This window comes from Athene noctua, chromosome 12 (genome assembly GCF_965140245.1).
Source record: "Athene noctua chromosome 12, bAthNoc1.hap1.1, whole genome shotgun sequence".
In the NCBI taxonomy this organism is placed as follows: Eukaryota; Metazoa; Chordata; class Aves; order Strigiformes; family Strigidae; genus Athene; species Athene noctua.
In genome coordinates this window covers 5,905,847-6,149,639 of record NC_134048.1, presented here as the reverse complement: position 1 = coordinate 6,149,639, position 243,793 = coordinate 5,905,847, and the positions used below count along the sequence as shown (strand labels likewise).

At 40.2% G+C, this 243,793-nt stretch overlaps 4 protein-coding genes across 6 annotated transcripts; all 4 read left to right on the top strand.

Annotated features, from left to right (window-relative positions):
- Window positions 1–2,421: 2,421 nt before the first annotated feature.
- Window positions 2,422–29,458, top strand: GABRP (gamma-aminobutyric acid type A receptor subunit pi). Of its 2 annotated transcripts, XM_074915892.1 has the most exons (10): window positions 2,422–2,598; window positions 14,850–14,939; window positions 16,260–16,372; window positions 18,525–18,592; window positions 20,594–20,811; window positions 21,669–21,751; window positions 24,156–24,293; window positions 25,582–25,734; window positions 26,262–26,455; window positions 27,411–29,458. In XM_074915892.1, the coding sequence occupies exons 2-10, from the start codon at window positions 14,884–14,886 to the stop codon at window positions 27,723–27,725; spliced, it is 1,338 nt and encodes a 445-aa protein (XP_074771993.1). In that variant the 5' UTR covers window positions 2,422–2,598; window positions 14,850–14,883; the 3' UTR covers window positions 27,726–29,458. The 2 variants fall into 2 exon arrangements, with proteins under 2 accessions (XP_074771993.1, XP_074771994.1); XM_074915893.1 differs by lacking the exons at window positions 2,422–2,598; window positions 14,850–14,939; window positions 16,260–16,372 and adding an exon at window positions 18,167–18,268.
- An 11,651-nt stretch (window positions 29,459–41,109) lies between these two features.
- LOC141965065 (kazal-type serine protease inhibitor domain-containing protein 1-like) lies at window positions 41,110–51,145 on the top strand. The gene is made up of 5 exons (XM_074916162.1): window positions 41,110–41,166; window positions 41,768–42,256; window positions 47,968–48,128; window positions 49,727–49,871; window positions 50,791–51,145. The coding sequence occupies exons 2-5, from the start codon at window positions 41,800–41,802 to the stop codon at window positions 50,919–50,921; spliced, it is 894 nt and encodes a 297-aa protein (XP_074772263.1). The 5' UTR covers window positions 41,110–41,166; window positions 41,768–41,799; the 3' UTR covers window positions 50,922–51,145.
- A 6,033-nt stretch (window positions 51,146–57,178) lies between these two features.
- On the top strand, window positions 57,179–220,686 carry RANBP17 (RAN binding protein 17). The gene is made up of 28 exons (XM_074916209.1): window positions 57,179–57,274; window positions 61,240–61,386; window positions 62,364–62,454; window positions 63,660–63,826; window positions 67,255–67,320; window positions 67,873–67,977; window positions 70,680–70,845; window positions 73,488–73,561; window positions 74,014–74,133; window positions 74,395–74,541; window positions 75,674–75,846; window positions 78,451–78,644; window positions 82,362–82,467; window positions 84,011–84,146; window positions 140,955–141,028; window positions 150,047–150,127; window positions 155,453–155,516; window positions 155,597–155,705; window positions 161,990–162,093; window positions 168,277–168,365; window positions 174,575–174,682; window positions 177,207–177,289; window positions 187,570–187,784; window positions 188,977–189,115; window positions 195,706–195,872; window positions 213,080–213,178; window positions 217,080–217,207; window positions 220,238–220,686. Exons 1-28 carry the CDS (start codon window positions 57,257–57,259, stop codon window positions 220,332–220,334), a joined length of 3,267 nt encoding a protein of 1,088 aa, XP_074772310.1. The 5' UTR covers window positions 57,179–57,256; the 3' UTR covers window positions 220,335–220,686.
- Window positions 220,687–231,121: 10,435 nt separating this feature from the next.
- On the top strand, window positions 231,122–233,861 carry TLX3 (T cell leukemia homeobox 3). Of its 2 annotated transcripts, none has more exons than XM_074916091.1 (3): window positions 231,122–231,569; window positions 232,054–232,241; window positions 232,769–233,861. In XM_074916091.1, exons 1-3 carry the CDS (start codon window positions 231,155–231,157, stop codon window positions 233,336–233,338), a joined length of 1,173 nt encoding a protein of 390 aa, XP_074772192.1. In that variant the 5' UTR covers window positions 231,122–231,154; the 3' UTR covers window positions 233,339–233,861. The 2 variants fall into 2 exon arrangements, with proteins under 2 accessions (XP_074772192.1, XP_074772193.1); XM_074916092.1 differs by having other exon boundaries at window positions 231,998–232,241; window positions 232,769–233,094.
- Window positions 233,862–243,793: the final 9,932 nt, after the last annotated feature.

Sequence of the window (243,793 nt, the reverse complement as noted above, 5' to 3'; positions counted from 1 at the left end):
ATTGTCTGTTCCTAAACTCATTCCTGTATCTGACAAGAGGTTACACTGACCTTTCTTTTTACTTTTAAAGTTTATTCCTTATCTTCAAAGCAAAGTCAAAAACCTGTACAAGAGTGTAGGCATGAATGTTGGGTGCTGATGTGCACACAGATAAAATAATGTTTTTAATGTTGTAAATGGGCAACGTCATAATGGAAATAATTAAATGGGATTTTGGATTGGAAAACAGTGGATCTGGTACTAGTCTGTAACTTTTGTTCCTACTTGAAATGTTTTTTTGGTTCAAGTATCAACAATATTGGCATGTTAGCCCTGTTAAGAACAAGATGGTATTGGTGACAGGGAATATTTTTGTTAGCATTGCTTGTTTTTCAAAGAGCAGCTGGAACCTGAAATGTGTTTTACAGTAAATAGCTGCCTAGCCATGAATAACTTAGTGTTGGGTAGGGTTTTGCAGAGTGCTGGACACCAGGCTGCTGCGAGGTTGGCTCAGGGCTGCCCACGTGTGTTCCATGGCTCTTGCGGACACGTCGGCTGAGGAAGCCATGCTGGTGGCAGCCGTCCTGCAGCCTGGATCCCCTGTGCCACGTGTCCCCATTCACTGGCAGTTCATAAAGTGTTCACACCTTAGAAGGGTTTTTAAATACTGGATGAAAGGTAAGATGTCACCTATTGCTTCTGTGATGCATAAATTGGGTTTTGGAGTAGGATGCCATGCTGCCACAGCGGCGTCTGTGGGCAGCCTGGACTCAGGCCAGGGCTGGATGGGACACTTGGCTTACCTGGCCCTTCAGTTTTTCAGAGAAAAGAACAACCAGTCCTGGTGATTGAGAGTCAAAATAAGAGAAGATCAACAGAAAGGTGTCTTTCTAGGAATCTTTGTCTTTAGAGGTCCCTAGGAGACAGAGTGCACAGCTATAATCTCCATTTTTGGTGTGGGTCGCTAAGGCATGGAGCAATGACGGAATTTCTCAGAGTAGCAGAGGCTGGCTCTGACCTCTGACGCTGCTCATGTCCCTCAGCCCGTTCTTCCCTGGAGGATGTCTCTGCCCTGCGATGTGTCGGGGCGCAGCGTGCGCGGGCGCCCCTCGGCAGGGGCTGGGCTGGAGGCAGGGAGGACGACGGGTGCCCCGGGAGGGCAGTGCCCATCAGGCCAGCCTGGCCCGCCGCTCCTCCTGCCATCCCATTGACCGTGAGGATTGTGTTTGAGGCACAGGGAGAAAAGGGCTGTTTTGTTTCCCTGTTTTCCAGTTAATCGATTCAGAAGGCTTCAAAAGGTGGGGATTAAAAATTGCTCTGTTGGATCTGCTGTGTAATTAATAGGACAAAATACATCCAGGCTAATGACATCTCCCAGACCTTTGGTTTTCTGAGCTGTGGTAGGTACCTTCAGCATTAAAGGCTCATTTCTAGTGCAGGAAGAAACTCCAGAGCAGGGGTGATGTGGGGACAGGAGCTGGGCACTGAGCGTGTTGGTATGTCCTGCTCTGCTCACACCAGACACAGGGTGAAGTGAAGGGAGGAGAAGGGGTCCCTACTGGGATTGACACGTTCCCTGGCACAAGGCCTCAGCCGCTGGCCATGCCTGACCTGCACGGCAGGCAGGGCTGGGGAGCACAGCTGCGGAGCGGGGCCCCGGTGGGAAAGCACAGACCAAAAAGTGGGTCCTGTGCAGCCTGAGGAGTCTGGTTTGAGATTTGTGTTTGATTTATTGTTTCACCCAAGAAGAGCATACTGGTAACAATTGTTTTATTTTCTTTGTTGCTGTAGACACCGTCGTCAAGTCACAGAGTTTGCTGTAAATAAGTCTACAGTATAAAATGACACTTCTCACAACATCAATTTTCTGCCTCCTCTTTCTATCCTGTCTTTCAGGCATTTATTTTAGAAAAGCTAGAAAGATAAGTTATGCAATGGGTCTAGATTGACAGTTGCCTTAAATGCTGAAATGGGGCAGAAATATTTCTGGTGTGATGTTGTCTGGCCCCAGGTCACTGCTGTAGCTGTGCTACCACCTTGCCCTGCCTCCACACTGGGCAACTATTCATTTCTGCAGGTAGTCTTTGGCAAGAGCCCAACCATTACCTCTCTTTGTAGCAAGAGTGAGTGTCACTGCCGTTTTAAGCTGCCAGGATCCCAGCTCATGGCTACAGAAAATAAACGTGGTATGAGCGGATTGATTTATCTGCATTTTCTAGCCCAGCAATTCTGCTTTTGGGAGGCAGAACCAAAGCAGCAAGCACACTGTAATGCCAGATCAAAGCTGATAACGTATTCCTCCCTTCCTCAGTCCTTTGCTAGCACGGAGATCAGCCTATTAAGGAATAATCTCCCACAGCATCAGCCTGCCCCAGCAAGGATCACCGCCGGCTGCGCTGTGGCAGGGCAGAGCCTGGCCAGCGGCTGGAGACAGAGCGGGGAGCCACAGTGTCGGGGACAGCACCTGGTGGGTGGCAGCAGGCGCTCGGAGGGGGCAGCCACCCACCTGCCACGCTCCCAGGAAGCCACGAGGCTGCAGCAGACTGCACAGAGCTGGGGAGTCACTGCTCGAACCTTACATTCTGCCAAATTGCTTTGAAGTTTCTTATTGCTGCACAGGTACACTTTCCCGTTACCTTAAGAGCTAATTGGCCCTAACAGAGCCCTGTGCTGGTCGGTGGTGGTGGCTGTGCGGGTTGTCCATGGATGAGGGTTGGCCGCTGGGCAGTGGGGCCATCCCATGGAGCACCTTGTGTTGGGGGCGGCTGCGGCTGGTGGCTGCATACAACTGCTAAAGGTGAGGTCTGGGGGGAAACTGAGGCAGGTGGGATGTTTCTGACCAGGGAGCAGCGGTTGGGAAGTGGTGCCCAAAGGCCCCATGGTAGATCAGGCACAGCAGTGGGCTCCCAGTCCTGGGGCTGTGGGGGGCTCGGTGAGGATGGAAGTAAGGGAGAGGGGGAGCTGCTCTTTCCACTGCTTGCCTTCCCTCCCACTCCTAAGCAGGCTGCAGCCCCTCTCCCTGCCTGCATGCTTTCTTTCTCTTAATTTCTCACTTGTGTAAACTGGGGTTATATTTATCCCAGCCCTCAAGTGCACTAAGATGTGAATTCAGATGCTGTAGTTAAACACTACAGCACATAAACAAGCATGCGTGCTGGGGAGAGTTTCCTGTCACCAAGCCCAGCAGCCCACTGATGCATCAGCTGGGAATGCAACAGGTACCAGTGAAAAGTCGGTGCAGTGAAGGGGAGAGACTGAGGAGACGGCTGCTGCCAAGGCAATCTCCCTGAGGCCCTTGTAAAATTCCTGTGTTCAAGTGTCTCTGTGGGTGGCTTTTGATGGAAATTCTCTATCTGAGGCACAAGAAGTAGGTTGAATCTATAGTCTCTTTTACAAACCTTTCTGATTCAGTCAAGTGGAATCAGTGTGGCGTTTTTTTAATCCTGACTTGCATATTTTAGGTGTGTCTTGCAGTTCAGGACTGAACTGTTCATATATGTACAAACTGAAAAGTATGAACTGGAAACATTGCATCCATTTTTTGAAGCCTGCTCTGATCTTCTTAGGCCAGTACCAAGAAAGTCATGTGAGCTCTTAACCAGCAAACGACAGTGCTGTAGTTATCAAAAATCAAAATCTCATCAAATCAATACCTGAGCATAAAGAAAAGACAGAGACTTTACTTTCCCCGTGGTATTCCTGATGATTGTTATCTGCAGAGACCATCTGATTACCTGCCCTGTCTTAGGAACGTGTATGTCTTTACGCTGTATTTTGAGCTAAGGCATATCCTTTGGGGAAATGTTGTGCTTGTCTTTTGCTGCAGCACAGACCTGGGTATGCCTCTTCTTGCTGCATGGATGTGGCTCTGGACGTCCCATAAGCAGGCAGAGATATCTGGCAGCTGCTGCCAGGCAGGTAACCAAGCCATGGGGTGCTACCTACACACCTCCTGATGTTGCAGACTACCTGTCCAGGGCTGTCCTGTCCTTAAGGACAGTGCAGATGGAGCAAAGCAGGCTGTGCTCACCTCAGAAGATCAGTTCTGAAGTGATTCACTGGTAACAGTACAACAGTGCACAGAAAATGCCTGTGTGTCTGTGTGTGTGTCTAACTTCTCCAAAAATCTCTGGCTAAAAATGCAGATGGTGAGAGTACACACAACAGCCTATTCTGCTGTTGCTCTGAGTTCATCGTGCTAGCTCAGAGGTTCCTAAAAGGATGCAGAGCTGTAACACTCTTCATCAAACATGAGGGGCCTTTGGTGTGAAATACAGCCCTAATTAAATGTAATGGTGTGACTTTCATGTTGCTACAGTCGATCCATCGGTATGAAGAGGGCAAACGCTTTGACAGGAGGCTTGGGATGATTAATGGGCTGGCGCATGCTTTATGTTTTGTTGAAATTACAAACACCTGCTAAGGCCGAAGCTGTATTAACGGACACCCTATGAACTGTGGTCTTTTAGCCACATGTAAGTGTAAGATAGGGGGTTGGAGGCTGAAAGACTCCTGCTGACTGCACCAGTGCTGTGTTGGGCCTCGTGGGGTTTTGTGGTGTGGCCTTGGCTGAAGCTTCGGTGACCTGAGGCCAGGTGAGAGAACAGTAGCGCAGCAGTCGGGCCTGGCAGCTCTTCTCAGCATTAAGCGCATATTACAGAAAAAGTTACGCTTTATGCATTGCTCTTGTTATCTAACCCTGAATAAGTAATGGCCAGCTGGGCTAGTTACAGCATAAAAGCAGTTTTTCAGGTTTGAAAGGCTGCTGCTGCACTCCGTGCCCTGGGAGCAGCTCACAGCCTCTCCCCGCTGCGCTGTGCTGCTTTGCAAAGGTCAGGTTTGTGCTCCAGGTGCTGCGCTGCTGGGGGGCAGTTCTGGCCCCGCTTCCACTGCTCGGGAGTCCCGCTGCCCTCCCAGTGCCGCCAGCACACGGTCACGGCTGCGGGAAGAGCCCCCTTTTGCCAAAATTCAACCTCGGGGCAATGGCAGAACGCCCCGTCCAGTCTCCGTGGCCCAGCTGAGTTTCTCGGAGCGGGTGGCCGGCGTCGAGGCAGGCCGCACGTTCTGCCTCCTGCCAGCAGCGGGGCGAGCAGGCGGCAGGGCAGCGCTCCCGGCGGGGACACCAGCCCGCTCCCGGGGTGGCCCTGGCCGTGCCCCCACGGCACTGGGGTGCTGCTGGCCCTGCTCGGCCCCAGGGCTGCCTCTGCAGTTGAGCAGAGGTATTTGCAGAACTGAAACTTTAGCCCAGTGTAAGAAGGTGTAACAACTTAATTTTCTGAAGATTTCCCCCTCCTTTCCAAGGGAGGATGCTTTCAGTTTAAAAAGTCCATTTAAAACAAAAGACTAATGAATATGGTAGCCCTTCCTCTTTTGCAAGTTTAAATACCTCATCTTTCCTCAGAGAACAGCTCTAAATCATTTTATTTGCAAGCCCTAAGCAGGAATTTGTATTCATGGGAAGACATTTATTGAGTTAATTTATTTAAGGCTGGGGCATAATTTCTAATAATGGAAGAGTCCCTAGGCTCAGTGAAATTGTCTCCTTGATAGGGCATTAATATTTTAAGGGGTTATAATACTCAATGAATACAATTGATCTGTGTCTTTTAGGGAGTAGGTTAGCAGTTACTGATGATCGCTTGTGTGAAGGATTGTCTTAAATAAAGCTGGTGCTCCGCAGACCAATGCCTGCCACAGGGCCACATCACTGCACAGCTGGGAGGGGTTTCAAGGTTGGATAAATGGGTACAAATGAAAACGAGGAGGAAAAATAACAGTGCAAAGCTGCAGGGTGGCTGCTGCTCCCCCAACCCCGGACTCGGAGGGCAGCATGGGGAGAGCCCACGATGCCTTCGTGTGTACGGCGGCTGTCGATCAGATTTCCTGGAGAGATGAAACTGGGTACTGCTCTGAGCGAGGAGCAGTTGGCACGTGTTCTGCAGGACACTTGTTCATCTTGGCAGGTAGTTTATTACTGATAAGAGACAAATAACTTGACCTCTGAGCACTTTAATTTCTCTGTTCTTAGAAACGAGAAATGCTTGTGCTATTTGAGTGATTTAAAAAGAAGAGGAAAAGTCCAAATAAAAAAACATTCTTGCTTGTTTTACTGCTATTTTAAGTGGCATGTTGTACTAAGAAACACGGTGCTGAATGGCCTTTAAAAACAAGGTAACATAAAAACAAATCCAGATTAAATACCTTTAGGTAAAGCGTGTCTCTGGGAAGGGGTGAGAGGACCACTGAGGCCCGGCAAATTTCTGGGGCATGTTGAAAACCTCCCAGCCCAGGCTGAGGGTACTGAACGGTGACAATGCAGCAGCCTGGGAAGGGGCACAACCTGAGCAAGTGGTAGAAAGCTGCTGCCAAACTGCAGGCGAGAGCTGACAGACATGAAAGGACACTAGGGTGCCTTTTAAGTCTGTCATCTTGTGTCTGGTATTGTGAACTAGCTTTTAAGTTCTCTCCTAACCCACAGAGGCACCTAGTTGGTGGGAAGCATTAAATGCAGGCACTTGAGTAAGATTAGAGCATCTGAAGGCAGGTCTGTGTCAGGCCACAGTTCTGCCCCCGGGACCCCGGCACACATCTCCTTTGCTGCATGGAGCAAGCCAAAGGCAAACAGCATGTGGGGCACTTGGTTTCAAATCCAGTTTTCTCAGTGGCAGCTACTGTGGCAGGTGAGTGACACTTTCAGTGCTGTGTCTGCTTCTAATTATTGTCCAGAGGTGACTCCTTTCATGCAATAAGCTCTTTGGGGCTGCAGGGTCACACAATTAATGGGCACTTGGGGACTGTCCTGCCAGTCATTGCAGCCAGGTAATCCTGCCACGCCAGAGCCTTGTGACAGGTTTAAATGTGTTAGGAAGAAAGCAGAATTGTTCATACTAAGCTGCAGCGGCCCATTGCAGGTGTGTTCACTGGCTTTGAATATAAGGCTTTATTTATTCATATATAAAATATTTCTTTTAATGCAATAGGTAGATGCATTTATGTACTAAAAGCTAAATTCTGCTCCAAGTCAAATGCTGGCACTTTGTGTTTCTATGTCTATGGCTTTATTGTGGACATTGCGTATTAATTGTGGGAAAAACACATGTTGGCGTGGAAGGACATGCAGCTGCGGTGCAGCTTGGACTGTGCTGTTTGCAAGAGCAAAATAAAATGTGTTGGGAGAAGTGGGCTGTGAAGACATTCAAGACATGGCATGGCTGGTTTTCCCCTAAAACTCACTGTGGTGAGGAGTGTTTGACTGCCCTACAGAAATTCAGACTAATATATGTTGTAAGATGAATGATTACGTCTGAACTGTGCTCCTTGGGGCCCCATCTGATATTATTTTCTTACGTGCTCATTTGTCAGGGTGGTGTCAAGCTGTCAATTAGTGATTTACTGGCAGCTCTGTTCATCTTTACTCCCTCCCTTCAGCCACGCTGGGTCCTTCCCCTCCTCGGGAAGGCGCTGCTGAGGTTGGCACGCCACGGCACCCATCTGCTCCGAGGAGGCAGGTGCTCAGTGACAAGGAAGACAGAGTGGTTCTGTCCATCACTCCTTTCCTCCTCTGAGAGGTCAGCAAGTCCCTCCTGCTTTTCCTCTTGGAGGGGTGGGCCAGGGCACGTAGCCACTGCTGGACTCAATCACATTCATTTCTGAACAGCCCTGCAGCGCACGCTCCGGGAGGTGGGACGGAGGCCTGCGATGGAGACTGGCCAGCACAGGGCTGAGGGGAAACTGTTCCCTTTGTCGTGGCCATCACAGATGACCAAGGAGAACAATCCAGTTACCCAGGGCATCTGCTGGCTTCTTATTTTACAGTTGCCTGTTACCTGGGAAGCTTGGAACAGAAATTTCCATGTGTTCACTGTGGACTTTGCAGCCATGTGTATGCTGTAGCCTTTTGACGTATCGACCATGCCCTTGGCCCAGTGTGAGAATAATCAGAAACAAAATGTCTGATGGACTTTCTCTATGTATTCCTTTATCTCTGTGCCTCTCTAATTCTGTTTGGTCTAAATGACAGACTCTCATTCATTCTTTCCAAATTCTGCTCACGTGAGAATCTCTCCATAATAATTACCTTTTATTTTCCATTTCTTCCTCCAGCACTCCCAGAACTGAGCAGAGCACTCAGCAAAGATCCCCAGTAAACCACCTTTGTTTTATTTACCATTAACGTAACAAGTACCTAAAGGCCTTATTATCCTCCTCTTCACATGTACAGTTCGGAAGGTACTCAGGGTACACCATTGTGTGTCCCATGAGGGAGTTAATCTTGTGCATGCTTGTCTCGGCTGATAGGAACAAGAATAATTATGTCTCACATAAAATACCTGCACACAGACAATGGAGGAGACTCAGCGAGCAGAACTGCTGAGGTGGGAGGGACCATATATATAGGGTTACAATTACAGGGTTGGCAAGTAGAGAGCAAAATCATAGAAAGCAGTGTGGCTGGGCTTGTGATCTGCCTGCGTGTTGGAGGAGGGAAGATGAACCTTTTGCTCCCAGGCCTGGATCCCTGCCTGCACTGAGGGGCAGGTTTGCTGAGTGAATGTAGCCTGAAGTAATTGCCCAACATGACTGAGCGCAGACAGCAGTGAGCTCACGGATCTGCAGCCACAGAAGATTGACAATTGCAGGCAAGTTTAGATTAGAGCTAGAGTCAAGGTATCTAGTGCAGGAGAAAAAGAGCTTCCTGGAGCATGCCAGATTTCTGCATAAAATTGTCATTATTTATAAATTTAATGTACATTGTACTTGCTCAGACAGAGTAAATGAATTGACCAATCAGAAGCCAAACTTGATATTTTGGAGGAAGAATTTCTTTCACGTAAGTAAACCTCAGAAACCTTAATTTTGATACAATTTAAGAATTTCTCTCTGTATTTAAAGAAGTCAAGACTGCAAGCTGCAGGCAGACCTGTGTGCCATGTTGGGTGGGCAGATGTGAGCATAAGCTGCCACTTCCCACAAGAAGCTTCCAGGATGAGAGTTTACATCTTGGAAAACATAAAGGCATTACTCAGGCATGGTTTTAACATTCTTACATAAGGACTGAACCTGTTTTTATGTAAACCCTTCTTGTATCTTGGAGTTGCTTCTGCCTTTCATTGGAATAAATAAGACAGGAATCAGGCCAGTAGTTTATGGGGTGTCATATAACTAACAGGCCTGATCCCCCCTCGTAGCAGGAGCATTACTGTGGATAAGTCTGTGTATATAAATGAAATGGGGAGCGGGCTGTGTATTTTTAAGACCCCCGGTGCTGGTGTGTCCATGCAGCCCGGGGCGTACTCTGCCGTGTCCCTGCCCAGCGCCGCGGGTCAGCCCTGCACCGAAACACAGCGAGGGCTCCAGGCTCAGCCAGTCACCTCAGCCATGCCTGCGCCTTCTGGAACTGAGAGGTGATCTTTCATGGGATGTAATGACAGTGATGTGGATGGAAAGAATCTATTTTTTACCAAGAGCAGAAGTTCACTGAAGTTCTTGAAGGATTTCTGCAAGTACCATGAAGTCACCTGTTTAACTGTCCGTGATTCCAGATAATCACTCAAGGCAACTTAGAAAACCAAAAAGCAGAATAAAGCATTTGGTGTCTTGTCAGCAAGCAGCCTGCTCTCAGCACTGGGGTCACACCTACCACAGCCAGCATATGCCTTGCTGGGGCCTGGGCCCTCCCACAGCATCTGCTTTGAAACACACCTCCTGCTCTTCCAGGCTAAAACTGCACCTTCTAGACTGTCAAGTTATTAAACAACCTGGCTGAATTTAGATTCAAACAGGGAAACCAGCAGGACAGAAGAAGTTTCAGTTCCAACCGAAACAGAAACTTTCTGAGGTTTTGACTGAATACAAAACCATGAAAGACTTAAGTCAATATGAGACATTCCTTTCAGCCCAAAATTATGTACTTTTTTTACCTTCTTTTATTTAACACAGTTGAAGTCTTTTCTCAGTTTCTTTACTCAGAAAATATTACAAGCAAGAAAACATATTTTTGAAGCTAAACAATCAGAAACATATTCAGTATTCTCAGCCCACTGGTACAGGTGCTGTTTCCAGGTTCTCCCACTTCCTTTTCCTCCATCAGCCTCTAATGTCTCTTTTTGTCCTGACCAGCCCAGGAGTGAGCTCATATACCTGTTGACACATGACAGGATCTCACTAGCTCTTTAGTTCTGTAATAATGGCATTTGTTCTGTATAAATTCATGGTAGTGTCATATAACTAAGGTTTCCAGTAAGAGTGGCTTGTGTAAAAATGTTACGCAAAAATGTGTCCCTGTTGTTAACTGCACTCTCTTCCTTGTAGTTGCTTTAGATTTTCTGCTGGCCTGCCAAAATAGATTTTCGACATTCAAAAATTAAAAAGATAGCAATTATTTTTTTCTTCTGGGAAGAAGAGGCATTAAAGTTTTAAAGTTGAGGAAATTGAGAAGCCATTCATTTTATATCAGCCTTTAATGATTTGTTTGATCAGTGAGTTAAAATTTGAACAGCTCCCATAATAAATCATCAGAATACCTGACTCTTTGACTGCAGCTGTCATGCCATGAACCTTTCCACAAAATCCCCTGCCCACGCACATCCCCAAAGGAGTTGTCTTTCAAGATCAGACAACTGCTCACAGTTCAGGCTAGGCAGAGGGAAAAAAAGAAACGTTAAAAAAGGGAAGACAGATTACATCTGTCTTAAATCACTCAAAACCTCTTCTGGATAAACAAATACATTGACCTTGAAGTGACATTTTGGCAAAGCCAGTGAAGTCTGATCCCAGGCTGTATGATGCTTTTTGCCTCCTTCATCATTTTGTAATAATATTTGGCAACTTTCACCTTGATGTCAGTGGCCAAAGAAAGCTCAGCACAGAATGGTGCAGCCACGAGGCAGTCATGAAGCTGGAAACTCCTGGTGACTGTGTTGTGATGCTTCCTCCTGGGAAGCTGTTCCGCAAGAGTGAATACAGGGAGCCAAAGGAGGCTCTGACCCTGTCCACTTGCTCTCTGTAGCACCATTCCTGTGTGCAGTCATTGCATGAGCAACACAGTGGCCTGGGCTGAGGAAAGGTGGTGAAACTGCTGCCAGGGCTGTGCTGGTCCTCCAGCAGAGCCAAACAATCCCTATCCCCTGTCTGAGATGAAAATTAGCCTCCTCACATGACGTCCATCAAACCTTGTCCTGGGAATCAAAGCACTTGTGAAAACACCCCGAGGATAATGGTTGCCTAAAATTTTCAGAGATGGGCTTACTTGTGCCTGGGTCAGGCAGGCTGAGGTTCCAGGTGCGAGGGTGTGCCGGGGGTCTAGTGAGGACCAGGCAGGTGGGGTGCGGGCTGGTGCGGGGCCGTGTGTGCCTGGCGGTGCTCGTGCCCTGCCCGCAGCACGGGCAGTCTGCGCGGGGTCCCGCAGAGCTCACAGGGCAGGGGAATAGAGCAGACAAATGACGCCCGAGTTCATCATGAAAATCATAACTTTGTGTAATAAATACAGACAACATCTGAATGAGCAAATTAAGTGCAATCTGGTTTTATTGCACTGTTTGTTTTGTTTTCTCTGCCTTCCCTAGCCAGGTTTTACTCCGAGATGCACATATGCCTTTTTTGCAGGTTCTGCAGTCATAGCGGTTTGGCTCTAGTAAAATCTGACCTTGTGAATTATCACCTTAAGCTTTAGTAAGCTCGTCATATGGGTTTGGTTTTCTGGGTGACTTTTTTGACTCTTGTAAAAGCTCCTATTGCCTGGCACGGGGATGTCATCAGCTGGTAGAAAATTGGGGACTACACTGATCCATGCTGTGCAGTGAGACACGGGGGTGCTTCCAGACAGTCAGGGGGAGGTGATGCAGGACTGCGGTGCTTCCCCTCACGGTTCGTCCTGCCGGGAGGGAGGAGCCCAGCTGTCACTGTGGTTACACTGGCAGTGGTGCAGAGGAGCCTGGGGACCATTTCAGGCCCCGTCAGGTGACAGTGTACATCTGAATTACCTCATACCCTGTTCCCTGTAAACAGAAGCTGCCAGTGATTCTTCCTCCTTTTGTGTTTTCACTTCTATCTTCAAAGATAGAGGAATAAAGCAAATTAAGGAAGCACAGACTGAGGTGTAGTGGGAGATGCATAGTGCTGTTGGTTGGTGTAGAGAAGCATTATTTCATTAAATTCTCTGGAAGCAGACACAGGCTTCCACAGAGGACTCTAGCTGGATCTATTTCACTATAATACTTGCATCTTTGTGTAATTTTCACAGCCAGTAGAGAGAACACAGAGCTGAGTAAGCAAGCTATTACCTTCTCAAGGTTTTCATTACCTCTGAGTCTACAGAATGAATGATTTTTATATAACTTTGGCATTGGAAGCCATCTCTCCACCAGTTGTACTAGTACTGCCTTTGTGACTACTGCTGTTCTGTGCCGTGCTTCTAGTGACCACAGAAAAATGTTCAGGTGAAACGGTGGTTAAGTTTTGGGGTTGTTCTATTAGAGTAAACTGAAATCCTTTACTGACAGAGAAACATAAATATACAATCTTACAATACTTTCTTCTCAGTATACTGTACTAACGAAGCTGGTAACCTCTGATCAAAGCTCCTGCACAGTAAAAGCAGAACTGCCATTGTATTAGCTGATACCCTGACTAGCAAAATGCTTTGGTTATATTCAGTTCTGGGCACTGCTATCACTTTTCTCTTGCCCCTGAGTACTTTGCTATGCCTAGTTGCTAGCTCTATTAGGTACAGATCTCCCTTTCACAGCCTTGCAGTCTTTGATGTATTTATTATCTTCACAGCCATCCTCTGAAGGAGAACAAGATTTTCCTTGTTTTGCAAAGAATTAGCAGAGCCACAGAGAAATGGAGTCAGTAGTTCACTCAGAGCTGTGACAGGAGCAGCCATAAATTTATCCAAGTTGGTTTGTTTCAGCTGTCTTTGCTAGGCAGCAGCAGCACACATTGCCGTGCACATTTCGCTTCCCTTAACTGAAGACACAGCAGGGTCCCAAGAAGGCTTTTTACTGTGTAAAAGGTCTCCATCCATTAGTCAGCCATCAAAAGAAAGAATTTGCTTTGCTTTTTCCAAAAGGTCTTAGTAACTAGGATCAGACAGAATAAAACTGTTTAGAAACTTACTCTGATGCACCAAAATGCTTGCAACCACAGCCCCTGTGCAAAACGGGTTGTATGAAGGATGCTTTTGAGAGGTTCCTCAGCTGAAGTTCATGAATTCTCATACTTTAAGTAAATGCTAATTTGTAAAATTACCCTTTCTTCCTAGAAGTTCTTATTTAAACTACCTGGACTAATACTTCTTTGCCATCAGAATCGTGCTCTAACATTGCTGTGGGTTGGTAAATGATTCTCTAGCCCTGCATGATCACTTCAGAGTGAGGAGCACTCAATAACATCTGGACACATCTGAACACCATCTTCAGAGAAAGGGAAGTGCAAAGCCTCATTAAGAATTCAGATGTTGGACAGATATTGGAGCATATTTTGTTTTGAAAAGCATCCTTTCTCCAGTGGGATGCCCGGCAATTGTGGGGCTTGAATGTTTGGGGGTGTTTTTACTGGCTCTGTGTGGGCAATGATGTTCTCCTTGCCTGGAGCCCTGCTGTTGCATGGCACAGCACCAGAGCTGTACAACTGGCTGAGAAGGCAGCGTGTCCTCTGGGCTATGGTGAGCTACCACAGGAAGAATCTAACACAAGCAGAAAATTCCTGATATTTAGGTTACTACGGAACAGCCAGGTTTGAAGCTGAGGCCCTAAGGGCCGTGAGTGATGGGAAAGGCACGGAGTCTGAAGCTGGGGTCTTGCTCTCACTGATGCCAAGACACGGGGACTAAAGATTTGCACAGTCATTCCCAATTTGTGACTGTAATAACGAGGAAGACTCATATCTACCCAAGAAAGATGTTGTGCCAGTATCTGGAGGAAGGCTCTGACAGACGGGGTACACTTCAGGTAGTGCAGCAGCGCGGGTCAGGCAGTGCTGTGTTCCCAGCTCAAACTGCTGATGGCTGAGTACCAGCCTCCCCTTGGCAGCTGAGGCAGTGCCGTTCCCCACCCCAGCCTGCAGCAGCTCGCTGTGGCAACACGTGTGAGGTGTGTGGCAGCGCCCTCCGGACGCTCCAGAAAAGCTGGGCAACCGATGCCCCGTCTCAGGCAGGGAGCAAAAATGGGGAGCGGAGCAGCGCACAGTTAAGTCGCCCATCGTGGCGTCTGCTCCAAGGCTAGCACGAGCCCATGGGAGTCCCATGCCAGAAGCCAAGATTTGGTTCCACTCCCAGAAAAGTCAACGAAACCCATTTACAGTGGAATGATTTCATCCTGTACTGCACGCTGAGTGACTTTCCAACATGACTATTAATAGCAGGGGTTTATCCCAGGTACAAGCCAGCAGAGCACAGAGCTACAGCGTTTCAGCGTAGCTGATCAGTGGAGCCCTGGACTAAAAGATGCTGAATCTGTCATATGTGGGCAGGATCTCACTTGGCTTCGGAGTCTGAGTGCCTCTAGGAGCTACCTAAACATTTTTCTATTTAATACATCCCTTCCCATGGTGCCATTCTCAACATCAGCTAATCACCATCCCATGGGGAAAGAAGGAAAGCCCTATCTAAAAAAAGTTGCAGCTGAAATTTGGTGGCCTTGTCAATGAGTTCAGGAGCTGAATTGTTGCTAGTGTCTTCTATGTGGAAAGTGTTAAGGTAGTACAGTGCTAAAAAATGGTACAAGCTAGAAAAAAGGGCAGGAGACATTAATGTGTAGGGAATGTTGAACATCACACACCGTGTGGTTTTGACTGTGCAGGATTTCTTTTCCATGTGGCCTTCCCTTAATATATTTCTTCACAAAACTTTTGCCTTTTATGCTCCACAGACAAGCAGAGCAAATACAGAAATAATCTCCAGAGATGTTCTGCAGATGTTTTTGTTTCTTCAGTCTGTGTCTTTTCCTTCCAACCCAAAGGTAAGCAGAGTGTTTGTTTTGTCTTACAGGGAACATCTGAATTTTGTTTCATATAAATAATGTGGGTCAAAAGGAAACTATGCTTCCAATTATCCAGCCCTTCCAAAGCAAGCTGAGTGCAGTAACGGATGTGGCATAAAGAGAGTAACCTGCACAGATCCCCAAAACACAATATGTACCTTAGTGCAACCTATTATTTCCCATTCAGGACCAGAAGAGTCTGCAGTTTTTGCTGGCAATGCCCTGCACAGGGCTCCCAGCTGTATTGCCATCCCTGAAACTATAAGTTTATGCTTATGCTGTGCAAACTGGTTCAGTTCTGCCGTAAAGTCCTATTTGGTCTAAAACCTGCAGCGAAGCTCCAAGGACTATTAATCCAGCTTTAAAGGGAACAGAAGAAGAAAAATTATCAGAGCTTTGAGTAACTACGTTGCTAAGTTTTTACTGCACAGATCAGTGGTCCTGAGACTCTGGGGAGAGGTAGAGGCACTGCCTTCCACCTCCTTCAGCCCTTCACAAAGCGATGATGAACTCTTTAACAATTCACTTGTTTACATTTTCGAGTGACCACATGACCACACAGGGACACTGCACCATAAAACTTTCCAGTCCAAAAGCCCTGTCCCTCCATCTGCCTATATGATGGTACAGGTCTGTTAGCCTCATCAGACCAGGTGCTGGCTTTATTGTCCATCCACAAAATGCTTATTTTGACATTGCAAATTTGAGTTGAACCCTCTGTATGCACAGCAGCTCAGGGTGGTTCAGCCCACAATGCCTGGTTGGTGTCCGAAGTGCTCAGTGCTCTGCCTTTACCCTTCTGGTGTACTCAGAGGTTTCACTCCCGACAGCAGCTGTAGGGACACTGCCTGGCACTAATGTGGGAGGATGAAAGCTGCTTTAAGGGAGTGGTGACTTGGGGGAGCAGCTGTTGGTCAGTAAGGTTTGTCTCAGGTTGTCATAAGCGAGAGGAAAAAAAAACCAAAAACCCAAACATATTCTTTATATGGACTGTATGAGGAGGAGTGGGAAGGGGGAGACTCTAAGTTATTACTAAGACTGATGATACATAGATCTTGCTTGATTCGTCTGGGACATTTTAAGAATGTCCTTAAGCTACCATCCCACCTCTTCAAGGTGACAGTTATTCAGCCAAGATAAGCAATATCAGCAAGTGCTCGTGATTTCAATGATACTTAATAAGCATTTTATGCAGTTTGTTTGCTTGTTTGAGCACAATCTGGAAACACAGCTGCAGCAGCACACCAGATGTGCCCAGCACGCCTGGCCACACGTAACAGGACATATTTGTGTCCCCAGGAGGTGCTCCCTGGGTCATGTGTCTGACTTGCATGGCAGAGACACAACATCCCTCCCTGGATTTGAGAACCTCACCATGGGATACAACAAATACCTCAGGCCCTACTTTGGTGGTAAGTTGGCTCCATGCATTTGACCATTTGAAGAACAGTCTGTAAGGCTTGTGTGGGGGGAGAACATGCTTTAAGATTTCTTTAGCATGTCCCAGTTTATAACAGGTTGTGTTTCTTTTACATTAGCTAGTAGCCAAAACTGTCCTCCTTTCTGTGCATCCACTGTTGTCTTGAATAGATGGTGCATGCAGGTGTGGGGCATGACATCATGTCCATCTGTGACGTTAACACCAGGGAGTTTATAAACTTCAGTACCTCTGTGAAAGACCCGACAGACTAACTAAATTCTGCTCTAACTGTACATGCTTTCGTTTAGAGTCTGACTCGTGATTTTCTGCTTTATTTTTGTTCAGGCATTTCATTTAGTAGATTATGGCTATAGAGGAATAAAGCCATTCTCCCTGCCAGAAACACTGATTTTTGACAGATGCTTTAATTTCATACTGAGACACAAAATAAACATGCTTTAAACCCTCATGAAATTGTAGGGAGTAGGGAGCACCTGAAGGACAGTCAGGTATTTAGGAACTTACCTGAGGCTTTTGTCCAGTTTGGGTGTCAGGTCTCCCACCTTCCAGGTGAGTGCTGTAACCACTCAGAGGAGAGGGTTTCTCAGAATGACATTTAGCACCTGAAAAATACTGATTAAAATTTTAAAAACGGCTATAAAATTTTAATTTTTATTAATTTTGCTTTTCTGCCAGAACCCATTAATGAAACTATGCTCAACAGAAAAATTCCCCATCAGCTTTCACCAGGACTTGGATGTTTTCTATTGCAGCTCCTGCAGACTGACCTTCTGCTACAGGCAGCTTCGAGCTTCTTCCTTTTTCTGACCACAGTGATAAATTTCTGGGACAATACAGAGTTTACCAGATTTTGTTTTGCCTAGCATGTCAGATCTCATGCAGGAATAGAAAAGCTCCTCTAGATCCTGTCACATCAGTGAACAGATGCTTCTGAATTACCTCATGTGAAACAGAGGTGGTCAGGACTCTGTGACCCTCTCCAGAGGCTCTCAGTCCTCACAGATCTATCCTCTGGTCATTAATTTGCGTGGGCTTCAAGTGTCTCAAAACAAGATGGAGGACATGAATGACAGCTACTTTTAAAAATACACATCGTTTGCAAATGAAGTATGTTGGACTTTGGAACAGTTTAAAACAAATAAAAAGCCAAAACTACCTGGTAGGAAATTTAGAAATTGTGACCCTTGGACTTTCCTAAATGTGATTTAGATGATAAAAAGGAGTTCCACACGTCCCATGAGGAAAGACATTTCTGTGTTATCACCTGGCCAGAGAGGGCTGTCCAGGAAAGAACCAAGCCCTGCTCGGAGCCCCAGATTCATACTGGGGATTAGATAAACCAGCACAATCTAAGGGAAAGTTTATGTCTTTCTGCTCCTAAACAGTTGCCCTCTTCAGAACCAGATGTTCTCCGTGGCAGGACCCTGTGAGCCCTCTCCAGCCCCCAGCTCTGACATTTCCTGGGGAGGAGCTGCCCTCTCGTGGTGGTTTAAGAGTTACTGTTAGAAAATGGGGGACTATAAGGATTCAGGACTTGAGTGCTGAAAATTCGCTTGTAAATAGAGCAGTACTATAATAACTAAAAAGATGCAAAGGCTATTGCACTTCTGTGTTTTAACCCAGAGCATGGTCTCAGGAATTACTGAATTTCTCTGCCTCTTAGTGCTTCCTCTTCCTCGCTACCTGCTTGTGGAGAGTCCTCCGAGAGCTGTGTGAGAAATACTCTGTACAAAGTTTACTGTTCTTGCCACTGGGCGGGTGTTGCGGACTGGGTAACAAGGGACAAACTGGCCCTGGCTGCCTGCCCGTCGGCAAATGCCACTGAAATGCTGCTTATCTAAACTGCTGATCTTCAGAGCTAGTGCTGGTGGGTATTTGCTCTCTGCTGCCATCACCAAATACAGAATTCCAGTTCCCTAACAGTGACAACTGTATTTTGGATCATGATGTCATTTGTGTGTCTAATGTCATGTCTGAAACAGTGTCTAACCCTTTGAGCTTTTGTGGTCTTAGAGATAGCTTGGGACGCTGTCAGCAGTGCCCACGCTGCACAGATCCTGAGCAGTTCTGTTGTGCTTTTCACTCTTCCTTCTCTCTGCTTAAGATTTTCTTTCCCACCGCAGGAGAACCTGTTCAGATTGCAATGAGTCTGGACATTGCAAGTATTTCTAGTATATCTGAGAGCGACATGGTAAGTGAAAGAAATTTTATTTTATAAGTGATAAGAGTAGGATTTGCCTGAGAGACTTGTCATATATTCCTGTGTGTTCAGCACAGAAACTGTCATATTCAGGCTGCTTTGCTTTCCTGTGTCTGTTGGCCACTTTCAGAGACGTGATGAGAACAGGGCTTATTTGTGACTGCGGACTATGTAGATACCATAGTAATGTGGGCTTATAAGTGAATAGAGACGGCTCCAAAGTTCTACATGTCAAAAACTCAACATCTCCTGGAAATCAGGCCCCCTGGAAATGGAAAGAATCAATCCTGTGTGGCATTTCCTCTCCCTTACCTTTCCTCTGTGTAGGACCCCTCTGTGTAGGGTAGGGGTGGTGCTGACTGAAGACACGGGAAGGGTTTATTCTCATGGACGAGAAACGGTTTTGCGCTGCGACAGTCTGAGTTTCAAAGGACTGATCATTCCAAGAAAAAAAACACGCAATTTACAAATACACAGAGAACGTCTTCCCATCAATGCTGAGTCTGGTTCTCTCCATTCCTGTTAACGGCTGGATTTCAGACACTGATCTCTGAAAACACCTGTTTCAGGTTGACCAAAACTATGGGCAACTTGGGTAAATTCAGCAAAGTGTTTTGGTCCAAACAGTCAAAAGTTCAGTCAGGAACAATTTCCACACTTTATCTCAGAATTTTCAAGAACATCATTGACCTTTTTTTTTTTTTTTCCTCTCCCCCCAACAAATTAAACAAATTCACTAAATAAAATATTGTAACTTTGATAAGCTATTTCTTTGGGGAAGGAGCAGAACCATCAATTATTCACATACCTCTAACTTAATTAAGGGCCTTGTAAAATAGCTCCTTTTCTGGAGTTTCTCTTCTTGATGGTCCATCTGAATTGCTGCGACCATGTGGAAAACATTGCAGAGGCTTACTTACTCTGTGCCTTGATAAAAGCTAGAAAACCAGCCAGGATTCTTCACTTTTGTCACTTATAATTCACTGTATTGAAAGGCATAATTGTGTATTATTTGATATGTTTTTTCCTCTGTCACAGGCTGAAAGTAAAATTTAGAAGTTGCAAAAGCTAACATTGATACCTGATATTTACTTATACCTTTTGTCTTAAAGCATTTTTTAAATTATAGATCAAATGAAACAGAATTGCTTCATCCTCCACACTCAGGCAGCATATCTGTGGTAAAACATAGCAACTTCACACTGTTAACACAATCGCCAGTATCAGTCTGTCTGTGACAGAGAAGTTTTGATACCAAAAGGTATTACTGGTTGCATTTATTTCGTCTATAAGGAAGGAAGTGAAACAGTACAACAGTCTGCTGTGTCTGTTCAGAAGGCTCAGTGAAGAATTCTCTTTAGAGCTGAGCACTGCTTTTTCTTCTGTGATGGGGCACTGTGAAAATGCTCCAGTCGCTGCAGGTAGATTTTGGCAGGCTAAACTCATTAATCTTAGTGCCCTTAGATTCAAAATGTCTGTTTAAAAAGATTCTACAAGTTTTGTTTTTTCATTTGTTTTGTTTTAAGACCTCAGTGAAATAAGGGGTTGGATTTGCTTACCTTTTTTCTCCAAAGTGTTGATGTCTTTTTCATGATCATGTTTATAATATGTGTGTAATTTTCCAACTCTAGACAATGACTGATTTTTAATGTCAATGACTTGTTGAGCGGCCTCGAGTGCGCATCTCATCTGTTGTCTTACCTGCAAAATGGACACAGAAGTATCAAAATTGCTTGTTAAAAAAAAAAAAGTACTATGAGTATAATCTGTAGTCCTCAAACACTACACCTGACAGTGTAAGTATATGAGAAATGTAATACAGTCAATAAAATGGTGATGAACATCTATTGGATTTAGTGCAGGTGTTTGAAGCTGAGCTGTGATAGCTTGAACAAACGTGTGTTCTGCCTCCTGTCACACGTGGCAGAGCCACAGCAATGCTGTGCAGGTGTTCTGCACGTTCAGCCTCACAGGTTTTCCTCTCTTTCCCAGGATTACACAGCCACTATATATTTGCGGCAGCGCTGGACAGACCCCCGGTTGGTCTTTCATGGCAACAAGAGCTTCACACTAGATGCTCGTCTAGTGGAATTGCTCTGGGTACCAGACACGTACATTGTGGAGTCAAAACGGTCCTTCCTACACGACGTCACTGTGGGGAACCGCCTCATAAGATTATTCTCTAATGGCACTATCTTGTATGCCTTAAGGTAAATCAGCCTTTGACTTTGATGATGGTGGTTCAGAATAAATTTCCAGAACTATGCTGGCCAGGAGCAGATACCAACTGTCCTGGGTAATGAGTTTGGGGTCAACAAGCCAGCTGTGACCACACTCCTGATCCATTACCCCCTGTTCTGGTCCCCTGGAAATGCCGCCAAGGATCCAGATTCCCTGTCATGGTACGTGCTGTGTCCTGAGCATGGTGCCCGCTCACAAGTTTGGGTGTCACCCAACACAAGCGGAGGCAGATGGAGGCACGGGAGGAATGCAGGGGGGACATCACAACAGTAGAAGTTTAACAGGCAGTGGGAAACTACTTATCCAGTGCCACATAGCCATGATTTCTGCTTTTTACTAAAGAGCATATTTGTACATGTACTGCAGAAATGTGCACTGTAACTGTGTTAGCAATTCATACAGTGTTACCACTTCCCAGCTCACAGTAAGCATGTCCAGTTATCTCACCTGCAAAATAAAACTCATTTGCCCTCCGTGTCAGAGCAAGCCAGAGTACGTGTGCAGCTAGTTACTGTGCCTCAGGTGGCAAGTGGTGACTTCTTAAGATGTGCAGCCCTGGTAGCCCTGGTAAATGTGTGAATCTACATTGAATTCCCCACCACAGCAAAGCAAAATTCCTCCTTCGGTTACATTTTCATCAGTGTGGCTGCAGAGGGTGTATCTTCTTAAGGAGGGTTCTCTTTGATTATATCAGTCCATTAATTTCATAGGTTGAAATTATCTAAATGACAGAGCAGAGTCTTTGCAGTCTAGTTTGCTATGAAAACTAGAGATATTTCATTACATGCTTTTATTGCAACTTTTGGAGTGCTTTCTCTTCCTACAGAATCACTACTACTGTTGCTTGTAACATGGACCTTTCAAAATATCCCATGGACACACAAACATGCAGACTGCAGCTAGAAAGCTGTAAGTATAAAATTCTAAAAACCCCTGAGTTCAAATTTGTTTATTCATATGTAACTACGCATCTTGAATATTTGGATTCATCACAGCGGCTTCCTGCAGTAGACTTTTATTTCTGGAAACACTAATGTCCAAAAGAAAACAATTTTGCTTCATCATTCTTCAATCACTTGTGTTGTAATCCACAGTTTAGAGGATTCCTGTCACTGTGCAATTTATATAAAAAGAGTAGTCATAAATATTATTTTTATTAAAGTGTAGATAGTTCAATTTTACACAGAATTGATGAAGTGATAATGGCTAGTTTTACAAATTTCATCCCTTTTGCACACACAGCTTCTTCAAAACTAACTTGTGGGGTAAGTGCATGGGATAGAGTACAGCAAGGAACGCATTTTCATAGTTTTGTGCACCTGTTGCACCTCCCAAACCTCCACTATAACAAGACAGTGTGAAGGGTGGTTCTTACTAGAATAAGAGTTGAATGTGCCTCAGACTCATGAACTGAAACTAAGGCCAAACCCAGCTGTGTAGTGTATGCCTCTCCGTGAGGGCTGTCTGTTACAGTGATGCAGATGATGGGACCCTCATCAACATGAGGAGTCTCAGCCTTGGAAGTCTCCAGAAAAGGAATAATCAGTGAGTTCTGCTCTCAATTAAATTAAAAGCTCACCCATGGCAAAGCTGGCTGCAAAAGACTCCAGGAAAATTTAGGGCACTACAGGGCTTTTCCCCAGGAGCTCAGCAAGACCAGTGCTGCTTTTCTGTATGTGTGAAGCTCTACAAGCAAGCAACCGTCTCCCACTTCATGTCACAAAAAGAAACATCTAAGATCTCAATACTAAAAAGACCAGATCTTAACTTCTGGGGTTGCAGCATAAATTACCTAGAGAAGCACATATTATTTTCACATTAAAATCCTATTAGTTCACCATGGTTAACTTTATTACAAAGAATAGCTCCTGAAATAATAATGATTGGCCTCTTCTGCTAAAGCATAGCTTGTTTGGGCCTGTTTTAAAAGTGATTGGGTCCTACATCATGTTCAGTTGCTGTATAATTCCAATGAAATTACAGGCACATTGCCCACTGGAGATTTCATTAGGATAAGTGCCCAGAAATAATGCTATTTAAATATACGCCAGATGAATTAACAACAATCTATCATTTATTATACAATTTTCCTGAGTAACCACAATTTATAAAACTGCTTAGAAACTTTGAAAAGTCACATGCTTAGGGTTCTGTGCAGGGATTCATACCCTGGACACCTAATTTAGGAGTTCATCACACTCAAGCTCTGGTAATTTGTGTCTAATAAGAAAACACAATTAGATAAAAATAGAGCTGCAACTGCATCCTATTTCTTCTACCAGGAAGAACAGGTTATTATCAGAATCAAAGTGTCCCTACTAATTTTCTCAAAGCAGGGCACTTAATAAAAGAATCAAATTAGTGAGATTGATGGGCTTGTTTCCTAAATTAAGTGAAATTTTCAAAGTGAATGGCAGGCTGGTGATTCAGTACAAGCTTTATCCCTCAGACTGAGGTATTCCTCAGTCCAGCCTGTGGTCATGTTGTGCCATCACTTACATTCCTGGAGGCAATTACTCAGCTGGCATACGTGGAGTTTACTGATATTATAACTGCTTGAATTGTTGATCGCATCTGTCCCACCATTTTGAGGCAGGAATTCAGTGTTACCTAGATGTCAGATGCATTTATTTGTTCTCAGTAATCCTGTGAGGATATAAGGAATAATTTGTAGAAACAGCTGCTTTTAAAAGAGCAAGTTTTCTGGACAGTGCATACCCAGTCAGAAGAGCTGGGTTCATAACCACATAGCAGTCTTGGCTCTGAGCTCTTGACGAACTGAAAATGCCTTTTCTGGTATTTTTAAGCACTTGAATAGACAGTGAAATGTGCTTCTGCTACCAGGTAGGGGACTCAATGGGCTCTGTTTCTCTTCAGCCACTGTGTTTCTCCTGCTCTCCTCTCATGACTGAAGAGACTATGTTCAAGGGTTGATCACTGCAGCAGTTTTATCCTGCTGCATGTAATCAAACTGCGGATGACAGGAATATACTATGTTTTAAAATGTTAAAATATTTTAAAATGGAAGTACCTTGTGTAAATGATTGAAATAGGTTCTCAGCAGCCTTGAAAGTTACGCATCATTCACAGTGGTACACGTTCCTGTTGAAATCTGAACCGGCAGACTGAAAGCACAGCAGAAAAGAACAGCCAGTGTCCACCCATGGTGGGACACAGTTAAGAGGGCCTTTGTTCAGCCTACAACACCTGGATCGTTTTTCTGTTCCCACCCAGGAGAATATTGCCCAGCAGGACAATAGCTGGGCTTTTACTAGCTAAACCACAGTAATATGGGTATTTATGTTGTCTTTAGGGGGATATGATGAAAATGATGTCATCTTCACGTGGTTGAGAGGAAACGACTCTGTCCATGGCATAGAAAAGTTGCGGCTCTCTCAGTACACAGTGGAACGTTACTATACCCTGGTCTCGATGTCACAGCAGGAAACGGGTAAATCAGAGAAAGAGAAAGGCTCTCAAGTATTTCCCCTCCCACCTCCCTTCCCTTCTGTAGGCCAGTATCTTGTGACTCATGCCTTAATCAGTGAAGTCTTTAGCAAATCTTAATCTCCCAACAGGAGATGGACAGAAAGATGATGAAATCCAATGAGGATTTTCTGTGAAATGGAAACCCATGGAAAGATGGGGGTTTTAAAAAATTATATTCATTAGATGAATTTTCAATTATCTTTTTTTTTTTCTTCACATTCTCCACTTCTTTCCTTCTCTACCCATACCTTGAAGAAACTCTCGCCCTCCCTCCCAGGTGTGCACACTATAAATACTGCAGAGTCACGTTTATTGTAACTGGGAGTAAAATTATCTTTTAAAATATAATTTTGTTTGTAAATACAATTCTATCATGATGGAATAAGATCCCTTTGTACATCAGAATTCAATGTCTTTTTCATTATCATTGTAAATACTCTTCTTTCCAATCACAGACACTATGAAAGAGGCAAAACTTCCTTAGAATGATCATGTTTTAAACATAACAATGTTTTGTTGTTTACTATATTGTACACAGCCCATGAACAACATGGGGTTTGTTTCTACATTTCAAAGGGTACTATTGTTTAAACAGAAGAAATATCTCCTGAAAATACGAGCAATCCAGCCCCAGAACACTTATGTCAGTATTACAACTAATTGATTTTTAAAATTGACTGAATTTTTCTGAGAACAAAAAGACACAGTTATCAAAGATTACAGATTACTAATGAGTACATGGGGCCTAATTCCATGTGGTAAGATATTGGGATGCTTTGGGATGTGAGACAGAGCCTGCTAAAATTGAGAGAAAAACCTTTTGTTTATTTCTCGGCCATCAGATAAGACTGAATTTGGCAATACCCCTTCAGAGTGGTTATTAGGAAACATGTGCTGTGTTGAGTATGAGAGAATAGATTAAAGCATCAGCTCTTCTGTACTCTGAGTTAAGACACTGGTATAAAATGTTTCCACTGTGGATTAAGCTCAGGAGCCCCTTTGCAAGCCACACATTGTCTTAGATGTCTCTTGTCCAGCAATGCTGTATGTGTGTGTCCCCTCTTGTCTAGTTATGTCAGGTAAGATCTCTGAGGCAAGAAGTCAAGCTTGTGTAAGCTATGCATCTCCCATGATTTCAGTGCAGCTTTGCTGATGTACATCACCTGAAGGGCTGGTGCTGGGCCATCTCATTTCAGTTCAAGTATCCTTGGGACTCTCATGTTCACTGTGTTTCTTCCATTCATGAACAGGCAGTTATCCACGACTGATACTGCAGTTTGAGCTGAGAAGAAATGTCCTTTATTTCATTTTGGAGACCTATGTGCCCTCCACTCTGCTTGTCATGTTGTCCTGGGTTTCTTTTTGGATCACATTGGATTCAGTGCCTGCAAGAACCTGCATTGGTAAGTTATTGCCTGAGGAAGGGCGAGGATTTAAGCAGGCAGGGGAGCTCTGAGGGCTGGGTAGACAGTAGTTTTCTTGAGGTCTCTGTCAGCGATAAATAGTCTGCTCATGTTCTGCTTTGACTTGTGGCAGAGCTGGGTTAGCAGTACAACATGGGTGATACACTGTGGCTGACACACTTGCCCACCTGCAGAGATGTGCATGGCCAGGACTCCCAGTAGATTCACAGCAAAGAGGACAGGGCACACGTTCTTTGTAATGTGCTTTGGAGGGGGTGGGGTTTTTTATGGAAAGAAAGAAGAAGAAGAGAACCAAGTGCCTACTGAAGCCAAGTTGTCAAAGACAGGGGTAGCCTGTGTGAAGCTAGTAGCTAGGGCTGCTAAAGCATTTCAGTTGATGGATGACCTAGAGCACATCAGTCCTTACCAAATCCATCTGGCAGCAATAGAAGGTGACAACAGAAGGACAGGCCAAGACTTTCCCAAAGTGTACGCAAGAGAAGGTCTTTCCTTTTCTGCTTCCCAAGGAGTAACGACGGTGCTTTCCATGACAACTCTGATGATCGGCTCACGAAGTTCACTTTCGAAAACCAACTGTTTCATTAAGGCCATTGATGTTTACCTTGGCATTTGCTTCAGCTTCATCTTTGGTGCCCTTGTGGAATACGCAGTGGCTCACTACAGCTCATCACAAAAGTGTGCAGCAAAAGCACCTCAAGAGGTAAAGCCTGATCTACCTTAATAAGCCTAGTTATCTTGGATGAACAATAATTAGTTCTCCATTAACTGAATAAGACAAATGGTCTTCCTGTTACGGATACACTAACAATTGCTTCTCCTAATTGTCTCTAAATCGTGTGCAATAAAATGCATGAATAACCAAGGCTGCTGTGTCTCTGACACCAGCTAAAAGAGCAGCAGCCTTAGCTGATAGTCATGTTAGATTTGTAGGACCACATTCAGAAAGGCACTTTGACCTACCAATAGAACCAGGTCTGTAGCCCTGAACTGAGCTCATATGAAAGCATGAAGCACCTCTGTTCCTTTCAAAGTGCAGCCAAAGAGCCAGTATAACACACCTCTTTGCTCTTCTGTGGAATAACACCAATTAGGACACTAATCTGGAAGGTAATTTCCTCTACCAGAGGAAAGCTGAACCCTTCTTCCTCCCTTCCCAGAAGACAGTACCAAACATCAGTCCCACAATGTCCTGTGGGGGTTGTGAGAGAGAGTGAAGAGTTCAAAGTGCTCTGCTTTAGTGCGAGAAATTAAATAGTCAAGTATGATGATCATCCAGTGATCACTGAAGGTCTAAATCCTGTCAGAGGGAAAAGAGGTTTCCCATCTCGATGCTGAGTTCCCCAGCCATTAAATTACTGTGTAAACATGAGGAGATGGATGTCTTGTAAGAGATGTTGGGTTGCTCAGTGACATGGATTGAGACTTGCTCAAAGATCTCAAAATGCCTCTAGGAATACAGTTGTGGAAACACAGGTATCTCTGGGACTTCAGGCACTCCTACAAACAGGCAGCAGCTGAAAGGCATGTTGGAATATTGGGATGAACACATATGAAGCTGTGTTCTTTTATCCTTATGGTCTCCTTATTGATGAAATCACTTTTCCTCTGCAGGAGAAGACAAACCCTAAAGCTAACTGTATGTTCTTGTTTCCTAGGGGTGTGCAAGTGAACTCACTAAAGAAAAGGACGAAGTCAACATCACTAACATCCTCAACAGCTCCATCACCAGCTATAAACGGAAAATCAGCTTTACAAGCATTGAGATTTCCAGTGATAATGTTAACTGCAGTGACTTGACTATGAAAACTCATGAGAAAATCAAATGCGTCTTGAGAAACAAAATGCACAGGATTATTAGTTACTTCACAATTCAGAACCCTAGCAATGTAGACCACTACTCCAAATTGCTTTTCCCTTTGTTTTTCATGCTGGTCAATGTGTTTTATTGGGCTTATTACCTATATTTTTAGTAGAAATTAGTTGCTTCAGTTTCCTGCTTCAGGAGGAGAGGAATCTTGCTAGTGGGCATCTAGATATCTAACCTCAGTGAATCCAACGTGGACAAAACGCTTTGTTGTTTTTCCCGGGGTACAGAGCAGAAGAACATGTGAGGGATGCAAGATGCAAAGCCTTGGTGCCTCAGCATTAGCAACATTGATTCTGGACAACTGCTTGTTCAGCTGAGTGGCTGTGCTGGGCTCTTGTGCTTGTACTTGCTTTTCATTCCAGTATCCAGCCTCTCACCCGGCCGGAGAAGGGCCTGTAGGAGTGCACGTGACAGGCCACAGAGCACGACAGGTGGAAGAATGACCTTGGTAGTCTGAAGCGGGTCGGAGCCTTCTAGATATCTGAGAAGATGTAGGACTATCACTGTTATTGTTTGTTTGCCAGAGATAACAGTAAGAGGGACTGTGATGGCTGCCTCAATAGCCGCTCTGTTGATGTAAGAGACCCTGGCGGCAGCAGCATGTGCCTCGCGCGGAGGAACGGCTCCTCGCGGTGCCTCCTTGTCCCGGGGGCGATGGCGATGCTGGGCACAGGCGCAGTGGTATGCCTTGTTGCTTTTAATACCTGTCAGACTCATTGAGGTCACCCTCACTTGCTGAAGTTATCCATCCCTGAGACAGACGGAGGGCTTTTTATTTGTGGAGCCGCATTTTTTCAAAGATTTGGGAACGTGAAATACAGGCAGCAGAACTGTTTTGTAACCCATCTCTTATACTCTTGTCCTGCTGCACTTGAACAGATTCTACCATCTTCCATGTCTGCCTCACAAATTATTTTTCATCCTGAGGAGTGCCTCCTTCAGCTTTCACCACTATAAGCAGCTCTGGTTTCTTGCCAGCCATATGCAAGTGTGGCCAATTTGTCACCCCCTCTTTTATGAGGTTGTGCAGCTGCGGCAAGTCAGCAGTGCTGCTGGGTGAAAAATCCATGTGTGGGCTGAGGTACAATGATCAAAATCAGCCCTTCACACTCTCTTTTAGGCTGAAAAAGTGTTAGGTTTCTGCAGAAGTTCAGATTCTAAGTGGGCTTCTGGAAACTGCCCGTCAGCTTTGTTTATCCTAAATCAGCAGGACTGAAAACTTTGTTTTAAAAATAAATGTGGCACAGACACACTGGTGTTTGAGAGCCAAATGCCATTTGTTACTACGTAGCTTAAGGCTACTGAAGTCTTTATTTCCTGATTTTAAAATGAACATTTATGGCAGATTTCCCCCCCCCCCCCCTTTTTTTTTTTTTGGTCTATGCAACTTTCATAACTTTGAGGGCATAATCCCGCAGTTATGTAGGCGAAACGGTAATTGCCTGCAGTGGCTACCCTTCAGCAGGAGTTCTGGCTGAGTGAGGTCTCAGCATGCAGCTTATATTACAGTCTCATGCACGCAGCGTTTGCTTAGTACAAGAGTCTCTTACTGGGGGTTCCTGTAGAAGGTGGGCAAAGCACATAAAACTATAGATTTTTTACTTTAATAACTTTTTATCGAACCACTTCACCATGCTATATTGTGAAGGATCTAAACCACATATTCATAAATCATAGCTTTTACAGAGAGCAGCACAAGAAGTCAAAGGGGAACAGACTGACAATGGCAAGTGAATAAACACAAACTCCAATAATGAAATGTTGGCTTGTATATACTGGCATTTAAAGTCCATTCCATAAAATGTAATAAAGTGAATGTTTGTGATATGAACATAATCCCCCAGAGAGATCCTCTATTAAAAAAATCATTACCTTCTTTCTGTGTCAATTTCTTTCTTTAAAACCCAAAATGCCCTAATGTGTTCTACACTGGCCGCCAAATATTAATGTTAACAAAAGGAATTTCTTTGTACGTTACAGTAGACTGCCACTCTGAAGCCTTGCTTTCATTAGATGCAGCTTTTGTTACAACTTTTCTGCTTTGAAGTTGCTCAGGACTTGTTCTAAGTTATACCTCTGTGCAGCAAAGTGTTTTTTATTGACCCGGCCTAGCGAACAGCGTGTTGTCTTGAAAAGTGTCAGCTCTGTTTATTCTCATTTATTGTTGATTCTGGTAACTTCAAGAAGGAAGGAAGGAAGGGACAGAAGGTAGTAGGGTAAGGAGGGTTTTTTTTTCAGATACCTTATGAGAATATGCTTAAAGAGCTGTTGGCTTGGTCATGGAAAACATCTTACAGAAACTCTTAGAAGCTAGAAAGCACAGACTCCAGCTTTATTTATTGCTACATATAATTTTCTCCCTCATTGATGAACTTCACCACTTTGATACACCTCACACATGATCGTGTCCCTCTGTAGCCCTGCTGTAACACAAGATACTCTGGAGTCAGTGGGGTGCACACAGAGTGGTCCTAAGGCCATTTCAGTGGTCCAACTGAAGCTCAGCAAGGACTAGATATGAAAGTAAGAGACAAAGCAGGCAAGCCACCTAGCCTCTATCCTACTGCAGGTGCATCAGGCATGTCAGGGGGACCAAAATTCATTTTTGCTAATACATCCTACAGTGAAGCGAGTCAGCTTAGCTGCACTGACGTCCTGGAGCAGCCTGGTGTTATTATTGGTGTTGCTGTCATCCCACACCTGGGCAGAGGGCAGTGACAGATGAGCACTGGGAGCCCAGATAAGTTCTGCAGAGCAGTCAGGGTGATGCAGTGCACAATCCCAAAGTCTTCCCTGTCTCTTTTAAGTGTTGTTTAACACAGTCTAGAAGCACTGCTGAATTCAAGCTGAGACTTTCACATCTGGAGTGCAGAGCAGCTTCTGTGTTACTGGTGTGCGAAGATAAGCCCCAGTTTGACAGACACCAACTGAAAATCAGCCTTCCCAAAAAAGAACTGGTATGTAACATGTAAGCTGCAGGTGAGAACAAAGCCACAGGTGAGCACTACACACAGCTCTGTCTTGCTTAAGGATTCAGCCTTGCACAGGCTCTAGAGAACACAGGAGGGGTTTGAGTAGCAGCCTACCCTCTGAAAGAGCCTCTAGGCTGATGGCTCCTGACCTGGGACCTGTTTCACTTCCCACCCACCGCATCTGCCCTGTAGCTATGAGGGAACTTGGCACCACAAATCTGGATGAGCCAAGGAACAGAGTTATCCCTAACATTTACTATTTCACCACAGTGCCAATTTTTTTGTGCGCTTGGCAGAATGTGAATGTATGGAGGAAAACACTGCCTTGCTTTTTCAGATAACTCTGCTTTGCAGTGATGTTCTGATCTGCTGTAACCTTGCCTTACGTGTACTTCCTAAAGCTTCAGCTTCTGAAGTCTTTGTCTCTTTTTAAGACATCTGCACTTTAAGCCTTTGTGAACAAATGGTTGTGAATGTGTGTTAGCACAGGAAAGCACAATGGATAGTAGCAGCACGCAGGCAATGCAGGTAATTGAGGAGGTTTCAAGAGATGCAAATGCTTGTATCTGGTGCAGCCCAGAGGAATATAAAACCTTGTAATATGCTATGGAGAGTCACTCCAGCACAGGGATCAAAAGCAGTCTATCCACAGCAGCATAAAGCATTTGGGGAATTAATTTATCCAGTTTTAAAAATAAAGGAGCTGCACTATAGAGGAGAGCTAAAACAGGCTAACAAGTAGTACACATATGTCTAAGCGTGTAGCAGTGAATGATAAAGAAATACCACCTTTTAGTGCATCCTGACATGCCCCTGCTTCCTTCTGTGTCCCCCACGCCTGTGTCTCCCCTAACTCTTCTTGTGCCCACTTCACCCCAGTGTAAAGAGGAGCTGGTCTTGCTGCAGCAGCCACTACTCTAAGCTTGGAGAGTGCTATTTTTAATTTTCAGGAGGATGAAGGGTTCAGCTCAGGAATCCTATTGTTTCAGAGCATGTGGTTTATATTATGATTTCCAAAAGGTATTTGTATATGCAGCCACTACCATCTGCTGTAAGAAATACTTTGCATTTTTAAAAGGTTAATTCCATTTCAAATCTAGTGATTGAATTGGTAGCAGAAACCACTCTCATTTGCTTACTCTGTTTAGTGTCACAACACACAGCCAGCCAGCAAGCCATGTCTTTACAAGGAAAGACTGTTTAGTGCTGGTAATTGGCACAGGTTTTCTCCAAATTCTCACTGAAATAATTTTCCTATTCATTAATGAATAAAAGCTGTTTTAAATTACAACCTGTTGTTACACTTGGGATCAGACAATGGGCTGCTTGTTAATCTGAGGTGAATGTTAAGTCTGTAATGAATAATTTGATGCATTTCTTTCTTCCTCTTTCCCCTTTTGAGCTCTGTGTCTCAAACAGACTGCAGTTTTCCTCAAAGTTTCTGTGGTTTGAAACTCATTTTAATTGTGTCTTGCTCACTTAGCAATTCACCAGGAGAATTCAATATTGAACTGCAAGCTGCTTTGGCTGGGCACAAAAATCTGTGTTAACGTCTTATTTTCCTCATCAGATTAGTGCAGGTACTTATGACTGCAAACAAGAAATCCATATTTTGGGAGCTACTGCTTGGGTGATCATCTCTGCTAGTAAGCTAAATGAACAGAAGAGTTATGAATTGTGAACTGAGAAGAGGAAGTAAATTTAGTTCTAGATACGGAGTTTTTTTCTCCTTCAAAAAGAAAGGCTTTTGTATAATGTCATTGTACTCTATGAGGAGATCCCCATATCCTAATCAGAGATGTGTGTTTTGAAACAGAAGAGATATGCAGATTCAGGGTGTACCAGCACAGTGAGGTCCTGACTCCTGCCTTTACAGGGACAGGGCTTTAGCTGGGTCTGCTGGGCAGCTGTGTCTGCTTAGCACTGAACTGTCTGGAGGCATGACCTGAGAACTTGCCCCTCTGGAAGCCTGTGAATCCAGAATTCATCTGATTTGGGTTTTTTCCAGTATGTTGTAGGGGTTTTATTTTCAGTCACATCACACTGCAGCATCCCTCCATTTACCCAAGCCTCCACCAGAAGAGGTATTTGGATGGAAGTCGCCTGTATTTGTTTCAATGGTTTTTTAGTTCCACTAAATTACAAAACATATAGAGTTTTATAAATTTGGTAGTCTATTGGATTTTTATTGGACTAAGACCCCCAGAAAACAAATCCTCAAACTTCAGGGAACATGGAATTAAACCTCCACAGGTAGGGTCAGACCACAGAGATGGCTCTTATCTTATATGGAAGGACCAAGGCCTCCCACCAGTCCAGAATTTTAAGTTCATCCAGTTTGTGACTTCTGCCCACCTGCAGTGCCTTGTTTTAAATATAGAGATTATTTCCACCCCAAGAAGACAGTAGTTTTGGCTTCATACTATCAGTTCAGATTTTTCCGAGAGATGTCCTACCTTTTTCTTTCCCTGCAGCCCACAACCCCCGGCTCTAAAGCACAAACATGAGTGGGTCTACCTTAGCAATGTGCTGTGGTACAGGAGAGCAGCAAAAGCAGTATCCTTTCCATGCTACTGGTATAATAAGAGTAATCCACTCCAGCATCAACAGATACAATTTAACTGGTATTTTCTACAAGCTGAGGTAGTCAGTTAATAGAAAGCGTCTTTAGCTCATATTTAGATTTCTCAGTTGTCCTGAAATATAATGACAAGTATAAAACCAGACTAGCTTTTCAAGACAGCTTGTGCTTTCAGACACCTATTTTAGGACAAGTAGGTCAGCATTTAATGCAAAAACGTTACAGCTTTCAGTGCGTACAAGATGTTTGTGTCTTATATCTTTAGCCATGCTGCAGCTGGAATAGACTGAGACTTCAAGAGCATTCCATCAGCCTGGACAGAAAAACAATCCAAAGTACGCCCCGCTGGACAGGGACAAAGACATCTGCCCTGCCAACTCAAACAGGAAGCCAGCTAAACTAAAAGTGCTGGGTGAAATCCTGAGCCCATTTAAGTTAATGAGTCTGGCTACTGATTTAAATGGGCTCAGGCCTTTACTTCTTAACTCATGCTCACACACAGTTTTCATTCCTATTCCCAGCTTCCATGCCTTTTATTAGGAACAAACATGCAAAGCTAAGAGCTATCACAGATGAACTACCCACATTCCTGTACCCCCAAACAGTCAGATAACAAAGGGGTCAGGACTAGTGCTAGGCTTCTAGAAATCGGCAAATCCACTCAGAGCCCTGCCCCACCCTGAACCCAAAAGCATAAGCATCAGTGAAAGGAAGGAGTAGCAAATATCCTTAGACAAGCCTCATCTTCCCAGGGGCAACATTTGTGATAGAGATCCCCCCCTGATTTTTTTTTTGTTGTTTTTTAACCTCCAAGTATTTAAGTGAATGATCTTTTCTGGAGATTATTCCTTCTAGCCAGGCATATGAGTCCCAAAGCCCAGGTGTGCTAATCTGCAGGATTCTTTGATGCAGTCCTCTTTGTTCACAGACAACACACAAAGTCCTGAGAACAGCAGGAACTCTGAGGCAATACCTGTGCTCTCAGCCCTTCTTTCAGTGGTATGCGCTGCCCCTTCGAGCTTGTCTCAGGCACTGCTTTCTGTCCCCATTCACTCTGAAGCTTCCTCTTGTCCTCTCTCACAGCTTCCACCTCTTACTGCTGCATAACTCGTGGGTGCCCAAACTGTCCCAGATTAAAGTCAGCAAAGCCTCCCCTCCCAGACACAGCCTGCATGTCCCCTCCGCTGGACAACACAGTGCACCTCTTTTCAAGCGCTCTGGTCACAGATTAACATAAATGTCAGAAGTGTTAAATTCTGGCACAGTTCCAACCAAAGGTGCGAGGCAGATCTCCAACTTCTTCACTAGGTCATTTTGATCTGACCACCATTGTCCAAACAATAGGTTTTTCGCAAGGCTTATTTGGAAGCTGTATATTACCAGAGCTCACAGCCTGAATGTGTCTGTTACAGACTTATTTCCCTTTATAACAATGGTCAGAGCAAATTGTATCTGTGAAGGTGATATGGGAAGAAGGTGTTGGAGTCTGATTTATGGTTTAGCCTGAGGAAAGGGAGGTTTCAGCCCAGCTGGCAGCTCCAGGAGGTACCACTCTGCCTTCCCAGGCTGTTGCGGGACTACAGGGGCCCTGCCAGCATCATGTGGGCTGTGGCCCTCGCTGACTGCAGCCTGTAGCTCTGCACGCTCCAAAGGGGTGAGTGAATCATTTGAGAATAGCCAATCTATGCCACTACTCTGGCACAAAACAGGAACGACTCACACTTTAAAAACAGCCTGGGGAGTTTCAGTGGGAGTACTAGTACCGCCTCCTTAGCCCTTCTCCCGCACAGATCTCAGAGCAATGCTGGCTCAGGGGGAGGGTCTGGCACCGGGGGTGAATCCTATTTCCCTCAAGAGATAAGAATATGTATGCAAGGTTCATGTGCAGCGAAGACAAGCTGAGAAACTTTTGCTTTATATCAGAATTCAGTTTCTAGTTGCTTATAGAGAAGGATCATTACAGTCTATCTGTACATTCACTGTAATAGAAAACACTACTTTCTTCAGTATTGCCATGTGAGAGAAAGCAGGTGAAGCTGAAGGAAAATCCTCCAAGTTTCCTCTCTGTGCCTGATTTCCTGGCTGCTTTTAGGGACAGATAGTTTTTGCTAATGAGACTTTCCATTATAAAGTTTCCATTGCTTTGGAAAATATTAACTTTGCTGGGTAGATCAAACAGGCCCTGCAGTTATAGTTAGAATATCCTAAAGATTTAGTTCCCAGTAATAACAGGGCTAAACCACAGCACTGCCAGAGGCAAGAAGTATATTATTTGAAATGAAACTTCTCATAAATATCCAGCTATGAAGTCATTTTATATCAGCTGCTCTTATATAAACTGGACAAGGCAAACTGTCCTATCCATCAGCATTAAGGCTGCCAAGAAAAATGACTCTATATTCATTGTCTTCAAGTTTCAGAGATCTCCCTCTCTCTATTAGGCTTTCCCAGGAAACACTGTGGTTTGCTCTCCTTAGTAACTTTGGTGGTACATGTAACTACTAGCACCACCAGTGTCATCTTTGGGCTTAAAAAACCTACTCTTGCCTGCCTTCTGTCACTGTCCCTCTGCTGGGAAATGGATGGACAGATACACACAAACACACCTGGTTCTCAGCGGCCACTGGCCAGAGCCAACATTGCTTTTCAGTCTTTGTTAGGCGGAAGCACCTCAAAACACTGGCAGAGACAGAACCATGCTGGGGTTGGGTTTTGGGAGGTTTTTTTGCTTTTTTTGCTTTTTTTCTTCCAGCCCCTCTCCAAACACTTAAGAGCATGTTTGTTGTGAGTCTGCAATAAGGACCAGGCCAGTCTTCAAACATACTGCAGAAAGTTGCACCCAGGAGGGGTTGAGAATAGCAAGGGGCACTCATGGCCATTGCTAGCCACTCATACCATCCATCCCTCGGTGACATGAGTAAGTGGGTGCCACCCACAACCCTGGGACAGGCTGGGGACCCCAGAGCCTTACCTAGATCTCCCACCTCCTCTTGCTCACTGCCTCCAGGCCCCCCAGCCCACTGCCCCATTTCTGTCCTGCTGCTCATAGCTGGCAGCATGTGCAAGAGACACTTTCTTGTGCTCTTCATTTTTTGTCTGGCTTTCTGTGGTGAGGTTTGATACATTTTCCCCAAGCTTCAGTATCTGTGAAGGCCCACTGCACCTGACAGCACTACTGAGTCACTGTTGATGTAGACAGCCTTTGACACATAGATTGTTTCACTCTGCATCAAACTGCAGCATCTGCTGCAATAAAACACGACACCTGAAAATACTGTGTTCTGTGAAAAACATGGGGATGCTTTTCCATTAGCTCTCTCTAAAATCAAGGTAGAAAGTGGACAAAACTTCATGCCCCACTCGCTTAATAGGAAGGAGAATGGTGATGGCTATAGCTTCAATATTGTACTTGTGATTAAAGTGTATAGAGAAAGGTCCAGATGAGCAACTAAGATTTGCCAGGCTGGAAATGTGGGCACAACACATGGAGGAAATGACCTCCTGATACTTTCTGTGCAAGTCTTCTCACTATAATTCTCACCTCTCAAAAGAATGGCTTCAGCTAAATGCTTGATTACCTACTGCTTGATTACCTACTGCTGACTCCCTAAATATTTCCTGTATAACTGTCCCATTATGGGACAGGATGCTCAGGTGTTTCTGGGTAAAACTATAAAGCTTTCAGAAATCTGGTCACTTAAACAATAGCAGAGATGTGAAGCAGGCTTGAAAAGAACCATTGAAACATATGACCCCTTGGAAGGAAACACTAGCTTGTGAAGAGGGAGTTCCAGACTTACTTGTGAAAAAAGGAATCAATAAGCCTATATTAAATCAAACCCAAGCATTTGGTACTAGAACAGTGCTAGCAGGCCCCTCCTTTGTCTTTGCAAGTTAAAATTTGAATGCCTCCAGTCACCACCAACAAAGATGCTGAAATGGGAAACAGGAGAAATCTAGTCAGCCACTGCTGGGGTTAGGTCCAAGCTGAGCCACGAAAAACCTAGCCAAAGCCTTACAGGAAGAAAGGCAACTTACAAGCAGGAGACAGACAATATTTTCTTCTTAATGTTTGGTAAATTACATGTAAAATCTAAAAAAATAAAAAGGCAAAATAATGATCCGCCTTTTTAACATACAGATAAAATAATTAAAATATGTTATTAAAATATGCAAAATTTATAATTTAATTATACAATTACACAGCCTTATGGTCTAATAGCCCCACTGTATTTTGCATATTAGTGAACAATTGCTTTCTTAAAGCTCACAGCAGAATCATTTACTTGATGCTGGAGAATAAGTTAATTACGGATCTCCTGCCTTTGATTAATGGATTTAATAATCATGTTACAGTAGAATTAACTTATACTTCATGTGCTTACAGCACTAATGATGAGATTCATGAAAGCAATGTGTCAGCAAATAGGACTGGCACCAAAAAAGGCAATGTCTGGAGATCCCAGGACTGCCTGTGCCCGTACCGCTGCTGGTCAGCGGTTCATTACGAACCCGCAAATGGCGTCCAACCATTTTTGCCTCATCTGTCATTAATCAGCACCATTTGCCACTTATTTCTACAAAACCAAATAGCATTTTCAGGTGAGCTGAGCACCTCAACTGAAGCTCAATTCTGGATACTGTGGGGGGAAAAAATTACTCTAGGAGATTGGTACAGTATCAAGTAATGCATACCCAACAGGCACAGCCACCTGTAGTCTGCTGTTTATTACCCAGTATAATAGATTAAACATTAATTTTATTTAATGCTTCTTCTGTGCACGTAATACAAGCATAAAGTTTCTCAGATGGAAACATGTTGAGTCAGCAAAAATTTACTCTCTCTAAAGGAACCTCCAGAATAGGTAATTAATACAACCGAAGAGGCAGGGCACTATATTTTCCAAGGAGAGAAACTATTTCAGGACAGAGAAGGTAGAATGGATACGTCAAAGATTTTGGTGTTTTGCCATCATTTCTCACAGGACTCCTGTGCATGTCTGTGTAAAAGCTAGATCTGCAAGTCTGACAGGAGCCAGATTCAGCAACCTTTATTTAAGTAAAACTCACATTGACACAAATAAAAACAGAATGAGGAGCCAAACCATATTTTGTCTGGAAGAGCCGTACCTCAGGAATCACTAGCAATAGGATTTCAAATTGCATCAGTCATGTACCTTATCTATTATCATTCAAAGTAGAATAATGCAATACAAGTCAGCAGCTTAGCATAACACGGGGCCCCAAGAAGGCAGGAAATGAATAAGAATACAATTTCCTTAACAATTCACTTACAGGAATTATTCTGCAAGACACTGCCCATGTCCCAGTGGAAGATACAGTCTGAATGCACAGGAAGCACTGGGCCATTGTGCCATGTCCCCTTAGTACCCATCATTCAACTCGGGTACTGCCCCTTCCATAAAATGGTGGCAGAAATTCCTTGTGCTGATCCTGCCATACAGAATGCCCAGAAAAAGCCAGGGAAATTGCTGCCTGGCCAGCACTACCCTGCCTGCTGAGACTGAGGGTACACTAATTCTCTTCAACCTGCCTGTTAAAGAAATTATTCACCAAAACATTATTTCACAGCTGATGGTAGAAAGCTCCCCTCATGCATTGCACCTGCGTACCTCCTCCCCTCGTTGGAGAGATCCTGGAGGCCTCCTCTGCACTGCTTGTCAGCTCTCCAGGCAGCATGTGGGGAATAGTATCTGAAAAGCAGACAGTGTACTTTGGTGCCTGTCTTGTAGCTCCACCACCAACACTAATCCACTGCTGTTTGTGTTTTGTTCTGGGAGATATTCGGGGTTAAGGTAATTCAAGGTTTGTAATGAAAATCAACCTTTTCCATCAAACCCACCAAAGCAAGTTTCAGGGATTAGAGACATACTGAAATAATGCATGTTGTGTAACTGAAACAGATGGGACTATGCCTTTAGATGTGCTGCTTGCGCTCTCTCCTTGCTCCCCCTTGCTCTGACCCTACCACACACCCATCCAGAGTAGAGAGTTACAGCAATGCTCTTCTCATCACAGCTAGCTTACTAGCAAAAGATGTTTTAGGCAGCTATCAGGCTGTTTGTCCATTCATCCCACAGTGCTTTAACCTCTCCCTGCCCCAATTTGTTCCAGGTGAGCTCAGGAATCAGTAGCCAAATAACCTTCAGCTGTAGATCACTTGCCAAGGGGCAGCTGTTCAAAGGAGACCACAGACATACCCAGCCCTTAATTTAGAGGCTGAACACACCATGAGCTTGGATTACATTAGTCAGCTAAATGCCAAAAACATTTTCTAGGATATTTACGATGGGTTTCCTCTGTGCTAGGACACAGGAGGTACTTCCTTCTATATGTCTGTTTTACAGCCCTCAGATCACATGTTTCCTGGAAGATGACAGGCAAAGCTCAGCCTTAACCAGGGCAGTGCTAGCCTGCAGTCCCTCCTTGCTTTGGCTCCACTTTGGTTTCACTATATAAATTTTTTTTTATTTTATATGAGCTTAGCAAATCCTTGAATTTAGATACTCATACCCTACAGCTGTAGGCACAAATAATAAAATAGACAGTGATGAGTAGACCCTATAATGCAAAACTAAATGTCCAATTAGAATTTGATGAGAAAGTGTGAAATAAAACACATTAAACAGAATAAGAAGGTGGGACAAGAAATCAATTTCCCATTAAATTCAGTGGTTACTTTTTTTCTGATTCTCAATGTTAAAAGCATCAGTTACACACATAATTTACTCCTTTACAGTCTGATTCTGTGTTCAAAGCAAAAACATGCATTACAGAATATGAATTAGCCTAGCCATCACATGGAAATAAGCAGTGCCCTGTAGGTCTCTCCAGGCTGCCTTTAAGAAGAGCTCCACCGATGTCAGCCGGAGAGAAACTGCATTACATGCAATTTGCAAGAAGGAAGTGGTTTTGAAGCAGCCTGCTACTTCTCTCAAAGCAAGAGGCAATCTCAATTGGTGCAGAAGGTATGAAGCTGAACTTGGGAAAAGCCATGGAGATGTAAACATGCCCCAAAGATTTGCCTTTGTGGATGTGACCAAAGGATGTAAGGCTGGTAAAAAATGCATCCGTCACTGAGCTTATGTAAGCAGCTGAGCACCATGAATATAAGAAGAGTGGGAAAAACTGCTTGTGAATGATTTCAGAACAAGTAGGCACAAGCATGATTTCTCTTTTACTTCATCTTGTTATCAGTGTCTTACACATATGTCTTGAAAATGTGATGCACATGGAGTTATTTTAAGCAACAAACACAGATGTTTCATTTGTAGGGAGCAGTGGTCCCACACTATTGAGTCATGCTTGCAGGGTCTGTAAGTCAATTATGCTTCACTTCTACCTTCAGCAGACAGTAAGATGCATGTCCACTAAGCTGCATGTGGTTTGAATAGTGGTAACAGCAGCCTATGGGCTAAAGACAAGAAATCCTGTCAGCACTGGAAAGGAGTTTTCTGGTATGGGGTAGGATGACAGGGACTATGCCTAAATCCTGAGATGTACAAAGAAAAGTGCAACATCTGGTGACAAATGACCTTGCAAACCCACCTCCTTTAAGTGGCAGAAATTTATGCACAGAAAAAGCAGGAAAAGAAATCAGAGTTACCTCTTTCATCCTTCATAACTCACAGAGTAAGTGCATCTTAAGAAACGAAGGCAGAAAAGTGCTATGAAAAGACAAGCAATGCATCTAATACTTCAGCAAAACCTCCTTCTGAGGTGTCTGGAGACACCGTGGTGGCTTCCTCATGTTTGTCTATGTTCTAAACCTTTTGCACTTTGTTCTTAGAGCCATACGTGGACCACATTATTTTGGGTTGCAAACCACAGACACCCATAAACACTGAAAAGCAGCTGAATGTAAGAGAGAACAATGCGTTCTTTAATGGGTTCAGGCACCTTTCTCTTCAATCCAAGAGTTTAAAGTCAATTCCAGCTGTCCTGGATTGTCCCTTGCTGGTAAAGAGCCTGTAAGTAAATTGTTAATTCAGAACCCCCTAGCTATGATCATTAATGGATTAAATTCAGTGTTAAACCTTGCTCCAGTCTCTAGAGCACTGGCTCAGCTCTAGGGTACTGGTATCTTGCATGCTACTTTGTACCCGCGTTTATCTTTTTGTGACTGTCTTTTTCATAACAGGGGGAAAAAACCTCATGGCAGTTATTTCTTCATTTTACACTAATTTACCCTCTTCCCCTTTCTACAATAGCTGCAATATAATGTTGTTTCAGTAAAGCAACGCTTTGAAAATTTGGCTCAAGGAGACACTGAGCAAACAGCTTTTCAGAGAGCTTCAACTCAGCTGTCAGAAGGGGCAGTTTGGTTTCTGTGCAAGCAATACTCGCATTCCAAACTGCATTAGAGAAAAGCCGGTGGGTTTGTACGCATTTTTATTATCAGTTCCAGATTAGGAATCTGATGCTAATTTCTTCTTAAAGCCTGTCTTTGCAGTAGAATTTATATTCTAAAACAAAAAAAAAACCCCGATTGTGATGTTTTTCTCTCACTAGCTCACTCTTTTCTTTTTTTTTTTCTTTTTTTTTTTTTTTCCCCCCTGGCTTTATTCCAAGGACCTTTTCCGCTTTTTTGTTACATTCTCAAGATGAAGCACCCGATGGTTACAGCAGTGCTGGTAGTACTGGTGCAGGTTTCTCAGAGTTTCCCTGCCTTGTACCACCGAGGTTGGTGGAGGCTGTTAAAGGAAGGAGATAGTTGTGGAAAATGCGATTTGGCACTTTGCTCTGTGCCTAAAGACTGTCCAGCTGGGACTGTATTGGACCGTTGTGGCTGCTGTCCTGAATGTGGAAATGTGGAAGGTCAGATCTGCGACTTGGACCAGAGCAATCATTTCTACGGGCAATGTGGGGACAACCTTGAGTGCAGGTTGGATGCTGATGAAGCAAGGTTTGGGGAAGTCCCTGAACCCCAATGTGTGTGCAAGACTCAAGAGAGCATCTGTGGACCTGAAGGGAAAACCTATGAGAACATTTGTCAATTCAACAAGGCTTATGCTACGAAAAGAAATATCAGCATGAAACATAAAGGACCATGTGAATCAGGTAATATGTACAGAGGCACTTCCAAACTGGAAAAAGATCTGATTCTGATTTTCATCTGTGTTACTAGATGCTCTAGTCTAATTTTATTAAACTAATACTGCATTTTTGTTATAATTATCATTATTTTGTTATAATATTTATAATTTATTTTGTTATAATACTACTTTGTGTTAAACATGTAGTTCAGCAGCTGGTACTTAATCTTGTATGTTATAAGCCTCTGTATTAGACTGGTGGATTAAATCACATGGAGCCATCGATCTACAGACTAGCTCTGCTCTGAATAAGCAGAGTATGAGATATTTTCTACAGAACTTCTATCTGTAGTTGGGAATAGGTAAACAGATAGGATAGTCTGGAGGACTGGACAAATTATTATTATTATTATTATTATTATTGTTGTTGTTGTTATTATTATTATTATTATATGAGGACTGACCTGATATTAAAGTGGTGATAGCAAGGCAGATCTCATTCATATATATATATATATATACACACACACGCACACACACACGTATGTATATATATGTGTATGCATGTTGCATCTACCTGTGTGTATATATGGTGGGCAGTGAAGTAGAAGCAATAGAAGAAAACAGAACTTAATTAACAGGTCTGTTCTTTTCACAAATAAGTCCAAAATAATCCAATTTTGGAATCATCATAAAAACTAGCTAACCCATGAAATAGAAATCCAAATATTAGAACAAAATCAAACATATTCCCGAAAGACACTGACACTGCCTGAACAGTTGTCTGTGATGATTGTTAGTGGAAAGTTTTAGCTGGGTTGTATGGGGGGAATCCTGTCTCCTGCTCATATGCTGTTCTCATTCTTCACATTATTACAAGTCTTTACTTCTGGGCACCTTTCACCTAAGTCACATGAATGTAAAATGAAAAAGTGAACAGGCTTTTGTTTTCTGAATGGGAAGCTTTTTTTTTTTTTTAAATTAATGAAATATTTTCTCGAATGAAGTAAGTAGAAGAGGTCTCTGGGTCACAAATAAGTCACAGTTCTGGGAATCTGAAATTGCATCTCTGGCAAAGGTCCGTATATGAGAGTAACTCGGGTACGTTTTACCCACACTTTGCTAGCAGTCTGTTGCCTCCAGTTTAGACTGTGTGCCGTGCTTTTATATCGAATGAACACTGGATATTGAATACTTAAAAAGAAAAGTGATGAACAGCTAATACCAGACTTCTTTCTCTAGTTGCAAGAGAAAGATCCATTAAAGAATCCCTTATTTGGCATTAGGGTATTAAACTGGGAAATTAGGCTTGTCAGTAAAGAAACATTCAGAAAACTGAATGCATACCAGCCCCCCCAGTATGACTGAAAGCTTGTTAGCCCTCCAGTAGGTGTTCTTATTTGGGATTAAAATAGCACTAGTTCTTGCAGCATAACCCCTTCAGGAAGATTTCAGTTAGAAGTGCCACTCCAGTAGCGAGTGGTTGTTACCTTTGCAGCAGAGGTAGCCGTTCAGGCATGCAGTGCCTTACAGCAGTGGTCCACTCTGATTAATTAAACAGAACTGGCCATGTACAAAAAGCTTTAATTTGAAAGTACTACCGCTTTCAATTGCTGGTGTCGTCATCCACCAGGCCCTGCAGTCACCCCAGAGGTGTGTAACACCATTCATCAAGCAGAGGAGTGAGCTCAGCTGCTCTGCATGCAGGCATCACCCCCACCACTTTCCCACTGCTTCCCTGGGTCCCCAGAAAGGCTGGACCCCCTCTCCAGGAACGCAGAGAAATTTTCTAGGTTTGCTCAACTTACTGAATTGCACAGAAGCCTGGGGGAAAGTTCAAAGCTGTGTCAGTGCTGTGCAGATTTTAATTAAAGAAAAATGGGGGCCAGCCTCCTTGGCTCTTGCAGAGGGAAGTGCCCAGTGTACATGCCCAGCTGGAGCAGAGCGCTTGAGCGTGAGGTGGGTGCTGGGCTCGCCGGGAAGGGGGAGCACAAATGCACCTCTTCTCAACCTCCCTGAGCAGCAGCTGACCATGCCAGCTTTGCAGATTCCTCCCTGGAAGGAGCCTGGGCCTCTCAGGAAGCAGCGGGGCACAGAGGTGCACCATGCCTCAGTCGCCCCTAAGAGTCTACCAGTGAGCTCCCCCATTGCCACGGCAGCTCTCTGAAGCAGCACACTGGGCATGTGGAGGTGCACGGTGATTTAGACTGGTTTTTCACGGCTGCAGCTGATGACAAAAGGCAACAGGGAGTCTGGCTCTAAGAGTAGCAAACTCGCTGCGGCACTCACTTTCCGCTGACTCCAATTTGCATAAGAGACAAACACTGAATACTGTGGGGTTTTGGTACCAGGCTATAAATATAACCTTCACTCAACTCAAAGTACTTTGTTTTGTTATTTTTCCTTCAAAGCATCTGCTGTTTCCTATTGATGCCAAACGGATTAATTGTATACAGCAACCAATGAATAAATAAATAACAATAAACTCCTTTCATTGGAAGAGTATAGCCTTTTATCTTTCATCTAGCACCAGAAAAAGGAGAAGAAAAAGGCCTAGCTCCCTAAAAAAACATTGAAAAAGCCTTTCTTCTCCTGAAACCTAGTTTTGATCAGTTTATCTAATAATTTACCAAGGTTACTAAGTTATATACAGATTCTCCACACTTAATCCATCCCCATTCACATTCAGACCTCTCTTGCTGATGATTTAATAAAGTAACAGAACAATCTAGCAGTGATTCTCTTCGTATTTAGCTGTGTCACATACTTTATTTTAAATGTAAATTTAGGAGTGAAAAAAAATTAAACAATCCATGGAATTTTCTGCCATTTTCATCAAATCAGACATAGATTAGCAAAAATCAGTAATTTAACGGGACGAAAATTTATCATATTATCTAATTAATTAGTCTGGAGTGATACTGGGTTAATATTGATTGTGAAAGGTGAAGCGGTATTTTGACTTTTCTTGGCTTCTGGTTTATGTCTTCTGTAACACATAAGGATAATGCATGACTGGAACCGTAAAAGGAGAGGAGCAACAACTGCACATTCGCTCCGGACACTGAGACATCAGAATGTTTTCTATAGCTATCAAGAAAAATTTATCTACTACAGGAATCAAAATGACATGTTATTGTAACAGTAAATATCTGTTAAATATAAATAGATATTTCAGTTATGCAAAAAAAGTACACACAGATATGCATGGGAGAATTCGACAGAACACAAAATCTGAAACACTCAAAAATGAAGTTTGTAAATTTCTGTTAAAATGATACATCATTATTTCAATTTTCTTACGTAAAATACAGCAGAACAGTGTTGTGAAACACATTATTTCTGGAGGGACTTCAAGTCTGAGTAGGTAACACAAGTATTTCTTGTGTGTTCAGATTCAGAAAAGGCTTTTTTACATTAAAACTGTGGTTCTTCCTACTTGCTATGAGTTTGATCTCATAATGCCAGTCATGGTCAGTCCCGGTCCAGCAAAGCCTTAACTACCTCTGTAAAAGTACTCAGCTGGGGGGACTCCCACCATATCTAGACATTTCCAAGCAATCATCTGTATTCGCCCTACAGCCAGTGGAGGAAGGGGTATTTCTAGTGTGGAATTGGTCTTGGTGTACAGTAGATAGTGCCAGACAAATTTCTTGTAGGTGAGCAGCTATAATGTAGGTTTGTAATTCAGACCCTTATGCCCTCCAGGCTACGGATGTGTTTAGACGACGTAGTGAAGCCAGAGCCCGGCGTAGTGAAGCCAGAGCCCTCAGCCTCGTGCGGCTGAGCCACATCTGTGGACAGTCACATAAGCAGGCCTCAGTTCTTGGCAATACTTCAGTGTTGTCAGTGTATCCATAGGACATCTGTGTTAGCACCATAACAAAAATACTAACCAGTCAACAGCTGCCTACTTAAAAATTTGTTCATGCTGTCTTTATATAGCAATAATTTAAAGAACTCATATGAGTCAGTGTAGACATCTGGTTTCTTTTTAAGTTTAAGCTTAACTACAGTGGATGTATCATTAAAAGGAGTGTGGTTGTACTGAGTTTCAATATTTCAAAGTATGTTTTAATATCAGACTTTATGTGTTAAGTTCACAGGCAAAAAATTTCTCACCCAAACTATTCAGTTAATGCTGATTTGAATACAAGATTTTTGAAATAATATACATTCTGAATGTACAGTTCTCATGAAAGAACAAGTATTAAAAGGTCTAAGTATCCTAATCTGAAAATTTTACTTTTGAAGATCCTTTTGAGGATTGTTTAATGAGGCATTCATAAATGGGGAAATCAATACTTTGATGTATAATTTGTTTGCAATTAATTTTAATCAGTATGCATTTGATATTCTCTGCACAGAAAGCAATCCTGAAAAACTGAAAAATGTATTAGAAACTTTGCTTGAAAACCTAGAACAGGCTGTTACAATTTCAAATACTGAAGCACAGATGCTGTACCTAAATATTGATTCGAATATTGCAAGTAAAAATGTATTAATTATTTACTGTAAGTTTCTATTTCCAAGCATCTGAAATCTGTACAAAAATACAAGCAATCTGTACAGAAATAAAAGCAGTAATTAAATACAAGTCTAGTGGCCCAGAAAATACATTCATTTTTAAACACTGATACAGAAACAGAAAGAAAACAGGGAAAACATTTCTTGCTGAGGACAAACAGATCAGGAAAAAAAAACAGAGATCTCTGGAACAGAAAAGCTGTGATAACAGCAAATATGTTATTTTGCTCTCTGCTGCTAAATATCATCATCTCCTGTTAACATTTAGTATGTTCATACACGCTTATTAGGGGGATATGTATTTAAATCATGTATGAATGCATCAGGTGATAATTTATTTTTTCAGTCTTCAAATCCCTGGACTGGCTCCCTCTTGTGGTAAACGTCAGCTTTTCTTTGGGAAAAAGTGGGAGAGCATAATTCAGAGGCAATAAATAAAGAGTGGAGGGGGATGAGGGTAAGGGAACAAGAGGAAACAAGTGGAAATCTAAAAATTGTAATAGAAATAACACACCTTATAAAAATAATTGGATTTCAATCATTTGTCTCATAACAAGAATATCGGATGAAATTGATAGCAATTGAGGACAAATGTGAAATGTATTAAAGCTGTTATTCTGTAACTTGTTGCAATGAATTCTATGGCTAACAGAGGGGGACAGGATTTTAGCCAGTTCAAGGCAATGATGTACTCAGAAAACAAATTCTGACAAGCTAGCAATCTCAGTGTTTTGACTTTTAAGTTAACCAAAATGTAACAGAAATTAAGAACTATCATGTGCAATCAAGTTACTCCGTGATTTTCTGCTGCAGAATTGTACTTGTATTACAAGTAAGTAATTTCTTGTACTTTCCTCTGAAGAGTAGTGCTGGCTGCTTAACTGGTGGGCCTTGAGTCTAGTCCACGATGACAGCTCATGGGACACAAATGAAACTTTTGATTTCAGCTTAATTTTCACGATCATGTGCAAGAAGAACGGGCGAGTTCTTTGAAGTAAGTGTTTTTAAAAAACCTGTTTACCCTTCAATGGGACCCAAGGTTTCCTGAGCTTTAAAAGCTGCTTAGAATGATGTGGCTCTTCATAATGTGAGAGATGGCAAAAGGCAAACCAGTTTTATCGTGTAAGTAGGAATGAATGTTACAGGCTTTTGTGTTTGTGCTGCCTTTTGTTCACTGTCTTCTAAAGCACCGTTGTCTGTTCTTTGCAGCTCCTATTATTTCTGTGCCACCTCAGGATGTCCAGAACTTCACAGGCAATGATGTCATTTTTGGCTGTGAGGTGTCTGCCTATCCTATGCCACACCTTGAATGGAAAAAAAAGGGGAATAAAATGTTTCTGCCAGGAGATGATGCTCACATCTCGGTGCAGGTAAAACTTGAGTTTTCCATGTCATACAGTTTGGGATGTGGAGAAGGGGGATTAATCAGTGAATTTCTCCTACAGAATACAACACTGTTGCAATAAATAGTTTCCCAAGGGGGCCCTCTGACTACATAAAGATTATGATTTCAGCCAGTGCAAGGATCATTGCTTTGGCAGTCCAAGCAGAAGAACTAACAGCCAGGGTACCATCTGGCTCGCTTCAGGGAAAGAAAATATAGAAGATTCTCCTTATGTAGGTATGATTCTGGAAAAACTGAATGAACATATAAATGGAACTGGTTAGGCTGCTACCTGAAAGAAGTTGCATTCTGGGAAGGATGGATGTTGGCAACAATTTTTCTACTCTTGACGCAGAAGCACAATTCTGGCAGGTCCCTAAACTTCTGCTTTGCAAGATGCTGTTTCTGGACACCTGCCATTTGGGTCCAGTCCCTGAGGCGTTCAAAAGGAAAGCAAACTTGCTCATTTTATGGAGGACACTATGTTTTAATCAGAGGGGAAAGAGTAGAGTGGCATTAGTGTAGGCTTCAAGCAAATATAGAAATGGCCTGAAGGTTTGAGCTAAAATTAAATAAATGAAAATGCTAATTCTTCTAAATGGAAATAATATTCTGAGGACACAAGCTAACAAAGCCAAATGTACAGGCAGACTGCAGGAAGGCTGAAGTCTGCATCTTGCATGCCTTCTCCAATGGACAGAGACTATGCAGAGAAATGCATGGCAAATCTATCTGGATACACAACCCAAAAGTGGTAAGATCCAGTGAACAGGGGGCGCAGACTGATAGGTAGATAGAAAAAGCATGTAAAAAGCTAATTAACGTACCAAAAGTACTGAAGTACTAAGGCTCTTAAGTTATTTTGAAAAGTTTCCAGAAGCAGCATGAACACAAGTGGGATTAGTAGACATAAATTGCTCAGAAACAATGGTGCAAGGAGCCACATCAAAATGCTGGTCTCCTCAGAGGCTAATCTGAACCCTGTTAACCTCTCTCATTAATAGATACAGCATGAGAGCATCTCTGTTAACATCTGTTAATGGGTTTGTGTTATTTGTTTGGAAAAGAAAGCTCACTCCTTTAAGAGCCTTTAGCCCAAGTCAGTTGAAACTGATTGTCACGAAGTGTCAAAGTTCATGCCAATCCATTAAAACCTGGATGCTGAGTGTCAGCTTGGGGAGGCCACCTGGCCATGAACAACTCACCCAGACCCACCTGCCACTCTCATCCTGAAGAAATTTATGACCTTGAGATGAGGTGACAATGCTCTGAAGCAGCAGCAAGAAGTGCTGGTGAGACATGAGACAGGATGAGCACTGGGAATCAGTAGTATGAGCAGGAACAGCAATGAGAGCACTGTGAAGGGCAATGAAGTTTAAAGGGCAGAGATGGGAAAGCATGAACTCAGCAGCACAGAGCAGTAAGAAGTTAAATCATAGGGCAGCAGAAACAAACAGAATCAAAGCATGATGGCAGTAAACAAAAAGCAAAAGTTGGTACGATTTATCCATCCACAATTATTTTGAGAAATATCACGGTGTTTCCTAGCTGCTGAATTTCAACTGTTTCTTTCTCTTCTCAAAGGCAAGAGGTGGGCCTCAGAAGTACGGTGTGACAGGCTGGCTGCAGATTCAAGGCCTCAAAAAATCAGATGAAGGCGTTTACATCTGCCACACCAAAAATAAGTATGGTGCAACATATGCCTCTGCAAGATTGAAAGTCATTGATGGTATTTTTTTTTTTTTTTTTGGATGTAAAGAATATATAAAAGCATACAAGCAGGCTGCAAAGGATGGGTTTGTCAGAAAGCAAATGAGGGATATGAGAAATTACCTAAAGATGTCCATATTTTAACTTTTATGTGTGCTCTTCATCTATTTTATCCTCTAACAGGTTAATATTCTAATGCCAACATCCAGAAAACAGAAAGCTGTGGATTATAGCCATACAGCTAAGACATATTATTCCACTATCCTTATCCTACAGAAGCCCTTTGATGTTAGTAGGAACTCTGCACCCAGAACAACAGCTGCTGTAGCTGAGGGAGTCTTTGAACTGTGGCAGTTCTGCTTAGCTGTTTATTTAAAAAAAAAAAAAAAAAAAGAATGAAACAGTTATTGCTCCTTAATGAAAATGTTTGGAAAGATTTAAGAAGTAGCTTTACTATTGTTTTACATTAGGCCAAGTCTTGCAGAATAACATCCTTCTTCCTGCAGGGAGAACTGGGTTTCCTTGGCAAATGCAGGATAGAGATGTATTGTCTTACATTTGCCTCCTGGTATAGAGGAGTTTGTCACTGGTCTAGTTTGCCGCTGACCTTGTTTCTGCAAGTGATTTTTAAAGCTTTACTGGCTCTAGTCATATTTTCAGGTGCATAGGATCTGCAGAGGACTGAACTCATAGTTTACTAGTATTGGGAATGAAATGTATTTTCAACATCTTAAAATGTGAATGATATAGAAATTTGCTTATATATCATGAGCTTCAGTGGTATGAGGTCAAGTCATTGTATAAAAAAACCTCTCCTTTTAGTAGGTAACTTAACAAAGATTCAGAAACACTGACCTTGCCATACAGATCCAAAGCCGTACTTTCCTCTCTGTCCCTATCTACAACTAACTTAATCTGGATTCAATTATGTCTTGTAGGCTCATCTCCTGCATTTGCATTTACTGCTGGCAGCAGAAGTGCAAGCTACAGCATTGAATATGAGGACTATTATGACCATTCTGATGATGAAGATGAGGAAGAATATGAATCCGGGGACTATGAAAATTGAAACAATTCTGACTAATAATTTTTATGTATCTGTTGTCCAATACCTTCCACACTCTGTTATATTTACTAGTAGTCTGTGCTGTAAACGGCTCCTTTGATAACACACATATTCACTTGTGTATCCATCTTCCTGAAACTCAACTTTGGCTGAAGTGTATCATGCTACTTACCAGAAATAAGAACAGTTGTAAATCCATACATTTAGTCTGTTAAATAAAATTCTTAAACATCCACCTGTCTACTAAGTATATTGAAGGGATCAAATTTTATATTAATCTTTAAAATGTAAATTAAGCTATAATTTTTCAAACATTCTGATTTGTCTAGCAGAAATGTCTATATTTAAACAAAATTTTTACCTTGTATCAATTCCTTTTTTTTAATGTACTAAGAGATATCAAGAGACTGTTCACATGGCAACAAGCCTAAGTATGAAGGTTGCAAAATAGTCTTTAATCTCCTTAGTTCATGTTTTCTCATAAGTTTCAGCAAGATTTTCCTTCTCATTTGAAATTTTCCATGGTTAGTCTTATCAATGATGAAATAGCTGTCTTTTGGGGGGTTATTTTGTTTACTTTTAATAGATACATGAAGCAATCACAGTCTAAAGCAAGTGCATGGTTTTACCAGCAGAATATCCAGACAAGATTTCTTGTACATGCAAACAGATAAGCACATCTTTTGACTTCTTTTTGTAACAGTTCTTGCACTAACAGTGTCGGCCTCTTTCCACCAGTCTAGGCAAGATTTGGGATCATTATTTTTACATCATGTTTGGTGAGAATTACTGCAGTTTAAAGAAGGTGGCTGTTCTGTAGCTCAGTGCATGCCCATCAAACACAGAGAGATCTGCACAACAGAGCCACTATTTGTCCTTTGTCTTGGACTGTCCTCTATGTGACCCATCTATATGATGTCCAACTGAAGTGTTCAGCATTACCACGCTTCTGGAAATGGCAGACAGAAAAGCAGGCATCATTTTCTTTTTGAAAGCCACCAGAACACATGCACATTTTTGAAACTGTCTCAACCACTTCTTGATCAGCATGAACCAGTGCAAATGAAATGTAACTCAAAAACACAAGACTTCAAATTGTAAAGCGATCACCCTGAAAAATTTCTCCACTTACTCTTGCCAACTAATTACATGAAAGCTGTCTCTGAATTAATGGGTGCTGGAAGATACTAAACTATGAAAAGTACTCTTGGGAGGTGGTAACACCTTATGGTTGCCATTGGCTGAGGACAGATGAATAGCAGTAAATTACTGAACACCCTCCTGCACCCTCCCCAGAAGGGTTCAAGGCCAGGTTGGATGGGGCTTTGAGCCCCATGACAGGGGGGGTGGAGCTGGATGATCTTTAAGGTCCCTTCCAGCCCAAACCATCCTACGATTCTGTGATAGCATTAATGACTAAAGAAGCAAAAGTTGGGGCATCTGCCTGTAAAGTCTTGGTATCTGCAGTCTTCTTTATCCAACGCACAATACCATGTAGTGATTACTGCACACATTGAGGTAACTCAAAGTTAAATTACCAAGTTAAGGAAGCTTTAAGGGCAATCTTACTGTATGCATTCACATATTGCATAGATTTTTTAAATGTATATAAAGTGCATCACTAATTCCTCCTTTAATGTGCTGGTTTGTGCCTTTTTTGCCATTAGGCAGATTTTTCCTTTCAATTTGTATTACGTTACAGAATTGGCTATGGACTGTCTGCCCTGAGGTATTATTGATCTTTGTCCAGGTAGCAAGCGAGCAAGGAATAATTTATTTTGTTTCAGACTTCCTGCAGTATTGTCAACTTATGGGTAGAAAGCATGCTGCTGTGTCATTGAAAAGATTAATTAGTTTTAATTAAGAGTATGAAATGGCTTCGTATTTAACTACTGATTTTGTTGTTATGGGCTCTTCCTAGTCTTCTTAGTGATATGGCTAATAACTTTTTTTGCTTATCCACTATATATTAACTTGAACATAAAATTGTCTGGTAGAAATCACTGATTTTTTTTTAAAGTAGGTATTTTTTATGGAACTATTTAATCTGCAGACATATATTCAAGATCAATTGTGATCTGCATTGCAAATGAATTAGATTACTAAACCAATCACTAAATTGTGGCAATATATACTGGCATAGACTAGTGCATGGCATAGAAGATAATCCTGAAATCATTAACCATAGAAATAAATCAGAATTCTTCAGGGATTTTTGCTGTTTTTAATATAAAATGAAAAACAGAAAGAAAAGAATTTGAATAAGAAAATGCATAGCAGAACAATATCAAATACCAGTCTGCAAGTGTTGGGCCTGATGAACTTTGTCTATTTAAAAAAAACTAACCTTCCCAGAACAAAGGGTTCTAAATTAAATATATTTCATTTGTCTCTGTATGTATTTATATATATATTTAATTATTTGTTGTAAATTATGAGTCATTCCTTTCAGTAAGAAAACTGCATTTTAGGAAAAATCCCAAAGGGATGCAAAAAAAAGCAGGAACACCGATACCATGAACATTTGCTACTTCTTTTTTTGAGGGGACAAAAATGGCTGGTTTTGTTTACATGCTTTAATCAAGTCACTTAAAATTAAATAAGAAAAGCATGGAGAAGATTCAGTCCTCTCTAAGAAGCATGGCAAATGAATGGATCTAATTTTGAATGCATTGCCTGTAGCAACAGATCTATTCACATAATCTAAAGTAACAGCAAATTCAAGTTAGTTTTATTCCACCTAGCAGAAAATGAGACAGACTTGAGCTGGAAACTGTATATTAATACTGCAGGGAGGTCTCAGTACTGTATCTGTGAGGCAGACCTAAACCTCTTCTTTAATACAGCTTCCACTGAACACAGCAAGAATTTTGTTATCTTTCATAGAAGCAAATCTGAATTTCATGGCACAACTTCCTCCTGTCAACACCTGTCACACAAGCATCTTCACCATGTCATTTTCCCCTCCCAGGAAAATACAAAGGAATTCTATAAAAGTTCCTAAACAAATTACACTCCTTAATAAAGCTTTGTCCTTTGGGCTACGACTCTGACATAATCTGGGGTGGTTTCACAATCAAACATTCTTAGTTGCTGTGTTAAATCTCAGGAGTTTTGTCAGGTATTAGTCTAGGAATCTATTAATTCTTTAGCTAGACCAATTTTTCCCCCCTTAAAATAATCAGGCTACAGTTGACAGAAATCGGATATAGAAATGCAATTGCCCGTGTCTCAGAGATTAAAATGATTCAATGGATGATTAAATAATGTACAGTCACATGGCTGCACTGTGCAGCTGAGCACACAGCTGAGCGAGTGCTCCCTGCCCACCCCGTGGTACAAGCTTTGTGCTCTCAACTTCTGTTTGTGCTCACACATCAATATGACCCAGGCTGGAGGGGAATGGGTGTTTCTGGCTAAGAAACACACTCGCCTGGAAACTGGCTCATTGCTGCAGAAGCCACAAGCTCTCACTCACGCTTAGCTACATATGCTCTCCATAGATTACCCTCAGCTCTCAAACTATTTACATATTAACCTTATTTCTGCGTGTCTTTGCATAGCTCAGTGGCACAGCCTAGGCAATGGCCTGTCACCTGGAGGAGGATGCACTGTCACTGCTAGAGCTGATGCTCTGCTCACAGGGTCAAGGTCTTTGAAGGATATGCAAGAGCTTCCCCTTACCTTTTCAACCCGTACTGGCAAACTGCTTCTGGCTTTTCAGACAGTTTCTAATTGTATTGCATGGGAAAGTCTCCCAAATTTACCTCATTATAATTTATGTCTGACTCTTCTCACCCCTGAGTCACCATTTCATTCCCTGTTCCTCAGTCTTGGGAATTCTGTTTTGATCTGTCCCTCTGCTCTTTTAAATCCTTTCTGTTCCCTTTCCTCTGTATGTATCACTAGCCCTTTTATTCCGCTCCTGATATGTTTTGTGACTCTTCCTTGCTTTTAGACTATGGCTATAGATCAATGATTCTATTTCTTCACAGGGTAAAGGATGAAAAGATGGGTTAAGGCATACGCCAGGACTGAGGCAATCATTAAGGGACTGGGTAATCTGAAGCAGCTTTTCAAGAATGATCCATTTGACTTTCAGAAGTGCCAGCCACCAGTCAGTTGTTGACGGCAAGAGAACATGAAACGCATTTAAAAACATTTTCCATTTTGACTGTGCTTCATTCTCCAATAATTAATGGAGGTATTTTTACAAAAGCATGTGGTTAAAAGATGGTATCATCATTCAGCTGTGACAGTTCAGGTACAAAGAAATTACACTTCCTGCCCCAATTAGATTGTTACAACTGTTTCTCAACCCTGCTGCTACATGAACCCAGCTAGGAATACAGCTAATTCATTTTTTCATTCCAGGTCTAAAGCAGCTTCCACTTCCAGAGGAATTCTACCAGTTTGGTACACAGTCAGTGACAGGCTCTATAACCCACTCCATACAACCTCACTAATTTCTGCCCATTACGGCAGCTCATATACCTACAGTGTCACCTTGCAGAAGAATGACAACTCTTGATCTAGTGGCAGGGAATGCACCACCTTTTGGTGCAAGTTATTCCAGTGGACGACTGCCAGCATTGCTTATTTCTGTTCTGAATTTTTTCAGCTTCAGTTTATGGTGATTAGACTCAATTACACCTTTTCCTCTGAAGAAGCTGACTGCATTAAAACAAGTTTTTCCCATGCAGGTACTTCTAGACATTTTTCCGGTCACATTATGTCCCTAACTTGGATAATGTTCATATTGACCTTCTTCTCTCTAATTTACATGGCATGTTTTCCTCACTAACCCTGAATTATTCCTTTAAGTCTAGAAAGAGAATATTTTGGATCACTGTCTTTGCAGTACTTGAACCTAAATAAAATATGTCTCTGTGTTACTTCTAAGTGGTTGCAGTTGCAGACTCTGCCTGTTATCTGTACCAGTGGTTAGCAAAAATGGGAATTATCCAACTGGAAACCGAGACAACTCTATTCTCTAATTTCTTTGATTCTTTATAGGCCCCTGTAGAGAGTGATTCCTCCCTTTCTGGGATAACTGAGCAATCTGTCCCTTTGGATGCAGCTGTAACCACCTGACCACCATCTCTTTGGCCTTCTGTATTGAAGCAACGTTTTGGGGTTTTTCCACTCTCAGCAACCTTCCAGCAGTTTCCAGAACAGAAACTCCTGGCAGCTGCCCTGAGCCAAAAATCACTTCATCACCACATGCTTTGGATCTTTTAAGAAGCACCAATAGATCAGCATCATGATGGCTTCACCCATGTTTACTGACTATTGATTTATAAATATAGGAAATTACAGAATCACAGAATCAGCTAGGTTGGAAAGGACCTTGAAGATCATCTAGTCCAACTGTTAACCTGACAGTTCCCAACTACACCATATCTCTCAGCGCTATGTTGACCCTACTCTTAAACACCTCCAGGGACGGGGACTCCACCACCTCCCTGGGCAGCCCATTCCAACGCCCAACAGCCCCTTCTGGAAAGAAATGCTTCCTGACATCTAGTTTAAACCTTCCCTGGTGCAATTTGAGGCTGTTACCTCTTGTCCTATCACTTATTACTTGGTTAAAGCGGCTCATCCCCCTGTCTCTGCAACCTTCTTCCAGGTAGCTGTAGAGGGCGATGAGGTCTCCCCTCAGCCTCCTCTTCTCCAGACTAAACAACCCTAGTTCCCTCAAATTAATCCTACATTGAGTTACATCCATGCAACTTGTGAATTGCTGGCTGTAAAATGATAATCTTACAATCTCTCACCGACTGTGTGACCTGAAGCTGCCACGTTCACTGAGGAAAGCTCAGAGGGAAGTTCACGGGTGCTGTCACAAACTGGGAGTAAATTCTTTGGAAACTGACTCTTAATCTGCATTGTGCAAAGCCGAATATAGACTTACAGCAGCGCTTAGACGCGGCAGCCACCGAAAATCATGGCTTTTCAGTCAGGAGAGATTCCTCTCCTTCGCTACGGGCACCGCGCGAGGGAGAACACCCACCCGACAGCGGCACCGGGCTGGGGGGTGCCCGGACAAAATGGCGCCTCCCGCGCGAGGCGGCCCTTGGCCCCGGCACACGCGGGGCCGCGCCCCGCCCCGCCCCGCCCCGCCCCGCCCCGCTCGCCCCGCCCCTCCCGCCAGCCCCAAAGGCCGTCCCCGCTGCGGGCTCGCCCCCCCCCACCGGCCGCTCCCGGCGCCGTCCCGCTCCGCCCCTCGCACCCGGCCGGCCCCGGCGCGGCGCTGCCCCCTCCCCGAGCCCGGCCGGGCCCGCGGCCCCTCCCCGCCGCCCGCTCCCGGCCGCCCGCTCCCGGCGCCGCTCGGGAAGATGGCGCTGCGCGTCCAGGTCAGTGCGCCCAGCGCGGCGTGGCCGGCGGAGCGGCGGGGGCCGTTGGGACCCGGCCTGGCCCGTCGGGACGCGACGGGCCGTGCGGGGCCGGGGCCGCGATGGGGCTGTCGCGGGGCGGGGCGGCGGGCCGGGAGCTCGGGAGAGCACGGCGGGGGGGGAGGTCCCGAGGTGGGCGAGTGCGGGGCGCGGGGGAGCCCTCGGGGTGCTGCGGGCCGGGGGACGGCGCGGAGCTTCGCCCTGGCAGAGGGGCGGGAGGCGCCCAGGGGCTGCTGCCGGCGTTGAGGCGAGCGGGAGCCGACGGAGGACTGAACCGAGGTCGCGGTCTCGGGTGGGCTGCTGTCAGGCGGGGACGTGCACGGCTGGTGCCGGACTGCAGGGCTGCTCCACGGGGGACGCCGGCCTCGCCGGGGAAGTTGGAGCGGCAGTGTCCCGCTGCCCGTGGGGTGTGGTGCCGGTACCGGCGGGGCTGCGTGGCGGTGCCGGGCGGCTGCCCTGCCGTGCGGGGTTTCTCGTGCTTCCCATCGCGTTTGCGCGTGTTCGCGTGGGACCTTCTCGGCTGACGGCTGCTCCGCGCCGCTGTGCGCCAGCCGCACCTGCCCTCCCGGTGCCACTTCTTCCTGAAGGCATGGGCGGGCTTCCAGCTCCGCTGCCCTGGGAAGCAGAGACAGCCCTCTCCAGGACTTGTCTGAGATGAACATCACCCGCCGAAACTGTCTCAAACAACGGAGGAAGAAGGGGGCGGGAAAAGGCCCCCAGAAGACACTTGCTGGGGTGTTAAGCATCCCTCCGGAATCCTTTGCGGTTTCACTGGATTGATGGCAGTGGGCTTTGACAGTGTTAGAGAGGCCATTTTAGGCATTTATTTAAATAATTGAGTACCAGGCATACTACATGAAAGGAGTACTAAGATATCTTTTGTTATCACCTCATACCAAATGGCTTTTTCTCTTTTTTTTTCTTTTTTTTTTTTTTTTTTTTTTTTTAATGTGGCATTTCAGCAGTTATGTTCATCTTCTTGCTCTTGCATATTGCTGGTGGAACTTTCTTAATAGAATATTTTAAGTCAGAAAATGCTGATTAAAAGCAAAATGTCTGTGGGAATTTGTCAATGTCAGCAAAACTTTAATCAGGAACCTACCTGGTTTCCTGCCAGTTAGCTTGGCTTCTTGGCTGCCTGCCTGGTGGGTTGCTGCAGAGCCAGGGCCCCAGCATTTCTGGCCCTTGGATCTTTTACAGGCTAGCAGGAGAGCTGCCAGGGACTTCTGAGAGATGGAGAGGTGGCACCAAAAGTGTTTGGAGAACTATATTTCACTTAGTCTTGAATATAATCTTTGTGACAAGCAGGAAAAAAAAATCCCAGTATCTAACCTTTTTCATTAGGATGGGAATCTGTTTCTTGGAAAAAGTTACACTTTGTGATCAAAAATGCCACTTATACAGGTCTGTTTTTAAGCCTGACTCACTTAAAGCAGCCAGCATCTAACTGCTAGATCCCTTTCACTGACACTCTTGTTGTATTCTTAGGAATCACCTTTCAGCTATTGACAAGGGTTGAGTAAAGGAGGTATTTGAAGGCATCAGTTTCACGTTTTGTCTCACAATAAAAAAGGGATTGTGACAGTCTTCTGTTTTCTTAATAAAATAGATATCTAATAGAACACCAATATTTGACTTTTCATTGATTTCGCCGAGTATTTTTTTCTTAATAAAGTTAATATCTCTGTTGCTCAGCTGAGTTGCCATTGTACACAAGATGGTTGTATTTGCTGATTTCAAGTTTTATTTTTTGATTTCACTATTCAAGGAAAATCAGCATGTTTCCTCAGTACTACACATAAAATAGAACACAGAGAACATCTAACAAGTTCCTTGGCAGTCTGAGAATTCTGAGTGATTTCTGGCCATACCTCCAGCCTACGGATAAGGAACTGTGTCATAACATAGTTGGGATCAAACATGTCCAGATAAAGCATTTCAGAGTGCAGCAGGTCATCAGTCTCAATATCCAATAAACCATCTTTTCTTTGAAGATTGTTACCTAGTTTTTGTTCAGGCTTGCTTTAAAAATTCCCTCATTATCCTTCAGATAAAATGCTCCACAGTTTTAACTTGTCAGCAAGAAGTTAATTCTGATCCGTAGCCTAAATGTCAGTGTAAGCTTAAAATGCATATGTTCTTGAAATCCACTACCAATTCTTTGTATATAAATTACTGCTTAGCTGGGTTATAAATGGTTTGTTATTTTAATGCCAATTAGTATACAGATGATTTAGACCTTGGTGATTGGGCTAATATCCCAGTTCTATTCTGGACTTTCTCAAACTTGTTGCCAGGTTTGTCCCGACTTGAAATTCACATTTCAGAGAACTATAGAAAAGTTTTTAACTTTTGCTGCTTATGACATGGTAATTTGGTTCATGTTTCTCAGATTGTATTGGAATTGTTCCATTATGGAAAGATGCATTGTAGTTTATGTCTGAAGACTATCTTTGCCAGATGGCCTTATTCCTCTGTTTTATCCCAGGGTTTTTTGTGTTGTATTATATTTTCCTTAACATGTATGCTTGCATTTTATGATTCTTAATTTTCACTTTAATTAGTATGGATCTTGCTTCATTAAAAATTGCGTTATTGGGATTACCTGTACCTTGTTTTTTTCCTCTTTTTCTGAACATGGTGGGGGAAGAACAAATCAAAGGATGTCTCTTGAGCTTATCCTTTGAGGTATTGGATCTGTTCATTGAAGAAGCAAATGTGCTATTTCTTAAAATTTCTCCATGAAATTTCTCCATTTCCTAAAATGTTCTCAAAGGAACAAGTATATGTCTACTTTTTGGCTGAAAATCAGGGACTCTTAAAATGTCATTATTACTGAAGTTCAGAAAAAGCTGATCAAAGCCTGGGACTCCATATTCACAACAACAAAAATGGGAAAAAGACTATGATTATTTTTTTATGGTAAGAAGTGTGTCTAGGAAATGACATGCTTTGGTTGACAAAACCAAATGCATTTTGATTACCGAAGGCAGTATTATAGTTTTGGATTTTTAAAAGGCATTTGAGCTGTGGTATAAATGATGCTGGATTATGCTGAACCAAATATTTTATTTCAAGCTCAAAACATCTTTCTGGAAGGGCTGGCAAACAGGATTTTGACTCAGATTTCTAAGTGAGACTGGTCAGATACGGTGTGTTCCCTTTTTCTCTCTCTAGGTCACACTCAAGTCATGAAGTGTTTATCAGGTACATTCTAATGATGTGGCTGGCTCTTGGTGGGAGTTACATGGACTTTGGGAACTGATGGGTGCTAAAGCTTCTGTATGTGTAATGATTCCGAATTGTGCTCAAAGGGTTCATCTCTCTTGTGAGATGGTGACTAGTAGATATAAATCATCTCGCACATCAGAGAGAGAGATTCCACACACCCCCCCTTCTTTAGCAAATAGAACTTTTTCAGCTTCTAAGTGGAGATGAATTAAAGGTCTTCTGTTGCTACTATACCTTCTGAATTGTCCCATCTCTCACTGATACCAGCAGATACAGACAACGCTTTTTCCAGGCATAGTAGTTTGATGAGTAATTATAGCTTTTAAAATGAAATTTGCCAGAAATTTTGCAGGTAGCATAGCTCAAACTGTTCACTGTTCTCTATCTTTTAATCTCTCTTTGGAAAAGCTGTGGATTTCCCATCTGAAGACTCAGAAAAAGAAATAGATTGAACCATATTTAAAAATAAAAAATAATTAGCTGAGAGAATAAGAAACAACAACTTAATTTTCAGAGTTATTTTTGGCTTCATGTGACAAAAAGCCTATTTTTTGTAATTTAAATATGAAACAGCTGGAGAGCTTAGCATAGATAACAGTTTTTGTTACTGGTATAATGTCTAGTTTTATAAACACTTAAAGAAATCTTATGTGGTTGAAAAGTCTTCATGGAAGTTTCAATTGTGTTCTTTCCAGAGTCTGGCAGAACTAGAAGTATTATGTAACCACCTATATGAAGGAACCGATCTAGCACAGCGAATGCAAGCTGAGAAAGTGCTCTTGGAGCTTATTGATAGCCCAGAATGTCTTAGCCAGTGCCAACTTTTATTAGAACAAGGAACAGTAAGTATCTGAAAGATGCATTATCCATAAATGTGATCAAGCTCATGGAAGCTCACATAGGTTTCTGTCATGGGCCATTGCCATGTCAGTAGAATAAAGGCAAAATGCTTTTCTCTTTTTTGTACATCATGTGCTTCATAAATGTTTCTAGAAGTTTTTTCATTTGGAGGTGGTCTTTGTAGAAGTGACAGTACCTTGTATTACAGATGTAAGGGACAAAAAGGAGAAGTATCTTACCTTTCAGTACTTTCAGAAGGATTGTAATCAGGGGTTGTATCACCTGTAGAGCAGTGTCAGGACACAGTGTGGTATAACCTGGTGTTGGAACATCGTGTTGTTTTTTGTTTCTAGCTATTAGCTACAATGAAAAAAAAAGGATATTAAAAAAAAAAATCCCTGAACTGCTTACCTGTTGTCTCTTGGTTTAAACCTTTCTCTTATCATTACTCAGTTTCATTTTTGGTGTTTAATTTCGTGGTTAACTCTAGGTGAAGTAACAGGGGAGATGATTCTTATTTGGTAGGCCAAGCTAGGTCTAATATAATTCCTGCTGTGTTTTTCAAGTAATTTAAAAAGAGAGAGAGAGAAAAAGAGGAAACATGTTTTAAAATATATTTAATCCGGGGCTGAACCCATGGTAATCATATCATGGTTCTAAATTATCAAGTGATTTAAAAACAGGTTTCAAAAGTAAAGAACTCCACTGAATAGTGAAATTACTTTTAGGTGAATGACTTCCATCAAAGGGATGATAGTTTTAGGTCTCCACTTTTTTTATTAGTGTTTTGTAATTTATGTTTCTAATGAAACAAAGATATTACTAAAATACATCTTTGATAAATTGTTTGGTACACTTAACAAACATAAGGAAAACCTGATAACCAGTCTGGTTTATTGGTTATTTATCAAGTTTGGATAAATGTCCCTGCCTTTAATGACCCTATTTTTGAATAATATCTTTTGATGTGTTTTTGTAGATGTCCTATGCTCAGCTTCTAGCAGCAACGTGTCTGTCTAAGCTTGTAAGCAGGGCATCTCCATTACCTATTGAACAAAGGATTGACATTCGTAAGTAATGTTTGTGGTTAAAATTTCATTAGATCGGAGCTAAAATTTAGCACAGTAACAATTCAGTGGATAGTCTAAGTTTTCTCTAGTTCTCTCCATTTACCAATCCTGTTATTCATAAATAAAAGTAGTCATTGTAAGAGAGTGAACATAAAACTGGTTGTGAGATCTTTTATAGTTTCTCTGAAATTAGCTCGCAAACAACATTTCCTATTTTCAGGGTTTAAATAAATAAATGTGAGCTCAGATTACTTAATATTTCATAAAAATACTATTTTTTTCAATATAGATTTTGTATTTGTCCCACAAGATGCTAAAGAGATTTCGTTCCATGTCTGTAAAGGATGAAGGTTGAAGATTTGGTTAGTACACCTGCCAATCACTTAGATGTAACATTGCTCATGATTAGATCTTAACATTTGTAAAAGTCATTGCAGGGCAGGTTCTTACTTGCAGAATTAAGGTCCTACAAAACTTTCCTTACTTTGTTCCTTTAGGATCTGTGTTAAAGTCACTGCTGTATCCTAAAAGAGTAGGCAAGTATTTGTTAGGACTTCAGTAGTGAAAGGCTTTGCACGAGGAGCGTATGATTCAACTTTGTTTTTTAGAAAATCTGCACTGTTTTATCAGTTCTGTGAACAGTAGTACTGTGAAATGCATGGCTGAGGATCTGCTGTTTCTGAGAAAAGATTTCAGTGTTCTTTTAGGTAAAAATTTAATCAGCTTTAATTTTACGAATTTCAACAGCTTTTGAAACAGGTCAACTTCATTCTAGAGAGGAATTTCTGCAGCTGCAATGTGCATTGCTCAAAGGGATGTTCTAGATTGAATTGAAAACATTCAGTAGGGACTGTTATCTGAAAAAACTTTTCTGTATCTTGAATTGGCTGTGAAAGCTGCTGTTACATAGTAAATAATCAATGCCTAGCATATGGGACTGTAATGATAAATTACCCTGTTTTACCTGCCAGTGTTCCCTGAATTCACAAACTGTTATCGTATGTGTCCTAGAATAATGATCATGTATGTAATGTGCTTTGTGTTACTAAATATTTAGCTGTATTTGATGATTTAATGTAACTTATAGTAACCATAAGAATATTTATTTTTTTAAAAAACCCATGCCTTAAGTTTCCATTAGAGATGTTTAATTAATTTTCTTTACAGAAAATTTGTGTTGTTGATTTTAAAATGCTTCTTTACAGGAAATTACATTCTGAACTATGTAGCATCTCAACCCAAACTGGCTCCTTTTGTCATCCAAGCTCTTGTTCAAGTCATTGCTAAAATTACAAAATTAGGATGGTTTGAGGTACTAAAAGATCAGCTCATCTTCAGAGACATTATTGCTGATGTAAAAAAATTTTTGCAGGTAGGAAACAATTATTTGCTTCTGCCATTTTTTTCTGTTTGGGCCTCTTAATTTTTAGTGATGGGCTTGTTGTAGCACTTAGTTTTTATACACTTGTGTGGAAAAAGTGTGAAGAGCATTGCTTAAAACAGAACATCACCCTACAATGAAAAACGAGGGTGGGTTTGATACGAGGACAGGTTTGGTACTTTTATGAGGTTGTGGGTTTTGATGCCTCACAGTATTCATAGTGCTGTCATCTTTTTTTGTTGGTTTTCTATTTCCAGAGCACTTTTTCATAGCGTGGTTGTAAAACATCAGCCCCTGCTGTCAAGCCATTCTATTTAATGCCTTAATTTTTTTCAACTGATGTGGACATACATTTTTGATAGCGTTAGCTCCAGTTACCTGGTTAGAAACACTGGTACTGTACCATCTGAAGAGTAAGACTGTCAAATGTTTCAAAGCCTGAGTCTGTGATGCTTATTATAACGAACGCTGAAGTGGTGCTGAACTGTTCAGTTCTAGCACTAGCTCAAATGTATTTTTTCAAGTGCCTGTCATAGCGGGTTGATCAGAAAGATACCTTTATAAACTATTTGTTGGAGTGTTCACTGTTACAGTCTTACATTGTTGCTTTTCTGTATAAGCAGTGGGACTTCACCCATGCTAATTTTTATCAGAAATCACTAAATACCTCTGTGTCTGAAGTTACTGAGGAAAGCTTGTGTAAAGATAGAACTGTGGTACACAAAATTGCAAGACACTGTATATATTTGTTATGTAGTTGTGGTCCTTGTTTGCCCCATTCCTTTTTACTTTATGAGAAATTGCTGATTCATATATGTGTGCGTGGGTAATTAGATACCTGCATATATGTATGTTCTGTCTCCATACGTATTAAGAGGAAGAAAAAGACATTCTGTCTCTCCTAGGATTATGGTGTACAATATAGGGAGATAGATAACAAATTCAGAGTGTTTTTATAACTTTACCTTTTTTTAGCATATGTATTTAAATCTAATGTATTACAAAAATTAAGAATTCTAGGTAGGGATATGGGGAAGTTTGGGAGGAAAGATCAATCATCATCCCTCTCCAGTAATTGGATGAGACAGGAATGTTCTTGTTTTATATTTCCTTCCATGTTAATTCCTGTTCCCCTGCTGCATTGGTCACAAAGAAGATGCATTACAGGGTAGGGAAGTGATCTTGGTACATAGTATTTGAAAATTGAAAATAATTTCTCCTAATGTCAGAGCGCAGTCATCACCATGGACTGTTCACTATGCAAATTTACGTGTCAACTCTAGAGTAAGTACTGTCAGATAACAGTGGCTAAAGATGTAATAATATAATAATATACAGCATCTTCTGTGAAGTATAATAAGTCTGGAGAAAGTGATTGGATGTTGCGGGTTATTAGCCAGACTTGGTTATTTCTTACTTGTAACATGTACAAAAAGGTTCTTAAAAAGTTTTCTGGGAGTTGGCTAATCTGCTTGAAAAGTTAATACAGCTTAGTCTTTCTGACTGTCTGTATGAATATAAAGCCTCATACTTATTTTGAGAAGAAGAACCAGAAAATTTAAGCTGTTTGGAGATTTAATTCCAAAATGATCCATTATGTGTGTATGTATTGGCTAACCTGGCAAACCAGCAAGAAAATACGAAGTTAACTGTTTATGCTTCTTGCCAATGAGTTTCTCATTTGTTTTTCAGTCTGTCTTTGTTTATAATACCGTTCAAGTTAATGTACTTTTTGAGTTACATTGGGAATGTCTAATAAAAGATAAGTTGCAATATTCTCTTTATTAAAAACACTCAAGTATACTTCTCTACCATTTTGCAGTTATTTTTATGAATGTACTGTAATTGGATTTTGCATTTATTATTAAAATGATTGCAGTGTGACTCTTCAGTGTGTAGCTCATTAAAAATAGAGATTTAAATACAAAATTTAGCTTCTTAAGAGATTTCTTTAGTTAAATTAAGAATTCCTGTAGAAAAGAAAATTAAGCCATAGATCTACTAGGGAATTAAATTTTAGATAAAAATTGAAAAAATAATCCCTAAACAATACAAATACATGCTAATAATTACCATATGGTAGTTTCAAATACATATGCATTAGCATTCCAGATTGAAGTTCATCCAGTGTGAATTTGAGTGTGATTTAATATAGAAAAATGGATTAGCAGCTATGTCTGCAGTTCTGTTCCCAGCTCCTTCATAATTCACAACACAGCTTTTCACACCTGTGAAAAAGGGAAGGTTGCATTTTCCATTTTTGCAGGCTTGTGTGATCTAAGAAAAACTCATATAGACTATTTTAACAATTTGAAATGTAAAAGAAAATTGTGTTCAAATTACAGTATAGAATGTTTAGAATGCAGATGGGGCAGCAGTATAAATTTTGCTGAGATTTCTCTGAAATGTTTTCTGATTTGCTTTGGTACATGTGATAATACAAAATAGATGACAGTGAATAGTTCTGACCCTTGGTAAGTAGCCAGGTTTTTCATTAGTTGAACATTGAGTGCTCTTCCGAGCTGCAAAAATGAATGTCGTTGTGACAAATATCAGGAAAATTTTGACAAGGATTTTGTCACTGCTTTTTGGGCACTAGGGAAGCTGAGGCTGCAAACCAGCTGTGAAAGTAGACATAGAAGTCTTTCCCCTGACTCGATGGCAAGGCCTAATTGCAGTTGACTTTAATTATTTTTAACAAAGCAAAATTAATTTTTCTATAACTGCTCAGTGAATTAGCCCAGGTAAATTGTATTAATTAAATGCAAAATTCTGCATTGTGTCTGAATCTCAAAACATGCCAAGGAACTTAAATCCTGATAATCAGATTGCACCCTCACATGCAAATATTTGACACCTTCTGCCTCACTTTTTAGACACAGGTTCTTGGAGTATATCATTCGGTTCAAACCAGTGCATTGTATACTACTGTGGAGGGAAGTGAATTTGATTTTTTTGAAAGGTAGCATTTAAAAACTTTTTTTTTTCTGACACTGGGATCTTTCTCATCCATGCATGGCTTAATTTTTTTTGATGGTTTGAATTTCATGCAGCTTGCCTTAACAGTTCTAGAATACTGAACATTGAGAAATGTGTAGTAATGAATTTCTAGATTGTGGTTACTTAGACTCTATTTTCAGATGGGTTTTTGTTATCACACAGTTCTTAAAATTTATGATGAGTTTTTGTTCAGAGCTAATAAGGGAGCCTGAAGGTCTAGTTCTATTAATGTTGATAGAATTTAGCATGAAAGGCTTCTAATCCTAAACAGTTTAGGATATCTCAGAATAAAAGTTCTTCTTGATTCTAGAAACATTGGAGAATATTAAATACAATACGATTCTAGAATGTTGGAAAATACTAACTACAAGCTGTGATGTTTGAGCAATCCTTTTTTTTAATTTTTTTTTTTTTTGTAGGGCACTGTGGACCATTATATAATAGGAGTAATGATTCTCTCAGAACTGACTCAGGAAATGAATATAGTAAGCATGTGGGGTTTTTTTTCCTTCTGCAAGGGATGTATGTTTTGCTGATAAAGCAGTGCATTGAATGTTCCTGCCCTTTACAGAAATGGTTGGAGAAACATTTCTTAGACATGAAGGGATTAACACACCTTCCTTCCTTCTGCCCCTGCCCCCCCCCCCGCCCCCTATATATAGAGAGGCAAGAAATTCTTAGTGCAGGGACTGTACCTGTACCAAATACATACCCTATCTGATATGGGGTGAAGTTTCTCTCATCACAGTCACTAGAACTAGTAAAGCAAAGTGAATGATCAGCTTTTCCAATTGTATTTCTACTAGTGATTTTCTTTTGCCTACATCTTAACCTGAGGAAGTGCCTCAGATCTTTCCAACTAGAGAGACAACCTTGAAGGGAAAAAAGGAGGCACTTCAGGAAGCTGTCAAGATCTATATTTAGTGCTGGATCATCATTTTCATTTCTAGTGTCAAATAATTAATCTGCCAGATATACCTGTCATCTGGTTTTAGCAAGTAAGGGAGCATTGTTTATTCTGTCTTAACTTTTCTTAGGTTGATTATTCAAGACCTTCAGCAAAACATCGTAAAATAGCTACCTCATTCCGTGACACCTCTCTAAAGGACATCCTGATGCTTGCGTGCTCTCTTTTGAAGGAGGTGAGGCTCTTTATTTTTTAACCTAAATTGTTAACATCATAATTGTCCCACTTTGAGTCCTTAATATTTTTTGAGTTGATAAATTATGTATTTAAATTAATTACATGACACCCAATTAATCTCAAGTGACGAAAAAATGTTTCAAGACACAGATTCAATCTTTGTCCCTCCATGTGTCTATTGCTGTCTCTCTTTCTCTCTCTGCCAACTCTCTCTTTAGATCTTGTTGTAAAGGATGAACTATCTAAGTTCTGAACTTAACTTCTTTTTTGATGTTTTTCTTAATTTAATTGTATCTCAGTTTTGCTGGGCCTCCCACCTCAGTATTTGCTAAAAGAATTATTTGTTAAATTAGGAGCGATCAAGAAGAAAGGCAAATTCTCTTTCTTGTGTTATGGCAGCGCAGTCAAATCTGGCCAAGGTGTTCTGCTCCTTCACTATTTGCCTTATCCTCTCTGTAACATTTTGGGGTAATTCAGGCTGCAGCCTCTCAAGAACCTTGACAGGAGGTGGTGAAGAACAGCATGCTGTAAGCTAGGTTGCTCAGGACCAGGTAGGTTGAACTGAGATCAAAGCTGGAACTTGCACTTTCCATTTGTGCTGGTCAAGGCCTTCCGTAGCAGTGGATTTGGCACCATGGAGTACCATTCTGATTCTCTTAAGTTCAGTCAACTCTTTGCTTTTGAGAGCAGCTTGTTTTTTAAATACTGCCTGATTTCTATTCTTTGACTTACTTGGAAGTGCTGGTTTATTCAGTTTTTCTGAAAACCAAATGAATTAGGTGTTAAAATTTGGACAGAGGTGTTTAAGCTAAGAATTTAAATGCAGATGCCATCGCAGTGGCATCTAGTAGATAATGGTAGCAATTACTTTTTGGCTAGAGGTATAATTCTCAAGGCTGATATATGTGATCGAGGTACTGCTGTAAAAAAATGAGATAAACTGTGATAAACTTAAATTTCTTTCACAGTATATTTTTAGTCTAGAATGTTTTACCTCACATTTGCAATAAGTTGAAAGAGCACACGTGATCAGCTACCAATGCTTGGATGACAGGCAGTATATTCTTCTAATGTATAGAGAAATTAAATAATGTGTAAGCCCTTACCTCTGAAGAAGGAATGTTCTGCTGATGTACACAGGATGTTTTAAATCAGTGTTGGAATTGCATATTAATGGCAAAATCATATATAAAAGAAGAATTGGATATTTTTGGAAGAATCTTCTTATATGTAGTAAACCCCATTACACATCAAAACAATAAATGTATGAGTGAGAACCTGTATCCTGTGGCAGCCACTTCCTAGCTTTTGTTAAGTTCCGCTGATCTACAGGTAATTTTTTAGTCCATATGATGAAAGGTTTGCTGAGTGACATCACACAGATTTCCAGGCAAATATAAGAAAATGATAATTAGTATCTTTATAATACCAGCTTTAATATAGGAAGCTGGTTTTAGAAGTATTTCAGTGTCCATAATACAATGAAAAATACGCTCAACTAACATGTGAAATCACTAAAATAATTTCAAGAGGAGTTTAAAAGTTATAGAGAAGATTGGTAGAAAAGCAGGCTATGTTTATGCAAGACACAGAAATTCAGTGTTGATTTCAAAGCTGAACTCGTAATTGAGTTTCAATTCTAATGTGGTGCAACACTTATCACATTAATGAGGCATCTAATGACGCACAGTTGATTTTAATTCCTATCATCTGAATTTTAGAACTTTTGGTTAATAAACTTGAGAGATGTGACTTTGAATCTAAATAAGGAGCAGATGAACTAGGTAAAGTTGTTGCATTTGCATTTGTTTTATTCTTTCTAGACAAAATTATGTCAGTTTTCTTTTTAATGTTCACAAACTGCATCAGTGACTAATGAATTTGAGGATGGTTTTCAGTGCCTTAATATTATGTGTGTAATCTTGAGATAGTAATTTCTTTAAGATAAAATGTTATTTAAATTATTATCATTACAGAAGGGGATTGATAAAAATGTGTTCTTACAGTATGTTGAATAGACTTCTAAATCCCAACAGTTTGGTTTGCTTAACAAGTGCTTTTTTTTACTCTGACATCACAGGGATTATAAAGCAGTAGAGACACTGACTGCTTGTTTATGCAGGTGATGTGAATAGGTACATTCAGATTACAGACTGTTCATTTCATTGTTTTTTAATGCCAGGTTTTTCTAGACTTACCAAAGGAACAATCTTTGGATATGAATACTGTGAAAAACAATCAATTGAAAAATAATAATAATTCAAGTAATAATTGAAAAAATAATCAATTGTTAAGATATTTTTTACCCATATGATGTATATTCCATGCTGGTCTGGAGTAACAGAAAAACATCAAACCTCACAGTTTAATTTTTGCAGTGAATGTTGGCACTGTTTTAACAAACAGTGTCAGTGACATGCTGAGCTCTACCTGTATTTTATGCAAAAGGATTATTTCAGCAGGCTTTCAGAAATTATTTAGAAGTCTGGGAGCTTTAACTTGACATGGAAGATGTCTCTGATTTTCCCCTTGTCTTTAAGGAAAGACTGTAACTTTTACTGTTGAAGGATTTATTTTTCTCTTAGTGTGTGTCCTCTTGTTCTGAACTTTGCAGTTTTATATCCATACATTTTCCTTTTCAAAATTATTTTTAAAGCATGTTCTGTGCAGATAACCTAACAAGATTTCTTTTCTCCTTAGCTCTTGGCAAAACCTTTAACCCTTCAGGACCAACGGCAACAAAGTCTAGCAATGCAACTTTTGAAGCTTGTACTAAACTGTCTTAATTTTGATTTTATTGGGAATTCAGCTGATGAATCTGCAGATGACCTATGCACTGTGCAGATTCCAACAAACTGGAGAACAAGTAAGAAAGGATCAAAACTGTTAGTACTCTGAAGTGGGTTGTGTAACTTCATCACAGTACTTGCAAATATAAAATAAATTTTAAGGTGGAGTAAAGTTTTTTGCTGGTGAGATATTGGTAAACCTCTTCTGCTATTTCTCTCACACTTTTTCTATTGTTATTTTTACAGACAGAAATAATGAATGTAGTCTATAACAGATATACACAGTAAATAAAATTATTCTAATTAGGCACTGAATACTCCTCATTTCTGGCATATGAACACCTTGAAGAGGTACAGCATTTGTAGCATGTCTCTTTTCTCTTGTCTTCTTCCTGATGAGAAAACTCTGAAAATTTTTTGTGCATGCTTGTTTGCTCTAGTATGTGACCTCGTTAATGAAGGCAGCAGAAGGGTTGCATCTTGGTTCTTCAACTCCAGAGGTTTGACTTCCAGGGCTTATACAGTGCAGATGGTGGTCTAGCATAAATGTGTCTGTCGTGGGCTGACCCTGGCTGGATGCCAGAGGCCCACCAAAGCTGCTTTATCACTCTCCTCCTCAAGCTGCACAGGGGAGAGAAAATGTAATGAAAGGCTCGTGGGTTGAGATAAGGACAGGGAGAGATCACTCAGCAATTACTGTCACGGGAAAAACAAACACAACTCAGGAAAACTAATTTAATTTATTACCAGCCAAAATCAGAGTAGGGTAATGAGGAATAAACACAAATATTAAAACAACTTCCCTCCACCCTTCCCTTCTTCCAGTGGTGCAGGGGATGGGGGGTTTTGGTCAGTTCATCACCTGTTGTTTCTGCCTCTCCCTCCTCCTCAGGGGGACAGTCCTCCATGAACTTCTCCAGTGTGGGTCCTTCCCACAGGTTGCAGCTCTTCACGAACTGCTCCTGCGTGGGTCCCTTCTATGGGGTCACCAGTCCTGCCAGCAAACCTGTCCAGCGTGGGCTCCTCTCCCCACGGGCCCACAGGCCCTGCCAGGAGCCTGCTTCAGCGTGGGCTTCCCACGGGGTCACAGCCTCCCTCGGGCATCCCCCTGCTCCGGCGTGGGCTCCTCCCGGGGCTGCAGGTGGCACCTGCTCCTCCGGTGACCCCCCTGGGCGCAGGCACAGCTGCCTCACCAGGGGCTGCACCACGGGCTGCAGGGGAATCTGCTCCGGTGCCGGGAGCACCTCCTGCCCTCCTCCACTGACACTGGTGTCTGCAGAGTTGTTTCTGTCACGTGTTCTCACTCCTCCCTTCTGACTGCTGCCACACAGGTTTTTTTTCCTGTTCTTAAATGTGTTATCACAGAGACACTACCGCCGTCACTGATGGCCTTGGCCTTGGCCAGCAGCGGGTCCGTCTTGGAGCCGGCTGGCCTTGGCTTTATCAGACTAGGGGAAGCTTCTAGCAGCTTCTCACAGAAACCACCCCTGTAGCTCCCGCTACCGAAACCTGGCCACACAAACCCAATACAATGTCCAAGCTATCTTTAATGAAATTACCTTGGGTAATGGACACAGTTTAGCACTAGCAGCATGGAGCTCCTTGTAGGTGAATTTACCCTGCTTCTTGGCAAAATAAATGAGCCTGATTGGAAGTCTGATACATCTAGCTAAAGCAACTTCACAATTTTCCATACACAAGATGGGAGATTTAAACCTGGCTTACCTGTATAGCATGACACTCTGTAGTGTTTGATATTCCTCCTTATTTCAGCAGTACTACTCTTCATCAGTTTCTATGCATAACTCCATTCCTTCTCTGTTAACATACAGATGATTCTCTAGTTTCAGTGTGGGGGATGAAGAGCAATAATACATGGCAAGCAGGGGAATACTGACAAAAGGATGAATTTGTGCAAGTGACAGTAATTTTCCAAGACGCCCAAGGAAGGAGAAGGGGATAGATTTTCCCAAGATTTTAGATTAGATATTTTAAATTGTCCCTGGAGGGATCTTCCTTTAGTCATTAAGCACAGAGAGTACCTAAGGAAATTAACCTTTGTAATGTGATGCTCTAGTTTGCATGTCTTCATATAAAATCATGCTTCTAAATGGAACAATTTTGCAGTGTTACTTAATTTTGGCGTTATTTAATTATGACTTATTGGAGAACTTTTTCTACCCTGTTGTTACCCCTTCATAAAACAGGGTAATGTTATAGTTCATTTGATGTGATTCCACAGTGAACTGGTAACTCAGTGATTTAAGTATTTTTTTTCTGTTTATCAGTCTTTAGACTTCAGGATAGTCTGTGGAATGTTTGTTAAAAACTTGCATTTGTTTAAATACAGACTAAAATAATCCTCAGTATCTGGAACCTCTCTTGTACTAGTGTATTACTGTAGTAACCTGAAGAAATCAGTTTACCTGCATCAGTAGATATACAGAACAGCGTTCTGTAAGCAACTGACACAATATTGCGTCATGTGCACTGAAGGGAAATATTTTTTATGAACTATAGGATAGATTAAATGTGGTAAAAAGAGCATAGTGCTTTGTTTAATATTGTGTAGTGAAATAATGTATCTATTAATAGTTTATTCTCAAGTACAGTGATACCTCTTACTCTTTCTGTTAAAAATAAGATTATTCTATTAAAATACAGATACTGAATTGCTGCTTGTGGAGAGTGATAAAACCAACTTAATCTTTTTCCATAGTCTTCCTGGAGCCGGAGACCTTGGACCTGTTTTTTGATTTGTATCATTCCCTTCCACCAATGCTGTCTCAGTTAGTAAGTGACACCTACTGATTTACACTGAGTAACTAAGGAAAATAGTCTTTTTACATCTGTACTTTGTCCAGAAGACCCTGTTTTATTCTGTGTATTAGCATGCTCTGAGACCCCTGGCTCAATACCTAGTCAAAATGTCTCTTCAGCCCCAGTTTTAATTTCTGAGTTTGAAAGAATTCAAATGCTTCCTCCCCCAGTTCAACACTGCTCTGCCACATAGAAAACATCCACCTAATTATTCTGGTGAAGTCAGAAGCTGTTGTAAAAGGGAAGTTTAAAACTGAGCCATAGCTGTCTTCAATGATTGTATAGGCATTGCTACAAAAATAATCTTTAGCCACAGAATGTACTACAGATAGCAGTTAGGTTGTATTGCTTCAGATGCTAAGAGATTATTATTCTTAAAGTTTGAATTTTTTTAATCTTACGGTATTTTTTTTTTTATTCTTCAGGCACTTTCTTGTTTAGTTCAGTTTGCTTCTACAAGGAGGTCTTTATTCAGCAATCCAGAACGTGCCAAATATCTTGGTAATCTAATCAAAGGAGTGAAACAAATACTTGAAAATCCACAGGTATCTCTTTATTTTTAATTTTACTTATTTGAAATGCTAACACAACTGCCAATGTTTTTTGAGTTACAGTCTTCATTCATATACAGTCTACTGAATCTATCAAAACCACTTTCAGCTGGGTATCTGTTTGCTTTGATTTTCTATTCAAAACAAAGCAAAACTCCTATGCAAATAGAACTGTCACCCAATTAGCAATAGTGCTAATAAAACTTCTATTAGATGAAACTGCTAACTTTTAAAAATTTGCTTCTTCAAATATAGGGTTTATCTGATCCAGGTAATTACCATGAATTCTGTCGGTTTTTGGCTCGACTAAAGACAAACTATCAACTAGGAGAGCTAGTAATGGTGAAAGATTACCCAGAAGTCATCCAACTTATAGCAAATTTTACTATTACTAGTCTACAGGTAAGAATATTTACAGAAGTATTCTCTTTTCTTGAACTCTTGAATGACAAAGAGGACTGATCCTGGTTCTCTGTGTTGGTGTTTTTTGAGGAGGTGGTGAGGCTTGTTTTTACATAAAAATATATTTTGACAGTGATGTAACTTAGATTTCAAATTCTCTAGAACTGGTTCCCACTCTTTGTATGAAGTTTTGTAATGGGAGCAGATTTAAAGAAGAAAATGACAACTGAATTAGGAGATAGATGGTTGTTAATCCTCCAGCCTTCAAAAAAGTAGTCCTCACCTTCAAAAAAAAAAAAATCCAACAAACTAAACCCTTATCCAACCCTAAAATGCTTACACATATGCTCCCATGTAAACTTTGAAGTGCCTACACTGACTAGGTTCTTGAGGTCTACTTTTCTGCGTATATATGTACACCCCCCACCCCCGTTGCCTGTATGCTGAGCTGCTGAGTACAAAGTTCCTGTCCAAGCTGGATTCAAAAGCTATGTGGAATAATGTCTAAATTTTTGAGGGACTCCTATTTGTATGAGAAGGACACATATCACATGATCAAGATTCTCAGTATTAAAACTTCTACAGATTTATTTTTGATACACACCAAGATAAAGGTGTGCACACTGTTTGAGTAATGCTACAATTGTTATTTTAGTGTTTCCTCCAGAGTTTTTCTCTGGTCTTCAGAATAGCAGCTGAAGATAGTGACCTTTAGGAGAAGATTTTGACTTTGGAATTCCCAAGTTGCCAACAGAAGCTCCATAAGCTTGGAAAAGAAAGTTGAGATGCATATCTGTTCTTTACATTTACTGTTAGATGGCTCTAGACAGTTTTACACTCAACATTTAGGATTTCTGAGTGGCCCTTTTATAGGACTTAATCCCACCAGGCACTGTGTAAGAATCTAGGTCTAGCTCTGAGTTTCTAATCATGGGTTTCCCTTGAAGGAGGAGAGTGCCTACAAGTAATTCTGGATCTACTCTATAATGTGTGCCATAGTATGTCTCAGTTCTGACTGGGTCCTTCCATAGTTATGTGAATGAGTAAGACTACTTAGATGAAAGCATCATGTTTCGCAACTAAAATTTCACATTGGGATGCTTTAACAGAAGTATGTTTTGTTTTCTTATAGCACTGGGAGTTCGCTCCAAATAGTGTTCATTATTTGCTAATTCTGTGGCAGAGAATGGTAGCATCCGTACCTTTTGTGAAAACGGCAGAACCCCACCTCTTAGATACATATGCACCTGAGATAACAAAAGCTTATATTACTTCTAGACTGGAATGTGTTCCTGTAGTTATAAGGTAAACTTGTAATTGCAACTTTAAAACTGTAATATGGAATGCTTAATTTTCTGACTTGTTGGCATATAATATTTTGGTTATGTTTAAAATCAAAGTACACTGGTTCTGATTATCATAGCAATTTCTTTAGATTGTCTTAATTGGCTGATATAATTTTACTCTTTTTGCTTATTAAATCCAGGCCAAAATAAAATGTAAATTCTAATTGTTTTTCCTCTCATGGGCCTTTGTGTTTTGAAAAAAGCCTATCCCCCCCTCCCGTTTAGGACTATCTAAATCAACTGTATTGTTCAGCTGTGATAAGTTTTCTCAATGAGTCACTTTCTAGGGGGAAAGCAGAATGAACCCCATGCACAAGAATGGGCAAGACCAAATAGAACAAGCTAGAGTCTGGCAAGATTGAAATTGGCCAATTTAAAATTTCTTAGTTCAAATCTTCTTTTTAATAGTTTAAGTAAATGATCTTATAGTCAATCTATAATATAGCAAATGAGAAAAAAGAGTTTAGATTGCTGAAAGGATTTAACTTTCTCCAAGGTCTTCTGTGAATTCCTGTCAGACTGCAGTACTGCAGAACAAGCTTTTTCTTTTCAATTTTGCATTACTGAGATGATGTCATTTGTTCGGGTTGTGTGAGGAAGTGCATTCAACTTCACCATTGTTGTCCTTTTGTCTCAGTTTACCCAAAAATCTCATGTCTGCAAATTATGTAATCTGTCATCTTACTCTTTAGTGACTAAGATATAGCTGGTCTTATTTGCCTTATGTTATTATCACCATAGGTATGTTAAAGGCTGACTTCCTAATGGTTGAAAATTGCGACCTTCTCAATTGTTGTCTCGGGAACAAGAATTAATAGTACCTAGGGGAGAATCCAGTGTTGGGACAGGGAAGGACGAGCAGCTGATTTCAGGTGCACTCAGTTTTCCTGGGCCTTCTCTCAACCAGCCTACACTTCTTTTGGCATTTTAAAGTTGTCTTTTCTGTTGTGGAATCACAGGGTTGAACCTTCATGTCTCAGCTTTTTTCTCTACTGAGTGGTACATTCCATATCAGCTTCCAGACTTGAAGCACTCAGTAGAGCTGAACTTCAGGGTCAATCCATCTGGCATGACCAGCTCCATTGAAATGTGCTGTTATCTTCATCAGCATCACCATCAGCACTGAAAATTCAGATTCTTTCTTTGGCACTGATCAGAGATTCTTCTGGATGTCCTTGTTATGTTGTGGAGGGGTAAGCTTTCTAATCTGTGAAAAAAACCAACAAGGAAAACATGAGGAATGTACCAACCTTTTCTTCCACCAGTCTGTATCATTCTTAAGACAGCCTTGGTAATGCTGTTGGCATGTACCTGTTCCTACCTCTAAGTAATTTGTATACTGCTGTTGTATTATCTTATTGTCTTCTGTGATGAAGATCCTCATTTGTGGCATTTCTGTAGACAGCAATATCAAATGTAGACTTTAAAATCAAAAGCCCAGACCATTCTTGAGAAACATGGGGTGTCTGGGAGCTCATTTCACAAGACTTCTTCCTTTGCTCCAAGGGGATTGACATCTTTGCAAACAAATCCTGTTTTCTGAAATGACCATTTTTCTCACAAACCAGTATAGTCAATAATATCACCCTCCATTCAGGAGCCATCCAGCTGGTCCCTCGGACAGAAAAGAGGTAGCTTGGAACAATGAAAGGAAAGTCACTTTTGTCCCTTTTGGGGGAGGGGGTGGTGGTGCTGAATAGCTATTCTCCCTTTTCAGTAAGGGTCAGTGAGGAACTAATGATTCTCCTACAAGCAGATGCTTTTCTACAAATTAAAAGGAGAGCTTTTATTTCAAATATTTGTGAATACCTGAGGTCTGTTTCAGACCATCTTGAACATCAGGATTTTCAGCTGCTGTGTTATCTTTCAAACTTTGGATGTTAGCAGTGTTAGGTTTTTGGATGTTATCTTCATCTGTAGATTTTTTGTTGCCTATGCAACAAAAGGGTAACCTTCTGATGAATAAACCTTTCCTATTGTGAGTTGCATAATGAGTATAGTTAACACTTGATGGCAGGAGTTATTGGTCTCTTTGTTAATAGGCATTCCATAGGGTCACAGCTTGTTTACAGCAGATTAAAATAAAGATTTATAAAGCAGCTGCATGGAATTTTACTGAAGCTTGCTTGTTGGCTTTGCTATCATGGTCTTGAGCTTAATTTAATAAATATGCAAAATCCATTTCTACTAAGTACTCCATTCTTTCCTCCCATCATCCTCTTGAGAAAGATGCTGCTTGTTAATACATTCTGTTCAGGCACAGTGGACGTCAGTTCTTCAGGATTTACCTTTCTGTGTTGATACTGCCAGCCTCATCTACTCTCTTCTTTGCGTTTTTAAAATATGTTACCAGGAAGGCACAAATATAATACTGTTCTGTGTTTGTGTGGATGTGTATGGGTATGTATGTAAGTAAAAGGAGATCTTAAGTCTGTCTGTTGTAGTTACCAGCTGCTAAGGCTTTTATAGTTCATCGGTTTAGTGACAATGGTACAAGATCTGGATGGGAAAACAGCTTTGTAAGCAGTAGTGGCTAAGTGGTTACTTTTTATCTCTATTCCAGAGATGGTTTAGAAGATCCACTGGATGATACAGCTACAGTTTTCCAACAGCTGGAGCAACTGTGCACAGTTAGCAGGTGTGAATACGAAAAGACCTGTACACTTCTTGTACAGTTGTTTGACCAAAATGCACAAAACTACCAAAAACTATTGCACTCTTCTAGTAGGAATCCATTAGAAATCACAGTTCAGGAAGGTTAGTATTTAATTTAATTTTTAGACTGTTTTATGTGCCAATAACCATATACTTGCATATGAAAAAAAGTGGTGATCTTATGGCAGATATAATTAGACCTTTTCTCAAAATAGGAATTAATGATCCAAGTCACCTTGCACCACATTTTGACTCATTGTCTTTGTATTAAATAGGATACATTGCCAGAAGATGTGTTTGTTTTAACATCTTATTACATCTTTAAATATATACATGAGAGCAGTAAAAACTTTTAATTTCTGAAAATCAACATTTTAGTGCCTCAGGTGCCCTCATGGGAACCAGCTGCAACTTGATGAACATATTTTGAAAATGAAGATATTAACTTTCGTTCTTTTTGTATTTATCTGTCTGTAAAAATCAATGTAATATTAAAAACCTTAATTTATTTTATACAGCTCTATTAAGATGAATTACCTAACTTTCAAGAAACTCAAGTTATTTATTGTAGTGTAAGTTGTAAAAATAATAAGTACTTCCCCCTCCCTATTTCAGTCCTCTCTGTGTCTTACTTAAATTGTCTTTATAACTACTGGCTCTTTCCTAATATAGTTATCTTATGGCTGTTGCATCTGTACATGGATAAATGGTGTTATTTTGAAAAGGTGAGACAGGTTACTGCATAAAATACAGCTGTTTCTTTGCATGCTGTTAGATGTTTGTGATTTATTTTGCTGTTCTTTTGTTGAGTTTGAATATGCTGATTTTCTTCTATGTAGGAGCCATTTTTTCACTAATTATATAAGACCTCCTACTTACCTTTTTTATTAATTCTACTTTCTTCCATGCACCCATCAAGTTTTATTTGGGAGAACTTTCATTAATGACCTGATTTCATTGACCAGCCGCAGTCTGAATTTATATTCCATTCCCCAGTCATGGGGGGCCAAAGGGAAACAATCAGCTGGAGTCTTTCAGCGTCAGTGCTCTGGGGATGGCTGTTACGCGTTAGAAAACATTTGATGCAGTTTAAATACTGTGTTTTGTTTTCTGCAAAGTAAACATTTGTGCTCATATTGAACAATAACTGTTATATCCCCTAGATATACATATTTAAATTTGGATGTTTAATAGCTTTTAATGTTACAAAATAAGTTAATGTAATATTAAGATCTCATTTTATTATCTTGTCTTGCTCTCTGTATCAATAGTGATACGGTCATGGTTTACTAAAACAATAATCCCCAAGAAATGGGTCATTAACAGTAGTTAATGATTACTTGTGATCTATGGTAATGACTGATTTCTTTGGGATTATTGCTGTTATAAACCATAATTACAGATTATTACAGCAATAATTATTTTCTAAAAGAAAAGATGTTGTCTGCCTCAGTAATTGCAAAAGCACTGAAAATTTTAAGTACTGAAGGTATAAAAGAGGGAAAGAAGTCATACCTATTCACTGGTATTGTGCTAAGAGAAGAGGGCTATCATCAGAAAAATAACTATGTACTTAAAAATTAGCTACTGGAATTTGTAGAAAGGAAGACAGGTTTTTATTTTAAAAAACCCTATTGACCAAAGTGGTGGCTCTGCTCTTTGAACCAGCTAGCATCACTCCACAGTTGCTTTTTGATACCATCTTTGGTCATTCTTTAGTAACTGTTAATGCTGAATTCATTTAAGGAATGTCTGTTCTCTTAGACACTTTAGCTCCTTGGTGTTTTGCTAATGATGGTGCAGTCTCTTAGTGTCCTATATTAACATCTGTGTGTCCAACATGTAGTGTGTCTGATGGTATTTTCCTTGGATGTGCCCTGTTTGTGAAGAAGCACAGATCTTGAAACAGGGAAATATGTTGGTTGTTGGACAGCTGATACTATCCTTCCAGATTATTAGGAATGGAACAGGAACAATATGAGAAGATATTTAGAAGTTGTCTTCATATATCTTGTCTTGTCTCAAAAGTCAACACTTATTCCCTGTCACAGAGTGCTTTCTGTTACAGATTTCAGACCGTACTACATATTTGTATGTTATTTTTTAAAAAATAAGACTTGAGTTTTAAGATAAACCTGAATGCTTTCCTGTACTTGTGTTGAAATCATCTGCATGTTGTTCCATACTCTGTGTTATCTTTTTGTGATTTGATCTCAGCATCTTATTTATGTATAGAACACACTGTACTATATACCTCTGACTGAAAGATAATTACTTACAATGTATAGTCACCAGATTCAGGCCATAAGGATGCTGGAACACCTCAGAACTGTTAATTGTTAGGGTTGGAGGACTTAGAAAGTAGAGCATTCTGTGCTCTCTCAGTTCTGGATTTTTCAAAATTCAACAGTGCAAAACAGGAGGGAAATTAAGTGAAGTTTTATGTTATGTAAATGAAAACTAGTTTATCAGAGATTTGAACCAAACATGAAATAAGACGTTTGGTAGATACTGTGCATGTCCTGATATGTACATAGAAATTATCCAAAATAAAATATTTTTTACAGTTGTAACGTGACCTTATTTGTTTATCTGTAGTTTTCCTTTATGTTAAACTTCAGAGTGAGTTCAGCAAACACATAATTCATCGAGGTATTGGCTTCACTCTTGTAAGTTATGCGGTCAACACTTGGTAAAATTCTAGTAATGAGGGCAAGACATCTTCTAGTTTATGTAAATATCTCACTGCGAAGCCTTTTCTGTAACTTGATTTAACTTAAATGGAAACTCCTCCAGGTTGTCTTTGCTGTGTTGTTATTTTCAGTCAATTCATGTTGATTTATAAAGTATATTTTGCCAAATGAAATGGAGTCTAAAAGTATCTTTACTGCCCTATCGTCTCTGCATTTCAGTTGAGGAAGAAACTTTTAGCGGTACCCTGAGGTTTTAACCGGTCTATTTACTTAAGGGTTCCATATTTATAAAGCAGGATTTCAGTATTTGAAAGTCTGTACAAAATACCGTACATACATGAACTCAAGGAGTCATAGATGGAACCTTAGCTTTACAGAAAGCATGCTCCTTACATAGTACTTCGGTTGGTAAGGACTTTGCCAGTGGATCTTTTAAGTGCTTCAGTGGAAGCGGACAGCTAAATAATCGGGAAGATCAGAAGGCATGACAGTATGGCTTGAAATGGATGAGCTCTGTCTTTCACACCCTTTTAGAGAACAGTCCGCAGAGACTTTCAAAACCATGTGGTAGTTCACGAACTTTTTTCTTGAAGAACAAGTCTGACTTAGGACATAAGTATTTTCTTATGCACAAATACTTTCAGATAGTAGTTTAATATTACAAATAATTCTTTATTTGAAATAGAACTGAGAAGAAGATTGTAGTGAGTCTCAATTACTTCCTAATGCTATGATAAGTAGATGTAACAGCCCCACTGTAGGCAAAATTGTTCCATGCCTTGAAGTAACTCACTTGCAGGCAAGTGAGGATACTTGATCAATTGTGTATCTAATCTCACCAGGCTGAGTTTGCTTAATTTGTATTTTAGGTTAGTTCTTCTGTGTTTTTTTAATAAGCGTGTCCATGTTAATAGGCTGTTCTACTTTATCTATCAGTTCTGCTCAGAATTTTTTGTTAGTTGATTTGTCTAGGCAGGTTTTAAATTTGCTAAAGGGAGAAACCTAACTGTTCTCTTGACAGCGTTCTGCAGTCTGATACCTTATAGAACTACTGATGCCTTATGGAACTGTATTGTGCTAGCATAATGGTTTGTAATCATTACCTGTTCTTGCTTTTTAATGTTAGGATGTCTGGCATGGCTTGTCTATTTTGTGGGTACTTTTGTGGGAGGACGATTAACATACACCAGTACTGATGAACATGATGTCATGGATGGAGAATTATCCTGTCGGTAAGTATTGCTTGTTTTGAATTCTTTGTTTTGATAGGTTTTTTAAATGATGTTTAGTATCAGCAGATATTTTGAATTTAAATGTCTTGGGGTTTTGTCCAGTTCTTGATTGGTGGGTGCTCAGGGACTGTACTGACTTTCTGTGGATTGAGACCATTCCACTGGCTTTGATCTTTCCTGATTCATCATCCTGAGCAATGAGAGTAATTTCAAAACTGTGTTTCAGAGGAAGGGAAGAGGATTAAAGGCAAATATGTGTCTCACCATAAGCAGTGTTTAGATATGCCCATGTAGCTACCTGGTTTTATATGTGCATTATAATTGTATACAAGTGTTAATTTTAGTAGTTGTGATTTATGGCTATTATTTTCTGCACAACTTCCTTTAATTATGATGGGTGAAGAAGTGCAGAGGAACTGATGGTTAACCACTGAAAATTTAGGCTTATTTTTAGACTAAATCTTGGAATAAAAAGGAAGGCTCTAGATCTAAAAACATACATGCCAGTTTTCCTGCAAGTTTTAGGGCAAGGAGTGAGCTAGGGATTACTGTGAATGGCATGTAGTCCTTGTGGTAAACACGTAGTCCTTGTGGTAAACACTTAATCCTTGTTTTCACCCACATGTATGTTAAAATGGGCATGCATATTTGATCCCATTATTTACATCCACTAGCTAACACATGAAAAAGGGCATACAACTTAGAATTGGATAGAAAGCTTTACATTTTCTCCTTTGTTTCTTGCCTTCCTAATCCACCCTGGGGCTCTGTGGTGTTAGCAATCTTCCACTATGTTTTTATTAAAAGTGAGAGGATTTAATATACAGGCTTACAGATGAAGTAGCTACTGATTTCTAAGCCAGTGACTATATATTTCAGAATTGGCAAAAGGTGAGAATAACTTTTTGAATTGCTAGGGAATTAGGCTTTTAAGGGATAGATAGTAAAAGAACACAGGAAATTAAATAATATTACTTTAAAAAAAAGAAAAGTATTAAATTTTCTTAGCTGACATAGGCTGAAATTGATTCTTTGAAATCAGTCCTTGTAATATGGAGATATATACCAAGTAAGAATTTATGTCAGAAAATACATGTTTGCTCAGATGTTTTAGGAGAGACAGAACTGGGAAGAAGTGAGGCAAACAGTGCCTTATATAGTGCATATGTAAACTTATTTCTAAGTATAATACTTCTAATTTCCAGGGAACTTGAACAGCTCTTATCTTGCAGTTTGAGACCCATGCTTCTCAAATTTGTTTCTTTCATCATGGAATTGATGCTCTAAGAAAGAAAACATTTTACAAACTCACCACAGTATAACATAAGTATCTGAGAAAATTTCAAGTGACAAAGTAATTAGAAAAGCATTATGTTGATGTTTATGTTTAATAGTGGTCAATTAGCATAATTAGCATCTAAACAAAACAAAATCCTAGAAGAAACTCAGCAAGCAAAAAATGGCTGATGGGTTCCTAAAGAAATTAGCTGTGACAATATTTAATTTGAGAATTCTTCCTGAATTTTTTTTTTCTATCATTAAGAGTTTTTCAGCTGATATCTTTGATGGATGCCCAGTTACCACAGTGTAGTAATGAAAAAGTAGAACTGGCAATTCTGTGGTTCTTGGATCAGTTCCGTAAAACATATGTGGGCGACCAGCTTCAGCACACCTCAAAGGTAAATATTTGCTGTAAACCACAACATATGAAGTAACAAAGCCTGTGCAGAAATTGGCAGGTCAATATATCCTATACATAAAAGCTTTTGAGCTTAGCTTGTTGGTTGATTGGCTAGATGGCTAGATAGATGGCTAGATAGATGGCTAGATAGATGGCTAGATAGATGGCTAGATAGATGGCTAGATAGATGGCTAGATAGATGGCTAGATAGATGGCTAGATAGATGGCTAGATAGATGGCTAGATAGATGGCTAGATAGATGGCTAGATAGATGGCTAGATAGATGGCTAGATAGATGGCTAGATAGATGGCTAGATAGATGGCTAGATAGATGGCTAGATAGATGGCTAGATAGATGGCTAGATAGATGGCTAGATAGATGGCTAGATAGATGGCTAGATAGATGGCTAGATAGATGGCTAGATAGATGGCTAGATAGATGGCTAGATAACTTAGTAATGTGTTGTTCATCTGAGCAGGCTTCCTACCATGTATATTTTTGAGTTTTGGTATGCAGGAGTTAATATTTTAACAGCTATGTTCATTAAACAATTTTAGGTTACTTTGCATTTCAATTTTTTATTTCAAACATTTAGCTGGGTTCTGCTATATTGTGTTATATTTCACAGCTGGGTACACAAGATTTATTCTTTTAATAGTTCTGTTCTTTTGACAGTTACTCATTTATGTGGTTTCCACTGTATCTCTCACATTACTTGGCTTTTCTGCATTTTAAATAGAGAAGAGGGAAAAGTAAGATGCATTTTTGAAGAAGCAGCAGTTAATTCACCTTAACTGTAGGGGACAGTCATAATATAGATGTTATAAAGAGAATGTCAGTAAGATGAGATCAATTGATCTTGAGAAAGACTGAAAGAATTCTGTTGGAGCCCCAAGCAAATCTTTAGCAAGAATTGTGACAGTGACTGAGATTTGGTTTTACTTGTGTAGTACTCTATCCTTGCTTTCTGGTGAATAGTCCCAATCTCAAGAATTCTTTTATCCCTTCAGGTTTGAACTGTACTTCAACTTTATTGAATGGCTCCTCACTTAATATTAAAAATAAAGTTTTACACTATACTGAATTACTTTTTCATGAAAGCAATGTGTTTCAACTGTCAAAGCTGATTTGTTATTTTTAAATATGGTGCACTGCTCTAATGCTAAGTAACAGAAGGCACACCGTAAAAATGTACTCGGGCTCCTGGTATTTTCATTTGCAAAAACTCCTAGTGATGGCAATTCAAAGGCAACATGGGCATACAGTAGTTATTGTTCTGATCTGTAATTTCCAGATTTTCTTTCTATCTGATTTTGAGGGTTTTGATTTTACCTTATATTCTGACTGAGGTGTAACCGTGGGGAAGTCCTGTCAACGTATAGTATGCTATAACAGATAATTATAGGAGATTGTATACCCAAGCTTTGTGTGTGGGTGAAGCAGCAGGCAAAAAACTCAAGTGCATTATTTATACTTTATCACCTGGAGCTTCATTATTGTTAGAAAAAAATGTAAAATTTGAGCACTTGCCAACTACACCAGAATTCAATACATGTGAATTTATTCAGCTCAGCAATGTGTTTTGTATAACCATAAGACTGCCTCTGCGATTGCGTTGTGTGTGGAAGGTTAAATGGTTAATTATTGAATAAAATGCAGGCTAATGTCTCCATTTGATTTCATGGAATCATAGAATGGTTTGGGTTGGGAGGGACCTTAAAGATCATCTAGTTCAACCTGCTTTTATTGAAGAGCACTTTGAACAGCAAGAAATAACTTTTACCAAAAGGACATGGGGGGAAAACTGTTGGATTTTTGTGTTGTTTTGCTTTATTGTTTTGGTTCTTCCCCTGCCCTGGTAAGTGGACATGAATCAAACTGGTAATATAAAATATTCCATATACTGCCTTTGCCTGTGACATGTGTCTTGTATGTAAACAGACTGGGAAAGTGGGAATTTTGCAAGGCTTTCATGGTGCATAACAGTTCAAGGGGTGTTTCTAAATTCTGTCCCCAATTTAGCAACTCCATAGTTCATTACAAATGCATTTTCAAAGTGTGTTTTTTTTTGTTTTTATTGTTTTGATTATATTTGATTACATTATATACCAGTAAAATTTAGTTTGCAATCAAATTACATATTCTTTTCTGATTTGTTCTAGTAGGCCTGATACAACAGTCTCTCATTTGCATTGATAGAATCCCATGGTCCACATCACATTATTTAGTTAGATCTTATAACAGAAGCTGTGTGTAAAGGCATCTGAGCCCCCAGTTTTGATGGTTTGGTGTTGTTTTTTTTTTTTTTAAATTTTTAATAAAATGAGATGCTTGTATACATTTTACAGTTAAGAGAAAAGCAGAAGGCAGCACTTGTATGATTCTTCTGTTTTATCCTGCTGTAGCAGCAAGTATAGCAGCAGATGGCATTCTACCCTCACAGTTGTAAATCCTCTGATACTGTGTCTTGCTGGCAGCTATCTACAAATACGCAATAAAAAGGCTCACACTTGGAAGCGGAAAAAACAGACATATATCAAATGACTAAGTTAATACACATTTATATAAATATTCAGGATTGCTTGAATTGTTTTATTTACAGAGTGGATAATGGAAATTCTGCTTGCTTCAGCCATGTTGAAATAATTTTTGAGAATATTTCTTTATTTGATCATTAACTTGCATACAGAAAATCAGACAATACTTACAAAAAAGGCTGAGTAGTCTAATGAAATTGTAGAAGTAATCTTCTATATAAATATACAAATTTTGTTCATTAATTAACTCATATTCTTAAGTATGTGCATATAATAAAAGCAAACTCATTACAGATAAAGAAAATTGGCTAGGTAAATTAATGCGTTCTTCTTAAACAGTCCACTGGGTCTTGCTGTCGAAGGAAGAATCGCAAAACCTTGTAGATCTCTTCCATGATACTGTAATACACTTTATTACCATTGCATTTCCAATACAAAAATAATACATTAAGATACTGTCTTTTGGATCAGATAGACCTTTGAATGAATATTATGTTTCTGCTGAATACTAGACTGGATTCACTTGTACTGTACAGCACTATTAATATCGATTGTCTATCAATACATATTTTGTTTTAATGCTGATATGACTTAGCCTCTGTAATCGTCTTTTTGTGGCATATTGCTGATTTGAATGCTGGCAGGGTAGTAGAAAGTATGTTGTCTGGAACACCACTGTGCTGTGCGTTACTGAAATTGTAGTCTCAGCTTCCCTCTGTGGTAGCTCTAGCATTACCATAGTGTGCCATTGTTAGCCACTACTGTTAGTGTAATATTGTCTTCAGATTTGATTCCTGACATCAGACGCGTTATTTATTAGATAAAACATTGCTGTTTTGAATGAGACTTTTTCTTTCCAATATTCTTAACATATCAACAGCTATACAATTAGTTACTTATGTTTGCAAGTGACACTAGACTGAGAGGAAATGATCACAAAGGACAGGATTTGAATTCAGAAAGATCTTCATAAGCTGGAGAAGTAACCAGAAAGCTTAAAATGTTGGTGAAACACCATACTCAGGAATGAAAATTTCTGTTTACGACTACCACTGGGAAATCTCTGACCAGGCAGCATTATTTCAGAAAATGCTGTGTAGCAGTATGTGGTAACAGTATGTGGTTTTTTTGTACACAAGAAAAATACATCTTTGTGGCTAAAGTAGCAGGAATATTGTGTCAGATGCTGGAATTCTTCTTCAGTTCAGTGTATTTGTTTCTGATTGGGCTTCAGCTGGAACAACGTGTTCAGTTTTGGGCACCACGCTTTTGAGAAAACTGTAGAGAAATGGGAGAGTATAACAACACAAGTAAGATGCAGAAGATACTGTTTTGTTTTAGTTCAGCAAATAGAATATTGGGATGTGACGAAAAAATCAAGGATGTTGAGAGTTGTTATAGAAAGGTTAGTGATCAGATGTTTTCGGGGACCTTCAAGGGAAAGACAGGCTGTAATTGGTTTAATTTTGTAGGAAAGAAGACTTAGGGAAAGCTTTTTTAACTGTACCAGTAATGGAGTACTGGTGTTTACTACCCAGGATGCTATGAGAGCTTTTGATTTATGTCCAGGTATACTTAATTCATTCTTCCATAAAGTACAGAATAAACCAGAAGTCCTGCTGGTCTAATCTCATGCTTCATAATAAGACTATTATAAATGGTCATGGTTGTTTGCTGTGGCTTAGCCAGTGAAAACCAAGCTTTGCTGGGAAATGAGCCCTCCTCTGTTTGTATTGTGTGTTATGTTGATCAACCACCGATAAGAAGTTTTTCTGTTATTTCCAGATTTTATTTTAGCCTGACATGTTTCAAGCAACTCGTTACAGCCATTTTAAAAAGAGGAATATGAGTGCTGAGAGTGACAGGAATTACAGTAGCTTTGGACATGAGAGTTGACAGAGGAGTCCAACTCCTTTTCAAGCTCAGAACATGAGTTCAGTCCTCATTTATCCACGCTAAGGAAAATCTCTTCTTAGTTATCCAGCCACAGGTGGGACTTTCACTGGATAGCCTGCAGTTTAGAGACAGTATCTGGTGACATCTCTGCTAAATTGCGTAACTTCCCGTGGCAAGTGCAAAAACTAAGTTGGGGGATGCTAAGAATGTATTTTACTTGTCTCTATTGTGGGTTAGAGCAGAGTTCTTGTAATGAGCAGGTGCTTCATGAGTTACAACGCAAGTTCTTACGTTTCTGTGGCAGGTAGACCAGACATTGAGGTCTGCTCCTTGTGCTTGAACGCTGCTTGTGTTGTTGCAGAGTGTATTTGTTAACACAGATAATAAATATAGTTCATCGTTTTTGTACTTGGGACACTAATTTATGCTAAACAAGAATAAAAAGTCAGGACTTGTTAGCCAGGACCTTTTCCTGCTTCCAGACAATTTGTCCTTGGAGGGGGGAAAAAAGCAACAGGAGGGGTTTGTAGTCTTCCCTGGAGTGGTTCAAACTGCATCTATTCCAAACTGCCCCTTGGGAGAGGAGAGGCTGCATCAGCAGTTGATGGCATGGGGGGGTGTATTTGGCTCTCCAACTGTCTCTAATTGGTACTGAGAGTTTGCCAAAAGTAAATCAAGCTGTAACTTGTTGGATAAGTTTTGCCGATTAATATATCATAGGAAATTTAATTTAGCTAATTTAATTAGTAAAATTTCTTAAGTTAACTTAGAATTGTATCTTTAACTTGAAACAAATTTAATACTAAGGCATCTTCAGAATCTGAAGTCCTGACACTTCTAACAGTGTTTAGTTTTTCATATCTACACAGTTTACAGTGATTTTATAACAAAGATCGGTTTGGTTGAAGACTTTTCTCTTGAGGTGCAATTAAGAATTGTTCTAATAGTGCGCTTTTGAAAAATGTATGTATACAGAAGTAAAGTTCTTTGTTAGGGGAATGCTTTTAGTTAAGTATTTTCTGACTGAAAATAGAAATGTTTAGTGGACAATTACAGTGTTTCTATATGTGAGAAAGAAATTACTAATATATTTAGTAAGTGTTAAGTAGTGTGTAGAATTAGGATAAAGAAGTGTCTAGCATGTCCCTTATTTACACTCCAGGTTTTTTGTGGCATTCTGCTTTGCACTTGTCATGTTTACTTTCTACAGCATGTGGCGCTATTTAACTAAAGTTATCTCTTTAGTTACTATTGTTATTCTTGAAACATAGGGGTCAAAACTGGAACCTGTTCACGTGGAAGGTAAGCGTAGTGTGGTGGAAACAACATTAGTAATAGCAAGTGTGAGCTGTGCTCTTTAGCAGAGCCTGATTACAGGTTATGTCTGGAGTTCTGTTTTCAGTTTATATAAGCAGAGCAATTTTTAAGAAATCCCACCCATTATCTTAACCAGAATAGTTATGCTTGTAAGGTTAGTGTTTGTTTTGTGTATTAAAAATAAGTTATTGGTTAAAATGCAGTTAGGTAAACTCTTTTGCTCCACTGTGAAGCAATCAGTGGTTCCCTGTTCTGCTCTTTGTAATCAAACGGTAGCCCTGAATGTCTTTAGAGAAGCCTGGAGGTAATCTCTGCCTGGTGGGTCTAGTTTGAGGGATACTTCCAGAAGTGAAAATCACTGGCAATAGGGTGTTTCAGCAAGCCATGCTTTTCCTTTGCTGCAGCCTTAAGTAAAAGTGATAGGAACACAAGGTGGCAAAGTAGGAGTTAGAATCTGGACTCTTCTGTTTCTGGGAAACAGCTCCATGTACGAATGAAGAGATGCAGCTGCCACCTTCTGTGGGTGCATCAGATGAGCAGTCTGGGGAATCTGGTCAGGTTTTCGATATAGGGCAGGGGAGACTGAAGAAGGAAGTAAAAGTATGGATTAATGTTTCTTAAAGAACATTTACAAATACAAGTTGAAGCGTGAATATCAAGTGGGGGGACGCAAATGGGATTTCTTACTCTATCCAGAACATGTTTTGTTTGCTTATGTGGTCAGTATAAAGTTACTGTATTAACATTTAGGATTGCAACTATATGTGTTTTTAAAGCTTTTAAATTATAGACTTGACATATGAGGTAGATCTGCATTATGATAAAAAAAATACCTGGACGTTTAGAATTTAGACTGCAGTGTGTTTAGAGGGGAGGAAAAAGTATAATTTCCTTGCTGTATGTTGTTTGCAGTAGCTGAAAGCAAAAAATGCATGTAACCAGATACCATCTAACCACTGAACACAGGCTTGTCTTTTGATGTGTATTCTGTTGACATGTTATTCTGATATTTCTTCATTATATGTATATTTCTTTTATTACATTGCCTGCAGACATAGAAACATGACCTAGCTAAAAAAGCCCCCCAAAACCCAAAAAGCCCATAGTTGTGCAGAATGTGACTACTTTTCATCCTGCACAGTGTAAGACCCAGAGATCTGCACCAGTCCCACTGACTTTAGTGGGGATCTTTGCAAGTAAAGGTGTTGATCTGTGTGTGTCATAAAAGATTCTGGGTCCTAGCATCTTCATGATTAATGATATCTTAACACTTATGAATTATTATCCTTTTCTGAGATGTAAAATATATATACTGTTTTATTTCATTACAGTGAGGTGAAGATCACAACACTGACAGGTGCTGGAAATTAGCAGGCAGTTTTGAAATTGTTCTGTGCACTAGAAATTAGATCTCATTTTAATTCAGCTTTTCCAAACTAGTAAATGAGGTTAATGCCATACATATTCAGCTGATATGGATGAAGAAATTGATATAAAGTAGATCAACATAGCTACAGGGCTACTTTAATTTATAGGTAAAGAGGCAGTGATAAATGAAAGTAATGTAGTAGTGGTCACTAAACTCCTCAGCCATCAGGGATTCAATAGTGTTAGCTGCTCATTAAAGGCGTTGTTGGGGTACATCAAATAGAAATTTGAAAAGAAATAGCCAACTAACCCTTAATTATCAAAACATAGAAAATACTAATTATGCCTTAATTAGCTTTTCTTTTAATGTACTGAAATTGTTACTTTTTGTGTAGCACAAATGGATAGTTATATCAACAATAAATAGGTTGTTTTAATAACTTTCTTTTACCTCTGGGAAAACTACACTCCAATTTTTAATATGCAATAATGCTTCTCTCTAGCCTGTAGGAGATGAAAATTATTAAGTAGCTTTATTTTTTGAAGATTTTACAGCAGCTTTGGGAAGAATTATTTCACCATGCATCAATTATTTTTAATTGAACTGAATATTTTTCAGATTGCATGAAATGCCTCTCATGTAAGTTTAACATTTAGAGTTTGTTAAGGAAGCATCATAGTGAGAATTGGATACAACTTATTTCTATGGTGTATTCTAGGAAAAATAAAGAATGGTTGTTTCAGAAGAAAAATCCTGTCACTGGTATTTTTCACTTCACTGGGCCAAATCTCATTTTAACTCTGTTTCATAGCTACCACACTGTTCTCATCCAGTATCCTTGCAATTCATATAGGAAAAGACAGTAGGGGTTGACTTCAGTGGGGCTTGGCCCCATCTGGTCCTGATGAAAAGCTTCAACAGCAGTTATAAAATTCTTTTTTGTTTGAGGCAGCATGTAGCCTTCCCTCTCTGCTTGTGTGCAGGAAAGGAATGTCACAAGCAGAACTGGGTTTGTTTTGCCAAACACAACAGTTATGTGTTTTCTCCAGATAAATGGTGGGAGGGAAACTGCATAGTGCTGGTCATAAAAGCCTCCAAAGTCATGTAACAGTCCATGCTGGATTAAATAGAACATGATTGCTAGTACAGAAATCAAAATAAGTGTATATTATCGTGGTGAGTGATCATAGTATTGCAGGATTTTTCCAAATCTGTAGAACTGATACAAACATCCTAAGAAATCTTACTAATGACTTCTTTATAAACTTTTTCTTCTGAACATTTTTAGCTTTAAAATAGAGCAAGTAAGATACTATGCTTACCACCAGAATTTAAGAGATTACAAGGTACAAACTTACAATTTCAAGCATTTTACATACACTCAACACTCAGTATGGTCAAAATGCTTGGAAAGATAAGACTGAAAGGGACAAATATTTGACAGTTAATTTCCTGGTGATGTTAGTCATACTGTTAAAGAAAAATCTTTTTTCCAAAGCTTCAAAGAGCAAAAATGAATATTTAGTGTTTCTTGAACAAAAGATCTGCCTTCCAGCATGGACACACCACAAAAGTAGTGAAATCTGTAACTCAGACTTTGAATTGTAGGATCTTTTTGTGGGATTGGAGTTGCCAGTTTGGCTTGCAGCAGTTCAGTGTTCTGAATGGGGGCTAGAATCTGTGGCGTTTTAGTTCGTGGGACTAGACAGCAATTCTTGCTTAAAATGCCTTGGTAAACGTTAATTCACAATACGCTGTGTCTGTTCTTTAACTACTTTTAGAAATTTCTTTATTGAATTTCTCCATTACCTGGAAGTTCTGTACAGCAAAGAACCTATCAGGACATAAACACTAAGAACTTTGCAGAGTCATAAACACTGGATTCCTCATCAGGTTGAGTTGTATTCTTCATATTACATATCCTCAATTTCATCATTTTCCATTTCGTTGTTTTATGCAGGAATCAGTAATGTTTTTATTCTTGGACTATACAGCAGTTCCGCTTCTGTGTTTGCTTGGGAAATTTCTATTTTGCTTTCTCTTTTCCCAAATTTTACATTATATACTCCTTGTCTTCCTTCTTTTCTTGCAATGTTGTTTAAAATCTTTAAATATTTAAAATTTGTTTTTTTCTTAAGTGCAGTGTATTTGCTGTTCAGTTATCTACACCTTTATCTTACTAACTTGTGATCTTTTGGCTCATTGCTCGTGACAACTAAAACCTGCATGAATGTTTATATAGATATTATTTGATCACGTTTGCAATTAAAGCATGGGTTTAAGTGCTGTGCTATTTTATTTTTGAGTTTTATAACACAAATCAGGCAATCTTAAAAATAAATAATTAGCATAGTTCAGTTCTGCACTTGGCTGTAACTGAGCCTTATTTTGTAGCTGCTAATAAAGGCATATTATCATGTTCAGGCACTGCAATTATCATTGAAATGTGTATGTCCATTAACTGCAACATTAGGCTGAGGATATAATTACTGTCTAGAGCCAATATCTTTGTGAAGTTACGTCTATGATGCTATTAAGCTATAAGCAATATTTGTAAACTAATATTTAAATGTTTCAGAATTGATACTATCACTTGCGGACTTAAAAACTAATCCTACTTCCACTCCAAATTATTGACTTCTTAAGTGTTTGGCAAATATATTATTGGGTTGTTTGGTTGTGAGTATAATTTGTGATTTGAGAGAGACTACTATTTTTTCTAATAGCAAGTGCCCAGAACAAATTAAAGTGGTGGCAGGAGAAGAGAAAAGCTGTGGTAACAGCAAAATGCTGATAAACCAGTGGTACAGTATTATCACAAAATGCTGCAAACATGATACATTTTTCTCCTTGTAGAGTTACATTTCAGACAATTTCGTATAACAATTTAACTACAAAAAAACCTGTTGCATGCCAATAAGAGAATAAGAAAAATACTTTTCTAATAATATTACAAGTATGTTTTGAAGAAGAATGAGATTGAGCCTGTTCATTTATTTGCTTTCTTAAAATGTCTAGTATTTATGCTGACAGAAGAACATGAAATTTCCTGTGAAGTTAGGTGGATAGTTGATTTGCAAAACTAGACTAAGTCACCTGTAATTCATTCCACACATGCAAAGATGTTTGGATCTTTAATGAAAGGCCTCTTTTTTCACATTTTGTTTTTATATGCAAAATAGGCGTGGTAGTAGTTGACTTTTAAGTATTTGCATCAATTAATTTTCTGTTCTATTCCCTTGGTGAGTGAGTGATAGCCATTAGTTTGTTTAATTTGATTACCTGTCTCAAAAATGGAGATTTAGGGAAAGCTGATTGGGGGGATAAATGTTAGAGAATTAATCTTTTGGCATTTTTCATCTATTTTGAATGCAAGTGTATTTAAAAATTTTTAGCACAGAGGAACTATTACATTGCTTAGTGATCTTCCTTCTGTTTTACCAAAGTAGTTTCAAATTTTGCTTTCATGTACATCTTCTTTTTGGCTTACATGCTGCTTCTTTGTCTTTGATGACTGGACTTGGTTGTAATGACACTATCTAGTGATGTGGACAGAAAATACACTACTTCATATTTATTATATTTTTTTTATTTATTATATTGATTATTTTCTTTGTTTAATAATTCAGTTATCACTTTACCTCAAGCAGATTCTTTTCTCTAAGTAACTTCTAACTGCTGGATCTTTCCACTTGTGTTGTGTATCCCATACCAACTTAGCAAGATGGAATAAACAGCAGATAGGGCATCTTGGGGAAGAAAAAAAAAAGAGGCTATCTTGTGACTTACTCATCTAAAATATATTGGGTTTGTTGCGGTATGTTGGCTTCATATCCTCATAACTTAAGTAGCTTAATGAATTAATTTCCCAGACCCTGCAGTAAGTAAATTAACCAGTAGAGTTCAGAGCAGAGTGAATAATTCTTTAATATTAGACTATGGCAATTTTTATGACTCAAGTTAAACTTAATTATGAAATTGCTTATTGCATATTCGTGTAATTCAGAGAGGAGAAATATGCAAAATAACACATGATAAGTGCATCTGTCAAAAAAGAACAAAACAGTAGAATTCTGGGAGGTTAGATTACTCTTGTTGGTACTGGTTGAATTATACATTATTTAGTTTAGGTACTGTGTTTATAGTCTGCACTGGTCAGCAATGCTAAAAGGTCTTTTATTTGATTTTAGCTGATCAGCTGTTTAGCATCTCCTTCAAAATTACTTAAGAACTTAATTTAGTTACCAGCAACTTCTATATTACTAAAACAATCCCCTAGATGATCCTCTAGATTTTCCTTTAGAATAGTGTTGTCATTTTAAATTTATATGGGGAATATGTATTTGTATAGCAGTATTCTTAAATAAGAATTATTCTAGAGCACTAACTTAAGTTCATTTTAAAGATTTAAATTTTTTAAAAAATTTTCCTGAGAAAGTATTTAACCCAAGTAATAATCTTTCCAGGTAGCTTTATGTACTGACATTTTCTATTCTTACACGTGAATCAAATGAGATAATTGAGTAGATAAAATACAAAATTTTCAGTCTTTGTGACCTTGAGGTTTTTGACTTTTCATAAAAGTGCAGTTTCTGACCTGTGTTAAAGGTTGCATGTAAACTGTCAGTCTCTTGGAGTATTTTCTCCTGATTTTGTTACAGGCACAAGTTTTGGTATAATCCAGAATGCTAAGAATGTTGTTTCTCCTTTTACCTTTTTCTCTCGTATCACTACTGCTTTTTAAATGAAACAGGATTGCATAGTTTGCGTTCCTGTTATGATGGTGTTTATGGGGTTGTTTCACGCTTTTTAGACTTATTTGCAAGTATTTGTGCAAAAGATCAATGTTGACCTGTTCCTTTAAAAATGACAGGTATTTGCAGAGCAGCATGTACAGAAGACTTTGTCTCTTCATCAAGCTGTTGTCACCAGCTCATGACAACAGTCTAACCAGCAATACATCACTTCCACTCTAGAAGAGATAAAGTCAATGGAGCTGAATTGCTGAGCACTATTTCCTGCAGAGCAGCAGCAGTCATATCCAGGATATAGTATAAGAAACCTTTTGGGGTTTGAGATATAAATGAGGCTACAGCTACTTCCTCTGTTTTGCAGTTCCTTTGATCTGGAAACTTTCCAGGTTGGTGAAGTCATCAGATTTCTGAATCAAGTTTGTTGGTTTTTTTCAGTTGGACTGCCCTTGTAGATGGCCTGATATGCTGTTTGAGATTGTCATAGTAAAGAAGATATCCACATCATCGTAAAATGCTTCATGATTAATTAAGTGAAGGGTTTCATCTGAGACAGATGTCATGCCCATGTCTTTCCTTTTGCATCTCTAGGAAAATAACTTTACAAAGAAAATTTGCACAGAAATCTCTGCAGAAACTACATTTTGCTCAATCAAGGAAAGAGCGTCCAGCACTCACTCCTGTTCCTGTTGGTGTGTTGATTCCTGGCTCATCCAAACATTTTGATAATGCCTACATTCTCTTTTACCAGTGCTTTCAGCAAATTATGAATCTACCCTAGTGAATTAAGCTATTTCAGGCAAAGTTGGATTTAGTGAAAGTTGTTTGCAAATATAGAAAAAAAAGTTGAACCATGAAGTGTTTCTTGATTTCAGCTGTGGCCTTTCAGTCTTGAGGATTTAGTAGTCAACTGTAAGATGGATTTTTAAGGCTACTCAGTGCAGTTTTTCAGCGCTTTAAAATTTCCCGGAATGTTGAAAATATTTTTGTACTGGTCTGCATAACCACAATAGACAGTCTTATGTTTCAAGTTGATTGAAGCGATCTAAAGGCACTGAAGCAACAATAGTTGTTAATTCTCAATAGGAATAGGAGACAATAAATAAACTTGTTTCATAGTTGATGGTCAGATGATTAGTAATTCTGTGCAGGGGGACTTTTCCTTTCTCAGTTGAGATTTAAAGGTTCATGCTGTAATTGGAGAATCTCTGTGACAGAAGGGTTTAACTTAATTTAATCTTGATGACGTGGTAGACACATGAAATCCCTAAAATATACTTTTCTCAGAGAATGGATTTATTGGGCTAAGAATACGTGAAACCAGCAGTTCAGAATGTTTATCCAGACATCAGTTAAGTGCAGGTTCCTTCAACATACTAGCAGGATCCTTTCATTTAAGTCAGTTGCTTTGGTGAGTTTCCATTCTAAGCTTTATTTTTTCTATAGTAAGCCCAAGGAGTTCAGAAACTGAATTTCTTCTGTTTCTGTCATTAAAAGTAATCAATGAAATGTTGAGGCAAAGAAAAGCAGAGATCACTGCAGAGAAATTGTGAGTGACTTTTATGGACATCTGATTTTTAATTGGGTGTTTTAAACCTGTTTTTCTCATCCCTTTTTAAAGTTGTTCTTGCTTCAGTGCTCACAGGAAGTATTTACTGAGATTCAACAGCAGAGTCATTCACCAAAAAAGTACATTAGGGATGGTTTTTTTTCCAGAAGATGGTGAATTGTTTTTAAGTCAGATTTTTTTTCTTTGTCTTGAGTATAGAAAAAGTGTAGTGTATTCATTAGAACAGAACTATTTCTTTTTCATAAGATACTTAAGTATGTACTCAGAAGTTATCTTTCCTTCAGCAAATATACTTCCTTACAAATAGGTGGGAATAATTTTAGCAATTCTGAGAAATTTGGTCAACTCTCAATGAGTTACTATTTAAGGCCTTATTTTCTATTCAGTTGACCTAGTGAGTTCCAGAACTAAGGCAACCAACATTATCTGAAGCTTCTGTATTAGGACTTCTGGCATGAAAGTTTGAGAGAGAGACAGCAAGTCCTTGAAAATTTGGAGCAAAAATTAAAGACAAAAGTTTACCTAGCTTAGAGACTGAAAGACCAAGACAAGTAAATAGAGTTGGTATGAAGAGTTTTTGAGCACAGTAACATTCTGAAACTATTCAGGAGTGGGTTGGTGAAGGTGGGCAGGCTGACTGGGCGATGAAATCCATCTTTTTTTTTTTCCTTTCTACTAAATATCTGGATCATTTGCACTTTTCATCCCATTTTATTGTACCATTAGGAAAAGTAATAAAGTTTTCTCAGATAACCATATCTTTTTGTTATCTTAAAGTTTAAGAAATTCCAAGTTTAACTGGGAAAATACTTTAAAAGTAAAAGATACAGAGACTTTTTTCTTTGATGTGGTTGGCTTTGGTGGTCATAGTCAAAAGAGCATACAAATCATGGTTTTAGATGCTCCCCATGTATGATTTTTCTCTCCAGGAAAAGGAAAATGAACCCATTGCTACTGTATTATTTCCTTTTTTGCATTGCACAAATTGGAATCTTTCTGGGAGGCCTTGTGGCAAACCAACCTATCTTGGGTCATTCTCCTTAGGGAAGATTTGACTTGTCACCTTCAGATCCAGGACCACTCATAAAGGTCCAGGTGACAGGTCAGTATCTTTAAGTGTGCTTTCCATCCAAGTAAGGTAAGACAGTGAGGATTATTTTAAGCTATGAGAGATGAGCAACTTCATTTTAGGAACCTGTCTCAGGGTTGGTATAGATATTTTGAAGAAGCCTGTTTCTTAAGAAGTTTTTCAAGGTATTGACATGAGCTTATTTTTGCAAGGCCAAACTGCTTAGGCTGTAAACCCTTTCATGTCTCTTGTCAACCATTTTGGATACATTTACAGTATGAACATGTTGAAGCTTAGGAACAAGATGTACAGCTTCCTATTGCTGCTATGAAAATACCATGTTTTATTATAGAGACCTAAGTCCCAGATGTGCATTTTCTAATGGTCTAATACAGACCCGAGGAGCTCGTATATATATCTATCCCATCATTTTAGACTTCCACATTTTTTTGGAAGTTGGTATAAAAAATTTCAAACTAACTGTGTTTAAACAAACACACACATACTGTGAATTGTAAAAAATACTGATTTCATGAACATTTATCCAAAATAATCACATGCCAACTCACTGCAGTCAATTAGTTGTTCCTAGGTCAAGGAAGGGGTTTTAGAATTTTTACTAGACAACAGCCACAGAGGAAATAATTTACTAGCAATTGTGCTTCCTTCTACCTATCTATCTCATAGATACAGGTGCATCTTAACTTTCCTTGCAGATGCCTATACTAGTATATTACTCTATGTAGCTTTTTGAATCCAAGAGATTTATTAATTTACCGTCCTTCAAATTATTGTAAATTATGTTAGTTGGAAGTTCATATGCAGTGAAGTGAGAATGACGGGTTGCTTCTTTGAATTCTCTCCTAAAACTAATGATTTCATTCTTTTCATGCTAATCAGGAATTTCTGAACATGGTAATTTGCTCTGTGTCAATCACTTTTGAAATTCACTGATAGGTGATAAATGCTGCTTATTTCCTCAACATTGTCATCTTTTAGAGAAGTTGCCTGCTGAAAGTATAGAGATAGTCTTTGTCATATGAGAGAATTGTACTAACTACACAGGCTTTGCAGCTGACTTTAGTTTATACAGCCCTTCTGTGTGTTTTCTCAGTGTCATGGTACTCTGACTAGTACCAGGACTGCTTTGTAAGGCTTTGAAGCTAAGGAGAAAAGGTGTTCTCCTAAGCAACTGGGATTTAAATGTTCATATTTTGCAAAGTAAATATCTAGAATCAGACAGGCAATTTATGATTTGTATTTATTAGTACTTGTGGTAATCCTTTTAAAAGTAGAGGGTTTTAGTTGTACATGTTGTGAAATCCACCATTTTCTTTACAAACAAATAAATAACATCTGTTGAGAAAGATATAGTATGTCTTACAACTAGAAGTCAGCAGAGGGAGCACAAGTTAACGAACAATTGTATTCAATGTGCTGGACTGGTGGTGGTAATGGTTCTGGTGAACAAGCAGTGAATAATCAAATACTTGTTTGCTTTGTATTCTGTAAAGATTTAATCACAGTACCACTTTCATACTACCAGCCTGAATACACTCAAGTGATAAACTACATAATGTCTTTTCTAGAGGCATGTAGAACTGAGCTATGATATGTAGGGGTGTTTCTGTCGCGAACCTTCAGTTACTTCTAGCAGTTGATTACAAGGCAGTTCAACTTTGTTCTAGTTTGCCTTTTGCCTTCTTGATTTACAAATAAGCAAATATATCCCTTCTGTTCATCCCTGGAGGGCCAGTGGGGACGGGAAGCAGGCGGGTGGAGGCTGCTTGCTCTTCAATGTCTTCACCTACAGGTTGGTGGCATTAACCTTTCTACTTGTCTTGACACTCCTCTGGACCCAAACAAGTGAGAAAATACTTCTGAGAAAACATGTTTCATTTTTAAGCATGCTTAACCTTAATAGTTATGACAAGTTTTTAAAAACCTGTGCATTTGAGACAGCATTAATAATTCATGTGTGTTTCATTAAAAAAAGAACAAACTGTCTGTAGGGTCATTAAATTCTTACTTGGCTAAGAACATCAAAGTTTAGATGACCTAAAATGGTACATTGTTGGGGTCGTAATATGCTGCTTGAAAAAAAAATACCCCGTGATTTAGTTTTGATTCTGACAATACTCAGAAGGATTTGTTATGTCTTACAGACCTTTCTGCAAACTACTAATGGGATGAACACAATATATCACTTTTATAATAGTGAGCTATTAAAGGCAAACATAAAGCAGTCTGAAGCCCATAAGTGCTGCCAACAGCTCCTGCTTTAATGAATTCCCTTTTAGATGTCCATTAAATGCTCATGGCAAATGTACTCATAATGGAAATGGCAAATCTAAATGGGTAGATATGAATAATCCATGGAGTTTAAATTCTGTTTATGATCATCTTCACATTTAGTTTTCAAGACAACGCAGTTTAGTTTTCATTACAGTTTGGAATAAAGAGGACAGGGAGTAATTGATTGCTTCAAGCAGATTAAAATCAATGGGTTGCTTTTCAAAGAACCAGTTCAATGCAGTAATTTCAACTTTAAACATTGATTTAGGAAACTCAACACAAAATGTTTTGTGCCGTGTGAACTTTTATGTGGAAAGACTAATACTAATTTTATTTCTATATATCTGTATATAGAAATATATAGAGGTTGTTATCAGTATGTGCATGAGTAAATAGTGATCTATATTAAGTCATTTTGATATTATTGCACTCATATAATGAATCAATGAGATTCCCGTCATCATTGTGATACTGTTTGTAAACTATTAGCACACAGAAATTACAGCCCATCATACATCATTACTGTGATTGAAGCTTTATTACCATATTCTCAAATTGCTTGCTTGCTATAAAACTAAATAGACACCAGACAACTATAGGTAGACGATAGACTGTGCATTATTGTACTGAAATAATGAAGGATTATTGTAGCATAATGGGGGCACAACTTAGGAGGAAAATAAACTTGGCAGCAAAGGAGAACTCGAGTGTTTTAATGTTTGTTGTTACTACTTTAAAGGTCAAATATATTTGTTATGATAGAGTTACTGTTTCCTTATTTCATGAATCATACACTTTTCATATTTCAAATAGGCCTTCTTTTATATTTAAACATTTAAAAGCTGGGAACTGCACTGCAACATTCAACTCCAGAGACAGATTGACAGCTTCTGAATTACTGGTGTGGTTGTGGAGGTGGTGGGGTGGGTGATAGACATCTGTAGCAATTTATTGTATTGTGCTGAAAAGAAACAGAGAAGAAAAACTGCATCAGCGGACATCAGCTGTTAAAAAGTGATTAAGTTCTCTAAACAGAGGCAAAGTACACATTAGGAATTTCAGGAGCTGTAGTGAAACAGTTCATGATATCTTGATCTTAAAAGAGGAGAAAACACACTGAATTTGGACTTTGGGAATTTAACAATCTCTCATGACAGAAACTAGGGCTTTACTGTGCAACACCAGGACTCGCAGGGTGTGCTCAAGGTGTTACTTTCTTCAGCTACAAGAAAAGCTTGTATTTTAGAAGATTAAGTTACTTTAATTTTTTAAACTTTGGGGTGAATTTAAGCCTGTAGGTCACCTGGTGTTAATTCTCAAAGACTCAATGAAGATAGAACTACAGCTCCCAAAGAAGTTTTGTATCATTCTCTGGAGATCCCTCAAGCCCACTCACATACTCACTCTGTCCCACATCTGTTCTTGCTCACACCTTTCTCCCCCCACTGGTTCGTGTTCACTTTCTCCTGCTTCTTTCACAATGAATTCTTTCTGTGATATATGTCTTCGGTAAATTTCAAGTGACATTTGAGGTAATTCATTCATAGAATTTAAGATACTCCGTAAGAGGATTTATTTTGACTATGCTGGGTGGGCACTGTTTGGCTGAGGAGTAATGGAAACATTCATTTTCTGAAGTGGTTTCAGGTTATTGCAATGATCAATTACTTGTGTTTCAGTAGGACCTACAAGCCTTGGTTGTGTTCAGGTACCAAACTATTAATGTATATATGTCAGCCCTATTTTGGGAAGTTATGTGGAAATATACTTTGCTTTAGCAATGAATGTTATCAGCCATAGTGAAAATGTAATTATTGTTTCTTAGAGCTTGTAGTCAAGTGTACAGTGAGAGACAATGGATTCTTACAACAAATAGAAATGAAAATAAGAGTGTGACTGTATACCCCTATACAGTCTGGGAGTAGGATTCTGTGTCTGGAAGTTTTATTTTATTACAGAATTGAATGATTGGCTGCTGAGCGATGATAAATATTCAAGTTTACCCTACTGTAGCTTGGCTGGGATCTCAGGGACTCGTCGTGTGCTCCCAACTCCTGTTTTTATTCTCAAGTAGCAGTAGGTGGGTTCTAGTAACTGATAGTAAAACTGACATCTAACATACTTTTGGAGGAATCTTCTAAATAAAGGCATAAAATTCACTTATTTGGGCAGTGCTAATACTTGCTATCATCCAAGAGCTTTATTATAATTTCTTCCATTATGTACACAGAACTGAATGAATTGAGTTGGGAGAGAAAGAGAATCAAGCACAGTTAATTTTTAAAAATTGTATTGCTGGTTTAATACAAATGTGTAAAGTGTGCCTGAGAATAAATATGTGTAATTATTTCCAGTTTTCTTGGTTTGGATGTTGTATTTGAAAAACTTTTTAGTTGGAAGGCATAGTTATAAATAAGTGTTGACTTTTTTTGAAAAGTACAGTTTTCTTTGTATAAAAGCTACAGGACAAAATGAGTGAGAGTGTTTAAGCATTAATGCAGTTGTTCATGTAGGTATTGAACCATTTTAAAGTATACTTCAGTTAGCTTTGCCAACACCATAACTGAGCAGAAAGCCAAAATCGGATTAGTAAGTATAGGAGATATTAGAGTCAAAGTGTATCTTTACTCAGAGCTTTCTTACCACAAACAGCTGCTTGATTTCTCACTTCTGTCAAACATATTTTTGACTTTAACGCTGTCAATCCAACAGTTTCTCTAACAGTCAAACTCAGGTAGGTACATTATGAAGATAAATGAGATTTCTTAATTTAAGAATTAAAGCTTTCAGCTAAGTTTCTTTGAAAAAAATAACACCTTAACCTGCCAACCCCTTAATCGTGACTCATGACCCATTTTTATTAAAAGTTAGGTTTAGCAAGTGTGATTAAAGCTTTGACTGTATAAGCAAATCTTTTACAGAAATAAATGTTTTCTTTGGTTTGGTTTTTTTTTCCTCTCAATAATGTGATGTTCCTGTATAGTTATAACAAATGTGTGTGACCTAACAGATGCTACAACACTTTCATTATGAATGTTTGTTGTTAAAGAGGGGAAGTCTAAATAGCCTTTAAGTTCTTGTATTTCTGCATTTGTGGCTATCCTGTAAACAAATGGCATATTCTCACCAGAACAGTCTGTGACAGTACCTCTGCTGTTACAGTCATACAGGTAGAAGAACATCCTTGTATGTGTTCTCACATCCCATTCTCTGTCATCCCCACTGCATGAGTATGAGTGTAAAGGCAAAATACTCTTAGTTCTATTTAAGTTATTTTTTTGTAACGAAGCTTTTCTTCATGTATTCTTTCAATTCCACCTCTGGCCTTCCATATCATTAAAGTGTTCCAGCTTGGTCACCTCTTCTGAACTGACAACCCAACTGAAGGCAGTTTTTGTCTGCCCGTTCTGTGGGAGGCATATACCTTGAAATGTAAGTGCATTTTCTTTTCCACTTTTAAGATCTGCATGTCCATTAAGCCATATTCTTGCTGTGAGCAGGAGGGGAATCTTTTGGATTTTCCTCTTGGAAAAGTATTGATATATTTTACTGTAGATAAGTGAAAAATTGAGATTAGCTTTGTACTTTCTGGTAAACTCAAATGATTGTTAATGTGCTTACACGATAATAACTGTTGATCTTGTACAGAAAGACCTTGCTATTTTCTGAGATAATCCTTCCCTATCATCACTGCAGTGAAGGAATTGTATTCAGCATTGTCCAAACTGTAACATGGATGTTGTTCTCCACTCTTGAAATCTCTGTATATATGTGTGCTCATTTATAATACTTCAGGCATGGACATCCAGGTCTTGAACTTGTATTCCTTTTTTGCTCTCTCAGATAGCAGGTTACAGGAAAAAGTTCTCTTATCTTTAATCAGAAAAGTTTTGCCATCTGAGACCAAAAGTTTGAAGTATCCCACTGCTTTTCCTGAAAACTCATGTCAGGGATGGTTGGTAGCAAAGCCCTGACAAAGTCAGTTTGGACAGTATTGATTGTAATAGGTGTTTTAGGATGGAGATGGATGTTTTCACCCATCTGGCTTGGCATGACAAGGCCAAAAAGCAAAATTAATTTCAGGGTGACTGGTACTTAGGCCTTCTGGCCATGAGACATTCAGAGAGGGAAGCTTCTCTTTGTACCTATTTGTTACCATGAGATTTCAAAGATAGGTTCTGAAAGAGAAAAAGACATAATTGTCTGTTATGGTGACAAGAAGGCGTCAACATCCTTCAGTGATGTTGTAACATCTCTTTTACTAGCCTACTCAGATGGATCCAAATCTTCACACCATTCTAAATTTGTGTTATAGTCTATGCCATCTTTTATCAATATTCGATTCTTCCCTTCCAGACCTTTTAGAATATTACAGCAAAATGTGGTAACTGTTTCTTAATTTAGGAAAAGTAGAAACATGTTGCTTCTGGAAGCTACGAGTAGCCAAATTTTTGCATGAGCATTTGGATGCTGAGATTTTGGGAGAGCAGACTCCTCAGGGCTTGGTTATCTCCATGCAGAGATTGCTGAAAAAGCTAACATGCAGTGTTAAAACTTCTGAGAGGCTATCAAAATGAAGCCTGGTCCATTTATGCCAATGCTTTTTTCCATGGATAAATCTATATTTGTGTCCACACAGAAAAGTTTCTTCATTCTTCTCATCTGCTGAGCAGCTACCTGGGGCTTTCTGTAACATAAATATGAATCTCTGTGTCATTACTTGTTTTTTCTCACTGTATGAATATCCATCTGAATTATTACTTAAAAAAAAAAAAAAGAATTACTTACCAGTAAAAGGAATCTCTGAGATGCATAGTCCAAATACACATTTACTTCCTGTCTGTCTTGCCTTTCTAAGCTCACTTATTTCTAGCACTCAGTGAAGTGATGCTGGACATACCTTGTATTAAATAGTGTTGTCATGCATGCAGCAGTCAGGCTTTAAGTTAAATCTTATAAAGGGAAAAAAAACCCTGTCCATGAGTAATAGGATATGTTTACAATTGCAGTGAGACACATAAGTGGACCTTACACTGTGAGGAGTTCTGGGTACTGGTAAGTGGTCTCATTTGACTAAAAAGCTAATTTTGTGCTTGAAATGCACCTATGGTAGAAATAAGATCTGTTGGAGCGGAATCAGTGTAGATGTCACAACTCCAGGAATCACGCTTAATGAAGTTTGACAGTACAGTTTCATGGTCCACTTAAGTTGATATAAAACCACTCTACTGCTGAAAACGTAATTCTGCCATTTTCTGTTTTGTTTGCATTGTTGTTGCCATTTGTATGGCTGCATAGTTATTACCGTTTCTTCTTCTTAGGATTGGCTTTTGTCCTGACTGTGTAATTGCTAGTGTCCATGCAAGAAAGCACGTGGGAGCTACTGTAGATGTGACTGTCTTGCTGGCAATCAGTCTTCTGAAAAAACATGTTGATCATTCAGTCTTTTTTACTATTTATTGTACTACTGTTCTCAGGCACATGTACAACTGTCAGAAAGGAATTTTTAAAATACATTCCCTCATTTTATAACTTTCTTTGTAATTTTAATTACAGGTTTCCAATTAAAGCAACAGATCTTAATTTGGGAGTTATATTGAAAGAACTTACGTAGTTCTTCCTGTTGAATGCATCACAGCTGAGCAGCTATTGCCACAAAAAACCTGAGATGTCAATTTTCTATATAGTGTGCTACAGCACTGATGCATCAGGACTTTTGTATTTATATGGGAGTAAAAGCCTTTAAGTAAATGAAGACTCCTCTTGAGTTCTGTAAAACCCTATATTTGCTGTAAGTTAATGTACTGCTATCTACCTGACAATTCAAGTTTCAGAACATAAAATAATAATAATATTCCATGCTTCTGCATGATATCTTCTGGACTTCTTAATAGGTACAAGTGAAACTGCCAGTGCAGAGTATGCAATTACTGAGAGGTAGCAAGTGACTTGATGTGAAATAACTTTTGCCAGGGGTTTTGGAAACATCTGACCTTTCTTTTGCTTCCATTTGGCATAAATTCACAATGTCATTTCAGCTCTTAAGGAAATAGAGGCAATGTCTGTAAACCACAATACGTTATTATATACCAGTCCAAATAGAAGGAGGTTAAGGAGGGGAAGGAAATGATGGTTTTGTTGTATTTTATATATGTTTGAACATAAACATGTATTTAAGATATTTTTAACTAGGATATATTACAATAAGAGCATTCCGGGTTATGAAATGGGCACAACATATTGCTGATATGGAATCTGCATACAAAACCATGTTTGCTTCTTAGGAATAGAATGTTAGACCTGGCAAACCTGAAGAAGAGCTTTTGTCTGAGGTTCATATGAACACCTCTTTCTTTTATTTGCTGTTAAGCAGTTTTTACTGTTCAGATGCTGACAGACAGTAAGTGTGTGCTCTGTTTTCATTATGTGAATACTTACCTCTGATATTCAGCTGCAGTACTTTTCCTTTGCAGCTGTAAACCTACTTACAGTTCCCCTCATTATAAAAGCAACTTCCTTGTCTCAAGGAAAAATACTTTGAAGTAATAATGATGCTCTAATATATCGATAGAAGTTTGTATAATTCCATTATCTTTCTAATGGACGTTAGTTTAGATAGAGCTTTTCCATTGTCCTCTGGTCCTTTCATCATGAATTGGTTATCTCAGTTGTAAATGAGTCAGTATCTTATTTCTTCAAAGAGAGATCTCTGTCAAGAGGTTTGAATAGTCTGGGAGTAATCTTTGTTAGGCAGTATTCTTTTCTTAAATTTAAGAAAAGCTGTAATTATAAACATCCCACAAATTGTTTTTATAATAGACAAGATTCCTAACAGCACCTATCTTTATGTTAGGTTTGAAGAATCTGTTTCTATCAACTTCTAGGCAATTCTTTTATATAGTTGCAGAAAGAGTCTTTTTGTTTCGGTAATACCATCTTTACATAATAATGCCTTTTGTCTTACAGAATGCTACATGAAGCCACTTATTTTTATTTATGTTAAATCTCTTCATACCTAGTTGGTAATATTCTTATCTATGCGTTTTCATTAAATCAGCTAGTGGAAATCAAATAACTTGTTTGCTTGTTTCTTAGAAATTGTGAGGTACATTTGATTTTTTTTTTAATAATTTAAATTATTTTGTTTTAAAATGTGTTTTAAAACATTTCATTTGGAAGTATCACTCAGGTTTTGATTATTAGATTTAACACATGATTGCATTTGGTTTGCTTATCAAAAGTGGAGAACATTTAATATTTATTCATAACAAAAGTATTAGAGAAGCTGTCAATAAATTTTCTGTCATAATTGAATCATAGGATATCTAAATTGTTGATAATATGATCTGCTCGTTAAACGAAAGTGTCTGGAGAAAATGATGGATTAATTGACTGATGGCTAAGGTTTCTCTCAAATATAATGGTTTACCCAGTTTGATTTGATTTGTGTAAAATAACTTTCTCTAATAAACAATTTGCTCAAAGGCAATAGAAGAAATGAATGGTTATCAAACCAAACTTAATTAGTCTATCCTAGATTGATATTACTTGGGGAGTCTTCGTTTTAATTGTGGAGGGCTGGATACAAAGAGTTTGGTTCATTATATTTTTCCTGTATAAACACTATTGTGTAACTACCTATGGAATATAACATGTGAATTCATTTTAATAAATGCTTGTAAAGTGAATTAGCTAATTATGCCAGGCTAAAAATGATTCCTTTAATTATTTTATATATTTAACTAGTACTTCAATTTTATTATTGTTAGTCTGTAAACATAATTTGTATTAGCTCTGCCAAAGTAATTAGGATATATAACTTAAACAGTTTCAACAATTTTGTAATGCTCATAATGGACTCTTCTCTGAAAAACACATTTCTGTTTTCAAAATAATTGATGAAGAAATCCTTGGCATAGAAAGGTTTTTGAAATGTGAGGAAGAATAACTTTTTTCTGAAAAATACAATTTCAGGAAAGTTGATATGGTTCAAGACTCCCAAATGTTTGTCAAGTGAAGGAAAAATCACTTCTTTTTCCTCAGAGATGGGGTCAAACTAAACCTAAATCATTAAGTAACATAATTCCCCGAGGTTCCAGATCAGTAAATTATCCATGTATAATATAAAACACAAATACAGTTAAATTCCAGTTTTCAAAGGCTGAGCACATGCTTAATTGCATTAGGAGATGAAAATCTGCATGTTCAAACTAAGAAGTGTTGGTCTTAAAGGCTTCCAGTTAATTTAATGTAAATAATTTCCTTTTTCCTTGAAAAAAAATTTTCAAAACATCTGTAGAAGGTTTACAAGATTTTAATATAAAATGTACATGAGAGGGCTGTTGTTTGAAGCAGAGTAAGTGTGGAAGACAAAACATTATTAGTGAAGAGTAATTTAGGTGTTATTAATTATATTCCTTCATGATTAATCTCGGGCTTATAAAAGCAGAATTGAATCTGTTTTATTGTTTCTTCTCACACATGAAGTTTTCAATTTGTCAGTCCATTACCTTATTTTTCTTTAGGTAGTGTAGGAAACTACAGATAATTGAAAATCCCGTGAGGGAATAAGGAACATCTTTGTTGTTTTGTCTATGTATACTCATTGAATGTAGGCTTATGTTCTGACTTTGAAAAGTAAAGATTTATGTGCATAAATTTCTGCTATGAAGACGACTGTCCTGTCTCATCTATTTGAGTGACAGAAAACTGCTACAAAATGGCAAGTTAGGTATGTCTTTGGATCGGAACCAGTATCAAACAAAAACTTTATGATCAATTAACATATTCTCATTAATTCTTCCTGATATATGGCTATTTTACTTTTATCTCCTGATATCTAATCATCTAAAGAATAGTTCTTTAGCAGGTATAGACACTCGTCACTAACACAACTTGCTGTGAGTCCCAAAGAGGGCTTTGAGAGCAAGATAGTGAACTATATAGTAGTCTTTGGAGTATGACAGATTGATGAAAATGAATTTAAAAAATAAAGTCCAGTAAGTCCCTGGACACTACTTACGTATCAAACTTTATCAGTTAAATCTCATTAAAGTCAGTGAGAGTCTCACAGCTACCTTGAGGTTGAGCCAGCATTTTCACTTGAGGATTTTGGAAGCTCCTGTTACATGGCACATGTCCTTGTTCATGATGGCAGAGTTTCTCACGTCCCAGGAACTGCAGGAATTCTGTGCTGGTTCTGCAGGTCCAGAACTAAACCTTGCTCTTATGCTCAGATCAACAGAATTTCTTCCTCTGGCTTTGGAAAACATTCAGCATTACACTTTTTAAAATTTTGGCTTAGTTTGATTTCTTTATAGTATTGTACTGGGTCTGGCTGAACTGGAATTGGTTTTTCCCTATAGCAGCCCTCACGGTGCTGTGGTTTATGCTGGGAGCTGCAGGGTGTTGGTAGCACCCTGGTGTTGTGGCTGCTGCTGAGCAGGGCTTACACAGCACCAAGGCTCTTTCTGACATTTCCTCCAGTGGGACGGGGTGGGCAAGATCTTGGGAGGGGACACAGCCAGGACAGCTGACCCGAACCGACCAAAGGGATATTCCAGACCATGTGATGTCTGATCACTATAAATCTGGGAGAAAGGAGGAAGGGGGTGGGGTCACCCTTGGTCCTATGAGGCAACCACTCCGCGTATTGGAGCCCTGCTTCCTGAGAAGGTCCATGCGCGGAAGCAAAAGAAAACAGATTTATTCTCTACTTCCCATGAAGTCGGGCCTTTAGCCGATACCTGGCATTTAGCCAAAGTCAAACCTTCACAAGTATCAACATCAAGTATGGGCTAAATAAGATGCACTAAACTTAGTTCCTTGTACCCACTGGTGTAACTCCTGCTGTGACACAACAGTGGGGAGAGAGACCACTGAACCAAATTCCAGTGTCAGATTCTTGAATAAGTGAATCTCATTATGCGGAAAATACTATGTTATGTTGACCTGTCGTGCTGGGCCATTAAATGTCTTGTTAGAAAACTCATCCAAGAGCTTGAGTCTTTCCAGAAGTATGAGAAGTCTTCGCAGCCTACAGTAGCATGAGACTTGCAGACTTCAAAGACTCTGAGAGCCAGGAAAACAAAGGGAATAGGGTGTCTTACAGGGCAGCAGTTTATTTTCATAATTAGCATGTAGTATAAAAATGAAGGTTGCAATTTAGACTCCTTGATCCATCCTTAGTAGATGCTACTTTTGCACTAAAATCTTTGTAACATGCATTTTTTTTCCACAACCTTGCAGCATGTTCTGTACCTCCCCTTCTGTGTATAACAGCTAAGCAGCTACAATATATATAATACCCCAGGAGGTAGAAGACTGCTGTTTAGTTTGTGGTGAGCTTGTGGGGGTCAGGTCTGCATCTCTTACCTGTGAAATGGGTGCCCTAACTGCTAGCTGTGAGTTACACTGTGTTGAAGTGTCCTCTGCTGCTCTTGTTCGGTCAATGCCATTACACAGACAAGAATGATGGATTGGAAAGAGAGCAAGAAAGCCCCTCTGTACATGGATGTTATCTTGTTTGGAGTGGAGGAAGGTCATCTTTGCACTGCACATTATTTATACATACTATATTTAACACTCACTGATTTAAAAATAAAATCAAATGATCCTGAGACAGGGATCATACCCAATATACTATCCAATCATGGAAGGCAAGGACATCAAGAAAAAGCAAGATTTTATAGCAGTTCCAACTAATATATGTAATTTTAAAAATATTAGTAATAATTTCTTTTGTTTGGTAAACAAAAACATTTGCCTATACAAATCATTATTTCATTAGGCAATTTTACTCATTCTAAAACAAACAAAAAACCCCCTTGTGTACAAACTTGTGCCTTACAGGCAGGAAATAAAGGTTCTTTGACTTCCTTGAAAGCCTTTAAAATTCAGGATAGTTAGTGATTTTTTAATAAAAAAGAGAACAAGTATAAATCGTAGAAAAATTCCTAGTTGGATCAGAAATGCAAGGTTTTTCCTGAAGCATTTAGGTGTTGATATCTGAAATGAGTATTTAAGGAATATTTAACAGTATAAACGTTAATATTAGAAGTGATCTTGAAACATCTACAATACTTAAAGCATGAAAATTATTTGTGTTCAAGTTATATCAAACTTGTATTTTATAATGTTTAATCCTTAAGCAAGGATAAATAAAATTTTCAGATCAAGTTTTAAAGTTCTAATAATGAGGAGATGTGTGATATGCTTAACTTGGGTTATGCACTGCTTGTTACCATATTCAGTGTTCTGAAAAAGCACGTTCATTGACAAATTCTTAAGGTGTGATACAAGCTAAAAATATGTAATGTATATGCTTATCCAACCATACCATGTATAGTCAGTTAACCATATATAAAATTTTATGTTCTGTTTGTGTTGCAGCTAACATACCATCCATAATGTATAGCAAAAGTAACGGTGAGATTTTTTTTTAAATTTTTTTGTTTTTTTTTTTTTTTTTTATTCTGATAGTTTCAGCTCTGGAGTTTCAATGTCCACTTAGGTAGAGCTGTGGTGTTCATTGTGCTTCCCCAGGAATATTTTATAGGAACACATAGTTTCTTGTTAAATATATTGCAGAACTAATGCAAGTCTCACTGGTTCTCTACATTCTCTGTTTTCTCTATTATGTCACTGCCAGGCCATAAGAATATCTATTATTAGATTCATTAATCCTTGTTTTCCTATCTGCTAAGCAAAGCATATAAATGAACAACTTGTGTTAAATGTTGTATTTTACAGTCTAGGATTGTGACCCTTCACAGACATCTCTTTTCATACCAGAGTCTTGTTGGAGCAAGGTAGAATTCAATAATTTGGCATGTAAGAAATCGTAATTCCCTATGCAGTTATTTTGCTTTTAAAAGCTAACCAGTTGATTGTTAATTAGGAAAGTAACAACTTTGGTTTTACTATGCTCAGTGATTTTTAATGATCTGTGGTGAAAACGGATTGCATTTTATTCCTAGCTTGACAATAAAGCCTATCAGAGAATCATCCTTCTTTTTCTCCAATATGACGGCCTGTCATACCTCCTATCATCTTTCAGTGCAGTAAAATTGCGGGCAGCATTAGCTAGCTTATGAGTATACATAGCACAGCTCTGAGAAGAGATGGTCAAATCAGTTGTTCTTGGTGATAAGTGAGCTAACTCTACTAAGAGTTAAGAAGATCCATATTGTTTATACAAATTCATCTGCAGTACTCTATTTTCTTCATCAGTTTCTAGGCAGGTGCAAAAAATACATGTTTAGTTACATAGGTAAGAATTGTGCATAAATAAATTTGAGCTATTTCCAGTACAAACTGGGAACACTGTGTGAGTGCTTGGTAGATCAGCTCAAAGATGACAAGACTGAACAGCTCCTTACCGCTTATAAACAACATTACAAAAGCAAAAATGCCTTAAGTTTTGTCATTCAAAATGCACTGAGTATAAAGAGATTCTTTCCTCATCCTAATGCCTGGGAATATCTCATTTATGTTGTTATTGCATTCTAAACTAGAGCAATCTATTATAGCTAGATTGGCAAGCCAGACCAAAACTTCAAAGTTATCTGCTTAAATAAACTCACAGTTAGTTATACAAAACTAATATTTTCACCTTTGACTGTACCTTATTTAAGATTTACCTTCACAGTTTATTATATAGTTACTTGCAGGCTTCCAATCACCCTGGAAGTTTGGCTCTACACATTCTGGTTTGCTGCTTTTCCTCAGGATACAGGCAAGTGTTTAAGAGGTTGAAGAAAGTAATTAGTTTTAGGATTGAACTTGATAAGTTTATGAATGAAGTAATATGGTCTGGTTGCCTCAAGTAGCAGCAATCTGGATAAAGAGCCCCAGGAAGCCTCTTTCAGGGCCGTGTTCTGTATTCGTCTGCTCATGTATGTATATATTCAAGCATACAGTGGTTTCTAGTTTAAAATACTGTATAGCTAATTAGCAGTTAATTTGGTTTTGTTTTAGGGGATCCTTTGGATGCCTTTTGGTTACCTGTATACTGTCTCTGTATTCAGCAGCAGCTGTAAAAATAATACTTGCTTCCTGGATGAAGTTTGGAATAAAATAAAAACAATCCTTGTAATACTTCAGTCATATAGTAAATGGCATTTGGGGGTAAATAGAGGAGACGACTGCAAGCTTTAATGGAAAAAGGATTTTTAAAAGGATTGTGTCAAACATAGTACAATAACTCTAAAATAGGAAAGGGGGTTAAAGATGCAAAAGTGAAAGAATGTGCTCTTACCTGTTGCCAGATGTTTTTTCATGTATGCATTATAGCTCTTTTTTGTAATGGTCAGTATTACCCTTATTGTGTACTGTTTACATGTCTGACTTCTTGTTTGGATTTTACTTGGTGATTTGGTATTAATTTTTAATGTGAAAGCACTTAGCATTAGGAGTTTGACATTTTGTCTGACCTTAATCACCAAGAGGATCATGAGAGGTTTATTCAGTGGGAAGAGAACTGTTACAGCTCTGACAGAAATGATGGGAAATAAGTAAACAGCCTTTTAAATCTTCACCAGAAATCAATAGAGTTTAAAGATGATGGACGTTGGTGTTTTTTGCTGCTTAAGGACTTCAACCTTTTACGGGAAAATATCTTCTCAAAGTGTCAGCATTTTTTTCCCCTAGCACAATGAATCACCGCTGCAAATAGAACACTCTGCATAGAACACTTCATCATTATTATAAAGATGATGTTATATATGTCTGTCTATGATAATGCAGATGTTTTGTATTTTTACACTAGAAGTGTGGTGCTACTTCATAACATTACTAATTAATGGATGGTGTAGGTCAGTGAAATAATTTTATGTGTATTTGATAATACTTAATCTGATGAACTAATGTCTTTATTCTGTCATTGTGATGGCTGTTGTTTATAACTTTTTCAGTTTTAGCTGTTTTCCTCATGTCAATAGAAATAGCTTTAAGTGAGAGTTCTCAACTTCTTTTAATAACTGAGAATAAAAGCTACTCTAAAGTCATTGCAGCAGCAGTCATTTAGAAACGATGCAGGTTTTGAGCAGTTGCACAGCAAATTGTATACTTTTGCTTTTCATGAATGATTTATTATATACTAGCATGGTACAGTATTTAGCAATGTATCCACAAACAGCACTATTCAGACCCAAGTATTCATACATTTGCATCATCATCAATCATTTGTTGTTCTATTTGGGTTTTTATTATACAGTATTGGATTCCATTTTAAAACAGCTAAGTATATAGTAAATTATATTCAAATATAGTAAAGTTGCTGTTAAATAGTAATTGAGAACTTGACTTTCAAGCTTTCAGTTAATTTGTTTGCATCCTTATGCAGCCATTTACTCTGAGTAAAGTGAAGGGGATTTAATTTTGATTTGTGGACAACCTTTTATATTGAAAATAACTGTAGGGACTGTAGTTTTATGCTAATATCTAAGCATGCCACATATACTCTTAGACAAAATCGTCCCTTAAGACCTCCTGATATGAAGTGATCTTTGATTTAAGGTTGCAGTACTTTGGCTACAACTGTGTTCAATGATTATTAAACTGGAGTTATTACATACAAGCTGATGGAATATTTTCAGTAGTTTATCTCAATTGATTAGCCATATTGAGTACGGAGTGGCGAAAAACATTTAAAGCAGTTTCTTGTTTCTTGTGAAGGAGCCTGTCTCTGCCTGCATTGCGTTTAGCTTTGTGCTTGTCCTTGTGTTGTATAGTGGTGGAGCTGCAATATAGCCGGATCAGATTAACGTATCATTTCTGCAGGGTGCTGAGGAATCGGACCTCAGGCAGCAAATTGCTTCAGCATGTGCTTATTTTTAAGCACAGGTGTAGTATTCCTGAAATCTGCGGGATTTTACCTGCTTGAAGAGTGTGTGTGTGTGCAGTGGGTGTTTATGTTGTCTCGTTAGCCAGCAAACACATTGCAGAGTACCCAAATTTGAGAGCAGTGCATGGAAGATAAGCAAAGTTTTTCATATAGGACAGCTCTATAGACATTTTCCTGCACATGTTCCAGCATGTGGATTTTGATGGCAGTGGGTAGTCTTGCTTTCATCTAACATTAGACTAATCTCTAAACTAACAGAAATGGCAGTGATACTTCAGGACTGGAACCTTATTTTCGGATGACTTTGATGTCTTTAAATATAAATACTCATTTTTAATACTAATAATACACAGCAAAGAAGCATAGAAAAGGTAGATATGCATATAATATGCCAGCTCTTTAGCTCATATTAAGTAGCTTAGTTGATCATGTCCTAGATTTGCTGTTGTTAAGTAGATACTTTTGTTTTCTTTGTAGTAGATGTTTATACATTCAGGAGAATTCTTGCTCTGTGATGACAAGATGAAGTTTAGTCTTTAGTTCTTTTTCATTATATTAAGAGGAAGGGCATGGATAATGGATTCTGGGCCAGATACATCTTGACTCTTTCAGGACCAGAAGTTTGGACTTCTTTGGAGGTTTTACCTGGATAGCAAGCGCTTCTCTTAATGTTTTTTGGCCTTTCAGCATCGTATACTTTGCAGCATTTTAATATATATTAACATATAATAATACAGTATATTAATGTTGAATATGCATTTTCTTTACTGGCCTGTTTCTGATGATTTCATGTAGTTATACTAAAGAATAAATTGTGGCTTGATTAAGCACTGAATGCATCAGTAGCAAGTTGCAAATTTTATTTTTCTCAATCTGTTTATATTTTTCCTTTTAACATCCATTTATGAAGATTATGTTGTCTTAAAAAATTTTACCTCCTTTGGCCTGGAGGTTCAGAATTTTTATTTGGCTTATCTTTGTAATAGTAGCATGGTGAGATGATGACAAAAGATTGTGTTCTCGTGGCTTAATTGCTCAGCACCTGAGGTATAGCAATGTATTATCTGGGAGTTTCTGTCCCATTGCAAATGTGAAGTAAAAATTGTGTGAACGTTAATCACCTTTGTATGGAATGTGAGAGATTCTGTCATAACTGCAGTTAGATCTGTTGAGATTCTTTGAGAATAGAACGGATGTGCAAAAAGGCCATAAACATGAAATGGAGACCCTGTCTTGCTGCTTTGGTTAGCCCTGGAAATGAGCACTGAGATAGGACGTGATTGATCGCCATAAATATGTATGGGGGAAGGGAAGGGATGGGGCTAAAAATGCTGGGGAGGTAAAAGAGCTTTTTAAACTAAGGATGCTGTTGGCACGGGAACAAATGGATATGGCTATCAATAACCTTTGGCTAGAAGTTCAAAAATGGTTTCTACTCATCCCAATATTGAGCTTCCAGAAGAGCCTCCCAGAGGGGGAATTATGGAGGGAAAATTATTAACAGATTTTAAAATGAAGTTTGAGCGATTTATAAAAGGATTAAGTGACGTGGTTGCCTGTATTGGTAAGAAACTGTACTTGGCATCCACAAGGTCCCATCTATATCTTTTAGGTCTCTTTATAAACTTTTAACATGACTGAATTGCATGGAAGTTAATTTTAGATTTCCCTTTTAAAATCTTGTGTTAATACTTGTGAATCTATCAACATAGAGTATAAATACTGAGATTTTTGTCTCTCTTTTCTGTCTGAAAATGAAACTTGAAAATAATCTCTAACTCAAAGATTTTTTCAGGTTGGAGAAAGAAAGAAAGTAGTCATGTTTCTGCAGATGAAACGTCCTTATTGACTTAACTGGAAAAATGCAACTAGCTGGCATTATTTTTTCACGGCCTATTTTACTTTCTGAGCTGCTGTCAGTAATTGTCTTTTGCATAAGGAGTACAAACAGTAGGTCAAAAGAGGATTTTATTAATCTGTGCTTTGTAATTGTAAGTCAAGTTAAGTTTGAAAATACTGTTACTGTCCTCCAGTGCACCCCAACAGGTAATTGTGATGCTAAGGATCTCCATGAGATTACTGTATCGCCTTGTCTTCAGTTTGCAAGGAAAGACTGAAAAAAGCACTCTACATCTGCAGTAAATTTCTGCTTACTTCTTGTTTTGAGTAACGGAATTGGGTGTGCGGCTAGAATTATGCGATTTGGTACAGTTACAGTGTAGTGCTAAATGGTGTTTGGTCTGGTGGTTTTTCTGCTCTGTCATCTTGGATTTTTACTAAGTTGTAAGCCCCTTTATTCTGCACTAGAAATGGTGGTTTTGTGTGGAATATGTAAGAGGATCTTTTGCTGGTCTTCTGGATTAAATAATTTAACTATTCATTTATAACGTAATGCTTGCTATATCATTGCTTCCCTTATTAAGTGGTTTGTTATGGTAATTTTCACATCTTTAAAGCATATATATATACTGTGTATGTGTATCGTTAAAAGACACTGAGACCACTTTGATGGACAGTTAAATTCAGTGTTATAGAGGAAGCTGAATTTCTGAAAAAGTAGCAAAATGTTGATCCTCTTTTTAGTTTTGTTGGATATTAATCAGTAACACGTTTTGGATTGACACACTATTATTGATCCTTGGATCTAGTAGAATAAAAAAGTGAAGCAAAAAGTATCTGAAAGGACAAACAGAGCAATATATTTTCTGAATGAGAGTGACAGGGTTGTAAACTATGACGTTGACAGTTAAACTGACAGAGTGAATGTTAATGCTTGTTGCAGTGATGTTAGAGGTCCCGATCGTTTGTCAGTGAGCTGCTGTAATACATGCAGTACATCTTCATTAAATAGGCATACAGCAAGCAGCTTCATGTTTCCGGATGAGCTGTGGCCGGGCCATAATTAACCTTTTGAACCTGGATTTGTAACAGAATGTAAAATCAGCTTAGGTTATCAATTACAGTCACACTCAATTGATAGTTGCCCAAAGAGGGTTTCTTACGAAGAGAACGACAGTATAATTTGCTCATTTCCTCGAAAAGTAACAAAAGTACTTATGATTTATTAAATAATAAATAATATCTAATTCATAGCTTTAATATCATCTTTTTTTGGTGCATTATACACAGTAGGTCACAGGTGATACTGTGTGTTGTTAACAGGGCTCACAAATAAATTTGTTATAAACCTGAATTAGGAAACGTTTTATAAAAAGAAATGCACATAATTTTATCAATGTTTTAAGATTGTAATATGAACATTTTGATCCATATTGCAAATCTTTAACCTTTTAGTGTGGAATACTAGTTTTACATACTTTAGTGACTTCAGAGTCCATGTATTTTTTGTAGCTTTTAAACAAAAATCATGAATTAAAAACAATATTTGGGATTATTGTCCTTCAAGTCCGTTAACTGTCCTCAGATAAACTGAATGTAGGTATTTATTTCTGTTAGTACTCAATGATAATACATTATACATACATACTTTGTTATATTCAAAGCAAATTATATTCTAGTTAGATTTAATTTTTTATTGTTGCACAGTACTGTATGAATATGTAGAGTATTTTTAAACAAACTTTTTACATTTGTTTTCCCTATAATACACTTAATCATAAAAATGAATGAGGCTGTCAGTCAAGGACTGACTGCTTTTTCTTAGGTTGATTGCTGCTGTCACCAGTGTTTTACAGATCTGGAAGGATTTCCCCTTAAGAGTAGTTTTTCATTATTATTCTATGAATATAGACAGTAATTTATCTGACCACCCCTGCAATATCTTATGATAGAGAAAAAAATCCTATTACATGTCCATAATGTGTAGAAGATTTTTAGCATGCGCTCGAATAATTCTTATTCGCTCTTTTCTGTTGTTAGTACTGAAAATTTGATTTTAAAACCTCCTTAAACAAATAAACACAGAATTACTAGAATATGTCCTCTTCGAAATGCAATAAATGTTTTTTTCTTGAGAAGACTTGTAACGTACTTTCAGTCTTTCACATATTATTGTCTTTACCTACTAATAATATCCATGTTCCATGCATGAGCACTCTTTTTTTAAACTTCCCTTAATCTTTTACATACTTCATTTTCTGTAAGTATGGATTTGTTAACTGATTCAAAGATATTTGGGTCGTATTTTTAATTAAAGCTGTTCATCAGCAAACAAGTAAGGGCCCTTTAGGAGACCATTTGTCCTCACAAGAAAGGAGCATTATAAAGTGGTGTTGTTTTGTTTGTTTGTTTGTTTTTTTTACCAGCCCACAATTTAAACACAGTCTTATTTAAAAAAAGTATGAACCTTGTGTAAGAGTAGTACATCCATGGTATGTGAGTTCAAAATGTTACATTTCTTTCTGTATCCTTATTTGTTAGATTGGAGGGGGTAATTGTATTTAATTATCTTTAAAGAAATTAGTGGTTCCTGTGTAGAACATAGGAAAAACACGTGAACTATAAAATTCAAGTAAGATAAATTTTTACTAAAAAAAACCCCAAACCGTAAATTATTTAATTTTTTCTTCAATCAGGATTTCATGATGTGAATTTTCATAGTCTGTTACCTCTGCAAAAGTTCACTGCTCTCTCTTGTTATTTTTCCAACTTCAGCTCTGTCCTCTTTGTTTTTCAGAAGTGTATTACAGTTTGCGTAAGGTACTGCAGGATTTTTGAGCAAATAAAGGGATGTGTTGGGAATGAGATGACAGTGGTAAATTCAGGGAATGGGGGGATTGTTGGGGTTTTTTTAAAGCAACCACATTAAGCCTGTGATCACATGATATATCTTGTGCAACCATTGTTTCTGAAATCTGTTGAGGGAAATCAGTATTTGTTAGTTAAGTTGTCTGACAAGAATTCTTAAGAGCTGTATGTAGACATTCACAGAAGATTTCCATTACCCATTACCAGTGCACAATTCTGAATCTTTGAAACCAATTCAAAACTAGTTTATTACCTATTGAATTCCTTTTTCTGTCATTCCTTTCTCTGTCTTCTCCTGTGTTTCTGGTGAATGAATGGCCTTGTAATATATTTATTAAAAGATGTTGTGAAGAGTTGCTTGAATAATAGTGTAAGACAGTGTAAAATAATTATCCCTCTTAAATGTATTTGCACATAGGTGATATCTGCATTATACAAACAAAAACCTTTCAGTTTCCTTTTAGCTTGTGCAGACACAAGATCAAAATGTTGGATAAATGGGTTTCCTTAATGTGCTGCTTTTTTTTTTTTTCCCTCCACATCTTTATTAGGAAAGGGGAAGAGTTTTCCCCACAACTATAAAGGTACAAAATACAAACTAATCTTCCATATCTGAACAATATTTTCTGTATCATGCTTCTGCTGCAGTATTTAAGATACATCAGTGGAAAAGCCCATTTGCCTATTTTTTGGAAGCAGTTAACATGATTAGTGCCATGGAAATCAGCAGGAATTTAACACACGTGAAAAATCAGATTGCTTAATAATAGTATCTCTTCTCTTGCATTTGGGAACCTAAAAATTCTTTAATTCTCAGATTTATCATTTCAGACTCTTTAAAGTTCATTTCTTCCCTCAATATGAGGGTGATTTATGGTTGCTCTGTTATAGATCAGATAGTTTCATCTTTCAAACAGGCTGCATTTTCTCTAGCATTTCTATCACTTAAGACTGATTCTCAAAATAAAGGCGAGATAAGATGAATGTGTGTGTGTATAAGAACTCTCAATTGGACCCGCCCACAGGTACCTGAAACTTTACAGTTCTCGAAGTTTAATGAATGTTTATTGTGCTCAGCATAGCAAATCTGAAAGGTCAGATGAAAAACGGAAGTATTATTCCACTCCTTTTTCACTGATCTTTGTCACTATGCCACTCCCTACTGGTAAAAGAAAAAAAAAAAGCCTTGTGTTCAAAAATTTGTGACTGATACTGTGGGTTTGTGTTGCATAAAACAATCTGAAGCAAACTTTTGTCAAAAGTGGTGTCAATCTGATTAAAGGGAAAGAAGAAAAACCCCAAACCTTAAACTCAAGCGTCTATACCATGAATAAGAATTTACTCTCCAGCTGTAATTCTGTATGACCAGAGACTTTATCCACAATTCATGTGTGTGTTCCTCTGACCAGCATTGGTCATACAAATTCCTACAGAATGGTGGTTGCTACCACCCAACTCTTTATGCTTCACAAAAGGGAGTGTTGTGCGCATGTGCATGCATTCACTTGTGAGAAATCTGCACTATATTTTTTCATTATTTGCTCCTTCACAGTGGACTTTTCAGTCCTAAATCATAATCATGAAGATATTTGAAGTATGCTTACTAGTGTGGTTAAAAAAATTATGTTCTGTTGTAGAAGATAGCTGGAGAAAAATCACAAGAGTTATGTTTGTAAATTGTCCCCTTCTGGTAGTACAGGTGACTTCAGTGTGCATTTGGAGGGACAGAAACTTAGCATAACCTAAGCAAAACTTAGTATAATCATAAGCAATATTTGAGGGTTCAGTTAGTTGTGGAGATCGGATAAAACCCCATCACGGAGAAGATTTTGACTGAATATGCAAATTCCCCTGTTCACAAGGTCTGCTTGCTTGTGTTTACGATACATGTACGTCTTCCAAAGCTGTGTAGGACTTAAAAATTCTTTAATTCTGCTGCTATCAAAGGTATGAGATACTAGGTGCAACATGACCGTAAGTTCACTTATTATTGCCTTCTGTTTGCATACCCTGTAACTAGTGTCTGAGGCTAAAGGTATGATTTAGTGTCATGCCCAGCATTGCTTCCTACACCAAGCAGTTGGCCTCCCACCTAGTAAAGTCATCTCTCATAATCTGCAGTTTGAGCTCTGAATATGTTACATCTGCCCATCTCTCAGAGTAAAAAAAAAAAAAAAAAAAGAAAGATCCTGAAGCATATTTTTAGCATACATATGATCAGGTATCCATAGCCCAAGGTACTGTGGATCTTCTTTCTTTTTTTATTTTCTATTTTTTTAATTTATTAGTGAATGTTGAGTCCACTTTAAAGTGTTCTTTAGCTGTCCCCTAGCCTGGATGATGGCTTCAGTGGACGTATGTATTACCCAGAATTAAATGGAGGAGTATCTGTGGGAGACATAAACACATAACCTTTATGTTTCCTGATTTCATCCTTTCATTATATTTCCGGTGATGTACTGGAGGAAGAAATACATTTTGTAAGAAAATGAGCATGCTGTTTCCTCTATACAGGTAGTTGGCACACATGGGGAATCCATGCAGGCAGAACTGACACACCTGCGTGCTTAGGTGTGCAGTTCTAGCATGGTTGTTCCAAATTTGTGTATTCCTTTAAAGATACCAAGATACAAATATGTGCAAATAATGATCTTAATGTAAATAAAGTAAGTGTCTGTGTAAGTAGGAGAAAATATCCTGTCCTTCACTGTGGTTTGATGGTTTTAGTTTGTTCTAAGCAAAAGGCAACAATCTGCAATAAGATGGTTTAGTTGTTATTGTGAAGCTGAGTTCAAAGGCACAGGTAGATACTGGATGCTTTAGCACGTAGAATTTCTGTAAAAGTGTTCGCCATCTGTTCTGAAGGATCCTGAAAGAAGCTATGTGTTAGTATTATATGAGGGTGGCTGTTTCTTTCCTGCCTGTACTGAATTGTGCTGAGAAACATGTATAAGAAAGCTGTGATAATGAGCAGTACAGTAGAGAGAGGTGATTTATGATACCTGTTTCTGACAGCTATAGTGCTGAGATTCCCAGGGTATCTGATCACTGCATTAGCATGCTGACAGCTCAGCATTTAGGACATTATGGTAATTTATCCTGCATATGCTGTCACCTGCACTGTCAGAGTTTCTTTTTAATGATGGTATAACTATTTTGTTTGTTTGTACTGCATTCTTTTCATTTGGCTAATGTCTTCTCATTAGATTGAACCTAGTAAATGAGAGTAATTAAGTGTTTCCTATAGCTCAGATGCAATGATTAAGTTGCAGAGTTGGTGCTGATTATGTTTTGTCATTTATCTCTATTAATCTGAGAATAATCCAGATGATAAACACATGTAATTTTTTAGCTAATGTTCAATAGATGAAATTTATAGCTTCTCAATGGAGCCAAACAGTAAGTGTGTATTTATATATGAATAGTAAGTTACTGTACTTGTATTTCTGTTAAATAAACATAGAATTATCTGTGCAGCTAAGGAAAAAAACTGAACATCTACCAAATATAGAGGTTTTCACCTTTTTTAAAAGCATTTTTATATGGGAAACTACAGTTCATAATTCACAGTTAAGTGACTGTTTCTTTTTATTCTGATTTGTCAAATATCTACAGAGAATCCTGTGGTGATATTTTTGAGGGTTTTTCCTACAGTTGTCTGTATTTATTACTATTAATTCTAGAATACAAATCTCATGTCTAGTAGCAAAATGTAGTTTTCGTATAAGCATTTCCAAATGTCTGAGTTTAAAAACATAAAAAATTAAAGTTGTGCATCAAATCAAGTGTCCGACAACAAACTGTAAATCTTTAACTTGCAAGCTGCAGATAGAGACCAAAAAAAACTTGAGTGTTTTCTTCAGCATATGAAGTTGCAGTAATAAAATATTGTTAAAATAATAATGCCAATGCTAAATTTCAGAAGCACCCTGAATTGTTTGATCATGTTCCTTTGTTTTCCTGGTTCAGTAACCTTCCTAGCACCTTACAGTAATTTTTCTGAATATGAAACTTAAGGTGGGTAGGCAGCATAGCCCCATAACTGTTTGGGGTTTATATATCAAAATTCCGATTGGTTTCAAAAGTAGGAAGTTTTGTGTGTCACCAGTTAATAAACTTCTTTAAAATGTAGAACTTGCAGTTATAATAGATGCTGAAGGAAAGACCCTAGATTGTTTTGAGTTTTGTGTTAAATGCAGCAATACAGAAATGAGCTGAATGATTTTTTTAACATATACATACTGCACTATATTACTGCCTAATAATATAGGAATGTTTTCTTTATTATATGTGTGTCCATATGGTATCTGAAACTCCGTTACATTTTGACAAGTGTCATTTAATAATTTGGAGTTGCAACCAGTAGCCCTTTGTTGTGTGCTTCATTCGGTTTTGTACTTTAAAATAGGATTACCAAACATACAACTACATTTTGATTTGGAAAAGTGCCTCTGACTTAAACAACTGTTTCTTCCTTGATGTTTTTCACTGAAATAATTACTGGCCTTTTCTGGGGAAACGCCTCCACAGATAGTGGTGTACCGTGTTTCTTTTTGGTTACTTAAGCTCAGGAACCAAACCCCGCCAACTTGCAGTCAGGCTGTTTCAGTGTCCCAGGTGCACTCCAGGGCACTGCCTGGCCAGTGCCAGCACATTTCAGACCTGAGTGCTTTTGCTGTTGTGGAGCTAAATCTGAAAGAGCTGTTTTCTGTCCAGAATGACTCCTCAATACTGTGAAGGCTGGTCAATAGAATCACTCAGTTTGTCATTTGTCCCTGTTTTCAGGTGTTGCCACCCTCACCAGTTGAAGAGAAGGGAGATGGTGGGTTTGGAGCAATAGAGGGAAAGTGGGCACAGGGGGAGTTGGATGATTTCTATTATGATGAGACAGAGCGTAGCTGCAAAGATAGCTGAAAGTGTGCTGGGGCAGGAGAGCTAAGGGATCCGGTGTGAACAGTGCAGCATTTGTCCATAATTTAAGAGGTGCTTCAGTCTGTGCACATTTGTTAGACTTGGTCAGATTTTTCCAATATGTCTTCTAGATGAGCACACAATTATTTAAGAATTCCTTTTTCATTTTTTAATACATAAAATTCTGTTATTCATACAACTCTGTAGACTGCTCATTTGAAATACGTATTAATCAGATCAAATTGTTGTTCATTAACAATTATTTTCTTCCTATGGGCAGAAATTTGAAGGCATCAGCATTCTTTCTGAAAAAGTAAATACTCTGTTCTGTTTATGTGGGTCAGTTCTAGAGTAGCTGCTTAAAATCCCACATACTGAATTCTGTTATCTTTTCTCTTGGGTGGATCAGGAAAACAGTTGAAGCAGCCAGTGATGGCTGCTGGGCTTTCATTTCTTTGTGACTGGTAAATGAAACACATGCAGCCTCACCAAACTACATGACTAATGACAACCTCCAGTGGCTCCTGCAATCAAAGATTAATTTGCTTTATCAAGTTTAAAGAATAGTAGGCGATAAATCATGTCAAAAAGAAATAATCAGTGGCAGCCTGATGTTCTTTTGCACAGTGGAGGACAGGTGCAATAGAGGATTCATCTGCCATAGACTGTTAATTTTGTTCTCACGCTGTTGTGTTAATTTTTATTTAGTTGATTTTAAAGTCAAACAGGATGCGTTGCTAACCAGTATTTTTGTCTAAAATATGTAGTATTGGTGTTCAGCTCTAAAATTAAATACTTGTTTAGAGTCTATCACTTGGCGTCAAAATATTTTCAACTTAATTCCTTTAATAATTGATAGATAAATTCCATTCCCATCAGTTTGGCTGTCTTGGAGCACAGTTTAATGTGGACGGGAATAAAAATGTGTTGTACGTATCTAGTGCATACATAATATATTACTTTTCCTTCCTGTTGATTCCTGTTTAGCTAGATCTCCTGTCTTGTTCTGTCTGTGGGAGAAGTATAACGTTAGTCCTAGCAGTTACTCTACTGCTGCAGTTGTTTTGGGTGTGTTGGCCTCTGAAGTGGATAACTGATGATGCTGGGCAATTAAGGCCTGACCCACCATGGGACTTTATACCATCTACTCTTATCACAGTTAACAGCATAGCACAGGAAGTGATCATCATGTTTCAGGATGGAGTTCTATATGCTTCTCACTTAATGAAGTGATTCAGAGACAGCATCTCTATCACATTTGTAATTATTGAATATAACCATTCCAGTAAAACCTGCATTTTAAAAAATACCAAGATTGAGTCACCATTAAGTGTCCAAGGCTATCTATAGTACGTCATTATGGTATTACATTACACAGTATGACACTGACTCTGACCTGCATTTAATGGTGAATTGTGTTGTACAGAAAGCAAAGACTGCAACTGTTTATTTTTCTTGGAAAATACAGATAACCTCTGCTGACTTAACACTCTAGCTACACAATTGATTGTTGACCGTTTTCAGTCTGTTATTTCAGTTAAACTATAGCCCAGTAATGTATTTGGCAATAATGTTTTTTCTGTGCTTAAAGTAACTTTAGTAATGGGAATAATGCAGATTCTGTAGACTTCTGTAATGCATAGAAATGATGTGATATCTTCATAATAATATGTGAGCCCTCTAGTGGCATTCTCCATGTTCGAAGTTTAGATAGCTAATTGTGCACAAGAGCGTTAGGCAGTGCACGTGTTTAGATAGGAGATCTAAGAGCAGAACAGAATTAACTCTTCTGTGAAAAGGAGTCTGAGGAAAAGACCAGCCTGCTGGCCTCGGTACAGGGATGGCAGGAAACCAGGCTTCTGCTGCAGCTCTCAGGGCAATTGAGATACTTGCAGTGAATCTTAATACTGATGGAGTAACATTTTGCAAGGGGAAAACTGTAAAACTTCTAACCAGCTCCAGTAGTTAGGTCTTATGCATACAATAAATGGGCTTATTAGGACCTATCTGTCCCAATTTGACCATATTTAGATTGGAGGATGCCACACCATACAGATATTGAAAGTTACATTGCATAATGATTAAAAGAATTTTTTAAAAAAGCTTCTTATGATGTAAAAGAAAAAATTTTGCACAAAGGCTGAGCTTGACAAAACTAGATTTTAAGTAAGCCATTAGCAATTTAATGTAGCTTCTGGGTATACAAAGGCTACAGGCAGTACTGTTAAATGTGGTTTCATTAGGGTGTCAAAATTAACTACCCACCTTCCTTCCCTTACACTGAATTTTATGCCATTACAATTTGGTTGTAAAGACTGAATAGTAAGAGGGAGAGTGGTATGATGGGTTATGTGTCATGCTGTATTAATAGGTCTGTCTTTCCACTGTATCGTTTGAAGATTTGTACCTGCATTCTGACCTGGACACTGGCACTCAGGAGACTGATGCTGATTCCTTAGTCCTGGTAACAGTGTGGGAAGAATTAAAGCAGGCACATACAGGGGAGTTCTGAAAGTACAGCTATGTAAAAGCTGGCTTCCCTCACTTCTTATTTCATTTAATTTTATTCTTAGTAAGGCAGATTTCTGAAATGATACAGCAATACTGCTTCACTTCCTTTGTGTCATTCTGGCCATGCTAGAAAGCTGAAAATGCAGGTTAATCCTCCATTAAAATCTTGCTACTTGTGAATCTTAACATTTAGAAGTAGAAGAAAAAACCCCACTTTTTACTTACTTGTGTGTGTCTTTGATTACTAAAAAATCCATATTGACATTTTTTCTGGCTATCTTAATTTTTAACATAAAGGTTTAACACATAAATTAGGGATTAAAATAATTCTCAGAGCAAAAAACTTAGAATTAAATTTGAGTTAACATTAGTGATTTAAATTTAAAATTCAAAATGGTTAAAATAGAGCTACCTTAAAAGTAAGTATTATAAGAAAATACAAGTATGTCCCCAAATCAGGATGTGTCTCATCAGTGCTGAGCAGAGGGGAAGGATCACCTCCCTCAACCTGCTGGGGATGCGCTGCCTGATGCAGCCCAGCACGCTGGTTGTCTTTTTGCCATGAGGGCACAGTGCTGGCTCATGTATGGTATGGTTCATTTAAAAAACATTTAGATGTTAAGGTAAGAAATACCTATAAAGCCATCTTAAATTACACAGTGATGCTGATGGGAAAGAGAAGAGAGTACTTAGAAATGTTTCTTAAAAAGCACAGTCCTCTCTTAGCTGAAATCACACATACTATTAGGCATCAGCTATAAGAGTATGGCATTACACTACTGTTCATTTCCACCACTTCATATTCCAGAATTTCCTATCTTTGCTTACTGTGGAGTTTATGCAATGCAGACTTGACTTGGAGTTCATCAGGCTGGAATTGTGATAATTATATTTATGCCTGGTTTACTGTGATGTTACTCATACATAAGTCAAGTCTTGGCTCATTTTTAGTATAATGGTGGCTCTGGGAATAGATTTGGAAGTGAGATGAGAAGAGTCTGTGTTTGTTTATTTTGGGCCAAAAAAGAAAGCTGTGTCCGTCTCAATTTTAATCCATAGTTCTGTAACTAAAATGGCAGAATTAAGACATTTCATAATTTTTTTCAACAGTCCTTAGGTATATAACCCATCATAGCAGCACTTTCATCCCAGAAAAAATCTCTAGCTGTCTTCAAGTTGATAACAGATGAGTGAAGATAGGTAATAAATAATAGTATGGAAACTCTTCTTGTTTGAACATATTTTGCCAAAAGCACTGAATATGAAGTTGGGCGAGAGAAAGGAGAAACATTTTCTGAGTATTACTGACATACTTTATGACGACTGAAGAGGAGGACCTTACGGCCAACTGTCTCCTTTATTCACAGTTGTTCTAAAACTGTTAGGGCTCCATTTCTTTCATACAAGAAAGTCAAGAGCTAATTCATTGTTGTTAAATTTTCCTTTTTATAGCATCTAGAGTCACCACAGGAGGCACCAGGCTTCCTTAGCTTGTGTATAATGTGTTCAAATCATGGGAGACTCTCATAGCCTTTTAATATTTAGAGCAGTATGACTTGGGTTTGTAAGTGGAGTGCTTGAAGTAGGAAGGGGTTTTTTTCCCCTTACAAAAATGTGTATTTCAGTTAAAACAAAAATGCAAATAAATATTTTTTCCAGAGTGTCTGGTTCAGCTTTGTGTTAGATTTTGTCAGGATCTTGGGTACCAGCATCTATTTTTCCTACATAATTGGAATAGTAAAAGGCAGAACAACTAGTTCATGTGCATGCATCTGACCCATGAAGGAGCAATGATAGAGCTGTCTCATCCAGACAGTGAAAGTGCTGGGTCAGTGGTGACTGTTATCTTGTGCCTAACCATTTTCCATATCCTGAAATAAAATTTGCAGAACATACAGCGTTTGGGCTGTAGTTTGTATTTCATTAGATATGGACGTCCTCCCAAAATTATTTTTATCAGACTATTCAGATCTCTTTCTGACATTTGCTTTTGTGTGTTTATAGAGTGATCCAGAATTGTTAGTAACGTTGTCCTGATATAGACCTGTTTCACATACAGGAATATATTTTTAAAGTACTTTTCTCAGACTTAAATGCTCTTTTGTTAAACATCATAGGAAGGCAAACAGTTGTTTGTCTTTTGCGACTTGCCATTCTTCTGAAGCAAGGAGGAAAAAAACAGTATTTCAGTGATCTGTTCCACACAGGTTTCATCTGTATCTTCTTTGTTGGAAGAGTTGGTAGTTGGCATCAATTTGGATCAAAAGAACTGCAGTTAGGAAGGCCATGAGGAAGGTTCCATATTATTTCTCCAGAGCATTCTCACTACTGACGAGTTGTTTCTTGAGGCATGTAGCTCTATTGAGAAAGAAGTCTTCTGGGAACAAAAGTTTTATTTCTGAAGCAGAGTTTTTATATCAATTTAAGTATTAAATGATTTGTATGGTTATGGTCTGCACAGTAATGCAGCTTATTACAAGATATGTAGAAACTTTTGTATGTAAGCTGATATAAAATAATATTATTTTAGATTTTGTAAGAATATGCACAGGAACTGATGATTTAAGTAGCATTATATAATATACCATCTTTGAGCTCTTAACAGCACAAATATGTTCTAGTTTATGCATTTTCTTTAATAATTTCATTCTAGTCTGCTGAATAGCAATAGCATTTAGAATATTATTTTCATTTTTACATGATCATCTAAATGTATGTGCTGTGTCAGCTAAAAATTTAGTTTTGCGACATCTCTTAAGATAAGTGTGAGTCAGCACCTCATAGTATGCCTTACCACATCGTTTTGCTTCTGAAGTGTTTCAGATTCTTTGACTGTAGAGGGTAGTCATGTCTGACAGCGTTCTGTTATCTATCATGTTTGCATAGATTTGATTATCTTGTTTGCTTAAGAGGTCAGCAAAACAAACCAAAATATCGCTCTGTATATTATTAAAGACCATTACTATCAGTCATACTGTACAAAGATGACATTACGTGAAGGTCTGCGTGCAGAATGTAGAGGATATGGCCACGCTTCCAAGTCATGCAGGACCTGTAGATGTGTGTGTGACATCAGGTTGTTGTAGGTGCCGCCTATTCGCTCATCTGGTGTTGCTTCTTGACTCTGTAACGTGAACCACTGTGTTTGCTGTATTCGCTCTAGTGTGACTAACTCAAATGTTGGCTTTTTTATATTTTGTTCTGTATTTTTCCCTTTTAGCCTGAATGATAGCCTGTGCTTCTCCAGCCAGAGCCAAGACCATTCAGGCTGTGTATTTTTCTGGGCACAGCTTCAGGGTGTCACCCTTTTTTTTTAGAAGACTTTAACATCAGAGGCTGAAGTCTGAAACTTCACATATGTTACTGAGAATAATTATTGATCAAGATTCTTGACCAATTTTGATTGATCAGTTTCATTAGTTTTTATTAGTTTTGTAAGCTTTTCAATAAATATTCATCTAACTATAATTCTATTCCCTGCTGGTCATCCAGAGTTGAATCTATTTCTGTGTTATCTGTACAGTAGATTTGTGTTTGGAATTTCTTAACTTATAGTATGCTCTGTCAAATTTTGGCCACATTTATAGTTGCTTAATTTCAACAAAAGCTTGATATTGACAACTTTCTCTTCAAAATACACCTCTTGAGTACTTTGGGTCCATAGATCAGACCATGTTGCTCCTTTCTCCTCAGCTCTTGCTTGATTTCATTGTCCTGTGTTTTAGCTTAAATTTTTGGGTGAAATTAGGAGTTGCTGAATTTTCAGTGTCTGAGTATCACTATTTATTTTTGTATCTGTAACTGCTCTTGAACCAAACTGTTGTTTCTAAAAGTCTGTTAAATTCACCTTCCACTCTTTGCAGTGCTTTCTGAAAGGCATCCTGTTATGCAAAGGACACTCTGCTGGTATAGACACACCAGGCTCCATTCACTCTTTATTCTTTACCATCTGAAAATTGCCTCTATATTTCATCCCCACAAGTAGACAGACTAACCTAAACCATGAGCTTTGCTTGTTGTCCTGGCCGCTTGGTTTGTTAAACCTTTTTGCCTGCTTTAAATAATGAATGTCTTTGTCTTGATATTTTAAGCACTGATGACTGATGCAAAATACAAGAAAACACATATTATTGAAGTAAACCTTTGGTTACCATAGGGAAAGGCGGCCCTAGGATTAAGGGAGTACAAAAGTGTCTGAAAACTATTTCCCATCTCATTTTGCATCAAGCAATGCTCAGTCAGACTGAATGATCTGCCCCACAGCATCTCCATTCAAAATGATTGATAGTCATGGTGGTGGTGTGCTTGGTGAGGAATTCAGAATCATGCCGCATCTTTACTGACATGTCATGGGTTGTTATCTTAAAATTGAGTGGCAATATTTTAAATGTTTTTATTTATTACTTGGGAGTTAAGGTTTGTTTTCATGCTCAATTAAAGAATTGCCATTTTGGAAGTACAACAATTAGAAAAAAGTTGTGTGAGCAAAGCAAAACAAAAGCCACATGCTATAAAAATAACTGCGAGCAGAGATGAATATTAGAACTACATACCTTAAATTTAGATGCATGATGATATAGAGACAATTAAAAAGAATGTAATGCTGAGTTTAATGATTTATGAGACAATGAAATTTTAAGGAACAAATGTATGAAAATAGTTTAGCACATCAACCTAAAAATAATGCAGTACAAAAGTAAGAGACAAGGCACCTCAGCATTCTGTGCAGGTTAGATGTAATTGCTAGGCCAGCCATGAAGAAAAAATATTTAAGAGCAGTTCAATGAGTTTAATAGATATGCATAGATACAAAGCATTCCTTGACGAGAGATACATGATGAAATAAGACAGCAGGGTTTTTTTTGTTTTAACAAAAAATGCTTTCCCAAAGCTCTGATACTTAGTTTAATTAAAAATACAAATCCTGTTTTTCATGGTATGTGATGGAGAAGTATAGTTCTATATTACAGTAATATGTTGCAATTATTATTGAAAGTCTTACATAATTTTTAGATTCAGGAGTAAATCGTTGTTGTCACGCAATAACTGAAAAACTGGTGATCACTTTTTTTCCTGAAGGTAGCTCGAAGACCGTACTTCATGTGTTTTATTTTAAAAATACTTTGCACCTTAACTGATTAGGTAATTTTTTTTTGTTATATTTGATGTTTAATTATGTAAATCTGTAGAAAAGCCTTAAAAAGTTACCCTTTGTTTAATTTCACATGTAGCCCCTGTTTCATACTCAGCTGTTTAATAGAGGGTCAGATTTTATTTATGCGGTTAAATAGAACATAAATATAGACATTTCACACGATGTACCATGTAAATGTAAGCCTTTGTAGTTACAAGTTTTTGTAGCTGGAGAATTGTTTTAAAAGGCATGTAATTTATTAGCTATCAGTAGCTGCTTTATTGCCTTGCCGCGCTGCAGTAATAAATAAAAGAAAGTGAGCTGATTTTACAAATGGCACACAAGGTGCACATTTTGTGAAAAAAGTCTTTTTTTAAAGAATTGGCATTAAATCCTTTTTTTGTGATGACAAAGAGGCTAAGAGTGCAAACTGTATTTTCTGTTTATCGAAAACAGAGTCTCTTTTTCTCGAGGGCATTTTTTCCTATGATCATCAAGGGATTTCAAAAGCAATAAAGTGTGGAATCATTGTTCGACTTGAACAGTATTAAAACTTAGGTTTTAATTTCAGTGAAGTAATAAGATTTGAACCTGTCTCACATTACAGCACTGTAAGGCATTTAGCAATTGTATTTTAAAGGAGGTTTTTAAAATGCAGCTCGCTTGTAAGCTAACTGTCTGTCTAGTAATTAATAGTTTCTCTTTAGCAGAAGCTGTTGTGAATCATACTAAGAAATCTCAGTTTTGTTAATAACAAATTATGATAATTGTAAGGATGTTAATTCCTAATTAGTTTAAACCTACAATCTTTTTTGCCCCTTTCTGAGATTGATTTTCAAATAAAGACAAAAAAGCAGGGTCTGAAGGTTTCAACATGATTTTCACCTTAGAATTAAAAAGAAATTATCCACATTTATCTGTTAATTTCAAGAAACTTTATTCCTTAGTTAAGAGTGTACGTCAGCTTCTTGCTAAGAACTGTTGAAGTATCTAATTTGTAAACATAATTTATATCATTAATGCAATTCCTGTTTCAAAATTAGGCGTTGAAGATAATGCTGCAGAGCGTTTAGTAAAGTCATTTCTGTACTGACATGGTGAACTCCAGGATACTGGAACTTAGTGTGCACATTTTTGCATGGATGCTCTTGAGGTTCAAAATGTAAATATTTCTTTGGGTTGGTTGATAAAATGTTGGCTGATGAGAGAATAGCAGTCACTGTACCTTGTAGCTGGAAATGAACATGTGTGATTTTGGAGGGAGAAGGAGGGAAAGTTTATACACAGGTGCATGTTCAGAGCAGCCATCAGTGTTGAACATTGGAGTGGTGAGCTATGACCTTCCGTGATGATTTTGAACGGTAACTGCCTCCATTAGCCATAAGGTTTGTTTCTTTATTTTAGTAGATGGCCTAGACTGTAAATATTAGAGGATCTAAAATAAATCAACATATTATCCTAAGGATACAAAACGTAAGAGCTATTTGTGGTTAGGAACCTTTGACAGATAGTTTGGATGAGGCAGATGATTGCCCGCCTCTCGTATCTGGCTTCCATTGCTGTGCCTGCAGGCAGTTTAGTGTTATAGTTGTATATTGATGTCAGGGTTACTACTGAGTGGCTAGCAATGACAGATGTCTATAATTACAGGCAATGCTTCCAGTATTTCAGAAGAGCCAGCCTATGTTGAACAATTATCTTATTTCTGGCTTGCCAAAGAGGGTTGTTCAAATTGCTAGTATTAGCTGTGGTGGCTGTAACACCTCTCCTTATGCCGTGGGATAAATGTGCAAAAGCACTCTCATGTACAACCCCGGTGCAGAACCTTTTTAAAATATGTGATACCTCTAAATTTTGTATGCTTAAGGCTTGATCCTGAGAGATGTGGAACACCTGCAGCTATGTTAGTCAGTACAGTGAAATAGTTTTGGATATAGACATTTTAGAACTCTAATAACTAGCTATGATTTTTATTACTTGTTTTTAAGTGCCAAACTAATGTTGATGCTTTAGCATTGAGGTTTATTTCACATAAGCGTGCTGAGTGGTCCACTCATTTAGATACAGTTAAGCAACTGAATAAAATCAAGCTGGACACTTTTAATAGTTACAGGGGCAAGTAAGAGTGTCCATTACTGCTACTGAAGTACCTATAACACTTTATCTTTCAGAGTTTTCTGACTGGCACAAATCTACTCTTGTAGTCTGTACAGTATTGGTTCATTTCAATCAGTAGAGTATTTTAAAAGCGGCATTATGACTTGTGGTTAAGCAAATACCTGACAGCCTATATGGCTTTAATCTCTGCAGTGTAATGTATAGCTCTGATGGAAAGTACAGCCCAGAACTGTGCTTCAAAAACTAAAAATCTTTTGGGTGATGTTCAAAAAGTCATAGCTGTTAATAGTATTTCTCACTTTTCAAGGTAATATTTGTACTTTAAGCCCTGGAGGGGAACAAAAGAGACAGAAGAATTAAAAAGCTCTAACGGTGCTTTACAAAAATGAAATTCTAAAAAAGACTAAAGCTAAGCACCTTTTTAACAGTTGGCAAACTGAAGACCTAACAGAGAAACCAATTTCTTTTCCTTTTTTTTTTCTTTTTTTTTTTTTTTGGCAGAGAATGCTTCTCATGCCACATCAGTAATAACAGCAATTAGTTCATAGTAGGTCTCCCACAGTAAGTTTACCAGAATTGTAAATCTTTCAAGATTTTCAGAAAACAGGAATTAAGAAAGGAAGAAATAATAAGTAAATAAAAGCTGAGAAAAAGTCATTGAAAACGAGATCAATTTCCATTTAAGAAAAGGTTTCTTGCTGGCATCGCATGGGCACTTGATGGAGCAGGAGGCAGGGAGTTAATCACTCCTGCGCCCCAGACTCCTGTGAAGTCTCTTGCTCTGTTGAGCTAACGAGGAAGGGGGCCTGGAAAACAGCCTTTGCCGGAACTGTTAATACCTCTTACTAGCTGAACTTGTGATGACAGAGTATTTCAACAGACTAGGAGGGAAATAACATACGTAATAATGACTCTGATCCACACAGCAGGTTTACCCTTTCCCCTACAACATAACACTTAGTTGTAATAACAATACCCTAATTTTAAATGTTACTTTATAGTAGGTCTCTTTCAATTGAGGATAACTTTATGCAATATTTTAATTAAGGTAGGTTTATAGGTAAGACAATAGATAGTATGTAATTTATATAATTGGTGTAGTTCCTCTGGCTGTTTACTAACACATGAAGCAGTGAATGGGAGTCTACGTTTTATGTTGTGCAAAGCCCAACTTAATATTCAGAGATCCTGTCTGAAACGAACAGGCAATTTCTTATGGCCTGTTTCAGAGTTTTTTTCATTTAGGGAACTAACTCTATAACAACAGAGTAGCCCATTCTCTTGGTTTAGACTTCCAAGGGTGTTTGGAGATCTTACTTTTCTAAGACAGCTGGTCAGGAGTGGAGATCACCAAGGTTTTCCTCTGTTACAGAGAGGATAGAAAAGCCAAGGCTTTTTAAGCCCTTGGTTTGGTCAGGAGGGAAAGATGAATGATCTGGCACCCTGATACTCTGATTAGGGGATTCAGTTCAGATTTTCAGAAATTGTCTGTGGGATTTGGAAGCTGGATTTCGGCTGTGTTGTAATGGAGCTTTGCTGAAAATTCAAAATACCTGAGTGTGATTTAAAAAGCTGTGGAAATTACTGTATGGGTTGTGGCACTTGAACACCTAGAAGGAAACTTGTGATTAGTATGGAGTTTTAGTGGGTGATGCACAGGCTTATTAGTCAGAGAAGTGGGGTGTCAGCTTCAGAAATCTGCTGTAGGTACCCCTGCATTGGGTGGATTCCTAAACAACGTGTGGGGAAGGATGTCCTCTCCCCAACCTGCCTGTGGGCTCCAGCCCAGCTGCTCCAGGCTGGGTTGTAGTACCTGTTCCCACTCAGTTTATGTTAGGTTGGGATAAATAGGGTTAAGGTCTGGTTTTGCCCTCAATGTTCATGACAAAAGACTTTAATGTTGCAGTGATGGTTCTCTGCAGCAAGGCCTAGAGCACTTCAAGGAAGTTATAATATCTCAAGCATTTACACTGTGCCTACGGGTAATAAGTTTACTGTAATTTTCTGAAGATTCATTATCCAAAATCTTAATTCATTATAATAGCCCTTATGAAACATATAGAAACCAACATTTTCTTGTGTTTTCTTATTTGCACAGTGTGAGAGATTCATTGCTCTGTTTTAATTTGTTTCATGGGGTGCGTTTGAGTACATTCCATACAGTGCTGTTATTGAATTTCTGTGACTGTCATTATATAGCCATACAACCTTTAGGAACTCATATTCTGAGCTTCCCAGTTCTGTAATCTGCTTCACATTTAAGAATTGACATAATTAGCTTCTTCAGAGTCATAATGATAGTACCAAAAAGAGAAGACCTCAAAAGACAAAGCAAAGTTAAGCATATCTAGGGCCAAAGAGTAGAGAAGACAGGGAAATAGTTTTAGTGTGATTACCAAATTATTTCTCGATTTTCTTGGACTGTGCACATACAAGTGCTTTGCTTTATAAAACATTGCTTATACATTTTATTTTCTTGTCCTTTTGAAACGCAGCAGGTACAGTTCAAGTAGTTGGGAAGTATACGCTTATGTGATTTGAACCACTGATAAATTTGCTAGATCATAAAAAAATCCCTGGCACCAGAGCCTGTGAACCTGCTGTCTTCCTTAAATGTCCGGATTCCACCCAGGTGGTTGTAATGGTACAAACAGGAAAAAGAAAAAAAAGGATCCCTGGATCCTTGCCTTCACACGTACTTTGTTTGGAAATGTTATTGATGATTATTGAAGGTGTTTTGCTCATCTCCTTTCTCTTCACTGTCACGACTGTTGCTGTCACCTTTGAATATAGCAGTGGCACTTGGGTATTGGATGCAATGGTGATATCTGCCCAAGCTTGCTTTAAGGACCTCGAGTATGTACTTGTGAAGCTCATCAAACATTGTAGCGTGATGTTACCACTTCTGCAGATTTTGCACTTACATTCATAACTGTTGTGAGAATTAGATAGTGATGGTGGGATGTTTTACTGTTAAGTTTACATTTTTGGTGGTATCATGGAGTGATCATGTAGCACTGTATGTTGATGCAGGATTTGTGGAAGTTATAAATCCTGCAGTTGTAAGGTTTTAGAAATGATTGTGTAAAGCTTTTCCAGAAGTTTTAAACTGGTGGTTTCCTACTGAAAGTTAATTATCCTGCTCCTTACTTGAAGTGTCTGGAGAGAAGTAGAAACATAAGCCTGGGGGTTTTATTCTTGCTGGACGAGAGAGGGGGAGGAGGGGGAGGTCTCAAAGGGAGGAGACCCAGCGGGTGTGTGGCTGTGGGGTTCCGCAGCCCCCCCCAAGGCCCTGGGCTGCCTTTACTTCATGGCTCTGTGCTGGGAACCAAGCTGAAGATGAGATCACTTCCACGTGTGGTTCCACAGCCTTTTATGACCCCTTTCAACAGTGTTTTTCTCTGCCTTTTGAATATGTAGTGCAGTCTTTGTTGTTGAAGTGTGTTTTATTATTATACGTCCAAAATGCTTTATCATTAATTTTTTATAGTGCTTAAAAGTCTAAGGACGTTTCATTGTTGTGGTTGGGGGTTGTTTGCTTTTCTATTTTTACATGCTAAGAGTGTGTGTTGGTTTTGAAAATGATTTTGAAGAAGGTGTTTAAAATATCACATTTATTTTAGCTTACAATTTGTCACATTACAGAACGGGTAGTAGTTTTTATTACATGCACTGTATTCATGCTGACTTGAAATGACCCTGTCACATGTGAAAACAAATCAGATTGTTGCTGTTAATGAGCTTTTCAATTTACTATTCAGTGGATCAGATAAGTGGATTTAAGAGGTAATGATCCTGCTTAGCACTCAAGCTTGGCTGTCAGATCCTAGTAGTTGTGGGAAATCCCTAGGGACAAAAGCGTTGACACAGTTCTTGATGGGATAATGGGAATCAAAGCTAATGGATGATAAAAGGAGTAGTAAGAGTTACAAGGATAATTGTGGATTAAAGCACTGCTCTTTGTCAACACTGACTGCTGTTTTAGTATTTTATTTGTTAAACTCTGATGTGGAGAGAGCCTAGTTTGACAACAGCACAATGCTACTACAACATGCACTCTCGCACTCCCTTTCTCCCACTGGTTTCCTGTGGCAGAACAGAAAGCTCTTAACATAAAGGTGTGTTTGCCGAGATGTTTACATTCCTCTCTATTTCTTTTGCTCTTTTCCTCATATCAAATACAAAAATCCTTAAACTTTCCTAATTTTGCAGCTGCTGTAGCATTTCAGCAGTAGATTATTTTTTTTTTTAAATTAGAAGATATTATTTTTATATTTGAATATGTTGTTGCTGTGTTTAATTACTGTAAATGATAACATCACGCTTACAAGGTGAACATATTTTTCAGCATTTGAAGGATTGTATTGTATATTACAATTTCTTTCACATTTTGATTGTCCTTTCACTACTGATTTTGTCACAATAAATTACATTCATACAATTCTAAAAGGATGTTAGCTTACCAGTTAAGTTACCCTTGATCTTGGTGCGATTTCTAGTTAGAGATGCAAGTCCATTTACTCATGCTTTTTATGCTTGGATCTAAAACGAAAGTCTTTGAGATATAAAAATACCGGGTTTATTGTCATATTATTTATAGATTATTAATATTTAATAGTAATACCTCTTCCTCAGAGGTAGAATACTGCTGGTTTGGTTTTTAAGCAGAGTCATGGGGTTACATCACTAGCAGAAAGGAAGTTTAGGTACAGGAGCAGAAGTACTGAATTAGCTAAAGTTCAGTGGTATTTGTGTGGAATATGTAATGTCAGCGAACAAAATTGACAGCTAGATGGCACCAGGCTTTCACTGCTGCGTAACCGGAGCTGCATGTGCTGTGCTTGGTGCTCTCATTTCAGACCTTAGTGATATTTGACTTGGTCGCATCCTATGGAAGAATTACATACGACCCATAATATTTGGTTTAGTGTCACCAATGGTTAAAATGACTGAAATGAAACGTACTGATGGGTAGATCTGTGTTTATCCCAGTCATAAACAAATAGCAGAGTTATTTGAGCTCAGGGTAAAGTGAGTTGGTAAAGGATTATAAAGAAATCTTGTAGTACATGTCTCACTTCTGTTTCTGAATTTGATTTAGCCCAACTAAATGTTTTTATCCAAACTAAATGTTAGGCTACTAAAAGTACCAGAAAATTTTATTAAAGTTACACAGTAAGGAAAAAAATAATACTTAATGTGTCCTGTGCATTTGTTACTGCATAACAGCAGTTTGATTTGATAGGTGGGGTAAACTTGTATACAAGAAGTTACTTGGCTGCCAAAGCTTTTGTTCACCCTTAAAGAATACAAAACTGAATGTCTGAAGAGTACCTAATTTACCGGATTTTATGACTGGCAGTGGAAGAACTTGCAAGTGCAAGTTAAAGGACAGTGTTGAATCACATCCCACGGAGGACAGAGACCAACAGGAAAGAATGTTTTCTCCATCCCTTTGCTATTTTTTCATAATAAAAGTGGGGGTTTTTTAATAGAGATTGTTCTGTGAACAACAAAGTGAGTTAAAAGTGGAAAATTTACATCTCCTTTGTAGGGAGTAACGTATGCAAGGGCAAGTAAAAGGCTATCAGTCCGAAATCCACAGAACACCATCAGAGAATGTATAAGCCATCTCTTACAAATGCTTCATCTAGGCTGGATGGATAGGCATTTGTGTGTGTATTTTTCTCATGCAAAGTCAAAATAGATAATAACTGAAAATTTTGATACTTGTAAATATCTATAATATGTTACTGTTGAAATGTTTATTTCCAGGTGTATGCCCGAATGTCAGAAGTCTTAGGAATAACAGATGACAACCATGTTCTCGAAACATTTATGACAAAAATGTGAGTTTGTGCTTGGATTCTATTCAGTATGTAATTTGCTTTCTTTTTAATGTTTACGTAAAATCCAAGTTGTATTTTGTCATTAAGTTTGCATTTTGCTAGAAAAATGTTTTCCATAAATTTTAAATATTTTAAGTAAGGAATAACCCTTTTCAGATGCACCCATATCTTATTTTCTAAAGGTACTACTGGTCCCTATACCCTCAGATGTCAATGGAATTGCCTGTAAAGCTTCATGGTAATTTGCAACGGGGAACTGACGAAGTTAAATGAATGTCTCTTTGTTTTGGGGAGGGTCTTTTGGGTTGCTCTTTGGCAAGATCTGGCAAAGTTTGCTCTCTTAGAAATACATATTCACAGAGGAGGATTTTAAGGCCTCATACTGAAGGAGACAAAGGGCATTATTATCAGCTGTCTTCCTCATCTCTAGCATTTGGCAGAATAAGATGGTGTGTTATTCTGATAGATAAGTGTTGCAGTGCTTTCTCTTAAGAATAATCGTAGAAAATTTCTCCAGAGAAGCTACCTTTTCCTCGTGCTTCTGCTGTAGTTGCTTTCCTTGGGTGCAAGCAAAAATGCCAGGATTTTGTCTTTTATTACTTATGTCCTTCATGAGATTTGATAGATTCTCTTGACTCAAAAAGAGTTTCATCTAAAATCAGTTTTGCTCTTGAAGCAAAACAAAATGGTCCCTCTGAAAAATTGTGAATATCCACTAAAAAAAATCTGGGAGTCCCCAGGAGACAATGAGTTCTGTGTATGCCTGGAGAAAGAGAAGCAAGTACCTTACCTCTTTATTCTACAGTGAGGAAGATGCTGCATGCTGTCATTTACTTCATGTCCTCTAAATCTGACTTACAAGACCTTTAAATACTTTCAGCAGACTTTGATCTATTAGAAAAACATCTTTACTGGTGTTGCCAGGTTAGCTGTGACCTGTTCGGACAGTATTAAACATGACTTTTCTTTTGCTATTATAGCTACCAACCTTGAGAAATAGTAGCAGTTAAAACAAGGTCGTTTTTTAACATGACTTAACATTTCGGTGGAAAACAAAGCATAAATGCTGTGCTTACTTGAAACCAGAAGCTAAGTGTTGCATCTTCCCTTAGGTTAACAATAGTACCCATCAAACCTTGATGTTTATCTGAAGTATGCTCTGAAGATGGGTAAATGGAGGGTGATGAATGGAAAAATATTGATGGATACTTACTGTACAGTTTCTGGAAGCAGTCCATGGTGTGGTACTAGATGGCTAGGCTTCACTATGTTGTTTCAAACTACAGTGAAACTCAAATGACTGAGGAAAAAGGAGCAAAAGAGGACTGATGTCTGAACACCAGTTGCATCAGTTTGCTTCTCTTTTTCTACTTGTTGCTGTCACTGAGAGGAAATCTCCGTTGCCTTTGCCAGTTGAGGAAATAACATATCATTTAACGAGTTGTATAATATGTACTGCATGTGTTTAGATTGGATAGGGCTGTATTCGCACAAGTACTGTAAATTAAGAAGAAAACTTAGGGTTTTAATGTTACATGGAAGATTTTAAAAGAAAACTAGGTACATAAAGGGCAAATATCAGTGCTTCTTTTTAGATTACACACTCTATATTTTTATTTTCTCTTTCCTTGTGTCTTACTGTATTTTCCTAAAAGCATGAATTGTTGCTTGATTAGATTGAAGATCAGTTTCATTTTACAGAATGGATTTTACAGCTTGAAATGGAGAATACAGTCAGTAGCTTTAAGAGTTAGCTGTGAAACCACTGCATAAATACTTTCATGTTTGTGTCAATTAATATAAGCAAGCTTATCCCCAGTGATAGCACGCCAATTGGAAAAATCTGGGTGTGAAACCATAACATACTGATACATAATCCAAAGTCTACAGTCTGATGGGGAAGTCCAGTCTGGCAGCATTTCTGGTGTGCTGTTACTGAGAATAATCTTAGCATATTCATAACAGCAGTGGGCAAGATACATGACTCTGAGACTGACCATTCACCTTTTTCTCTTGTGGATCTAGTAAACATTTTTAACCACGCTGTTACTTTAGAAAGCTACTAGTCTACTGTTCTGCCTTACCCTACAGATCCATTTTTTCTTTAAGTAGGTGAAATTTGTAATGTGTTATTCCTTTACATTAAGTTAAAAGAAAACACTAGGGAATTTTTAGTGTGCACTTGCTTGTTAAAGTGGTGGTATTCTTGTACAGTAACTGAACAACAGTGTTTGAGACCTTATAGTTTCTGTTTTGTTAATGCCAAGCATTTTGTGGAATAGAGGATTTATGCTTGAAAGAAGAGTGTGGCCTGGTGAATGGCAGCCTGTCTTTTAAATCAGAAAGTGTTGAAGTAAGTACCTTATCGTAATCTGCCATTAGCACTGTGAGATGATCAAAAGACAATGTCAGGTTATTTCCTTCCACTTTGCCATTAAAGAATCCAATGAAGGATGCATGCAGGAAGCATTTTATGCTTGGTGTGAGGAGTAAATGTAGCAATTGAATTTATGGTAGTCAAACAAGTTGTAGTCTACCAGGACATACTATGTTTTCTTCTGCTATTAAGAGACTTAACCTCTTTTTTGCAATAGTTTACTGGTTGACACATTGAGTTTCTCGTTTGCTGAAGTTCATTGTGAGCTCAGTAATGTTTAGGAGGATTAATGTCATTTTGCTTTTAATTTCTTGAGATTTTGAACACATTTTCAGTTGAACTGCCTTTCCCCAGATGTATCTGTTTTCAGTAGTTCACTTTCATGTGTGTAGCTATAATCTGTTCTTTTTAATTCATTAGTATCAGATTTGCAGTGGAGGATTGGTGATCAAACTCATTGAGTTCTTCCGTTAACAGAAAACAGTTTGAAATACTATGTCATAGCTACTAGCTGCTGCCATAGCCACTGTTCAGTTTGTGGATTAAAGGGTGTATAAAGTAGGTATTCTTCAACATACAGAACTATTTTGAGATTTGTCAATGTAAAACTGTCCTTTAGACCTTCAGACTACAGTTCAGAGTACTGCTGTCACACCAGATCCTAGACCTTTTATCAGCTTTTCACTGGAGGTTAATGAATGTGCCTTTTACTGAATTTCTGTTAAACCATTTCTGAGGGGATGGAGTTTTATGTAGTTAGAATATCCATTAATGGCTCTATTTTCATCACAGTCTTACCAGAAATGGTTCTTTTAGCATCCACTCTCTTTGCTTGCTTTGACCATCACCTTATAGGATGTATATGTGGAAGGGGAAGGGCCACCTGAAAAAAATACATAATCTCAAACTAAATTTTTCTAATATGCACATCATCTTAAATCTTCTCAGATGTGTTCAGCATTGTAGTGACAGTAGAGTAGGGTTAAGGCGGGATAAACTGGGAGGAGTTACTTGAGGGTAAAGACAGGCAAGAGGGAGCCATAGGGTTTTGAAGGAACTATTTAGTAGGGTTGCAGTGGGTGGCAGGATTCTGGAGGAGGACTATAACTTAAGGTCCTAGACTGCCTTCTTAGAGTTTCATCTACTTAGCCTATTGCCCTGAGGTACTGGTTTTCAAAGGCACAGACTATTCCTTCATCTCTATGGACCTCTCTCTCCTTGTTGCTCCTACTTCTTCCCAAACACCCACGTCACATGTTCTCATGCCTCTTGGCCCACTGGGAAGCGGATCAAGGCTAGGACTCTTAAGGCAAGGAGTGAAGCACTGTACACAGAACCAATAGTGGTCCTCTCCTTCCACCCCCCATCCCTTTGAACAGTAGCCGCCTACCTGCCTTGATCCTTCCTTGTGTAGGTAAAAGGCAAGGAAATACTTAGACTGGAGTAGTTTTAGTTCCATCTGCTTCTTGAGCCTATCCTGGGAATTTGGCTGAAAGTGTCTTGTGTTTAATTTGGCTGCAAGCACCTTTCCTTTTCTTCACTTAATCTTTGTGAGTCTCTTCGGGTTCCTTTCAGTTATTATCATATTCATGCGGAAGTGATTTATCGTGAGGTGGATTTACAAAATGTTTGCCCAGATAATTAGTATTTTTGATCATGATAAAATAACCAAAACATGAATAAAAGATGCATAACCAAACATTGTTGGATGTTTTTTTCCTTTTTTTTTTTTTTTTAACTGCTGTAATGATTTCACTATGGTGGATACACATATACATATAAATAGAGAGATTTTTTTCCATGTTACTATGTTTAAGTAATACATAAATATAAAAATTCTGGATCTCAGAATAGTTTTTTGAACACTCATACGACTCCATGAATCATAGCAAACTAAAACCTGGCACTTTTATTCATGACAAAATGTGCATTTATTTTAACTGTTCACCTTTGTCCAGCTCTGATGAAAAGTATATATCCGATCACTGTCATTGAGCTACAGATCTTTCATTGTAAAAGATGGTAATCTACAAGAAATAATTAAAATATGAGTGTACAGAGCTTTCTTGTCAACAAATTGCTATCTTCATTATTACTGAAACTTAAATACGGTGTAAGGATGAGATTTTCAAAGCCCTTTTAGGGTATTTGGGTGCCCATTTTTCTTACACTGTAATGGGAACTGGATAGCACACACCTTAAGCAACTTCCAAGTTTTGTTTAAAATGTATAATTTTTTAAACTTGATTATTTTTATAATGCAAGTATATTTATAATATCAATGACTTGAGACCAAGACTTCCTAAATTTACATGGTTCAGGCTTTCCAAGGCTTTCATGTCATCCTTATATAAGCTTAAAAGTTTTTCACTCTCTGTTTTAATTACTTAAAAACAAACAAACAAAAAAACCTAAACAGAAAAAACAACCAACAACAACAGCAAAACCCACCACACCCAAACTTGCTGATTCAGAACAGTTACTCTTCTGTCTGGTAGCAACTTAACTTTGGCAACTGCTTCTTTGTCATACTCCCAAATCTCTGTGCATGTGAAGTACAGTAACCTATAGTGTCCCTGAGATTCCTCAGCTTTATTGTGGTAACAGACCTGCCCGTTACATTTCAGAGAAGGGGTTCAAGGCCTCCTGGAAAGATGGATGAATTATTTGGGCACTTACAAATGGCCTGTAAGCAATATTTGAGCACCTTGTCATGCAGTGATAAATGGAGAAGGTACCCACCATTCGTGCAGCCAAATGGATTTTCTTTCTTTGTACAGTATATACTTACTCTTCAGCACTCCCTTTTCTGTGCTGACTGTGCTTTGCTTTTGCTTTTCTACCTTGCATCCTTGACTCCGTCTCCTCTAAAATTTTCTTTTTTAAATTGCAGTACAGGTTTTTCAGTTCCCTCTTTTAAGCTGGGCATTCCACTTCTATGCTCCAGCAGTGTCATTTCCCATCCACTACTGCCACAAGAACTGATATGTCTTGTATAGAGGGCTGTCCTTTGCTGTGCACCACGCAGAACTTATAAGAACAGTGTGATACAGTCCATGTGTCTGAAGAGGTCTTTCTCCGAATCATAAACTGAGGACAGGACAAACAGTTAAAGACAGTAGAATGGTTTTGGGAGAAGAAAGTGTCATGAAATGGCACTTAAGCTGGAAGTGGGTGTCTTTGCCTTTATTCTTTGCCTGGCTAAATATCATAACAACTTGGAAAGTGCAAAGAATTTTGATTCTTCTGTGGATGATACAGTAACACTTTTCCCCGGGAATTGTAAATTGGAATATATAATTTTTTATCTTCCCCTTCTAGATTTTAGGTTAAAAATATACAGCCTCTTAACATAATACTTTTAAGTCACTGTATTAAGGGAAGAGATGTTTGGTGTGCTGATGGAACGGCATTAGTAAGCAGTCATGTTGACAGGAAAAAGTCTCATAGCAAGATGGAGGGTTCAGAGGTTGGAAAGCTGGGAATCTTTGCAGCTTTTAGAAGCTAAGCTTTATTCTTATTGTCTTACTAAAGTCAAACTAAAAGCAAACATTTGAAAGTGTACTGGATTCTTAATACTGTTCTGTTTAAATTTTTCAGAGTCATAGCTTTTCAGCATGGATCAGTGTTACTGTTGCTCTTTTGGTTTTATCTGTGTAGTTCAGTATTTTGATACTGGTATTGTTACTAGAATTGGAAATATTGTGCCATTTTTTATTTCCTTTTTTTTTGTACTTGCCTTTAAAATGTGTTCAGTGCTCATCTGCCATAGATATTTCGGTGTACTTGACATTGGCATAGCTTTTGACAAAGCTCTTACTTTCTGTGACTCATCTGAAACTTTTATGATTGGTTCTTTTGACTCTGTTTCATTTAGTTCATATTTTAAATCAATAAGCCACTTGAGAAAGAGGCAAGGACACTAGCACTTGGATTTAAGTGGTGTCTTGCCATGATTTCTCCGAGAGCTGTACATTTTTCTCCTTTTTCATTCGTTGGTTTCACTTCCTTACATAGTGGAAAACTGCTTTTTGTATTATGAAATTCCTTTCCAGATCTTTACAAATTATCTCAGATACTTGTAATGTTTTGTAGCAGTTTCCTAAAATACTATGTTTTATGTGTCTTTCATCTTGCCAGATACTGATAAGGCAGAAACAGAAATGGGAATTGCTATGATTATAATTGAAATTTTTCAGCCTCTGTTCACTCATGAGTACTTTCTAGCTTTTATGTTATTACTCCATCTTTCAGTATCCAAATACAACCATGAACTGAAAGAACAGATGTGTACAAAAGTACTGTGAATGTTGGATGAAGAGCTTTCCTTAAGCAGTTTTAATTCTCTCTTCAAGCTGTCACTGACTTCTTGTTTTTCTTTAAATGTCTTGTATCTGGCTATTGAAGGACAAAGATTTTGCTCTTTTGCAAAATAACCTTTTTATGATTTTGATATTGATGTTAAATCTGGGTAGTCCAAATTCATTTTTATTGCTTTGTATGGTATATACTTGTTAAGGATTTAGTGCAACTATAAACATCTCCAGAACTCCCCATAGTAGGGATAAACTGTGAATTATGGACTTGCTAGAATGGGCTATTTCTTTAAGGCAGTCTGAACCTCTGTAGCTCTTCATAGAGATTTTATAAAGTAAATCAATGTTTATTTGTAAATCTAAACTGAGGAATACTGGTTTGATAATTGCATTGTTATTTGCCTTTTCCTGAGCACTACTAAACAGTTAGATGCTTTAAACTGCATTCTTGAGTTTATAACTTCCCGAAAAAGAGATTTAGTTTGTGTGGTGTACTACATTCCTTAGCCTGTGAGTATGTAAAAGTAATAATCCATGCTGATTTTAAGGCATTTAACATCTCTTCTTCAGGTTCTGTATTCCCCAAATTGAAATCCTACTGCATTACAGTATAAATAGCTGGTACTGATTATACCTCTTACCTCGTAGTCTTTCATCAACAGATCTGACAGCTTAGTCAGATTCATTATGCATATTCTACAGACAAGGAAACTGAGGCAGACAAATTCTTGATCACCTGGCAGTTTGAGATACACCCTAGCGATTTGATATCATGATCAGGAATAGGTGCCAGGGCTTCTGAGCCAGGAAGGTCATGCTGCCTTTTTATTTGAATGGTTTGTGTTTCAGAAGGCTGTGGTGGCCTGTTTTTATTTTTCCAGATGAATCCAGTACCAGAAATTCTGCTGGGAATCTCTTATGCAGCATTATCTCCCTGTCTGGAGGGCAGGGACATTCAACTTTCTTTTGTGTTTTTGAGCAATTGAGAGTAATAGTGGATGTCCCAGAAGAGTAGAGCATAGTACTTGCTTTCAAAAAAGGGATCTAAGAAGCAGCAAATTGTTACAGGCCAGTCAACCTAACTTGGATTGTCAAAGGAATACTAGAAAAAGTTATTAGCAGTGAGTGTATAATTAAGTCAGGAATGCATTTGAGTTACTTGGGGGAGGTGGGGTTAATTTCCTCTTGGTCTTACTGGCTGGAGCTTACAACAGAAACAGAAAGTATCAGACATTCAGACTTCAGCAGGATTGTTGACACTGGCCTACCTGACATTCCCCTAAGAAAGCTGGGAAATGACAGGCTATGAGATCAGTGACTCTTAACTTATTGTTGTAACCACTCCTTGTTTGAAAAAAAATACATTCCTCCACTTTACTGGCTTCAGTTTACCTCTTTCATCTGGAGGCTAATGCCACCTCTTCAGCTCCTAATAAATGTAGTAGGTGAACACAGCAGATTTCATCCCAGGTCACTTAGGCATCTTTGCACTGACCTGTACACACTGACCTGTACACAGTGCAGAAGAAGGTCCCAGCTCCATGTCTCATGCTTAACTTATGGAAGGTGGTAGAGGAAGTGTTAGCTGTATGATTTCACTGAAAGGCTAGCTATAAGAGTTTTCCTTCGAAAGTGCTAAGTTTTATGTGGTGTTCCCCAAGGATTGATAAAAGGTCTAGTGTTACCCTGTATCATAGGTTATGCATTGGTTCATTAATCAGACTATGCTTCCTAAATGGCTGTGTCTGAGAGGGGTTGCAGTTAGTGGAATGAAGCACCCCCTATATATCTTGACTTCTGTGAAGTGTATGGTGTAAGGAAGAGGAAAAATAGGTATTAGTACAAGAACTTCAAGGTACAGTTTCACTGGGGATTTGGTATATCAGTAGCTCTGTGAATTGACCCTTAGTTTTCCTGTGCCCCATTTCTCCTATGGAAATTTTTCTAGGGAATTTATAGCATTTGTTTTCATCTTGTGAAGAATTTGGCAGGTAAATAGTACAGAAGTGGCAGATACTGTGTTGAAAAGTGAGTAAGATACATATAATTAGTGGTAAGCTTCAGATAATTTATTTCATTATAACAGATGATGGATTTTTTTTAAATGATGTATTTGTTACAATATTACAAAAATGTTTGAATCCCTTGTTCAGGAAAGAGCTATGGCATGTTTTTATGGCATTTTCTGTCTCATATATGGAAAATCCTAAGACATACCACAGAAATACATTCATAGTATAATGCGCTACTACTCTGAGCTTTTGCACTGAACTTCTCAAAAAAAGAAAAATGTATTCTAAAATGTCACTCTTTTGTTTATTCTAGTGTTACAAATCTTAAATACTGGGGAAGATGTGAGCCCGTGATTTCAAGAACTCTTCAGTTTCTAAATGACCTTTCTGTTGGATATCCTTTTTATTGCATGTGGCATATTATTTGAAAATAATAAGGTCAAAATTAATATGAGACTTACGTTGTTTTGTATGCTACATTTTTAAACCAGTTAGGATATTTACTCATTTTCGTTTTATTTTTCTATGCATAGTTTTTAAAAGCTGTGCTTATTTCCAACTACTTGTTACCAACAAAAGAGAAATCATATAACTAGTTGCTTATGGTCATCTATCCCATTCCTAATCTTCTTGAAGTCAGTACTATTGATGAGTTCAACAATATTGCGAAGAGGATTGATTCTGTTAGCAGTTGAGAACAGGACTGGTTCTGCTTTGAGGATGAGTCAACTAAGATGAAACAAGAGTTAAGAGATTTTAAACACAAGCCTCTTCACGTGTTTTATCATTGCCGGATTCAAAGTTCCTTACTGTGTCACTGTCATCATTACTACTGCTGTGTAATAATGTAACATTGACTTTACATGTGGATCTTTGTCTGGGTTCATGTATTTCTATGAAATTCTTACCCAAATCATGGATGCTAATTTGCTATCTGTTACAAAGCTTTTGTGTCTTGTTCTAACATTCACTTATCATAACTTGGATAAGAATGTTTGCGCTTTAATTTTTCAGTTAGTTGAACAAGATTTTAAAAAAAAGTGGTAGCTGATTATGATGTGACACAATATTTAAAGGTATACAACAGGTAGTAAACCACAAGAGCTCATGAAAACATTCAATATTGAAATCCACTATTTTAAAATAAAAACAACTTTTCAGTCATTTTCTAGAGAAAATGGTTAGACAAGCAGAGGGCAAGTCACCTGGGATATGACAATTGGTATCATTTTATTTCTCCATAGAACTCTAATTGTATAATAAGAATTTCAATATATTTCCTTGGGTTGAAAGATGAGTGTGAGTTTTCACATTCTATAAGTGGATTTTGTTCAATGAAAATCATACAATGTGTACTTTTATATGTTTACTTGAAATACCATCAAGCAGTTAACTTGGTATTTTTAAATATGTGTGTGTTTGTGTTCTCATGGCACCACAGAAATAGCAGTGGAAAGGACCTGAAAGTGAAACATTACTAAAGAATTTGACAGAAGGGGAGACATTTCATTAATAAGATTTATGAAAGGACTAATGAGCTGTCTCCTCTTTTATATTACATACTTATTGCTTCAGGAGGCTTCAAAACACTTTCAAGGTAACCAAGAAATGTAACAGGTGCACCTAACTTAAGGTGCTTGCCTGTTTATGTATCACTTGCTGAAATAATCAGGTTTATATTACTGCTAAAGCATCTAGCATTTCATGTTGTCTTCTGGAGGCTTTCAAAGCCATGTATTCACATGGTAGCTCTCAAAAATGAGGGTCAGTTTAAACTATTGGTGCAAATAATACTTTCCAAGGCTGAAATGTCTGGATGGTTTTAGTTTTCAAATTACTCAGGTTATATTTGCGGTAAATTAGTTTCTGCCTATGAAACAAATATGATAGTATCAGGACCTAGAAAAGATTAAAAAGTAGATATTTAATAACCTAAGTTCCTGAAGAGTAGAATTGTGATGAAATTGTGGTGTTTTTTTTCTTTTCAGGAACTTGCTAACTGTTGCAAGAGCAGTTTCAGACCCCTATGCATAGTCAGGATGTAAAGCAGCACTGCCTTCATAAATACACATCTTAAACGTCAATGTGAAATGTTTAAAAACTAGTAAAAAGAGAGATTAACTACAAACATAAATACCTAAAATTTATTAAATTACTTTTCAGTAGAAATACTTCAAACAAAAATTATGAGAACAGTACCTTCTCTGCTTAGATGGGTGGGGCTGTACAAAGGCAGCTTTAATGCTGGTTCACTTCACTGTGATGTTGTATTAGTTAAGTTTAAAATTGTGTTCCCTGGCAAACCATAAAAGATTTCAAAAGTATTAGACACCCACTTTTGTGCTGGAATTTAATATGCAACTTTTTATTGGAAAATAATCGTCCTTGTCTGGCAAAATCCACCATGCAATATTTCTGTTAGTAGGCATAATGCAATAAAGACAGGGAGGGCTATTTATCACTACAAATTTTGAGGATTTCAGGATTCTTTTTATTATTTTAATATATTTCTTTGGTATTAAATCAGAAAAATGATAAATTACACCTGTCGAGGCTGTTTTTCCTTTTTCCCAGAAAATGATGTACAACCCAATTTCACTGGTCATTTTGGCTTTTAAAGATATGTATTTTTTTCCTATTAAAAACTCTACCAATAGTTTTTTTTTAATAATAATACTGAAGTACTTTTTATTTCAAACATATGAAGTAGTTTATAACTACTTCCTGGCATTGTAAACTTTGGCCTTTTCACATTATATTAGGGCTTTTTAAAAGGCATTAAGTATATATTGCTTTGAAAGAAATAGTGTATTGTTAATATGCTGGGTCCAGTGGATCAATTTTCAGTATTTGATATAGATTAAATTGTGGCTAGCCTGAAAGGTTAAAATAATAATTTATTTAATTTTAGTACTTTCCTGTACATCAGTCAGCTTCTACACACTCTTAGAAATTGGTATTTTTCTTTCTTTATGTGTGTAATAGTCTTTTTCTAAAGGATAATCTAGAATTAAAAGCAAACCAGAATTCCAGCAACCATACTATATAACAGGAAAAAAAAGAAGAAAAAACATAAACCAGTATTAACAACAAAGGCAACAAACAATTGGAGCTGGTGTCATGGTTTACATTATTTTCACAATTATTCCAGGTTTGCATATTTAGAAATATATTAGCCCAATTTGATTTCAAAGCTCAGTTATTTGAATTATAAATCATTATGTCCCTCCTAGCTGATCAGTTGTGAAATATCTTTGAATTCATTTACATAATGGAATATGTTAGTCATTCCTTTATGTCTTTGAAGCCAGAGTACTCCCTCATGCATGTTTAGTTCTTTCTAATAATTAAGTTTTCCACTTTATATTTTTTGAGCAAAATACCTACAATTTCATTGTTATTTTGTGCAGCAACTTGGGGTAGAATATTTATAGTTTCTCAAAAGTTCTTTATCCATGTCTTTGTTAGCCTTATGTTATGAAAGGTTCTCCCTTGTAACAGGGGAAAAAACCCAACTATATAGCTTTGCAATATAAAACCAGGTAATGCTATGTCAAATGTTATGGATTGACAGAGGAACATCATCTTAAAACTAGATTAGGAGATTTTTCCAACAGCAGCTATAAAACCTATTCTTACACATTTACCCATTTAAAAATAATTTAATCTATTTAAAATGAAAAGGGAAATTGTTTATTCCCATAAAAGTAATCGAACTCTTCAATCAATTATGTACAGGAATGGCAGAGCGAGGCAAGCACTCAAAAAATTTAAAAAAAAAGAAAAAAGGAAAAGGAAAATAGTAAAATAGTAACAATAAGAAGTGTTACGGATATCTGTTTGTAAAATCTTCTGTGTTTGTACAGGACTGTAGGCACTACTATACAGTCTGGAGTTATGCAATCATACCGATATTATTTCTTAAAGAACTTCATCAATGCCAGGGGATCAACAGTGTTTGCTAAACTAATGACTCCTGTTTTTATAATATTCATTGTAGAATGTACAAGCCTGTAAGTCATTTCCTTCGTTTGATGCCATCAATGCTTAAGAATGTTTCTGGGGTTTGAATTTTTCTATGGCATTCCTGAAAAAGTATATTAGTATACTTGGATGTCACAAAGCCTTTTATATCCCCATTTTACAGATAGAGAACTGAGACAGTGGAATTTAACTGACTTGCTGAAAGTCATACAGCAATTTCATGTCAAATGAAGGAGAAGCGGGAGTGAGAAAATCCAGGCCACTGCTCTGGCCATTCTCTCGCTCCTTTTTTGCAAACATCCCTCACAGCAGTGGCTACCTCTGTACAAAAGCTCACGAAGATGTCAGCATGGCTCTTTTGGAGTACACAGGACTATCTCGTTTGCCCAACCCCAGATGTTTGAGTCTGATATCAGAGACAGGGAGTTAGTGTGTGCTTATGCTATTAAAGATGTTCATAATTCACACAGCAAGGAAAGGATTCAAGTTGTGAAACAAGTCTTAACTGTCTGAACCCCAGGGGCTTCTATAACATAGTATTTGCAAACTCAACTTTTGATTTAATACTATTTTTCATTCTTTTTTAAAAGAAACCTTAAGAAAAATACTACATTTCATCAGTTGTAACTACCTAGTAAGTCATGCTAGAATATGTGATCTGTAGAATATATGCAGCCCAGGAAGTGCGTTGCGTCTGTGTCACTTAGCGTGTGTCTCCCTGGGAGCCTTTGTAGACAAGCAGGTGCAAACAGACTCAAGCTTATCCTGCTGGACCAGGGCCAGGAACTTCGGCCCAGGAGTCACGTAGCTTTGCTAGTGCCGTGCCTAGAGCAGACCAGTCGAGCTTGCAGAGGGGCTGGCTCTGAGAGCAGAGCGGGGTGGCTGGGACCGGCGCTGTACGACCGTAGTTACCTGCCGTCTGCACTGGCACTGGCTTGAAGTTGGTCAGTTTGTGGAGTGGGAGATTTCAGTTCATGCTTAGCAGTAGTCAGTTAGATTTGCTTTATACTTTATAAAATTGGCAAAACACAGTTATTTCACCTGTGAGAAGTATATGCGGATAATGTGCAAACTTCCTGGCAGTACCACCTTGTTATGGACTTTGCTCTGGCTCTGAGACTTTTTATGTTCTTCAGAAATTTCCATTCAGTTCTTAAACATCTGAAAATACTTCCATTAAAGTGTTTAACATATTTTAGTATGTATGAGGTATATTTTTATCTCATTTATATCTTTTATTTTAAACTGAAACAAATTAAATGTGATTTTTGATGGAAAATCGCCTCCATGATTTTGAGACCCTTACTCCAGTGCTGCTTAGGGCTGCTGCCAGTCCCATTAAGTGCCAGTCATCTTCAGTGCAGGCAGTTGCAAAACCACTTTTTTTTTTTTTTTTTACATGCTGATGATATGGGTCTATCTGGGGAAAAAACAACACCATTTATTATCAGAAACTCTCCATTTAATTATAAAAGTCATTTAGTTTATTCGTCTCTTTTGTGAGTAGAATGTATGCCATGAAAAGTAATTGCTTTAATTAATAATAGATTATAGTCTTTAATGTTCTAAAGAATATCTATGATGTATTTCTAGATTAAATTCAGATATTTTTTAATGTACATTTGTTGTTGTTTCAGTTAGGATCTTTTTCCTCACTGAAAATTCGTGAAAGTCTGTACAACTTGATGATGTAATCATAATGCTGCGAGGCTGATTATTCCTTAACACCTGCTACTTATAGTCTCCTGAAAAAGCTTGTGAAAATAGAGGCTGTGAAATTCATGCTTCAAAATCACACAGTAAGTTTTCTTACTATGTTACCTGTGTGTAGTAACTTTTGTAGAATACATAACTTTTCATATGCTTTGTGTTTCAACAGAGTAAGCACTTCCCTTTCTTGGGCGTCAGTGATAATTACAGCCTCAGTGACCTTAGGTGCCGGACAGTGTTCTACACTGCTCTCACTCGTCTTCTCATGGTAGATTTAGGTAAGGTCTTCCTCCCATGTCCCTGAGACACCTTGCTGTCTTGTGTAGTACTATGAATTTTTAAGGTCATTAAACCAATCAAACAGCAGCTTAATTGTACAGTAAATATGTTAACATAGTCAGTATTTAAATCACTACCTATCAACTTTTGAGATTTATGGCATTAAGCAATAACACTATATTTGTTTGTTTCCTTCTGTTGAAGAAATAAGCAAGGTCAGTTGATTTTTTGCACCGAAACACTTTTTGTATTAACTGTAAGGATTTACAACATTAAGTGCCTGAGTAAGTGTTTTGTGTTTCCAGGTGACATACCAATTATGCCAGAACCTTCCAGCTTCTCGTAAAAAGGTTTTTTTATTTAACTTCTTCATGCAAGTTCCCAGTATACAAATACCCTCTTAGTTTTAATAAACACTGACAAGAGTTCTGCGGTTCAACCAGCAAGACTTAAACATGCACTTGGGTTAAGTTTTGAGTTGTCTTTTCAAAATTAGAGAGGTTAGACGCGAGTAAAACCCAGTGCATGCTTGTAAGCTAGATGGGATGAAGGACTTAGTGACTTTGAATGCAGGCCTTGGCCACTGGGGTAAAATGCAGAACTCTTTGTGATTAGCTCTCTGTTGCCTAAATTGAGAAGGCTGGGCTTTCCAAAATGAACACTGAAACAAATCATGTGTTAAAGAAGCTGATGGTGAAGAATGAAGCAAGTCTCAAATAACCTCTGTTCTGATCAGAGGCCCTGTTCACAGTTGTGGGCTTATGTCTGCTGAGGATCTGCCTTACAGACTGCTTTCGTGAGGATGGATGCCTGTAGGTGCTCTGAGAGAGGCCACTGATGAGGGCCTTCAAAAATTAAGAGGGCAAGTCTTTTGTGTGCTGATTTCCAGCCCTCGTGTGAGGACTTAACTAGGCAACATGTGTGCAGGAGAGACTGACACAGACAGTGACAAGCCAACAGGAGTTACTTCCCTTGCTGATACTGGCTGTCTGTTCTGTCTACTGCTGAGCAGTGCTGAAAACAGTTAACTTCAAGCCAAGACCGAATCACATGTATCAGCATTTTCTTAAAGAATAGCGACCGTGAGCTGGACCTGCTTTTGCTTGCAGTTAAACTGCTTTCCATACTGGCTCAGTGTTGTATAACATAAGCAATAGGTGCATTTTCTAATATAAAATGTGTTACACATGCAGTTTCAGTAACTTTTCCTACAGGGAGGGGAAAAAAAAAGGTTTGGTAAAAACAAGCTGACAGGTGTTAAAAATGACACCTCAAGTAGAGGTTGTGTAAATACATGTCAGACAAAATGCAGGCATGTGACTTATGGCTGTCTACAAGCTGATAGAGGTTGTTGTGATTCCTCTGTATTAACAACTCTACAAGATCTGAAATGTTGTGCCTGACGAATTTGGTGGCTTCTATGATGGGATTACAGCATTTGTGGTTAAGGGAAGAGCAACTGACATCTACCTGGACTTGTGCAAAGCATTTAGCACTGTCCCACACAACATCCTTTTCTCTAAATTGGAGAGACATGGGTTTGATGGATGGACCACTCGGTGGATCAGGAATTGGTGGATGGTCATACTGAGAGTTGTGGTCAACAGCTCCATGTCCCAAGTGGAGAGCAGTGACGAGTGGCATTTCTCAGGGGTCGGTGCTGGGACCAGCGCTGTTTAACATCTTTGTTGGAGACATGGACAGTGGGATCAAGGCACCCTCAGCAAGTTCATCAATGACACTGAGCTGTGTGGTGGGGTTGACATGCTGGAGGGCAGGGATGTGTCATTCAGAGGGACATGGACAGGCTGGAGAGGTGGGACCATGTGAACCTCATCGAGTTCAACAAGGGCAAGGGCAAGGTCCTGAACATGGGTCAGGGCAATCCCAAGCACAAATCCAGGGTGGGCGAGAAGTGGATGGAGAGCAGCCCCAAGGAGAAGGACTTGGGGGTAGTAGTGGATGGAAAACTGACTGTGAGCCAGCAACGTGCACGCACAGCCCAGAAAGCCAACGGTGTGCTGGGCTGCATCCAGAGCAGTGTGGGCAGCAGGGCGAGGGAGGGGATTCTCCCCCTCTGCTCCGCTCTCGTGAGACCCCCCTGCAGGGCTGTGTCCAGCTCTGGGGGCACCAACAGCAGAAGGACGCGGACCTGCTCGAGCGGGGCCAGAGGAGGCCACGAGGATGCTCAGGGGCTGGAGCACCCCCTGTGAGGACAGGCTGAGAGAGTTGGGGGGTTCAGCTGGAGAAGAGAAGGCTCCGGGGAGACCTTAGAGTGGCCTTCCAGAACTTAAAGGGGCTACAGGAAGGTTGGGAAGGACTCATTATCAGGGGGTGTAGGGACAGGGCAAGGGGTAATGATTTTAAACTGAAGGAGGGCAGATTCAGATTAGATATGAGGAAGAAATTCTTCCCTGTGAGGGTGGTGAGGCCCTGGCACAGGCTGCCCAGAGCAGCTGTGGCTGCCCCCTCCCTGGCAGGGTTCAAGGCCAGGTTGGACGGGGCTGTGAGCAACCTGGGCTGGTGGAAGGTGTCCCTGCCTGTGGCAGGGGGTGGAACTAGGTGATCTTTAAGGTTCCTTCCAACCCAAACCATTCTGTGATTAGGAGTATTTGGAAAAAACATATGTCCGTCTTGTGAACACTGTTCTTTGTATTCCTACTGGAATAAATTTGTTTGGGTTTGAACTGATAGAAAAGCACATCTAGAGACAGAAACAGGTGTTAAGTTGGATTTTAGGATCCAAATCTTAAAAGTTAAGGTGTACGCAAACTGTCCTTCCTATGTGTTTGTGCAAGTGTTAAATGGCCGTATTCTTACCTTGTGAATCAAAATATATTTTCAAATGGAAAACTGGCGGTTTTAGATAAAAAAAACATTGTACCAATTGTCTTCTCTGTTTTTTGGTTTTGTTTTTTTTTTCAAATTAAATGAAGAGCTGTATATAAAATCCTTTTATGTGGCTGTTAAACAATTTACGTGGAAACAAAATTAAAATGAATTTTTATTGGTGGGGGTTGTTTTAAGTAATTGTTTGATGTAAAAATTTTTTTGGAGATTAGTTGAATACAGTAAATTCAGAATATTTACATTTTAATCAATGTGCTGTTGGAGTGAGAGGCAAAATTTAGTTGTAGTAGGAAAGAATAGTAATACATTCATTGGTATTTGCTTCAAAATGCACCTTGGTTTCTGTAGAATTATTTTAACCTCATATGAATATAATTAGGCTTTGAATTCCTTATGTGCCCTAGGTTATGTTTTTAATAGTTTTGTTGGCATTTAGAATCGCATCATTTTGTCCAAGATTTCTAAACTGAAGATTCTTTTGCGTATCAAAACTAATACAAGAACACCAGTCAAAGTTATGTTTAAATAAAAGTTTTTATTAGGATTAATAAATTTTCATCACTTTTTCTTCTGCACTACTGGAAGGAGTATATCTGAGCTGTAGAAAATACCTTCAGGAGCTTGCTCAGCATGATTTGTCAATGTCCCATACTTACAGGTGTATGCAGTCATGCTCAGTGCCAAACCTCTCCAAGTTAATCAGGTTTAAAACACTATTGCTGTAAGCTGTGCACAGATCTACTGTGACTCACAAGTGAGGCATCCCTTTTCTTTCAAAGGACATAATAAGGATGTGTATACGTAGTTTGAATTATGGAAGATGAACGATTTACCATGGTAGATTATTTTAGGATTTCTTTCTTATTAATACTGCACTGTTCATGGGATGTGAATGTGGCTTGTACAGGAGTGCTAAAGAAACGTATAGGTAGTAATTTGTGTTGCTTTTCTAAAACTTACAAATCATTTATAGTGCAATACTATATAGGATCCTAATTGTATATTCTTTCCTCATTGCCTCCACTGAAATTTAAAAGAAAAGTAGCACATAACATTTTCCCTTACCCTGTTTCTAGAACTAGCTGGTTTCATATTGAAGTGTTGGTCCCGGTCAGCATAGAACATTCTGGTAGTTCTTTGGTGGTCTTAACTTTTGAACAAAGTATGCTTGAGATTCTGCCTTCAGGAAGGGTTCGTCTGGAATTCGGATATATACATAGTATCTGCATGGAGATTGTCTTCCAGTGATGTGCAGCACTCGCAGAGGAAATGGAGTATTACTTTTGCTATCTTGTGATAATTCAGGTTTCTCCTGAGAACTCTATAAATGGCAACTGAGCCCTGATCCTGCACAGAGCAGGATCCAGGTGTCTTCTGTGGTTCTGTATGCTGGCACAGTACAATACCAGCGTGGGACTCTTTCTGAATGATTGGTCTTTATTTATTAATTATTTGCTCTGAGGAAAATCTGATAAGCAATTAAAAGGAGAAAAGTGTCAGGATATACAGTGCATATAGAAACAGTTTAACTCGTGGGAGGGTAAGAGGAAGCTGTTGGTGGTCAAGGAAAGAGATTAGGAGCACAGAAACTAATACTGTAGAGAAACTGCCTGAGGAGCTGGAGTTGACGAAGGAAATAGAAACAAAAAGCTGGATGAATAGTCTGGGGTTACTTGTGAGTAATCAGAAATGGACACAAGGGTCTGGAAATGACAAATAAAAAGACTGACTCCAGTTGAAAGGAGCAGAGAGATGATGGCAGAGGAGGTGGGGAAAGATGGACAGGTCTGGATTTTCCCATAGTCTGCCAGATCCTATTGCTGCCACCAGTAGCTTTGAAATCTAGCACAAAGCATCTCACCCTCTTTGGTTCTGCTGCAGGTGCAGGATGCAGGTCACAGATTTCGTCGGTTACTTTGCTAGTTTAAGAAAGTTCTTGACCATACATTGCGATTTGAAGGCTCCGTAACTCTGGCTGACCAGTGCAGTAGCAGTGAGTTACTGAAAATATTTGCTTTTTAAGAAAATCTGGAAAACTGGATATGAAAGCCCTGTATTAAAGGGAAGCACTTCAGGTCATAAAGCCAAATACTCAGTACTGAGGAAATGCCATAATTGGGATTGCCTCTGCAACTTTCCTCTCCATTGTAAATATTTACATTGTTATGAGGCAGTTTTAATTGCAGGATCACAATTATTTCTCTCCGAGGATATTTGCCTCTTTCAGTTCAGAAGATGTGTTATCCTAGCTTAATGAGAAGCTACTGAATATTTTGATTTTTTTTTTTTTTCTGTGTTGTCATCTGGATGCTTTGCTTTCTGTTGTGACTATTTTTTCTTCCTGGCCTTTTTTCTTCTTGGCCTTTTCTGTCTTTCTTATGGTTGTCCTGGGGTGAGTGATTTGGTCTTTGCAGTATCCCTGGAGATAAGAAGCTGAAATTGGGCCTGTTTTACAGGTGGGTATTGAAGTGTAGAAACTAAACTGTAAAGCTTACAGTAACTTTGCACAACCAATTTGACAGACAAAAGACCCCTCCTAACTTCAGTTGCAATTTAGTTTACCAGAATTTGCCAGTGAAGATAGAAGGGAGAGAAGCCCTATAGCAAAGAGCTCTTTAGAGAACATAAATTAAATTCCTACTCTGAATTACTCTCAAGGGGAATCTCCATGCAAGAAGCAAGGCCCTCATTAAGGGCCTAAAGATAAGTAGTGTGAGTACCAATCCTCATGCAAATTGCCATTTCTGAAAAGTTGTTGTTTATAGTTAATTGTTTAGTGTCATGACAAAACAAAAACAATCCGGATATCCAGGGTATCCTTCAGCTGTCTAACCAAGGCAATCTCTTTTTTTCCCTAAGCACAACATCTTGTTTCTTTTACTCTAAATTCACACCTTCTGAAACAAATGAAGCAGTAGTGTCACATGAAATAACCTCAACACATGGGGTTAACCCATTTCCATGGCAGCTTCATTCTGTATACTAAATAGGTAGGAGGTAGAAAAAAATGACATACAATCATAAAAAACAGATTTAAACATCATGCTACAAAGTGTGCATGCGGTAGGGTCTAATTATTGCAGTTTTACATTTCACATTGTCTAACTGCTAAGTCTTGACTTTCGTATGTGAATATTCTTCTAGAGTACTGAACAAATGCTGCCAGGTTAACAGAGGAAACAAATATGAAAAGGAGAAAGATGTAAAATGTAGAGATGTGCCTGTCTGATACGAGATGTTTGCGGTTGACAATTTGTCGTCTTTGTTTATAACTCAGATGTGAAAACTCAGGGTTTTTATTCCTGTAGGTCATATGAAAGTTCCCATGATGTCAGTGAGATTTTTTAAAAAAGTCTAAGAGACTGACCCTTCCAAAGAACACTGAATATGATGTGATGTTTTTGCTGTTTTGTTTTGGTTTCTTTTCCTGTAGGTGAAGACGAGGATGAGTTTGAGAATTTCATGCTCCCCCTCACAGTTTCGTTTGAAAGTGTGACTCAGATATTCAACAGTAGTTTTGAACAAGAAGAAGCAAAGGTAAGTTTATTTCAATTATAGGAAAAGAAATTATTGATGGGAAAAACTTAATAGTGAGGCAAGCATTTAGCCACAAGCTTGTCATCTCTTCTGTTTGTCTCTCTTGGCATGTAGATACCTGAATACTTAAATGTATATTTATACCTGTATACGTATATATGATTAGGAATGTAGACAGATACAAAGGCTACAAATTACTGTCCTAGATAAACTTGGTACAAAGATTTTATAAAGGCCTTAGGATTTTTCAAGTGCTTTGCAGATCAAGTGACCCCATTTGAGCCCCATTTATAATCAAAGGGACAAATTTGTCTTTGGTGATAGCTTACCTGTTTCATGTCATATTCCCCTTTGCCATGCAACTATTCTGTTTGTGTATATTAACATATTTATTTGGGGGTGTGAGGAGACATGTTGTAACACACTTGATAAAACACTGCCACTTTAAAGTATTTTTTTCAAACAAGAATTTATTATATAAATCAAGACTTTATTAAATGGCTGGGCATATATGTATAAATAGGAACTGGTCTTGAAGTATTGCACCCTTAAACTGAACAAAGTGATTAGGATAACTGATAGCTAAATAAGGTTTTTATGTGCCTGTGGGAGCCATATTAGGATTGATTTGACAAGTCAGTTCAGCTGTGGCAACAGTCATAATATCTAACACAACATTATGTTTTATTAGTAAAATCCTTAAGTGTAGCAAGCTGTTTGTGTCAAAACAACAGTATATTTTAGGGAAGAAAAAGACTTGCTAGATAGAAGCTGCATCATCAGGAATGATAATACATTAGAGCATTATTGCATTAAAGAGATCCCCTTCTACCGTCACTGAATAAATAGTTAACAATGCACACTGGAGTGCTTGCTTCAGCTATACAGGGTAATTTTGAAGAAACCCTAACAGTAATGTTTAATTTGCTATTTTAAAATATGATGGAAACTTAAATACTACATCATCATATTTATCCACTTCCTTTCGTAGAAAAAATAAACATATACTAGAAATACTTAGTAAATAATTTGTCTGCAGTAGATCTGTGACATTACCAGCAGATGAACAGTTCACACTAATCGCTTGACTTAAGCTAATAATTTTTTTTAAAGTAGTACTTAAGGTTGTTTCAACAATTACTTAATTATAGTTTCCTCATTTGTTGTTGCTATATGTATTTAATTTTAATAATTTTCATTTGTTAGATAGACACAGTTCATCTATCTTGGATTCATCTCCTACATTTTCAAGTTACAAAACCTAAAAATTGGAACAAAGAGGTCATTTGATAGCGTTACCCTTTCTGTAGGAAACTATTTCTCTTATGTGAGGATTCAGTTTATTAAAATAATTTTGCTGTGGTCCTGTCTGGTTTGCTTGAGTCTATCTTAGTAGGGAAATTTTAATGGAGTGCCAGTGATATATTCCTAAACTAGCAAGTTCTTAACGACCCTGGAAAGTGACTGCTTGATTACACTTTAACGGTATTTGCAAATAAAATCACAAGTAATTAAGGAGAAATCTCCAGGCTTTTGAGCAAGTTTGATGCATGATAACTGCCTGATTCAGCTTCATCTAGAGTAATGCTGTGTAGACAAGAGCTACTGAGATCAATAGCAACATAATGATAGTGGCAGAATTAAGTGAGTAACCTGAGAACTGTGTCTTCAAAATGCATGCAGCTGCCACAAGCCAGGGCCACACAGTGCACTCCGTGCTTCCGTCCTAAATGTTCATCAAAAGACGCCCTGCAGGAAAATGGAGTTAGATGCTCTTTATTGCTGATCGTGTCTCTTGCCACATTTATCAGGGAAATTGGATTAGCAGTTGGCAGCTGCAGGTAGACAAGGTTCTGCAGTGATTAAATATGCAGCTTGGCTGCATTTGTTGTGACAGACCTTTAGTAAATTCTACTGTAAGCACCATCTGTCTAATTTGTATAAAGAAAACTTGGTGCTTTAAGCTACTGATAAAGAACTAAATCTGTTGCTTTATCATAAACAAAACTTTTGCTCTAAATTCTCTTAAACATAATTTATTAGGTTAAAGCTATTTTTCTATCATGATGAATAAATAATACATGCAAAAGAGCTTTCAGGTACTTCATTTTGCAAGTACTGAAAACAAAAACAGTTCAGTTCTTCAATAAAATGCAATGCTTAGTATTCTGATCCACAGGGAGATGACACTGTTAAAATATCACTATGAAAATGGTCCAGGACTGCCAAATTCATTTAATTTGTGGTTTTTACTAGGACTTTCTAACTGGCTAGGGTTTTTCTTAGTTTTTTTAATATTTCTGAAATACACCATTGAAAAACAGTCGCAACAAGGGAGCGCTTTCTTTTTAAAATACATTTGTAATCATTACATCTGCATACAAAACATACGTTTAGGGTTATTTTCCAGGGAGATCAAATATAATTGAAGATGGCTTAAGTAATTATGTGCTTTGCTTTCCTTTTTTCTTCTTTCTTTTTTTTCTACTTCGTTCTTTACGTTTTTATATTGATAAGTAAAACATCTAGTATTAAAAGAGTGACTAATTTTCTTCTAAGAATTTCAAGGTTTCTCTTGACAATCCGATTAAGTAATATATCGACTGGGTAGCCACAATGTCAGTAGTACTTTGATTATAGTTGTGACATCATCAGATTTGCTAGAAATGCATGGAAAAAAGGATCTGAGGAAAAAGCAGTTAAATAGCAACATGCTATCTTTAGCTGGTTTGTAGAAACTCCATGCTGTTAAATTATTTAAAATCCTTGATTTTCAGCTTGCACACATTAAAAGTTTTCACACTAAGTGCCAAATGTTGCAAACAGCACTTTAACAGAATGATTTTGCTTTGATCCCTGTAGCAGTTCCTGAATAATTTATCACAGGTTATTGCCTTAATTCTGGAGAGGGATAGAGCAATAAAGGCAGATGAAAACACTCCAGTTGAAACACCTTGGGGCCTGCTCATTCCTCTGACACGGCTCTTTTGTTGGAACTATTTAGAGGTTATTAAGACGTGTCTCCAGAATTAAGAGTATGCTGTAAGGATGAAGACAGCCATCTTAATTCTAAAGACAAAGCGCAATGACCCTTCACCTTTTTTTTCCTTTGTTGTTATTATATAGTAGAATTATGAGGGTAATATTATAGCTGCACCCAGTAGTGCCACTATAGTTAAGGGTCTGTCAGACTTTCCATTACAAGCCCCGTTTTGGGGGTGGGTGGCGTGAGTAGTCTCGTCTGTTTTAAATTGCGTTAGTCAGACACTTGGCACATGTTGGCAAGTCATAGGGTTTTTTTCTGTGAATGTTTAAATCTTCAGCGCCTTTCCACTGAAAAATCCGTTGAAAAATCTTCTTTGGGACATTGAAACAGAATACTTAATTTTTAAAATTGCTTTTGTTTTAGTTAATCTTACGTAAACCTTACTTAAGACATACAGGGAGGAATATTTCAAAACTGAAACTTGAGCAAAATTGTTTCATTAGCAAGAAGAACCCACATGCCACTGACAAGCTCCTCTTGCTATGTTTCTTGTATTTACTTTTCTTCACTTCTCATCTTACTTGTTTTGCAGTCGCTGGTGGTGTTATTAGCTCTCCCTTTGCCCCAGAAATGGCTGATGTTCAGTTGTGAATGAAGCAGTAGCTTCATGTATTCATATTACTCTGTTAAGTTTGCAAGGCACTTTAAATCCCACAGGAGGACAGACAAAAAGTAGATGTATAACTCTATAATGTTGCTTGTCATTAATAAATTTTATGCACATAAGTGCTATTTGAAAACTCATAATGAACTAAAACTAGACTGTCTTGGGATTATAGGGTTTGGGGAGGGGTGTCTTACTAAATGTGACTAAAGCGAGCATGGAGTCTAGGGTGATTTTTGCTCCTGTTAGAGTTTAAAGATGTTTTTATCAGTGACTTAAATGGATCAGGATTTATCTCACGATTCTGTAGGCTATTATCTAGGCTGTTTGGACATTGCCAGCTGTAGGCAGTGTTATTTTATAAAGTTGAGTTCGGATAGATAATATCTAAACCACTGAGTTTGCTGGGATTTTACAGGACAAGAGTATATGGTGCCTTGTAGATTGAGGTAATTTACTAAGAGTAGTGTGGTTAATGGTATGGGCTTTTTAATAAAAATACCTGAATTTAAAGAACAGAAAACTAAGAAATTTAGTTTATGTAGTAGTTGTTCTCCTTTCTTTAGAATTCACAAAGGTCAAATGGTGTCTGAAATCGCCTGGTGTTTGTGTAGGTTCCCAGAAATCTGGGACCATAGTTTAAAGAAAGTTGAACATCTTATTAACAGTTTTAAAAGTCTCACAACCAAACTGTTTCTTAAATATATATGCAAATGAGTGTTTTCTCACAACCAGTTGTTTTTATAAAGACAGAATAAGTATGTCAGAGGAATATGGGTTTGGCTGGTTGTCTTTTGCTAGAGACCACAGTAAGATGGTGAGCTCTTTCTCTCCGAGCACATCCTGAAACAAAGGCAAGTTCATGTCTTGCCAGGGGCTGTAGCTCCCCTCTTTCCCTGTTCCGGCCTTTCTTTTGTGCAGTCTTGATTGTCTCCTTTTTTTGTGGCTAGGATAGGCAAAGGAACCAAAATCAATCTGGAAGATTTCCACTTCCTTGTATATATTGTTGCATCTCTGTGTCCCTTTGGAAAGTAGTATAAAGTGTTGCTGCTGAGTTCTTGTCATTCTTTATGTTTTGGCCACCATGTCTGCTAAGCAGTTACTTTCTGTGTGGACAAAACAGCACACAAAGTATGAAAATACAGATGAATATAAAGTTACAATTTTATTTTGCATCTTCACAGTATTGAAGACTTCCTCTCTAGTGATTTCAGAGTCCCATTAAAGTTAATGAGAGTTGAGACCTCTCAGCATCTTGCAAGTTCAGGCCATTTCAATGCACAACAGAAAGGAAATGCAAATATTAAAATACTCCTAGCAACATCACCAGTGTTTTGTAGAGAACTCAATTTATCCTTGGATAAATCTATGTGCGTGCTATCTAAGACAGTTGGACTAATGGGTCTGTGTATGAAAAGTAGAAATTAGCCCTTATGTAAGATTACATTTAGCTGTTTAACAAGGCATCAGCCATAATTTGCTCTTTAGGTGATCAATTAAAATTAATATGTGAATCTTACCTTTTGTATTTCTCAACACTATAAATATTACAGTGTTAGCACCAAGTGGTACGTTATTGAAAACTCTGGTTTTAAAGAGAGAACCCCTTACTGGATTTTTTGCCATGCTTCTGTGATTATTTTTTATTTTTACCAGACTCTGCAGTACTGTGGTCTTTTATTATGAAAAAAAAAAGTACAAACCCCGTGCAACACATGGATAAAATTTATTAAAACTACTTAATTATCAAAAAAGAATATTTATGTCTAAGTAAATTGAAAAGTATGTTTAAATTGTTAAAATATTTTTCATTCACTAGTGTTTCTTACTGATGTCTATTAATTACCCTGAAAACATCCCTTTAGTAGGAGCTAATTATCTATGCATAAAATGTTGTCTGCATTTGTGCTGGAAGGATTCTGAAGCCACACTTCAGTCATTAAAGGGGAAAAAAAAATCATCTCAGAACTAATGTTAATACAGATAGAGATTTGTATGGTCTTTTGTAAACAAAAAAGTCGCTTTTTGAAGAAACCTAACATGGAAAAATACTTAAAAAAAAAAAAAAAAGCCTGAAAGATATGTTAAAATAACAGTACAGTAAGAATCTCAGTGCAACCTTAATTGTAGCTTGTTATGAGTATCAGTTAGTCTTACACCTCATTCAAAATATTACAAGCTTAAATTCACATTTTATTGTTATTGTTACTTTAAATATATTAATACAGGAAGCACTTTTAAACTTTAATACACAGTATTCATATATTATCTTTTAATTTGCATTATTCATTAGGATAGCATATCAAATAATCAAAAGCATTTCCTAAGCATTTTGCTAGTGTTATCACTATAAAACTTGTGGAAACCTTGTTTGTTAAAAGAATCTTTGTGTTTTTTCATAAAAAAAAGATTTGAGCGAGACATTTAACCTAATGAATCAAAATCAGATATGTGGTCATTATTGGCTGATTATTACTCCATCTGCTCTGTGCTAACGTGAAAATCAATTACTGTGTCTCTTTCCCACTGACAGCGTATGTTGATCGGGCTGGCAAGGGATCTTCGAGGGATTGCCTTTGCACTAAACACAAAGACCAGCTACACCATGCTGTTTGACTGGATGTATCCTTATTACACTATGACAATACCAGCTCTGTGCACAGAGGGATACCAGGCCCCTTGCATTAGTTTAATAGTATGGCACAGTGGGGAAGAGGAAACAAAGCTAAATGAACTAATGTGTAATCAGCTAAAATTACAGCACAATGGCAACCATGCAGTTAACTGGGAAGGACCACAGAGAGGTCACTTTTTTGTTGTGTCACACTACTAATCTAGAAAACATATCCAAGTGGTTTTCTTCCCTTCATAAATCCCTGATGTTTTCATTTAAAAAAGCTGTGTCTTTAACTCAAAACACAATGTACCTACATTTGGTTTAACATCAGAAGTGCTTAAAAATACTATACAAGTGCTATCTGGGGAGATTTCTCTCTCTGGTATGAATCATGTCTTTAATTTAGTCAGTTACTTTCTATTTATGTCAACTCTATTAATATCGCAACACCTGCAGTCTTCTTGATCCAGAAGAAAATGGACATCTGAAAACAAAATCAAAATCTTTAGACTGTAGTTTTCTTCAATAAGTAATGATAATGGAACTCTATTTGCTTTAAATGTTGTATACATTTTTATGCCAACAAATATAATAATACTCATGGGTATTTTCTTAATGCTATAGAGAAATGTTTTGTATTTTTATAAATACAGTAGCAGTAATTCTTTCTTCAGGCACACAGTCATATTAGTAACAAACTGCTGAAATGTGAAGTAAAAATGAAAAGATTTGTTTTATAATTTAGATCTCACAAAGCTGTGGAAGTTAATTATGTATTTGTTTATGTTATGGACAGAAAAAATAACATTCAAGTACAATTACATGCTTTACTAGAAATCAAGCTTTTTAAAAATATTTTTTATTTTAAGTAAATAATGAAACCTCACTGCTCACTAATAATCTTCCTGCTTAAGAAAGAGGAATGCATCAATACAGAATTGCAGCTAGGAAATCAGCCTTTAAGCACTGAAAGGCTGTACAGCAGAGCCTGGTATGATCTGATAGACGTCCTTGTGTGGTGGGTAGGAGGATCCTGATGACCATTCCAATAAGCCCTATTTGAGACCTTTGCAAGTCTGCAGTGATTCTGTCTATGTGCAGGCTCAGCTTGCAGAAAGTAAGTTCAAAACATAAAGCAGTGTAATCTTTATTTATCTTAAAATCAGTGGAAAGCATTCCATCATTTCAGTTTTAGAGGACTGAAGGAAGAAAAAACGAACAAACAAACAAAAACAAACAAAAACCCCCCTTAAACTACTGAAGCCAGACTGTGAATTAACATCTCATTTTCTAGTGGGCACCGTTGGGTACATTTAATTTCATTAGTACTGTTTGTGCTTGTGTAACCCTAAAACTTAACAATAAAATCAGGAAGATGTTTAAAAGAGGATCGGTGCTGCCTCTATTTCAAATTCTTTTTACTTTGTTTTTCCTAGTACAGCATGAGTATCGTGCTCTTCTGTGGGGAACTGCAAATCTCCAGTTGTAGGAGGAGGGATAACAGAGACCTACCTCCTCTCTATTTGAAAGAAATGGATTAATCCGTGGAGGTGGCTTTTTATACAAGGATCCAGGATATGTAATCCTCAGGACCCTTTTCTGCTTTTTGTTTGGGGATTTTTTATTTAATTTATTCCTTCCAGTTTATGAATTAAGTTTATTTCAAACAAATAAAACAGCCTCCAACTTTTGGATTTCATTATTCTGCATTAACAATAAAAACAGATTGAAATGTAGCTTTGTGTAGAATTCAAAGCTCAGGCCTTCTCAGTTTCTTCTCCCTTGCACAGGTTCAAAATTGTTTTTTCCTCCTCACCTTTGGCTGTAAAGGATAAGTGCATACTTCTGTTCGGTGGATTTCACCTCATTTGGCTGAGTCCAGCTTCATCCAGGTATTGATCCAAAGCATTATAGCAGAATAAGCTGCTATTATCACAACTCTTATTTACTGGACAGAAAGGTAAACGGGAGAAGGGAGAGTCAGATGCCAATTTAATCATAAAGGTTTAAATATCCTTTGATTAACATATTTCTTTTGTAGTTTCAAATACATCATCAGAAAATGGTTTTAATAGCAGAGAAAAGCTGTTTTTTTCAAACAGATCTTATTCTGTTATGTTTGAAACCCTAGTATTTCAATACTGAAAATGATAAATACAGAGTATTAGCCAAAATAAATCTGATTTACTTGCATTTGCCCAATAAATAAACAATACAAAGATGCAAGTTATAAAAAACTAAGCTTTTAATATACTCTAAGATGATGTTTATTTGGTATTGAAGACTATCAGAAATAGTCACTTGTGAATATAGAAAAATATATTGATAAACTTTTTAAGTGATTGCAGGAAATATTTTGAGTCTAAACCCTGTCCATAGCAAAAAAATTTACACTCGGTATTCTCTCACCTGAGAGATTCTTTTTTTTGTGATTGTAATGTTTAGGATTTAAGTTTTGTCCAGTAGGTGGCAAAAATGAGCAGAAATAATTTCTTTTAAGTCCTTTTGGTCCAGGGAGGGGAGGAGGGGGAGGCACAGGGGACACCGTTGTATCTTGTATTTTACCGTTAGGATTGAGTTATTAGGATCATGGTTTAGAGGTGAATAGTCAGGTATGCTGAAGCTGCGCTAGATTGCCAGATAGGACTGTTTTGTAGCAGGCTTGCTTATACTAATTGAGTTTCTCTAGCAAATCAGGCTCCTTGGAAAAAGGCCAAAGGCTTTTCATAATTGTATTGACAAGAAAATGAATATGATAAATGGTGTTCATTCAGCTGAGACAAGATTTATAGTTTTCCTCTGGCAAGGGATGAAGAGAAAATACTTATAATAATAGTAAAATTTGTTTTAAAGTTGTATTAGGTGATCTCTCGAAAGACTTCATTAAAATATTTCCAAATATTTTAAGCAGCTTCAGGTGTTAAGTATAGCATCTTCCCAAAGTATCCAGTAATGAAAGATGAAGAAAAACATCACACAAACAAACAAAACAAAACAAAAAAACCAAAACCCTGGATATGAAAGTCATTTATTCTTCCTGAAATATTGATATGTCAAGCTGTCAATGACAATTCCAGTACCACAGCTTTGGAAAGTTTATTTGCCTTTTGTATTCATAACATGTGGTCTCTGTAATTTGTAGGTCAGTCCTGAACATGCAGGTGTGGCCTGAAAAAAACCTGTGTACCAATTTGAGTAGAATCGAAACCTCTTTTTCTTAACGGTGATGATTCTCCTTACGTATTTCATTCTGCTCTTTACTTCAAGATTGCCTGCATAATATGTTGGATGTTTAATCTGTTTTCTTCCATACTAATATCAGACTGTAGTCTAAGGTCCTTGGTCTTGCAGTCAGATATGTCCATGGAGATTCAATTGTGAGTTCAGGGTAATATCCACATTTTTGTTACTTTCATTTAGTGTTTCTTACAGTTAGGTGGTAACCCATAGGCAATTTTTCCTGTGTTCCTCCCAGTTGATTCTCAGTATTTAATGACTTCTGTTGTCTGTAAAGGAAAAAGGTTGCAATAAGAAAATGGGTTGCAAGAATTAAATTATTAGGTTGACTCGGAGTTGCAGTGAGCTAGATAGCACACGATGTGTATGCGTGAGTGTATGAAATTGTCTGGCTATATAAAAATATCTAGACACTAAGTTTATAGAAAAATGATCTGCCATTGAGGTGTTTTAACTAGTGGACATTTAAAAGTTCCAGTTGACCTAGCTATTCAAATGTCTGATCATATGCTGCTTCAGATGTGGATCACCAGAACAAGCAAAACAACCTTTTCACCAAACTGCCGTTGTTACATATTTATCCGAGTTCATATCTTATTTCTTAACAAAATAAAACCATATGCAGCAATAAGATGGCTTGTTCAAAATGTTTGTTTTTGAAGAACTAAATTTTTAAGTTTATATGTTTTAAGGATTCAGGATTAAGTCCAAACTTGAAAGAGCTGAACAGCCAGCTGTAGAGATTGACATTTCCTAATCACAAGAGGAGAGCAGAACACATTTTCTCATGAAGGAAGGCTACCTGATGGGTAATCTGTTTGTAATAGCTGTTACTGCTAGTTGCATTGATTCAGACCTCAGCATCATTTTTTCCAGTTTAAATTCCTTTGAGCTTGAACTGACTAGTCAGGTTAAGTTCATGATTTAGCCAGATTCCTTGAAGCTTAGGGTTTAAAACACTCTAAAATAATATTCTGTTTAAGACCAGTTTATTTCACTTTATTGGATTTATAAAGGAACTAATAAATTGCCAAAGCCTTTCTGTTGACCCTAGCTTTTATAAAATTTGACTATAGTTTCCAGTCTTTCCTTGTCAATGAACATGTCCTCGGTGCTTAAGTTTCTGAATTAAGATAGCTAATCATATTGGATATATTAGCAGCCTTTACTGCTGACTTATGTTTTGGTTGTAGGGTTTGGCTGTCAAGTTACTCTCTTTGCCCTGAAATCTGAAAAGGCTTTTTTTTTCTACTCCATGAAGTTCCACGATGGGGCTTTGCAGCATTACACCATCTCACTTTTGTGTACATGGGGCTACTAGGAAGGGTAAGGAAGAGGCATGACATAGGAGAGTTCATAGCACAGCTCAGTTCTGTAACTTACATGACATCTGCTGCATCTTGAGAATATTGACCATCCTCTGTTGAGAGTGAGCTGGGTTGGGAGTCGACCTCAGGAAAAAATGGAACTGAGATTAGTGAATTTTTAAAGGTATGAGATGACATGGATCATCTGTGCCTTTTGAGGGTATTTTAGATAAGTAAGATTTGAATTTAAATCCCAGTTTATTACTGGATAACTCTCCATGGTATGTTTAACTCTAGTTTGTTTGATTTAAAATGTAAAGAACCCCATAAAGGAGCAAGAAGCAAAGTCTAAAAGTATATTTCACATGTCAGCCTCTTCCGCTATATATAGTTTATGCCTGCAGTGCCTCAAGCAGCTGGCAGCAAAAATGCACAAGTCTTTCGATGCCTCAGACAGCAGTAGCCAGAATGCCTTCCATCTGTCTGCACAGCGCTGTCATTCATCAGTAGTGCTATGTCTGACGGCTTTAGCCTCCACCAGAAGAGCTATATCGAACCGAGACATGACTGTGTCTACATATCCTAGAAGCGTGTAAACCTTTATGTATTTCAGACTGTTATTTCACAATCCCCTGTTGAGTGCTTGGCCTGTATTCTACTTTGTAAGATTCACAATAGTTGCCTTTATTGTCTGAATAGGCACTAGCATTTTCCTAAGAATAATCACTGTGGTTAAAGCAGAATTATATGACACGAAACAAAGCTAAAAATTAAAAATAAGTTTACTATTAAACAAAAGCGTTGACTAGATTAGCTAGGTCATGTTTTAATAGAAAATTGTATAGTTAAAATCTCTTTGTTCAATATAAAAAATTATTTGCCAGTCAAGCTGTGCTATCTCATTTCCATTTACTAGTCTGCATTCTTACCCAAATAAACTCTTATTTCAGCATGTTGGGAAAACTAGGGATCAGCTTTGTATCAAGTTGTTGCATGAATATTTTGATACAGTCAGTAACTCATTATTTTTTTAAAGTTACATTGCAGAGTCCACTAAACTTTTTTTTTTTTTGTATTGAATTCTTTGAAATCCTGCTTTAAAAGAATGGATATCTCTTGGATGCTGATGAGCAAACGGCTCTCCTGAAAAAGTTCTTAGAAATCTAACTTTGCTGGTCGCCCCCACACAGTTTGGCTGAGTTCTCTTCTTGGATGCGCTGGAAACAACTTCATACAATCAAATTGTTTCCAGCCATTCATATAGCAAATATATATGAGGTGGCACTGAAGTTTGTGGCCCGGGATTTGCTGATAAATTTGTGTTGTTTTTATATTAAATTGTCATCTGTGACTTATACCATTCGTTATAAATCGAAGCTTATTTTATATACATACTTACAGGTTAGCTTCACATATGCAAACTGCTTTCCTTTTCCTTCATTATGGCCCTGGTATATTAACTATTTCCCACTTAATCATTAATGTTTCGAAAGGATTTAGTCTTCTAAGTGGAGACTTGCTTAAGTTTGTAAGTTCTGGTGGTGCCACTGTCAGAATCAGCTGCCAGTGTCTATAGCTGGCCGACCCACATAATGGTGTAGTACAGTTTAGGGGAAGTTGTTTTGCAAGGTGTTATTTTATCAGAGTACTCTTTAACTGGGTTTGGGAAGATACCCTGCATACATTTCTGTTCTGCAAAGAGCTGTTGAACTGTGGTACCGTGAACCTGCATGTACAACCCCTATCTTGAAGCTGATGGCAGAATTCATGCAAAACAGGTAAGCAGCAGGTGAAAATTAAGGTAAGTGATGAATACTGCAACAGTATGCACTGTGTTCCATCTTTCTGTGTTTTGCTTAAGCCTCATGATGTCTGACTTTGACTTTAAGAATTTTTGTATTTTGGAACAAAATTCGCAAGCAGAACTCAGCTTTCAGTGTCATTGCATTGTTTTACCAAAATGGTAGATGTTAGAAAATCAGCTGGTAGGGATTAATTACAGGAATATATATGAGAGACTACTGTGATTTTATATTTAAAGTTAGTGGAAGTGTATGCTTCAACCAGGGATAAATACTGACTCTATAATTAAATATTGGAAAATTGTCTGCTGTCGGGATTTGCTGCAGGCTGAATTTTTGCCTTAAGCCAAGCAGCATACATATGTGCCTGTAAAACCACAACTCCCTTTACAGCTTCTTTTGCAACTCAACTCTTCCAGCCAAAATAGGAAAGAATGGTGTCTGATATAGCAATATTTATGATCAACAGGTAACTTTAGGTTAACTTTTAGGTAACTTACAAATAGGTAACTTTTCCCATACCTAAAATCTTCTCTGCGGGCTAACCAGAAAGGCCTCAGAATTATTCTGGGAGGTGATTTCAGTACTTGACATTGCAGTAGTTAGAATGAAATTCCTGTTTTACCACAAGTAATAGAACAATTTATTTGGGGAAATTATCATTACACTTGGAAATATTTAGTGTACTGCCCAAAGGAAAAAAAGATCTTTAAATGAAAAATTGATAGTTGAAGTCTCTGTGCTGGGTATCTTCATGACCAAAGTAATTGGAGTTTGTAGCAAAGCAGTATGTGTTCTCATAATTTCTCATTTTGCCTTGCAAGTCAAACTTACAAGGAAAAAAGTTGAAATACTTGAAATTAGAAAAAAAAAAAATTAGTTTAATCTAATGACAGGAAATTGTTGCCTTAACATTCAGACCTGTCTCCAAGTCAAACGCTAGTGTGTATGATGTGCCCTTAATCCCTGAATGGCTACACAAGTCTTAAGGCAAAGTTCCCTATTTCTTGTTTGTGTTGACTTGCTTGCTGTGACTCCCTCTTTGGTTTGTGTGGGCTAATTACGTCTTTTATCCTGGTAGTAGTATAATAAATTGCTGGAAAAGTTTAACCTATTTTTATTCAGGCTGCAGTGCACAAGCAGTATACACTAATAGTGCTGCAACTTATTTCAAGGAGGAGATTGTTACAGCAAAACCACAGAACTCTAATAATGGTAAACAAAAGCAAAGAGGAACTGGAACAATAAATCTTATGCGAAAGACAGCTCTTCAAGCTACTTTCCATATTCATGTTATTCTTCTACCTATTGCTATTCAGAAAATCTGCTTTGTTCCCTTTAGAAAACATCATCTGGGATGGTATTTTTTTCACGAGTTGTGTACTGCATTAGCTTTTACAGGTTAGAATGCATTATACAATATACTTTGACATGGTTAAAATATGTTACGGAGTATCAGATTTTGTATTATGCCACTCTGATACTGAGGTGATGTGCTGGTTTTGATTTTTTGTTTCTGCCAGCCATTATCATTTTGTGCATATGGAATACACAGGTGTTTTATACAAGGCACGTTTTATTCATTTATAAACACTGAGAATTACTCCAGAGTTTGCACCAAAGGACTGTGCAAACAGGGACTCAGACAACAAAATCTCGGACTTGCAGCAAAGAAAGATACTACTGTCTCTGTGACTGGGGTGATACAAGGACCCCAGGTCTGATCAAAAGTAGTTGACTACCAAATAGGACAGCCGGGGGATACTGTGGTTTACATCACTCAGTGATGACTCCTTTCCCTTTCTGTCCAAATAAACACAAAGGGTAAGTTTTGCTAAAGTTATCTGTATTCAGAATTAACTTTCAGGTGCTTAATGGTTTTCACGTAGGCATAAACTAGGATTTAGGCTTCTTTATCACACGGACAGAATGGAAAGATGCAACAGGGGCTTTGGCAAGGATTATTGCTTTTCCAGATCGGGAACAAAGTCATTCTTGTTGACTTTGGTAATACCTGAGCATCAGGGAAGACAACATGGTGCAATCTCCTTCAGGTCTGAATGTTCATCAAAAGCATTCGTTACAAAATACACACGTAGAACTGGCTCGTGCTTGCCACAGATTTTATGTAGCAGAATAACCCAGTGGGGATTAGTTTATTTTTAAAGGCTATATAGATGCAGAAGCAGGGTAAAAGTTACCTTAACTGCTTGGGTTATGGAACCTTTGTAGCATTCTTCTGAACTGTATACAGACACAAGATGTTCACTGGTCACTGAAAGCTGTGTATGTATTGTCTGGTTGCCTTTTCAGGTTAACATTGTTTTGTCATAGGATTGTTCTTTGGCAACATATGGAGATAACTAGAGGGTATATCAATGGACTCAAAGCTAGAATTACTTTATCAAATAATTGTACTCTGTAATTAGAAAAAAAATATTTTTTGTTATAGAAATGAATCTATTGCAGTTTTCTGAATATTTTTGCTGATATTTTTTAGATCACAACGTTTAAATTTTGATGTATCATCTCCAAATGGAATTCTTCTCTTCAGAGAAGCTAGTAAAATGATTTGTACATATGGTAGGTATTAGTTAATGTTTCCTCTGCAGTGTAATTCTGTGCCTGTCCTGTGATACAAAAATGGGTTGGTTCATGTTGCTGAGCACTGATGGATTTGTGGAACACATAGCAGGACTGTAACGTGCTACAGCCAGTAGCCTTTGTAAAATACTGAGTTTACATGGCAGGCCTTTGGAGCTCATTTACTGTCTGTGGATCAGGGAACTTTGTTACTTGTCTCTCTTTTTTGACTTGAACGCCTGTCTTCTAGCAACTGTAAATGTATTTCAGCAAAGACACAAATACTCATGAGGTGTTTGATCTAGGCTACTGATTGATAGATGTGGGTTGATTTTATGTATTCAAATTATATTCCAGCAGTTCCAAAACATAATAGGACCATAACAGCTTTACCCTAGAGCACTGTTCAAAGTGTTTATAATAAGTTGCTCCATTTTACTACTCCCACTCATGCATGCCACTGCAACAGGTCTTTGACACCAGCAGTTTATATTACACTCCAGCTAACTTTGTAGCTTACACTTTTGCTTTCTAAATATTTTGAAAGGAACGTTACCAAGTTTTTGTAAGAGCAACCTCATTTGTCGTTTGTGTAAACAGGAAGAGCCATAAATGCACTGTTTCTTTTAAAGAAAGGAAATTATTGAATTAAATTTGCTTTTACTGTATTCAGGTTGCTGTTTGGGTCTGGAAACTGTGTGTTACATGTCTGCCAGTATAAAAAAAACTTCAAATGTAATTCTGCATTTGATCTGTAGGGCATAGAAACAGTATACGTAGAATGCATAAAGGATTTACTTACAACAAAAAATTACACCCAAGTAACTCTCACTCCTTGCAAAATAATTTTTCTGTTTTTCTTTTTCAAATACTATGTAGTAAGCTAGCACTTTTTTTTCAGTTATGCTCTTCAGTAAATTTGTAAGAATGATTTAGCAACATAAAAATAAGGTTTTCCATGTTTGAAAAGATAAACTTTTAGATTTTACTACTCGATTTGTGTTAGAATTTGTAGTTAATTGTGGTAAGCTTTCTTCTGATAATTAAAAAAAAAGAAGTCAGATGTAGTCATGATGATGCTTCAGCCCTACTTGTTTTATGGTACCTGATCCCACTGAGGTCATATTTCCCTTTTTAAATTTTTTCTTTTTTAAATTTCAATTAGCCTTTACCATCCTTTCTGCACTTACAAAAAATTATTACCATATTATCGGGCATCCATTAATCTCAGTTGTTGGCATCAAGTTTCTAAATCTTGCTGAGTAAACCACACTAGTTGGTTACAACCTGCTTCATTCCTAATTCATGCCTAAAAAACAGTCTAAAGAAACCTTTTGCTTTCAGTTGCAGATTTTATGGTGTCTATGTGAAGTTCATAAAATTCTCTGCCCTAAATTGTTGGTAGATCTTGCCCATAAAGACCAGACATTTTCTAGCTTGTACTAGAATTTAATTATGCAACCTAGAAGGAAATTTCAAGACAGTGCAGATACAAGATTTAAAACTAAGCAGTGGAACCATAATGCCTGCTGAAGTCAAAATTATGTGAAGGATACTTAGGGATGTGTGGCATCTGTCTGAGGATGTGTGCCATAGAAAGTGAAATGACCACAAGAGCTTTCTCTCCCACTTCTCTTGTGTGTCTTTCATAACTGTTTTTCTATGAAAGGATGACATTTTATTCAACTCACATTTAAGAGAGGAACTGTTCTCAATGTCCTCCCAAAGAAAAATTTTAAATCGCTATCAACTAAAAGTGGAGGAAAGAATGCCTCTACTCAATATATGTATGGGGTTTTTTTTTGTTTTGCTATTAAAACACATTCATATTATCATCAGTGTCTGAAAGGGTCTCATCAGTGATCTTTCCACTACTTAGGTGTGACATTTAGATGAATTGTTTGGGTTTTCTTTTTTGTGAATGATTGCCAATACTTGTTCCAGGACTGGACTCACTGTAAAGTCAAGATGAAAGACCTCCCAGTGCAGTTGGCTGAACTGGGCACTTAGAGCAGGGATTTCAAATAATCCAGCTGGCTTTGCACTGACACAGATGGGCAGCACTGGCCTGGCCATCACCGTGGCTCAGCTGTGGGCACTGTAATAAACATCCTAGATTAGCTATTTTAGAGTGCTACAGCTATTCCTGAAGTGGTCAGTAGCTTGCAGTCTAGGAAAGTTTTACTGCCCACTATAAGTATTTCAAGATACTACAATTAATCAGCTTTGAATAATTGCTGTTAACATTTTTAGCTTTTATCACCAATTACTAGTTTATGAGATTTCCACTCCGGTGTACGGAAAGATATAACTCTTCTGGAAATGCGTTGTAAGGTTTCATTACTTCAGTTACGTGTGATCTTTTTAATATAGAAATTCCTATTAAAATATTGATATTAAGGGATTTTGCATTAATTTCAAATGCCTTCCTGAAAATCTTAATAATTGTGCTTTTGAGGAAAACTTTAATCCCTAATACTCTATGACTTTTTTTAAAGTGCATTTGTAGTTAAGCACATGTAATCTTGGCAGCCGTCTAGGGAAAAATAAACAAATAAACCAAGTGATGATAATAAAATTCACTTTGGTGCTCTTGAGCAGTGTTTTCAGCCCCACATTCTTAAAAATTGTGTGATTCGCTTAAAAGAATGAATGCATGCATTTCTTCTAATCCTTAGGTTTGGTTTTCAAGTTTTCTGCTGTACTATTACTACAAGTAACTTAAAATCCTGAAAATAGTTGAGATTCTCACATTCAGCATGGTTTTATGGCTGAAGCATTAGAGAGAAAAAAAAGAAGACACACAGTAAATGTCAAGAGATGACGACAGTATATGCTCATTTATCTTACCAAGTCAGCCAAACCTCTTGTATATGCTTGCGGCTTATAGTGAGCTCCTCAAAGTTGATCAAAATGACACTTGAAACTCAAGATAGATTGGATTGAAATCTATACTATAATAATTGCCTTTTTAAACTGAAAGAAACACAAAGTGATGACATGAGATGGAGGGGGAAAATAGAAGCAAACATTCTTTCTTTCATCACACAGTCCTTGTGGGAAGATCCTTCCTTTCAGTCTTGGTTTCAGCTAATCCACTGATTGAGTGGGCTGCCATGAACTCTGCCTAGCCTCATCTCATCCCTGAGAAGTTGCTCTTTCCATTACCTGGAGACCTGGCTGTGCTTGCTCCTCTTGGCAATCCCCATTTGAACACCAGGCTTCCAGCTCAGCTCATTACCTCTCACCTCTCCTCCTTGCCGTGCCCTCGACAGTGAGAGTTTCCTTCCCATAGCTCAGCAGCTCTCCAGGGAAGGATAGACTGCAGACAGTGTAGCCTAGCATGGTTTCACCTCTTTCTTAGAAGAATATAACGTGTAGACGATAATTGAAAATATTGTTTAATTGTATTGTATTTCCACTGACCAGTGAAATTTAAATTTGTTTTAGAATGGGATTTTTCCTTCTTCTCTCTCACATGTAATGATATACAGAAAATACTAGTAAAAGTATTATTTTCGGAAATTTTACCTGCACCAAATTAAACATGAAATTTTCCAGTTATAATTTAGGTCCACTGGTAGTCTTTTTGCTATATAAACCTATAGGTACATAAAAATGTGATCTAAAATACATCTCTGAGGTGTCAACACTTAGACAAGGAATTAGTAAGTGAAGTGAGGTGGCATAAGGTGATTCTTCTCACCATCATCAAAGCACAGTGTACTGGTGATTATTGACATAATGTTGATTTTTCCTAAGTCTGGACTACACTCATCAAAGCAGTTTCGGATAACACACAGATACTTGCAGAGACGGCCTTCTTCAGGTGATGAAAATAATCTAGAATTTATATGCAGATTTGTTTTGTGTAAATCCTGTGCTGTTGTTCACATGGAAATAACTTCGAAACAAACATTTGGTAACCTATCATACCGCTTGCTATCTTCAGTTTTGCCAAAGTTTGTGATGTCCATTTATGTCTGAGTGGTACCTCCATTTACTGTCTGTATGTACTGTAAGATCCATGCTTGGGCTAAAATTAAAAGGCGGAAGAAAAAGGTAGAATTGTGTTTCTGGAGTGTGAATGTGTGAACGCTTGTGAGTATGGATGCTGAAATCTCTTTAATTCTAGACTAAAGCATATACGCTTTTCTCCTCTAGACTGACATACAGTGATTTCATATGTTTGAGTGCAAAGCAGAAAAAAAAAAAACAAATTTTTAAGATATGCTAAGCATCTTCAGTTGTCAGTGAATAAAACTTAAAATATTAATTCTTTGTAGTTTTGAAAATTGTCGCTTTAGCAAGTGTTTAATTCTGCTTAACAGATCCGGCCTTGTGATTAGGGTAGTACTAGTGTGTCCTGTCTTTCTGCTCAGTTATCACTGATACAGTGCTGAAGACAATTCTAAGATGTCTGTACAAATGCTATATGTTCAGAAGATGTAAAGCCTTGCGCAGGATGCAAAAAGCACTTAGATAGTCAATTATCCTTGTTAGGACTCTGCAGCTGTTTGGCAAGGGGTGTTGTGTCTTGTCCATTATGACTAAAGCCAGTCTGAGTGATAGAGTGATTTAAAATAAACAACTGAGAGGAGAAAATTGAAAGGAGTTGGAATAGTGTAGTCCACCATTCTTCATCCCCAATATATTTCACTTTTAATTCTGTATGTACAAGTCTCCTTACTATGTGTTTTTGAACTCCCAAGTTGTACAGGAAGGATGTTTCAATGCATCTTGGGACCATCTATTTTTGTTTTGTGGTTTCTTTACATTTTAGTAAACCTCTTCCCTTTCATTATAGGAGACTGACATAAAAATAATATTTTCAATATGCTGGTTTTATTTATCTACATTCTGTCATGATATACTTTGATGTAAGTTTTTAATTTTGCTTCAGCTTTCGGCTGTTGTAGCAGTTACTGCTCAAGGTCAGCAATGAGGTTAGCCACAGTAGCACAAAACAATTTCCTGTTCTCACAGCCCAGGTAGCATTTGGATGTGGATTAAATTTTACCACATTTTCCAGTAGCCAGACACAATTATTTCTAATGAGCTTTAAATTGCTTCCAGAACATGTATTTCAAAACTTAGTGTGGTAATCCATTCAGTGCCAGCAACTTCATAAGATAACAGTTCTTCTTCAAAATTTTGGTTAAACTGATCTGTGCTGTATAACAGGTATTTCTAATCAGCAGCTTAGCTTAAAAGTGGAGTGTTCACTGGTCTCGATTGCCATTGGTCTGCTCTCCTTTCTTTTATGGTAGTGGTTCCAGAATATATTGCTCTTCATTACTGACTCAGATTTCATAATTGGTTTCTTTTGGCAAATTTATCTTGGCACTGTGCATGCTTATTGTGCTGATTTGAGACGTTTTATGCATGTTTTGTTGTTGTGGAAGCTTTAAAAAAATCAGGTTTTGAAGCTTGCTCTCATCTTTATAATTCATGTTTTCCTTTTCGTTTTCTGCATATGGCCACTTCTTTATACTGCCCTAGCATTCCGAATGCCTGGAAAGCATACATTCAAAACCATCTTTATGGGGCAGTGGTGAATAATAAAAATAGGAAAGGGGAAAAGGCAAAAAACACTTTTTCTCTATAAATGTGATAAATTTTCACAACCTTTCTTTAATCTCACCCAAGTCTTTTTTTATCTTCATCTAATTCACACATGTTAAAACATGATTTAGTTGTATTATTATACAGAGTGCTTATTGGACTGAAATCTAGAACAAGCCCTGCTTTTAAATGAAACTCAGCCATAAGGAAATCATTTTTGTATTATAGCTTCTACTGTAAAAGCAATTAAGGAGAAGAACTGAAAGGGAAGCTGCCTGTCCTGACATGCTCCCGCATCTAGGAGGGAGTGAGGGAATGAGCTGTGCAAAGAGCTCTGGTGCATATTGCCTCTGGGATTCTGAGGCATGGTGATGTTATCTTCAGTCAGAGCATCCCAGTTTGGGTTTTTGCTGGCTTTGTATTCCCTCTCTGCATACACACACTTTTTTCTTCCAACTCCTTTGTTTATGTACTAAGGAGTCTTGCAGTAATGAAATGCTTAATTTGTAAGCCAAATTCCAGCCCTAATTTCCTTATCTAGCAATTTCACCCAGTACCTTTAGAATCCTTTGCTTATTCATGTCAGAATTTTGTATCGCCTCTGAGGCTCAGAGAGTTGGTAATTTTTGTAAGTGACGTTGCTGTCAAATGCAGAGCAAAAAGTTGTATTAAAGGAAATTATTGAGAATTTTGAAAGTATGTTTTAAGATGGTGTGATACAATTTCTCCCACATTAAGAAGGAATTGGTGCAAGTTGGATTTTTTTCATTTGATTTTTAACTCAGTAGTAACACTGAAACTTCACTGATTAGTCTCTGCAGAGTTTTCATTTTGACAGGAGCTATGAATTTCAAACACAATTTTTAAACTCAGCATGTCAAAGGTCACTTTTATGTTGATTTAATTTCTTTAAATTGTTTCTCTTAACAATAGGAGTTTATAAAATTGTATTTTGGCCCTCCACTACAGGGATTATAAATGTAAGCATATCCTCAGTAGCTGAGGAGTTGTTCTTGACCCGATTCCAAGTACCTCAGTAAATTAGTTTATGTTCAGTAGTATCCATGGTGTGTAAAAATATTCCCCTGAAGCTCCTGCTAAATGTTACAAGTAGATCATTCTTTTTTTTATCTGGTCAGGCATAGCACTGTACTTCATTTTTTTTCAATAACTAATGCTAAAACACTAGTCTTTGTTCTAGCACTGCATCCCTTGAATCATAGGCTGATGGCTTGGGGCAGTGGTAACAGGCATGGTGTGGTCTTTCACCTCTGCTGCTAATTTGAAATCAACTGTTCCCACTCTTAGGCCCTTTCAAAATGAGTCCATGAACACAGAACAGTTCTCTGTGGACTCTGTCACTTGCAAAAAGCAGCTTTTAATCCTGCACTAGACCCAAATTCTTCACAGTGTTTTCATTAGAAGAGTGTCGAATTCCTCTTTTGCCATGCCTGCCTGGGTGAGGCAGTGTGAGGGAGGGAGGTTGCGCCTTTCTATAGTGAATGCTTTATGCTGATCAGTGGATTTAAAGTATTAATTACAGGGTGATTTTTTATGTGAAGTAATAAAAATGATAGAACATCAGCACTAGTGGATACCTCCTAGAATTCATGTTCCCAGGCTAAGGGATTCCTAGGGTTTTTCCAACTTCTTTCCTCATCATCTGTTTTTTCCATTGACTTTCAATTAATTTTCATATTAAGTACTTAATTGCCTTGTTGACAACTACTACTGCTAAGCTCTTTCCATCTGTTGTTGCATATTACACCAAGTACTTCAAGGACCTAGGACTGCGCAATGCAGTGGTTGAACAGCTCAGTTAGAAACTCAGGCTGTTAATTTCTTGGATCCAGAACTTTGCCTTTGATTATTTCTGAAGCCAGATATATATTTGCATTATTGAAATAGAGATTTTCAGCAGAGAATTTAATAGTGGAGAAGACCATATAAGGTTAGTTTACAGCACGCTTACCTTTATGTCTTGTTTTTGCCGTAAGAATTATATACTATTTACATAGTGGCTTTCAAAAATAGTGTGTGTCTTACCACTCTTATTTCACAGACAGACAAAATTCTGTATTTTGTTTTTTGGGTTTTTTTTCAACAGAATTTGAAATTCACTGATCTTCTCAGTAACTAGACTAGGTCTTGCAAAAAGATTAATGCTAGATAAGATGACTGGGCTGGAATAGCTTAAATGGGGCACTGTAGGAAGCTAAATGGAGTTCATCTTTAATTTTATGTAAATGTAATTTCTTAGCAATGTAAAGTATTACAACAAATGAATATCCAGGTACACTAGAAGACATTCTTTTTCTTCTATGTTTTACTTTTCAAAGAGGACTTTCTGGATACTGGTAATTTTTAGTATAACAGAGATTTAATAACCATTTGAAATTAATTTCCATGCAGGAGCATTCACTGGCATTGTACCCTTTTCCCCAGTTACACTGTGTTCATAACTACAGCATTTGGGGTAGTAGAGGTGCTCATGTGACCATTTACAGTATCAAAACCATTCTGTTTTGGTGTTTGTTTGTTGTGGGTTTTTTTAAATAAAAGGGTCTGATTTTGACTGTAAGTGACCATCTTTCCTAGTGAAGTATTTGATACTTCTTCTCCCTTCCATAATTCTAGTGATGCCATTCTGGCTTCTGACAGACCCAAGTTACTACTTCTAAGCAATCCCTGATCATACTCCTAGTCTTCTTTGTAAATCTACTTTTCCTTTACAACTTGATGGATAAATTGCCTTGCTAGAAGTGGTGAACAACATTAATGTCTAAACAAAAACTTCTGCCTTTCCCTCTTTGCATCAAATGATACCAAATGGGTGATACTTTGATGCACTGGGTGTTTAGAAATAGGGTTTCCCCCCTCATTTTACTAATTGTATGATGTCAATTCCCCGTTGTCAGTAATCAATAGCATTAAGAGAAAGAATTAAAGTAAGGAAGTATATGATTTGCAGGTGTAAATTTGTGTGGGTAGAAAGGAGAGCTGTGTAGAGACAGACCCAGATTAATACTAGGCCTCAATATGTATTAAACAGTACTGTGCAATCTATGAGATCTCTGTTATCTCAGGCAAGTTTTTAGGGGCATTTTTAATTGCCTATTATAAAAATAAAACTGAGCTGTCATAACTACCTCTCTCAACTGGTAATGTTTGGAATTGTGAATAGTTAATGTCCAGTTTGTTCATTGCTCCTTGATCCAAGTTGACGAAGAAGGCCAATGGTATGCTGGCTTGTATCAGAAATAGTGTGGCCCCCAGGACTAGAGAAATAATCTAGTGATCTAGATCCTTGTACTCAGCACTGGAGAGGCCACACCTCAAATACTGTGTTCGGTTTTGGGCCCCTCAATACAAGACAGACATTAAGGAGCTGGAGCGTGTCCAAAGAGCAACGAAGCTGGTGAAGGGTCTAGAGCGAGGGAACTGGGGGTGTTCAGCCTGGAGAAAAGGAGGCGCAACAGAGACCTTACTGCTCTCTACAACTACCCCTGGCTGCCCAGGGAGGTGGTTGAGTCACCCACCATCCCTGGTGCTATTTAAAAGGTATGCAAATGTGGTGCTTAGGGACATGGTTTAGTGGTGGACTTGGCAGTGCTAGGTTAACAGTTGGATTCTATGATCTTAAAGGTCTTTTTCAACCTAAATGATTCTATAATTCTAAGTTGTCATCATAGCTATGACAACTAAGACACTGAAAGCAGGCAAGATGAGCATCTGATCTGTAAACTATTGTGCTTTTGTTTGTAGGAATACTTTAAAAAATATACAGTTTTGCCCTATTTTCCTCTATTTAAAATTGCCAAGAACAATGAGTAGTAATAAAGTGGAGACCTGGCACTTGGTTTTTGTGCAGGCCAAGCTTGTCAGTGTCAGAGGGGGTCAATCTAGTCAAGCTACTTTGTTAGAACTGAAATACTTGATCTTTGCTGTGTTCATTGTACAGTTTTAGCTCACTTTCATTAATTACTTCAGGTTTTAAAAAAAACTGTCATGAAGACAAACTAACTCTGGGGTGCTGTGAAGATGAGCATTAAATTATTACACAATACCTAGAAAACTTGATAATGAGACCTTGCGAATAATTACATTTATAGAGGATTGCAGCAGGATCTACTGCACTGCTGCACAGTGGATCCAGAAGTCACTATTGCCTGTTAATAGCAACAGCAAATATTTACCGTTAGCTGTTATTTTTACATTATAAACATAAAGTTTAATTAAAAAGTCATTCCCATCTGTGACTGGTAAAATAGAGGCTTTTGTAATGGACATACTTGTTTTCTGAGGGATATATTTAGTGTGTGTATACATCAGCAACCATCCCAAGAGACTGTCATGGTAATGGATCAAAACCAGGCTTTGCTGCAGCATGAGAAACTATAAAACCAACTCTGTTGCAACTCTGTTCAGATTAAGGAATTCATGCTGTTAGACCAAGTCGTGGTCTGGCTGTGTATCAGTGACAGAAATTCCATAGCTTATATTTTAAAATTTGCATACTAATTCCTTGGTGGCTTTTAAGCTCTAGTCATGCTTACTTAACAAATCTTTTACATCAAATGCAGAAACAATTTTTCTTCCAAATAATAATGAAAATAAAGACAAAAAATAAGTTTAGATAGTGCCATCAAAATATTTTAGATTTGCAGCTGCTTATGTAAGTTTCTTTCTTTCTTTCTTTCTTTTTATGAAAACAGGTAATCAGATCCTCTCTCTTGGGACTTTGTCAAAAGATCAGGTTTATCCGTTGAAACTCAAGGGCATTTCCATCTGTTACTCTGCACTCAAATCTGCCTTATGTGGAAATTATGTCAGCTTTGGCGTCTTCAAGTTGTACGGGGACAACCACTTTGACAATGTACTTCAGGCCTTTGTCAAAATGCTGCTTTCAGTATCCCACAGTGACTTGCTAGTAAGCAATTACTCATCTTGGGAGTCTTTACGTGAAATATGAAATAACACCACCACAGGCTTTGTATTGTTATAATGAGACAGAGGGATCTAGAACAGCTCAAATGCAGTTTTCAGTTCAAATTACTTGAATTTATTTCTATAGTGACATCTAAAATACAGGTATGACTGAACTGCCATGCAAAATGGGAGCTTTTCCAGAATTTTCACTAGGCTTGTCACAAAAGAGAGAAATGGAAATTTTTTTTCCGTTCTGAACTTGCAAACCCATGTAGGTTGCCTGCATGCACTATAAAACATCATCACATACTCAGCCACTCTGCAATTAGTTTCAATCTGTAAATTGTCACTATGTATTCGTCATAAAATTTGAAACTTTAATTTCAAAGTACACCATGTTCCCACTTCTCTGTGGGAAGACAACAGATCTTGTGCACTATCAGACTAAATTTGAACTGTGACATTTTCTTCATGACACTTAAGTTCAGAACTGTCATTTTCTTACAGGAAGGGACAAATTCAAGATAGTTAAAGATGGTTAATACCCAGATTTATGATTGCCACATAAAGAAAGTCCTTGGAACTGAAAAGGTGCTCTCAGTTAAAACTGGTGTATTGGTCATATAGTAAGTGTGCATATTTGTCACATTCCTAGCCATCCAGAAATTAATGCCCTAAATAAGAGTCTGTAAGAGTAAGATGCTGATTGGGCCAATGGATTCAAGCAAGTGCCTTTGCCTGTGCAGAGTCTGTTGTAGGACTTCACTTAAGCACAAAAATAAACTCCATCTCTGAGATGATTTGGGGGAATCTGTGATAAATTTTAGTAAGATTTCCTGCAGAAGGTAAGATACGGGCTGTAGTCCTGTTGAACTGACGCCCTGGACAGAACACTATACTACTTTTACTAGACTGATAGCTGTGTAGAATGGCAAAGCATGGTAGTGTTATTGTGGTATCCTGAGCTTATTTTAAACTAATAGCAAATTTATATCCTATGGTAAATTTGAAAAGTTGAAATCTACTGAAGACAAGAAAATATTTTGTCTCTATAATATTCTGACTTAATGGCTAAATTAGAATTTATCACATCATAAAAACTTTAAGATCATTCTTCCATCATCTGTTAATATTGTTAATATTAGTCAGTGGTAATATCTGTATTTGCTGTGAATGTGTACTCTCTTTTTCAGCAATATCGAAAACTAAGCCAGTCTTATTACCCACTTTTGGAGTGTCTGACCCAGGATCATATGAGTTTCATTACCAGTTTAGAACCTCGTGTCCTAATCTATATTCTTACCTCAATATCTGAAGGACTTACTGCAGTAGGTAAGAATTACTTGCACTCAGATAAAGAAAGAATTGAAGTATTCAGCTATCTAGGATTTTCAAAGAAACATGTTCATTTGTTACTTAAAATATCATGTGACAGTGGAAGATGCTGGGTTTTGAACATTTTAAGAATGGAGACTTTCAGTTAATGGAGCTAAGTTCTTTTAAACAGCTAATGTGTAGGTTTTTTGAGATACTATTTTTAAATTGTCTTTTCTTACAAGCCAGAATTGTTGAAATTATTCATGTGCCTCCACTAGGATTGTACTGAAAATTCATGTATTTGTTATTCAGAAGTAAAATGTATTAATATGTGTACTGGAATCTGTGGGGTTTTGTTTTTATTTGATCAACATAGCTGCTGTATAAATAATGCTTGTTTTGCACAGCTGTGATACAGTTTCAGAAATTTAAAGGTATCTATCCATGAAAAAAAGAAACTAGTTATTCAGTACTTCCTGAATACACTTTAGAGGAGAATCAGTGCAACAGAATCATACTTGCAGTAACGATAAAAGTACAGCAGTCTGATGGTAATTCTTTTCATTCTCTTGCATGGTTTAATACATGCTTTTTAACCAGATGACTGTCCACACATTTGGGTTTTGGGTGGGGAGGAGGAGGGAGGGTTGGCAGCCTAGAGTCATTTGGAATATGAAGAAGGAAACTGAGCATTTAGGGGAAGAAAAAATAAATCATGCAGTTACATTCTGATCACCTAGGAATACCATGCATTTATATAGTTTTTGACTGAGAAGCCGTTCAAAACCTTACAGTCATATTTATTGATTGGGGTGGTTATTAAGGAAAAAAAAAAAATAGGAATTTGCAATGTTAGTGTGTATAGATGTTACTTTATAATAGCTGGTGTTTCTCATTACCGCCAAGTGTCAGTCAAACCCCACAGGAATGCATGAATGCACTGAGACTCACAAAGCATTTGCTATGTTAAACACATTCAGCAGTTTTTGCTGCAGGAGGGGAACCACTCTTAGAGAGAAAATGGGTAGTGAATAGCTAAGCAACAGTAGTAAAATATTCAGGTCATTTTATTATATAATGCTGAAATCCATCTTCTCCCGGATATTTTGAGTGCTTTGTCACCTGTAATGATGGTACAGCAGTTTCTGCCTATAGGCTGGTTCTGCTGGGAGTCTGCCTGTTGATCATTTGCGAATGGATATATTGTACTGAACATTAGCTTGACTGACAGCTACCAGTTTAGCAAGCCCTGTTCCTGTTCTCTGTTATCACTTCACATTACATCTCTTCCATTTGAGATATTTGTTATATTCCTTTTGATAATTTGCTACCAAACCAAGTTTACTTTAATCATTTCTTTGAAATCAAATTTGAATTAATGTAAAAGAGAGAGAAGAAAATGTAAAAGCTATATAAACTTCAGCTTTCATGTGTTATGTTTATTTTCCCCTCTCAAAAAGTGTTGATCTCTCATGCAGGGAGAAGGAGTAGTAAAGTATGTATTTCCAATTTTAGCTTTAAACTTTTGTGGTTTAGGTATCCAGGTGTTTATTAATGAAGAATTATTAATTTTTAGGAGCACAGATGTGTTTTCAGAAGACTTTCTTTTTTGCGGAATTCCTGATATTCTGCTGAAAAAAGTATCAAGAAAATTTTAATAGCTCACTTTTTTTCACATTTTATAATCCATAGATTTGCTTAGTCAATTCTTTCCTTCAGTTCATCTTAATGTCCTTAAGGTACCTAAAATAAATACAAACGTGCAAGACTAAAACAAAGTGTGTAGAGATTTTTAACTTCACCTGACTTCACGGAAGGCTTGATGCAGTCGTCAGAAGCTGTTACAATCACTTTCACGTACAGTTTTTTCTTTATTTACTCTGATTCCTCCAAACTCAGTTAGTTTTTCAGTCTTTGAGACTTGCCAAATCTGTCTGTCAGTAAGACCTAGCTGTTTCCATATTGCCCAGAGAGGATGTGGAATCTCCATCCTTGGAGAGATTCCCAGATACTGGACAAGGTCCTGAGGAACCTGTCTGATGATGACCCTGTTTTGGCCAGGATGTTGGACTGGAGGATGGTCCCATTTGTTTTCTGCCACCACCTAGGATCCTACTGCTATTTTCCCTACATTTTTCACTTGTATTCTCTAGCTTTCCAAAACAATTTTGATTCTGTCCAAATCCTGTGTAGCCCCTCATCCTTGTAAATGTCTCTTGGACATTAAGAGTAATACTTACTTTCCATGAGTAGCCAGCTGAAAAATGCTTCTTTTTTACCTTTCATCTTGAAGTGATAAAGTGATTATTTTTCCTTAATGTCATGTTTCTCACTACTGCATATATCAGGAATTGATATTGATGTTAGCCATTAAATTCCTTATTTGTGTTCAAGAAGTTTTATTTCTGTAGTTAACTGAAATAACTTTCTATTGTTATGATGACATGTCCAGATGAACTATTCTTTGTTCAGTTTAGAGCTCTTAATTGTTAATTTACTTAATCATCTCAATAGTCAGTTACCCGCCACTGCTTTTTCTTAAGAGTCGTTCTTCTAAATGTTATATCCCTTTAAAAATTTTGGTGTTTGGGACATTACCAATTGTGAGACAGAGAAATACAAATGTATTTCCTATGTGTTATTTGGTCACATACATCCTTCTGCCCTTGGAAAATGGGTAAGTAGATCCAGGCATTGCCTTTTTCACTGAATTGTATCAGTGCCACAAAAACATCTCAGAATATAGGACTCAGGGCTATAAGCCATCTGAGGGGGAATTGTGTTTTAAACTGATTAGAACATACAAGTCATTTTCAGATATGTTTATAAAAAATGAAATAGCTGTCTTTATGTTTTAAAAATTAAATACCAGGAGATCACTGCTCTTTCACACAGAAAAAAGTATCTGATTTTTTTTTTTTCTCTGTTCCCTTTATGTATGTGAAACGTTTGAGACTCTCATTGTTGTCAGCTGTAGGATAAGCATTCCCCAAATCCTTTTTTCTGAGGAGTGTTCATTCTGTTGTAAATACCTTGCTTGATTCTACACTTTATAAACACTGTGAAAGAATATGTATTCCTTCTGAAGCACCTAGCTGTAAATCAGCTATAATGGAAGCCCTCATCTAAGCCTTTATTGCGAGGATAAACACTCCAATAGTTCCCTTCTAAAGTGTTTACCTGGCTTTTTCACAGCTGACTCAGTGGATCAGAGCCTTTTAATGTAGTCTGCCTGGCATGTTGTCACTAATCTCCTCAAAGCTTTTCTAATTCTCGTATGATTAATAGTATAGTATGCTATTCATTGAGGAAAAAGTAAAACATTTTTTCTGTCTTGCTGCCTAATTTAGATGTTAAATTGCTAAATCCATTTACTTTCCAGGTTTAGTCTCAAAGGCAAATAATGCCAGTATTGAACTGTAAGCAATTGATGGACAGGGAAAATACACTTAACTCCCTCTCCTTGCCTTTATGTGAAAACCAAAACAATCTTTTAATATGCAGAGATTCAGCAATGTCATTAAACTGGTGAAAAATAATTCCCCTTCAGCATGCTATTGTCATATTGTTGAGACCAAAAGCTATCCTCAAGTTGTTTGGGGGTTTTGTTGGCTTTTTAAAAATAATATAACCCATTCTAACATACATGCTCAACTTCCTGTTACTTGAGCAAATGGCTGATTGGAATTGCCTAAATAAGGCAAAACCACACAGATAACAAAAAAGTGCATGTAAAATTAGCCCCAGAACATGAAATGAATGCATACTGGGGAAAAAGCAGCCAAAAGCACTAGTTGAATGTGGTGGTGACTGATGCCAGGGTCATTACCCTTGTTCCCTGCCCACCGCCAGGTAAGTCCAGAGAGCTCAGCTATGTTTGACAAAACTACTGAACTGTTCCTGGGTCCATGCTGACACACATGGAGCTGGTTTTGGTGTTTTCTGTAATCATGGCCTGCTTGTTTTATGATCCAAATGATTAGTTCACAGGCGATAGAGCTGAGTTGACCAGAAGTGAGAAACATGGCTTGACTGCATTCTTCCTGATTATTCCAAGCTTTTATCTGAGTTTCTTTTATAATTCTATCTTTATTCTGTCTTCTCCACCCATTTCTTCTGTCCATAGTCCAGAACTGGTAGCTTCTTGTTGCTCGTTTGTTCTGTTTATTTGGTTGGCTGGCTTGTCTCACTGAGATTTAGTGAGAACACTATTCTGCTCCAGCACAAGGTTCCACATGCCCAGAAGAGTCATTCGGGGGAGTTTGCTTGACGCTACCTGTCTGTTATACCCTTGCAATCAAAAGGAAAAATGAGCATAGGGAAGCATATTTGATATATAGTTATGGGCAAATTTAAGTAGCTCTTAACACTCATATCAGATTCTCATGAGCAAATGATAGCATAGACCTGTCTGCTGTCCTGCTAAAATCACTTACTGTCGAATGTAAAATATATACTTGTACAGTATCAGCATGTTTAGAACTACTGCTGTTTTGTAAACTGATGATAGTGATTTACTTTGTATTATTCAATTTAAAAAGAAATAGAGTTAAGCACTGGTTTAGAAATACAGCAGAGCCCTCCTATGAAATACGTATTTTCAAATCTCTCACTTGTTATTGATGGTGATTCAATTCCACCATGAATTGCATTTCTAGTTTATATGCAGGACTGTTTTGGTTGAGAACACGATGAGTGCCAGATTCTGTGGTTCTTTACTTTGGCAAGACTCATAACTTTGAACTCAGCTTTGTTCTGGCAATGTGTCTTAACATCCTGCCCTGTTGAATTCACTCCTAGGAAGTTCACTGGTCCAGTGGAGACAGAGTTGAGATGGTCCAGCTCATTTCTGTGAGCTGTTAGATCACTCTCAACTCCTGCTGCGAAGTCAGCTGGTTGCTTTGGAAGATCAAGTCTTAGGAGACCATTTGTATCTTCTTTGCCTGTAAATGTTTCTTCATGTCACTTCAAAACACTCCTAGCAGAACAGAATTCATTTTTAGATGGTGAAGGGTTAATAGCATCAGCACAGAGCTTAAGGAGTTAAACAGACACAGATCAAAATACTTCAGTGTCTAGAGGGATGTGTTTAAATGAACACTGCAAGGTTGGCAGGCCTCCAAATTAGCATAGTTTAAAGAATTCAAAGTACATTTAATTGGATCCTACTAATCCCTTTTCCCTCAGAATGAACATTTTAACAGTTTAATTCCTTTTGCAACCTCCACACATCCCTTACTCCAGTGGCCCATCTAAAATAAATACTGTGAACTATAAAAGGCCCAGACAAGTTCTAGCTGAAGTCAGTGGCAACAGGATGGAGTCCTAAATGCTCCACTCATTTGGCGCTGATGTTTGAAATGGCAGAGAGTATCAATTAGGGCTGAACCTCACACCCAGCAGGTTAAACCGCTGCGTGTACACAAGGAGCTTCAGTCGGTGTCGGTATCGCGAGGAGCGGCTGGTTGTTTAAACACGTGGCTCTGGGCAGGATCACAGAGCCGGAGCTGGGAGGCAGCACAGTTGGGAATGTCCAAGTCACAGCCACTGGGCTTAGGGCCAAGGAGCATCTCGGGTGCCAGGCCAGGAGGAGCCAGCAGCTGGGCAGGAGGAAGGGTGCACCACTGTTTGCAGGAGGAAGACAAGGGAAGCATGATGAGAACCGGGGGCAGTACACTGGTGATAGATTGGGCAGTACATCGTGCTGATGCGTGGAAGTGAGCAGAATCCTCTCTCACAGCAGCGGCACAGCAGGCAACACCTAGCAACAAAATAACTTACATAAATCAGACAGACATACTTTCTTTGCAAATGGGTTTAAGCTTTTAATCTCCTTTACTTATAGAAACAGTAAGTAAAGATACGAAGTGGCTTTTGCTTCGGCTTTTCAACACTATCCTCCTTTGCTGTCGTGACTTTCAGTTTTCGGGACTTTTATGAAGTATTTGGTAGTGACTGCTGTTGTGTTGTTGCCAGCCATATTTAATGTACTTTAACCTGCTTGAACTATTAGTTGTTAAGCAAAATGGCTGGCTGTTCTGTGGTCACCCTTTTACTACCTTTAATTACCCTTGTTACTACCTTTAATGACCCTTGTTCATTGTTTGCCACCTGACATTGGTTGTAAGCTATTTGGGACAGAGAAACATTGTGAAATACTACTTGAGAAAAACCTAGACAGCAGCTCTACTGGATTTAACCTTACCTTTTCAATAAGCAGATCAAACCAGAACTTTGGTTTCCAGGGATCTGGAGCCTTCTTAACATGAAACTGAATACCAGTAAAAGATCAACCCTCATCCTGCAGTTTCTAGTACATAGAGGGGCAGCTGCCTTCATATAGTTGTGAAGGAAGTTCACTGGAGTTCACAGGATCTTTAGTACTTGGAGCTATCCAGTTAATCAAAAGCAAAGGTTTAAGGCTGCTGTATGTTAATAAAAGCAGTCTTCAAAGCTAGTCAGCTCATGTATCAAAAATAGACGTTGTCAATCTATCAGTTAGCTTAATATCAGAGATTAAAGTTGAGTTCTGCAAGTACTACCAAATGTCATTACTAATTATTCTTTTACAGAAACATTTAAAAAACTTTTTATTTTTTACACAGATACAATTGTCTCCTCCAGCTGTTGTGCTAGTTTAGACTACATTGTCACCTACCTCTTCAAGCACCTCGCTAAAGAAGGAAAGAAGACTTTAAGGTGTAGAGAGATTTCACAGGATGGAGAGAGATTGCTTCATTTCATGCAGCAGAACCCAGAAGTTCTACAGCAGGTGAATTAGCAGTCTTTTCTATGGGGTATTACTACATTTCTGAATTTTCCTGACTTTTTGTGAACAAGGGGGCAGCATTAGCTACTTAGTAACAGAATAAACCTCCCTGTGCTGGTATGCAACCCTGAGTAGCTTCAGCCGTGTTCTCATGACAACCAAAAATTGAAGATATTTTTTGTCATACTGAAGAGCGTAGATACTATACTATACTGTACGGTATCTTAAAACTTGGTGTTTCATTTTTGCTTGTAAAAAGAGGTGTGTGAGATCATCAATACGTTTATAGACAAATGAGAAGGAAAGCTCTCTAAAGTATTTTAGGAGGAAGAAGAACAAATTCTGGCATTGAACCACACATTTTGGTAATGAAATGTGTAAATTGAATGGCTGTATGCTATTGCATTTGAATGCTTTATTTTGCAATAGGCGACTCAGTGGGATTTTTTCTGTTAAAGGTAAATACAATAGAAATTAAATCTAATGCTTCTGAAAAGGAAGTGGCTGCTGTACTGCTTAGGAGAGATTTCCCCTTCCCAGCTTCGTCAGGTTTATCCCAGCTCAAGTACATTACAGGGAGATCAGGATGCTCATAGCTACGTGCCTCCACATTTGCTCTGTGCCGCATTCCCTTAAAATCTCATTAAACTATTTGAAAATTCATATTTACAAGAATCTCTGGATTCCTAATGCAGTTGCAAAGATGCCATTTCAGGAGATGTGTTTCACAGGTCTGGAGGCTTTTAACAAAAACGAAAGTTATTAACAAAATGCAAATGACTAGTGTGGTCATCTTTGTGTTTCCCTAATAGGCACACTGTCATTTGGAAAAAGCCTGGCATACAGTCACCACAGTTCTTGTTGTCATTTGTCTACTGTTCTAATTGAAGGGGAAAAGTAACTAATAGTAGCTAATATGTTCCTAATACAGCATATTGTGAGAATATTAATGATGTTTATTCTTGACATCATTATCAGAATATGATGATTCCCTTGTCATATCACAGGTTTATGTTTTACTTGCCTAATAGGGATTTCATGGAATCTAGTACTGAAGTGAGCATTTGGGTATGTCAGCGGGACAGTGCCCTGCTCGCAGTGATTTGAGCGTAAAGGACAGAACAGCAGCCCTGGGCTCTGGACTTTCCTGCATTTGTGGCAATCTTGATGTAATACTTAGTCTGTTAATATGCAGTAATCTTTCACTTCACAGCATATGACTAGGTGGTGATCTGTCTTTATTAACTTCAGATTCTGCGGAATAGGTTATATTTATTTTGAATGCAGGCTTTCACGTACTTTTTAAAATATTAATGGCTGGTCTCCAGTAGTCAGCATAAATATGATTTGCATTAGCACTAGTCATATCATATTGAGTGCCTCTGATGTCAACTACTCAGTGTACTAATATCTGACATCATCTCCCGAGGTCACTGACAACTTTGACCTTTATTCTCATGCACAGTTTCTGTAGTCTCAGAAGCTCTTTTGAATTGATTTGAAATTTTGACTCTTCCCTTTATGAGGCAGTAAAATTGATAATTATTCAGATGGGAACTGAGCACTGAGTGAAAAATCAATTCCACCCGCTCTCTGCTGCGTATAAAATTACTTCTGAGTCTGCTGGACTGAACGGATGGCCAAGGTAAAAGCAGCAGGCAGAAATAGTAGAGAGGATTAGCTGGACGAAACTAATAGCCTAAGGGGATGGCTTTTGAGATGAGGGAGTGGGCCGGTTGGGGGTTATTATCAGCAATGATGGGACTCATTGATCATATGTTTACATCAGGTTTCCATTGGGTTATAAATCAGCCCTGAATAGAAACGGAACCCAAGGCTTTGCGTTTTACCAGGGGGACAGTGTATTAGATTATTCTCACTTTCACACTCAGATGAAAAGTGAGACATTGATTATTCATCGGCTGGCCATTAAACACTGGTTTTATAGATGATTTGACTATCATGGAAGCTAATGAACAAGGTTGCTGCTTCATAACCAGCGGTTTCAGTTTTCAAGACATCTGTGTCGGTTGAGTAATGCGTAACCCTATTAAAAGGAATGGGTTACAAATTGCTTAACAGTGCTGAAAAACTAGACCCTAATGACTAATTGTGCTTGGAGTTTAGAGAGGTTTGTCAGCTCTTTACCCTAAACTGATGCAATGATAACTGCGCTCCGTTACTAGTCGGAACGTTCTTCCAGGTGGGATCCCCGGGCGCGGCCGGGTAACGGTAACGAGCGCTTCCCGCGGCGCCGCCCGCCCCGGGTCGTGCCGTTCGCGGGGCGCTGCGCCACGGCTCGGCAGATCCCGGCGCCCCCTGGGCTCGCCCGCCACCCGGGGACGCGCGGCCGGGCCGGGCCGCAGCCTCGATCGAGCGGCGCTGCCGCGGGAGCCGCGCCCGCCCCGGGCCCGCCGCTTCCCGCCCTCCCGGGCCCGAGGCGGGGACAAGCGGCTCCGCCCGCGCAGCGGCGCGGCGGGGCTGAGGAGGAGGCGCCCTCGGAGCGCGGCGGGCGGTAGGTGCGGGCCGGGCCGGGCCGCGGCGGGGGCAGCCCCGGGGCGGCGGGAGCGGGGACAGGGCGCGGCGGGCGGGCCGGGAGGGCGGGGCGGGGCGGGGCCGCCGCCCCCTGCCGGCGGGCCGGGGCGCAGCGCGGCGGGGGGCAGAGGCGGGGAGCGCCCGCAGGGCCGGGCCGGGGCAGAGCCGCCGCCTCCCGCCTGGCTCGCCCGTCTGGGAGGGGCGGCGGGGCCGCTCTGGGGGTGCGGGCCCGCGCCAGGCCCCGGCCTTTGCCCCGCGGCACCCGGAACCGCAGCGGCTGGGGCCGCGGCCTCTCGCTCACCGTGGAACGAGGCGATCCAGCTCGGGCCGCAGTTGAGCAAATAGGTGCATGGCCATGGCTGAGGCGTTCATCTTTATAGCTGCGTTGTGTCATTAAACCCTATAATTCTTATTTTGTTTGCTTACATACATCCTATAGCAGCTCTGGGTTTTTATCAGAGTGGCAAGACTGGGCAAAGGCAGGAGCAATAGAAAACATAAAAGTGAAACAACTTCTTAATGTTTAGGAGCGAGTTACAGCATCCTTTTAAAGTGTAACAGTGGCTGCTGGCTTTGGCCTTTTTGCCGTGCCACCGGCTTTGTTCCCCCGGGCGAGCTAGTCTGAGCTTAATCGGCAAACAACTGCTTCTTGGTGGTGTCTTACAACTGAACTGAATTAACATGTGTAAAGTAATTTGAGATACATGGATAGAAAGCAGCATTAATATTGTTTATTACATTCAACTATTGCTGTTGCATTATGTCATGTTACAAGCACTTTAATAAATAATTTTTTAAGGCTCCTACTTTTCTATGCTGTTACTCCAGGATTGACAGGTAAAGCCAGTGTTTGCTCCGCTTCATAAATGAAAGCGTAATTTTTGGTTTTAAGATGCTATCTTTATCTTCTGTTAATGCTTATCTTGCTGAATTGTACACATTAGGCTGTTAGCTCAATTTTGGTACAGTAAAGTACTATTCATGTTAGTTCTTTCCAAAAATCAATCAGTTTTGTAGCATCTTTTACCCATAGTTCTGACAAATGTTCCTAAGAGCCATGGTAAAGAACTCTGCTTGCATAGTCATCACTGACATAATTCTGTGCTGGATGTAGAAGTGGATAAATGGTTGGTTGGCTGAATAGAAACAGGATTTCAGTGACATTTCAGCGTTGACTTCCTTTCCCGGGTGTTTCTTGGAGAGGCGTGTGAGGTCTGGGGTAACAACCGAGGGAGGGTATTGCACAGTGAGTACGTTCCGTGCATCATTTTCAGGAGGATCGTGTGGATAAGGAGGGTTTTTTGGTGAGTTTGAATGTTGTACCAATGTTTGGATTAGATCTGCGCAGTGCCTGTGCCAAGACCCAGCATGCAGCCGAAGCACTGGCCGTCTCGCTGGTGCGGGAGCAGCGGTGGGTGCTGTTTGGCCTGCCCAGAGGTGGGGCAGCACCGCATGCCGCCGCAGCACAGCCAGCTGGGAACCAGGAGGCTCCTGCCTCCTGGCCGGCGGTCAGGGCGGCTGGCTGCTGGCACGGACGCTCCGCTCCGCAGCCCGCATGGGCCCACAGCAGGGAACAGTGCTGGTGGACGGTTGGTTTAGGGCTGGGTGGCTGTAGAACGAGGCTGTGTCTGTGCTGATCTCTTCTGAGGGTTCGGCATTCCTGGGAGCAGTGCGTGAGGAGTGCTGCAGTAGGGAAAAATCATCAGGGATGGGGGAAGAGCTGGTGTTTATTGGCATAGGGGAATGTGGTGGAGTACATGGACTGGAGAGGGATCTCTAGGAAAGGAGTGTTACAGCAGGTAGATGGGAGAGCATCTGGGTGGACAAAGGACTTTGAGGGAGTGGGTGGTGGTGAGTGTGGTAGTGCTGAAAAAAGGAGGAGGATGGGGCAGCCAGTACTGCGGTAGCTGGAGAGCGCGTGCCGTAACGGCGATAGGTAAAACTCACCAGGCTGCTCATTGGAGCTGAGAGCTTGTGACTGAGAACTTCACCAAGTGAGGAAGGTGCGCTAAATGAAGCAGCACAGCAGCAGTGCATAGCAAATGTAAAACAGAAAGTAAAGATGCCAGTCGCAATGAAAAATCAAGTGGCATTACTAAAATAAAAACGTATTATAAACTGCTAGTTCCCTTTTTTCCCTTTTAAGTAGTAAAATCAGTGACGTTTTTGTTTTTCAGATAAACCTCCGTGCCATATACAGCTAGTGTGGAGTTATGCACAGTAATTGAAATAATAATCTGGAGAGGGGATGTGTTTATAATGCATGCTTCATGGCCCATGCAGAAGCACTTGCATATAAGCACATCACAAAAGGAAATCTGAATTGTACTGGCGGAGGGCAGTTGTGTAAGATGTTGAGTACCTGAGCACCTTGAGCCACATATGTAAGCATATGCTTGATTCTAAGAGCAGATCAAACCCACAGGTGCGATTGTTCCTATGCTTAAAATTAAATGTGTTTAAAGGCTCAGATGAATCAGAACCAGAGTGCTCGGCTTTTGCCAGCTTGTGCCTTGAAAGGTTTGATACAGCAGTGAGAATGATTTTCATTGGGACATCTGTTTTCAGCCTCTTAGCACAATTTAAAAATGTTATCCAATACTATCATAACTTTCTTTATTAATTGAAAGGGATGGAGATATACCAGCTGTAGCCCAAGCCAGCAGAGACTTGGGTGGCTAAGCAACAGAAAAGGCACCATATTGAGTGAGCCAAAATTCAGTCTCAAAGTCATTTATTTTAACCAGTGACAATACGTTTAGACTCTAGTGTTTCGATTTGATTGATGGTTTAATATCATATATAATTTTTTTAATGAAGGGAACCCATTTAAATATGTTAACATTTGCACTAGTAGTCTCGCATGTACATAACTGCATTTAATCATTACTCTGATTGTTTTTGTGGTTGTGTAATTTGTATCAGCAAAATAACTATGTCAAAGCCATCTTATCTTAATGAAAACTATGGTTACTTCTCTTTTACACGTACTTTTTACTGCACGTGCATAAAGGCAGCAGCAGCCTCAGTCTCAAGTATATTGCTAAATGTATAGCTATCACTAACATGAATGCTGTCAATTAAGAAATCAAAAATATTAATGAGCTCAGTGTCTTTTCTAATTCTGCTTTGTTTAAAGCCTTGTTGTGATTCGTCATCATGTGAATTGAGTAATTTGATTTTAAGACTTTTAATGTTAAAATACATCATCATTAGTGATGTATCTGAAGATTTCACGCTCTTAATAATGGTGCTAAATCAAATTGGGAATCTCCTCTTAATCATCCAAGCTGTGCTATAGTTTACACAAACAGTTTTGGGGATGGAGAGAAGTTTAGTTCCGCGAAGTAACAAGTATTGTACAGAATTCATGTGTGGAAACAAAAAGCGGCGTTTCGGCTTGCAGCACAAACTGCTAGAGGTGTCAGTGTTGGATGTGCACCCTCAGGCTAGGCAGCTGGTGTATGTATGCTTTTGTTTATCAGTTACTGGTTTATGTAGCCTTTAGGCCAGCACATGAAACAATCGTTCCTACAGGGTCAGCTGCTGGTCAGAAGCAAAGTAAGAAAAGACTTTGCCTTAAAACGCGTCAGCCATAATTTTAGTGCAGCTGGCACCTGCTACTGGTGCACAGCGGGAGGGTTAGAGGTCAAAGAGGCAGTTGTTCTAAACTCAGTGATGGCTTAAAGGGACTTGTAGATTAATCTGCTTTATTAACTTCTGTATATTAGATAACTATTGCAGTGAATGACAGTCCGTCTTTCTGAATAAGTCCCTTCACCTCTTTCTCTTTTAAATTGGCTTTTGAGTAATGAATATTAAATAGAATACATTTCAGGGTAATTAAATGAAAACATTAGGATGATGTTGTTCTACAATCATATCTATAAGTTTCTTGTATATTTATCTTGCATTATTACCGTTCATTGCTTTTTGCTAGCAGAACAAAAAGCATAAATGTTTCAATTAAAGAAGAGGAACTGGCTGTATTTCTCAATAACTTCGTGTCTTCTGTGCTGCATAAATATTTTCAAAAAGCAAATAAGTTTAAGGAGAAGTATAAAAATGTTTTATTCCTTGTTTACTCAGTGCAATGTAATACTTTACATTACTTGGAAATGTTCGATTTCTGCTGGCCATGGTTGTTTTATATAAAACACTAAGAGGTGCTGGTTTGGGGAAGGGCAAAAAATATTGCCATTCCATAGAATCTAACTAGCGATATGAATAGCACCAATAATTTTGTAAAGTTCACATTATAATTCAAAATCCAGTTAGAAGTGATGCTTGCAGTCTGGAAAGAAAGCAATATCTTTACAAAATGGATAGGGAAAGGTAACAGTCCATTCCATGATCTGCTACTGGCAGATTTGCCATGTGAGTAATGAAACTTGCTTTCAGTGAACACACACCTTCCCTGCCCCCATTCTAAAAAGAAAAAAAAAAAAAAAAAATCAAATTTAGAATTTAAAATCCTAGAATAGCAGCGGCTTACAAGGATGCTTAATTGCTGTTGGATATGCTAGCAGTGGCCCATCGAAGCTTATAGCAGATGAGATGATGCTTGTATAGAGATCTGGTGTTTGATGAGGCAATTGCTGCGGCATTCTGACCTAGTCAGTGCTCATTTTGAGCAAATGAAAAGGTATGTGTCAGGTGAAAAGGGCTGATTTGTTGCAAAAAACTTTCTGATGACTGGCATATACTAAATATGTGTCCCACTCAACCTTGGCAGATTTCTGATTTTCAGGATTCCAGAATTGAACCTCAAAATCCAAGTTTTTCCCAGGCTAATAAATTACTGTCAGTTTTGTTTGTTTGTGATCTGGAGAAATATTTGTGTGCTCAGGGTGTCTTCTGAAATGGTAAGATTCAGAAACTTAGTTTGTTGGGCTTTTTCCCCTTTGTTTACTTGAGGTTTTTTACTGAAAACTTAGATTCTTGTGTATTTACATGTCTCCAGGAACCTGCACAGTTTAAAAATTAAAAAAAAATACTCTTTAAAAAAAATGCCAATATCTCAACAGATTGATAAGATTTGGGAACACTGTTAGTTTAGCTTAGCATAGTTTAGGTTAGCTTAGTTTAACTTGAGCAAATTGATCCAAATCCCAGCTTTGCTGGGCACATCAGAGACAAGATAGTTTAGCTATTGAAAGAGCGCTACACACAAAGGACTACTACACAACATGGGATTTGACCTTTCAGTATAACTGTGTTTCTGAATTTATGATTCGCTTCCCTTTAAAAAAAAAAAAAAAAAAGAAAAGAAAAAAAATTAAAAATGAAGTGTGTGCAACCATTCTTTAAAATCTTTTTAGCATGACAAGTAAAGTAATCTTCCATTGATACTTAAAAGTCCATCTGCAGAAATTCAGGCAGAATGTTAGAGAGACGCAATATCTATTGAAATGTTGAGTGTCAAACTGCCAGGGTAATGTATTTAGTATGAAATATAATATTCAGTGCATTTTGTTTTGATGACTGCATGAAATAGCCTTGTGCTCTTACCCTTTGTTGTTGTTGTGAAAGATGATATTCACTAAGAAGTGTTGGTGACTATTCAGGACACAGTAGCAATATGCTTATTACCATCTTTATCATCTTTCTTTTGTGTTTATTTGCAATAGCTTTGGTTACAGTCCAGTTCATCAGGCTAACAAAAATACTTTTAATTGTTCTGCAGAAGAAATTAGATTCAATTTATGAACAGTTTGAAAACAGAAGAGGCTTGAAATCTGTTAGGCAATGAGTAATTAATACTCAGATTAGGCTTTTTAAATTCTATGCTGGTACACTGCTCAGCTCCAGTAGAGAGTAGGTCACTTTGGTTTATGGACGACCCTTGAATAGTGGTTAGAGGAATAGTGATTTCCTTCAAGGTGTGATTTAAAAGCCCGGCCTGCTTCCCTGTCCCTGCTGATTATCTCTGTAGTAGTGCTAAACTAAGGTAAATATGGGTAAAATAATTACCCTGGTTCTAATTTTCTCTGTACTAGTGGTTACTGTTGCTGTGTGGGGGATGCCTCTGGGTCTGCTTCTGGCAGACATCCACATGGTTTGAGCCCACGCTCAAGCTGCCTGCAAATCCCAGCTGCCTTGTGGCAAGCAACATCAGGGCTCTTGTAAGAGATCTACAAATCTCTTAGTGTTGCTGCAAGGCCAGGTGGATTATGTGGTAGATGCTGGGCTGGAGTTGACTGGAAGGTGAGTGCAAATGTAAGCCCAGTTTAAGGACAGCTCCTTGGCGTGTGCTGGTTGTGTCCCTAAGGGTTGCACAGGACACGCTTCCACTCAGTGTCAGCATGAGTCTTGTTCATGTCCGGGGATAAGCTCACGCTCAGTGTGCTTCAAGTTCCTTGGCTGGAGGTTTTAGAGCTGATCTCATGCTCAACCTTTCCCTCCGTATGCAGCTTTTTACATTTCTAGAACATTTTTGTAGATTAAGTTTGAGATTAGCTTCAGATTGGTTTTGGACTAAACTATTTTATTTTTCTAGTAATAGTATTTTCCAACCTTGTCTTCCCTCCCCACTTGTTTGGCATTTTGGAAGACCTTCCTGTAATAGAGATCTTAGAAAACTAACAATCCAGCAGGCAAAGATCCCAATTCCTGTGCTGAAATCCCGGTGCAACGCTGAAAATCCCCTGCTGCTTTTGTGCTTCAGCTCGCACCACTTGATGCAAGGGAAGGCACTGGTGAATTTCTCAGGAGCTGAAGAAGAGAAGGGTGATGGCTCATGTTTAAGGAATTCAAAGAAGATACATGCTCTAAATCCTAGTGTCGGTTCAGGGGAAGATTGAAAAGATTTAGACACAGGACCATTTACATTCTTGAAGAAAGACTCTCGCTGGAAGGTGTTGTAGGTGAAACTGCTGTTCTTCCAGAAAGGTTGAGTAATCTGTAACTAGTCATTTGGTCAGAGATGCTGGTAGCAGACACCAACTGCATCCTCTGTCACCTCTCAGGTAAGAGTGCTGGCTGTGCAAAAAAGGGAGAGACTCACCATGTGGACTGGAAAAAATGCTTAAGGATCTTCTGAGATAAAACTAACTGAGTTTGTAAAGACCTGAACCTAGCTGCTGCTTCATATACTGCTAAAAGCAGAGGGGAATGTGTATTAATTTTTTCTAAGATTTTTAAAGACCTAAGGCTTCTCTGACACCAAACCAAACTGAAGTTTGTGTTACAAATTATGGCAGGCTGTGCATTCCAAAAGTCCCAGTTAATTACAGTTCTGTCATCTTTTAAAACAGCTGTAATGCTGTATACTTATGGTCACTTGTTTAGAAGTGGCTGAATCTTAAATAAACAGTTTAGGTTAATTTAAAATGACACCCTGATATCCATAACTGAAAATCTCTGAATGCTACCAGCTAAAAAATGCAGATTAAGGGTTGATGTCACAATCTTAAATTATTCCAGCCTGAGGTGGAATAATTTTCTGTCTATCAGGGAGCACAGATGGATAGGCAGAAAGAAGCTGTGCAGATACACGAGTTTGTAAACATCTGTCAGCTACACCAGATACCCAAATACAAAATCTAGCACTTCAGGCAGCATATGAGTATGCGACATTCAACAGAGGGTTTACATGAAATTCAGCACAGACAGAAGCAAGTCAGCACACCCTGGAAGGTAATAATTAATGAAATGTATCCCCCCCTCCCTGCAGAAAGAGGAGGTATTTCATTCATCAGACATTTTCAGTGTTGCTGCAGTTAACTGTTCCACTTCCAGTATTCAATGTACCACCCCTTTAGACTAGGTGAAACTGCTCCATCCCATGAGACTTACTGCTTTGCTATAGGTGAGTCTGCAGCAGCCAGCTGGCATCTCTTCTCCATCCCTGATGGAGCTCACCCAGGAGCATGGTCTCCCTTAGGATAGATGGACTCAGTTCTGATAGGTGAGAGTGGACCCCTGAATATTACAGTCCTTCACATAAAAAATTCAGATGCAACTGTAATTTGAAAAGGACACGTTCTGTCATGTTAGAATATGTCCTCAAATTAGAGGGAAGATAATAAAATTGCTTTTGAGAATGTGCTAGCATAGGGCAAAATCTTTGGCTGTGAACAGCTCGTGTGCAGGATGTAGCTGCCGCCTGTGTTCCAGCTCTGTTGCAGTTACTCCCTCATGTAGCACAAACATCTGCTTTGTGATGCCGTCGACTGCTTGAAAGGCAGTTCTACTGGCCAAAGGTAGGAAATGATGAAAGTAAGCCTTAGCTTTGAAAAGTGCACTTTGCACTACTGGTCTGTGTTATTGTGCTATTAACATACGACAGTTTAACAGTGAAATAATAGAAAACTGCAGTGGATCTGGTGTAGTAAATTAATGGGCACATTGAAGGTGCCTTAAGCTGTCATCCTAAATGTATCCTTTTGAGTATGTCCTCATGTTTGTCTTTGTATCTGAAAGTCAGGTTTGACATAAATTGGTACAAGCTTATTTTATGATTATTTCTGCTGGCTCATGATTTGGGCCTACTTCAAGTGAATCTCCCATACTGAGCCCTTTGGCCAGTTCTAAAGACATACCCAGGGAAATGCCAGAATTCCATGCTCCCCGTAACTGCACCTTTCTCATACCTACAGCCATCCCTTTTCCATCCCTTCTGAACACTGGGAAAAAAGACTTGTATCCCAGCAGCACATACTGTTTAACTGGTAGGAATACCCTGTGAAAGATACACTTAAGTTATGTTTCAGTCCATCAGCTGCAGGCATATACTAGATGATGTTTGTCACCCAGATGCCTTGTCCTAACACCAGGATTGGATTTTTTTCAGCCATTTATACCTTAATTTTTCATGAAACGAAAAGGCCAAAGCAAATTGAACTATTCCAAATGGAGATACACGACTGGGTCGCTCACAACTTTAAGCTTCAGCTGTTGAATCATGAAATTTCAGTTACTAATGTTTATTTAAATATATGTAGTGGAAGTACATATAAATAGGGTGAAATGCTATATTCTGCGAGCAGGTATCTGGAGGAATCTAGCCTATACAGGCTGAAAGAAAAGCTTGGTCTGGGGGTAGCTGAGAAGGCACAGAGCAGAGAGGCTGTTGAAAAGAGCTCTGTGGTTGCATTAGCCCGTTTTCATGGACTGCCTGTGTTTTCTGTCTAATGCCCTCTTGTCTCTGTCCCACCCTCCCTCCTTCCACAACTCCTCCCCTCTTCCTATACATGTAATGAAAATTAGCAACAGGGTGGGAGAGGGTTGAGAGGTTCTCCAGAAGGAAAGCTGCTGTAATGTAACTCAGCCCATTATTCAGTGCTGGAGATCAAGGCTGCCCACGTCAGCCACAGCACCAGCCTTCCGTGCTTCTGCTGCTCTGGAACAACTTGTTTAAAGCTCTTTATTCGTCTAATGTAATTTCATAATGCAGGGGGACAAGATGCATGATTCTTAAACTCATATATACTGCAAATCTCAACTGACTCGCTGTTTCTGACAGTTAAATATTTTTAGTTCAGAAATAATGGACTGGTTCTCATTTCATAATAAATAAAGGCTTTCGTTTTCTTACTTCATCTGGAAATTTTAGCGAACATGGAAAATATGAATGTGAAAGTTAGGCTTTCTAGTAAAATAAATATTTTAAAACAACAGATTAAAATTTAAGGTATTTAATAATCTTGGAGCATTTAAATCTCCTAGTATTATTAGTAAATGATGATCCGTTTATTGATACGGGAAGAATTGATGATGAAAGAACCGAGAACTCCAAAGGACATTTAAATTAATAATCACAGCTCCTAAATTAAGAGCAGACTGTCTGAAGGTAGAGCTATAAAAACCTACCAAATTTTGTATGCTAAACAATGAAAAAATCTGAATCTTTTTCAGATCTGAATGGGAAAAAAGGGGTGTTATTACAACACAAGTGTTTGATTAAAAGCTGTACATGTTCTTTGCTATTCTAAATCCTTTGTAAAGGAATACATACTGCTGTCTCTGCTGTTAATATAATGTTCTTTATGTTTAAATGTGATTAGTTGCAGCAGAATAAAATATTCATCCCAACATATGGGAGAGAGGAATGAGTTACAGGACCTGCAATGACGCAAGTGCTCTCTATTGATAACATGGAGCAGCAAAAAAAGCCTTTTAATGGAAAGCCAGCTTCTTTTCCAGCTTTCTTTAGAAAAAGTTTTCATAACGAGGGTTATCTTGACCAACATTTTCCTCCTCCACACAAGAAAGAAAGAGGCTCTGAAGGAAGAGAAGCTCTGAAGAATTAATTTATTGGAAGAACAGTTCTTTATTCTTACCTGTTCCGTCAATAGTTCCTTTTGTAAAGAACAAATGTGTCAGGAGAAACATTATTGAACCAGATAAAGGGATGTCCTGTTTAAAGTAAGAGAACAGAAGAAAGGTTGCTGTTTTGAACTAAATAGAAATAGATTATCTGTTCCTCCACCCCCTTCCTTTTTAATGTCTTTTTCCCCACTTTGAGACCTTGTTTTCTGCCTGAGTCAGCATGAGGACTTGTCTGCCCCATGCCTTGGGCAGCTGCCCCAGCAGCTGGAGCACCGCTGCACTGCAGTGGGTCTGTGGCAGGAGCTGAGAAATCATTTTCTGGAAGCAAAATGTTTGTTTCTACCAATAGGGTGTTTTCCACCTAGAAAACAAAAAATCCGTATGCTTGATCAATTCTGCTTCTGTGCTCTATGCTTTGTTTTGCCATTGAGTGGCTTTGTGACCTCCAGTTAGATGATGAGACTTCTGGCAAAGGTGGAGCGAGGAGGGTGTGCCATAGCACGGGCTTTCCTGCATGCTAAATAGATGCGAGTCCACCTGAACCCCACCAGCTGCTTCTGCTGCCCAGTGAGAGGGACAGCAGGTCTCCAGCAACAGCATGACCAAGGTTGGGTGATGGCTGAAAGCTGAGAAAGTTGAGGGGCTGCCCCAGGCCCAGTCTGTATCACTGTGGCTTTGCATACAGACCTTGTTCCTCAGTCAGCCCCTCTGTAAAATGTGATAGGAATGCTGATGTACCTCAGTGGCACTCTTTGGAGCTGACTAACATCTGGGAAATGCTTTGCAGTTCTCGAAACAAGTGAAATAAAAATGCAGATGGTGCTGCTGCTGTTAGCTGCTGAATGCTTGCTCGTGTACTGGGTCTAGCTGGGAGCACGCAGGGTTGCTCTGGGGCAGTGGTGCTGGCCACATAACTGCATCCATCTCCTCATTTGTTGATGTTATTGGGTAAGATATCGTCTTCAGAAAATTGCAGTTATAATTTCTGTACGTGTTGCCATCATAAATACAAATATATGTAAATGTGTGTCAGCAAGTGAAATACGACAGAGGAGGCACATAATCTCAGAGCCTCCTTCAGAAGCTTAAAAGAGTTTCAGTCCCTTCATGACCTGAACAGCTCAGGGGAGCAACAAAAATGGGCATATATATGGAGCTGGGTGTCAAGTATCTTGAAATTCTTTCCTGTGTGGGTTGACCTGTTTCTCCTGATTACAACAGAGTCAAATCATGAGGTCTGAAGAAGGAAGCTGTGGATGTCATTTGTCAATGTAAGAAGAAGCTGTTCTATAATATGTGAAAACAGTAGAGGGGCATCGGGAGAGGGAGAATTAGTGAAATTAAATGAAAGCCTGATACCTCTGCCTGAGAAGGAGTTAAAGTCTGGTACCTCACCAGTAAACATGCTGTTTGCTGAGGCACAGCTTCATTATAAAGTAGCACGAGCCTTGTCTAGACGGGCTCTATTGCCTTGCAGATGAATCTGTGCAGGCTGCCTCTCTTAGACAGAAGTTCATTCCAGCAGGGGTGGTCTCCCAGCGCTTGTTTGCCAGTGCAATCTCTCCTGGAGTGTGTCAGCAGCACTGTAAAACAAAGAAGGATCTGGAATGCAAACAGCTTGCTGTAGGCTCATGCAGAAGTAGCACAGGAAACCAAAGCTACAAAGTAAAAGAAAGCAGCAGCAATAGTTGTGAGAGAGAAACACAGAAAACAGGAAAAGGAAGTTTAAGGCTGTTACTGTAGATTTTGGGACCAGTCATCTTGGTGGAATTAGGCTCAGTAATTGCTGATTGTCTTCTGCCTGTGCTGTTATGCAGTCCTGACAACCTCCAGCAGAGGTCTTGATATGATAGATAGGTTTACTCCAATGGTATACATGCAGATTTTAATGCGGAGCCATACACCTTGATGATCTTTTTTTTAATCTTTGCAAGAAGCGGGATGCCTTAAGACATCTGCAAAGACAACACAATAAGAGTCCAACTTGTCCACCTCTACAAGTAATAAACTTACATAACTTTGTGAGAGGCATTAATCGCTGTTCCAGAGAGTTCACAGGGAGATGTTACAGCCTGGTTCATATTAGTGCAGTGGTACCACTAGTCCCAGCAGTTCCTTCAGACAGAGGTAACTTTGTGTGAAAGCGTTAAGCAGCGTTGTAACTGCCTAGTTTAGCTGGAAGGAATGGGTTGACCCATGAAGGAAACAGACATAGAGTGGTGTTCCCTGCACAGCTAATGATTTCTAAAAGGATTCTCTTTCATTAATCCTTGAGAGTCAGAAGTGGAATTAAAAATGTTTGATGGTAGGATCTTGTCCAGGGAAAAGCTCAGGAGTGGGAGGGAGGTTTTCACTGTTTCCTGTCCTGGTTGGGTGATATCAAAACATGTAATTAATAGTTCTTGTTACATGGTTTCCTTTATATTGGCTTTTTTTTTATGAATTGTAACATCCATCATATTCCTTGCTTATTTCAGTACTGTCTGTACTACTTACTCACAGAGACAAGTAAGTGTTTCCCAGGTGAATTTTGCACATTTTGGTCTACCTCCATATTTAGGCCAAAACGTTTCCTAAAACGTTTGCTTTACAGTTCATTGCAATTTAGTAGCAATTCTGGGCTAGAGACCTTAAAGATATCCTCATGAGTTGTTTAATAAAGCTAGAATTTGAAGAGGTGGCACGTTCCCTCTGGGTCAGTTGTGAACTTGTCTCTAAGTGTGCCCTTTTTAGGTTAAGCATCACACTGAAAGTCTCTCTACATGCATAGCACTTTTTCTAAAAAATATGGTTATGTCAGTTGTTGTGGTGCTCTGACTAAATCACAGCTTGAGTGAGTTTGCTTAATTACTTTAAAAATGCTTCTGTCCTAACAGCTGGCTTTGTTACAAGCTATGGAGATGAAAACTCGGTGATGAATGAATTCCAAAGAGTTGCAATTATTCTTCATGTTTGGAAAACAAGCCCCTGTTAGTGCTCATGCAGAGGTTTTGAATTGTTTACAGTGGTTCCAAAGCAGTATAGAACTGGTTTTGTCCTATGAGTAATTGAAGATAGTTTGCCTGATACAGAAACGGTGAAGTCAGATGAAGAATTGGCCTTTCCCACGCCAGACCGTATGTTCCTAGCCTGAAAGCTGAAATGATTTGTGGATATCTCTGTTCCAGGTGATTTGTAGTGCTAGGATTCATCTTTTCCATTTAGTGAAACATGCTGTTTGACTTTGCCTTGGTCAGTTATTACAGGCTAGTTTGCAGTGTGGCAGGTCTCTGGGGACCCTGCTCATAGCTACTGATTGGCCTAGAAGAAAGGATTTAATGATTTTCTACTTCCTCTATGTTTGGTTTTAGGGTGTAGATATTTTATAAATGTGAGTCAAACTATTTACTGGTGACATTTTACAAATTTTCACTCTGTTTAATCTCGGAGTAAAGTTTTTAGGTTTATATATGTTGTGGCCTTTGGCATTTTGGACTAACATATCTCAAGGATATCTTAAAGCATTTTATCTTTAAATAGATTCTATAGTTATTTTGTAATTTCTTTTTACAAAAATTGTGCCAATCCCTAAAATAAGTCCTACCCTTCCTAGCTAGACACACCAGAGGTATAGAAGCACAGCAAGACCAGAAGAGGCCTCAGAGGAAGAATACTCCATGTGGCATTAGCTAAAGGCTCTGGTTACATGCCAGCCAACGAGCAAAGTGAATTATGTAGCTTCTGTTTGGGTGCCAACAGAACTTAATTGTATGAGTTGATAGATCTCAGTGCTTTATAAAGTTGATGAAGTGGCTTTATCCCTGCTGTAGAGCTCTGTAAAGTAAGTCACAGAAGTAAAGTGTCTAAAATTTTACTGGATTTGTGACTGCAATGGAAATGGTATGGATTTATAGACTTCTTGCAGTAGTCATGATTGCCTTCATCAAAATAGGATGTGTTCTCTTTAAATGCCTTGCAGTGTCATACACAAAGAAAGATGGATGTCAGAGAACCAGAATCTGGAAGGGCAGCTAGGGATTAATCTGAAACTAATACAGATTACTGGTTGCACATGTATTGCTCTCTTAGAAGTAGTGTGACAGTGGGGAAAATCCCTGTAGTAAAGTCAAAGCCTGTACCTTAAATAAACACAGCTCTGAATCTCAATTGATACCTGTTTTATTTTCAACTTTTTCTTTAGAGCCAAGCTTTGATGTTCGTTTTCTTTAACTTTCTTCCCCTGGTAACTTTGGTTATGGAAATCCTTGTTTGGAAGAATGTCTTTTGCAATATCATGCTCATACATGAAATCTCAGTGATTTCAGCATGGTTAGTGAAGGTTTCATTAAATTTTTCTTCTCATCACATCACGCAGTATAACAATGGTATCCATATTCATGTGAACTGCCTGAATTTTCTTTCAGATGATGTCAATCCTAATGAATACCATCATTTTTGAAGACTGCAGAAACCAATGGTCTGTGTCAAGACCGCTGCTTGGACTTATTCTTCTCAATGAGAAAGTGAGTATTTAAGAAACTCCCAACAAATTCAGTCTTCACATGCCCAACTAGTTGAAATAATTACTTCACACAGAACAAAGCTGCCTGTTGCCCTTCAAATCCTCCATCTGTTTCTTTGGGTACGCTCACATTAAGAGCAGAGAGTAGGGTTCAGCTCATGTACTGCGTAAGAATTTTACAAATCAGTTCACAGAGGCTGAGTGGCTTCATTTTGATGAAGAATCCTCTCAAACTTTTGCTGCAACTTTTACACCCAATCTTAGATTATGCAAGTATATAATTACCTTTTTTCTAAGAAGTTGTATGTCTTCGCTTTTCCAGAATTAAGCATGAATAGAAGTTATGCAAGCTTATCTGTCTTTTAGGTAGAAATATGAAACAAGAACACTGTGGAAATCGCATCAGAAAAAATGCTTCCTAGAAAAATAGTTAACCGATTTCTTTTTCTGAAAGGTTTCACAGGAACAACTAGCTTTGGGGGGTATTATCCGAGCGCTTACACTTAAGTACTTGCATTGATTGCAATTTGGATTGTGTACATCTGTGGCAGATTCTGTAAACCAGGAAATACTCTGCAATTTGCCCTTTCAATAAAATCTGAAACTGTGAATTTGGATATACCCATCATGTTTCCCTGGTGACTTAATAGAGACAATATTGTCTGAAATGGAAACCATCTGAGTAAATGAATGAGAGTTGATCTAAATGTGTGCATTTTTTGTACGGTAAGGCATTGTTTCTAAAGATATTGACCTGTTGTATTCACCATACTTCAGAGCCAGCTCTAACTTTATTCTGAATTGCTTTATCTCTTGGGCAGTCACAAGCCTCAGTGTATTACTGCTTTGGAGAATGAATTGTCTATACAATAAGAGGGTGCTGGAAAAAAATAAGACACTAAGATTAGCAGCAACCGCATACATTAAAATTCAAACTGAAATCCCAGCTATGGAAGGAAACTAATAGAAGAAGAAAATATATCAAGAAGAGAAGCGCTGTCTCATCATTCACCTGTGCTGAAGGATCCAATTTTAGCCATATCCAATAGCACTGTCATTCATCTTCTTGGTGTGTTATTGTGATTTAAATCCAAGCTCTATAAGAGAGAGCAGTTCTTTTAAAATGATTGAGAGGGAATAAGGGCAAATTCAGTGTTTAGGAAAACTTTATGACATCACAATATTATACTTTACAGATGGAAGCAATATTTCCTACTTTGGGAGGAAAACTAATCATTTTCTATCTGCTCTGAGTCACTGCATCATTATAAAAGTGGGAAATAAGTAGTTTTGTGCATTCCCAATCTTGTTCAAGACGACACTTTTGTTTATATAATGCTTCTGATTTATAGCATTTAAGTATTAGCCTGACTACATATTAATTATGTGGTTTTGATGCTTCAGTATAAGAAGAAATTAAATATTTCACTTGAAGATAAAACCATGGAGCTGTAAATCATAAGGAATAAATTTGTGACTGGCAGAATGTTCTTTTTGCTGAAATTAGACTAGTTGTAATGATTATGTGTTTTGCTTAGCAGACATGGATATGTACAAGCACCTTTACTTATGAACAAGTTTTATATTTCTTTTGGAAGGGTAGAGAACGGGAAATAGAATTTACAGTATTTGTATTGCCCCTTTTGCATCAAGGTTATTTATTTCATGTTCGGAAAAAGTAGGACATGTACTTAGATATGGCTGTAAAAGTCATCTTTTCTTGGCTCATTTCAGTGCACTGCTGGTTTATTTATTGGAAATGAGTTCCTTTATTTCAGGTAGGGTCTCTGTCTCTATACAGTTCCTGAGATATCAAGCACGCATTTACCATGTTCTACAGCTTGTTCTCTTCTTTTGTTTTAATGAGATCTTCTTTGCCTATAATTCATCTCGGAGGGAAGGCATCAGGTTTAGTTAGGGACTCAGAAAAATTGGGATTTATACATGCTTGCACCAGTAGGGGTAATTATGCCAAAATGGGAGTCATACTCAGAGTCTACCCTAAAACAATGCTAAATCTTTTGAGACATCAGCTGGTATGAAAGGGGATGGTTGCACATGGCTACTGACTTTGTTTCCATCCTGAACTGCAGCAGCAAATTTAATTTAAATCCTAGGGACAGGAGGTTGGCAGAAAAAGGCTTCTGTATCCTGATAATGTAGCAACCTTGTCTCCACCTTGCTGTTGTCCTTCAGCCAAAGACGACAGGCACTCGAGTGTACAGGTGAAAGTGATGTTATTGCAGAGAAGCCCTAGAAACCCCAGGGCTCAGAGCAGCTCTGTGGTGTTGAAACAGTGGTGCCATGGGATGCAGTACTCATTAATGGTAGGCAGAGGTGTAATTCCTTGCTGTTACTGGAGGATGCTCTTAATGCTTTCCATTATGGGGCTGACTGAAGTTGTTCTTGGAATACCTCTTTTCTAAAAACAACTTGTGGACGCTGAACAAGATGCCTGGGTTGTGGCCTTCTCTACACTGAACTCTGCATTTGTCACCTTGAAATAGGGCTTCTGGGAACATGTTTGTTGCAGGCAGATTTATCATCTTTTACACCAGCTCCCAGATGATTTTTCAGTCTTGAGTTCCTAAGTAGTTTGGGACCCAGCTATTTGATCAGCTGCTGCCTTCACTTCCAGTACTGCTGCAGTGGTCAGCAAAGATGCGTAATACAGGATGTTTCTGGTTTGAGAGGAACTGGATTGAGGGCAAGTAATTTGCCAAGCAGACATTAAAGCAAATACTTCCTATAATCCTGTTAAATTGTCAGGGTTTAGCGTTAGTGTTACGGCTTTACTGCATTTTCTTTTATCCCATATTTTTTAGTGTGTACAGAAGAGCTGTAATTTTGATGGGAAAGATGTGTGTTTAATTTGAGATTTGTTTAAGGTTTAAGCAGGTTTAAACCTGTTAAAGGTTTTTAAAAACCTTTTTAAAAAATCTGGCAAACAAATCCCAGAGTTTTATGCTTTCTGACACTGTATGACACCCTATGTGTTACATTAACTTCAAAAGTCTACTAAATTTTGCGTGCTAAAAACTTCTTCAGCCTACTTTTAACAAGTTAGCTTGTTATACACCTGAAATTTGGGGAATACCAGCAATATTCCTTGCTCTTGACTGCAATATCAGACTGCTCAGAAACTTTGCCAGGTACTTGGGGACAAGTTCATCAGAATGGTTCATTCTCCTCTGAATAATTGTCTGTATCAGTGCTTATACTATGAATGTGCTTGCGCCCAAGGCCATAAGACTTTGACTGACACAGCCAATATAATAAAGACTGAACAGGATTATATGGCTTGCTTGGCTGTGCTAGTAGGGTAGTGGATAACACTAGAGGTCCCCTCCTGCTCCATATTTCTAGACTAAACCAAAGTTTTCCGAAGGTGATAAAAAATTCTATTTTAACTAGTCTTATAGATCTGCCAGAATATAATGGGAATAATAATATAGAAAATCATATAGATTACTTAGCTTCTAAAGAAATGAAATGCGTCTGTCTTGTCACAGCACTGAAGTGATTAGCGCCGCCCACAGAGAATGCACCAATTTGCACCATTCTGAAGACTTGAAAAGTAGTCAAAGATGTTTCTGCTACCTCTCTTAAGTGGCTTTCTGTACTGGAACTGGTTAGGTGGCCAAGACCCTCTGGTAAAGTGACACATCGCCAGTTACCACTAAATGTGAGTCATGATATACAGCTGAAGCACTGCCCGTGCAGTTCAGGGAGGCAGCGTCTGAAACCCAGTTCAGATAGACCTCTGCGTGCTGTTTGCCAGACTCCTCTCCCAGAGGGCAACATACGAAGCACTTGCTCAGGAGTGCTCCAGGTGTAGGTGAGTAGCACTGTGTTTAAATTTCCAAAACTCATTTTTAATATTCTCTGCTTTGCTATCACAGTACTTCAGTGAACTGAGGGCAACCTTGATAACCAGCCAGCCTGACAACAAACATGAAGCCCTTGACCAGTGCTTCAGAAATCTTATGGAAGGAGTCGAGCAAAACCTTTTGGTAAAGAACAGAGACAGGTAAGTTCATAACACATAAGTAAGCTGAAAAAATAAAAGACAAATGGAAACTGTAACTGGAAAAAATTACAACATAGGAAGTACTCCAGGTAGCCTTCAACTGTAGGTTCTGTTATCCTATCAAAGAATTCATCCCTAGACTTAAGAGTGAGAGCCTGAACATTTAATAATTACATCTTTTCTTGGTCAGAAATGTATTTCCTAATTTAATCCTGAAGTCAAAAGCTTTCCAGGCTGTAGCTCCTGCTTTTTCACTTGAGAAAAACTGCCTCATTTCAGCAGGTGAGCCTCAGAGCTTTCTTTTTCCAACCTTAAATGCCTCTGATAAAAGACTTGCTTCAGCCTCCAGCCTTGCTGTTGCTCTGACAGAGCCTTTTCTTGCTGGCGTTGGGGTCAGGCAACTGCTTGTGGAACGGAAGAATGAGAAAGGATCCAGTGGGGCCACTTACACATTGTAGGTAAATGAGCCAAGGAGTTCTTTTTTTTAACATAAATCACAAATTCACCCAATCTTGCCCTCATTTGAAAAACAGAATAGAAGCTGTCACAAAAGAAATGGCCAGTTTGTCTGCATTTAATGTTCACACTGACATTTTGTTACTAGCTAGCTGCATTTTTCTCTTCCATGTGCATTATTCAACCAAAGCAAACCTTGAAAGTATAGAAACACAATCTAAATCCAGACTGTGAAACTTCCTGGAAAGCCTTAAACAAACTGGAAAGGTGCTTGAAGAGAAGTGATGGCTAAAACCACTCAGTGATTTTATTTCTCTGACGACTTCTCTGTTTGTTGGTGTGAAAATTATGTTGAACTCGTTTAATTCTTAAATAGTTTTGTGTTAATTATAGTCTCCACAATTTTGTTTCGTTTTCCTATTAAATTCTGGTACTAAAGGTGTAAGTTCCTTATGGCCTGGCTGTGGATGAGAGCCAGAGACAGGGAAATTTGGAAGCAAACCCAGAGAAGCACAGAGATCACATCCGTGGCACTAATAAATCAGACAGACTTCCTGCGTAACTTGTATTGTGGATGATCAGAAAACCTGGGGAAAAGGCAAAGAGCCACTGGGAAGGAGGAGAATGCCTGCTAAAACAAAGAAAACCTGAGCTGACAGTGGCGGGCTGTAGGACATAGTCTCTTAGAGCTGTAAATGCCAAGGGGATTCATTTGACTCAACAGTCCTTCAGGATTTAGAAAAAAAAAACAAAAAAACAACTGAGTAAAACTCATCACTAGATAGCTTCTTAGTTGTGTGTCTATTTATATTTATTGAAGGCAATAAGTCCTTCAGATAATGTTTTCTGAGAGAAACATACCTTGATGTGCTCCTCTCTGAGCTGCCTTATTCTGAGAACTAGAGACCTAAAGGGCAGAGAGGGGATGGTTGGATGATCCAGGCTGGGCTCAGGGAGCTGGATGGGCAGGAGGCCGAGCTCCCCGGTCACCTCCGGGCAGGCAGGAGGGGCGGTAGTTGGGCCGTGTGGGGAATCCAGCTCTGTGCTGTGCTCTCCCTGTTCAGGGACCGGACAGAGGCTTCCATCACTTGGACTGCCAGCAAATACTAGATTTGGCAAAACGCTAGATTCAAATATCCATGGATTTGAAGGGGATTTTTATGTCAAAGCGCTGTGCGTGCTCTCCAATAGGCAGTGGTGCGGAAGCTCTTGGAGAGCTTTTGTGGAAGTGCAGGCAGGGAGGGATGGGTGCAGGTGTGAGGGGCATAGAGATAATTCGGTCGAACGAACAGCTCGTCTGTCTCGGTAGCATCCGCCTGTCTAACTTGGAAAGACTTTTAAGCCATCACTTCCCCAGCAAGCAGCATGAGTTAATACGATGGCTTTTCTGTTTTCAGCTCTTGATTTGTAATCCTTCTCAGATTTATTCTGTGGAACAGGAGGCTTCTTTTAACTGTGATTGTTTAAAATTGAGTAGAAATCAATTTCCATTAGTAAGGAAATAAGCACAAACGTAAAAACTTATGAACAGAATAAAAAATAAACTCGTAATTGCATCCTGTATTTCCACACACAGCAAGCCCCAGTTTGCCACACTACTGCTAGACATACCCATAAAGTACAGTACAGTGGAGGCAGGCAGGAAGGATTATTACCCCTGGTCCTGCAAAGAGACCTTTGCTGAGATCCCATCAGTTTTGCAGGCACCTGTCCACACGGTCCTTTGCAGGAAGGAGCCCTAAGGAGCCGTTCTTGGGGAAACTTTATTAGCTTCGCTATAGTGAGCCAGCAAAGTCTGACACAATCAAAGCGAACAGCATAGAGGCAACAAACAAAAAGAACATTTGAAAACCCCTAAATGCAGGGTGCAACATATGTCTGGCATTTAAAATCTTTTTGTGTGTGTGGTTGTTTTTGGTTTGTTGGGGGGTTTCTTAAATACATACATGAGATGTGATAAACGGCGATCAAACTCTTTGGCTCAGGTAAGGGCGTAGATGGGATTTGGGCTGTCCTACAGGCTGAGTCAGAGTTGTTCAGTCTGGGGTGTGATGCCACGGGATGGGCTTCACACCACACACCTGCCAGTAGAGAACTGTTGGGGAATATTTTTGTGAATTCATTCTGTGCCAGATGGGTGATGGTACCACGTGTCACTAAGAGACAGGTTGAACTCTGACACCACTCACAAGGGAGGAAGGTAGGTCTGAGAGAGCCTGGCCTTGACGACCATCTGGACATGTCCCAGAGAGCCCTTTGCTGGAGATTTGGGAGAAGGGACATGTTCTGAGTCACGTGAGATGGAAAGGTTTCTCATTGCATTCATTTCCCAGCTGACTTTTAAAATGTTTTACATTGTTAGTAGGCTGAGTTTATAATGCTGCCCATACATGTTCATATCCTCATTGTTATTTTATAGGAATGGTTTTTGAGGGCACCTAGTGATTTTATTTGTGAGTCTTCTTTCCTTCAGTTTAAAATTTACATTATAGTTACTCTTTTTACTGATTCTTGAAATACATCTCTCAGTATCAGGTCTCCTTTAACCAAACATTTGGGTTTTCTTTTTCCCAGGTTCACTCAAAATATGTCTGTCTTTCGAAGAGACGTAGCTGAAACTCTGCGCAGCGAAGGGGCCTCAGATCCCAGCAGTTCAGATATGATGAGTTGACAATAGCTTTGGAAACAGAGCACTGACTAATAAACCAACTCTGAAAGTTTTGGGACCCTGCTATATTGTTAGATAGATTTTTGACACTTGTGAAAACTATTTTTTTAAGGTATCTCCTGCCTTTTTATATCTCTGGCCTAAATGTAAGGATTTATAGTAGTGAAAACAATGGAAAGTCACCCTTAGTTTGAAGAACGTTTTCATCCTTTCTTATAAAAATTTATTATCCTGTCATTTTATCTTTATGAAATGGTGTAGAAACAGTACTTAACCAAAGAACAAAATAAATATGCATTCCTTCTAAACTTGTATCAGTTAATGATTCTCAGTTCTACACATAATAGTAAGTAACATCTCATCAGTTAAAAGCTACAAACTCACTCTGAGGTCATACTTGTTTGAAAATGAGATGAAAGCCAATACAAATTTTATATGGCATCTTTTTGAAATAATAAAATTACTATTTTTCTACAAAATGTTACATATTTCTTTTCAGCACTGGTGGCTAATAACAATGCGGGCAACAAAGTAGAAGACTAAAAATGAGCGTTTTAGGCTATAAGTATAGCAAGAAAATTAAGAACCTTGCACATAATTAAAAAAAGGGATGATGGAGCAAGTCTTAATGATATTTTAATTTCGCGAGTACACATTTTCCAGGTCTTTGGAAACTGAAAAAAACACAGAAGAAAATAAAGTTGTTAAAACACTCTTTAAAAAGAACAAAATCTATCCGCCACTACAAAAAAGAAAGCAGATAGTTACAGAGACTTATGGCCCTTATTTAAACGGCGTGTGGCACAATGAAGATGAACGCATGCATCTGAAACAGCAAATTCAGCAGATTTGTCTTCACCTCTGAGCGTGAAGAGTTGGGTGTGTACCAGAACAAAATCCCTCCTCTAGTCCAAAGCTCGCACTTGCACTCGCCACCCTAGTTTGTGGGGAACAATTAGAATTATTCTGTGGTGGGCAGGAGGTACTGTGTGGGCTGAGGAAATACACAAATGAATTGAAGCAAGATCTAACAAAAATTAGAAGTATTTAAGCAATAAGCCAATTAGTTTATAATGTAGAAAAGCTATTATGTGCAATTACAAACTATTGGTATTGGGTTTTAATTGGGTTGAGGGGTTTTTTCTTATGTAAATAATTGATTTCATGTATTTTTATGCTTGCTTACATTTGTGTATTTAGTAATATTTCACCACTGTTTAGATGAGAATGGGTATTTTTAATTGTGGCCAACGGGGAGGAAGAGTTCATACCTGCATTTCTTATAGGTTTTTTTCCATTTTTTTCTTTGCAACTGTTTCTTTTCTGCACATTTTTAAATTGCAGAAACTAAATCTGAAAGGAAGTAATTTTGTTAAGCAGTTTTCTGTTTACATTTAAACTCAGCTGGAGAAAGTATTTAATCTGCAGCCAAAGGGTCTGATTTCCGAGAGTGCTGAGTACTTGAGAAAATAATGAATTGAGGTTACTAAAGAGCTGCAGATTTGGGGTGTTTCTATATGCGGCCCGATGCTATGTGCCAAGGTTTGAAAACTTTGTGGAAAGTGTATGATCATTATCGACACAGCAAACATGCACAAGTTAGTATGGTCGTTAACTTCTCCTTTTGGTCTTTAAAGTAAACTGGAATCTGCTGCTAAATTCTATTTTAAAATCTGCAAAACTGAACTCAGGCCTGTGTGTGCAGGTCTCTGTCTGAGCTGGGGCTCGGCGACAGGTTTCTCCATGTCAGCCTGCCGCCGGGTGCGGGGCTCCCTGCCCAGCAGTGCCACCTCCCCCTGGCAGTTGGGCTGGATAAGCCCTTCCGTAGCCTTGCAGCTTTGTTCGTTGGCATTAAAGGCTCAAGTGAAAGCTAATGGCTTCTGGGACTGTTTTCTTTGTTGTAGGGTGGTAATAGAGGTTGCATACCATCGGCGTGTGCTCACAAACCTGCCCATTTACTGGTGAATTTAGCTGCTCTGCTGAGAGCTGAAGCTTGGCACACTGAAAAGCAGAGGACATGTGCCCCCATAACTTGGCACTCAGACTTTAAGACTGACTTTAATATATGGCTACTGGCTCCCCAGAGCGCTCAGCTGCATTTCTGAAATTTCCCTTCTAACACATCCCTTGTTATAACTTACAAGTGAGACTCTAAAGAGCATCTTATAAACCAGGCGAACTTGAGATGCGTATTTGAACAGCGTTTCAACATTGGTTAACAATTGACAACAGGAACTTATTTAGAGTAGCTGGTCGTATAAATACACTTGCTTTTAGGTTAGGAAATGGATAGCATAGCAAATAGAGAGTGTTTTACGACTCCAGATTCTTCGTTGAGAGTCTTTGCTGTCAGCTTTTTAAAAGGGCACTGTCAAAGTGGGTATAGACTAGAATTTCCTTTGTTTACAAAGCACATATAATGCCTTATACTTTTTTTAAAAAAGACATAATTGCCTTAAGGGGGTTGGAATTCTTTTTCTCCTTTAAAAAAAAGTGGAGACAATGGAATGGGAAATGTCGGAAAGGAGGCGTCACTCAGACCCTGAGTGATTACATCACAAGAACCCGATATGAGCCGGTCTGATGATACAAACAACTTGGGACTGTGAAATAGGTCTGATTCTCCCCCAAATCCATTTTGTATCGTCACACTGAAAAGCACTGACTGCTGAATCTTGGGTGTCTGCCCCTCTGTGAGGGAGAGATGCCACCCCTGAAGTAACCTCCCGCCAGTGAGGCTCTGCTTGCTAGACCAGGCAAATGCAGCTTTCTGGGGAAAACACGAAGTTTAATACCTTGCCCTGCATAAGGCAGCTTTAAAGAACCTCAGCCACCCGTACATGCACACCTTACAAAATACTTCCTTAGACTTGTTAATGTTTTATTGTAGTGCGAGTTTATGATGACAGCAAACCTTTCAAACTGTAGAGGGATAACACGCTTTCTTGCCATATTAAAAAATAATGTTAGTGTAGGTTTTATGTACCATAGTTTAGACTGCAGTTAAGAGCCGCTTCTTTGACAACATTCTTTTTGAGGTTTACAGAAAGCATAATAAAATATGCAAGTTACATTTCTACAAACAAAAGCCGTAACGTAAGTTATTTGTAAGTGTGAGATCCAAACAGTATCACGATAAATAAACCTTAATGGATACCTGTGGCATCCATCCTAATGTAATTTGCCCAACAAAAGTTGTATTTAGTAGAAAAACCTGGCAGCAGCTGTATGTTGGTATATGAAATAAGAATGAAAGATAGAAGGATGCCACGTTGAAACACTGGCTGCTTTCCCAGGTTTACACACAGACCTGCAGTACCTCCCAGCCTTCTCCTTCGACCTGGGGCTGGCGCTGCTGCTCGGGAGACCAGATGTCCTTACGTCTTTCAGGGTTTGTCCACGGTACTGGGACGTTCCCCGTCGGCTTCACTACAGCCTGATTTTATCAGAGATGGCAGAAAGAAATTGAGCCCCATCTGCCCGTCATCCTCTGTGCCTTCTTCCCTTTCAGCAGTGGTTCCTTCCCTGGCACTTCCCTCGTACCCTCCCCATCTCATCTAGTCCCAGGCATTCATGGACCAATGCATAGATTCTGAACTAAGGCAAAGTTTTGACTTTTATTTTAATATAGCGGTTAAGGTTACCAACCCTATAAAGATATGCTTTGAAATGTGAATTGAAACCACTCAGGCACCACATTCATCTGTCAGAGGCTGCTAGCCACCTTTAACTGTTTGCTCTGAGCAGGGTTTAACTGTTTTCACCCATGGGGACACGGAGGACAAGGAGGTTTATCTGTGTCCGTGTTCGGCCAGTCAGCCTCTGCTCCCGGGGCTGGTGCCTCACGCTCCTCAGTGGAGGGAACATACCTTGGCTGATGGAGAAAGAGCTGAGGAGGGCAGACCTCGGCTCCCCCTGCCCTCCCCTTCTGCCTGCGTGGGGTGAGGCTCTCCCCGGCTGGAGCCAGGATGGGTCCAGCCCTCCCGAGCGTAAAGAAAGGGGTAGAGGGGAATGACCTTTAGACTCTGCAGCACCAGAGCTCTTGCCTCAGAAAAAGAGCAGCTGGTTTAACCCTTGTGGGCTGACAGAACTCTGGATCTGCTCTGCTGAGCACCAAGAGCTGAGTGCCTGACCCCGGTGCTGCTCCCGGGGAGCGAGCTGCCTGCCCACAAGACTGTGGCCACAGGCATGACACCCTGGGTCCCTTTTCATCACCGGGACGTGGCAGTGAGGCCAGTGCTTTGTCCTGAGGCCTGCTGGCCACGGTGGCCCACACCCAGGGGGGCTCAGCCCTGATGAGGGGGACCCACAATGTCTCACAGGGCCCTACCGGAGAAGGTACAAGGGTCAGGACCACATCACCCTCCTGGCGTGCTCACTTCAACCCCTGCCTGCCCAGTGTGTGGGTCTAGGCAGAGACCTCAGGCAGCAGCTTGCTGTGTGTAAGCTGCTTTTGGCTGTCCCCTCCTCCTTCCCTTTCCCATGCCAGGATGCAGAGTACCCGTGTCTCTCTCCAGCCTGAGCACCAGCATCACCCCGCCGGCCCCACAAGGATGCTACTTACAGGGCTACGGCTAAAAAACAACTTTGTGTCCTTTGACGTGCTAACTTCCACATGAATCATATGTAATCATGATGTGCTAAACACGCAAAGATGTGTTGGGTTACGCAGCAACATCCGTTTAGAAAAGGCTGTGGAGAACAGGACTGGCCTTGCCCACTCTGCGATCCGCTGCCAAAGCCAGGAGCTACAGCAGAAACATCTCAGCATCTGCTGCTACTTTCTCATGCAAGGAGGTATCGCTGTTCCCTGTCACCCTATGGGAAGAGACAAAACCTGAAACAACAGGCAATGCCTTTAGGGGATGGTACATCCCTGCAGCCATGCGATGGGCTCTGGCAGTGGCAGCCACTGGCAGCAGGCTTGGGCTTGTGCGGCTTACAGCTGCTGGGGTTAGAGACCTGCCTATGAAATCCTGCACGTTAAAGGAGGGTCTGAGGACAACAGAGGAGTTTGGTATGAGAGCACTGACACAGCCTTCAGCGTCCTTTAAAGAAAGAGGTTTTATTTGTGGCAGTGCAACAGCCAGTGAGGCAGCTGAGGACCCAGGCTGTAGGTCGGACACTGGTCAGACCCCTCTTCCCCTAAGCCCGGGCCTCCAGCTGTTAGCAGTGCCTCGGGTGAGGGTGTCTGCATTGCTGGTCCCAGGCCCCGAAGGAAGGAGCCTGTGGAGGAGTTAGAGCTTCCGGATCCCCGGGTGCGCAGAACAGTGTGCCAGGGGGCACAGCCCAGGGGAAGGAGCGGCGTGAGAGGAGCGTGAGATGCAGAAGCTCAGCTGGAAGGATGGACCGGGCCAGCTGATGTTCTGGGGGGCTCCTAGAGGTGGTACGAGGGGCAGCACTCGGCTGGCCTAGAGCCTCAGTGCAGCAGTTAAGCAGCAGTTGAAGCACATGCTCAGCATTTTCAGGTGGGATCCAAGCCCTGAACTACGTGGGCTCGCTGAAGACCCTGAGCCTGTGTCTGCACAGCATTGTCGCAGGCGCATTTGCTGCTGGCGCTGCCGTGTCCCAGGAGCGCTCCACGGGCCCGGCTGGGGCATTTCCCGGCCCCCCCTCGGCAGGTCGGGCGTGCCGACAGCTCTGCCCCTGGAGCTTGCCGCGCACAGCGCGGCTGCAGGCTGTATGGCTGTTTAACGTGTGCGCGGTGGAAAGGCTCCGCGGCTCTGGGGTGGTTTCTCCTCTCCAGCCAGGTGCAGCACCGCAGCCCGCGTGCGAGCAGCCGCGGCGGGCGCAGGGGGGCGGTCAGCGGCCCCCAGCCTCCGCGCAGCCTCGCAGCGGCGGCCGGGGCCCAACCGGCAGCGCCCCGTGCGTCCGAACCGGCCTCCCCGCCCCTGGGGTTCCTGCAAGAGCATCCACCACGCTGCGGCCCCCGGCTCCCGGGCGGCTGCGCTAGGCAGCTCGGTAAGCACTGCGCAGTAATGCACCATCAATTAACGGCCCATTATTAGAAAACGCTGCCTACTGGTTTGAAAAGACTGGAGGAGCTCCGCAGTGGTTTCTCTTGGTCTCATTCCCAGAGACCTGTCCCTCTCACCTTAGAAACAAAACGCCTCATTTTAAAAATAATTAATGGTAAACATTAAAAAAAAAAAAAGAAAAAAAAAAAAAAAAAAAAGGTGTAATGGATCATTTGGCCCGCGCTAGATTTTGACAGTAAACATTTAACTGAGGCTACCTTACAGCAGAGTGGCTGAGCTACATGGAGGGACGCTGCGTGTGCCGGTCAGGGCCGCACATCCTCCCCGGCCCGTGGGGCCGATCCCATCCCTGGGGGGCTCCATGCTGTGCCAGGGCTGGCACGGGTGGCAGGGGACACTCTTGGGGTGCAGCCAGATTTAAATCTGGCTCTGGGTCCCTGTTGTGCCAGCTGTCGCTGGCCCCAGGGTGGTGGGAGAATGATGGGGTGGGAGGGATGCTTGAGGCTGCTGTGGGGAATGGTCCTCCTCTGATCTCCAGCTGCTCAGTGCTGGGTCTGGTCCTAAGAGGGACCACTTGTCCCTGCCCCCGTGTAGTGTGCTCATCCTTGGGGAGCCACCAGGTCCCCTTGGTGGGAAGGAGGTGAAGTCCTTCGGCATGCCATGACCCACCAGCCCATGCCACCTCCCCATCCTCACCACTCCCAGGCACTAAATAACGTCCTGGCACTGCCAACCACCTCCAGATGGGGATTTCATTTTCTATGGCGCTGGGAAGTGCCCAGGAGAGGGACCATCCCCATCACTCCTCTGCTTTCCAGGAATGGCTGTGGCTACTGAAGCAGCAACCCTGTTTCTTTCCCTTCGTGGCACAGCTCAAGGGCCCAGACGTGGATGTGGCACATGTTGGTGCCTGCAGCATGCAGGAGCAGGTGCCGGTGGCACAGCTGGGGTCACCACCACAAACCCACTCCAAATGGGGATACAGAAATGTCTAGTGCCACAGTGGAAGAGAGGTGCTGGACCTGCCTTGCTCTTGAAAGGCAGAAGCTTTTGGGGACCAGGTGAACGGGGGGGTCCTGCGAGGACACCCTCCCTGTGGGGCACTCCGTGTTTCGAGCCCCAAAACATTCCCAGGGCTGAGGAGAGCAGAACCAAACCCGGTGACTGTGGCGGCCTGTGGCATATCCCCTCCGTGTCCCCCCGCTCCATGGAAGCCGGGCCTGGAGGCAGCTCTGGGTTTCGGGCATGGGTGAGGCAGATGCTGCATCTCTGCCCCCAGTGATTCCCAGTGACAAACTGGGCAGGGGTCCCTTCTGCCCAGTGGTGCTGGAGAGGTGGTCACTCCTCTTCCACAGCATCACTTACTTTTTCTCCCCATGTAACTATGCCCCCCCCATGCCTTTGTGGGTGGCTGGGCGCAGCGCTCTCCGGACCCACCCCGCCAGCCAGCCCAGCCCAGGCAGCCCGGCAGAGCCACCCGGCCACGCTCCCCGCCAGGGCCAAAGCCGCAGCGTGGCAGCGGGGCCGCGCTTCTTTCTGCTGGCACCGCGCGCTCGGCACTACATCGCGGTTAATACTTGTACAATGTGCTGTCTGAGTTTTACAGGGAATGACAATGTTTCACCTCTCGCTCCACAGCAGCCTCTCCGCACCCCCCCCCCCACCCCGAGTTCTCCCTTCCCAGTCTCCCTCTGCCCGCGTGGCTCCGGTAGCTGCCGGTGCTGTGGGCCTGCCCGGCAGTGGGGTGCTGGGTGTGCACCCCTGCCCGGCTGGGCACTGTCCTGCCACGCTGCACCCGCTCGACCCCTGTGCCTGGGTTAGAGGCACCCCTGCAGGATGGCCTCCTGCCGTGCCATGCCGGGCAATGCCAGACCAAGGCTGTGCCATCCGTGCTGTGCCGTGCCATGCCGGGCTGTGCCAGGCCAAGGCCGTGCCATCCGTGCCATGCCATGCTGTGCCATGCCGTGCCGTGCCAGGCAAAGTCGGTGCGATGCCGTGCCATGCCGTGCCGTGCCTGGAGCCCAGCCAGAGCCCAGCTGGGTGTGGGGCTCTTTTCACCCAGCTGCACCCCTGTGATCGGGAGCTGCCTCGGCACGGGGCGCTGGGGACACACTGCAGGTGCCCGTCCGGGGGCCCCGCTGCCTCCCCTGCCCCGTGAGGGCAGCGCTGAGCGGGGCCTGGCTCCCCGACGGCACAGAGCACCGCCGGTTTGGGCAGGCACGTCCACCACGGGCGCCCCAGCGGGCACCCGCCCGGCCCCCGGCACTGCTGGGGGTGGCAGCGCCGCGCCGGGCCGGGCCGCGCCATCGGGGCCGCAGCTCCGCTCGGTCCGCGCCGGGCGGGCTGGGGGGGTCCCGGGGGGCGGGGCGGGAGCGGAGCCCAGCAGCGCGGCCCGGCCCGGCCCCAACGAAACGCGGCGCTTGGCAAAGCGGAGGCGGGTTTGGGGTCCGGAGCGGTGCCGCGGAGGCTGCGCGGGGCTGCGCGCCCCCAGCCCGCGGAGGGGCGAGGGAGACGAGGCGGCTGCGGGAGAGCTGCATTTAAGGATACCATACGTCCCGGGTTATTAATTATAAAACGTAATTAAAGTAAAACTGCAGAACGTCAACATATTAAATTTAAAAGCTAATATTAAAATAGAGTTAATATTTAATAAGGTAGCCGAGCGTTACAAAGCTGTACGCTGATACTCTATATTTAACTGTGTAAAACCAGGAGAGTTTTCCCAAAGAAAAATGTATTGTTTAGCTGATTATCAAAGACTCTGTGATATATTATCCATTTCACAAAAATAATATAGATATCTTTTTAAATATAGTAATAAAAACATACTAGCGCCTTTTAAATATACTATTACTTACCACCCCTTTTCATATTGTACTATCACAGACACTTTGGAATTGGTTTAAAAGCACATCATTCATTATTCAAAGCTCATCTTTGCATATTATTCCAGCTCAAGTCTGCCAGGCTCCCTGTGAAATCGTTCACAAAATTGATAACAGCAGACACACATGCAATAAAAAGATAGCCTTGGGCAGCCCGAGTTCCCATTATGCAGATCAAGCTGCAATTTTCTCTAACAAAGCCTGCCCTGATTCAGGACTGGGTGTCACTTTATTTATTTATTTATCCTCCTCCGGTTGCCTTTCCCCCCCCCCCCCTTCTCTTTTTTCCCCCTCCTTTTCTCCCTTTCCCCCCACCCCGCCGCCTCCCGGCCGGGCGGGCCGGAGCGGGGCCCCGGGGCGGGCTGGGCGCCCGCGGCCGTTCCCGGTGGCCCCGCCCGGCCCCGCACCATCTTGCCGGGATCGTGTCAATCCGATTAGCTCCGCTCCGGGGGAGCGGCGGCTGATGGCGGCTCCGCTCGCACCCGCCGCACCGAGCGGGGACAATCCGATTAGGCTGCCCGGGGCCAGGGGTGGCACCGGGCGGTCGCCCCGGGGGTGTGTGTGTGTGTGGGGGGGTGTTTAATAGCCGTGTTAACGGCGGCCCGGCGGGGCGGGCGGGTGTCCCTGTACGCCGCGAGCCGGGGAAGCCCCCCCCGACGGCCGCCGGCGAGGAGTCGCCTCCGTCGGGGCCGGCGCTCCCCGCGCCGCGAAACTTCAGCCGGCAGCTCCGCGGCGGCCGTCGGGCCCGGGGGGGGCGGCAGGAAGGGCTCCCCCGGCCCCGGTTTCTCCGCGGGGCCGCGGCGGGGGAAGGGCCGGCGGGGAGCAGGGCCGCGGCCCCCCGGCGCCGTGCGGGCTCCGTGCGGCAGCGCCGGTGGCTCGGCAGGTCGGTCCGCGCCCGCTGCCGCTGAAACGATTCGGCGCGTTGCGGTAATTGAATCCTAAGGTTTAAAAACTAATCAAGTCCCTCCTGTCACCGCTCCGGCATCCCGGGATCGCCCTGCCAGGTGCTGATCAAATGCCATTACATTCTATTAACAGGGAAATTCTATTCCCTGTTTTCATTTCCCTTTATATGAGGGAAACTAAGTAAATGCGGCTGAACGTTATTTAATTTTTAACGCCTTTAGTCCAATTTGGACGTCAGGGAGCGTCTGCAAACTCGCTCGGCGGCCGCGCCGGGCTCCCGCTGCCTCGGCGCAAATTAAGCCCAAACGGAATCTCGCCCTGCGGGGGCCCCGGGCGCGCCCCGACCCGGCCCCGGGCACGGCCTCGGGCCGCCGCTCCGCGCTGCCGTCGGGGCGGGCGCCCGGCCTCGCCGCTCAGCGTCTCTTGCGGCCGGCCCGGGGACGGGCGGCCTCGAGGTGCCGGAGCCGAGTCCCGCGGCAGGCCCCGGGCCCGGCACCGCGGAGCGGCCGTCGGGGGTGGCGGGCGGCTCCGGCGGGGCGGGCAGGGGCCGGGGGGGGGGGGGGGGGGGGGGGCGGGCGGCGGGCGGGCGCGCCGGCCCCGCGGGGCGCGCGAGGGAGCGGGACGGCGCCCGCGACGTGCCGGGCGGCCCCGGGTCTCCCCCCCCGCCCCGTCCCCGACGGCGCCCCCGCCGCCCCGCCCCCCGCCCGCCGCCGCGCGGGCCCATTGTTCGTGCGCCCCAGTGATGTCACCGCGGCGGCGGCGGCGGCGGCGGGTCCCCGCGCCCGGGCGCGAGGCCGGTGCCGAGCGGCGGGAGCCAATGGGAGCGCAGAGGCTGGGCGGCGGCGGCCAATGGCGGCGGCGGGGGCGCACGCGGCGCGGGGCGCGCGGCGGCCCCGAGGAGATGACGGGGCGGCTGCCGGGGCGGCGCGCGCTCGGCAAAGTTTCCGCGCGGCGCACGGCGGGGCCGGCCGGGCCCGCGGAGCGCGGCGGAGCGGCGGCGCCTTTATAGCGGGCGCGGAGGGGTGCGCGGCGGCGGTGGCGGTGGAGGAGGAGGATGGATCCGCCGGCGGGCGCGCAGGGCCAGCACCAGCACGAGCCCATCAGCTTCGGCATCGACCAGATCCTCAACAGCCCCGAGCAGGAGAGCGCTCCCCCGCCGCCCCCCCGGGGCCCCGACGGCGCGACCTTCCTGGGCGGCCCCGGCGGCCGCGGCGGCGCGCCCTACCCGGCCCTGCCGGCCCCCTTCCCGGCCATCGCCGCGCCCTTCGAGGACTCGGGATCTTACAGTGTGAACCTCAGCCTGGCGCCGGCCGGCGTGATCCGGGTGCCGGCGCACAGGCCCATCCCCGGGGCCGTGCCGCCGCCCATCTCCAGCGCCATCCCGGCCATGCCCGCCGTGCCCAGCCTGGGCAGCCTCAACTTCCCCTGGATGGAGAGCAGCAGGCGCTTCGTCAAGGACCGGTTCACAGGTAAGGCGCCGGGGCGGAGCGGGCGAGCCGCGCCGCGCCCTCGCAGCACACCCTCCCCCCCCCCCCCCCCCCGCCCCCCCGAGCAACGAACGAGAAGGAAAATAAAAAATAAAAAACGAAATAACGATAGTAGCGATAATAAGAATAAAAGCGAAGGCGGCCCGCCGGATGGTTCCCGCGCCCGCAGCGATCCGCAAAATCGCTCCCCTCCCGGCGAGGATAGCGGGGCTGGCGGCGGGGCGCCCCGGGGGGCGGCCGGGCCCCGCTCGGCCCCGCATCCCTTGGGCGAAACGTGGCAGCGGGACCTCGGGGAGACGCGGTCCCTTCGGGGGGCGGCGGGCGGCCGTCGGGCAGAGCCGCGGCCCCGGGGGGGGGCGGCCGGCACGGTGCGGGCGCGGGGCTGACCCCTGTGCTTCCCACCCGGGCAGCGGCGGCGGCGCTGACGCCCTTCACGGTGACGCGGCGGATCGGGCACCCCTACCAGAACCGGACTCCGCCGAAGCGCAAGAAGCCGCGGACGTCCTTCTCCCGGGTGCAGATCTGCGAGCTGGAGAAGCGTTTCCACCGGCAGAAGTACCTGGCCTCGGCCGAGCGCGCTGCCCTCGCCAAGTCCCTCAAGATGACGGACGCCCAGGTGAAGACTTGGTTCCAGAACCGGCGCACCAAGTGGCGGTGAGTCCCGCGCCCCCGGGGCCGCCCCGTCCCGCCGCCACCCCCTGCCCCCGGCGGGGCTCCCCGCCCGCCGCCCCCGGGGAGCCCCGGCTCCGGCCGGGAGCGCACCCCTCGCCGGCTCCCGGCAGCGAAACAGCTGGCGGTGAATTTTTCTTACTATAACGATTTCATTATTATTCTTACTTATTTTAATCTTTTTTTTTTTTATAGTCCCCCATTCGGAAAACGGGGGGATTGTTCGTAAAAAAGAGAGATCGTTCGAAAAACGGGGAATTAATCGAAAAAAACCCGGGGGCGTACTGGGAAATCGGGGGAGTGTTCGGAAGCGGGGGATGGCCGGGAAGCGGGGGGTTCCTCGGCGCTTCCCGCCGCCCGGACCCCTCGGTTGCAGGCGGCGCGGCTGCCGCCCGCCCGGCGGTGCGCGGCCCGGGAGGTAGCGGCGAGCTGCCCGCACCCCGCAGCGGCCGGTGCCCGCGGAGCCCCGGGCGGGGCGTCCCGGGGCGCGGGCTGAGCGTGTCCCCCGGCAGGCGGCAGACGGCGGAGGAGCGGGAGGCCGAGCGGCAGCAGGCGAGCCGGCTGATGCTGCAGCTGCAGCACGACGCCTTCCAGAAGTCGCTGAACGAGTCGATCCAGCCCGACCCGCTGTGCCTGCACAACTCGTCGCTGTTCGCGCTGCAGAACCTGCAGCCCTGGGAGGAGGAGAGCGCCAAGATCCCCCCGGTCACTTCCCTCGTCTGAGCCCGGCAGCCCGGGCACGCAGCGGACTCGCCCGCGGAGCTCGGCCGGTGGCTGCCCCCGGGGCCGCGGCTCCCCCAGACGGGGCGGGCGCGGAGGCGGCGAGCGGCGCCCGCGGGGCCGGGGCCGGGGCCGGGGCCGCCTCGGCGCTTCCCCGAGGCCGGCGTGGAGCGAAGCCGCCGGGCGCTGCCGTCGCAGGGCCCCGCGCTCCGCTTGTATATTCGTGTCGATGTTCCACTAGGAAGGGAAATATGTCACTTTTTGTAAGAAGTGTTAATAATTTAATTTATTTATGCATCGAGATTTTGGGCACTATTAATATGGAGTTATATAAAACCTCGATTATTTATATCGAAATCTAAACATAGGTATTTTGTGTTGGCTTTGGAACAAAAGGCTATTTTTTTTTCCTGTTCTGAGGATAGTCTAAAGAAAAAAAATACCTACCTATCACTTAGCGGAGGGGACTAAGTGGAGCCGGTGATGACTCATTAGCTAAGGAAACCCTATTAAGCTGAAAAGCGGTAGCTTCCATCTGTCCCAGGTGAAGTTAATGTCAGCTGTAATTTATTCACCGTAGTAATAAGGGCTCCTTTCAGGCACCACACATTCGGTTTTGTCCTCACCTTTGCAGCCGATGAGCTTTAGCGCACCGAAACAGCACTCGCACCCTCTCCTTTCGCCACCGACTCTAGAGAAAGCGCCTTATGTTTCATAATAAAGAAGATTTGGGGTTGACACAGACTATGTATAATACTTTGTACTTGCCGAGACGTGTAAATAAACGTTTTCTTTAAAAACGCCTCTCCGCTCCCTGCCTGCCGCCGCGCCGGGGAAGAGCCGAGCCCGCGGCCGGGGCCGGGTGGCTGCGGGGCGGGCAGCAGCCGGGAGGCCGCCGCCGCCGCCCGTCAGCGGAGCCGGAGGTGAGGAGCCGGCCGGGGCGGCGGGCGGGCTCGGCGCGGGGCTCCCGGTCGCTCCCCGCTCTGCCGGGGCTGGGGGGGGAACTGCCCGGGCCGGCCCTGGCGCGGGGACAAACGTCGGAGCCGCCGCGCGGGAGCGAGCGGGCGGGAGGGCGCCGGGCCCGCCGCTGCAAGGCCCCGCCGCTCCCCGGGAATCTTCGCACCCCCGAGCCGCGGTACCGAACCGGCTCCCGGCAGCGGCCCAACGGTTTTCGTTTCCGCTGCCTTTGCTGCGCGCACCCGCGCGGGCAGCGGACGGCGCGGGGCCGGGGCCCGCCGGGTACCGGCTGCCCGGTGCTCGCCCGCAGCGGAGCTGGTTTAACCACCCGGGGTCGGGGGGCGGTTTTTTAAGAACAACCTCCCGTAGCTCTGCGGGTCCAGGTGACCGCTCCTCCAGCAGCGGCGGGGGACGATGCGAAAATGACGTTTTTAGAAACCAGCGACGACCCAGGCGGGCTTCCCCGGCCGCGGACAGGGCCCCGGGCGCCCCGTGGCCGCCGAGGGCCGCGTCCCGCGGGGAGGTGGGCTCTGCCGCTCCCACGGCGGGCGGGCGCGGCGCCGGGCACCGTGAGTCTGCAGAAGTTTAAAGGCTTTCCCGGTCCGGGGCTCGCTGTTCCCCCGGCTACGGCAAAGGGCATTTTGGGGACAGTCATTCACGCAGGCAGAAGGATTAAGAAAATATTTCCCCTGGGTAGTCCTTCTCTCGGCCGTACCAGGGCACGGGCTCAGGTTGTAGCCGGGATTTGGTTTGTCAGGGGAAGGTTGTGGAGGTCCAGAGGCAGGGCCAGATCCTGTCACACCGTGGGTGATGGTGCTGGGACCGGCGCAGCTGCTCGACCAGTACCGTTCCCCAGCCGGGAGCACGCTGCCCGCGCTACAAAACACCGATCCAGGGGAGGTGTCTGGCAGGGAAGGAAGGAAAAAAAAAAAATGGTAGGGAAGGAAGAAAAAAAAAATGGTAGGGAAGGAAGAAAAAAAAATGGTAGGGAAGGTAGAAAAAAATGGTAGGGAAGGAAGGAAAAAAAAAAACACCCCAAACTAAAACCAACGGGGGAATCTGTACCTGGCTACGGGTCTGGGGAAACGCCGCGCCCCGGCGGTGCGTGGCCCTGTCCCTGTCCCCACGCAGAGCCCTGCTGCTGCCCTGCGTCTGCCCAAACCCTTCCCCGTTCGTCTCCCTCGTTTCCCCGCCGCGTGTGGCGGCGTGTGGCCGGTCTGCCGGCGGCTCCCGGCGCCGGGCCCTGCCCCGCTTCTCGGCGCTGGGTTTGTCACCCGCGGGTGGCCGCGCCCGGGGCGCAGCGGCCGCCTCGCTCCCTGCGTGACCACCGTGTGCGGGGCGAGAGGAGGAACCGGAGCGCCGTGTGCGGAACCGCCGGGAGAAACCCGCCTGCGAGCTCCAACGTGGAAGAGCCACGCTCTGAATAATGCCGAGGGGGTGGAAAAAATGGGTGTCCGTATCCACACGTGGATTTGATGTTATGTCTTATCTGTACCCCCTAACATCTATAAACCGTTGCTTTCAAGACAGCCTTGTTCTTTAACTGTTCGAGCATCCCATGACCATAAACTTCTGTATTCCTGATTTCCCTGCAGTTTTTCCCAAACTGCTGTACGCCAGAAGCTGTGTGTTTGCAGAGAGCATAATGATGCTGCATATTGCAGTAATCAGCTTTGTGGCAGGCGAGGATCTAGTGCAAAGCCACAGAGTGTTTACAGCCCTATTATTATTAGCAGCGCAAGTGGGGCTGAACTCGGCGGTGCCAGCCCAGGCAGGGCTCGGGCTTTCCTCGCCGCTGTTGCCCGTGGGGCATGCTGTTGCCTTGGGGCGCGCCAGCTCTCCCAAGGACTCCAGAAACCAGTAGCTTCCATTTCAGCCATCTGAACAGCCACCGAAGAGTGAGGCGGAGGTCCTGGATGCTGGCGCGCTGGGGCTTGCTGGGGTTACGGCTGGTGTCTTTGTTTCGGAGGAGCTGGCGTCGAGGTGTTGGGATGTGCTGAATGTGAGGGAGACGGGCTGCCTCGTACATCCACGTCATGTCAGACAAGAGTGCGGGGGTGGTACGGGGGTACTGGTGTGAGTGGTCAAGGAGACAGAAGTGGGGGTTACCTCCAATTACTCTGTCCAGTAAACCCACTATTCATAGGAGCTTCAGGGAAACACTGGTGGGAGCAAATAGACAGTATTTCCCTCTCTGTGACGAGAGCAGTGTTCCCTGTCAGTCTGATTCAGGTGTGTCCAGTGGTCCCTGCTGTGTATCTCTGAAGGTCCATCAACAGACAAAGCCACCCATGGGGGCTTGCACAGGCTTTAGACCCGACCAGCTTGAGCCTCTCTGTCACAAGGAATGTCATCCTGGGGGATGTGGGTGCCCAGTGGAAGAGAGGGCACCTTTTGGGGATGGGCTGGCTGATGTCCTGATCCTGTTGATTGTCCTGTCCATATACTGCACTTGGGCTGTGTGGTGGACAACTGGAATTGGACTGTTTTATACCAGCAGCAGATTTCCCAATTTCTGAAACAGCCTTCTTGTAGCGTGGGCTCTGGCCAGTTGCGAAGGAGCATGGTTTATCCCCTAGTTTCCCACTTGTTACTAAACGCTCCTTTACCTCCATGGGAGAGTGCTTATAACACTCCACTTAGCAGAGGATAAAAACCAGTGGTGTGCAGGCAGTGCGAGGACAGCAGCAGCTCCTGCAACCGTATTGCAGCACAGCTAAATCAGAGGGAGTCATCTGAGAGCAGGCAGCATAAGTCCTGTGGTAGAGACGCGGTCTGAGAGTGCTGAAGATGCTGCACATCCCATCAAGCTGAGTCTTAATATGTTGCTGCTTGATGTTGCTATGAAAATGATAGTTCTTAGCATTTGGATGATCTTTCTGAAGCAGTCTTAAGTCTGCAAGTGAAAGGTTGTCTCCATGCATGTGCGCTCCAGAAAGCCCACGCTGGGTACTTGCATTCCCTCCTGTTCAGAAGTTTTAAGCCCAGGAAAACTCGTGTTTGTTGAACAAAGATGGAAAAGGGCAATGATGGTTAAGGATTATGGAATTAGCGGTGGGACTTAACTTCGGGCAGATCACTTTCTGATCTTTGCTTAGTCATATGTGTCAGGGATTTCCCACGTAGGGTGAGCAGCTGTGTGGGTGGATGCACAAGGCAGAGCTTGGGGTAACTAGAGGCGCGTGGAGGAATGTCTACCATTTCCTCGGAGTCCCTCCTGACTTTGCTTTAAGCCCAAACCCAAAGCAGCCCCCATATCATGCTCTCATGCACAAGCACAACCCCTCTCAGGATAAAAATGGCTCCATAATTTGCATCCCTCAGCATTATTTTGTGCCCAGGGTATTAGATGTTATGAAGTAATGCATGGTGATCAGATCTGTATAGGCAATTCTTTTCCTAAATGGGCCTTAAAATCAATGGGTTATTAGCTCTCCTTCTCCACTCCCTGATGAAAGCCCGATCCTGTTAAACATGCAAACTACACAATATTCAGAGCCTTGGTTTACAAAAGTGTTTTGCTCAGCTAGGTCATAATTTAGCTCATTTATAGCCAACATAAATAATACTGAGATTTACACCTCACTAACACCTATGAATTTTCCTTGAAGCATGTATTTCTGCACTGCAATCATCCTCACTGCTGATGAGGAGTAATTTAAGGGCCGTGACTCACCCAGGTGAGCGCTTGCTCACATAACCACTCCTCCTCAGTTGGTAGATTCCCTCCTCAGGTGTTGCCACACTGGGCCGGGTGGATGAAAGTATTTGCCTTCTGTGGAGGTGGGCATTTTTGGGAGAGGGGGTGTATACACCCTTTGCTTTAGACTATTTGGGGCATTTATCTTCAATGCTGTGCGTTTCCCTTGCCCACCCTCCAGACTTCATTAAGCTCCTAACTTTTTCCTGATTCACAGCAGCGGAATATATACTTCTACTTCGTGCCCACTTGCTTTTGAGAATCTGAGTTTGCATCCTGGAGGCACCCAGTTAGCTTTGATGGGAGGACTATAGTACAGTTGGTGGCAGTGTGGCACCTATGTGTTTTTTCCTCTTCTTGAGTCTCTCTGCATTTCTAGGCATTTCACATCTCTTAAAAATCTGCTGTTAAGGTTAGAGCAGTAACAGCATTTAGATATTTCACTTCCATGAATTTAGTTTAAGGGTAAGAGATAAAATATTCTTTCCAGGTCGTTGTGGAGAACAGGAGCTAGCTGCCTAAAGGCATGTCTGCATTGTGCATGCAGAAATGTCCATGTGCCCAGAGCTGGAAATGCTGGGGAGTGTGGAGCAGAGACGTTTGAGATGGGTCTCATGCTCTTCAGGCAGCACAGATGAATGTTTTGGCTTTTCTGTAGAAGCGACGTGTTGCTGCGCTCTGTGCTGGGCGGGCTGAGCCTGGCCAACGGCTGTGAGGGTGCGTGTCCAGGCACTGTGCTCCACTGAACGGGGGCCTGAGCTTGCCAGGGTGCTGAGCAGAGCAGGCTCTAAACAGCCTCGGAAATCCAGACCTTAGACCATTCTTCAAAATACCTTCAAAATTAAAAAATAAAATTTAAAAAGTGAAATCTGCCCCTGGATTGTTGACTCCCACAGCAGATCTCCCGGCAACATCTGGAGTAACTATACAGACATCAAGGGTACCATGTTGATCCTCGGTGAACTTTCCAACCCAAGCCTGCAAGTATTTACCTCCCGGGAGTCCAGCTGAGTGTTTCTGCTTTGCTGTGGAGCATCATGCACTTCCACATGTAAGAGTCAGCGGGAGCAGGACCTTTGTTATTACCAGCATGTGGTGTTTGCTGGGTCCTTCACTGCTGCTCTGGCCCATGGCAGGACCATGGGGGCTAGACCCAGCTCTTTCTGTCCCCATGCCGGCCAGGCCCATGAAGCTGTACCTGTGCTCGCACCTGTGCTCATCCCAGTTTGAGCCTGCTTGCTGGAGTTTGGGAACAGTGTGCTGTAAGGCACAGGAAGGGAATGAGGGTGTGGGAGAAAATAGCTCTGTCTCCAGCTCTGCCACTCATCTGAGCTGCTTGAACGCATCTCTGCAGCTCGTTGGGTAATTCTGTGTGTTATATGTTGGCAGTGAGATGCATTTCCCTCCATGCTATGACCGGCTTCCTTCAGGAACTAATCCAGGTAGGAAGCGGACACCACCAAAAATTGGTGTGAGCCCCATGGCTCAGTGGAGGTCCTGAAGGCTGGACTGCATGGGCACAACTGGTAGTATTTGATCTGTCATCAGTGTGCCTGAACCTCCAGCTCCCCATTCAGGTGAATCTGTATTTTTACATACTTTTTATTAGGGACACCAGGCACAGTCTCATTATCTTGATTTTATTGTCTTTCAGCTTTGGACTAAATAGCAGCTGGATGGAGACGATAAAATTCATTGTCATGTTTTGCCTACAGTATTACTAGGCTACTTCAGTCTTTTGAAAATGGAAGGTCATCAACCCCTGCCAGGCTCCTTAAATGACTTAAGCTTGATGCCACAAGTGTTCCAGAATGCCCAAATGATCCCATTAATTTGGCATCCAGTATATGCTGCATTATACGTACCGACTTCCATTGGCACATGCCACATCCAATCCATTAGTTGTGCGCAAATGCACTTAAGTTTTTTATTGCTCTTAGTTTTGTGTCATCAGCAAAGAAAGGTAAAGTTGATCTTCATCTAAATCACTGACATGGATTATTGCAATTGATTACAACGAAGAAAGAGCTTTTCAAGTTTCAAAGTTATGTTGTCTTTTATTTCCCCAAGTAGTAATCTGTACTGTTTAAGTTATTGCACAAGAACTGTCTCCATAAGAGCTGTCCGTATTACATTCCTTGTTGAGAACATTTGTGTTAGTAGGCTGTCGTGATTCCCCCCAGTTCTGTACAGCACACTGCTTTTATTCCTTCTGGTGGCAGAAATGCACTAAATGTTCTTTATTCAATCCAGCTACAGAAGGAAGAAAAAGAGCAACCTGCGTGCCTGCTGAAACTAATGTATACTGGTTTGGAAAGTTGTGGTTTAATGTGAGAGTAAATTATCTATGATTAGAAAAATAATATTTTATTTATAGTTTAATCCAGCATTCTTCTCAAGCTTAGCTCCTTTACTGGGCTAGTGTGTTTAAGACACCTGAATATCCAGGGAGAGCAGCACACGAGGCAGGGATGTGGCTCGGCATCACACCATTTTTCTGTCCCGTGATCAGTTATGTACAACTGCAAAACAAAATTAGGGAAGCCATTGTATGTCCTTCCAAATCACACTCCTTGCCCTGTGCCAGAAATGCTCTGTGTATTCAGGTACTTTACAACTCATTGATCCCCACTATTTACACTGTGCCCTTCTCAGGCGGATACTGGCACTCAGACTTATCTTTGCACGGCTCAGGAGTCGTGTTAAGATTGAGGAGGTTTGTCTTGTGGTTAAAATCAACTCTTACATTTGCAAGAGAAATACCTCAGCTTGAATGCAAGGTGCTTGATTCCCAGGTACTTTCACAGGGTGTAGGTGCTATCATGTTTGTGAAAAGACCCTCTGCATCTTCAGGGGCTGAAGCCCCCGAGCAGCCTGGCAATGCCTCTCTGTTTCCTTCCCACCGCTCAAGTCTCTTCAAAATTTCCCCCCTGCCCTAAGGGCAGCAGTTCTTAACACATGACCGTGAAACTTAACTTGAAAAACTAATTATTAGTTAATAAAGCTTGTGGTTTATGGACTGCAGTGATAGGAAAGCCTGGCTAGAGTACGAAGCTGTTAAACACAAAGACTGCTGGAACGGTTTGGCTGTTTTAGTACAAGTGAGAGAGGGCCAGCTCTTCATTTGGTGTAAATCAGCAGAGATCCATTAAGTTCAGTGGATCTCATCTACTTTACATCAGCTGAGGACATGACCCTGAGTACTTAATTGGTGGTATAATATAAAGACATTAGACTCTTCTCTCGTTCATCTACACACGTCGTTCCCATTAATGGTAATGGGAGCAGCCTGTAAGGGAATATGCGGCCGCGGGTGGGTACGGCTGGTGCCGGTCCCGTGGCCAGTCCCATCAGGGCTGGCGCTCCGTAAAGCTGCTCTCCGGCCTCCAAAGAGCCGGTGCTCTCAAGTGGAGAGGGAAAACAAAGCAAAACGGTTAATAATTAAAGAAGCCTTCAAATCTTTCCCTTGGACTGAGGGGAAGGAGTGGGAGCTCCGAGGGCGCCTGCGTAGGGGCTCGGCGCATGCCGCAGCCCTCCCCGTGCCAGCACCCTGCCAGGAGGGCTGGGGCTGGCGCTGGGTGGGGAGCAGCATCTCTTACCCCACTGCTGTGGGTAGCTGTGGCACGAACCAGGGCATGAGCTGTGTTTGCCTCGAAAGTTTGAAAAATAAGGTATTTTGTCACAGCAGAAAATGTTTCTAGATCCAGACAGAAGGCATCCCAAGAGCTGCTTGGGATGAATCCTGCCCACAGCCCATGAGCAGAGGCTCCAGGCTGTGCTGTTCCTCCACGCCAGCTCTCCTCCTGCCCCCTCCAATTGTGCACCCAGCACTGGCTCTGGGGGCAGAGGTGAAGCAGAGAGGACAAGGATGCTTTAGCTTCACAGAGTGGCAGATTTGGGAGAAGGCAACAGTGCTCCTTCAAGTTTTTTTGTCAAATCTCTTTTCTTATGCTTTTTATACTCTTGAGATTCACACACAGGCAGGCAGGTGGTTGTACTGGCAGAACGTGACTATCTGCAGGGTTGACTGATGCGTAGGAGATGGTTCCTTCACAAGCAGCAGAGCCTGTTGGTAATTCATCTTGTTTTGGTTCTGCCATTTAAAAATATGCCAAAGGACCTGCAGTCCTGCACCCTGCATCATAGATCCTCCCGATCTATGCTCCTGAACAGAGCTTCCAAGCAGTACTTAGTCACACTTTTCCTGGAGTTTTTAAAAATATTCTTTCTCCTCCTCATGTCATCTGTGTCTTCTGCAGGTGTCCTGTCTCCATGTTGCCTCTCTGCTCCTGGCTGTGGCATGTGCTGCCCTCTCTCAGGTCATAGCCTGTGTCTTTCTGGTCTTGTGCAGTTCCTCAGCCTTTATTTTCCGTCAGTCCTTTCATAGCTACTGAGCACCCTGCTCTCTGCCCAGGTGCATATTTGCTCTCCGTCTGGAGTCAAGAGCCCCCTTAGCATTTTACTGCTAAAATGGCATCCTAATGTTGCTCTGTCTTCTTTTTGTAGGGTTTCGGAAAAAAAAAGAAAAAGTGGGATGTTGCTTCTTGCCCAGAAAAGGCTGAGATGGGTAATTGATTCTGAAAGCGGTTTGCACAGTTGGGGACTCGCTTGCTGAAGCTGTCGTGTTGCACTGGGGAGCTTTGTCATTTCGGTGCTCCAGCAGAGCAGCTGTTGTACCCGGAATCGCTTCCAGCTTGTCACGAGCTGTGGAGGTTCCTGCGTCCTCAGACTGTTCATCAGGAATGCTTTGAACTTGAATTTGACCCCTTTATTCAGCAGGAGGCCAACGGCGAGCGTGAGGCTGGTGGGTAGAGGCTTTTCTGTGCCTAATTTGGCACATCGGGGTTAGTGGTTTCACTTTGAAACACCATTTTGGAGTCATCAAGGCCAGTGCATACGTACCTTGTGCTACCTCTCCATGCAGCAAGAGAAGATTGTCTCTGAGAGCCCAAGCAGGGAAAAAAGCATTTTCCACCCCTTCCAGGCCAAAATATTTTGGAGTACCTGTAATAAGTGAAGGGTTTGGGAAAAAAAACACTAGCAGGACCTTTTTGGAGATCTGAAATATACTTGTCCTCTAAACTCAAGGGTAGAAATTGCAGGGTTTTAGTTTTTTTTTTTTTTTGGTTTTTTTTTTTTTTTGTCTTGTCATGCTTGTGGCTTTCCTACATTGATCTTTATGAAGTTGACCTTCTCCATTTCGATCTCTGCCAAGTGCTCAGAGGGGAAAGGATATAGTTCTGCTGTATGGGGGGTCTGGAGTAAAATCATGACTCTTTTCACTGCCATACTGAATAAGACAGGGAAAATAAAGCAGCCTGTGTCCCTTCTTCATGTCAGGACTCTCTTTCAAACTGCAGACCGTTGTCCAGACACCTTCTTAGATGGAGCTTCCCACCTCCTCTGCGTGACTGACTCTCAAACTGCTCCAAGGGAGAGGAAGCTCCTGTCTGACACAAAGCTCCTGTTCCCCAGTTCAAGCTTTTATCTTCTTGTGCTGTTTAAAATGCACATGGACAGCTGATTGTCCCTGTTCACTCTGCCAGGTACTCTGACAGATCTGCGAAGGCAGTTGTCTTCTCTTCTGTACGCTACACACGACACGGTCTTTCAGTCCTTTGTGTAGATCTAGGCTGTGGTCCCACAGCTCAGGAGGTACTTCCATGAGTGGGAGCTAAACCAGAGGAAACTGGGTTGAAGAGCACAACAAAAACCACTGTTTGCTATTTCAGATGGGAAAAAAAAAAAAGAGAACCTGCCTCAGCCTTGTCCATCTCAGTTTACTTCTGCCTCCTTGCTTGCTTTTGATGTCAGTCTGCAGCTTTCCAACTGCAAACTAAATGCCTCCCCATAGTGTTGGCTCCTCTTCACAAGGGTGTCTGTTGCTTTGCTCTTTGTCTTCTTTTCTGGCCAAGACTCTTCCTTCTTATCACTTAAAATTAACTACGAGGCAGAGGCAGAAATGCCTGTGAGGTGTGATTCACACTCTGGCTGTGCTGATTGCTCTAAGGGATTGAGGGTGGATGGAGAAAGAGCTGGCTGGAGCGGAGGGAGTGGTGGAAGTGCAGTGAGTGGGAGAAATGCAGGGGAAGATCAACAAGAGGAGACATCCCAGACCTCTGTCCTTGCAGATAAACTTGAGAAGGAGGGAAAAAACTAG

Excerpts from the sequence above, each read along its gene's own strand:
- RANBP17 (XM_074916209.1), top strand. Across the intron at positions 62,455-63,659 it reads TGAACAAAGGATTGACATTC|GAAATTACATTCTGAACTAT; the intron begins GTAAGTAATGTT and ends GCTTCTTTACAG. Across the intron at positions 75,847-78,450 it reads TGTGTTCCTGTAGTTATAAG|AGATGGTTTAGAAGATCCAC; the intron begins GTAAACTTGTAA and ends TCTCTATTCCAG.
- GABRP (XM_074915892.1), top strand. The coding sequence starts at position 14,884 with ATGTTCTGCAGATGTTTTTGTTTCTTCAGTCTGTGTCTTTTCCTTCCA. Across the intron at positions 20,812-21,668 it reads ACTATCTTGTATGCCTTAAG|AATCACTACTACTGTTGCTT; the intron begins GTAAATCAGCCT and ends CTCTTCCTACAG. Across the intron at positions 25,735-26,261 it reads GCCTGCAAGAACCTGCATTG|GAGTAACGACGGTGCTTTCC; the intron begins GTAAGTTATTGC and ends CTGCTTCCCAAG.
- LOC141965065 (XM_074916162.1), top strand. The coding sequence starts at position 41,800 with ATGAAGCACCCGATGGTTACAGCAGTGCTGGTAGTACTGGTGCAGGTT. Across the intron at positions 42,257-47,967 it reads TAAAGGACCATGTGAATCAG|CTCCTATTATTTCTGTGCCA; the intron begins GTAATATGTACA and ends TGTTCTTTGCAG. Across the intron at positions 48,129-49,726 it reads ATGCTCACATCTCGGTGCAG|GCAAGAGGTGGGCCTCAGAA; the intron begins GTAAAACTTGAG and ends CTCTTCTCAAAG.
- TLX3 (XM_074916091.1), top strand. The coding sequence starts at position 231,155 with ATGGATCCGCCGGCGGGCGCGCAGGGCCAGCACCAGCACGAGCCCATC. Across the intron at positions 231,570-232,053 it reads CGTCAAGGACCGGTTCACAG|AACCGGACTCCGCCGAAGCG; the intron begins GTAAGGCGCCGG and ends CACCCCTACCAG. Across the intron at positions 232,242-232,768 it reads AACCGGCGCACCAAGTGGCG|GCGGCAGACGGCGGAGGAGC; the intron begins GTGAGTCCCGCG and ends GTCCCCCGGCAG.